The following is a 251481-nucleotide window of genomic DNA, read 5'->3' on the forward strand; positions in this document are numbered from 1 at the left end:
CCGTTGGGTGAGAGCCGCGCCGAAAGTCCCGAAACAGCACCACAGAAACCTCGAACATCGAATGCCTAGTTCTAAATGGCTTTAAATTTCTTTGTTCTTTCAAAATAAGTAACAAAATCAGTGATAAATGAATGTTGCTGTTCAAATTGAACTTGTAAGGGTCTTTGGGTGACAGATCAAATGGAAAAATGGGGGGGGGGTCTTCCGGTGACAAGAGCATGACGATGTTCGGACAAAATATGGGGTCTTTGGGTGACAGCGACGCTGAAGAAGGGGGTCTTAACAGCCCTACATATACGTGGGGGCATCAAAAAGTTCTAAGCCTCAACAAGAAGGCTTGTTAGTAGACTCATGGTTCCAACATAATTATTTTTCAACATAGTCCTCCTTAGACCTCAATTGACTTTGTCCAACGGTGTTCCAGCATTCTGAAGTCCTCATGGAAGAAAGCTTCATTTTGGACCTCCAAGCAGGGCCGTTCCGACCATTAGGCCAGGTAAGGCGGTCGCCTAGGGCGGCAAACGCAGAAAGAAAAAAAAAAGGAAAAGGGGTCCCTCCAAAATACTAAGTGCCGAAGAAGAACAAAAAGTGGGATAAAAAATACAGAAAAGAAGAAAAGCGATCGTGAGCAGAATTCAAATAGGACAAAACGATGAGTTTTCGAGGGGGTAACCCCCCTCATCTTAACACTTTTCTGGTATGAGGCGACAGGGAGAGGCTTTGCCTAGGGCGGCAAAATCCTTAGGAACGGCTCTGCCTCCAAGTAGGACTCCACGGCCTCATTGACATCATTATCTGACTAATAACGGCGTCCACAAATTTCGGATTTGGGTTTTGGAAACAGGTAGAAGTCAGATGGTACGTGCCAGATCTGGTGAATAAGTTGGGTGGGCAACAATTCAAAGCCACACTTGGCAGCTTCAGCCACTGCAACTTGCGCTCTATGGACAGGGGCATTGTTTTGCAGCAGAAGGAGTTCCTTCGAAACGTCATGCCTGGCAAGTTTCTGATCTGGAGTCCGCATTCACGGCACCCATCTTGCAGACAGCTTGCTCATGCCTAAGGTGTCAGTCAAAACACTTTGCACTGAACCATAACAAATACCCATCTTGTCAGCTATTTGTTGGATAGTCAAGCGTCTGTCCTCCAGCATGATCCGATGAATGGCGTCCACTTGATCTGCTGTTGTTGAAGATCTTGGGCTTCCGGACCTTGGATCATCTTCCAATCTCAGTCTCCATCCCTCGCTTGAATTCAGCAGTCCAGTTCTCTATGGTGGAATAGAGAGGTATCACCAAGTGTGCTGACTATGTCTTCATGGATGGCCTTGGGTGTCATGCCTTTTTATGAAGATGTTTAATCACTGCACAAGCTTATTGTTTATCCATTTTTGGATCTTTGCTGAATCTGAAGACTTTCAAAGGACCTCACTTGAAAAGTATAAATGACAGATATATGAATATCGGTGCATAATAACCTTATAAGGCAACATACAGGGTGTCCCAAAAAAAAGAGGCCCCTCATTGTGCCCTCTTTTTCTCCTATTTCTGAAAAGTTGATCAAATATATTTTGGTATGTAAAGAAACCTTGAGTCATTAGCTTTAATAAACCAAAACAATTATATCAATCGGCTCAAAACTTTTGAAGATATGCTCTTTTAAAGAAATGTGCGCCTGATCCTTGTGCGCCTGATCCTTGTGCGCCTGATACTTGCGAATGCATTCAGTAATACGTTTGAGAAGATCTTGGATTTTGCCACAAAGGAAACAATCAAGTGGTGTGAGGTCTGGTGATCGTGCAGGCCACTCCACAGCATGAGCCATTCCAACCACTCTGTTTGCTATCCGTGGACAGAGTGAAAAACGGGTACTTTTATTTAAAAGGGCATATCTTCAAAAGTTGTGAACCGAAGGTTTGGCTACTTCAAAGATTGAAAAAGAGTACACATACCATGCATGAATATCAAACATTCCTCAATGATAACTTTATAAAATAACTTTATTTATGGAATGGGCTTTACCGGTAGGTTTATGGGCAATGGATTTTGTTAATGGTGTCATTAATTTGTGGGTAAAATGGATGCCGAATGGGACTTCTTTTGCTTTACTTGCAATTACTTATTTTTTCTTGGTTATTTATGCCTTTTTGTTTTCTTATGTTTCTTACTTTGTTGTTTCTTGCTTTATTTTTTAAAATTTACAACATAAGTCATTTCTCTTTTTAGGATAAAAGGTACCGGTAGCCCTAAAAGGCTGTTTGGGCATGGTTTGTCTTTGGTTCTTCTGAAGTGTTTCAGCCCTGGTCCTCATTGCATTAATTGCATCGCGTACCTACGGTGCGCCTTATACCTTCGAATGCATTCAGTAATACGTTTGAGAAGATCTTGGATTTTGCCACAAAGGAAAAAATCAAGTGGTGTGAGGTCTGGTGATCGTGCAGGCCACTCCACAGCATGAGCCATCCCAACCACTCTGTTTGCTATCCGTGGACAGAGTGAAAAACGGGTACTTTTATTCAAAAGGGCATATCTTCAAAAGTTGTGAGCCGATTGAAATAATAGTTTTTTTTTATTAAAGCTAACGATTATAGGTTTCTTTACATACCAAAATATATTTTATATATATACCAGCCTATCATCCTCAATTTCTTACCCGACAGCCCGGCATGCCAATGAGAGTGTATTGGGGTGGGGGTGGGGGTGGGGTGGCTATGGGGCACGCGCCCCGGAATAAAAGCAGTGGCGGCAAAAAGGAAAGGGCGGCAGAAGTGGCGGCAAAGAGATTTGTTTAAAGAAAAAAGGGCGCTTAGGGCCTATTTCAATTTTTTTTGATGAATGAAGGGAGCGGCAAAATTCACCTTTTCCCCAGCCCTCAGGTAGGAGTGACCTGAAGCCACCTAAGCCTAGGTTTAGTGTTCGGGCCATAAAAGTATTTCGGCCCGGAACAGCAAGTGGTGGCGTAGATTTCCTTTTGACATTGGGGGGGGGGGTAGAAAAAATTCTTGAAGTATAGAGAATCCATCACCTGTTGGCGACAGAATAAGTTTATGGTACGCACACCACCCCCCATTGAAAATTCCTGGATCCACCCCTGCAAATGCGCCCGAAGCGCGCGGATAATAGAATTGGCACTTTTGGGGCTAAAATGTCCAAATATGAGGTTAATTTGGTCAGAAACCTACAAACCCACATTTCCACTTTTTGCGGCAAATGGTTGAGGCAAAATGTGTTGACCCCAACTCTTATTTTTACTTTGCATCCCCATCCCCACCCCCCGACCCCGAACATTTTTCCTCCCGCGGCCGTACTGGCCGGGACGAACGTCCCACCGTTGACACCAATAAAAGGGTCTGCAAAAGCAAAACCGGGACAGCGAGTAGTGCGGATACACTATAAACAGCTAAACGGTTCATTAAAACCTTATGCACACGTATACCAACGAAACCGTTCCCCTCTTTTCCCCCTCCTCTACATCTTTACTGTAATTAGGTATTCCAGATTTGCTGGAGAACTAGGCCACCGATCGGCTGTGGCTTTTCACGTTCAGCGCGATTGGCTGTTCAAAGCACTCAATTTCCACTCGCCTAAGGGCTCGCGGATGACCTGAAAACTTAAGGTCACATTTGGCACACTTCATTTCGTAATAGGGAAGCTGGTACAAATTGTCTCGCCTTGATCCAATTTTTTTCCGAGACATGAAGTTTATTTTCCATTTATATTGCACCAAATACAGTACGAATAGAATGTTTATAAAATAACAAGACAGATGGAACATATTAATTGCATGTATGATATCCATAAATCTCTAAAATAAGGAGCGACCTAAATTACAAAACCGGGTTGCCTACATTTTGATATAATCCTCCCCTACAATCGAGTCATTTATTCCGCGACCTCGTTGGTCGGTCATGTGTGAAGATTCAGCATTGCATGCGTGTACAACAATAACAGCGCTGCTTGACACACATAGCAAACTCGCGTAGAAAAACCGACTATGATGATGATCTACATTTACACAGCAGCGGTGAGCAAGGTACATGTACAAACTAGGCAAGTAGACTATTCGGCACACACACATTACAGCGAGTAGTTTGCCAGAGAGAAATTCACCATGATTTTCTACAAATCGTAGCGAGCTAACCGGATTGTTGTTTACCGGATTCGTATTTGTGTTACGGGTACATTGTGTGTGTGACTGCAGTAAACAGAAGAAGTTGTGAGTAAAATCCTCGCCGGTGTTTTAGTTCATCTGTAGCTTCCCGGCCAAGTGAGAGACCAACCCAGCCTTGCTAGCTGGCCTGGTGGCACAGTTTCCAATGACCTAGTTACCTACCCGCAGCCAGACAGAATCTAATGCCGCAGTACACCACCAATACAGGCGAGTTTGCTTTTGACTAGCTCTGTGTTCTAGTCCATAGCAGTACGTGTAGTTAGTAATTCGGTTCATGGAGCATGATTTAGCTCCCCTCATACAAACTTATTCTTAAGACTTCAAATTTGTAAACACTGACTAGTTCTGCTTGTGAACTAGGGGGACTTGTGATTACATTTGTGCGTAGGACGAGATTTGTTTGATGACATTATAAACTGAACTAGAAAACCAACAAGAGGTCAGCTGTAGTGCAGCATCTGTCGCCATTTCTTGGCAACCACCATCTTAATTCAGGAGACATTTAGTAAGCCAGAAATTGTTTTCCACATGAATAACATACATCTTCACGCAGACCATAGTACCTCCATAGGAGTCAAGATGATGAATCCCGCATCCTGTTTACATGGAGGACCTCCACCACCACCCCCACCACCGCCGCCACCACCACCATCATCATCGTCCATGGCGCAGGGGCCACAGTCAACCATGTCAACACCAACACAGTTGCCATCACCGAGTACAGGACACCATCCGCCACCATCCGGACACGGACACGGAAGCCCATCTCACAGCAGTAGCGCTACACAGGCACATAGGACTGGATCTGGAAATCGAATAGGTAAGTGATGACCGGCCGGCCGCTAATTTCAAATTTGATTTTCAGACCTGGAAATGCAATGCATGCATTAAATGTAGATTTTCAGTTTAAAATGTTAGGCTCACAATCCGGGCAAGACATATTGGAAATTAAATGCCTGGCTATCTATTTAGTTTGTTTGGCTTATAATTGGCAAAAAAATGAGATGCATATTTAATAATAGTACATTGCGTATTTGATTATAGAATGGTGTCGCAGCACTTAAAAGGGCATTTCGTGATCCACAGCCTCATCCCCCCACTTTTCTCAAAAAAAGTTGAGATTTTTATATCACCGGAAACCTCTGGCTACATAATGTTTATGTACAAAATATTTCTTGCAGATTAATTCGTTTAGCAAAGATCTCGTGAAATTTGAATTTCGTTCTGGTGCACCAGAACAAAATTACAACGCATTGTCTATGGAGCAGTGTAATACACATATAAAAATCATGCATAACTCATGTAACGCATAATATCGGAATCAACTGAAATTTTGGGAATAGGTTTTTTCGTGGATATCTACTGAAAAATGACATAAATAGAGGATGCTAGGATCACGAAATACTCCTTTAAATGCTAGTTGCGCATTGCGTACATATATTAATGCATGACTGGTAGCTGGTGCTTTATGTGAATTAAATTTTAAGTTGGAACTTTATTGAGCACAGTAACAAAAACTGAAAATTTTTACTAATTATGAGCCGAACAAACTATATTAAGAGGAGGAAGAAGAAAACAACAAGCGTATGACCCGGTAAATGGGTCTAATCTCGTAGACAGGACACAAAAATTAGGATCTATTTTAACCAAATTGATTCCCTTTCAAGCTTTCCCATTTTCTACATTGTACGGTATAAAGTCAGCTCAATATTATATAAAATTAGAATGGATTAGGCACAATTGGCCTCATTGGTGGATCTATGAATTTGATGAAAATGGTACCGTAAACTCGGGTGACTTTGGACACTGGGCTGACTTTGGACATGCATAGGAGAAACTGTTATTCCATTTAAGCTCTTTTACCTTTATATATATTTCTAAGAATATTTGTGTACTATGTTGTTATGTGGTAATGTACAAATGTATGAATATTACAAATGACTATAGTTCTTCAGTATATTGTGTTGTCTTTACATGCTTTTCATAACTTTTTAGCTGGACCCCAAAAATTTCTATCTCTTGGCAATGACACTGAGCAAAGAGGGCATGATTGCAGTCATAGCTGAGCATTTCAATGTATGATGGTTTCAATCCAGTTCCAGTGTATTATGGGTACATACGTGTAGTAATGGTCCTAACCCCAAACTCAATCAAAGAATGACCTAATACACATGCTAGGATCTTAAACATGACAATCTCTAGGACACAGTTCCTTAACCCCAATACAGTATAACTTACGACCTTTACACACACTAGGATCTTATTCTTAACCACACAATCTCTAGGACAAAGACTTTCCTTAAAACTCAGAGACCCCAAGCATAGACCCTTTACACGGGTCTGTGTCCCAATACACTTCTACCAGGGGTGGTGCTAGGTTTAAGAAAGGAATCATGGATGACTGCTTAAGTGGGGGTTAAAATTAAATTTTTGGGGTCATAAACTCGGGCAGGGGTTGAGCAAGGTCTAAAAATGGGGGTCATAAAGCAACAAAAAATAAAAAATTGGGGCCAAAATGAATAAATGTGCGCCTAACACACCATGCGACCCCTGACTTCTGTACTCAAAGAATGACCTTATTGTAGGATCTCAAAGGACAATCTCTAGGACACAGTTCCTTAACCCCAATACACTACATTCAAAGAATGACCTTTTACACACACTAGGATCTCAAACATGACAATCCCTAGGACACAGTTCCAATGCTGCACTCTTTGTGCATTTAAGGTTGGGTACAAAAACTCATATTCCACAATTCGGGTCGAAAATTTTAGCTCGACTTACTTAATGGGGGTCAACTGGGTGGGTCATTCAACTCTGCCATTGGGATGAGATCATTATGGCTTTATAGTTTCATTACCTGTTTGAAATCCCCAAACACCAGACTGTTTGCCTCTTTCATTAATTGGTTTTATTAATTAATATCCAGCTCAAAAATGCTCTCCATTATAACAACTTAAAAAATTGTTGGATAACCTGAACACTACTTTTAAATTGTTGCCATTATTCAATTATTAAAAAAAAACCACAGTTGATATGGTTTGTTCATTGATCAATTCATGTGCTAAATGTTGCATACATTGTAAAACATGAAACTAGATTTATATTAGGCCTATATGAACAAATAATATGATACCAATTGTACAATTTTTAGCAATTTAAAGAGATACAGAACGAAGGACCTTGATGTGAACTCGCAAAAAGTACTTTGGCATTTCTAGGTAACATCAAAGTACAACCTGCAAGGAAATGATACTAGTTGTGCTATCAGTGGTAGCCACTCCTGTTGACCTCATAAGCCAGTAGGCCATCATCATAGACTGAATGATGCTAAATGGTTGAATGTTACATGTGGTAAGTAGGCCTGCCCAAAACTGAAAGCTCCCACTCTTGTGTTAAAGTGTAGGTTGTACTACTTGCCCTACATGTGAGCAGCACAGTTAATGCTAGCTTCAATAATATTTATGAATCAAGTGTCTCAAGACTTCATCTATTTCATTTACCGGTGCTCAAATTGTATTTTTAAAGATTTCTAAAACAAATTTATTTCAACAACATTGTCCAATTTGTTCCCCATTAAAAAATAGGTCATGCAATTTTGTTTGTTGCTACCTGCTCATGTTATAATTGTACATTTCAAATGTTTTATATCGATGGACACCAAAAGTGTCCAAAACCATACTTTTGTTGTTAAAGTTGTGGGTGTTTTTGTTGATCGGCAAAAAGAACCAGTATGTGTGACTTTTTTGTCATTGTTTTTTAAACACATAATATGCATGTTTTGATGGATAATATCCACCATACAAATTTTAAGCATGATTTTAGATTAAATTTGGAAACAATGTAATATTGTAAACATTTCCTCCAATTGTTGGAGTGCAGTAAGATCTGATAAAATTACCTGTAATTTCTGAAATGAGTGATATTTTTCATGCATCACACACAAAAGACAAATACAATCCCTGACATTGCAAGAAGAGGCAAGATGTGCTGATGAATATTTAAACCATACTATGAATATTCATGAAAGCAGGTATGGATACAGTGTCATTGATGTGACTGTTGGTACACCTGTTTTAACATGGAATTTGATGGGCACTGCACAGCAGAAGTCATTTCACCCCAATCTTGCTATCTGGTGACCATGATGACCTTGTGACCTCTGTACAATCTTGACATTGACCTTGCCCTAGCTATTTTACCCCTCACTTTACTGGGTATGAGTGGAAATTGACCTGATTTGACCCTTAGAAGCATTCCAGAATTCCAGAGTATAATGCTAATCAGAAACAGGTCATAAATCGGTGCTGTGTACCTGTGTGATTGTTGAGCCCAGGTGAATTTCTTTGTGTCAAAGAATTTCCACAAAAATGTATAAAAGTACTACAGATTGAGGGTCAATATCACAGACTGGGCAGTGGTTGGTATGATTATGACTACCAAAACATGAAATGTTTAAAAGTGAAGGAAGAGAAATGTGTTTGCTTAAAAACTGATTTCTGATCTGGAACTCTTTCTGATAACATTTCAGTTCTTAATTTCTCAATTTCATTTTCTCAACACAATTTAATTTTGACATGAGCACTCTTCAGGTTTTTAAAAGCAGGATCTATAAAAATTCAGTGTGTACAGTGCTACATGTAGAGTTTGGAAGCTGAAATTAAAAGAAAACAAAAAGTTAGAATTAATTAGGTTTTGCTCAGAAGATGTAGCTTCAAAACTGAAGTGTTTTAGCATGTCAAAGTTCAGCAATATTCATGTACCTAGACATAGCATTTCCTTGGGGTAGCTAGTCCACAGATCAAACAATTTAATGTTTTGCCAAATTTTGACAAGTGTGTAGGCTGTAGGCCTACTATTAAATTTCTTTTGGCAACTGAATATGAATTACTTCAGCTTCCAGAAGCCCATAATGATTTCAGAAATAATGCCCTCGATGTAAATTATTTGTTTTCATCTCAGATCATAGACCCTGAATATTTAAGCTTTCTGAAAGTTAATGACTCAAGAGAGTATACTATATACAACAGTATGTTTTCCTTCTTAAAGTTGCATGTGATTTCAGACAAACTAAACTGCCTGACTTAGAACAAGGCCAGTTCCCTCGTTCTGTGACGCCCTCTATACCAAGCACTCAGCAAGTGTTTTTTTGCGGTAGTTGGGCTATCTCAGTCAGAGGGTATCAGATGGAACTGAGCCAGCCAGCACTTTGTAGTCAGACATGAATCTGACACAATGAAAACCACCCAATGTCAATGTAATTTTGAGCACATGGGTTGACACCGGGGTTACCAAATTGTCACATGACTGGGAAACAAGGGCTAGTTAATGTGGTTAACATTGTTAATGCATTCAGAAGGGGCACTGCTTTCAGACAGAAAAAGGCATAATTTAGTCCATTCCGGGGGAAAATGATTGCAAATTATGAAGTTGGATACATGTAGGATAATAATAATTATATTAGTGTTGAAATGCATGATCAGGCAGAAAAAGCTGTTGTATCCATTCAGTGTCCATTGAAGCTGACCATGTCAGTGAAGCCTATTATCAACCTCATTTTAATTCAGTGATGTGAGAGGTCTCTGACATGAAGCAGGGTCAATCAATTATATATTATTTTACCAGGGGCTGAAAAAAAGAAAAATTTATAACCTGCATAATTTCTGATAATTGCAAAATGTGTGCATTTTAGCCTGTTTGTGAATTTTAGATGAGAAAGAGAGGCATGATCAGTGGTTCTGGGTTCGTTTCTCTTTGATTTGAACCCACAGTGAACCTTGACCATAATATTCAAGGCTTTCATCAGTTATGCATCATACATTTGTACATCGCCCCTTAAAATTTTCCCCATCTGGTCATCTCAAGTATGCCAGTATGGATGGATATTTGAAGCCATATCAAAATAGGTCCATATTTGCTTAGCCCATTTTCAATATTGTTTCATTTATCTGATACAAGGCATATATAGATTGTACTACGGACATATCGTGTATAATATTGCATTCACTTGTATTGAATGACATACATTTTGTGAAAACTAGATTTTGTTCCGCCAAGCTCAGATAGCAAAACTGATCCATGCATTAGAGAAAAATAGAAAGGGATTTACAACTTCTTGATTGTCTGGCTTTAATGGTAAAATAGAGCGGAAAAATGTTAATTTATGGCGACGGATTAGAGTGGATTTGGGGTTGTTTTTCACACAACTGACAACACATTGTAGTCACTTACTCATCGGTTTTTTTAACAGGTAGATTACTTCTGTACAAAGAAAACATTAAATGGATGGCCCCCTTATGTGTTGCGGTAAACCAGTTGTTTTTTGTTTGTTGATTTCTATCAAGTTCCAATTATTGCTCTGCAACAAAAAAAGAAACATGTCATGCATGGGAAACATACAGTTGGTATAGTTTTTGGTTCCAGTACAAATGTGCTGCACCCAGAAAGTCTACATATCTCTGTTTTTGATGGATATCTATATTGTTAACAAATTATTATTAATCTTGTCTATTCAAAATTGATTGGGATGCTCTTTTATGTTCTGATATGATGATATCATTAGGACAGGTTTCAAAGTCTGAATACTTACTTTGACCTTCGTTTTTGTTGTTGTGATTCTGAAAGAAATGACGTTGATGTTTACCATCATTTTTCTGCCTCATTTGTTCATATAATGGGAGGGTTTTCGGAGCATGTTGCGTGCGAGCCTTTAAACTGGCCCAAAATATGGCATGAATCAAACTGATTGGGCTATGACAGTGATAAGTTACTTGATGATATTGCTCAAAATTAGTTTTGAATTGGGTTAATTATCACAGAAGGTATTGTGAGAATTCCAGGTGTGTAGTTCAGTTCCCCCTCAGGGCTCATTGTTTTGAACCAATACCTTTAAGGTTCATTTGAGATCTTATTTCTGAATTTCTAATGGCCCTAATCAATTGTTGTTAGAGGTGTAACAAGCAATGGGGGCAGGTGGGGAAGATTGTCCCCTTGGAAAATATATGCATGTGAAATGAAAATAAAACAAACAATTTTCCATGATATCTTGTCATTCTTGTGTATAGTAAGCATATCACGGTCAACACACAATTGGTAGTGGTGTTGTTGGAGAAAAATACACCGTAAAAGTAAAACTGGAAGTCATTGATCGCAAGTACATATAGTTCATCATTTCGTCATTATTTTTAAGCTTACCTAACAATTTTCTGGAAATTATTGTTGTAAAAAGGACCTTATAATCGCCCCCTTTTCGAAAATATCATGCCCTGCGCCTTTATTAGAGGATATAGGCCTACAATATACCATGTACAATTGTACATGTAAATTGTACATCAGGGAAGGGGCTTGCTATTATAGGCCAAGTTCATGTTACATTTGCATAAAGGTCAGCCACATCATCCCAGCTAGTTGGTGAACTTGGAAAGCATAGACCATAAAAAATACATGTAAAAGTTTGCTATAAAATAATATGCCCTCTTTGCAAGTAGAATAGTTTTGTGCAATCCAAACAGGTCATAATTCACTCAGTGCTATTTGACCTCTCTAAACAGAACTTGACAATGCATATTTTTAGGGCATTGAGGTTGTATCCAGGGAATAAAATATTTTTGTAGGGTTTGTTATTCTGTACTGTGGATATTGGATAAATATGACATTTGTATAATTTTCTCATTCAGTGTAATGACAAAGTCTGCAGTATTTAAATGTGTTTACTAGCTCATAAACAGTCAAAGACAACAATCATACTTCTAACAGAAAGTTACCTTGAGAATGGAAAACAAATTGTTAACATTTTACTGTAAATCATGAATCCTACAGACTTGTATCACTGTAGGCCTATGATCTAGCCAACACTAAGATCGGAAGTAAAACATTGCAATTTTTCAGCATAGACCATGTTGTCGGCCCTGTCGGCCCTGTCGGCCGTGTCGGGACACAGTTCTTAGAACTTAGTATGTTTGTGCATTCAGTTTAGCCCTACCACATGGCCCTTTAAAATACGCTATACTCCGATACTGCTAAAACCTAGGTTTAGCAGTTCACTGGATATAACACAGGTTTTGTGGGATAGCACTACTTTCGGACTCTGTTGCTATCATCCAGAGAGGTGGCGTCTGCAACGCGCTCGGTTGAACGCCTTGCGCTTGATTGCTCGAGCTATGCGTTCGCTATGTCTGTGAGTGCCACCATGCGCTACGCGCTCATTTGATCAGTCTTTCCAACATAGCAGGTCTGAGGAGAAAGTATAATTTGGGCATGCACTACTTGGCGAAACATCACTCCAAATTCAGTTGCGCAATGATCATTATATCTGTATGATTTTCTTTGAAAAGCAAGTCTGGTTTAAGGTTCAAAATTGAGTTTTCTTTTAGATTGTATTCTTGTGAACTAGCAAGAGCCATGTAGATTGAATCTCTGTTACTTTTACCCTGGCCTGGAATTAAGGATGGTTGGAACCTTGTGAATGTCACCACAATCCCTATAGCATAGGGTAGACCTTTTGATTTCACCTGCCGCTTTTAATGCACTGAATTGTAACCATTCTATACATGATTTGTGCCTCATGAATAGATTGTGGGTTAATCCATTTCAACATGAATCAAACTCTCAACCAAGCCCAAAATATTTATGCTTCAATATTTAATACAAAGTGCAAAGTTCAATTCACAAGTTCATATTATACACGGGTCAGTGAACTGAGTCCCTTTTGATTGAACATTGACATAAGGGCTGAGCCCAACAAAAACTGATTTTCTAGTTCTATTCATGTGAGGTTAGAAAGCATGAGTTGGTAATCACTATTAAAGTGGGACAGGTCACGTTTTTGATTTGATTCCCATTTTTATGCTGTAAAATAAAACACTGCCTTTAGCAAATTTACAAACTGACCAGTAATTTGTGTTGCATGAATGGTTACCAGTGAATAGAGTGCAATATATATTTGTGATTTGGTATTCATATAAAGACACAACGCAGTGTTTTATGCTTCGATAACATTTGATTTTTTTCTAGTGCAGATATAATTATGCTAATGGTGCGCTACACACAGAAAAGAAGTGGATGATTTTGAGACTCCTGTAACAACACTAGTACGCATAATATAATGTTAACAACCTAGATACGTAAATACATTTCAAAAGGACAATGAAACACATTTGGGGAGCATACAAACAATGTTGAAAAGAAGAGGGATTTTTCCACCATCTTTGGATGTACAAAATCAGGTTATTAGTTTTTGCAAATTTTACCTGGTGATGTATTTAAAAAGATGAATCGGTCATTTTATTTACGTTGTAAATCAGTAATCAACTTGGGTTTTTAACCGTTTAAGTCACTTAAATTATTAATTAATGTAACCCAAAATATGAGATTGATTAAAATGTGTTCAAAATATCAGATTGTTTTGTCCTAGATTCAAAGAAAGGTGAAGGAAGGAAGCTTCATCAGCAGCATGTTCCAGTGGATGATTTTTGCTATCTCAGGTTTGTCTGTTGTGATATGTTAGCCTGGTTGTTGGCAGGCCCAGCAATGCTGACGCCAAGTAACAGTTATGATGACTAGCGGTTGCTGGTCTTTTTGACAATAGTCATCAGTCATTAGTAGGCTGCCAACATAATCATGACACCTACATAGCCTAAATAGTGTTAGATAAATACTAGGGGAGCCACTCTGTTGGATTCTGGGTCATCATCTCAAGCGTAAAATGCTGTAGATCAGTGGATAATTCTAATTGTCTTCTAGTGCCTGTATTTTAATCATGCTTATTTGCATAATTAACTAGCTAATTAATTATGCAGATATGCAAATAAGCTGATTAACTAAAAGAGGAAGTTTCAGTGCAAAATTATGCAAAAGAAAATGGCTGGAATTGCAAAGGCCTACAAAATGTGTTTGATTGGTAAAAGTATAATTTTTTTGGTAAAAGACTAAATCTTGACTAAAGACTAAAACCTTGAATACTAAAAGACAAATGATACACACAGAATATCTCTCTTAAAACTTCAAACATCAAAAACTACTTTGTTTCATTTATACTAGAGCATTTGTTATCCATAATATCAAATTCAGTGACTATTTTCTTTTCCTCCCTCAAAATAAATGAAAATATTCAGGGACGGCAGTATATTTAGGGTAACAGGTACTTCAGGTTACGCCAATCAAACATTTTTTGGGGCCTAAAAACAAGACTTTGAAAATTTAATAAAATGTATCGATGTATTTAGCCATGCTTCAGGTATTGTGATAAAATCTGTTATCAAATCTTTTGCATTTAAGTATTAAATCGTGTGATAACTGAATAAAGTGAAAGTGGGAAGGGAGATTCAACCTAAATACATCATGTATTCTTGTGCCTTGCCCTCTCTCTCTCCCTCCCTCTCCGTCTGTGTCCCTCACTTTTATCATTTTTCCACTTGTAAGATGTCACTTGAAAAATACAATAATGTTCCTTGAAAACGGCAGCTGCCTACTTCAAGAAAAATTGTGCCAATAATTGTTGTCTGACAGGCAATTACAAAAAAAACACTAGCGCAGCAACCGACCACTGGCAACCAATTCAAAAATGAGATCTGCAGAATCCTGCATTATACACAAAATCCGGGGTCTTTCCAAGAGCTCGGGTTTCCATATGATACGAAAAATCGTCAAAGCGTATTACAGTTAATGACCTATAATTTGAAGTTGGTGGAAGGTAATTTTCTCTTGGTTTTCTGCTGCACTTGATTCGCAAAGAATTTGAACCCATAAACGAAGTAGAGTGATTGTAATTAGAGCGGACATTTTGAAAGTATTTCTAGACTTAGAATCTAGAAAGATGTTGTACTTAAGAAACCTGAAATGAGGTATGACTTGAGGAGCTTTAATAGAAGGAAAGTATGAATAATATGGTAAATGTAACAAAAACATTTGAGTGTGTACCATGCGCCTTGGGCCGGTAACTAGCAATTTTAACTGGCAGGCCGTGGAGTGCACCGTGCCTCGCACTCATACCTCAACGACCATGGCGCAGGCTTGCTTCAGTTGCCCACGGCACTTCATGTTGTGCCCCAGTTAAACTGGAACATGAAAATGTTATGATTAATCACAGATCGGTGCAATCAATGCATTAATCGGCTGGCCGGGCTGGCGTATACATGCACTCATTGTGACCTTTTGTCAATCGCATGCATGCCACATTATTTTGAAGTCAAAAAGCCTGAGACCATAATGAAACGTGGTACTAATAATGTGCCGGCTATAACTTGGATGGGCTTAACTTGTAACCACAAATTTTGTTAGCAAATTGGATGTTTTCAAGTTGATATTCTTTGTGTCTTTAGAAGGCATTGTTGACTGCCATAATTGTACTAGTGCTTTGAATACGGTACATAGAACATGTTGGCATAGTATGGGGATGAGTTGGGCATCTTGATTTGAAGAAACTGACATCATGTGGAATATATTGTTTGGGAAAAAATCAAGTGTACTGTTGGGAATGATGTGCATTGCAAAGACTCAGTACACCGGTCGATCTTACCGTTTCCGATGTTGATTAAGATACTTCTTGCATCGATCCCGAGATGCGGAAAAACCAATAGTCATTTTGTCCCACATAAATGAATAAATAACAAAAACCCCCGATCCCCCGGTGGACTCTCCCAAAAGGTGACGTCACACCATATGATCGCCCCTTATCCTCCTTGGTCTACGACTGACACAGGCGTGCCTATCGATTGTTCATAGCACTGTGTATCAATTTCTCGACCAAAGGCGAGATATACGGTTGTAGTTTCACACCTTAGGTAAAACCAAACCGGTATTGTTCGGCTGAGGATAGTTTTGACGGCATTTTCTGGCGAAAAAGTGACAAAAACGATCCAAAACTTAGCTACATATCGTGCCTCCGTTTGTATCACGGGACACACGAGCAATTCAAAATGGCCGCTCGTTGCGCCATTCATTTTGTTTCCCACGTAAAACAACCATTGCAGCCTGTAAGTTACAATAGATGTTTGTACATACACATTGTATTTCATGTACGGTAGGTTATTGTTGCTATGTTAGGGTGATTACTCTATCGTTATGTCTTCATTACCGTCCAATAAAGACGAGTTAATCAGATATTCATACGGTGGGGATTGGTAGGGACCCGTCTGACATTTTAGTAATAAAGTTAGCCAGTCCTTACTTTACCACTAACGTTAGCGACCAGCCTCCGTGCTCAGGTTTGCTTACTGGGCTTGAGTCGCGTGTTGGGGGGTAGAGCCCCCCTCCCTTTTCTCCGCGCTTCGCCTCGGCCCTGTCGGACTTGCCCTTCCCTGGTAGCGGAGCGGGACCCACACCGCTCTGTTTCACCCACAGGAGTGCTCACGATCTTCTAGATGTCTTTCTTTTGCTTAGGACTCTCCGAGTTCCAGCTTGACGATTTGGGTAGGCTCCGTCATCGCCATTAGACGAAGAAGAAATCTACCAAGGGCACTGGTAAGGTCGATCCCGTGGATTCTGCTGTGACAGCCCCTATGGGTCATGGCAGGTCTGCTTAAGGGGCTCCGGTCCCGGACAAGCAAGCGGTTCCTTCGGGACTGCTAAGCGGCGTCCAAAGGCTCAGCAGCCAGCGAAAGCACTGACTATATGTCGGAGCAAAGTAGCAGGCAGCAGAGCGGTAACCACCAGCGAAAACCCTAGCGGGTTTTGCAGCAGGAGGATACCAGTCGATACGGTAGATTCTGCTGTGACAGCCCCTATGGGTCATGGCAGGTCTGCTTAAGGGGCTCCGGTCCCCGGACAAGCAGGCGGTTCCTTCGGGACTGCTAAGCGCGTCCAAAGGCTCAGCAGCCAGCGAAAGCACTGACTATACGCCGGAGCAAAGTAGCAGGCAGCAGAGCGGTAACCACCAGCGAAAACCCTAAGCGGGTTTGTAGCAGGAGGATACCAGTCCTCTAGCGAAAATCCTCACGGGTTTTTAGCAGGAGGACACCCGTCTGTTGCAGGCATATCTACAGGCTCAAACAGCCACAGTAGTAGCCAGCGACGGGCAGCATGCAAGGGTACCCGGGCTTGCCTGGGTTGAACCCTAGCATGCATGGGTTCAACAGAGACGATACCGCGGCTAACGCTGTGGGTGTAGTCTTCGCAGAACCAACTGGGGTTGTCACACGGCAGCGTTCCATGGCGGGGCCGCCGAGTGATACCCTGGGCCCTAGAATAACTGCTGGCTGTCCACAGGGACTGGCTGGCGATTATTCAGGGGTTGGGCTCGCAGTCTCTCACGGGACAGCGACCCAGGTGCATTCGGTGGCAGCTACAAAGGCGAGCTACGGCTTGACTTCAGTGGTAGCCGCTATGCACCCGCCCATAGCTGCCGTGAGTGGTCCGCCACACACAGCGACCTTGGGCGAAGCTCTAGAGGGTACAGTAAGTAGCTTGAACAGCCTAGCTGATCAACAACCCACTTATGTCCTCGAGAGCCAGCGGAGCGTGGGTGATCCATTACCGTCAATGGGTCAATTACCCTCTCTTGATCGATCACTGTCAAATCAACAGGGCATAGCTCCATTGATTGGCGCTGCCTATTCAGGTGGCGAGGTGATTGATCGGGGTATCTGCACGCTCAGCTACCCGTGGTACTAGGCAAGCTCCCTCTAGCCAAGGGACAGCCGGTATAGCGGGGTACCCATACACACGGCTTGATCCCCTTGCGGGGAACGCAGTGAGGCATGGGTACAGTGGTACACAGCCGGGAGCCCTCACGGGCACCTACGCTAGTACCGCGCCGGTACCACGCCAGCACACAGCTTGATCCCCCAAACAGGGAACGCAGTGTGGCGAGGGTACAGCGGTCCACAGTTGGGAACCCTCACGGGTACCACGCTGATACCGCGACCGGTACCGCAGCATTCCGCCTTAGTCGCCACAGTCTCTGTGGCAACAAGGGGAGGCGGTGCTGGTACTGCAGTACCATGGGGTTACCCTGGTGGCGGATCCTTTCAGGGTCAGCTGCCGGCGGGTATGCCCGTGGTACCCGCCGCAGGGTGTTTCTTCCACGGCCTAGCACCGTGGCAAGTGTCGCCTAGCGATGGCCACGCAGTACCAACATCAGCTGTTGACCAGGCCAGCCGGCATGGGGCTAACCCAGATCTTGATCAGGGTAGGCCCGTGCTGCTAAGCGCTAGGACGACGGCTGCGAGAGCAAGCGGACCCAGTGGTGCCATGGCGGATACCTCAGGGTCTTGCGGGAGTACTCCCTCTTCTGCTGGCAGGTAGTCGGCGAGCCACACAGTGGTTATGCCTTCTTACCGCTTTCAGATGCCCGTCCTCAGTTACCGTCATCGCCGGAGCATGATCACGGATACTGTGGGCGAGGGAAAGGAGTCGGAAGCTGAGTCGGTAGTGACATCACTACAGTCTCCTTCCCCGCTGCCCGCTTGAGGGGAGCAACAGCACTGATCTTCCTCCGGACACCCCCTAAGGGGGAGTCCATGGAGGAGGACCAGGGGATCCCTTTCAGTAGGATGCTCAGCTGCTGCTTCCTCACAGGGGACGCCTACACTCTCATTCGGCAAACCTCACGGGTAGATATCGAGGGCTGTCGAGCTCAGTAGAGCTATGACGCCGCGTGCTTGCACGCTTCCTCTGCGTGTAACGCGGGAGGACCACGGGACCTACCTGAGGGGATCCGAGAGGGACCCAGATGTCGTCAAGCGTATCACGCTCAGACAACATCTGAGCTCTTCCATGAGGTGAGCCTATTAGCGGTGCTAACAGCTAGCCTCAACTTGAGAGCTCCATGGGCCTAGCCCATAGGGTGTCCACTCAGCGCCGGGGAGGGGCCTGCCACTCCAATCGCTCAACGCGATGGAAAGGCAGGGTCCTTTTTCTCTTTGGATGCTTCTGCGCACGGTGGAGGACCGTGCAAAGAAGCTACCAACGGAGCACTCTGAAGAGGTCGGAAACTGCCCTTACCATGGGTAGGAGCTCCGACTTCAGCAGGCCGTGCACCACCAACAGTACCCGAGCCCACTACCTCTGCAGCACCCATTTCTGGGAGGCGCAAGGGTAGCACAGGAACAGCTGGCAAGCCCGAAGAAGAGCAAGCGCTCTTCCAAGGGAAGCTAGGCAGAGCATTCCTGGGGGCTCAGCGGTTTTTCCACAGGGGATCTCCCAGTGGGACGACCCGCTTATGGCTTTCACCCAGAGGTGGGAAACCATCTCTTTGAGCGCCTGGGTATGGTCAGTGGTGAGTGGGGGTTACAGACTGGCAACCCAGTCTCCCCACATTCATCTGCACATTTCAGAGGTCCACAGTAGTGCCGTCAGGCGGCCCCCAGCGTCGGGCACTACTGACAGGGATCACACAGCTTCTCACGAAGCGGGCGTGTGGCCCGGTCTCCCCCCCGTTCCACGGGTGATCTTGCAGCCATTGGCTCCAAGGAAGACCGGCGACGGGCGCCCCATCCGGAACCGCAGGCTGTTGAACACGTTCTTCAGGCCCAGAGGTTCAGAATGGGGACTCTCGCCTCGGTGCTAGCCTGCTCCATCAGGGGCATGGGAACAGCATCGCTAGATCTCTCGGACGCCTATCTGCATATGCCAATCGCCTCTCAAGATCGGAGGCATCTGCGCTTCTAGGTACAGGATCAAAATTACCAGTTTTGATACCGGCCATCCAGCCTGTCCATCTCTCCCAGGGTGTTTAACACTCTTGGTCAGAGCGGTGGCAGCGTACCTGAAGCACAGGGGTGTCAACATCAGTTGCTACCTGGACGTTTGGCTCATATACGGACGCACTCCACTGAAGACTACGGGTCTCATGGGGTTGATAGTCCGTAGGGTGCGGGACCCTGGATTTTTGATCAGCTCAAAAAAGTCCAGCGTGGTCCCGACGAGTCACCACTATTTGTAGGGGCCCAGATCACCCTCACGGAGTGGTTCGCGGTGCTCTCACCCGAGCGGGTGGCGAACATGGTGCGGTGTGCCTGACTCTTGGCGAGTCTCGGGCAAAACCCGCTGTGGCATGGATGAAGGTGGTAGGCCTAATGGCCAGTATGGTAGACCTCGTACTGTACTGCCGTTTTCTACGTTAGGCTTACCCAACTACACCTTCTAGCCTGCTTGCAGGCCCAGTCGTCACCAATATCCCTCGCGGTTCCGTTGTCGGAGATCGCGCGAGAGGAACTCTGGTGGTGGACCCATCAGCCCAATTTGACCCAGGGTGTCAGGTTTCCTGCACCCCGGTATGTCACGTAGTGCGACCATAGCGCCAAAGCGGGGCTGGGGGTCCACATCCACGGAGACTCCGTCTCGGGCCTATGGGGGCCATAGAGACAGAGTTTCACATCAACCTCCCTCGCTTACGAGGAGGTGATCGTGGAATCACATACCGTTGTCCTGACGGATAACACAACCGTGGTAGCCTACCCCAACAGACAAGGGGACTCCGGGCCACCACGATTGAGCCTGCATGCACGACACCTGATAGGGTGGTGCAAGTTCAGGCAGATTACGATGAGAGCGATACACATCGCTGGCGTCACCAGCATCCTCGCGCACAATCTGTCACGAGGAAGGGTGTCGGGACCAGCAGAATGGTCCCTTGCTCCGCAGGAGTCGCTCAGACGATCTTCAAGGGATGTACCACCCCTCGAAAGATCTGGTCGCATCTCATCGCAATCATCCACTGCCGTGTACTGCTCAAGGGTCACGGACCCCAAGCATTCACCGTGGACGCTCTGTCCATAGACTGGGGAGGATGACAGCTTATGCAGTCCCTCCGATCTCACTACTCATGAGGGTGGTGGCCAAGATCGGGTGGGAAGACTGCATTGTCATTCTGCTAGCGGCAAGGCCGCTGGCACTCCCAGTACCAGATCTACTCCGGATGCCCGGAGCGGAGGTACCAGTCTATCACTAGAGCACCTGCAGTGAGATGCATGGCCCTTACCAGGGAACACGCAGCGGAGGTATACTTTTCATCAGAAGCTGTTTTTCTCATCGCGGGGCTAGACGGAAGTCTACCCTCCGCACGTATAGCCAGAGTCTGGCTCCATACTACGCTTGGTGCAATGAGACAAATAGCTCTCCGCTAGAGCCTCTGTGCTGCTGGTTCGGAGTTTCTGACAGAAAAGTTCCAAGCAAGACTTCAGCGGGCCACTGGGGCCAGCTATAAGTCAGCTGTCCTCTCCATTCACCGAGGTTTCGAGGCGAATTCGACTATCATAGCCGATGGTTACCTTATTAGTCTACGCCTCGACGGTATGTTCAACGAGTGTCTACCAAAAAGGAAAGTGATCCTCCTAAGGGATCCCAACACAGTCTTAGATTACTTTAAGGGTCACCCTTTTGACCTTCCGTCAAAAGCGACGCTTAAATACGTAACTCTCAAGATGGCTTTCGGTTTGGCGTTGGCTTCGGACGGCGGTGCTGAGTTGCACACGGTCTCGAGGTTAGCTTCCGTGTTCACAAACACTGGAGCGACACTGTTTCAGCGCTCTGTTCGCGTGACTACGAACGGGCGCGGTGCATACCGACATTCGTCCCTCTCCAATCCCCAGGGTTGGGCAAGGTTCGGCTGAAGCCAAAGATAGGCTGGGGTGTCCGATAAGGCGCTGCAGCACTATTTCTTCCGAACACAAGCCTTGCGAGGGGCTCACGACCGCATTCATCACCCTTACAGAGCCTTTCGGTCCAGCCGCTGTCGCAATGGCTGGTCCAGGTGTTGGTGGGGTCGGTGGATCGCGAAGGTTTCGCGTCCCACGACCCACTCGACACGAGCTATCTCATCATCTTGGGTATACCGTTCGGTTGTCCCTTGAGGAGATCTAGCAGGCGGTGTCCCGGAAGCCACCTTCGCCCTTCTCTACGATACTTCCGTTACGTTAGTAATCAGAGACGGGCGGGAGGTTTACCGGGACATTGTTGGCGATCATAATACGGTGGTGTACGGGTACCAGGTTTTCAGACTATACAGAATACTCAGCATGGTAAGAACCAGTGTCGCTATTCTTAACCACCAAACTTATTAAGTAAGGAGGTTTATGTCTGTGATCGCGTGGTCTTTTTGTTTCCGACCGTTGGGGAAAATATTTTCTGACCTCGCGAAAACCATCGTTACCGCTCCCGATCCCTGATCTGATGCTGACCAATCTTGTACCTCCATCCGTCGGTTACTTGCTAGATCGATCTTTCAGATGTTGATGCAAGAAGTATCTTAATCAACATCGGAAGCGGTAAGATCGACCGTGTACTGAGTCTAGTCCCAAACAAAAATGTTTGGTAGACTCATAACCGGTGCGATCTTACCTTTCCGATGTTGATTATCCCGGACCCCGCCACCCCTACAAGTTTGGTCCGAGTAGGGGATCCCAAGTCGGATAAGGCGATCATATGGTGTGGCGTCACCTTTTGGGTGAGTCCACCGGGGATCGGGGTTTTTGTTATTTATTCATTTATGTGGGACAAAATGACTATTGGTTTTTCCGCATCTCGGGATCGATGCAAGAAGTATCTTAATCAACATCGGAAAGGTAAGATCGCACCGGTTATGAGTCTACCAAACATTTTTGTTTGGGACTAATATTTGTGTGAAATTATGTAAATTTTACTAGTCAATTTTATTTGCTCATCTAAAATGTCAAGCTTGTGTTCTTCAAACAAGTTGTGGATTTAATGGCATGTATGAGGTGCATTTACTGTATATGTGGGAACAATGCTACGGAATGTGGTTATGGAGTTTTTCAGTGGCAGTGCTTTAATTTTACAAATTTGTATGAAATGTATGTAAAGTAGCATCAAAAAGTAAATGAATTATAACAGGTAAACACACCAACACCCCTTCCCCCACACCTACCACACACAGATACATCTCTCACACATATACACACACCACGGGTAGGAAAACTAGAACAAATAAAATGAAGGGTTATTAATTTTTGTATCAAAGCCTGTATCATTTTGTTGAACAAAAAGAAAGAAAAATGTTACTAGATGACCTTGCATCAGGTCAGTAGAAAGCCTTGCTTCTTTGTACCTTGCTATCCAATCTGAAATAGACTGGAACCTAGCACTTCATTCTGACTCAACATTTGCATTATTCCTATCCGCTCAATTTGCATTAGCTTTGGCTAACAAAAATGCCCATCTATGGCCAGTCTATGGCCAAAGTCAGTGTTATGGAGAAGAAAGGGCAGTGATGGTGGTTTATGAAAATAAAACAGTGAGTGACCACTACTATGCCAGTGCCTTGACCTGAACCATGCCAAGGTTGTTGACCGGTGGTTGTGTACTGTCAATGCACTGAGGCAAGGGCAAACAATGAACCAATATGTAGGTTGTGGGCCATATATCACCTCTATAAAAATCTTGTTCAGTTGATTGTATAGCATATAGTGTGTTCTGAAAATTAGTGCATAAAAAAGGTCAGCTTTGAAGGAAAAATTAATAATTTTTTTTGTGCTCACTAAATGATCTCATTATATGTTTTACAAATTATCCCACTGATGAATCTATTATTGTGATTATTTTGGGGAAATGAAATCTGAAATTTGAAGGAAAAAATGGTCAAATTTGAAAAAAAAAAATTATAAATATTTTCTTTGTGCTCTCAAAGTGATCTTATGATCTGTTTTGCAAATTAAATCTATTCCCACTGATGAATAATATTATCGGGACAGAAATGCTGTACCAACATCAGTAACATTTCTCAAAAAAAGAAATATTCTTGAGGAGGGGATTAAGTTACTGGAATGATAAATTGTTGCCAATCTAAAGGATGAACCCTTTGTTACAAGTAGAAGGCAATTATTCTTGGCAAATTTATGCATCTGTCAAAGTTAACTCAATTTGAATTATTATTGTGTTTGAGAATGTGCATGCATGTTAATGAAATTGTATTTCCATTTTTGCCAATGGCATTTTGACTTGACCGAAATGTTCACTTTTATAGTACTGTAAAATCAATGGAAATGTAGAAAGAAAGATGTGCTTTGTGTCACCTTTAATTAATAATACCATGATGTAATTTCTCCACTTTTCTGGCCAAAGCAAGACAAAAAATAATTTAGAAGTCATTTTATGTAGACCTACATAATGCAGGCCTGTATGCAAGGGTGGGTGGATTGGGGGGGTTGTGGCTGCATCCCCCACATTGGCAAAAATATAGGCCTATTTAAAAAGTTTTAAAAAAAAATCAAAATCACTTTTCACAAAATTGCCCCCCCCCCCTCCGGAAAAGGGAACACTTTTTCATAATCCGCACCCCTTAAAAAAGTTCAAAAGGTTTTAAACAGTTGTTAAAATGGGTAATGGTGGAGTTTTGTCAGGTCACCCCTTGTTCAAGTTCTGTTTAAAACATTTATGGTAATTTACCTCTGTATATTTAGCCTTAATAATACATTAATGAGCCAAAATAAAACCACACAATATATTTCCATGTTTGTATAATCACTCCCCACTCCACCTTAATCCCAGAACCTACTGTACATTGTACATTATGATGGTGCAGCTGGAATCCTGGATATTGGCTACAAATGTCAGGGGCGGATCCAGGAATTTTTGATAGAGGGGCGCCTTTTGGTCGATTTACTTGACGAAAAAATGGTGTTAAGGGGTTACCCCTCGAAAACTCAACGGTTTTGGCCCATTGTTTGCTGTTCATGGCCGAATTTGTTCATTTTTAAAAATTTCTTTCATTTGTTGTATTTTTAAGTTAGGCCGGCGCCTTTTGCTAGTCATAAAATAGAGGGGGCGCGCGCCGGCTGCCCCCCCCCTAAATCCGCCCCTGGATGTAGGCTCTAGCCTCTAGATGTTGATCAGGTACAGAATATACTTTACTTTCCAACTGAAATCTACCAAAATAACCACAAATGTACATAGCAACCGTTAGCTCAGTTTTTCTTTATGTGGATAACGAATGATAGCATGCCTAATGATAGCCAGCACAATGGAGGTCACAATCGTTGTCTGTTTGGTATAGAATATTTTCGTATTGTGTCATTTTTTTCTTCCATTTCTGAAGTAAATCATGTTATTTGATACTAATTAACGCTGGATGAATGTATAAATCCCCTTTTAAGTTTAGTGAGTATTAGGTGCTTTTGAAATCAAAGAGTCGAACTAATTCCCAATTTGTCTAATTTTTTTATGTTTCTTGAAGTGGCACAACAGCTTAAAAATAACATGTCGCAAAAAAATAATCTGCCGAACCAAGTAGACCCTGTATGCAAATATTTTGTTCATTTTGAAGCGTGTTCTAGACGACTGGACAAGTAAATGGTGGTGGCGCCAGCGATCGCATCGTTAATTGCTGGCAATGTTAAAATATTGATGGTTTATGTACGGTATTGAGACAATATGATATTAATATTGTTATGTCCGTAAATACATGAAAGAAAAAAAAGAAAATGGGGTTAATATTGAGTCATTAAGAAAAGGTCCGTTGGCCTTTTTCTCTTTCCAGAAATCATATTAATAACCATATAGTGTGTCTGAAAGCCTAAATGTTTTTAATCAGAATAATTGGTAGGACAAAGTTGTAAATTGCCAGCATATCTTTTGACATTTATCCAGGAACTAAGAAAGCAACTGGTTTATAGCACCAGTAATTGGTAAAATGAATTGCAATTATACCTCTAAGTGAAAACAGTGGACTAGAGGCCTATAAAATATACAGAGCCAACCAAGTTCAGCAAGGTCTGTACTAAAATAGCTCCACTCCTGGTTAGGTTAGGCCATATAGAATTGATGTTTTGGTTCTTGCCCGTCCACATCGTTTTCTGGCGTGGGTCCGTATTTTTTTGTTTGAATTTTCAAGTATAATTTTTGATTAGCTCAAGAAATTTGTTATGATGATAAAATAATCACTTTAAATATGTTTTAGTATAGTAAATAAATAAATAAATTTTGGATTAAAAAATAAATCTTTGTTTTCCAAGAATGTGTTGAAAAAGGATTACAATTGCTATGCTAGCAATGTCAATTTTGCATGGGAAATCCCTTCCCTCATCTCTTTTCCAAAACCTTTTGAATGAGAACCAAACCTAATGTGGCCCTGTCTATATTAGGCTGAATGTGATTGTACCATCTACATGTACTGTTTATCCTCTATTCTATGTCTAGTGTGTTTCTAGTTTGGTCATTTCAAGGGGGCAAGAACATAGTAGGCTTAAATCGGGGCCTAAAAGGAAGTTTGTCTTGTTTGACGGAGATGGCTCCAAAAAGGAGATATAACATTTAGTTATACAGTAACATCAAGTTTCCATATGTCTGTCCCAATTTCACCCCTAAATTCTTGTGAATCACTAGTACATGTAGCAGAACTGATGCCAGGCCCACACAGTCAGCTGTTCTATTTATTTGTAAGTTCTAAATTCAGTTAGAACAAAAACAGGTTTAGTTCTTGTGTACTTGAGAGACAGGTCAGCCAATAAATAAAAATGAAAATGAGGGCAACTGATTAGGAGAGTAATTAGTAATTAGTAGTTTTCTCTACTTTCAATTGATACAGATAGAAAGGGCAAGCCTGTCAATAACCTTCAGTTTGAATACAATTCACTAGGAACCAAAATGCTCCAATTTATACATAGTCCAGTGACCCCCAGCTGAGTGCTACATAAAAAGTTTTGAGATTTATTTTCAAAATATCAAGAGATATCTTAAGAACCACTGAACTAATATTAGGCTTGTTTGTACTCATTTTTATGCATTTTTCATGCTAATTCCAAATTTGGTCATGAACTTTTTTTAATTAAAAAAAAATGAAACTTGTCGTCTGCAGTCGCATAGCTCAAAATTCAAGCTGAAGATGTGGGGACTGTGGTGGGGATGAATTCCAATACTCAACTCATTTGTATGTCATTCTGTGAGTGTACAACCATATTGGGGTTGAAGAACTGTGTCCTGACAGATGAGCATGTTATCTATCCTAGTTCAAGTGCATTGTCACGTGTGTGTTTAGTTGTCAACAAATGACTGATATTCACCAGTAATTCAAGATATTCATGAGGCCAAACATTGCAACTTGATTTTTTGCCAACACTTCAGGTAATTATTCTGGACTATTAATACTACTGACCTGAAATATGAAGTGGAAGCATCATTCACAAAGCAAATGTGAATATCTTAGCTGCAGGTTGTATAGCCACAATGCAATGTTTAAACTGACAAATATGGATAATGATGAATTTGAAATTTTGCACTTAAGAATATTCAATGGATTATAAATATGAAAGCATCTACATTTGTAGCATCTAGAGTGTATAATTCTTAAAGTGATAGCCCATATGTTATTTGCTCCACTGTGGAAAACCAAATCAATTTAGAATGTTATTCTCAGCCATTTCAAAAGCCAAATTTGAGAAAATGGGAGAAACTAATGATTACTAGAAACAACATGAACAAAGATCTTCACTCAAAATCAATTTTCAAACATGCAATTACATGTAATATTACTCAATCACACCATGGTTAGAGAAAATATACTGACCATAATGTTTTCACGGTCAAATCGACTGGATGATATAATCATAGATCGTTTTTGATGATCTATGGTATAATATATCTACAGCCTGAATCACTAGAGGTCTTTGTTGTTGAAGTTTAGCCACTTGGCAATAACTACCTTCAGATTATATGTCTGTCATGTGACACAAATTTGAAAATATCAGCAACGACAAAAGAAAGGTGAGCGTATGATTCATCTGGTATTGATCCCTGTGTTAATAAGGCTGCTAAAACAAAGGCTTGCTTCTGTTAGTAAACACTTCATATGCATGCAATGATTGTCTAGTGATATTATTAACTGAAGTTTAAAGCAATAATGTGCATTTTCAATCAAGAACAGATTCTTATTTGTTTTCCACAAAATGTTAGTGTTCACTGATCAGTGATGACATTATGTCCCCTTTTAATTTTGAGCCAACAAATGAGGTCAGGTAAAACAAAGAAAATTGCTATTTCATTTCCAGCACCTATAATTATTGTCAAATGTCAATGCGTGTATTAGCTCGCTGATCATTTATTGAGCTTCACACAGATGCAACATTTAACGAAGATGTGAGATTAATAGTGATATAAGTGACCCCCTCAATTTTTCTATAACTTATTTCTACTTTTTGCATGATTGTAATGCCCAATGGTGTACTGACATACCATGTGAAAAACTAAGCCTGAAGTGCTTTACATACAGTAAAATTTAAGTTTGATAAAATCCTGAGGTCTCTGGTTTTATTCTGAGGTCACTGGTCCAGTGATGGCTGACACATCTCATGCATGTGCATCATTGAATCGGTGACATATAAATTATGTGGGCACATTTTATTTCAGTTAAAATCACAACATTTCTGATCTGTAAGGGCAATCTCCATCTACATGTCCCACTCCCACCCTGCCATCTTACTGCATCATAAACAAAGACATTTTAATTCATTTTCTGGCAAAATGTTATCTTAAGTTCAATTTGAAATGAGATGAGATTGGTGGGCATATTGCATTGCCCATGAGAGAAGTCCCTATTTTGATCTAAACCATTGACTGCACACATGGGTCTCCTAATGTCTGCCAATTTTTCCATGTTCTATTTTTATATATTTTATATTACATTATCAGGTAAGTAAAGCTACTTTTAAAGGACTAAGTATATCAAAAATATTTTTAAGAATTTAAGAAAATGACCTTTGTGATTTCGGTAGTTAAGTGAAAAAGGATTGTATTCAAATGCACATCACCAGGTATTTTGGAATTATTTTAGCCTTTTTTGGTTGAAAATAGTGGGTTTCATATTTGAAACATGAAGCTAGAGTCAACATGCAACATAAAAATTTTTAAAGCCATAATATATTGTCTTTTAAATGAAAATGGTTATGTTTTTAAACCTGATCTTTGGCATATTTGTAAAATTTACACTTAAACGTAATTGAAATCAGCCAAATTTACAATTGTAGGACAACAGTGCAATTTTGAATAAATGTTGTAATTACAACATTAAATCCCCCATACAGCTCCACATTAAACCTCAATATTGCGGCTTAAAATTGCCAGAAAAACTTGCCTTCTTGACAGTTGCTGCTAACATTATGTCATAATCTTTAGTAAATAATAAAAATAAAAATTTGACAGAAATCTTACATTTTTACTTCCAAGAACTCTGTAATTAATCACTTTTAATACCGGTACATGGTAAGCTGCTAGAAGAATAACCATATTTAATTCTTTCCTGATAATTATAGCCAGAATTGTAGGATTGCAGACAAATTATTAAGTAAAACTTTTTTTAATATGAAGTAGAGCGCATGTTGTCAGTTCAAATGGTATACATGTGTCAATTGTTCAATATAGTAATACTTTTTGTAATCCATATATCATAAATATTATTCAATATATAGGATAATTTTGTCATCATCTATCAATCAAAAAGGGGCTCTAATTGAAACATCAATTGGTATGGTATTTTAACAAGCAATTGCGAGTTCAATAAACATTTCTATATTGAAAAATTGGAATTGGTTACTTTCTCGGATTATAATTTGTGAACAGAAGTAATCAGAAAAGAAAACAAAAGAAAAAAAGAGAGAAGAAAGCAATCGCTGCTTGAAATCTAAATGTGTCCGCAAAAACATTAATTCAATTCAGAATATATACCCCCGTAAGGCAATACTTAGTTATCCAATTCAATATGTCAATTTGAAAGAAATAAAAGCTTTTGCATCGCGGTATTATTATGGGCAAAAAGCTATTCCAGTTGAAATCCATACACCCCCTGTGGAAGACATAAGACATGACCTTGCTATTTCATACAGGGTGTGCGAATTTCAAATGGGTGTTACCTGAATTGATGACACAATTTGAAATCTACACCCCCTGTGTGGGAGATTTTAAGGTCATGTCTTCGATAGGGGGTGTATGGATTATAACTGGAACAGCCCAATGTTGGCATCTTTATGGAAACTGGAACATGGTCATTTACACTGTTCATACGGCAGCTGCAATACTTGACAATATTAGGGTGGTTAAGTTACAAAACCATCAAAATACAGACTATTGGTAAAAGAGACCTAGGGAAGAATAGAAGCATATTCAGGCAGCACAGATTAAAGACTACTTTTTTTCTGGCTAAAAATAATGATTATGTCTGGCCTATTTTGGAGGATATAAATCATAGAGACCAAAGGAAACCTGAACAATGCCTTCAGTAAACTTGGAATGGAGCGCAACTTGGCAAGTTCACCAAGCGACCTAGTTCTGGCTTGTTCCAAATACTATACCACTTGTGGTTGGTTGTTCCTGATCCGGCAGCCGAGGCAAGCTAGGGGTCGATCGAGGGCACGGATGCCCTTATAACCATACATTTTCTCTAATGTTCAATGTGGTTTGGAGTTCAGCGAGCTGGAGGGCAAAAATAAGGAAGAATTGAATAGCATGAATTCACACACTCTTTCTCTCAACAACTAACTATACTACCTGCAAGCATGGCAACATCTGCTATGCTTACCACCAATGCAAAAATAACCAGTAGTGTGCACATATTTGGTGAACATTTTGTCAATTTTTTCCAAAATTATTAACAAAATTGTGAGTTGTTATTGTTTAATAAACAATTGATACTGCATGGGTTCTTGATGTAGTCTGCTGGACATTAGAAATATTGACAATATTTGTGTGTTTTACTCATAATGCATGTAAATTCTTAATTCATGCAAATTCTTCACCTATGCAAAATTTAACCTAGATATAAATTAATGTTTTAAGAATTATTCCTCTACTCCCTAAGGTTACAAAAGAGTCTTATAATATTTGGAGGCATAAGAAAATAGGCATAATAAGATGGAGGCACTAAAATACAACATTTAAAGCAAATGCAGCAACTGAATCTCTGTCTGTCAAGACAGGGCAGTGCATAAGTTTGTTGCATTTGAGATATTCATATATGCCATTGTTGTTCAGAAAATGTAAGGAATATGTTCATATTAAAAAGGACAAATTAAGGTTAAAATTGACTAAATTGCAATAAAATGCATCAAAATGAATAACCTAATTTTCTCGCTCTATTTCACCCTTTTAATCCATTAAACGTCCAATTATAGAATGTCAGATGATTGTTTAGATCATGGGCAAGCAGGAGATAATAAAAGGTCTATGCAATAATTGAAGAATTCCTATTCAGGGTTGCCAAATCCGCATTTGGTAGCCCATATAGGCGACTTTTGATGATTTTTGACCGTGACTTTTGACAATTTCTTGTCGATGTCCTATAGAAACCAAAGGTTAAAGTAAATAATTTGGCGACTTTTCAACATTGGCTCCTGCGACTTCCTGTAATTTCCTGTTCCATTTAAACCAATGGTTAAGAGAAAAATTGGGCGACTTTTCGATTATTTGGGCAGCGATTCGGGCTGAATTTTTTGGCAACCCTGTTCATATTACTATTTCTATATTAAAGAAACTAGAAATAGAACAGTAACTGAGTAAATAGAAATAAAAAGTAAGATATATCAATAACACTATATGACAGTTGGAATTTCCAAATCTCAAGACTTTGATATCAAAACAAAGCAGGCCAATTCTCACATGAAGCCAGACTATAGTTTGTTTGGCTTATAAATGGCAAAACAAATTATTTGGCTTTTGTTATAAACTGCACAAAAGTTCCACCTTTCATGTTAATTTACATTTTAGCGCATGCCAGTCATGCATTACGCAACATGAACAATTGCTGCACCGCACAACTGGCCCTTTCTAGTTTTCTAATAGTTGACCGGTGCAGTCCTAGTGACCACCTTGATCTAACCAATTTTAGCCCCTTAAACTGGACAGCCAAAGAATTGGGTGGAACGAAAAACTTATCTGCAAATGTTTCGACAGCTGTCTGGAATTTTGCATTCAATTTGAACCAAAGGTAATAGCTAGCTGCTTGCTTTAATAAAAACACCCTAATAGTGTTGATTGGCATTAGTTTGATTGTCCTACAAGTCAACCCTATTATGACCATTGCCAAGTTGAACCAGAAATTACATGGAAATTCAATTAGGGGGTCATCCAGCCCTTCAGCCAGGCAGGGACAAGTTTGAGTTCAGGGTAACACCTACCTGATGTGCTTAGGTTGATTGATCCTTCCCCTGGCCTGGTCAAGTCCACAGCTCAAGGAATGGCATGGTACTCTGAGGTGTTTGCCAGACAAAATAGTATCAATTTAGATATTGAAGAGTGAAAAAGCAGATCCAACTGTTCTGCTATGTTGCTGAAAGATTGGTCAGTAAGAAAAAGTGAGATGACCTCAAACTTTTACCATCTTCAGCTGTTAGGTCAGTTGTGTGTTTCAGATATGCCTTCATTCAACAAGATGTTTCTTAAAAGAAAATACCAAATGTTGTTGTGGTTTGTAGTGTAAATTCAATCCAATCTGTGAATTTTGTTCTTTGTGGTATCAGAGTACAGAGGTATACCTTATAATTACCACATTTTGAGTGAGTCACAGTGCTTCACAGCTATCTATTGTCATCCATGTTGAACAAGAGAGTGCATCTTCAGGATCAAGTTAACCAGTGGGTACTGAGGAGTGTTGTAAACCTTATAGTTTCCCTCATTATGAATGTATCAAAACATTAATGCTGTTTTTTTCTCCAAAAAATCTGGGTCACATTAGATAAATCACTAATTAGCAGCATTTATTTGGATGAAAATAATGATCAACTGCCTAGAATAATAATATTTTCAGAGGATTTCAGAAAAATTATGCATCCAGAGTAAAAACTCTTGGTGGTTATGATAGATTGGTGTCACAGGGTGGCTTCATTCTATCCCATTGAGAGTTGAAACATGGAATAGTAGAGCTTCCAAAACAGCAAGCAAGTGGGCAAGCAAGCAAGCAGATAAACAAGCAAACAAGCAAGCAAGCGAGCAAGCAAGCAAGCAGATAAGCGAGTGAGCAAGCAGCAAGCTAGCAGGTAAGCAAGTAAGCAAACAAACAAGCAAGCAAGTAGATAAGCAATCAAACAAGTAAGCAAACAAACAAGCAGGCAGATAAGCAAGCAAGCAGACAGGCAAGCAAACAATCAAGCAAGGAAAAGTACCACCACCACCAATGATAAACACAGTGGAATTCAAGAATAGAAATGTAAAACTTTCACTTCGCTCAGAAAGATGGGGGTGGGTGGGGACCTGCTGAAGGCTAGCCAGAGTATTCTAGCCACACTTTGGGCTAGCTAAGGAAATGGTGTAGAAGATCTCCATGTCATCTCATATTGATTACCAACATCAGTAGCCAGCACTTAAAGACTCAACCATGATAACTATGCAGGTGTACTGTCAGTTGTTCAAACTGACAAAATTATTTACCCAACAAGTTTGTCATGACAATGATGAAGAAGGGAGAAGGTTAAAGATTCAGCAGGTAGGAAGTGGACTATGATCATCATGTCATGTCTCCTCCCACCCTGTACACCATCAGCCAGTGCTTTATCCTCTATTAACTATGTAGGTAAATGAGAAATGTTGTTGTGTCAATTTTCAAAACTCACAAGATTATTTACCTAACAAGTCTTCTCCCTCACTTGCGATGATGAAGAAGAAGGGAGAAGGTTAAAAGATAGGAAGGGGAATATAAGATCATCATGTCATGTCACCTCCCTCGCTGTATGCCAGCAGCTAGTGCTTTAGCCTCATAACTATGCAGGTAATGTTCCTACTTTTAGTTCTTCAATTGACAGATGTTGGATGGAGTGGCTTTCACAGCAGCACAAACCAATAAACAGAAGGGGCTTCATGGTGCACCAGCCATGACATTCAATGTAAGCTCAGCCATAAACCTTTTGCGCACCTATTGTCTGACCGGCATACCTGAAATTCACTTTTATCCTATTATTTGTTGAAAATTTTACAATATTTAGATCATTAATGAGGTGGGGTGTAGGTGTTAATTTGTAGAATTGTGTCAACATACATTGGTGATTCTTGATGCTGAAATATGTGTTTTTACAACAACTTGGTTGAACCTTTCAATGCAATGGATGCATAGCATCATCTTCTAGCTAACTAGCATGACAGAGATGTATTCAAATTTAGACTACTTTGAAATTCATAAAAATCTGGATCAGCATACAATCACTGTCTAGGGGCCTACATGGTCACTTTCATCATCTTGTGGAAAGCTTTCTTCAAACCTTAACCAAAGTTTTAAATTTCTATAGGATGCTCTTGTGAAAAGCAATAACCCACTTCATACTTCACGCAAACTCTTATCCTCTTCCTTATACGCCTCATCTCTCTCTCTCTGTCTGTCTGTTTTGGTTTTTTTTGCCTTCAAAAATAGGACTATAAATGTGAATTTCGATATCATGGTTATGTATGTAGGGCAAAAGCTCAACTCTACAATGCTATATAGTTTTGAATTGATTTTTCTTTTTCGCATTCTGGGGGTGGAATCATTATGATATTGAATGAATATTTTGTAAATACTAAAGAAATTGTGGAATTCTTTGATGGGTGATTGGTTGTAAAGGTTATAAGAGGTTTTGATCTCTGGTGATATTTAGCAAACCCAATAGGTTAATAAGAGCGTTTTCTAGTGCTGAAACTGGTCCCAATAAATAGTACAATCTATCCATCTTGTTGCACTAAAAGCTAGTATAAGTTAAGCTTCCAAGTAGGTAGCATCAGAAAGTAATCAGAGTTACACATTTTATAATAGGGTGAAGAAAAAAGGCCTCCTTGGTGATAGGAAAAACACTGGGTTTTTAACTTTGATGGGCTCAAGCAGAGATGAGAGCCCTGGCATAACAGCAGTAGCAGCGTTCTGCTAGGATTACTGAAGGGATTTAGATAAATTTATAAAGTCAGCAATGGTGGGTGTCGGGTGAACACGTAGGCAACCTGATCCTGATTGAGTTATGTGCTTGGGCGGCAAGAGCTTGCCTTGGCTAGCCCCATCCCATGCCATCTATCTATACATACACCATAGACCGCCCTGGCTGCCTGAGCTGCCTCGGCTGCAAGCTGGGTCAACCGACCTAAAGTTCACAGGAAATTAGCATTAGAAAGCTAGGCAAAGAGACAGGCAGCTTAGCATAGTAGCAGGGAAACACCACATAGACCTACATTTACCTAACGCCAAGTAAAGCTTAAACTCGATAGGCAAAATATTAGTTTGTCAAAGCTAGCTGTACTGTTGTGCGCATTTCCTCGACTTAGTGCAGACATTATTAAAACACACTTTCTGAAAATATATGATGCAAGGTTTTGGAAAACCTTTGCTTCTGTAAAATGAAGATATTATCTTGCAAAGTTGGAAATTGTGTTTGGGTTAGTAGCTGGGCCGTAATGAGAGACAGGCACAATTTAAATTGGTAAATCAGAACAAATTGACCATTGACAGACTTGACATCAATATGTTTATTGAATGTCCGGATGGAGTGGACTTAAATTTGTGTCAGCAGCACACTCGCATAGTGAGGCACTCTTCATTAGGGTTTAAAGGTGTACTGTAATAAGGGAACAAATCCGAAGATCTGGTGGGGGGCATGGGCCATTTTCACCCAATCTTGGTGTTTGCACCTCCTAACTTAATACCCCATTTTAAAATGTCAAAATTTTCCATCAGTGTAGTCCCTACTAAATAGGGCATTTTGACCGTGTAAGGTGGCAATCCCTGAAAACGTTAAACCCAAGAACTGCTAAAACCAAGTGACCGCCCAAAGCTAAAACGATGTGACCAACCCACGGTGCAGTGGTCACTGGGTTTAGCAGTTGTCTGAGTATGTTTTCAACCTAAATTTTCTTGCCCGCTCCTTTTCCCACATATCCTGGTACCATTATTGTTTCTTTGGAATAAATATATTTTGGTCAGATTTTTTCCTGTCCTGTTCACCTTGTTGTAAACATTTGTATCATGGCTTCTTTGAATCAAATACAAAAATGGCCCATCGTTATTTAATTAGTCAGATACAAAAAGGGCATTCAATGTATACCTATTGTGAGTAAATTCCCATCAGATAGATTACCTGCATGTGTCCTGGGTACTTTGGTAGAATGTTTTAATCGCTGAAGCTCTTAATTTATTTCCTCCCATCAATTTAAAAGACCCGTCAACATAAGGATGTGGTTGACTATGTACTGGGGCAGGGAGGGGCAGTCATTATAGGAAACATAGTGGATGGATGGGCCCATAGAAATAGCTGCCTTTTGATCATCAGTTATTGTATGCGCAAGAAGTTGGAAAGAAACAAACACAAAATGCCAACAAGAAGTATCCCAGAGAGATCCCTAAACAGGAGACTTTAGTGGTTTTCCAGCATTTTTGGGACATTGTCCCATTTGTCAAACCACTGACAACCCAATTTCAGCCTTGTGTGCTACTTAACTCACCTTTGCCCGTTTTCTTGGAAAATTATTATATCACCTCAGAAAACTTCCCACCACAAACCTTCCAAACCATTAAAAAAATGAAATACCCACTTCACCAAACCTGTAGGTCTTGATCCCAGTGTATGTGGTCAAGATTCACAAGTTGACATAAACAGTATCATAAAAATCAAGGAAGTGATCAAAATTAAGCACAGACAATATAAGAAATAATAAAGCTTACTTTCAGAAGATTATTAATTATTATTATTAGTTTATCATTCTTGGAAAAGCTTGTAACCAGGCGGCGGATGACATGATCGAGCCGGCAACTCGTGAAACCGCTTCGGCCGTATGGCATTTTCCATATACTCGGTTAGTTTTGTGGGGTTCATTATCGAACCCCAACGGTTTTTAAGCTTGTATTTATATTATTTATCAACATAGGCCTATTTGTTTGTGATATTTCAAGCGTTTTAAAATTTCAAAATAATCCCATTCAATTACACGGTTGACGATGAAAATTTACTGAATTTAGGGAATGCACGTCATACACCACCTGCTTGTAACCAATGTTTTGAGGTCACGACCTCATTTTGGGTCACAACCTCATGTTGGGTCACATCCCACTGGGAGGGAAACCCTGATGTAAACAAATAGCATTTCTTTTGAGAATTGTGACCATTGGAAGGGTCAAAATATAAGCAAAGTAAAAAAGAAATGTTATTCTTTCACCATATTCTGGGATACCCTTTTTACTATTTGTGTTTAAAGGTGAAGGTAGTTGGTTAAGATTTAATAGGATAAGGTTTGAACAAATTTAAGGGCGTAACTAAATTTTCTTCCTTCCATTTACTATATAGATCATGCATTTACCAGGAAGGCAGCCATTCTTCTTTCAACGACAACACATGTACACACATGACTTTCTAGGGCGCACTAACATGTAGGCAGAAATCACTGGTAATTAATTAATTTGGCAGCCTTGAACTTAACATGTTCTCAGGAACTGTGTCAAAATGCTATCCATTTTGACAAGGACAGCAGAATTCTGTTCCTCTGTGATGTGTTGGTTGCTATGGCAACATTGATGATTTGAGATACTTTGGTGTGATTTGAACCATTTTTTACTGCATTTTTCAAAATGTATATTCCAATCTTGGGTTTGAAATTGCAGTAATTGATTAGAATTTTCTAATCTTAGAAGTTCAAAATGTATTTGTTATTACCAACAGAAAAGTAATTAATTCTAATGGAGTATTGACCATTGTTTGTTCAATAAATGGTGAAATAATGATTTTGATTTTGGATTAATTAATGGTTAAGAACCAAGTTCTCCATTTGGTTGTGTGTGCGCATTCTGTACTGTGTGTCGACTACGCCTCTACATGTAGGGGTGGTGGGTGACTGGGTGTGGAGGGTGTGTGTTAATTTGTGCATGCATTTTACATGTATTCACACATAGAATAATTTTGGATTTGTAAAAACTTCAGTAATACTTGATAGTATTCACCAAAGGAAAGATAGTTAAATGCCTAGATCTATCAGCAATGTTGTGTATGGACAGCTAACTACAGCAGCTGCTTGGTCCAAATACAAGACCTATACCTCTTATCAATGCCTTGTCTTGCACAAACTCGGTTGTGCAAATGTCCATTTATACTATAGCATCATCCCTCTGGCCCAGTTCCTAGAGTTTGTTACTAACTCATACATTGTTTGGTTCTAAACTGCACACTTGGACATATTTTGGGTACTAAAACTAGCACAATGTGTAAATACAATGTCCAGAAGTGCTGGTGTTGTTTTAGATCAATGGCAGTGTGAGTTGTAATAGTGAGTGTGATTCACAGATTTACTACGAGATATTTGTGGTATTGATGAAGACATTTGTACAAGGATGAGTGATGGTCACTGAGCAAAGTGCAAAAACACCAAATTAGTATTTGTGGAAGACAATATAATAATCTGGACGTTTTTGATACATGCACAAGCTTGTATCTAATTGGAGTGATTCTAAAGTGATTTGGAAGAATCTTTAGTTGTAATGCTGGGGGGCATATATCATATATTGTTGGTGGGTAAGCTCCCCCTGAATTTTGAGGTGGTGGGTCTTTGGAAGCTGACAGTGTACCGTTATTTAAAGAGGGTCTTTTGGAGTTGTGAACAGGTAAAAGGGGGTCTTTTTGAAATGCGAACAGTCAAAATCAAGGGTCTTTATTGACTTTCTGGGCGAAAATTGCCTGGAAAAAAAAAGAAATGTGAGAAATGAGCATTTTATGGGTCTTAATTATGAAAATCAAGGGTCTTTCAGAGCTCTGTTTTAGGAAAATTCAGGGGTCTTTCGGAGCTGCGTGGCCTAAATCGGGTCTTTCGGGGGAAGCATTCTTGTATGTTCATTTGTATTAAGTGCCCCCCTGGGTACGTCTATTGCAGTTTGTTAATAGCATCTTTGAATTGGGAAAGAAAGACCAGTTTAGTTAAACAACTATAATCCTTCTTACCTGTATTTCATATTCAGTGATCTATTGTAGGGAGCACACATGCCCCATAAATGTTGCAGTACAAATAGGTAGCCCTGTATTACACAGTCGCATGGAAGGCAAAACAGAATCATTAATCAACAGGAAAATGGCAAAAAATGTCAAACAAATAAAACAAAACAATGATATTTGACATTTTGGATAACTAATCCAGCATTCTTGTAAATGTTTGTCATAAAATTGTTATAAAAAAATTTACTTCATCATAGACATGTTACATTGCAGGCCTGTGACAATGATACAAAATGTATGTTGGGATGTGTGTAATGGTATATGCACCAAACTTAGCTCATGTTCAACAGACCATGTACACGACTTGTACTGTAGGCCCTATATTCACAGTTCCCAGTATTCCAGGCATGCAAAATACCTGTACAAAATAGAAGCTGAAAAACAGATCTTTGCAATATTTCCATTGAAAATAAATTTCTATTGAAATTGCTGAGGATATAAATGAAAGCAAGTTCACACAGCGTGTTGAACTTTTGGTCTATAACATGGGTGAAAACATTTTGTAAAGAAAGCAGTGCTAGTTTACTCCGTCACTGGAAGTGACTGCCTCAGATTACTTCCACAGTAGGTAGCCTGGGTTACAACATTGACCTACAAATGCATATGCTGCCTGAAATAAACATAATATTTAACATACTGTTATTTTCAGCTGATTGATTTTTATTCCTTTGAAACGTGCCAATCATTTTGCAGTTTCAATAGAACATTATGGGAGCATTCATGAGGGGATCGAAGTGGTAGTGTCAGAGAAGGAAGTGATAGAACGATAAATGGTAGTGAAAATGTGAAATATGTTTGTGTGGTATAAACTGTTGTTGTCTGTCATGAGCTCCGTTGTAGGTGCGTTATGGTATTAATGTTGGCGTAAGCGGATATCGGGTTCAGCTCTGATTACTGGCGGAGTAACTCGAGCAGACCGCTCTGTTATCATAATGCATTAAAATCAGGACACACCACTCGTGGCACTAGGCTATGCTATTGGTTTCCATGCCAAGATCCAGAAAACCTCATTCTGTGACTTAGATCCCTCCCAGACATGTCTCAAGAATTGGTACATCCAGAGCAGGCATATTTGTTCTTTTTAAATAATGATTTGAACTGGGGGGGGGGGTGAATGGTATGAACTTGGGGGGGGTGAAAACCAAAAGGATAAAATGTTTAATTTTTTCTATACAAAATTATGATTGAATTTGTGTGAAGTGCTCAACATATTCTTGTTGTTAAGTGTAACAGGATCACATAGTTGATCTTTAAAATTTGATTAAGTTCAGGTGGATGGACTCTGTACATGTTCACAAAGATCCTCTCAATTTGAGAGAGGAGCAAATAAAGTCATATGCTGAAATAAGATGTTGTAATGTATTATTATCATCAAGATGAGGGTATGACAGACATGTCATCTTGGTATGTGACACTATCTGATCATACGAGGCCAAATGAGACAATTTTGATAATTGAGGTGTTATTGTGATCATCAACTTGTGATGTAAGCAAGTTTGCTATTGCTGAAATTCATACACCCGTAGCACCCAGACTAAGCATTACTTGATTGCCAAGTTCTGAGATTTTAAAAGTGCCATTTTTTTCTCAAATATTTAACGTAGATAGAGTCCGAAGTTCTCTGTTTTATGGAAAACAGATATTTCACAGAATTCCAAGTAGAAAACAGAAAATGGAGTTTTACAAAGACCGGCAAAATTTAAAGATTATTCAGGTCTAATTTCAAATGTACATTCAACAGAATGCACAAAACGATTGAATATTTCACTGAAATTTAGTAGTCTTTAAGGATCATATATTTGCAGTTTCATGACTTTTTTTCCCGGTTATGTCACCGATTTCGCGAGGTCAACATGTGTTAAATCGCTATTTTGGATACAGTGTTTCTAGATAGGATATGATCATGTGAAACTGCCGCCAGTTCAAAAAAAGTCCAGTTAAATCTAGATAATAATTTTCAATTTGATATTTTGCATAGTGGATGACTGAGAATATACCACAGAATTAAAGACAGAGAATCGGGACTCGACCGCCATCTTGATACAGGCATGGAGCAAAAATTGGGGGTATTCGGTTTCCCTCGGAATGCACTCGTGGCATTCGTTGTCATTCAAGCGCGACATGGATGAAGGCGCATTTGAGAGACGACTTGATGCGACGAGCACGCTGAGTACCAAGACGCTTCAGATGAGACGCCAGAATTGTTTTCGTTCGTCTCCGCGCACCGTCGGCAAGGACCCGAATACCCCAATTTTCTCCCCATAGCTGACGTAGCGATTTATGCGTGGCGGTATAGGAGTCCGGTTCTCCTATTTCTGTGGAATATACACATAAATAGATAGAAACATATGGTTGACATTTTTTCCATTGTAACTTCTCAGAAAGTGCACCAAATAAACTTTGCAAGTTCATTCCGGTTCAAAATTATACTAATATATGACTTTTGTAGAAAAAAGTTAAAACTTTTGGCAATTTTGACTTAAAATAAAGAGAACAAAATCCACTACACAGAAAATATGCATTTTCATTTCCTTAATTTCTTGTTCCAATTCTTCCTTTTCATAACCTAAAAAACCTTCGCAATATAATATTTTTATAATTTATACATAAATGTATAGCTGCAGGTTATTCATTTAACAGGAGAGAACTTGTCGTTTATCGCAGGATCCTAAAGGCACGCGAGGCAAGAGACAGTTCCTATAAAGCCTTATAAATTGAAATAATTTGTTCTATTTTGTTATTGACACATAGGCGTAACATTTCCTATGTGGTGATGAACGGATATTGACATTTTTGTTCCACATCAATATAAAAATACCCGCTCCGTTGTAATCACACTGCATAGGTGAACATTAAGTAGTTCGTTTATCATAACCTCAAAATGTCATATCTGATCACTGCCACATCAGAAATATAGTTATGAGTAGTGTAGAAAATAAAAGTTGTAATTTATATTATAAGTTGTGTACCTGACTTGCATCAAGTACTGCCGATTTATTCTGAATTCAGTCAGAGCATTGTGCTAAAACATTACTTCATAGTGGATATGAAAGAGTTGTTAAAGCATCTTAAATCCAATGATATTTGAACCTTCTCTAGGATCATCAGCTACTAGTAATTCTTAAAGCATAGACATTATTTTTGTTTTTATTTGAAAAAGTTTCAATAAGCACAGATAGTTATATGTTTAGGATGCACAATCTTTGTGACAATGGAATGAAGACGAAGTGTTTGAATATTTTGATATAATAATAAATACTTACTCTCGAATCTATTTAGGGTTCTTTCTGTACAATGACTATATTTTGCTGAAGATATTTTATCTGTGAACATTCCCTTTTAAAGTAAATTTAATTACTTTTTGCAACCAGACAATTGGTGCATGTCGGTACTCATCATGCTCCAAAACATACCCAAACAATTTACATCTGTTTTTAAACCAAACAAATTGCAAGTAATCATGCATTGTTTTATTCCCATTGTTGTTTTCAAGACATGCATGTCATTGCTTGCTCCAATAACATGGAGTTGTCTGTCCGTCTGTACGCATGCAATTATCCACCAAATACGGGTGTTACTTTGTTTAAATTGAAATAGATCAAAATGTTGTTTTATTTTATGATGCTTTGTTAAAATGCAAGGATCAGGTGAACACTGATTTGTTATATTTTTAAGGATCCACAGTCATTTTGCGGGAATTTTTGCCTAAAAGGGCATTTCGTGATCCACAGCCTCATCCCCCCACTTTTATCAAAAAAAGTTGAGATTTTTATACCACTGGAAACCTATGGCTACATAATGTTTATGTACCAAATATTTTTTGCAGATTAATTCGTTTAGCAAAAATATTGTCAAATTTGAATTTTGTTCTGGTATACCAGAAAGAAATTACAACAGTGGCCTATGGAGCAGTGTCATACACATAATCATGCATAACTCGCAAATGCAAAATCAGAATCAACTGAAATTTTGGGAATAAGCTTGTTTCATGGATATCTACTGAAAACTGTCATAAAAAGACGATGCTAGGATCACAAAATCCTCCTTTAACATCTTATTCTTAAGAACTGCAGAGCTTTTCACAACAATATCAAAATTTATGAAGGCAATCATGCTATACCAAATGCAGCACCGCATAATTAATTTGCGGGTACTTTTATAGATATATGAAAAACTAATTGGGAGTCAAATTCAGCAGCAATTCACAACTTACATATTCTTTAAATATATCAATAAGTTGGTCTCAATTTTTGAGTGTCAAATTTAAATTATTGCATATTTGTTTATCCCTTTATAAAAGTAAAGTTTTTTTTTCAAATATCTTATTTTATGTTAACAAACTTCAACAGGCAATTAAATATTAACAGTTTGAATATGTCTTGAAGCAGATTGTAATTGCAAAGATTGTCAAAAACGATGCTATGCACATTTGTGCTCCTTCCTCAAGCGGCAGAGCCCTCAAGTTTCTTCACAGATTTATTTTTGTAATTAGCAGCAAAAGCTCAACTTAGTGGAAATAATCGAGCTAGCGGCCGACGACCAAAATGGACCGACCGCCTGTCACATGTCCACCATGATCACATTCTGCCCAGGGCGCACAATTGATCTGACCTAACAGACTGTAAGCATTCAGCAACATTGTATTGTTGAAGCCACATTGTAATTGCCCCCTTTATGTCAAAGCATTGTTACCTCCCTATAAAGATGCCAGGGCAAATCAGTGTCATTATGCCATTACATATAACCTACTTTCGTGATACAGTTTTGTTATGAAAACAAACAATAACGGAACACAGCTGAATGTGCCGCCATCGCCCCACTGCAGCAGCAACACGATCACAGCGCTTATTAAAATTTCAACATGCGGAACTTGAATGTAGCAACTTTGCTGTGTGTCTCTCAGACTGACATACCATGTTGTGTTAGCTAGATAGCTTACTTCCACAGCCCGGGATCTGTTAGTAGATCGCTTGCAGTATTGCCATCTCATAGAGCGGAAATTAGAATTCTAGTTTTTACAAACTATTTATTACTGTGTCAATTGTTGCGTTATATTTGCAGTTGAGTGATTATAAGCAACATGTTCATAAAACATGCAAATGTTGTAAATCGATTCAAATTTGCTTCCCCATTGGGCATGTTTTACGATGTCGATTTTGGGGAGATTTTCCACCCAATTGGCCGATTTCAAGGAATTTTTGAGAAACATAACACACACATATAGAGAAATGGGTGTTATCCAAACTCAGTGGAAATATTTACAATGTCTATTTAATGGGGTAGCTAAAGTGTAAACTAATTGGAGAAGAATACATGTGTGGGACGTCATATTCCCATACAATAGTGACAAATTTAGAAATGAAAAAAAGAAAGAAAATATACAGGAAAACACAATCAGACTAACGTACATTTTCACGCCACAGTTATCTTTTTATATTACAATATTTACTCTTCAATGCTAACATGAACATGGCCTAGATACCAGCTTTAGTCAAATGATGGCAGTAAAGAAAGAATATAGTACCAGTAAACTTTGGTTGTTATGATTTGTGCAATGAGGAGGAATAATTAGCTGGTATTACATTGATGACTATTCATTAGCATCATAGTGTGACCTTTGCTTATTGATGATATGAAAAATGTTGATTTATAGGTCTTAGTGTCCTTTTTCTCTCTCTACTTTTTATTTCTATTATTCAGTGATAGCTAGGGAAATGAATGCCTGTCAAAACATGTATAATACCCACTAATATGACTAGTATTTATATGTCTGAAACAATAAAAAGCAACAATGATTGAGTCATAAAGCCAAGAGAACACAAAATATATGAGAATGAACAAAATAAGGGTTGTTTTGACAGAAGTAAACCACACCAATATTTTACTGCTTCTCCATGTACATCAAGCAATCTTAAGGTCTAAATCATTGTCATAACAAAATTAAATAATATAAATACTTGTGGTCTAGATAAAGACAGGAAAGTGATTGTTTTTAAGCATTGACCAATGAGGAGCAGTGAGTGATTTCTTCTGGTCAGTGGACTGAATCATACTTAATTGTGCGAGAAACGATAATGCGTTTCTATTGGCCGGTGATCAATTATAGCAGGCGATTAATATATTTATGGTTTTTAGGGGCAAGGTCCATCTGCAATAGCTGCCAGGTGTTCTATTGTTAAATTTGGCATGTTGAACACTTGGTAAACTGACCAAGGGCAGCTATAATTGCAGATGAGTCCTTCTTGCACTGCAGTCACCACATCTGTGCAAGATTCCCAATATGGGTGTCAAGGATAAAAATCAACGGTCATGAGCAGGCTTCAAAATAAGGAGGCCCCAGCCACGCCAAATGTCCTTTAAAATAGACATTGGCCCTTTTTTTTCTTCAAGAGCTCTCAACCTTTTGTATGCATCATCTGTGCATCATGCCTATAAGTTTTAGACCTAGAAGGCCCAACAAACCTTTGGCTTATTTCGAGGCCTGCTCTTGAGTTGAAACATATCTTGTATCATAATAATATTGTGCTCAGAGAAGCTGTCCAAGTTTTGTGTAATAAAAAACATGAGTGTCAAGCAAATCATAAATAACACACACAACCCAGATAGTCTAAGCTTAATGATGTAGTGTGTGGTGTCACTGGTATGCCATATATGGAACAGAATTAAATATTCAAATTATACACAGATTGATGTTGTAATGGAAGAAGGGAACAGGTGAACCACATTCCATCTGTGATCATTTATAATCCAATGATGAAATATTTGGTTTCTGATTTACTCAATAATTCATATCGGAAACATAATACGATATGACAAAATGCCAAAATGAAGGGATACAGAATAGTCTGCTAGTATTATAATGGATTATATGGTCCATGCCAAAAGCATATGAAATGTATTGGATAAGCAGAGATAGCATTTGTATTGAAAAGTATTGTGCAAAAAGAAGAAAGCTTGCTCAAGGATATCAAATCTAAGTTGCTGGCATGTTGCTATCAAATTTGCTGTCCCAAATAGTGGCAATTAGCCCAATTTCAAACAACGATATAGAAAAAAAAGTTGGATAATAGTTGGGTGTCAACTGTTTGCATGAATCGCTTAAAATGTGCCGACTTTTACTGATTTAGCTATGCTGAGAAATGGATAATTGTGTTTCTGGTTGTTTGGGTCAGGTCATCCCAAAGCAGTTTGTTTTAGTGGTGACATGGTCCAGGAACCAATGAGAGTCAGTGTTTCTTGAGGCCTGGTAGCTGTGAGTAGCGCAGTCATTTTGTTTTGATCCAATGTTGGTTTTCAATCAAATGAGACAGCAATGAAAAAATGGGTGTTTTCTGTTTGTATGAACGACTAGAAACCCCCAATTTTGGGTGGAAATTGCATGGACAGAATGAGTAAGGCGTGTTATGGGAATGCAAAAGGAAATTAGAGTAAATTGCATAAAATTAAATTCTAGTCATATGATATGGGGTATTAGTTTATTTGCTGATGATGTACAGGGATGATACTTTTGTTTTAACAGGTTACTATATTATTAGGAAAACTGAACATACTATCTCTATATTTTGATTATGTTTATGTAGACTAGAGGTATATCAAAACTCAGTATACAATAATGGATAACGTTCATACATGTAGAATTGACAGAAACATGCTTCTTGATAAATGTGATATAATGCCAAAATTGGATAAATTTTTTGTAAATTTGGTGTATATTTAACAACTTGTTAAGTGCAATAATCCATATTTCTGAACATTTAATCCATTTGAGTTTGTTGGTGCATCTGGATAATTTGGAGCGAAGTGTTTGTGAATAGTACAGGGTGGATCACCTTTGTAAAACATATCTGTTTGTTTGAAAATGAGTTATCTAATCTTTGCTTACTTTATTTGAGTCAGGTGTCCTCAAACTGTAATGGATTTTCACAGTTGCCTGTCCTCCGTTGCTGTTCTGAAGTCTGCAACCTCCAGTATAGTGTCTTGTTTCAGAACAGGATGTCTATTTACAGGGTAGGTATTCCAGGTTTCTGCCTCCATGCTTGGGTATCCAATGAACCATACTTGATGCTGGCTCCTCATTACTGGAACAGTTACCAGCAAACCGGATTCTTCTTTCCTTGATCTTGTGGCTTATTTTTGGAAGATCTCTATATAGGTCTGCATTTGTCATGCTTCTTCTAGTACACAACACACATTCAGGACAGTTCTTAGCATGCATGGTGCTAATTCTGGAAGTATAGAACCAGTTCAAATATCTTTACTAGTTCATGTAGTAGAGAAGAAAAGGGGGAAAACAAACAAACAAAAGAAATTAATTAAACGAAAGCAAACAAACCCTTGATTAAAATAAAGCCAACAAAAAACTACATCTATTAACTGTCCACGGTGAAGTCATCTTTGGCTTGCAAGTCATATCATTTGCATTATTATGCACAAACTGTGACACAATAGTGTCACCAAATTAGAATCTTTTCGCCTCTAACATGTGGCTTGAATTCCCAACCGAGTTGACAACTTATTAGCATTTGAAGGCAATGATACACAATCATGTACAAGGATGAGGCATATTAATACCTCTAGACTGGAAATCTGAGATGTATTGGCGAAGCATAAAGAATTGTTGGAAGAAAATAATTCATCACCAATACTAGGCCTGTTTGTACTCTTCTCATGTTAATGATCATGAAATAATTGCAATGATCATGGAATAAATTCTATATTTTTTTATTTTTTAAGCAATGTACATAAATCTGTGGCCTCCATATATTTAATAATACCTGTATTGTGGACAGAGTTTAGAAGTAAAGGTGATGTTTAATCCTAAGAGGATTGTGTGTGACAATACCTGACAGTTAATTACGCTATGAATGCAGTATGTCATCTTCCTTAACTGATGGGAAATTAATTTCTACTAACAGTAAGCACGTCCACATGCAGCACTTTTCGCCTAGCAACACCGTTCTTGAGCAAAATCTTGGGGAAATCTGCCGTGTGAACTGTCTTGTGGATTAAGTTTGTCCCCAAATTCCCCCCGGATTTATCCCCAAATATATCCTTAAGGGGTACTACACCCATATGGTAAATTTGTGACCATTTTGCATTTTTCTCAAAAATAATTATACACTGGTAACAAAAGTTATGTATATTATTGGGGCAAGATATCCAATTACTACACTGAAATTTCAGTGACTCAAGACAAGCGGTTCAGTATATATGATAGGAAACGAGGTACATCCTAGCGGTACCTTATTTCTGATCATAAATAACAAACCGCTTGTCTTGGGTCACTGAAATTCCAGTGTAGTAATTGGATTCCTTGCCCCTATAATATACATAACTTTTGTTACCACTGTGTTATTAGTTTTTGAGAAAATGCAAAAATAGACACAAATTTATCGAGGGTGTAGTACCCCTTAAGAAATTTATCGCATTTTGCAATATCCCTGAGTGATCTTCACCACCTATGACCATGGTTTAATTATATGCAATTTAGGGATTCAATCATGTTTCACCATTGTTCATCACCGATTAACAACGATGCATCCGCGTTGTCTGCGTGGTTTATTTTGCAACGTCAGCTTTAGCTGCCCGAGTGAAGTAAACCATGCAGACGTGCCGGACGCGAGTGATGAACAACGGTGAAACATGATTGAATCCCTTTCAACAACGAAAACAAGCTAAAGATCGTCTAGTTTACACATAATTCTTTCATTCGGAATGTCCGTTTGTCATTGCCACTCAACCTTACAAGAAGATTGGTGATTTCTATGTTGATACCAGCAATAAAACTAAAGAATAAAGTGGTAATGATTTAGCTGCTGCCTCCAATATAATAGAGAGTGTTTACGATAGGTTCCAGGCATGACTAATTTTGCGCGATCACGCGTAACATGTACTTATAACCTTGCGTTCAGCAGATACGCTTACTTGACTGAATTCATCACAGATTAACAACGCTTGGCTCTTGTACAAAGGTATAGGAAGAGTTGTTGAAATATGGTTTAATTAGGAGCAGTACAGGTCACATTAAGCTTTCATTTAGAATTCTAAAGCTGATGTCATCAGCATTGCAAAATTTGAGGATTCCGTCTTCAATGGAGTCGTGTGAATACACAGTCCTGGGTTGACTTAGGAATGGCAATTCTCAAGTACACTGATTCTAAGGAATCTTTTGACCATCTGAACATGCCTACTAACAGTCAGGTATCCATTGGTTTTCAAAAGTGACAACCTGGTATGCAAATGAGGTCTCTGCATCTTGTCGTTTGTGTTTACTTCACAAGCAGGGAGGCACACATTCCCGATGGGATCTGAGCATATTTCCTGTACTTTTTATTCCTACTAGTTCACCCGTTGCTGTGAGAGTTACTGATAGCGATGCTATTTGACCCCTGATGACCCCTTTTGACTTTTTGACATGTTCCCGTCATTCTTTTTACTACTTTTAAGCCCAATTGGGCATACTGACCCCATTTGACCTTCGCCTCGAGTGCCCTCGGTTTGATTTTGTTCATGCTCCCGTGATATTAAAATGTAGCCCCTGGATGACCCTTGACCTCGGATGACCTCGATTATATTTTACGTGTTCCCCTCATATCGAAGATTCCATACACCAAGTTTGAGTCTGATCGGACAAAAATTGAAATTTGAAACCTCCGTAATGACCTTTGACCTCGGTTGACCTCGATTTTATTTCGGGCATATATTCCTCTCGTATCAAGGATCCCACCTACCAAGTTTGAGCCTGATCGGGTAAAGTTTGAAATTTAACCCTCCGTAATGACCTTTGACCTCGGCTGACCGCGATTTTATTTCGGGCATACATTCCCCTCGTATCAAGGATTCCACCTACCAAGTTTGGGCCCGATCGGACAAAGTTTGAAATTTGACCCCTCCGTAATGACCTTTGACCTTGGTTGACCTCAATGGTATTTTTGAATATATTCCCTCAGAAGCAAGGATTCCACCCACCAAGTTTGAGCCCGATCGGACAAAGTTTGAAATTTGACCCCTCCGTAATGACCTTTGACCTTGGTTGACCTCGATTTTATTTCGGGCATATATTCCTATCGTATCAAGGATCCCACCTACCAAGTTTGAGCCTGATCGGGTAACGTTTGAAATTTAACCCCTCCGTAATGACTATTGACCTCGGTTGACCGCGATGTTATTTAGGGCATACATTCCCCTCGTATCAAGGATTCCACCTACCAAGTTTGGGCCCGATCGGACAAAGTTTGAAATTTTGACCTTTGACCTTGACCTCCAATGACCTCGAAAACCATGCGGTCAACATGCTTTTTCCGATACCTATCCATATCCGAAATATTGATCGATGCGTGCAGAAGGGCGAAACGCATAGCCGGACAGACAGACAGACACACAGACACACACACTTCGCTGGTTATTTTAGTATAGTAGATGTTCTATTTGAGGTGCATATCTAGGTTGTTTGAATGCATCATATTGTAGTGTATGTCAGTTGTGATAGAGGTAATCATATTACACAATGTGACATTGTTTCCATGGATTAATGTCACGTTCTGTCTGTCAAATTGTGCTACATTGATTCAACTAGAGTATTGCATACAACTTTATACGGAAGTGGGATTCAAAATATTTATTGTCATAAATTTGATCATTTGAAAATTCCATATTTTTTTTGCAAGAGAGATGAAGATCAAAGAGGATTAGCAAATGGCTGCTAAGGGCTGAAGCATGGAGCATTCTGTGATTCACAGGATCTTCAGGAGTTTATGCCTAGAGTAGATAAATAGGACTTCATGATGTGCACTAGACTCACTGCCATAAGGTACTAACAATGAAAGCCAGTTGTGTCAGAGACTGATATTCAAAAGACATTCAGATTGTTTATCTGTTTTGCATAAATATTATCATTTATGCAGGGGGCCAATCAATGACCACAATTGGTTTCCAGATGCTCAGCTCTTTTCGTCTTGTGACATTCTCTGAGACTGGGATTATGCAAAAAATATTTTGTCATAGTGTCATAATTTCCATGGTACAGGTCAACGGTCATGTATAATGACACAGTTGTAATATAATTGTAATATGCTGATGGAATGGACACATAATTAGAAATTTTGTCCTATAATTTGTAAAACAGATTGGAGAAACCTCTTGCGTGATTCTGGTCTAACATACACAGCTTATAATATGGCTTGTCTGAATAACCTGTATCTTGCCTTTTGTATATCATAGAAAAATGTAGAAAAACAGAAGAGTGAAGTAAGCATCTGGCAATGCAGAAATGATAAAAACAGTCTTGTAGCCTGATTAAAAGTTACATTAACTGCAGGGAATAAAACCAACACAAAAAACAACAAGAGAACTGTATAAGCTTATCAAAAAAGGACTCTGATGTTAATGTGCATTAATGCTGCTTGCTTAATTCATGCCTTGTGGTTTTTCTTCGCATTTTCTTGAGAGTTTTCTTTTGTTATGGTCTTGTTTTTGAGCAGAGCCTAGTTGCAATTGACACTTCACCTCTGATATTCAGTGTGACAATTTAGCCCAGATTCGGCACAACGTATAACAGTACATTGGTGTACAGAGTTTCAAACACAATCTTACCGAGACGATATCGCTCAATCTATGTGAAATCCACCAAGCACGACTCTGCCATCTTGACAGTGTAGTGTAGTGCATTGGTTACCTTACATTTGTGATGATTCCTATTATATTTCCCACTTTCATCCTATAATTTCTATTTCATGAAAAAAATATGCCTTCTAAAAAGATTTTGGATTACTTTTGTGTTGTTCTGATTTTGAACAAAAAACAGAAATGAGGTTTCTGCCTTTATTTTGGACTTTATCCCTGAATCTTTATCTTACAGAATATTGTGTTGTTGCAAAGAGTTTTTACTTTAGTATCTGCTTATTATAAAATTCATGATGAATTTTGTTTGATATTTCCTTATTTATTTTTACACTTTCTGCACATAATCATGTGAGTGCAAATATGACTTGTAAATAAAAGGTAGGCTATGGCGCTACGCTGTCAAAATTTTCAAAAGAAATTGCACAATTTTTGTTAATTTCCTTATTAATTTTTACACATTGTGCACATTATCATGTGAGTGCAAATATAACTTGTGTAAATAAATGGTTGGCTGTCATGTCAAAATTTTCAAAAGAAATCTTTGAGCTTGCCGACCGACTTCTTGTTGTCTTTTATTTGCAAGCATGTCTTTTTAAGTAGCCATGCATTACATACATGTAGTTCACAGGTGATAATGGCAAATTCAAGGTTACCATATAAATAGGTCAGTCTGTGCGTATCTAGGTCTGCGCTTATTGTTTGTATCTTTTCACGTAACATTTCCCCGTCAATTCAAGCATACAAGGCTGTGAAACGTTTATTTCCTCACACCGATATATTCACAAACATTTAATTTGTCAGAAATTCAAGAAATTAATGATTTTGAATACTTAACATTGATTGTGATCATGTTAGTGGTACTATCTCTTCTATTGTTAATGTTATAACCTCCTATATATGATGAACTGCTGTCGAAACCTCCTAACAATTTTGGCGAAACATTGTGTAAAACGATCAATAAATTTAAGCAAAGCTTTATGAGATATTTATAGGTTGAGTCAAGTTACACTGATTTGAGCATAATGTAATGCACCATACTTTGTATCAAAACATTTTGACATCCTAGAGACTCTTTGTTTGTGTAGTTTTTGATCAAAATAGCTGAATTTTGGTTAAAAAAAACACTAATGAAACAAGAATCCCTAAAAGTGTCATGTAACATTATTTTTTTTATAAATTCATGTCTTAAACATTAATAAACAAGAGCAGTAAAACAACAACCATAATGGTGTGAAAAAACAGATCTGAGAGAAATCTGTGAAAAATTGCACCATGTTCTGTAGCTATTTGGCTAATTTACAGCTAAAATCCCAAATATCATGTGTTTTTATCCCCTTCTATATATACTGTAAAAGTCAATATTTTCGCGAGAAGATATTTTCGCGATTTTGAAGATTTTGTCAATTGCGCGAGAATTAAATTTCACGGTTTTGATATTGATACAATAGAAACCTAATGCAAAAGGTTATTTTCGCGAGTTTTTATTTTCGCGATTTTATGTCCACTCCGCGAAAATAAAAACCTCGCGAAAATTTCTACTTTTACAGTAATTTGGAGCTCCAAATGAAAACGAATGTTACTCTTAGTTTCTTTTCTCTCTTCTGTCATACAGATTTGATAAACATGGAGAAACAGCTTCATGTATTGTGCAAAAGTTAGCGTCTTGTTGCTTATTTATAAATTACTTGCCATGTTATTCTGGGCAAGTTGAAAGTTTACCTGCTTCATGCAAATTGCAAGAAAATCGGACCATAATAGCGTAGAATTTGTGATGTTTTATCAGTATTCATGAATAGTCGCAATGCACCTGTGGCGCGGTATGTGTCATCCGACTCATTGATACAGTTTTGATTATCAAAATTACATCCGCATCCCACCCACCAAAGTCCACTCAAATCAATATCAAATTGAACTTGCGATGCTAAGGAGAGGAGCAATAATAACCCAGTCTCCTGGAACAAAGTCCAATTAATTTAGGTAAGCGACGATAGAACATTGCGCACCGAGCTTGAAAAGTGAGGTTTTGTGCGGGCGTTTTGAGCAGCAACAGTGCTCTAATTCCATTACGGTCGTCTTTGGTGAATTACGCAGCAATTCACCCTGCAATGTGACCTGCAAGCTTGCTTACATTACAGTACAATATTATTAGCTTTATTATAATCAGAACACACTGGCTACTTGACTGCGCCATTAAAAGCATTTGTTTGTCAGCTCGCAAATGGCGTAAGAATTTTATGGGTTCATTGTGTTAGGGTTTTACATTGTATTTACCAAAAAATATGTGAATGTTATACTACTAGGAATTAGTTTGACCATGATTTTAATAACTCTGAATATTGAATTTGAAATTAATAATTTTACAAACATTTAATATGTTTCATTTTAAAGTTTGTTGGTAAAATATACCATGTTTTTAAATTATCTCTGAATATTGAGTTGAAATTAATACTTTTACTAACACTTAAAAAGTAGACTTATTAAATGTTTCATTTTAAATTTGTTGGTAAAATATACCATCTTTTTAAATTGTCTCTGAATATTGAGTTGAAATTAATAATTTTACAAACACATAAAAAAGTAGTATCACCCAGATGGTTGTTTTGTTTGTTTGCTTCTTTGCTTGTTTCTTTCTTTTTATCTTCATGAGCTCATTTGCATATTTGGCCTACATTTTCATTCAACTTCAAACTTGGTATTGTGATAGTATATGGTGGCCTCATGTGGTGAATAGTTTTGTGGGGGCCACCTTTATTACGAACTGCGCAATTCTAGTTTGTCACTAAAAAATCTACAGACAACTGTCACTGACTAACAAGATAAAGGCCATCTTGTGTCCAAGTAATTTTGATGTACGGTAAACAAATTTTTTACTGTGTGATGCAGATTTGAATCTATCAAGCTATAATGATTGGCCACCAATGATAATTTATGCGATAGTATTTAACACCAAGATTGGTATTTAGGTGACAGTGAGTAATACCTGATATTTTTGGGGTCAATTTCACAGCTTAATTCAAGTACTTACGAAGTCATTGAACTCACATTATAAAATAAAAAATGTGGGGAAAAAAATTGGCATAGATAATTGACACACATAAGAGACATTTTGAGTATTATTAATTTACCATTATTCCATAAATCAAAATGATGATGATTGAGTGAAATAGAAGAGCGATATTGCTGATATGATTTTGATGACCGGATTTGATAGCCATCATGTATAGTGTGGAAAAGCAATTCATCTCTTTGGATGCACACTCCAGCAGGAAATTAGGACTACCCATGATGCATTGGTGATATTATGCTGTATGCACAATCATGGTTTTTTTTAATTCCTGGAAAAAAAATAATTTGACTGTCCAATGCAAATGGGCTGTTATCGACACATGATTTCTAATTCAACACTATGTCGGGGGAAAAATACGACAATCGACATGTGTTGAAACTCGTAATGAGATAAAAAAAAATGCTGAAAAAGTCAATAGATAAGCTTAAAATCACACCGATATGAATTACGATCACAGACTTCCGGTGTAAACACACTTCCTGGTTTGTTCTGGGGGGGGGGGTAATTTTCGACTTTCTGATGAAAACATGATCATACGGTAAGCTTATTTGGACAAAATAGCATGGAAATTTCATTTTTTTTCTTTTTTGATGAGTGTCGTAAAGTGTCGAAAAAGGACAATTTCTTTTGAAGTGTTGGATTTAGGGCCAAATCGACGATAATTACGACACATATGACAATCGATAACAGGTCTAGCATTCTCACTTTTTGAGATATTGGAAAGGTAAATTCTTCTTAAAATAAGTGTTACAATGATTATATGTCCCTAATTGCTTGCCTATAAGGTAATAAAAATAAAAAAAGGTTGGAAATATAGTGCGACTCAGACTCCACATCGCAGCGTGATGCGATACTTTTAAAACTGAAATCTGAGTGAGGTTTTTACGAGCTTGACGGTGAAAATTTTGTCGGCCATGAGAGTTGAACTTTGTTCAACTTTCTTCGCATCGCACTGTGATATCATGGCTGTGCACGCTTGTGATTGGCTGGTGGAAAATCAAGGTCAGCAGAATGACCATATTAAAAGGAGATGCAGACCCCACATTGCAGCATCATGTGATGAAATTAAAATGTACATTTTAATTTAATCGCACGATGCTGTAGTGTTTTAAAAGCATATCGCATCACGCTACGATGTGGAGTCTCAATCAGACTTAAGCCCAATCAGCATTGTAAATTCCAGATTTTGAGAGCAGTTTTGGGACACTTTGTAATTATTATTCATTCATTTATTATTGTAATAATTTTTTTCATTAATAATATTTGAATATGGGAATTGATGGGAAGACCAGATCTCGGGCAGGCACGATTCTGCATTCTGCACTGTGGATGATGGGCGCCTGTTGGCTGATGTAATTATATAGGGCATTCTCCTCTTTTCCCCTCCAGGTCAAATTGAATTGCTCCCTCCAAATAATATCATTATAGGCCTAACTGGATATTAAATAGTAAAAATTGCTATATACTATGTCACCTCCTTCCAAAACAGCCCTACTGTGCACAATTATTTCATGTTTAATCAAAATCAAAATTCCATACTTATATTTTAAAATATTTTAGATTTTCTGTTTTTATTTTTACTGGTAGTATTAGTTTATTTAATTATTGAGATAAGTATACTTTCTAGAAATTTAAATGAGTATAATTGAGTCCAATACTCCAACCTGTATTTTTTTTAAATATGTTATTTAAAATATGAGAAAATGGTATAAATGGACTTTTTTTTACTGGTGAACAGGTGAATTTTTTGGATTATAAGTGCACTGACTACAAATCATATTGTGAATGGTGTTTGGAGAAACAACCCTTTCTTTTCATGAATCATCTTTTTGGAGATGTAATTTTGCTGGGAGGTTTACAAGCCAAAAATCACAGGTTTTCATTCACTGTCATAATGCCCAGCGTTTGCCTGGCAGAAATGGTATGCATATTGCATTGTACATTCACCAACTGACCTGATTCTGAGTTTTTCTAACAAGAGAAATTTTACACTGGGTGATATTTTTGGCGTATATTTTAACAAATTATACTAATTCATAAGACAACCTCACTAATATATGACTTGTCATATATTTTATTTTATTGAAAAATTTAATGAAAAGTTGCTTTAATACAAATTTTACCCATTCAAATAGGTTTTTTATATGCTCGTTAAAAATTATCCATCACAAATATTTCTTGTTACACGATAAATGCATGTCAATTATGATTTTAAGGCAGTAATTTGAAACTAAATCATTGCTGAAAGAAGGACTACTCAAGTTGGAGAGAAAGATAGAGGAGAGGTTTCTTTCTCTCTATATCTTTAATCTGAAGGCAGATTTTGAGGAGGATCCGTTTCATTTCAATTGTTTGCTGTCTTGTTTTGTTGTTCTACTACAAAGAGCATCACATGTGACTTATTGTCTTCTTTTTATGTATTGTACAAATGTATAATAGATATGCTTGAGAAAGGCGTTTGTGTAAAGCGGACAGTGACATCAATCCTTAAGGTTTTTGTTTCATGTAAATTTATGGAAGGGGGACAGTATTCTGGGGGACGTTGTATTCCACTGTTATTATATGGACAATTTCATTTGGTCAGAGGCACACATACATGCACACATAACAAAGAAACAACAAGTAGAAAAGCCTCTTGTGTTATAAAGCTGTCCTTCTGAGTGCAATGTTCATCATATACCCATGAAATATCATTTTGTGCTTTGGTTGGAGGGTTAACCAAAATTTACCAATCGAATGTTCAAAAATTGGAACATATTCCAGCCAAAAAGGTATCTGCCAATTTTGGTAAAAAATTGAATTACCCGGTATATTATGCGAGACCCTTGTCAGATTCAGGGCCAGGTTCTCTGAAATAAAACCATGTTCTGATGCTGTTTTCTTTTCATAGATCTCAACAACAAAAGAGTACCACAGGATTCAAGAGCACCATGATCAATGGGTTGCATCATTAGTGGCAATTTGTCTTGAGATGTGGGGGACATGTAGAACTAGATCTAGTTCCTCGAGGGGGGGGTGAGCGCGAAGAACTGGTATAGAACTGGTGGATTTTGTAATGTCAGAGGGGTTGTCATGGTCCCATATACTGATATACTAGGCACTGAATAAGTGCTAGGGGACATGCAGCCTGAATTGTCAAAAAGTGGCTGAAAAGAACAAAAATGGGTCATTTTGCCAAAAGGTATGGGGGGCGGGGCATATCCCTCTTCCCCCAGATTGACACCCATGGGTTAAATATTATTACAGGCTATAAAAAAGACTTGTACTTTTTTATTAATTTTGCATAATTTTGCATTCAGTTGCAATATTACTTTTGTATTCATTTTGTATCAAAATGTAAATATTTTCTTCGTAATAATATATTAATTGATTGATAATGTTTTGTGTACCATGTATCCGTCTTATTGATTTTATTATATAGATTGTTGACTGATGAATAAAATTGAATTGCAATTGAATATTGGTTAGAATTAATGTAAACAATTGAAGAGCTTTGTTTCAAAACCCCGTACATCCACTTGCCCATTTTTGAGAACACATCAAAAAATCATCAAAAAAATCACTGATATATGGGGATTTGTAACAACAGCAGTTTTTGGTGGGATGCTTGGGTAGGATGAGCATCTTGCCAAAAACTGCTTTTGTTGAAAAACACCTTATATCAGTGATTATTTTGATGATTTTTTGATGTGTTCTCAAATTTGGGCAAGTGTATGTAAGGGGTTTTGAAACAAAGCTCTTCAATTGTTGACAGATTCCATTGTAAATAAAACATTTGTGATGTTATATAATAATGTGAATCAGGTCCTTGCTTTAAAGCAATCTTTATATATTTTTATTTAAATTTAAATCATTAAAAATCAAGATTACTGACTCAGCATTGTTTTGTGTGACTGATTTAACTTGCAAAATATAAAGGAGGTTTATTTAGGTGTATTCTGGTCATTAATGAAGTCTCATGATGTATTTAATGATGTATAGAAGAACAAAACTGGTCGTGATTTTGCTTGTAAGTGTGCCTCAGCCTCTCTCAATATAACATAATTCCAGTGTTTTTCCCTTCAATTCAAAGAAACTTACTAAGGTGTTACACTGACTGCATAATCTGGTGGATTTGGTCTCAACCTGCTCAATAATAACATGATGGAAAAAAGATTAGCTTCTGCTTTGAAATAGATTTCCACTTTTTTTTGTATCTCAACAAACTCATTTTGTACAGACAGGTCAGATATAAGCTTTTCCACTTGTTTATTGTGACCAAAAGAACTTGTTTTCTCACTTCACGTTCATTTAAATACAAGCATAGACTGTGCTTTATGCATGTCCTCAATTTACTTGCCTTTCAATATAAGAAAAGCTTATAGGTCAGTCGTCATCATATTACCTAGAAATTAAAATTGCTACAAGGTGGAACAATGAAAAATACCTTGATGTAAAAAAAAGTTATTTTGAGAGATGTTATTTTAACCTTTATGAGTCTCTTAATATATTGTTTGTGTCTCGTTCATTGACCTACTTAAAAGGCCTAGTTTTCCAAGCGAGTCTGAAAGTAGCCCAACAAGAGGAAGTTGCAAGTCTGAAATGAGATCAACGCTAAAAGAAATATGCAGTGTTCATTTGCGTTCCTTGCTTACAAGATAAAAACGTCTTCCTGAGACGGTTACACGATACCTGCTTTAACCATATCTATGCCCGACTCTGTGCCAAATTTGAAAGAAATATCCCAGAGTGAAACGGTACTTGACCGCAAAGACGGTGTGAAATCAAGATGAGATTGCTCTCAGCAAATCTCGACTTTAGTTTCTGTTCTATTTGTTAATTATTGATAATTAACAGCTTCAAGCTCTGATATGTTATGTGTTCATCATCATATCATCAACTATTAGCCATAAGCAACTTGTTAAACAGGTTTGAACTGTAGATTTGGACTCGGCTACAGATCTTCTCACAACAACACATTTGGACAGGTTGGCATTTTGGTAAAATAACCCAAGACTTATCTGAGACTAAATACGTACTGCGGATAATTGTACTTCGTAGAATTTAGAATGCATAATATATGTTTGTAATAATATGCTTATAAATGGTAAAAGAATAGAAAAAACAGTTGTCTAGTTGATTTGCATAGAGGATAAAACATTGCTTTTAAATAATCAGATAGCTTTCATCTTGCACGAAGTCAACAGATTTCTGGACACTACGCATAATTCCAAGTTAAATCTCAAGATCCACTGAATAATTACTTGTCATGCTTTATTCGGGTTCTGATTTTGTACATTTTGAACGTTCTACTTATAAACATGTTCGGCTATAAGTTGCAGCAGCCTTGCAAGTGAAAGGAGGGTTAACATTTAAAACTGGTTGGTTGAGGTATAGGGGAAGTGAATGTCTGAACAAGCCCTCACAGGAAGAAATAAAAGAACCGATAGCAGAAAATGAGAAAGGAGGGTCTTATAGGTTATACGTACCATTTATTGTCCGCTGCTGTCTCTTTTCTTTAGTTTTTTATCCTCGAGACATGTAGTAATTGTGTTAGTATGGTAAAGATATCATATTGTATTACTTGGGTGATGTGAGTAAGCTTAAATTAGACACAACTGTACTTGGTTAGAGGAATCTGTGGCCACTTAAATATCTACTAAATTGGGTATGTGAAATTGCCGACATGTGGATTTTTTTTGAGTTTATTATTTTTGAGTTTAATGTAACCGAACTACTGTCTTGAAATTTTAGAAATGGGATAATGATGTCACAATGATTGAGCATTTCACGGTAAATCATAGGGATCACTAAATACCATATTGACTATATCCATTCCAGCATAATTTTGTAATGATGGGCATGGACAATACATTGCAAACTCACAACACAAACAAACATGCACATCCCCAACAGCCATGCAGGTGTGCGCAACATCTGCACATACACACATGCACCCCCCTGCACAGGCACACATGCATGCATGTATTTGCACACCAACACATGCATGCGTGTATGTGCACTTGTGCACATCACACACATGAACGCACACACCCCACACATTGATGCGCACCCGCGTGTAGCTGTGTACCCCCACACATATTTAATTGATTTCAAAATAAATTCTACCAGGTGCATTTTGGTAGGTAAGTTACTACTCCTGTATCCAATTTATAACAATTTGTAACAAATATCTCCAATTATGAAATCTCTTCTCCTGTCCGTCACCCATACACTGTAAGCCAACCAACATCAATGCACTTTACTTAGTAATAATAGAAGATCTCAAAAGCCATCCAATGTCCGTCCGTTCAAATAGGACAGGCTACAACATTGACTTTACAAAAGCTTGAGACCCTTAATGTGTGAATACTGCTACTTTGGGTCTTGGTAAAATATTATGACAAGCTACCATTTCAGAGCAGATGGTACTCTATTGTTTTGTTCCTTGTGGCTACAACAAAGCTAGAGTAAAAGAAAGTAATGATGTTTGCCATATGAATACTTAATACACCCTTTTTGTGTACTTTCCTTTTGGCTACCAACAAAGAAGGATCAAATTTAATTACTCCATAATAGACAGTCAGTGGCTTTGAACTTGTCCAACCTGAGCTGGTGCGCTGGCCAACAAACATATCAAGAAATCGGTCACTTGAAGTGATTCCTATGCAAATTGACCCATAGTATACACTCGAGAACAGCGAGTCGTACGAAAGCGGATACTTTTGCTGAGATAAATGTCAGGCAGATGGAGCAGAACACACAAAAGATGAAAATGAAATGATATTGTATAATGTTGGTCTTGATCTGTTAACACCGTTGAAATTTATTCACATTTTGACCTCCCTTGGTTATGGTGTTGCAAATGTACATGTTTTGATACAGGAAAAACTATCTGACCAAATAAATCTGAATAATTATTTGAACTAGCGATCACCCGTCTTGCGCGGTCAGAGTCTTTCGCGGTTTGTAATTTTTTTATATTTTGTGCACATGTAAATGTTTTATTTAATGTGATTAATGGTATGAGAGGAGATTATATATATCATTTAGAAATATAATTTGTAGTATCCTTTCCATATAAATCAATGGCTTGAAATTGCAATTATATCGTGATCGAAGCAAGTCTTCTTGCCACCATATCATATCCACCGTGAGAAGTCTTGCCCCTGTTTGATGTTGGCCGTCCTGATATTTAAGATTTTTATGCATTTACAGTACTTTTTAGCCCATTTTGGACACATTTTGTGTACCTTTTGGCCATTTTGTACCATTTTCGTCCAAGTTTGTCCCCCACCTTGAAATGTACCTTGCTGCCCCCTGCAAAAGTATACCCTCCTCACTTTGCTACACCAACAGCCCTTAGGGACGCATCATTAGATTCTCAGGGTGGGGGTATGAAGTAAAAAAAAAAAAAACTTCACCCACTACATGAGCAAAAATCCCCACCAACACTAAAAAAAACCTTTCCCCACCTAACTGTGTATAAATGCATGAAATTTAAAAAAAAACTTGCCGCCAGGCGGCAAAAAAAAAAAATTCGCCACCAAAAACAATTCGCCGACAAAAATTTCTTTCCCCGACCCTAACTTCCTACCCCCCCACCGAGTATCAAATGGTGCGTCCCTTATAGGTATGAGATGTTCATGATGGCAATCTTGACCTACAAAAAGGACATTATGAGATGTTGACAATCTTCCAAAAAGGACATTTCATCCTTTTGAGTAAATGTTGACTTTATTGATGTAACTAATTAGGTGTTCATATACAGTCCCTGGTATAATACTGTGTGATTGTATAATAGGTAATTCAATGACCATCCAGACTACAGGCATAGTATCTTCACACCAATGCCAAAACAGAAGGGCAATTTCAGGCTATGTCAACATTAGTGTATTGTGTTGGCGTTAAAATTTTTAGCATGCAGTTCTGCCACTGCCTTTGCCCTGCCTTTGAAACTAATTAACATAATTTGACACCCTTAACGTAAACAAAAACAAAATTGGACGTTTTATTGGGGTGCGGACAACTTTACTCTACGCAACGCAAAAATCCGTTTTCCGAAATAATGTAAAACGTAGAAGTTTTTAGCCTTACCAATTCGCCAAACTCAGTAATTTATTATAGATAATTGGGGATTAATCTTCTTGAATTAACATCAAATTGAAAGTGTAAATCGTAATCAACTGGACTTACTATTTTAAACTGGTGAATATGCACAAATATATATATATCCTTGAATGGAATTGTTTGATTAGAAAGATTATAGGTTTTTCAGTTTGAAGAAAATAGCATTATCATGAAATTTGATCATCAGTCCATCCTAAGATATGTGAAATTTGTTGGATGTTACGGATACTTTATTCAATAACAAAATTTTTACAACCCACAAGAATAAAAACAAAACAGAACAAGAAACATTTCTTAAAATCAAAATTAAGTGATGTTATTTATTTCACACCTTCGTTTGTAGTATAAAGAATAAAAACAACAGAACAAGAAACATTTCTTAAAATCGAAATTAGGTAATGGTATATATTTCACACCTTTGTTGGTAGTAATTTTCAGTGTCTTGAAATTTGTATACAACAGTTTGCATGTGCAAATTTTCTAAATTTGAAATTGAACGATATTCCTTTCTACTAGTCTGATCATAGAATTTTAAATAACAAATAAAAGATCTGTACTCTATGATTTGTATTATTTTAGAAATTTACTCTTAATTTTTAGAATGCATGAACAAATTCCAAAAATAAAGCTAGGCCATGATTTTGAATAAAGACATAAGATGAAATTAATGATTTTAGTGTCAATATAATTGTGAAGTAATGCAGACAGAAAATGACTTCTCCATCTCCTGTGTCCTTCAGAGAAGATGGCTTACACTTCCCACAATGCATTTCCTCAATTTCATACTGATACTGATTTATACTGATTTGCTATCTAGTGCATCATGGGTCGATAGTGACAAATGAAGATCTTATGCAAAATATGTTTATTTCTTAACTATCGACCCATGATTAGCCAGTCTATTCCCAACATGAAAACAAAGGAACCTGTACAAAGTAATAGTGTCATTTAATGAAGTGAGGTGATATATCATGTTGCAAAGGATTCTGGGAAGGGTAATACATCTCCTCTGTTCATGTATATAGTTTAATAGTCAAATTTTAATTTTGACAGTTGTAATTACAGATATTTTGGCTGCTAATTTGTCCCTATTATAAAAGCCAAAATTTGCTGTACCTGCTATTTGTCATGTCTATATTGCGTGTCAAAAAATCTTACTTAATTTGAGGGTTCTTGGAGAGAACGGATGAGTGATTACACTGTTTAGCCATAGGACGATTAAACACGATCATAAATGACAACAAATTAGGTCGTGTACTTTTTTTGCCAAGATTATTTTCTTCAAAGTCCGACATTATTTGATTAAACAGAAACTATGACCCATTTAGATGATCCCTTAAATACGCCATTGCAAATGAGATGCTTTAATATCGTCTGACTCAAGTAATGAGATTTATCAGAAGGGATTTACCAAGGTTTATTTTTATCAACAAAAACTTGTTGAATATTGCAGTAATAGACCTGGCGAGCTACCATCATGAGAGATACATTTCATTATTGATTTGGATACATCTGTGATATCCATGCATTTCAATGCAAACAGGATTTATATCACATTACCAGCACCAACAACTGACGCCTAAGAAATGGGACTCAACTTTCGTTCAACGTGACTAATAGTGATAGATTTAGGGTAAAGATCACTGCAGAGTTTTTGGGATCAGAATTTTAAGATAGGAGTTATGCAAAGGGTAAGCATATGATGCTGCAAAGGGTAGAGATTGATTAATGTGATGGATGAGGCTATTCCAGTTGAAATACATACACCCATTAAACGCTCATTAGAGGGAGTGTGAATTTCTAATGGGGTTACCTGAATGACTGACTCCCCTTATAGTGGGAGATTGATTATGCCTTCCATAGGGGTGTATGGATTTCAACTGGAATAGCCCATTATATCTAGGTTATGCTATGATATTAAGGATAGAAAATGGGTTAATAGTATGACACATTATGGTAACTATATAAACTTGTATCTAGACGTGTGTTTACACAGCAAAATGAGCCTCACAAGTAGTAAGTTCATGAAGATGTTACCTGATGTAGTTTGATCTGATTGAATTTCCCTGAACTGATAACACTTTGTATATTATCCTGTATGTGTATTTATGGAATGGGTGGGTGGATAGTGCAGTACAGTGGTGGTGTGATGTGTGGGTGGTATATACTCTTTTTTATGTGTGTGTGGGGGGGGGAGGGGGTAGAGGTGCATTTGTAAAAACTTGCAAACGAGAACGTACAGATGAAAATAGAAGATGAGGATGCCCTGCAATTGAGGACATCCCATGGTTCCATCTACTTACTGACTATGACTACTAGTGTGTTTGTTGCAAACAACTTAGAAATGCGCAAGTGCTCTTTTGCATATACAGTCACAGAACATATAATAGGAGGTAGTTTAAGCTATACTTTCATTATACCTTCTAATCTATTCATTGTTTGTCTTATTTTTTTTTTCATGTACTGCCTGGCTGTCATATCATCATCGTCATCATCACAATGTTACCAAATTCAACAGGTAAGAAATATTGTTGTAATCATTGTTGCACTGATTATAACCATCATCTGATCCAATGGATGTGATCACAAAATGTATTCCTTGTACTAATATAGTCTAGGCCTATTATATATCTACATCGAGTCAGCGGCACTAGCTTTGAAGTTCAGCGTGTGCTGCGTTGGCGTAGCGTGGGTTCTTGCGTGTACATATGCGGCATGTTCATCGCGCACTTAAAAGTATGTACACGCACCAAGTAACGCTAAGCTAACTAACGCAGAACACGCTGAACTTCAAAGCTAGTGCTGGTGACTCGAGGTAGATGTACAGACTATAGTTGTTTCCACACCAGCGTTCCCTTATAAAGGCCATTATGACATTGGCACAGCAAAATAAGGACATTTTAGCCCAGAAAAATTTGTAGAAAAAATAATGAAGTTATAACATAAGAATGCTTTGAATTTGGCCACTAGGCTAAGCAGGCTTTTATAGTTGAAAAATATTGCAAAGCAAAATTGCAATCTTGTAAAATAAGCACAGGTTTTACATACTTGCTTTTCAACTTAAAATTCTGTAGCATTTTGCTATTAGCCTTTCCGAGATATGGCGTACACACTAGGAGGGCAGTCTTCAATATGGACAAAACCCGGCAAATTCAAAAGACTTAACCCATTTCATGCAGCTCCATCCTATTGTGTCCACCATATCTCAAAAAGGCTAATGCAAGATCACCTAGATTATGCCCTGGACTTCACTATTCTGAAAATCCAAAGTCAATAGCAATTGCATAGGATGCAAAGGGGTAGCTAAGTGAGTAATTCTAAGAGACTTAAATACAATGCATTTGTGCAAATTTAGGAAATAATTTGTCTAGAAGAAGAATATAATTACAGTGAAGAGTTGAGGTATTTATGGTGTTGCAGCTTGGATTTCTGTGGGCGACTCTACACTGCTGCTAAGATCTGCATTAATGCACATCAGAAATCCAGATTCATTTGGACTAGTGTACAGACACCAGTAGTGCCTTACAAGCTATACGCACTCACACTACATGTACTATGTGCTTACACTGCATGTGGATTTGCTTGATCCAGATTAACTGGCTATTCTACACAATGCGGATCACAGTAGCACACATTGATGTGCATTGATATGGATCTTGGCTCCTTAATGGCCCAATATTGCGAGTAGCTCGCCAGCTTGTCAGTTAAACTTGACACTGGACTTTGTCATTTTGATATCTACCAACACATGAAAACTGATAGCATAGCCAGTCAACATGACCAAGATACATGTATTTAACATTGGCTGCATATGAAATGTATAGCCTTATCCTGGAGTAATGTCACAAATGTGTATATTCTCAAAAGTAATTTTCTTGTGATATTGAACTGAATATTGAACAGCAATAGACTTAGCATGAAAAAACTCACACCTAATTTCTTTTTATTTAATACTTAAATTAATGTTTAATTGATAGTCATAAACAATTTTGTGCTACTTACGCAGGGGCTCTTTTGAAATTATAAAAATTAATATTACGAATTATTGTTGTTTTCTTGTTACTAAATAAAAATAATTGTTGTGGAAAAAGAGCTTGCTGAATGCGCGTGTAAGGATCCAATATGTACTACAAAGTTCATAAGGTTATTGGACTTTGTATTCTGGATGTTAGGTAGTTGCCAGTGGTGCACTGGGATGTTGAGACACTGGGATGATGTTGGTACATAACTCGTTGAAGGGGATGTAGCAGTAGCACTCTCTCTTTTAGTGAGTCTCCTTGTCAGGATGAGAGGAAAAATAAATCTGAAGTTTTCGAAAAATTGAGCAGGAGGTCTACACCTCCAAAGTTAACTATAACAAAATTCATACCACTGTCATCAGCATGATGCACTTAATCACTCGATAGAGGTTGCCATCTCAATGAAATACTTAAAATTTAAGTGAGTCACCAAATAAAAGATGGACCCTGTGTCAGAAGGAAAATATGAGACCGAAATTCACAATGCAACCATGGGCATTGGACTCTGAGCAGAATGTTGCAAGTTTGGCTCCAGGTATGAGCACTGCAATGGGGATGCCACCAATGATAGTTCCCAGTTCAATTAGTCTTAGGTTTACATAACATCCTAACAAAACCATCAAATCAAAGAAATTTAACCACTTCGCTAGTTTTATAATAAAAAACAACAACAACATGTAAACAAACAACAATAATGATACCTCGGCCATGACATCTCCTAGCCGGAGTGCTAATAATTTGTTAGTAACATTGTTAGTTGTGATGATAACAAATCTGTTATGCAACAAAAAGCCTGAGCAAAAAGCATACAAATAAACTAAAACAATGAAACATTGGCCATGGCATCTCGCATCTCTACTCTCATCTAATGCTCCGTGGATTTGTGTGTATAGATTCCCTGAAGATGGCATGTGACAGAGCGTATCAGCCAAACTGAGACATTAGAGGCATGGCTGGAATGCGTGGTAGACTGAATGCTAAATTTAATATTAATGTCACCAAATTCGTCAACTTAAATACCATATTGATGCTATCATGCTATTCTTTCTGTTTAAAGGAACATTGATGTCAATGGTAGGCCAGCATGTTAAGGCTATTTAGGGAGTTATAGTCCAATATCTCTAGTCCAGAGAGATTGCATGCACCATTTATATAACCAAAATATAGACTTTCTGTACTTGATATGGATATGGTTTAATGGAAATTATTACACTTGGTAAGGTTGAAGTGGAATTTGTCTAGACATCTAGGCATACATTTTGGGACACCCTGTATGAATGGTATACTCTGTATGAAGAAAGTGGTTTCTGATTTTAGACTATTTAAATGATTACATTAAATTAGTCCCAATCCAATTCTGATGTGTTTCAATTTTGATGACATTTCATTGAGTTCATATTGCGTTGATCAATGGTCCATTCAGTGGTTGACTAATCTCATTTTGCATATTCTCCACAAATATAAAGATTAAAGGTAAATTGATAGTAATAACTCAGTCTCGTTTCTAGAAACATTCTAGGAGTACCCCATGTCAGTATTGATGGCTATCCATTCCCAGTATGACAGTATCAACTGCTCACGATTGTACAATGTATGGTCAGCATGGTTTTCGAATTCAACATTTTTTGTTACAAAAATGTACAAATCTGAAATTCTAAATCAAAATTTCTGAATTATGTCTGGTAGTTTAAAAAAAGTCTTGATGAATTCTGTAATTACTTGATTAGAAAATGATAAATAATACTATAGTAAGGAATAGAGGTTATACCAGGGATATGAGACAAATATCCTATACATTTTTGTATCCCTGTGTCCTTTGGGGAGCATTAATGCTTGTATGTCATCAAATTTTGAATCATGTCAATTCTAGTTAGTAGTAGCCTTCAAATTACCCATCTTCAATGGTATTTAAGACAAGTTCAAATGGCCTAAGCAACAGATAAATGCAGAGTTAGTAGCTCTAATGACTTTATGATATTGCAAATCATAGCAAGCGTCTATGATTTTGACAGTTGCTTGTTATTTTCAAACATGTGATTTATGCGTCTGGGGTGGTAAACCGAGCAGAAATTAAACACGAAAGAGCCAAAACTGTCTCATCTGCAATGGCGTAGTTTGTTAACCTCCATTTAATGTTTAACATGTATGTAATGCAGAAGTTGACCCCAAGTTGTGTGATATGAATTTTTGTACCCAACATTATTCAAATGTACTATGAATGCGTGAAGGTATTGGGGTTGAACATCTTCCTCCTGACAGATGAGTGTGTGTGAGATTGGAGCGAATAAAACTAGTTTTTCTTGATGCTGTCCCTTCTGTTTCTGGTTGACACCCTTGAGGATAGCCAAGCTTATGTTGGAATCAGAGAGACTTTACACAAGGCAAATATTACATCCTTTGGAATTCTCTCATGTCAAAATTGATTTTTTTTGGGTACCTCAGGAGGAAATGTTTTACTATTTAGGATTGGAAAGTTCATGATGTAGGCCTGTGTGCTAAGTGTGTTTAAACAAGGGGCAATTGTGGAATGATGTCCAGGATCTGTATGGAAATGTAGTCATACATACAAAAATGATACCGTACAAGATGAGTTGAGCCCATTATTTATATACTCCATCTTGTGATGCTGCATTCTGGTTTCTATCGCAATGTAGCACAATGAAACACAATTTTCAATTCAGCTTTCAACATGAAAATTCTTGAGCATTTCCTAGTATGTCATTGCTGGCATTTAGCAATAAATGCCGATATTTCCCATCCGGTTAGTTGTGCCACACACAAAAAAAATTACTAGCAGTCCAAGTACTTGTCAATGCAAAATTATGACACATGATCTCCATCCATGGCATTGTCTTTTTTAAAGACAGTTCTTGTTGTTTTTGATTGCAACTTTAAAAAATATGCATGAAAATAATTCGATGAAATAATGAATTACAAATGGAACATAGTTATATGAAATTGCTGAAAATACACCCGAAACTAAACTAAATGGCTGAAAATGCACCCCGAATCTGCGGCACATCCCGTACCCTAATTTCCACGAAGAACCCCCTGCTATAGAGTGTGTATAAAGGTAAGACTGAACATGGAGAGTGATTGTTGTGTCTGATTGTTAACACCATTCAGCTAATGTATCCATATGAATGGAGCGATATAAATCAAGTCTTACAACAATGAGGGGTCATGCCACCATAATGTTTTACCTGCCAGCAACTCAAGGAGATTTTAGCCAAGTAAATCTTTCAATATATTTCCAAAAGTTATCATTGAAATTCTAAAGAACCGCTAGTCCTAAGCTTTGATTGTTTGTACTTGTATGTAAATTTTGGTTATGATAAGCAATGTTTTTATATGAAAAAAGGAATTTGTTTATTTTCAAGTGATATCTATTTGTCTAGCGTTAACCTCACCCGGGGCTTTTTAGATTTGCTTGATTTCTTCCCTTTTCAGCTCAACAACTAGTTGAGCAGTTTGCTGTAGGTAAAATGGGGCAAGAATTGAGACATGCAAGTGAGTGGGAAGGGGGAAAATACGACCTTTTAACGACCCATAGTGCTGAATTGTATCAGTATAGTTTTATTGGACTAAACCAATATTTTAATGCAGGGAACAATAAATGAACGTTACTGATTAGTCATGAATGAAAGACTTTTTGCGCTAAAATGACGCAGGTCAGGAAGGGGACGCTGTTGACCTGGCGTCGCCTGCTTTCATGCCTGATTTAATCGGAATACATTTTGAGGTAGCCGCTGCTTGGAATTGGGGCAGCATTTGTCGCTTTTTGTTAGCTGGTGTAGAAAATTGGTCAGTAAAAATAACATTGCGTAGTCAAGGGAAAGAAAACTGACCACATTAACGCTGCCCCCGGCCACGCACGTGCCCGGCCTGACAGTCCTAATAGTGACATACGTTTCGAAGGATCCATTATTACATTTTCGGTCGATTTCTATAAAAGCGACGGTTGTGCTACTTCATCACGAGGGTGCGCAGGTGTGGTCGGCTGTATAATGCAAATTTCCATCAGCGCTGACAGTTCCATTTCTTTGGATAATTATGTGTAAAGGACGAGATTGCAAACTGAAAGATTTGGACATTGGAAATTACGGGGCCTCTTGTGTATTGTAATATGCCCAATGTTTTGTGCAGACTTTTATTTAGGTCAATGTTTTGTTACATTCAGTGGGTGTGGATCCCATGTATCATAATTAGCTCACGATGCTTAACACATTATGTACGATTGTCAAGTTCAAATTCAATGGATTTCAGATCTTGTCAAATTACGAACTGTCAGAAAAACCATACACAAAGCAAATTAATTTTCATATCAACATTTTACTTGCTAAATGTGTCATTAATAACTAAACTAGTTTTAGGTTGCATAAAAGCCGACATTGAATAAATTTAAACTTTGTATTGCCATCATTATAAGGGAGGAAAGAGTTAATTTGAGTGGCAACCTGTTATAATATATCTTGTAACTGTTATAGAGATTACTGATCTAGTTTGCTGACATTGGGTATTATCTCTTTCACATTGAACAGTTGAAGGTTTTATATTCTTGTGGATTCATTGTAAGTTGTTATTTTTTATCACAGAAATGTTGATGGTTTGGGGCCTTAAATATTATTTTTGAAGAATTTAAAATATTAGTTTGCGTTATTGTACTTTTGTAATTTGTCGCCTTCCTTTTTAGTGAATACAATACATACACACGTCTACCTGCGCATGCCGGCAACCGCAGATATTGGTCATTGCTATCAAACTGAGGACTGAGTTGGAATCAATGTTTAATCACCAAACGGAGAACTAAAATGTGGCTTTTTGATTCAGACAAAAATATTTCTACTGTACTATTTCTCCAATCACAGTCCACTTACAAACCCAGGTTATATACATTCTACAAAATGTTCAATTAAGAAAACTGCTGCTAAATGAAACCGTTTGGCCGTACTTTGCCACCATGTAATGTGCGGAGGTTTGTTATAAATTTACTAATTATTGAATCTGACATGCCAGTAGTTAGTCATCCCTAAATCTGATTTAGTCAAGTTTTGTTGTGTGGATAGAACTAGAACAACAAAATGGTGTCAACACTTGTGAATAACATCATCAGGAAAATTAGCATTTGCTACTGTGAGTGGAAGACATGGGTATGTAAAGTCGTATACAGACTCCGAGTATTGTACGTACAATATTGTATGTACAATATGTACGTTATTCAATCTATTGCCATTCTAATATGTTACATGCAATATCTAGCAGAAATATATTATCGATTTTACGTCATCAAACATTCGTTAGAACTTAAAAATTACTGGAAATAGAATGGCTATAGATTAAATAACGTACATATTGTACATACAATATTGTACGTACAATAAAAAGTCTGTATACTGCTTAATGGTTTACAAATTAGTACTGGGCCTTGGCTATGTTGTATTGCCCTATGATTTGTTCGTTAGGTGTTTAGCGGTTTACAAGTAAGCTTAATGGCTATTTTGGCCTAAGGTTAATTAGTTTTAGGTGTTTAGAACTGGGCCTTGGCTATGTTGAATTGGCCTAAAGATTTGTTAGTTGTAGGCATGTCACTTGGTACCCCAGGGGTTGGAACTTTAGACCTCTCGCTTGCCAAGCGCACGATTACCGACCGGTAGCCACATGGGTTTTGCTGGCCCGGCCAGTGATTCTGTGTGTTATAGGACTTGTAGGTTGTGGCATCATGTGGGATGCATGAATGCACAGTGGTTAGCCGTGTGGTATTTTGTGGTATTTACTGGCATTAAACATTTTCTAAATTTTACAAGTATGGTGGAGTTTCTACTCTGTTGGATTGCAATACTCTTAATATCACTGTTGGATTGCAACATTGCATAAATTTGCAGGGCAGCTGTCCATCATTAGTCCATGGCATCAACAATGGATCATTAAAGGGGAAATACTGAGTAAAATGAAATCATTTACTGTGATAGATTATTAGATGACCGTTCAAATGAAAAGTTAACTCCAGTGTCCATTCTTTCTGCCCTTCTGCCTAAGTGGAAAGAAAGAAGGAAGGAAGAAAGAAGATGAAGAGACAAGTTGTTTTCCCCACCCCAGGTTTTGAACCACCGACATCGGCTGCCAACCTACAGATCAGGGATTGCAAAGTCTGTTACCTGGCCAACGGTTTCGGGCATATGTGTAGCTAAGTGAGTAGTATGCAATCGGAACACCTGGGATGGCATGGTCTTGCAGTCGCTTGATGCTGTTAGTATACATGCCTGCTATTGCTAAATGCATTGTCTATACAGGATAAGAGTCCAACATAAAAGCCTACAGAAGCTGTAGTACTACTGAAGCAATTTTGATAATATAAATCACCAGCAAACATTTCAGATCCTGACTTGAATATCTAAAAGTTGATATCCTTTGTCTGCAATTGAACTCAATGTAAGATCCAATATTCGGGCGGTTTGAAAATGGTGTTTAACAGTAACCATACCAAACATCAATAAACCTCAATTCAGAAAGCATAGGCACAAGCAGATATTCCACGTGATGCTATTGTGAACAGTTATATGGCAACGGAAAGTTTGGCCGGGCAAGCTACACCTCCGTGGCAAGGTAGGCCCGCATCGGTGGCACCGAAGGGTCGGGGTTCAAAACCGCACCGAGAAAAAAAGTTTTTCTTCTTCTTCTTTCGTTCTTTCCTCCTTCTTTCCTTTCCAACGCGCAAAAAAGCAACTGGGCGTTAGGGCTAAGGCTTTCCAACATTAAAGAATATTATGTCAAATTTGTTATCAGAATAAATGCACAAGTTTGCGCTTTTCAAAATATGTAATTTGGATTTTCTTTACAATAATTCTTGTGAGAGATATGATGGTTCAAATTGGTAAAGATATTTTTTGGAACACCCTGTACATGTATAATTATTATGATAACTGAATAATTCAACATTTGGTAAATGGTAATTTCACTATAGAATAATGGCATTCAAAATTGTCTGCGATCTCAAAGTAATCCAGAACACGCAATGCGTAGAACTAATCTGTTTAAACCCTTCCGATTCATTTTTCAATTCAACTATCACTTAAATGTATCAAACCTCTTTCACGTCTCACAGCAAGCGATTCTTTATGTATTTCTTTACGCGATGAGCAGAAAGCAAACTTTTGAACTGCGTAGTGCTTGAATTTCCCAATAGGTTAGTGGTTTATTATTGGATGGCTGCTTCCTTGTTGATATTCATCCAGATCTCTGGTGAATACACTGGCAGACAATTTTCGTTCTCATCTTGCCCTTTGGATAGGTAATGTCTGACTGACATCAGAGTCGTACCATGAATAACTCACTTTAAAAAAACCTTATATCAAAAAGAACAGGATGACTGATTGCACAGAGAAGTCAACAGTTTGGTACCACGGGCTAGAAATCGTACCAGGTTTGGATACTTTTATTATTAGAGACGCACACATGCAATATATACGGTTTAAATGCGCACATGAACACATGGCCATGTACACACCCTCACATGCACATGCACCTGCACTCCAAATACGCACCAGGCACTTGTTTTGAGTTAAAATTTCAGTTTTAATAATGAATTATCATCTTCAGTGCTCGGTTTGCAGGGAAGCAGGCGTCATCAAAGTTAGCAAGATTTGCGAGTCTGAAGTCTTACAAAGAGCGTGTTTCTACTGAGCAAACGGTTGGCGGTGAATAGAGGGTGTTGCGAGGAATACACGGTAACAGCCTAGTAGAAACTGTTCGGGTGAAGGCGAATGCGTAGCGATGCAAGAAAACCTCGCCATCATCTGTGAATACGCGGTAATGTTTGCAGTCGAAACAGTTCAGGTTTTTTACAATTAAGGTCCCTTTCCCCACTTGTTTAAAAGACAGATTGACTCCATGATATAGTAAGAATGAAAATGTAAATTGTAATAGATTAAAGCAAAATAACATTGAAAACCACTCTCTATGAGAGTGTGTTTCTTTTCTTGAAATAGCCCCATCTACATGCCCACCTTCCCAGAAGCGTAAAGAAAATGAACAATTTTTGCAAGATTAACTTTATAAATTACATGATTATAGACGCATAGATGAGGAAGCTTTTTACCATCAGTGGGGAAATCCAGAGATGACCCTGAAGCCAGATGAAATCTTCTAATTTTGGTTGTCTGCGTTGACACGCACAGTGAATAACCACATGTAACAAATCATTGTGTATTGTGATTGGGCGAGTCAAAGCGATGTGTATTAAATGCGTAATGACAAATGTATAGGTAGATTCATGTATTTGTCATGTTGTAAGTCAACTGGAATCAAAACTTAGCAACAGTGATGTATGTATACATGGAGGCTTCCATACACTGCAGTCAGCTTAATTGGAAGTATTAGAAGTCGTCTGTCTATGTTAGTAAATTTCATTGCGAAAATTGTCATTGTCAGGATGTTTGTTACGTGTGAGTCTCCTTGGTGGTTCTTCTGGTGTTTTTTTGTTGCTTTTGGTATTATTGACCATGCATCCAGTTCCCATGAAGCAATTAACTTCAGGCTGCAAAAATACATTTGTTTTTTTCCTGCAAACAATTTGTAACTTGAAATTAGATGAAATTAAGGGTTTTCTGGTCAGCCGAATATTCACAGGGAGAGGTTACATGAGGCTGCTGCAGGTCACCCGCCCATGCCATGACGGACAAATAGCAACCATGGCTAACAGTACCTTCTAGGTCCCCGCTCGCTTGCCGTCTCTTTTTTTTTGGTCTCTGTCACATACAATGCATGGACAGTCAGTGAGCACCCTCCTCTTTAGCATGATCAATGTCATAGCCCTACCAAATACCACAAAATATTGCAGCCTCCCCTCTAGCAGGCTGGGGGGGGGGGGGCAACACATAGGTTACCTTGGACCCCCCTGGAGTGTTGGGTTAGTCCATGTCCAATTTGTAGGTGTAGATACTACATGCACACCGCTGGTAAAAGCAATTTTGATTTTCAGTTTATGGTCATTTTGTTTCCCTCAAACAAATGATCATTTGAGAGATGTCATTTCCTGAAATTATCATTTATGCATCCTGTATTGCATTGCTCTCATTTATAGTGCAACAAACGATTTAACATGGACAGAGTAATGCGAAATAACAACCAGTAAGAGCGGACTCACTGATGTCCAGGGATCCCTTAATATATACATAGTTGTGTGGAACTTTATGAATACATTGACACCAATAAAAACAGATACAGCTGCCTATGCCATGGAGCTATGCTTAATCAATTTTGTCATTAAAATGCATTTAAAATGTTGCATTTCTACAGGCAAAAATGCAGGATGTAATATTTAAAGATGGCTGTTCCGTTAATTTTGAAGCAAACTTTTAATCTTGCTACTTTCACACATATGTGCTTATGGGGTGCATGTAAACACAGACAGTTAAGCATAAAACTAGATTTCTATAAAGACTAACTGAAACAAATATCCTCTTGTGTTCAAAATAATTAATAAAATATTTGAAAAAAAACCTCAACCACTTAGGCCTATTCAGTATACATGGTATATGAACAGTAGCATTAATGTGATGGAAATAGGTTTTGTTACATATGGGCAAATGGAGCATTGAACAGAATCTAACCAAGGATGGGCCTGCTGTTGTCTACTGTATCAGGCTTGTATTGGAGCACCTGTGAATTTTTAATTTCATCCAAATCTTGTCTTTCTTTGAATCAGAAACTGTTTGTGATCAGGCATGGCAAGAAATATGATCACTAACACAATTTAGTAAAACAACAAGCAATTGCAATATGTAAATATTTATAGAAATGTGGTTTTTGGTTCAGGTTTTTGTTCTTTCCGAGTTTGAGTTTCGGTTTACATTGTGTGCAAGGTGAATGAGAGAAAAGTAGAAATCTAGGATGATTTGTGTGTGTTTGGATAAAAGGTAAAAACAGGTATGCAAGCAGAGATAATGCAAGAAAAAAGTGCCAAATTCGGCATCATATGGGAACAGAAGTGGTGAACATATTTGTCTAACCTGGTTAACCCTGCACTAGTGCCCTCTGCTGTGTTATTTTATATGATCAGCATTCCAAACAATAAATTATGTGAGGCAAATGACAATTTTGTGGGTTTTATATGGAAAGAAATTAAGATGTGGTAAGAGAACAAACCAAAAGTTCAATGTCATCCTATAAATGCAGGATGGAGAGGGGGGAAGGGGTCAAAAAGTCTGATTGCATGTAAAACCTAGTTACAATATCAGTCAAATTTGACCTTTGCGTTGGAATTGGCGGCATGTCCCTCTTACGTTTCAGGAAGGGATTGAGGGGGTTGGCTTCTTAAAGAACGGGGCCTTCAATTGTAGGATCTCATCAAACTTTTGGTTTGTTCCCTAAAGTACTTGTTGAAATAAAAGTGCTGTGCTTGCTGATAAATGCATAATGTTATGGAATTATTACCACATTGGCTTTTAAAATAATAGGCTTTTGCAATAACCAGTAATAATTATAAAGTCAGAAAATGCCAAATGAATATTTTCCATGCAATTAGCCATTAGAAAATTATACAATCTTGTGTAAAAACTTAATAAAAAAATTCAAGCTATGGTATGACCCAATCATATGCAAAAAGTGAAGGATTCTTCAACAGATGTTAAGTTAGAAAAGACTACCATCTTGAAAAAAGTGGGGAGGGGGGGGGGTGAATTAACATTTGGCCTAAATTGCCACAAGGAATGAAAAGAGCAAAAAAGTGCCTTAGTTTCACAAAAAGTGTGTGTGTGTGTCGGGGTGGGGGATCACCAGTCCCCCAGCATTAACGCCCATGCACAGAGATACTAATTAAGGAAGGGGTGATAGGAAGATGTACCACCAGGATCAAGGAGGACAGGAACTCACAGGGTATGTATTATCTGTATGATTGATCACTTACAAATGGTAGCCAAAAATGAGATGGATACAGATGGATAGAGCATGATATTGTTGATATTAGTAGGTGTTGATGAAAATGTAGCTTGTATTACCATATTCAGCAGTTGTGTAACTCATCTTCTCCATCACATGCTAAGCAGTGTTTGGGTGGATAGGGGTGGGGTGGGGTCAGGGGGTAGAGAATATAGCCCATCAATTCATACATGAACGGAATGTATAATTTTTTAAGTGGATATTAATTAATTGGATTGTTGCAATGTCTTCACAATTTGTAAGGCTTACTGTTTTTAATATGAAGTTGTACAGAAGATGATTCAAAAAATAATTTAAATTCATCTCGATGTAGTCCTGCAATGTCCTCTCATATTATGTGATCAATTACGGCTTTAAATATTCTGCCAGGTTGGACTAGCATGTTGTGAATAAATTATTAGTCAACTATGTATCAACCTTCTCCCTTGTATGGTTACTAGCAAAATATTTATCAACTTGTACTAGAACTGGTTGATGTTGACTAAGACCGCTTGACACCTTATTTATGTCCATTGGACGAGGGATGAGTCACTGAATTAGCCTCCGAAGCCTGCTCTGATTGCAGCATCATCAATTCAACAACTTGACATGGTGACGGCCTTAACCCTAAAGTTTCTTTACCACCGAGCCTCCAGTCACATCCCAACTTTTTCTAGCTCAATTTTTTTAGAAGCTTGTTCAAACTGATGTATAAAAGATAAAACTTGGCAACTTCAAAAAAAGAGGTTTTGTAGACTTCCATTTTCGGCTTATATACAGTAAACCTGTGAATAATGTAACATGGTCGCCATGGTGACGGATACATCAGTGTGACAACAGTAATGCACCTTGGGACATTATGGTAATGCTGATGTCCCCTTTGGGTTTGAAACACAACACAAAATCATGCCTACCCATGATGCAATGCTAGAAGTTGAACTACATATATCACACATAGACCTTTCTATTCTTTGCTTTAAATACACTTTGGTCATTATTCATTAAACATCAACAGGTTCAGTTTTACATCTTTTGAAAGTATCATCTGAAACCTGATGCTGATGATCAAAATAATGGTCTTAGACTTAGTTTTTCAAATTTACAGATTTTGGGTGGTGCATGCTGGGAAGGCATTATATACTGTGGGTTTGAGAGATAGACCAACTACCATCTGCAGTTAAAAGCTGATGTGAAGGGGGAGCAAGTAAGGTTCCCCAGGTGACTTGTGTGCAGAATTATGCAGTATTAACCACAATGTACACATTTGGCTCATCGGAGCTAGGTAGAAACATGCTTTATGTCGGCTACTGATTCGTAGGAAGTAGTCGCTGAGGGCGGTAAAAAGGTTTGCTCTTTGTAGTGCCTTTTGTGATAAAAATGTTTGGTGATTGCGACTGGCAGCAAGAAGCACTCAAGTTTAGTCGGAGCCAACTGTTTTTGAGCCCCCAAAACCTTGCATTTAAGCAGCTTTATTAGGTATTACCATGTAAGGCAAAAGTCAATGTAAGTTGAAATATATATAAAAAAAATAATGCACATCTCGGCAGAAAGTACTGTTGTGTTGGCCTCATGGAAATATGGCTGATAGGTTTGGATATTTTAATTCATCTTTTTTTCAAGAATTTAAGGTTGAATTTTAGAACTAATTTGGTTAAAAATAGAAAGTGATTTTCAACCATATTGTTGGTTGATCAAGTGATACCAACATATTATGTGTGTGTGTGTGTGGGGCAGTGTTTACTCTCTCTGGAAATTGGGTGCGCCAAATGAAACATTTTCTTCCCAAATTGGCCCAATTTTGGCCCAGTAATTCCCCAAATTGACTAATTGTAATACAGCATTACAAATTTTTGTGAGACAAAAATAATTTTCACTGGGCCAAAATTGAGACATACGGCCTCTGAGTAAACACTGGTGTGGGGGGGGTGCACCTGTAAAGACCTGCAAATGAGGACACACACTGAAAATAGCAGAGCAAACAAGGACCGCCCGTTGCCGAGGATTTCCATGTTTCCATCGTATCACAAACAACATAAAAATTGTGTTTAGACTAGTCCTGTCCACACGGAGGGTTATTTCCTCGAGCACCGCGTTGCTCGAGCACAGACTCGGGGAAATCTGCCGTCTGAGCGCTTTCGAGGATTCCAGTCCTCGAGTTTTTTCCCCAAATTTATCCCCGAATTTATCCCCTAGAAATTTAGGGGATTTCACTAGTTCCCCGAGTAGTGCTCGAGCTCTACTGCCGTGTGAACGATACATTTTGCGATCCTCGAGCACTGAGCTTGGCCTATGCATGGTGGTGAAGTTCCATTGCACTACGGTAGATGTACATTAAATATTGCAATTGTTGCTCATTCTGCCTCTTTTTTCTCAACAACTCTCTTCTCCCAATCAATGGTATCGATGCCAAATCTAGAACATCATCACCACTTTCCATCATCCCCCATCATGAATTTAAGTACATACAAGGGCAAAATGCTCTTCGCAGATCGTGACATCGCAATCGCAGTAATTGGTGCCTTTTGATCTGGTGGTATGGTTACGTTCTGCCGAGTTATAATATTAAGTAACTTCATTTATACACCGTAAAAACCGGGGTAAAAATATGTTCAATTTTGCGCGATACTGCAGAGGTCACATTCAGCTTTCGGTTCAGGTCTGTTTCGGTTGTAATTCTCGAACTGACGTCATCAGGCATTGCGAAACTCGAGGATTACAGACCATGACGGAGTCGTGTGGACACGCACTCGGGGATTGACTTAGGGATCGCAATCCTCGAGCACGCCGATCCTCGAGGATCCTATGACAGTCTGAACACGGCTACTATGTCTTAATTGTTTTACCACTGAAAAGTTGCTTGTTGGTTGCATAGTAAAAATTCTGATGGGTATACGGTTTTGAGGTTGGTGGGTGAGCAAGAATTTGGGTTGGATAGAAAAAAGTTGTAAATCCTTGTGTGCAAGTCTGGATTTGCATGTGCCTGTGATTGGGAGTTTAATAATGGTCAGGCCATACCCTAGATAATTGTCTGTTTGAAATGATTGGAATCAAATTATATGTCATTTTTGTACATTTCTATCAAAAATGACATTTAATATATGGTTAAGTGATTGATGGATATGCAAATGTTATTGGGTAATTAAATTGACGCCAAACCAACATTCATTGCAGGTCATGTCAATATCTGGCAAGCAGATCATTTGGATTATAACATATTCTTATTCAATGGGTGCGTCTTGTAAAGAATTCACGTAATTTGATTGGTTTTCTGGTGTATAATATCTCACAATAGTTGATAGTGATATTAGTCAGTCTTGGCTTGCCACATAGCAACGGCGTGCACGCTTGTTGCTCCTCAATGATCGCGATAATGCGTTCGCGTAATATCGTGCGAGAACTAAGAACGCGATTCAAGCGGCTTAGATGTTCGTGATGGTTTAGTTCATTTAAAAAAACGGGGATGTCCTCACAAAAGTAATTTTATTTTTTCTGAAAAAGTACAGTTTTTCTCGCAAAAATTACATTAAAAACTGAATAAGAATGAGAATAAAGATAGGATTTTGTCTTTTGCCTATCAATATCGTGTCATAATGGATGGGCTGGCCAATATTTTTTTATCGTAGTGGATACCTGCTGCGCCCGCATCCACTACTCAAAATATTGGCCAGCCCATCCATTATGACACGATATTGATAGGCAAAAAGACAAAATCCTATCATTTATTCTCTAAATAAAAGTTATAATAGCGATGACAAGTACCGCTTGTCTGAAAGGAATTTTGAAATTTTGAAGAAGTGTTCATTTGAATGATTTTTGATTAAAAAAGTCATAACTTTCAGTGGATCGATTTGACATATTTTTCGCCATCCTAAAAACGAAGCAAAAATGTTATGAAACGAGTATATTATATATGGCTGCAGTTTGTATCAGTGACTTTTGCCCAAAAAGTGTTTTGCCTATTTTAATAGAAAAAAGCTATGCATGATGACTATGCAGCATTTTGTATTGCTTTTTTTGACCAATATCTTTTCCTTACTATTAAAAAAAATATGCAAAAAACCTCAAACACATACATTAGTATTAATTAGTAAATGCTTGCCAGATTTTGATCTTACTTTAAACAGTTTTTGGAAAAAATGCATTGTTGTTCTCTAGTTGAGAAACTGAAAAATAACATTAGTGAGGAGTAATGGAATGGAACGTAACATCACAGTTGCAGGTGATAGACACTGCGTCGTCATGGTATATGCACTAGATCAAAATAACAATAGTTGCTTAATTGATATCGGTGCTTTGTAAAAGTACAAATTGTTCGGGCGTTAACTTGCATGGCAGACCCGCAGTTGTAAGTCAATATGAGTGATTGTTGCTATTTTTCATCTGAATCAGTGTGTTATCGATCATTTTAATGATCACAGTTTATTTCAATGTAATTTTTTAAAGTAAATTTGTGACACATTAGCTGTTCTGTTGTTTCCATATTCATGGTATAGGGGCCTATATAGTAGGACTTATGGTTAGTAGGGGTATCCTTTAAAAGATGTTCTTACGTTAAGCTGAGGGTCTTTCAGAACATTATTTCGCAGAATAATGGGCATTTTCCAAATTTTCTCAAAAACATGGAAATAGGGCTAATTTTACAGGTTTTTAAAGCAAATATTGTAACTTTTGGCAAATAGGTTCACTTTGAACAGAATCATCTGAAAGTCGAAAAAATTAATTCTAACCCTCCCAGACATCAAACAACTTCAGTGCACAAAGCAACTACAAACTGTGCAAGTATCCCACGCGAACACACATATCGTAAACGTTCGCCTAATGTTGCTATGGGCTCCCTTGACACAAGTGGAATTTTAGGCACAACCTAAAAGTGCCCTCCCACCAGCAAATAAGGGTACGGAACCTTAATTCTTTTTGGGATTTCAGAGGAGGGAGCTCTCTATTTGCACATGAAATTTACACCAAGGCAAAGGAAGGAGCGCAGGTGCGCCATTATGCGAACGTTTACAGTATGGGCACACAATCGTGTCTGGCCACGGTACACCCCTGGACCTGGTGCACGCTCTCCCTGGTTGTACGTCTGGCACCCAAGGGGTCCGTGGTTCAAAACCGCACCCAAGAAAACAATATTTCTCTTCTTCTTTCTCTCTTCCTCCCTTCTATCCTTCCCCTCACCAAAAATCACTTCAGGTTTTCAAGGGTTGAAAATATTTGTGGTCTCTTTTGGGGGGATTCAGATTTGGTTGGTCAGTTTTTCAGAATTCCAACCATACATGCTAACCCAATCCAAGAAGCTATTAAAAAGCTGCAGACTGTATCTTTTTCATCCATTCTTGGCAAGTTTTCTAGAAATATTGCGATGATTAATAGAGACCATTTCTCACCCTCTTTTGCTCTAGTTTTAACACTATAATTTCAGCTCATTGCAAACAGGTTCGTTAAACAGCTGCATTACTAGAGTAAAGTGTCTTTTTTTAAACAACACAACTGGGACAGAGAGCCTTAGTCAGAATATCACGATGTAATTGAAGTCGTCAACTGAATGCACTTTTGACGATTAAGTGCACTGGATAGTACACACTGGTGGGACGACGACAAAACATGGGTGATAGTTAGTTGTTCCAAATACTCAGTGCGTGGTCAAGCTAACTGACCATATCTTGAGCTTGTCATTTCATGTATGTCCAGGTGAGCTCCATTCCCACTCTATCATGCTTGACTTGCAGTACGATTGGATTAGTAATTTGCTTGCTGCAGTTGAAAGTTTGGAAACTCGGCTATGAGTTAAAATAGTCTCATTTTAAGATTTTCCAGTGGCACAGTTTGATGGCCCACGTTTATCAATCATTGCTTAAACTTTGACCTCAAGTTTTGACAAATGAGTTTTGGTACCTAAAAGATTGAAAGGTCAACCTATGAATGTGCAAACATATTGGGGTTAAAGAATTGTGTACTGTTAGATGAGAATGTGTGCGATCCTAGCGTCGTCTGTTACGTTGTCTGCTACGGGTAAAAACATAATTGTTAAGAGTCGCTAGCTCAAGATGAGGCTAGATGTTGATACTTGTTTGGATGCATTTTGTGACATATAACTGACATATCCAATGAATAATTAGGATAGTTTGTCGAATAGATGGACCCTGTGTAACTGATTGAGAAGGTTAAGATGATATTTGGACAGAAGAATAAGATCGTGATGTGTGGACCTGATGATGGGTTATAGTGATCCTCACTGGACACACACAGATGAATAATAAACAAATAGTGCGCAGACACTTAAGTAATAGCATTAACCGTATGTTGTTACCAGGAGAATTAATCAGTGTCCGCATTTATTTCTTGGCTTGAATATACAGTAACTGAATTAATGTGTGACCCTTATAGCTCTCTAAAGTAAGGGAGCTTAAGGTGGTACTACACCCCCTGATAAATTTTGTGACTAATTCTGCATTTTTCTCAAAAAATAACAACATTCTGGTAACAAAAGTTAAGCATATTATAGGGGCAAGGAATCCAATTACTTCACTGAAATTTCAGTGATTTGAGACAAGTGGTTCATTATAGGCCTATATGTTAAGAAATGAGGTACATTCTAGCGGTACCTCTTTTCTTATCATAAATAACGTACCACTTGTCTTGAGTCACTGACATTTCAGTGAAGTAATTGGATTCCTTGCCCCTATAATATGCTTAACTTTTGTTACCAGTGTGTTGTTATTTTGTGAGAAAAATGCAAAAATAGTCAAAATTTATCAAGGGGTATAGTACCACCTTAAAGCAAAAGATCTACGGGATGTAAGTTTTCAAGCTTTTGTCTAAATTCAGGCTTTTTTGTAGTCCAGAGGCATATGCATCGTACACTGGAACATAAACACTCAGTCATTAAAAACTAACGCAAGAGATCAAATTAATGATGCTTAACCGCAATTCTTAATCAATCGATATACAGGGGAAAGAACACGCAAAAGTAAAATAATGGAGAATATTCAGCAATTTGGATTGAAGTTATGTGAAACAAAGATTCACTACATTTTTTACAGGATGTGAAACTTTTTTGTAGCAAAGGTTCATGAATTCATATCACAGATCATGCAAACAGTACCCCCACCCACCCACATTGTCAATAAATTGGTTTAAAACAATACAATCTTGATAGGCAAAGGGCACTTCAACTTTGCCCATACAGGGGACACTTATTGATCTCCTACATATCTATATTTACACATACGGCATCAGATTGGATGATCAATCTCCCAGATTGGCAAGATTAAGGTGTTGTTGAAACCTCCGTTGATTTGCCTTGTGTTTTGAGTGCGTTATAATGAGGCAGCTGTGACTACCACTGAACAGTCCTAAATGGTGCCTCTTAAAATTTTACTCGCTGCAGATGTTATAGATTAGGATTTACCTGTATATTTTCAATACGAGGTTGATGCATTGTCAAAATCAACTTCATAAGCGGAAGCATTTTTAAGACCGATTGTTATTGTTTGAATAAATTTGGTGCGATAATAAGAAATATATATGAAAATCTGCTGTTTTGAGTGGTTTTACAATGTTGTAAAAATCCACTTTTTATTGACTGATGAATTTCTGTAGGCAAGTTGTTAATGGTACTGCCTGATTTTTATAGGAGAATTGGAAACGGAGGGTTTATCAAATGTTGAAGTAAAAGCGAGGGGCCCCTGAAGCATATTTCTACAAGCACTTTTGGTTTAGTACGATAGACACCAACTGTACAGTCGACGACATTACGAAGGGAAGAAAAAAACGCCGATGTAACCCTATGCCCTGATTTCACAGTTTCAAAGGATGAGTTTGTGTTGGGCTTTGTCCGCACGCAAAATAAGGTCTGATTTAGCAAACAGAACTTGATACTAGCTTGTGTGCTGTGCTTTCATAACCCAGCTATATTTGTTGTGAATTGAAGGGCCCATTAACCCTTGGTATGCAATTGTTGTCTGTGACTGTGGACCACATTTCGCAATGTTTGAGTGCAAAAAAAAAGTTGAGATTAATGTTGAGGTAAAACTTTTTATTAATATTTTTTGAAGTAGTACAAATAATATAAACCAATTTTGATTTTACGACAGGGCAAAAGGTCTTAAGGTAATCTATGTATTTAGGGGACAAATATCAAAATGGGCAAAATTTACAAGAACAGAAAGGTTTGGAAGTTTAAGTGTAGTACACATTGGGTAGTTGTACTGTATTTAATTGTGTTCATTGAACCTTGGGATTTGAAAAATTGTGGCAAGGGTCAAAAGGGTCATGATTGGTGAAGAGTATGGGTAGTTGAAGATATTAAAGTTTTAAACTTGAGTTGAACCACAAAATCATTCAAAAGATGTCTTGATACATCATGTTATCTTGGAAAATGACCATCAGGCATGTATAAATGTGCTTAATTTTATATAGATGTGAATATAATACGCTATTTCAAACAGAATCAAAAACAACTTCTTTTAAATGACTAACGGCAAACATTTGAAATGTGTACAGAGTGGCCTCTAAGCCAGGCTAGCTGTTTTAATTTGGATGTAAATCATCCGCCTCCTGATTGTTCTTAAGTAAGGCAGGTAAACAAACAACATAGTAATGCAACAGTCTGTAGAAAATGCCTCGTTTAAATTACGGTAAGTTACATCTGACAACTACCATGGCTAACATTAGTACTATATTATTCACCCTGATGTGGCAGTGACATCACCGTGTTGAGGTAACTGTTTCGCACACATCTATGCGGCGTCTTTAAGTGCCTGCGTACACAACAGCGCTTTGAATGAATGCTAGCGATTTGAAGCTGCACCCAATGAGATACGCACTGACGTCACTGCCGCATCACATCAGGGTGAAAACTGGTATAGTAGTCTTATTTTCCAGGATTTTATTATTACCGTACAGTTTGTAGAAATGATAAGACAAATCCAGAAAACATTAAAGCCACACATAAAATGGGTGCATCTTTTCAGAAATCAATGATTGTGGCAAGAGGACATATTTTTTCAGTAAGTTTGTACTGAATCTACCAAGTATTTTGTGCGATCAAATGTTTTCATCCCTTAAAATGTAACCTTTACTAGCACATCTATTCATTCATTTACACTATGAACTGCAATGGCCTCATAACTAGAGGCACAGTTCACAGCTACCATTTAACAATCATAGTTCATAATTTGATCTGAAGTTGTATAGTATGAGTTTTTCAAAGGTCATTCTATATATGTATAAACATATTGGGGTTTAAAAACTGTGTAGTGACGGATGAGCATGTTTTAGATGAGAGTATTTGTGGTAATAGTGAGACACGTAGGCATTGCAGATCAGTAGCAAAGTCGTCTAGTATTTGGGTTCTAACACCCTGAAATATTAATGATTTTATTGCAATTCCTTCGTTCAAATCCGTCCTAAGTACCATCTAAGCACTGTCTAGAATGTTTTGATGTAGTTTGTCACAGATTGACAATTGGGACTTAGGCCTTGCAGTCAAGCTTACCCTATATGACAATATCTGCAGTAATCTTTACCTAATGTATAATATTGGATGTGTGGGCAAATGACAAGACTGATCCTTTCCCTGACGTTCGACCTTTGGGACCCCAATGGGATATTCTAGTTGAAACCAATACACCCCCTATTTAAGACATGGCCTTAATATTCCACACTAGGAATGTAATGGGGTGACTCCATTTGAAATCTACACCCCCTTCTGTGGGAGGTGAAGGACGGTCATGTCTTCTGTAGGGGGATTGTGGATTTTAAATGGAATGGCCTAATCCTACACAATACATGATTTAGTCTGCTACATGTAGGTACTGCTTTGTAATAGAGTCATCTAAAAACTACAATATGTTGCAATTCACACAAGTCATAATTAAGTACAGAAAGTTTCAATTTTGATAGCTGTTTCGTCACAATAGTTTGTATTGATTTATTTTGATTACATGTTGAACACAAAGCTTGTGTTTGTAAAATAGTGCATTAAAATAAGGCTTGCATATATAAATGTTTAGTTAAAGCCTACCATCCTGTGATAAATCCTTTGAAATAAATCTAATTTACATGTATAGACAGACTACTAATAGTTGTTTTTGTTTCTTGTTCTTTTATTTTTCATGATTGGCACCAATTACCATCTGTCACATCGTGTCCTCAATACAGGTAAGATAAATTTAAGTGGTTACGCATTTTCTCTATTCTGCTAGAGTATTTTTTGTCATCTTTTTTTTTCTCCTCACTCATGTTACTGTGTAAATGTAAATTTTGGCTGAACATTAATTTTAGTGCTTTTGGCACTCAAGGTAGCTACCGCGAAAATGAATATGTGAAAATAATATCATGAAATATGCTATTTTTATGCTTCTACATTTAACAGTACAAAAACTCAAATAATGAATTTAAGAATAGTTCAAAATTGGCATACAAGAAAAATAAAAATACCGCTTTTCATGTTTAACTCTTTTCTCCCCATCTTGTATTCTTTGTTTTGTCTGTTTTTATTTCCTCCTAACCATTATCTAATTCCTTTCTTCTCTTGTTTTCTTGTTTGTGCGAAATTTAATAATGAATGTGATTCTCTTTTACATATTCTCTTTCTTTCAACTATGTCACTCATCTTTTTTGCATTCCTCCATTTTGTTGTCTTCTCTCCTTTCTGGCTCCCCTGTCTCGTTTTCTTTTCTTACTCTATCGGTTGAAATGATTAAGTAAATAGTTTCAAATATGTCTGCTCCGTTCCACTGAGAGGCAGTGTGGGAGTCAGAATAAAACCATGTAAAGCTCCATCTCACGATTTCACTCAATTCATCAGAGTAATAAATGAAACATTTCAAATATTCATGACGATTTTTTCAAATCCGCATGCGTCTAGGTTTCCACTTTCAAAAAACGATGACACCTCAGGTAGATTTAGCTGTAAATTTGGTGCAACAGAAACTGGGTCATATGCCGGTTGCATCGGCAAATTAGCACACCACGGCATTAGATTTCAGTGTATCAAAGAAAATAGATTTGTGATGCTTCTAAGTGTAATCAGCCGCTATCTCAAGAACCGCTGGTGCAATTCTCTGCATGTTTGTCGCGCATATATGGATTTATCAGAGAGATTTGAAATATGTTTGTTATTAATAGGTGTTAATAGTACAAAATTTTGTTAGAATGTTGACTGTTTGTGTCGTGTTAATATGCATTGGAAAGGTTAGCAATGACATGTATTGTATAGACATATATCTGTATGGATTTACATGGTGTACCCGGTTGTTTCTATTATATGTATGTAACGTGCAGGAAGGCCTCTTTTTCGTTTGAACTTGTTTGCGGCTAGGGATGGTCTAGATTCTCACTAGTACACTTTTTAAAGGAGCATTAATATATTTATAACGCATACAGATCAAACATTCAAAGGTAGCTTAGAAAATGTGAAACTACTCTACAAGATACATTGTTAATTCAAAAGTCTTGATCAAGCTACTAACATGGAGTAGGTACTTAGTAAATGTAGCACTATATAGGTTTAGCAACATCCTGATCTGTCCCAAAAGAATCGCCCTTAATCTTTCTAGTTAAAGCCGGCGATGCGTTCTGACCTTATTAAATGGCCAGCTTGACCATTTTGGACAGGTCTTTGTACCAATTTCAGGTCAATAACAATTCAAAATTAGGTTTTGTTTTTCTGTAACTATGATAAGTTTCCGTTTCTGGGTCAGTGACTCTTAAAGAGAGATATTGTTATATTGTCTTTTTACGAAGACTAAAAGCCGGAAATTGTTTTTTACATTAAAATGGATCAATGATCTGATTGCCCATGTGATGTTTTATGTACTTTCTATGGTTCATTGAAAATGCTAAGATTAAGAATGTTAATTGGAAATAATTAAATGGAACAAACATCTGGAAATTTTAATTTTACACTAGTTACTTTTGTTAGTTGTCTAGATGATATTTGCAACTATAAAAGTTGGTTATCAACTGGTTGTCTATTGTAGATAGCTACATTTGTATGCTAACAACACATATGTGTATCTATCTACTGAAGATAGCAACAGTAACAATCAAGGATGAAGATAGATAAAACATTTTAAATATCTTTTGAAGGTAGCTGTCTACAGAGGATAGCTTTCTACTGAAGATTGTGTACTGAAGATAGCTGAGTGCTGAAGATAGCTGTCTACTGAAGTTAACTGTCTACTGAAGATATCTGTTATTTAAAATATCTGAAAATTGCTGTCTACTGAAGATAGCTGAATACTGAAGATAGCTGTCTACTGAAGATAGCTGTCATTTAAAATATATTCTGAAAATTTCTGTCTACTGAAGATAGCTTATAATACTGGAGATAGCTATCTACTGAATGTAGCTGTGTACTTCATATAGCTTTCTACTGAAGATAGCTGTGTATTGTAGGAAGATAGCTGTCTACTGAAGATAGCTGTGTTCTGAAGATAGCTTTCTACTATAGATAGCTGTCTGCTGAAGATAGCTGTCTACTGAAGATAGCTGTCTACTGAAGATAGCTATCTACTGAATGTAGCTGTGTACTTAATATAGCTGTCTACTGACGATAGCTACCTACTGAATGTAGCTGTGTACTTCATATAGCTTTCTACTGAAGATAGCTGTGTATTGTAGGAAGATAGATGTCTACAGAATACAGGGTGTCCCAGAAAAAATTACTGGGCAAACTAATTTGGCTGTAAGTTGAAAATTAAGCATCCAAATCAAAATATTTAAAAAGCAGCGTGTAGCCCATCTTATGTTGCATCTGACATGGTAATGTTACTTGAATCGGTTGACCAATTGCGAAGAAATGAGCGATTACATAATGCATGCGTCAATGCAGTTCATTCCAAGTTTGATCAACAGGCCCTTTTTCATATTCGCTCACCTCTTCCTAAGTTCTGTGTATCTCATTAAATCTAGTCCTCGTATCTATTTTATAATCGATAATGTTTAGTTATTCATGCTTTCACCTTTGAACGTGAACGACCTGAATTCAGTCAATGAATAAGGGTAAAGCTGATGAATGAAGACATTACATCTCAAAAAATAACAACAAGCCCAACAACTCATCCCGTCTTCCAACACGGGTTTTTGATATTCCGACAGTTTGGTTGGAGTGGACATTATTAATAAATGGTGGTTTAACAATGGGTTTTTAATTAACATGATAATAACTGGACAACCAGCATATAGACCTAGCTGTCAAACTCAGATTGTACTTCACTTATAGAAGTGCAGTCTATGCCCATTGCTTCAATGTTTCTTGTCAAACATGGTTGGCGAACAGTTTACTGACCGTCAAAGGGCCTTCGTTGTCTTAAGATATGCAGAAACACACAGCGCTGTGCAGACCCAGCAAGATTTCAGACGGCTATATCACAGAAGGCCTCCTTGTGAACAAACAATTAGGAACTATTTCAAAAAGTATCAGGAGAAAAGTACGAGCCTCAACCTGAATAAGGACAGGTCACTGAATAAGGGCAGGTCAGGGAGACCAAGAACTGTACGTACTTTGCACAACATAGCCGCTATCAGACAAGCCTTCCAACGCAATCCCAGAATGAGTGCAAGGCGGAACAACATAATGTCCAAATCCTCATTTAACAGGGTTACTCGTCTGGACATTTCCTTCCATCCCTACAAGGTTTAAAAAGTTTGTATTACCATTTTATTGGAAATTTTCCAAAAATACGAAAGAAAACCGATATTTTTAACCAGCTCGAATTCATTCTTTATGTTGTCCAATATGTTAATATTTTCTAAACGAAGAAAGATATTTACAAGTACTGAGTATCATGCAAGGTTTCATTTTATTATTGTAAAGTTTGTTTGTAAGAAACAGATTGTTTAGAAGAACAAGAAGGATTTCACCAAACAAAATATAAAGCATGTTAACCACTAGTGCATTGTGTTGAGTGAACTTTCTTGCAAACTTGGAATGAAGTGAATTTGTGCATGTGTTAGGTAATCGCTCATTTCTTCTCAACTGGTCAACCGATTCCAAAAAAATTGACATATAAGATGCAAAATAAAATGGGCTACACGCTGGTTTTTACATTTTACGATTTGGTTGCTTAATTCTTAACTTATGGCCAAATTAGTTTGCCCGGTAATTTTTTCTGGGACACCCTGTATAGCTGTGTTCTGAAGATAGCTTTCTACTACTGAGATAGCTGTCTGCTGGAGATAGCTTTCTACTGAAGATAGCTTTCTACTGAAGATAGCTTTCTTCTGAAGATAGCTGTCTGTTGAAGATAATGTCTGCTGAAGATAGCTGTCTGCTGAAGATAGCTGTCTGCTGAAGATATCTGTCTGCAGAATATAGCTGTCTGCTGAAGATAGCTGTCTACCGAAGATAGCTGTCTCCGAAGCTAGTTATATACTGAAGTTATCTGACTTTTCTAGTAATACATGTGGCATAATGTATCATACATGTATATTTGTTTGAGTTTTTGTTGAAATTATTTTAAGATCTACTGGTGGCAATACAAATTGTCAAGACGTACCTATGATAGACTATAGACATGCATATATATATATACATTGTTAGCTATCTACTGAAGATAGACACAATGCATTGAAGCCTTCAAATAGATAAAACATTTGCACTTAATGAAGTGCATTTTTTACTCAGCACATCAGCTTTTATTCCAAAATAGAATCAACCCATTTGCTTCTTAATAAGTAGCCTTCCCTCACTGCACATGGTTTATAATAAAATCAAGTATCTAACTGCTGCGTTAAGAAGGCACCCCAAGTTATTGGTATTTTGTTCCCAGTCTAATCCTAATCTATGTGTAAGCTGGTCTTTTGTAAGTGTTGATACAATGCTTTTGTTTACATAGGACAGACTCTTATCACACAGATCATATAAATTTGTATTAACAAAGTACTAAATATAAATTCAAATGGAATTCTGTTGTCAACATTAGTGTCATTTTTTTTATTAAAAAAAATGTCAAGGCATATCTAAGTATATTTAAAAGAAAATATAATCAGATAGAAGCTGCTGGCAAGTGATCACCTAAATAGCATAATGCTACCGTAGCATCCCAGGTTTGTTGGAATCCCGTCACATTTGCAGCTCTAAATGACATGTCAGTTGTTTGGTTTAAAAAAAATTGTATGAAATATTGGCATCTTAGTCGTCAATCTGTGTTTGGTAAATGGATTATTAGATCACTGAGTGATACAAGAAAGAGGCAATAATGTTTGGTTGACTTCCTCAAGTGAGCCCAGTATTGTTGAAACCTGTAGCAGCAGAACTAGTGGGTGACTGAACGAGGTCAGTCATAGGCCAGGGTCGTATTGGAGTCTCATAACAATACATACTACACTGTTACATTGGTGCAAGTTTTCATTCCTGAAAAACAAAAGGTGGTTTGTATAATTATTTGTTATGCATTTATTTTTGATTATTGTAAAAGCAGAATATTTCTCGCAGCTCTCTTTGTGAGTGAATACAAAATTAAAATCTGATTTAAATATATCCAGGGTTGTACTGATCAAATCAAACCAAAATCAAAGAGGCTCAAGTTATAAATCCTGCTCAATTTGAACTATTCCAAAAAGTGAAGCAAGAAAAAATACAATCTTGGTACAGAAAAACAAAATCATATACATTGGAATGTCAGTTTAAATAAATAAATTTTATTAATTTGAACTTTTGGAAAAATACGTTTTCATGAAATTGTGAAGAAAAAAAAAAAAACAGAAAAAGGTTGATTGTTCCTTTAAAACTACAGGCTGGCTGTTAAAATAACAAAACAGGAAGTTCGAAATGACCTTCAACCTTGCAGCCTTGTTCTAGATTTTCCAAATAGACACATTACCAGGTTGTTCACACTCTGGTTGTTGCATTGTTGTTAAAAGACCAGTAGGCAAATTCATTTACAGCATGCAGGAATGACTGAAAGGTCAGCCTGACATCACCCGGCTATCCGAACGCACTCCTACTAAAACACTCATATCTGCTCATAACCGGACTTTTACATATATCGCTCCGCACATCTGGAACAACTTACCAGCTGAAATCAGAAACTGTGACACACTCTCCAAGTTCAAAAAATGTCTGAAAACACACTTGTATCCAAATGATGAATAATGTTTTTGCTTGTATTGTATACTTTATGTTTGCCATTTTCTCTTATTGCTGTTTTTCACTGGTTCATACTGCGCTTTGATCTTGATGTAACAGCGCTATATCAAATGTACTTTTGTATGTATGTATGTATGTATGTATAGTAGAATAGCTGCTGCCTGCATTGTTTTAGCAAGCAGCTATTAACTTTAAAGGTGCCACAAAGTGTCTGTAACTATTGTGATATTCTTTCATGAGTTCATAAAGTTCAATATTTGGCCTGCTTATAAAGTAATCGCAGGTTTTTGCTGCAGGTGGAAAAACTGTTTGGCAAAAATCGCTTGGCAAAAACAGTTTTTGCATGCAAAAATGGCAAAAACTAATTTCGGATAAAATAATTTTTAAAACAGGTTTTTGCCGGCAAAAATCGAACCCTGTGAGGACTTCTCTCAATGTGTGGGCAGATGACCTTGTGACATGAGCACTGTACAATGTCCACACATGTAGTAATTGATATTGAATACCCACTTGTGAGGATTGTGTCGCTGCTGACTGCTGAGTGCTTACTATGTATGCGATCATTTTCCACATGCAGATCACAGTGCCCATGTAAACTGTTGCTATAGTGATGCGGATCACAGAAGTGCACATAGAGTCACCCATAGACACCAACTTGGGCCTAAACAGGCTTGCAAAAAAACTTTCTGGAAACTTGAAAATTGGGAAAATTTTCTGTAAATATGAACATGTACCTGACCATGCTCCTGTGGATTTTGAAAGCCTTGCTGAAAGGTCATACAAATGTAACTTTTACAATATTTGTATGTTAAAATGGAAAAAAAAAGAAGAAGAAAAATATAGAAAAGAAGGAATTTGTGTCTTGGGGAATATGTGTCTCAATAAAAATAAATAAAGATAATTGTAGAAATATCTGCTTTTTAACACTGTGAACCTTTTACCAGTGACATCTGCATTTATGCAATTGGCAAAAACAGGTGATGCTTACACGACTTCAATATTGTAATATAAAAAATAGATATTTATTTTTGTCACAAATGCTGATACAGCGCTAAGATATTTGCAGGAATATGTTATGTTAGCTCATAAAGTGCAATACAATTGTATAAAAATCAGAATTTTAAATATTGCTTTCATCATGTTTAATAGAGTGGCTATCGTGGCTATATTTCAAATTTTATGCTTGACTGAATTATATTTGGCGCTTGGGTTTTTGATTGTTTGTCTAATATGATAAATATTTTGAACTCTAATTTTAGTACAAGAAAAACAAATATTTAAAACTGTGTGAAAGCCAAACATGCTACATGCACTGGCACTAATTTCTGACACATGTTTATCTTAAAAGTTGTCCGACCTTTTGGTCTTAATGTATTCGGAGAGGAGCTTACTATCTTAAAAATTATTCAATTACTACATTACAACTTTAGCTGCTACTTTACCCTAACTGTACCAAACATCAAAAAACCTCAATTCCAAAAGCATATGCACAGGCAGGTTCTCCACGTGATTCGATTGCGTCATCATGCGAACAGTCATATGGCAATGGAAAGCTCGGCCAGCCAAGCTACAACTCCGTGGCGAGGTAGGCCTGTGCATGTCTCTGGTACCCGAGGGGTCGGTGGTTCAAAACCACACCAGAGAAAACTTCTTCTTTCTTCCTTCCTTCACTGTCGCCAAAAAGCATCTAGGACGTTAGGGTTAATTGACATGTGTAATTTGTGCAATGTGAAGATGGCAGGTCTTATTTCGCTTGAGCCTGGTCCCATCAAGAGGGAAGATGCAAGTGTGTTTCCACACGGAGTGATTATTTAAACAAACAAACAATTACTGTGACACTTGCTTATATGTAACAGTAATTAACTTTTCCAGGGGCGATACCGATCCAGCATGAGCACTCCCTTTTAAAGGATTTTTTATTTTATTTTGGGGACACATTATATTTTTACTTTCAAGTTTCAACACTATACAAAGAGTGTGGGATGAACCCTTGAGGAAGGATAATGAAAAGGTTACTGTATAGCCCCACTTTGCATTTTCTAGTTCATGTTAACCAGGCTAGATGTTATCTCCATTTCAAAAATATTGACTTTACATGAATATTTTATGCTGATGACAAACATGAATTTCCAATAGTATGAGGCAAAGGACAAGAAAAGCATCATCTGGAGTAGTTCCATAGTTTGTATTAATGATTCTCGCTACCGTTGTCAAATATTTACTCACCAAAATTGAAGGATTTAGGAGTGTTTTTGTAACTCTTCCAAGTCTAGGTCCTGCATTATTATCTAGAACTGAATCAAGTAGAAATTGTAATTGATCTGTTTTTATGCTTTTTCAAGAAGATTTCAATCAACCTGGGTTTGAAAATAACATTGATATTAATAAAAGTCTATGTGTAACAGATCTGAATGCTGAATAATTGTTATCATATATTATATTCTGGGTTAGGGCTGGAAGGTTTTATCTACAGTAGCTGCCCACTAGACATTTGGATAATTTCTGCATTCTATTTTGTACACATCTTCAAATATGACACCTGGCAGCTATTGCAGGACTGTCTTGCCTTAAATCCCCGATACAAAGTGTATGTTGTAAGAAATCAAAAACAGTTTGTTTCTATATAGAGGAGTCAATTTCGCCTTTGAGCTAGCCAAAATTGGAACACCAATGTTTTTGCTTGCTTGACTCTAAGCACCCCCTGAACAACATATCCTAAAAGGACAAAAAAGGATAAAGGGGGAAATGGTAATTTGAAATGGGAGAAATGCATTATGGGAGACCTAAGATATCTTCTCTGGGGTCACAAAAATGACCCATGTTCATTATGTTGAATCTTACAAAGCTTTTGAAAAGCCCTGATTCCTACGCTGTACTTTGAACAACGTACTTTGAACAACGTATATACATATCAAGTGGACAGACAGTTGCATTGGACTGAATCATTGCCGGTTTGATACTCGCTGGGGGAAATGCCAAGGAACAACAAAGGCTTACAAGAGGATGTCCATGATCTTAACAAACTAGTTTATAATAGCAATATTAGCTGGCAGGCTATTATAAGACAGCTACGGCACAATGGTGTCAATCATCACAAATCTGGGCTAACTTGTGCTAACATGCGCATGGGCCATCACTTGCTTCTAGCTGCATATTTTCATGTGACTTCCTGTTTTGCATTAAAAAGAGAGGAGTACAAAATATAGAAACACTTTCTTCTTCCTGTTTTCCCAAATCATTGAAAATTTGAAGGGGCAGTTTCAGAAGTCTTGAAAATGTGTGTGTGAGGGACTGAGGGTGGCGGTGTATGTGAGGAGCGGTGGTGGTGTAAGTATAGTGATCATTTTTAATAGGAAGTGTGCAATACTGTCAGTCCCTTAATCTGCCCCAGCTCCAAGAACCAAACAAAATGTTTCAAACTTAAAATAGGTTTATTAATCATAATTCTATAAAAGTACATTACCAATATTTAAATAAAAAAAGAAGAAAGCAAAATGGTAATTGGTCAGTCAATAATAACTATGAAACAAAATGCGATCACACATCAACAATGAAGGTAACTCTTTACACCCTGTATCACACCAAAAATAAAAGAGAAACAAATTATGCTGGATATTTAGATGATTGTTCATTCCCAAATAGCACAACCCAACACACAGTAATATTATGCTAGGGTATCATTTGAACACAGTCATATACATTTCAAAAATGATCAAGAAAAGACAAGAATTGTGTAAAATTTTGACTGAATTATTTTCCCCATAGTCTCAGGAAGAAGTGCTCAAAGTCTATAATGTCACAATGTCAAAAGACTTAATTTTAGCTGATGTTCCCAAGTATTTAATGTAACAGTACCCTGTTAAACTAAAAATTGCAACATTTGTCAAAAGGGTTTACAATTTTTATTACATCTTTTTTCCCCAATCATAACAAGTCTGTTGGAATATTGCATACTGTTTTGTAGTAGGTTGTATGAAATTTGAAGCCTGCAATTTGACTCTCTTAAGATTTTTCATTACTATTTTTCATAGATTTTCAACAACATCTATGCTATTTTGCAGCAACACCAAAACTCATGTAAAATAATAAATATGAACATACTTCGGTTTAAGCATAGACTCCAGGGTCTGTGCTTTGAGGTTCTGGAGCATGAAAAACAATGCTTTTACTATTGTTAGTGGTTATATTTAGACTTATGCTGATATAATTTGGTAGCATCAAATAGGGGGAAATTGTGAGTTTGCAGTAAATTTGCTTTTTGTGCATGCATACCAAACTTTCCCAGGCCTGCTTACGATGATCCAGATCTACTGAACTTCCTTATAATTATAATCTTCAAAGTAACATCCATGGTACAGTTCTGAATGGTCAAGTGCAAAGTTTGAGCTGTGATCACTATGATTTAATCAGATGAAGATTTTTATAGACCTGTATTTTACATTATGTCCAAATTATTGGCTTTCAAATGACCCAGGTGTTTGTACTTTCTGTTGAATAAATTCTGTAGAGTGAAAACAGCAACATAGCTGCTTTATATTGATGGTGATCACAAAAGGTGTGAGAGCTGCTGATCTCATCTACATATATCTTATACTCAAAAACATTGCCGAAGCAATATCTAATTGAGAAACAGTGCGGTGGCATTGATAAGGAACTAGGATGGGGAAAAGGAACTATAGGACGGGGAAATAGAAACAGATGGGCAGAGTGGGGAAATGGTTTGCAAAATAAATAGGAAGAGGGAATAGAGGAAGAGTAAGAAAGAGGAGCGATGAGAGGAGTCGGAAAGAAGGAAAGAGAAGGGTAGACAATAGTGAGAAGTAATGAGAAAGAAAGACAGGATATAGGATGGAGGGACAGGAAAGAGAAGGAAGGTTGAAAAACATGGAGAAGTGGAGGAGGAAGGGGGTAAAATGGATAAATAGAAGGAAAGTGGGACTGGAAAGGGAGAAGAAGTTCATAAAGGAATAAGAAGGAAAGAGGTGGCAAGGAGAAGGACAGAGAGACAGGAAAGAAATGGAAATAGAAAGCAAGATGGTAGAAAACAATACTTGTGCAATGTGTCAAATTTACTGACATTCCAACTACTCAGGTGTTTGCCTGAGAAAATACAACACCATTAAGCTACTTGCAGTTCGCCATTATGCACTATGTGAGGGAGAGCCTCGAACTGGCAGCATACATGAATGGGAATTGAACTAGTCATAACGTTCTGTGTAAGGTTACATAATTCTTCCTTTCATGTATGCTGCCAGTTCGAGGCTCTCCCGCACATAGTGCATAATGGCGGAACTGCAAGTAGCTAATATAGCTGCTGGATTCCAATGATGACTTGACAAATATTAAAATAAAATTAATAGAGAGGGACAGACAGACAGACAGACAGACAGACATACAAACACCAAGACAGACAGGGATGAAAACTGAGAACAATAGGGATGAAGAGCAATGGAGAAAGAGAATGGCATGCGTATACACCCCGACACACACACAGTAGAGGAGAAGGAGTAGAAAGAGAAGGTAGATGGGGATAAAGCAACAGAGAAGGAGGGAATGAGTCAGGAGAGGAAGGAATGGGAAGGAGAAGGAGGAGATAGTTAATGATATAGAAATTCTTGTGAGCCAATTGAATGTTTGTATCCTCTGGGGTCACAAAAATGACCCATGTTCATTATGTTGAATCTTACAAAGCTTTTGAAAAGCCCTGATTCCTACGCTGTACTTTGAACAACGTACTTTGAACAACGTATATACATATCAAGTGGACAGACAGTTGCATTGGACTGAATCATTGCCGGTTTGATACTCGCTGGGGGAAATGCCAAGGAACAACAAAGGCTTACAAGAGGATGTCCATGATCTTAACAAACTAGTTTATAATAGCAATATTAGCTGGCAGGCTATTATAAGACAGCTACGGCACAATGGTGTCAATCATCACAAATCTGGGCTAACTTGTGCTAACATGCGCATGGGCCATCACTTGCTTCTAGCTGCATATTTTCATGTGACTTCCTGTTTTGCATTAAAAAGAGAGGAGTACAAAATATAGAAACACTTTCTTCTTCCTGTTTTCCCAAATCATTGAAAATTTGAAGGGGCAGTTTCAGAAGTCTTGAAAATGTGTGTGTGAGGGACTGAGGGTGGCCGGTGTATGTGAGGAACGGTGGTGGTGTAAGTATAGTGATCATTTTTAATAGGAAGTGTGCAATACTGTCAGTCCCTTAATCTGCCCCAGCTCCAAGAACCAAACAAAATGTTTCAAACTTAAAATAGGTTTATTAATCATAATTCTATAAAAGTACATTACCAATATTTAAATAAAAAAAGAAGAAAGCAAAAATGGTAATTGGTCAGTCAATAATAACTATGAAACAAAATGCGATCACACATCAACAATGAAGGTAACTCTTTACACCCTGTATCACACCAAAAATAAAAGAGAAACAAATTATGCTGGATATTTAGATGATTGTTCATTCCCAAATAGCACAACCCAACACACAGTAATATTATGCTAGGGTATCATTTGAACACAGTCATATACATTTCAAAAATGATCAAGAAAAGACAAGAATTGTGTAAAATTTTGACTGAATTATTTTCCCCATAGTCTCAGGAAGAAGTGCTCAAAGTCTATAATGTCACAATGTCAAAAGACTTAATTTTAGCTGATGTTCCCAAGTATTTAATGTAACAGTACCCTGTTAAACTAAAAATTGCAACATTTGTCAAAAGGGTTTACAATTTTATTACATCTTTTTTCCCCAATCATAACAAGTCTGTTGGAATATTGCATACTGTTTTGTAGTAGGTTGTATGAAATTTGAAGCCTGCAATTTGACTCTCTTAAGATTTTTCATTACTATTTTTCATAGATTTTCAACAACATCTATGCTATTTTGCAGCAACACCAAAACTCATGTAAAATAATAAATATGAACATACTTCGGTTTAAGCATAGACTCCAGGGTCTGTGCTTTGAGGTTCTGGAGCATGAAAAACAATGCTTTTACTATTGTTAGTGGTTATATTTAGACTTATGCTGATATAATTTGGTAGCATCAAATAGGGGGAAATTGTGAGTTTGCAGTAAATTTGCTTTTTGTGCATGCATACCAAGCTTTCCCAGGCCTGCTTACGATGATCCAGATCTACTGAACTTCCTTATAATTATAATCTTCAAAGTAACATCCATGGTACAGTTCTGAATGGTCAAGTGCAAAGTTTGAGCTGTGATCACTATGATTTAATCAGATGAAGATTTTTATAGACCTGTATTTTACATTATGTCCAAATTATTGGCTTTCAAATGACCCAGGTGTTTGTACTTTCTGTTGAATAAATTCTGTAGAGTGAAAACAGCAACATAGCTGCTTTATATTGATGGTGATCACAAAAGGTGTGAGAGCTGCTGATCTCATCTACATATATCTTATACTCAAAAACATTGCGAAGCAATATCTAATTGAGAAACAGTGCGGTGGCATTGATAAGGAACTAGGATGGGGAAAAGGAACTATAGGACGGGGAAATAGAAACAGATGGGCAGAGTGGGGAAATGGTTTGCAAAATAAATAGGAAGAGGGAATAGAGGAAGAGTAAGAAAGAGGAGCGATGAGAGGAGTCGGAAAGAAGGAAAGAGAAGGGTAGACAATAGTGAGAAGTAATGAGAAAGAAAGACAGGATATAGGATGGAGGGACAGGAAAGAGAAGGAAGGTTGAAAAACATGGAGAAGTGGAGGAGGAAGGGGGTAAAATGGATAAATAGAAGGAAAGTGGGACTGGAAAGGGAGAAGAAGTTCATAAAGGAATAAGAAGGAAAGAGGTGGCAAGGAGAAGGACAGAGAGACAGGAAAGAAATGGAAATAGAAAGCAAGATGGTAGAAAACAATACTTGTGCAATGTGTCAAATTTACTGACATTCCAACTACTCAGGTGTTTGCCTGAGAAAATACAACACCATTAAGCTACTTGCACGGTTCCGCCATTATGCACTATGTGCGGGAGAGCCTCGAACTGGCAGCATACATGAATGGGAATTGAACTAGTCATAACGTTCTGTGTAAGGTTACATAATTCTTCCTTTCATGTATGCTGCCAGTTCGAGGCTCTCCCCGCACATAGTGCATAATGGCGGAACCGTGCAAGGAGCGAATATAGCTGCTGGATTCCAATGATGACTTGACAAATATTAAAATAAAATTAATATAGAGGGAGAGAGGGACAGACAGACAGACAGACAGACAGACATACAAACACCAAGACAGACAGGGATGAAAACTGAGAACAATAGGGATGAAGAGCAATGGAGAAAGAGAATGGCAAGCGTATACACCCCGACACACACACAGTAGAGGAGAAGGAGTAGAAAGAGAAGGTAGATGGGGATAAAGCAACAGAGAAGGAGGGAATGAGTCAGGAGAGGAAGGAATGGGAAGGAGAAGGAGGAGATAGTTAATGATATAGAAATTCTTGTGAGCCAATTGAATGTTTGTATCTATTGGTTTGAAGGACATCGTTAAGTGTCATGCATCATTCTTGATCCGTTTTATGAAGATGACCAGGATAGATCCCAAGAGTGATTAATCATGTCCACTTGAAATCATCTCGTACTCTCACTATACTTAATGCTCACTGATGTCCGGAGATTACCATGAGTATAAATAACAGCCAAGACTAGACCGGAAGTGGCTGCCGGTCGACTTGAAGATGATGCGATGAAATAAGAACGGTTGTGCATCTTCTTTTGATGAGATGAAATGCTAACAAAAAAAGTTAAAGGTGTATGTATTGTGATTGTGAAATATGTAAGTGTAAAAGTAGTAAGATTTGTGCTTTCAGTATTTTTGGCCAACAAAAGTTATATTCTTGCATATTTTGTTATTTTCGTGAAATTATTATAAAAATCATACAGATGGCATTAGCCATATCAACTTATTGATAACTAACAAATTGCAATTCAAATTAAAAAAACCAATTTGAGGGCCATCAATGACCTATTAAAAGTACATCTGAAATAAGCGGCTGGCAGTGGCCACCAGATGTGCATAATGCTCAGATGCAATTATACAGCAGTCATAAAAATGATGCTATTGCCATGATACATTGTACTTTTTATATTGCCAATTTTGTTCGCATAGCTCCCTTATGATATAATAATACGATATTTGTACCAGCAATTACATTGTATTCCCATTTTTTGAAGCCCAGCTCCCTTCCCTCCTTGCTTTCAAAGGTATGCATTCTTATTCCAAAACACTCCTTTCCTTTTGTAGTTCTGTTATATGAAGTTGTTAGTTAAAACCTCACTGCTTTTTTTACTGATTTCGCAGATTTTGTGTCTTCCAATTATACCACTTTTCCACTAAAATGTAAATCATTCAAAGATATCTCTTTTTGATAGCAATACAAATATTATTAGGTACAGGTGGACACTTTTATGCATATATATTCACATATTGAGTGCTGAAAATTCTTAATAGAAGTAGAATATTTTCAAGTTGAAATGGATTGATGATAAAATGTATTGCATTGGTAAATCCACATACCCCCTATGGAAGACTTGGCTTTAATCTTCCACTCAGGGGGTGTAGATTTCAAATTGAGTCACCCATTCAGGTAACCCCATTTGAAATTCACTCTCCCTAAGTGGAAGCACAGATATTAGAACACCTCTGTGGTTGAATATTAAGGTTATGTCTTCCGTAGGGGGTGTATGGATTTCAACTGGAATTGCCCGATGTATTGCATTCCCGTTTCCCTGTAGCTACCAAACTAGAGCTACTAAGGCTAGAGGATAGTCCATCAATTTTAGGTTTATTCTAGAGTCTATGGTTTATCTGTGTCATATCATAATATTATCTGATGCTGCAGTCAGTGAGGTATTTTGTATCAAATCCTCACAGGTTTTCAATTTGCCCAGCCAGAATGGACAAGTAGTATTCGGCTCTGCTCTAGTGACTCTTAGTCTTAACCCATCCCTGCAAAATGGTCACATGATGAATGATTCTTGCTGGTCTAGCATAAATTATTGTTAAAAAGATGAGGAAGAAATAAAAATTTGAGACGATGAAGCATGAAAATTAAAGGGTTATAGTCTGCGCAAAGGTTTATGCCATACATGTATATCAGACCGGTTTATATGACAAAAGAAAACATTGATATATTATATTTGGAAGCCTCTGAATTGTTCACATTCTGTGTGCACATGCAATATTTATGGAATGACACAACTGTAAATTGAATGTTATAAGAGTCATAGACATACTGGCATCTTCTTCATACCCACCCTTATGTCTAGTCTAGCTGGTATGGCCTAATTATTCCTCACCTTTCCAACCTATGATACAGACCTATATAGGACACAAAATTGGAACGATGGAAGTGCTGAGAACCTGGCGATTTGCTAGACTGAAACCTTTGTCGTCTACCAACAGCGCATTGTGTATTGCTGGTTACTAGGGACAATAGGAAAAGCAAGCCCCCGGCCCCCAAGTGCAAAATATTCACATGCAACTTCGGTCGTGATCCATAGCATGACTTCCGTGCCGTCCTATTGCACCACTGTGGAAGGATCTCAAATCGAATGTTCTAAAAATATGTCACACAAAATCAAACATGGTCAAAATGTTCAATTTAAATTGGACACAACTTCGCAGAATCAGTCCTCCAAGTTGGGGGGGGGGAGTTGGACACTTTTGAACATGTAATTTTCTCAGTCGTCAACCCAGAATGTTGACAACTGAGGCTTCATATGTAACAATTTGCTATGTTTGGTTCACTTTTGTGAAGAGGTTCCACTTCTTGCAGATTGTATGTGTTGCATATAGATGGATAATGAGAACAATATTGGGTCATGCTTGTTAGACTACCTATTTCTAGTGACCAGAGATTCAACTGAGACATAATTTGAACAAATGTAGAATGATAAATGAATCTTTATTTTCATTGACATATTTAGAATGAGAATACTTTGAAACTTGATCAGACTTGAGTCAGTTATTCTTAAGCTTGATTAGTAATAATTATGTGACACTATAGCTGCTTTCACAAAATTTGGAACATGTCTGCACAGCTCAGTGGCCTAGAAAAGTATGAAAATCAACATTTTGTAATTGATTTTGATTATTCTGGCCAATTTTAGTAGTGAAAAATATAGTGTTTGCACTGCATACACCTCTGTACTTGGAATCATCTATAAAATAATCCACAATAAGGTTTAAAAGAGCTAATGCAGTTTTAGAACTGCCTCAGTTCTCCTCGTGATCATGATGCTCTTGAATAGTGTGTGGAGCGCATATGGCTGCTAGGCAGCACCCTCACTTTTTTGCATGTTTTTGCAGCTTCGCTCACTCCCGATATCATAACTTTGGGCGCCCCATTTTTTGTCACCTTGCTACACGCCTGATGGCTTCAAAGCAGTCACCGAGCCCGCGCATGGTGACATGGAGTGTAATTGCCAGGGATGGTTAGTCGCATGCAGAAAAGTTGTCAACTCTATAAGCTCTGATGTCCACCACACTCTGTATATCAGTGTACCTATATTATATCCAACTGGTAACACAGAAACCAAAATGGTTAGCAAGCTGCTTGATATCAGCGCCTCTGTCGCGCCTTGGGTACTCACCTGCCCCTCCCTCCTTTCAAGACTACTTGAGCTGGGACAAATTTGCCCACAATACATGAAAAAATGCTATTTTAGTGCTAATATTGCTAAGAATTTGGTTAATTTTGGTCTAAAACAGGAATGAAAAAGATGGAATCTGCAAGTTTTGGTTATCTTTTTCATACAACCCCGGGCAAACAACTATAACATGCTTATTTGGAAAAAAGAAATATTTAAAATCAAACCTGAGGATGATTTTGGCAATTGTTTGTCCAAGTTTCATGGGAATGGGACAGAATGTGTAAGGTTGACTCTTGTTGGAATGTTGAACATGAAATGGCCGACATTGTGGCATCTTGATGATGTTACATAGTTTGAGTTGAGTTATTACTTGTGTCAATCCAATTCATTAGCTTAAGCAAAAAGCCAATCAAGTGATAAATTACCAAGCAAATCTTTCATAATAAATATGAAATATTATCAGTATCAAGAACTATATCATAATATAAAGTTGACACATCTAATTTAAACTAATGTAAAGTTTGAAGATGATATCATAATTATATTTACCAAAATATAGAATATTTGCTCCAAAATGTTAGTACATACTTATCTCAACACAAGTGATATTTTTTTATGTCAAAATTTATATAAATCGTAAGTTATAAAACTTAAAAAATGTATTTATGACTAAAATATTTGTATTATACAGCTTTCTTCTTACGAGGGAAAATGAATTATGTATTAAATAGAAAAGCTTCAAATTTCATTTGCAAATGCAGATGGAATTAATGAGAAAATCAGGAGGCATAATTTGAGTAATTTAAAACAATGAGTGTTACCATTAATGTTAAATAATACTCAAAACATATCCATTTGTACATGGTTCTCATTCTGAAATGTGAGAGCCTACCTTATTGTGATTTCTGCTAATAGGGACACCATCATTACCAACAAGGAACAACAATTTTGCTGCACTTTTTTTGCAAGCAAAATGTTTATATTATACAAATTGAATATCGTAATAATTTACAATTATTCACAATAACATCGGATTACCCATCAAATTTCTCGCATATTCCTGATATATTTTGGAAATTGGATTTGAGTGATGTTGCTGCTGTTGGTGTCGGAATTTTATTTTATGGCACAGCTTTTAGCCAATGAAATTGGGTATTTCAAATTTGTGAAAAAAGTTGCCATGTTCCTGTGATACAAGTGTACAACTGGAGTCCTAATTGCCTTAAGGAGGCACACCACTAAATGCACCTACCCAGTGTGAGTCCAATGTCTTGAAAGTTTCATTACACAACAGTATAAATATTTATATTTCGAGAAATGAACTTGAGAACAGCACCACCCTATTTTCAGCTTGCACAAATGCCTCCTTACCATTTCTGTTTTTGGGTGGATTTAACTTCTTGACCAGATCAAGGTTTGACTGGCATGTTGGAGTGCAAGGAACATCAATTTGTTTGCAATACCAGAACTATCATGGCTCACACCAAATTCGAAAAAAGATTTGGTGTTGTGCCCCCTTGTATAGTGTGTTTGGTGGCATGTTGGAGTGCAAGGGACGTCAATTTGTTTGCAATACCAGAACTATCATCATTGTTCACACCAAATTTCAAAAGATTTGGTGTTGTGCCCCCTTGTATAGTGTGTTTGGTGGCATGTTGGAGTGCAAGGGACATCAATTTGTTTGCAATACCAGAACTATCATCATTGTTCACACCAAATTTCAAAAGATTTGGTGTTGTGCCCCCTTGTATAGTGTGTTTGGTGGCATGTTGGAGTGCAAGGGACATCAATTTGTTTGCAATACCAGAACTATCATCATTGTTCACACCAAATTTGAAAAGATTTGGTGTTGTGCCCCCTTGTATAGTGTGTTTGGTGGCATGTTGGAGTGCAAGGAACATCAATTTGTTTGCAATACCAGAACTATCATGGCTCACACAAAATTCAAAAAAAGATTTGGTGTTGTGCCCCCTTATATAGTGTGTTTGGTGGCATGTTGGAGTGCAAGGGACATCAATTTGTTTGCAATACCAGAACTATCATCATTGTTCACACCAAATTTCAAAATATTTGATGTTGTGCCCCCTTGTATAGTGTGTTTGAAAGCATGTTGGAGTGCAACGAACATAAATTTGTTTGCAATACTAGAAGTATCATTCATCACACCAAATTCAAAAAGATTTGGTGTTGTGCCCCCTTATATAGTGTGTTTGGTGGCATGTTGGAGTGCAAGGGACGTCAATTTGTTTGCAATACCAGAACTATCATCATTGTTCACACCAAATTTGAACAGATTTGGTGTTGTGCCCCCTTATTTAGTGTGTTTGAAAGCATGTTGGAGTGCAAGGAACATCAATTTGTTTGCAATACCAGAACTATCATTGTTCACACCAAATTTGAAAAGATTTGGCGTTGTGCCCCCTTATATATAGTATGTTTGAAAGCATGTTGGAGTGCATGGTGAAGTCTGAATTGCATTTCATCCTCAGGCAATTATAATAGGCAAGTATTGTTTAATTGATTTGACTTCTTGTATAGTCTTATCATGTACCAACGCATTCTGATAAGACTTACGGGTAACCAAGAACCAGTCTTAATAAACAAGAAAAAATTAGAGTGTTTTTCATCGTCAATTATACCAGCCTTAACTTCACTGTGACATTACATGCATGGATAGGATCAGAGCGCCCCCTAGGGAACACCAAACAGGATACGAAATCATCCAGAAATGTCCCTTTATTTTATCTACGATCTATTTTCTTTATCGGTTGTTACACAGTTGGAGCTTGTCACACAACCCAGATACAGACGGCAATATAGGCCACATGGATTTAGGATATGTTGTATAGAAATACTGGCATAGTGGCAGTCTGCATACGTGGTAGAATCGCGCCTTTGTTCGTGTTTTTACTTTTAATGTATTCATATTCTCATCAGCAACACAATCGCTTAGATTCCAACTTGTAGAGATGTTTTAAAATGTCAACTATTGCATTGGGCTGTCGCAGATGTAATCCACACACCCCTATGGACAAAATAACCTTATTCTTCCACACAGGGATGTGAATTTCAAATGGGGTCACCTGAATGGGTGACTTCACTTGTCATCTACACCCCTGTGTAGGGAATTATGGCTGCTGTTAATTAAGGGGGTGTATGGATTTCAACTGGAATAGCCTGTTCCTCTTGTGTTCAATTTCTCTGAGGCTCCTGGGCTCTGGCTGTTTATGTGTTTATTTTCTGTCTCTTTTCACCTCATTCTTTATTAAGTTTCTTATAGGGTCTTTAGTCCTGGGTGACAGTTTATGATATGTACACATTTTTCTCCCACTTAAGTGAGTTTCCTTCAGACTATTAGTCTTTCTTGTTTGTTTGAAATACTTCTACCATAAGCATGTTATAATTGAATACTAAACAATTAAATGTGTGCTAATTGTAGAAAAGTAGTATTATAATCATTAGTACGTTATTATGCCTAGATGTAGGCTAGACAGATGGCATACAACTACAAACAATTAGTTTTATGGTGAAGAAGATTAGCACTGATTAAAGGCACTTACTCGCTAAATCAGAAAATCTAGAAAAAAATTTGAAAAGAGAATGCTTGCAATACCCTGCAAGTGATTACTGAAAAGTACTTAGAAGTATTTACACCTGGCCAATTTTGTGTATATTTTGCATTTTTTCTCAAAAATTATAGCGCATTGGTGACAAGTAAGATATGTATATTATAGGGGCAAGGACTACAACTACTGCAGTAGTTGTAGTCCTTGCCCCTATAATATGTATATCTTTCTTTCTTGTCACCAATGCGCTTATAATTTTTGAGAAAATGCAAAAAATAGGCATTAAAATTGACAGGGGTGTAGTACCCCTTAACAAAGGTAAAATGCCATTTTGGATATGTTATAAAAACAACATTTTTAAAGTATTTGCTGATGGAAAAAAAAATTATTGACGAAAAAGTTTGCAATAATATCGCGAAGTTGATCCAAATAGACAATTTTGCGGCAAAATCTGGTGTAGATTACCACCATTGCATTCAAATGTACAGGAAAACCACCCTGTGGCGAAGGGTGGTCTACCAGTCTACAAACTGTTATGGCAGTCCAGTGGTGGTTAGGTAGTCAAAGTATACTGTATTTATGATCAACAATTGGGAAGTTTGTTGGTATACTTTCGATAAGTGCCTTTAAACTGATTCAAAGCGTAAAAAATATATTAAAAGAACCTGTACAGGTGCCAATAATGGTTTGTTCCAGTTTTATCGCTCCATGTCTGAATAAAAATGAAAATGTTATTTGAATATTATTTTCTCAGCATTATTTTTGTGTTGGCTGCTTGTATTGATCACCAGCATGGCCACTGTTGAGTTAAAATTAGGAGTTTGGAAAGCTTTTTGTAGGAAACTAGCCATTGGAGAGAAGTTTGGGGATTTGCCATTTGTCACACAATCTGGTCCATGGGGCCAAAGGCGGCAAATTTGAAACTGAGATAAATGTAAAAATATGGAGTAAAAAAACAAAAAAATACATAAGAAAATAGACATTAAAAAACTTCATAACTTTAGAACCAAGTATGCTAGACCTTTGGTGTTTTCAGTAAATGATAGCCTATTGTATTGTATAATATAATAATTACAGTAACTCAATTTTCAAAAATGCCTCCTTTGGCCCCCATGGACCAGATTGTGTCACACTTGGCCTTTTTTTGGGTGGGTTTATGAAAATAATTGTAAAAAAACAGTTAAGTATTTATATACTGAAAACACCACATCAAAAAAGGTAAAAATTAGCATATTTGGTACAAACAAGTGACACACAATTCTAAAACTCATTTATCATTAGTTTCACTGAAAAGGGTAAGGAAGAAGAGACACCGAGATATATGTTTATGGCAACAAGAAATTTGGATTATTTACAACCATCTTGCTGATTCTTGCATATTTTGGCCTTTACCGCAAATTTGAATTAACCGACAACGGTTTTATTTGGTGCTTTAGCTCACATACATAGGTGAATTCAAAAGCATCAAGTATCAGATTTTTGTCTTCTGCAGCTGTTTCAAAACATGATACTCTCCCATCGGTCCCAAGATGTTATCAGAAGAAGATTTCTCAAATAGATTTTTATATGAAAAAAATTGTCTCTTACAAATATCCCTATTTTTTTTACTCATATCATTTTTTTCCCATTTTCGCCTTACTCAGGTCCGGGGTTATTACGAATGCCATCGGCCACAGATTGGTAAAATATTTCAACACAAAAGGTTGACATGAATAGCGATATTGATAGAGAGCACATTTTTTTGTTTGAGCTGCAAATCATAGTGTCAGTGTAAGAATGACGGGTAGAAAATGGCTCCTGTCTGTTATGAACTTATTTATCAACTAAAAGATAAATAGTGTTTGGTCAGCGGCTCTTGTTATGGTTTGTTATGGATACATTTCAATAGCTGCCTTGTGAAGTTACTGGTTTGCTTGTAGTAAGGCTACGTTTTTATTGTATGATTCATGATTATTTGAATGGTATTTTGTAGAAATTATAAAAGGCAGCCGTTTGATTTATAGCCATATTACATTCGCATAGTGACATTTTTTGTTTGAGGTACAAATATCTATGCAAAGGTGAACGATTCCAATCCAGTAATGTGCTATTTATGCGCAGAGTTTTGCCCGCAGCTGCAAAGTTATGTAGAACAGAATAAAGCCGCTGCTACAGATAAACTATAGCCGCTGTTTTGTCGTCGTTGTGAGAGAGCCGTGTTTGGAATATTATTCGACAACAACAAGGGCCTGGATTTCAATGAAACCTGTCAAATCGAGAGGCGAGATTTCGGTGCAACGAGGTGACGAAAGTCACAAACAATTGATGTGGGGTTTTAGGAGTCACTAGGAAATTGTTGCATCTGCGCTAAGTGCTTTTATGACAGGTTTTTGAATAGAAGAATATGTTATTAGAAGAGGGAATCTTGATGTCAAATGTAATACATATGTTAAAGAAATGAATGGAAATTAAAATGTATTAGCTAGGGGAGACATGATACAGGTGATGACAATGATTTACACAGATGCGTGCACTATTCCTTGCGGGCCAATATCTGTATGCTAGCTATCCCTTACAGGTATATTGGCCTATTTATGATGATCAATGTATGCAGTCAACTTCATTGATGGATATATCATTTGAACTAGTATGTTCAAAAGCAAACTGATAATTAAAAAAAATAAGTAGGGGCCTGTAGTTATGGTTAGGTGGAATCATCCACTGTAGAATGAAATCCTCTTCCATATCGTCATGTCATCTGTTTGACCTTCCTCTCCTTCAATTTCAAGATCTTGGTTGCCAAGGAAAAACAAGATCCTCCTCTTCATACGTTATTCCAGTTGAAATCCATACACCCACTATGGAAGACACAACCTTAATCTTCCGTACAAGGAGTGTGAATTTCAAATGGGGTTACCTGAATGTGGGATTTCATTTGCACTGACAGCCTCTGTGTGAAGTTGTAAACAAGTTTTGTAGTAAATATTGGATCTATAATGTGGTAGAGGATAGTAAAACAAAATTCCTATCATTTATTTTTCAATTCACATATTATTTGGTAAGGATAGTAAAAACAAAATTCCTATCATTTATTTTTCAATTCACTTCATAATGTAACATTAGTATGACATAGGATAATGGTTCCCTGCATGTACATGGGCTCTCTTCAAGTTGACTTGACCAAGTTTAAGGTCATGCAATTAGTTGCTAGTTTATTAGGTGATGCTGATTTAACTTGAAATATGAATCGGCGTCTTATCAGTCGCCATGAGAATACGAAGATATGAAGTGTGCATAAGCATGTCATCACTGTTGCTGCCTCGGCCAACATTATGCTCATGTAAAGCACATGAGCAAATGATCATTGTGGAATATTTCATTATATCCAGATGAACATTGTCCCCGACATTGTCATAGCCACTGACAAGGGTTGGGGGGGGTGTTAAAGTTTGAGCTCTGGGTACTATAGTTGCAGGAACAGTAGCATAGCTAGGACTTTTTAAGAAGGGTGGGGCAAAGGGGAAAAGAGGGGTAAGGCACCTTACAAAGGGGGGAGGGGGCACAATTTGACATAATCTCAATTCAAAACTAGAGATAACTTCATTTGTGCTGCATTAACTTTGATAAAATGTTTGACAAAAACAAGAGATATGGGCCACTTGTGTTTACTCTTAAAAGAAGAAATAAAACACACTCATTTATCTTGTCAGAACATGTTCTCAAACATTTAACATAAAACACTCCAAGAGTGATTAAAAAAGAAACAATGATTTGAACCATCTATGAAATAGGCCAAGTCAAAACGGTGACGTTGTCTCTTGCCATGTACGAGGATCTAATTACTACTGAATCCTTCTGTCAACATTGTATGAGTCTGTTAAATGCTGTAAGAAAACGGATAATTTGCTTCACGACAGGTGGATGTCGGCCAATAATAGCTGCTTTATGTCATACTGATGCATGTGTATTTATGCTCATACAAGAAATGTAGATCTTATGAATTTAAATCATGTGTGATTGCTTGTAGGTACTTATAGATGCAATTTACACGTGTATTACGTTTATGAGTTGCTTGAAATGCGCAAAAATTGACACTAAATTGATAAAATTTAACTTTCCGACAAAATGGTACCTAGAGGCAGCTTATTGTCTGTTACACACAGTACTTGTCTCAAAGGAACACTGCGAATATTCCTGAAAACGACAGGGAAAGTTGTACAACAGTTTTAACGCTCTGCCAATGATGTATCAGCCGGAAAAGATGTAGCAGTCTAATACTCGATACAATGAATCTATAAAATATACAATATACAAAATGTATTTCACCCACCTAGCATCCAAATGCTTGAAGTTGAAGAAAAACCCACAAATAATTAGAGTAGTGGTTATTTTAAGCACCCATAGTATAAATAAAAGACAAACCTCATAACTTTTTGACATAAAATGTTTTTGCCACTTGGAAAGCATTAACATTTCATTAGCATCTCACCATTACCGCCATCTTAAAGCTCAGGTAAAAGAAAGTGTTGTGTTTTGAATTAATGTTTTCATTGTATACTAATAAGGATGGTGGGATGTGCGTATTCTGTCTAGATTCTATGCCCAGTAGGATACGAGGAGAGTACTGATTTCTTTGGAGAATTTTGCTCGTCGTTGAGAACAACAAGATACACAACACACGTGTCCTCTAGCTAGCTGATGGCCAAAACTAGAATTGAAAATTACGTTTGCTGGATTGAGTCGAGATGGAAATTTGAACTTCTTTTAAGATAAAATTGGGCTTAGTGTCTGAAGAAAGTTGCAATTGTGGTGATGGATTATTTGTTCTCTTTTCTCCTCGTTGCTATGGCAACACAACTTGGATCTGTGCTGGTTTCATCATGTTTATTTTGAAGTATTGATCAATCGTATTATGTTCTTGTCCAATATATGTCAAATGTCTCATCTATATGAAAGTAGAATTTTGAAGGTAATAAAGAGGACATGGGTAAATCAGCTCTGAATTAATGACATGTTCCAAATAAATGTGATATGTGGCTAAGATAAGATATCAAATGAGTATTTCATTCTGATAACTAAATAAAACTACTAAAAAGTGTCTTCTGATCTGTAAGAATGTGGAAACTAGACAAAATAGTATTATTTTCTGAACAGAGCTAGTGAAGTTTGACTCCAAATGTTTGATTTTTGCCATTTTAGGAGGATGACTTTCTCAAATATTTGCCATGTTTATATCCAAAGTGATTCCTTGTTTAAATTGATTTACAGAACAATCAACAAATCATCTATACATTTAATTTGTTATTATCAATAATATTCAGGTAAGAAATGCTACATGTAATTAGTGTCCAATCATCACAAGATCATAGAAGCGATGCCTAGAAAATATTCTTATCAATTGCTCCGCTGCAAGTTTCTGCTGTATAATGTCCCCGAAATTTAATACCATAATGTTACATTTAAATCAACAATTTCAAATATCAATATAATACCATTACTAAATGTTACTTAAAGTCCACATCCCTTTGGCTAATAATTTGAGATGTTTGAAACAAATATTGGATGAATTACTACATTATTGTATCCAGTTTTGATATGATGCACAATTTACCAATGCATAAGTAGTGTGATGGAGTTCAATGATATTTACTCTTATCGTGTTGTCATGGGTTAGCCTATATAGGTCAGACCCTATCTATCAGATAACCCCATTCCAGCAGCAAATAAACAAAAGACTTAAAATAGCCATTTTATAAAACATTGAGACAAAAACTTGTTAAAATGCACATGATTTTACACCTCTTCCCAGACATTACATGAAAATTTTGACACATTTCTGGTTGTATTTCATTCTATAGAATTATATTAATATTAATTTAGAAATCTATTGGTAACGTGTTATGCTAATCATGGTAATTAAAAAAGTGCATTGAATTTTGCCGGTGTGACCTATATATAAGAACGGCTGGTAAATATAGACTTTAGGCAAATAATATCATGGTTGGATCTGGTGTGTAGTACACACATTTGACATATTGTATTCATGGCTATTCTGCGGTGTTCAATCGCTGAGACGGACGAGTTTCGAAGCCATTTAATTGGTTGCATTTTGACATTTATCCGAGGCTTTAAATGATATCTTTTTAAAATTTAACTACTAGTACTTTGATCATTGCTCAGCTAATGTACCGGTACTATAAAAGTGAATTTATTTCGCGCTGCAGAAATTTTTATGTTTGCAGCTTACACTGAATTTTAAACACACAAAAATAATTTATATTGGAATTAGTCACATTTAAATTTAAAACAAACAAAATATTTGAAATTTTTATCTGGGGCGAAAACTTAATTGCACAAAAATACCACTTAATGAGAGAAAAAAAGACCTGTGTGATAACCATTTGGTACTGAATATATAAATTATTTGCATATGGATACCCATGTAGATAGTTTGATAAATGTGATCTGCATAGCGGAACATTTTCGCAAGGTTTTGATTTTTGTGCTTATCACAGCTAATTTCAAAACCGCAAATTTCAAAGCCCATGAAAATTATTTTTTACCCATATGCTTCAATGTGTACGTACCTGTTTGTAATAGTGAACATAAGAAACCGCAGAACTCCCCCAAAAAGTTCAAATTGCGAAAAATACCACAAAAATGTCATGCTTTACAGCATATAATTCACTCATTTGATGGGAAATACGGAATGAGAAGCCGTAACTTTAAATCAAATATCCATTGTTTGGAATATTCTTTTAAAAGCACTTGTTCTAAACACTTCATTTTATTTTTAGTGCTGTCTTTAAAAAATGATGCAAACAAACTTGGACTTTAATGCTTTAATAATATGTTCCATTGCACACAGTTGACACAGAGAAAATAGAACAGCGCAATTTAAATACTAAAACACAATGAGAACAAAAAGTAAAATAGATACTGAACCAAAATAGTGCTGTGTGAATGGAAATATGTCATTAAAACGAGTGGGAGTGTATGATTATGTTTCTCTAGATTCGACATGAAAACGGCACAAATTTTGCAGTCTGTTGAATACAAAACGCCTAATTAGGACACAATGTATCGCTACGGCAACGCATCATCAGCCACCTGTATGCCTATGTTAGCCGACATGTGCATATGTTATTCATGTTTAATGATTGAGGAATTCAATGCGTGGACACGCTACAATTCAGTGCGTTTTGGCGGGATATTGATAGCGCCAATTATATAGTTGCTGTAGAGGGATTCGGGCCCCTTCTCTCTCTATAGATGAAAACAAGATTAAAAGAACTGTACTTTGGGGCACACTTGTTTGGTTTGTGAAGGGTTTGCAATAATATAGATGGCAATTCTAATCAGTGCCTTTGTGAATAATAGGGTTTTGCTTCTCAAACCTGTGCTGTTGGAAAAGTTAAGTGTGAAAACAGAATTTGAAACCCTACCAGCAAGTGAGTCATTACAATCTAACAATAGTGATTCTGATATAGTTGCAGCATGAATGCTTGCTATAGATATGCTCAGGATTGGACCAGTGGTTCTTCAGACCCAGGGACTGCCTTTTGAGGAGAGCGAGAGCAATCACTCTCTACTGCTCTCCTTAAATTTGATATAGAGAGTGATTTTTAGCTCTCCTAATTAGTTGACCATTCTCTCCTTACATTCTAATATTGTAAATGCTCTATAAACAGCTCTCCTTGAAGGTTCCAGATTAATTCTCTTCTGCCAGTTCCAAAAGACAGTCCCTGCAGACCACCATCATATTTATGGACCAGGGGTTCTTCAATCCATACTTATTTAAGATGATATTTTTCAAGACTAGTTGACAATGAAACGTAATGTTTGAATTTGTAACTCTAGGTTAAAAGATTGATGTGATCATTCAATTCATATTTGTTTATTGTGGGATAGGCTTTTACGAGTTTAGAACAGAAGTTTAGACAGTTCTAAAACTTGTGCGATGGTGAACCCGCTAAAAACCCACTAATTGTCATATTTGTTTGTTTGTTTGTTTGTTTTTAAATGGAAAAGGAAAGAGTGTTTACTCTTCTGTGCAAATTACCTGATCATGCAAATTTTGTCAGACCACCTCAATATGTTGGCACCACCTGCCTGGTTTAATTTTCTCTAATTGGATCTTCTTGCAAAATTCATCAAATTCAAATGCATTTGAACTTGGTTGGTTATACTGTATAAGGGGGGGGGGGGGAAGAAGTTTTTGCAGGGATAGTCCAGTTTCTACCATGGTTGACTCCCCTCCACTCTCCATCAATGAAGTTTGATGTTGGTATATCACTCCTTTTTGATATGAGACGCAAATAATTATGTGATTTTGAAGGCCCTGTAGAAAACTCTGTAAATAATAAATGGATTAACTCACTTTTGATGTATTTTGGCTTCCAAAATCCAAACAAAACATATTTCAGCCCTAATATTTCACAGGGTCAATGATTGGAATATCATGGGCTTTATACTGATATCAACATCTCCATTTTGTTGGCGTAAAAAGTGCAAAAGAGGTTGTTGAGCACACCATCCCTCTTGATGTTGCTAAGGCCTTTTGGCAGTACTGCTAAGGTTAACATGGTTATGTTGAAGTGAGATTGCAGCGTTACCACCCTTCATGTCACAGAATTCAATCTGTTCAAGTAACATTGCAGTTTTCGTCCTCCCTCCCTCCCTCTCTCTCCCTTATATTAGATGGGCTGTGCCGAGGTAGTTGAGAGAGTTTTCGTGCCTCCCTCCCTCTCTCTTCCTTATATTAGATGGGCTGTGCCGAGGTAGTTGAGAGAGTTTTCGTCCCCCCCCTCCCTCTCTCTCCCTTATATTAGATGGGCTGTGCCAAGGTAGTTGAGCGAGTTTTCGTCCCTCCCTCCCTCTCTCTCCCTTATATTAGATGGGCTGTGCCGAGGTAGTTGAGAGAGTTTTCGTGCCTCCCTCCCTCTCTCTTCCTTATATTAGATGGGCTGTGCCGAGGTAGTTGAGAGAGTTTTCGTCCCCCCCCTCCTCTCTCTCTCCCTTATATTAGATGGGCTGTGCCAAGGTAGTTGAGCGAGTTTTCGTCCCTCCCTCCCTCTCTCTCCCTTATATTAGATGGGCTGTGCCGAGGTAGTTGAGAGTGCCACGGAAATGAAATGTGACGTATTTGTAGATTAAAGTCTTAATTGGTTGTTAATGGCAATGCTTCGTTGTCTACGCTGAAATGAAGTATTGGATTGCGTCTCAAATGCTTCCACTCTAAGCTAGAATGGGGAGGATTAACTGTAATGTGGTTTACCATTTCAACGCAAGGATTAATACCATGACCAGTTTTGATGTTTCTTGTTTTGTGTTTGATTTGCTTGCTTGTTGTGTTTTTAAGGTGTTAAGGCCCCAGATTAGGATTTTGTCAGTAGCTCTTTTCACATCCTGTCGGCCAAGATGAAGTTGGGTTATATTGCTGAAGGCTGATCATAATTGCAAAATGCATTCAAAATGATGGGTATAAAATTCATTTTTGAATTCACATCTTTTTGTTTAATGTCTAATTTGTAGAAATGTATCAAACCTCATAATTCTATTTCTCTCATTCATAGTTCAACTAGAAAAGGTTCTTTTTCAGATCCAAAACTGAAACTTTCAAACTGAAACTGAAATATTTAAATTCCTATCATGAATCTTGATCACTCTGGTGTTACTAGATGTTAGTAGAAACATGTTTCAAGATGGTAGTAGAAACCGGTTTCTAGATGTTAGTAGAAATGTTTCTAGATGCTAGCAGAAACATGTTTCTAGATGCTAGCAGAAACATGTTTCTAGATGCTAGCAGAAACATGTTTCTAGATATGCTAGTTGAAATGTTTTTACTGGCATCTGGAAACATCAAAGTGATCAAGATTCCTGATAGGAATTGAAATACCTCTGAGTAAGTATCAGTTTTGGATCTGAAGAGGAACCTTTTCTATTAACTCATAATTCTTTGTTTACTATGTGAGGAATGGGGGAGTTTGTGTAGTGAAATCGGGAGTGAAATTAAGGGTCAGGGCATGTGTTTCAACTGCAACAGTAGCAAAATGGGCAGTTGCCCACCCACACATCATTACCAAACTTGAGGTGAAACAAGGTTATGACCAAGATCTCTATCTCAGTGACCTTGAAAATGTTTCCTATTTGAAGCTTTTGAAGTTTGATTAGGCTATTCCAGTTGAAATCCATACCCCCCTGTTACCGTAATTCAGTGGCGTAGATTTCTTTTCGCCATGGGGGGGATGGGGTTAGAAAAAATTTCTTGAAGTCAGCACCTTTTGGCGACAAAATAAGGTTATGGTACAAATGCGCGTGAAAAATTTTTGCAATATTAAAGCTAAACTGGTGAAATATTGTACAAAAGTTGAATAAATTCGCGGAGGGCGAAAAATGTAGCACTTTTTAGGTTGAAATGGCCAAATATGGGGTTAATTTGATTGGAAACCCATATACAGGCATCAACATTGGGGGATGATTGTATGGATCATCCCCGGCAAAATATTGGGGGATAAACCCCCACCCCCCCCGGGATCTACGCCTATGCCGTAATTTTACACACAGGGGGTGCAGATTTCAAACGGAGTCACCTATTCATAGGGGTGTGTGAATTTCAACTGTAATAGCCCATTGTTAATGCAGAGTGATGGGATATTTTAAGATCCCATCATGGATACATTAAAATGAATACATGGAGGAAGCTTTGGGCTCCATGCCTGTAACTTAACAAGCAAGAATCAGGATATTTCAAGAGGCGTATCATAAAATATATACCAAAATAGCACTGTCCAAAATATCTAAAGTATTATTACAAAAGCAAGCAGATCTTAACAGGAGCCCAGATATGGTTACATATTGTTATTCAAAATTGGCTCTCCTAAATTGAATTTCTTGTTATGAAATGTGGATAGGCTCAGTTACTAGGCCTGGGATATTATTGGCAACATATGAGACAATTGGCATTTTGGGAAATGCGGAATAAGAGTATTAGGTATAGGTGAGGAAATTGAGCTATCCTAGGATGATATTGGAAACACACCTTGAGAAAATTGGCTGACCTTCAGCTGTGAGGTGCAGCTATATGATCTTTTACATTCACTATGGATAGATTTCCTGGACAAAAACAAGATCATTGGTAAATGCCATGCCGATTTAAAATCATTTTGTCATAAAAAGGCATGATATTTAGACATTTTTGGATTTAGAGGGAATTTTTGGGATTTGGAGGGAAATTTGTGAATTTGAAAGGCAATTTGTAATTTTGGAGGGACATTTGTAAATTTTGAGGACAATTTTTGAATTTGTAGGGAAATTTGTGAATTTGGAGGGAAATTTAGTAAGAAATACACAAGAAATTTGTCGGAAATGTTGTAATCTTAGAGTGAAATGTGGCTTATTTTCCTGTATGGGAAACATTTTTACCCCACCCTACATCGTTATTATTTTTGCAGGTGTTCCATTATCAAAGCAATACAATTAGTATATTTCTGCTGTTTTATTTCGGCCCCGGGATTTCGGCCATTAAAAATATCATCTTCAGTAGTCCATTCCTGCCACACATCCCATCCTCCTAAACATAAGATATATATAGCGTGGCCATGCTAGCTGTGTGTCTTGTGTTTTAGTATAAAGTTACCGTGATACATTCATACTGTTACAATGTGTATCCTGGCTGGCCAAAGCTTGCCGAGTACTAACTCATCTTGTGCTGAATAGCATACAGAGTGTCATTACCTATTTCTATCACTCGCAAATTGATTCACCCAAAACCGGCTACCGCCACCACTGACGACGCTTGAAAGCCATCTCAGAAGTGAGCTTAACTTTTGTAACTCCGCCATATTTTTGTAATCTTTGCTTCATCCTATCTCAGTATCTGTACCAAGCACTGATGAACGACCATTTTTTTCCCATTTTTTTAAAGAAAAAAAAATCTTTTTTCTATTTTGATAAGTTAAGTAGATAAATGGTTGTCATGGCGTTTTAAGGGGTAGTCGGGTTCACATGTCAATCAGACCTCGGCTACCGTTCTCAAGAGAGACGGACATTAATATATTGCAAACTCGGGCTTAATATTAACCATAAACGGTATGTCCATGGATGCGAGAATTAGTTCTTTACCTAATTAATTAAATATAATTTCATAAGTTTATGTTAATTGTATATAAACATTGCATTGAAATGAGTACAAACATGCCTGGTATAGCGGTGGTTGAAATTAGCCTTTGGTTATGAGTGTCTGGGTTTTTTTGGTGGCAGTGATGAAACCTATATGGGCATGCAAGGCATCATGGCTTGAGCAGCAGATCCTCATTAGTCTTAATGTGATGACAGCCTACTTTAAATGTGAAGATGGCCAGTCAGATGGCTTGGTAAGCAGACAGACACACCACGTTTAACGACAGCATTATTTATTGTCCGATTTAGTTATCATCGGTGATAGTCTTAATGATTGGTGTTTGATACCTGGATATATTTTGAGTTTTCTGAGGATGAATTGAATTTGCTAAATGATTATACTGTTTCAAAATTATATATTTAGTGTTGAGAGCCAGAAAGCCTTAACTCACAAAGGATTCCTTTATGAGTTAAGGCTTTCTGGTAATCTCAACCCACAAATATTTGATGTGCTGAAGAATGATTTGAATGTAAAAAGATGATTTTAAGAAATTCTTCTTATAACATTGATATTTTCAAGAAGCACCTCGACAACAAAATGATAACACTTTTTCTACTTTCTACTTTTGAATTTGCCTTTGAACCCTACCGTACCAAACATCAGAAAACCTCAATTCCAAAAGGATATGCACGAGTAGGTATCCCATGTGATGCGATTGCGTCATCATATAGAACAGTCATGGTGGTGGACAGCTTGGCCGGCCAACTGGTACACCCTTGTTGCATTTGGTAGCCTTCTGCACATCTCTGCATGGCACCTGAGGCGGTGGTTCAAAACTGCACCAGAGAAAAAAAGTTTCCTCTTCTTCTTTCTTTCTTTCTTTCTTCCTTCCTTCCTTTTTTCCTTCCCCCCTTGCCAAAAAGCAACTGGGGCATTAGGGTTAAGAACACATCAATTCCAAAAGCATATGCATGGGCAGGTATCCCCCATGTGATGTGATTGCGTCATCATGCGAACAGTCATATGGCTATGGAAAGCTTGGCCGTCCTGTGCACCACTCTGGCAGCCGAGGGGTCGGTGGTTCAAAACCGCACATGAGAAAAAAGCCTTCTTCTTTCTTTCTTTCTTCCTTCCTTCCCCTCTCCAAAAAGCATCTGGGGCATTAGGGTTAAACTACTTAACCAAACAACAAAACTGATCATATTTACAAGTATTGAAAAGTAGAAAAATGGCACTACAGATGAGCATTCTTATTGTTTTAAAAACAATATTTCTCTAAATATTAAGAGCAATATTGAAGCAATATATTGTGTTTTTGCAAACTATGCCCCCTGAGGGATTTATATTATCTGTGTCAAAATGTATTCGAATCAAATAAGTGGAATATTGATGACGGAGAAAAGTGTTAACCATAATCTTTATTTTGGTAAATTATTGAAATGTAATTTAAGTGGGATGTAGTATTTGTTTCAAATGTCCACATGACAATATAATATATCACATATGATAGCATGTTTTTAGATTGATGAATATTTGATAAAATCGGAACATAACATATGATGAGTTTTGTAAGCCAGAGACAAGAATTTCAGTTGTCCCATAATTCTGTGCAGTAAAAGATGGTGTCAAGCATTTAAGTAGCAAGTTGAAGGGACAAATATTTTGTATGTTGTATGCAAAAATGCGGACTGTACTATAGAGAAGATGTTTTCTGTGGTTTTATCACAGTAGTTTTACTGATATGGGGTCAGATTGTATTAAATATATGGTGTAGCTTGATGATGAGGCATGTTTGTAATCGTTAACTGGACCCTTAAGCTTGTTTTTGGAGCATGTTCCTGGGAGGAAAAGAAGATGCTCTTTAGATGATAGTGATTCGGAGGAGATACTTTATTCACCTACTTTGAAATTTAGGCAGTGGCGACCGAAGCATTCAAATTTAGGGGGACAAGTATATTTTTTCTATGCTACTTTTTGCAATTACCCATGGTTGAGTTGATTCACATTGCATTATGGGATCTCTGGATGATCCGATTCTGGTGCAGAAATGCCTTATGGGATAGGTTAATACTGTTTGGTCCATTTCAGCTGCAAAAATCACCTGTTCCGATATCAACTAGCCATATCCAATAGCCCTCGTCCTTAATCCTACCTTCATGATATTATTACCTTAAACTCAATATTATTATCATGCATGCAAAAAGGTTATAAGTGGAAGATCCGTCAGTGGATGAAATTTTATTAGATGTCTATGAAGTGTGACATCATTTTTCAGGTTTTTCCCCTCCTTGTATGAGTCGGCGAGACAGTATTAATAGTTCTGATCTGCCACATATGTATGCGATTGCCAAGAACCACTGAGCAAAGACTTGATGGATTTTTCACAGACCTCATGTAAAATATCAGCATGCTTGCTGACCAAGATAAAAACAATTTTGATGGATGGTGGCTGTAGAGAAGTCTAATGTGCTTTATAATGTATACCATATTTCACCCTGATTGGGCGCAGCTTCAAATAGCTAGTGTTCGCTATAAAACGCTGGCATACGCAAAACATGAAGCAGCAATGCGTTGACATCACTGCCACATCAAGTTGAAAAACGGTAGTTTGGTGAGATCGGACAAAAATCCCCTTTCTTTCACGTATATACAGTCAGTTTCAAAAAGAGTAGGATGTGGTCCCTAACTGACCCATATGTTGGTCTGAAATGGAATTTCTGAGAAGTAAATCTCCCTGGGACTATTTCCTGGCATTTGCAGTTGGAATAAATACCACTACCCATAGAATAACTAGGTGACAGAGCTAGAGTGGGACAGTTTTAGGAATGACAGGGTTCCTTTGTGTTGTAAAATTGAATAAAAAATATGAAATATTGTGAATGATGCATATTAAAAATAGGTCATACAAGTCGGACTGCTAGCTGTAAAATTAGTTGTACTGAAACTGGTTCTACAAGTCGCCAAAGTTGGACTACTGCAATATTAGTTTTTGAGAAATGGGCATCTGATGTGAACGTATAAATGAACTTACTCTAACTATGGCAATATTTGATATCTTTGTCATATACCATATTTTTAATGAAATACATGGGAATAGCCTTTCTGCGAACTTATGCAAAACCGATTCCCACAATGGGAACTTATCTTCCTTCTGAAAAAGTCATCATTTCTAAAGAGTGAATTAATAGAAATACATTATTTTTAGTACGTCTTTAAATTGAGACATTATTGTTGACATGTTTGCTGTGTCCTTCCATACAGTAAACTGCCCTCATAATGTCAACTTCAAGAAAGAGCTTGCCCTTTATGACAGAATTGTGTTTTTGTCAGACACAGGCCTGAACTTGCCAATAAATGATCACAATGCAGCGCATCCATCCTCCTCCAGAGTATTTGGTCTCCCATGTTGTCATGAGACTAAGCTGCCAAATTACCACCCATCACATCGGAGTATCCTCGGGAGCACATTTTCCTTTATGAGACCTGCCAATTTATTTTAAAACAATATTATAAAAACTATTCTCAAGAGATGAGATGTATCAATAAAGATTATTGTATCTATATGGAACAAAATGTCATTATTTAGATTTTTATAAATAGGGGATTTATCCCGAGATGATGGCAAGTTGTGGTATATGATGTCAGTTTATTATGCAGTCTAATCTATTCAATATTTTGTTTATTTTCATGTGCTGCTTGGTGCTGTTTGGATGCAATACTTCTGAATTCAACAGGTAAGAGGGCTGTTATGATAAGTGAGGGACATCCCGCTGGAAAGTAGTGTTAAAGAGGAAGCCCCGCCAGAGCAGTTCTTCTGGGGTGAACCAAACCTGCCTGGTTATCACATTATTCATTGACAAGGTTATCTCTGAAGGTGCTAATTGATGTTTTCATGTTAATGCATCAATTAGCACCTGATAACCTTATCACTGTTTAAATTAATTTGATAACAAGGCAGGTTTGGTTCACCCCAGAAGAACTGCTCTGCCGGGCTTCCTCTTAAAAAACAGTTTGGGAAGGGAAATAAGAATCTGTATTTAATTGATGACATTGTTGATTAAATTCAGATTTTCAGTTTCTTCATGGTATTATTTATTAGAATTGGCTGAAGCAACCATGAGAGCAGTCCATTTTGTGGAAGGACTTGCTTGGAGAAAAAAGCCATTTGTACCACAGAAAGCTAAATATATAACGCACAGTAAATCAGTTCCTGAAAGAGTATGGTGTTAATCACTGGTCATCCAAATCCATCCCAGTGTTTTGACTGAGAGGTCCATTCAAGGAAGATATGCAAGATAAAGTGGAACTTCTTTGAGTGTAGCATCATTTGGATATTCACATTGGAAATAATTGTACATTGGAAATACTTGTATATTTGTTGTAAAGGATACAACTATAGATTGCCATTTATCTTTGCGCAAAAGAAAGAAGAAATCGGCCAAAAATAAATCCTTAACCATTGACAGGCTCCTATGGCTAAAGATAAACTGCAAACATTTAGCTTCAACTAGGGGGGGGGGCTTTGTATATACTAGTCAAGTAACTAAGCTGTTACCAAAAAACGCAAGACCAGCTGTGGTCTCAGAACTCCCAAACAGGGGTATCAAAATTGCCATCCTGTATTTTTCTCAAACTTAAATGGAAATTTGGGGAAATAATGACAAGTTTTATTAGCATGTGTCTTTTTTCTCTCTCTCCAAAATGTTCTCTTTTTTCTTGGAAGTTGCCATATGATGGTATCCTTGTAATATTTATCATGGTCTCACATAGGGTATCTTGTGCGGCACTGCAAGGTTCTGTATGGGATATCTTTTTGCCCGTTCCTGATTTCTGATCCGGTATACTATAGGGTCACCCTTAGAAGCCCAGGAATGCACTTTGTTACCTGGGCACTGTATTGTGCAAGAGACCTGTGTACATACCATACTCTGCACCATACTCTGCCACAGTCCCATAAAATTGCAGCTTTTTTGAATTTCTTACAAAATGAGGCTTGAATGAAACAGTTGACAATGCTATGTTGACCTAGTTTTGCCCTAATTTCTTTCTATTAATTTATTAAAATCATGTGTGTATGTCTGTTTCACCTTTTATTAATGGGTATGTTGACAAAACATTTAGATTTAGTAATGTGTTTGACCTTTTGGAAGTTTTACAAATTACACTCATAAAAGGAACAACCCTTTGCCATATTGGAGGCCCTATTGATAAAACTAAACTTGCCTTTTATTTATGCCAGGAATATATAGCATTGATTATGTGCTAATGTTTGCCCGTCAAATCTACTATATGATCACCTATTTAAGCACATTCAGGGTTGCCAAACCCATGATTTTGTAGCCCAAATTAGGTGACTTTTGAAGATTTTAATGTCTCATAGAAACCATTGGTTTGCAAAATAATTGGGCAACCTTTCGAAATTTTCTCCCACAACTTTTGTTAGTTTTTAGACCTGTAGAAAACAATAGTACGAGAAAAATTGGGTGTCTTTTTGATTATTTTACTCGGGATTTGGGCTGAACATTTTTTTGGCAACCAGGAGCACATTCACATGACCTACATTTGCAATTGGTGAAATCACTATAGTCAGTATGTGAAAGCGATTTCATTTCTCAGCAGTTTTGTGCAGTGATTTTGATGTCTGTATTTAGGCAGAAGTAATTTGTTTTGATCATTTTGGTGACCTTAAACCTATTAAAATTTATTTTGTATGTGTTGCTGCACGTAGACACTATAATAATGATGCATTTTTGGTATTTAGAATTTACACTGTAGGCTTATATGTTACGGTATTTGATGATTAATTTTAAACTTCTACTACTACAAAATTGGTAACAGTCACTGGAGCACTTATACAGGAACAGCAGGTTCTTTCTTCATTTTGCCTTGCAGGAGAATCCTAAATGGTTCTTCCATTTGAAGAATCTTTTTAGGGTTCAATAAGAGTGCCCCTGAGGACTTTACTAGGCCTAATTATAGAACCCATTTGACACTTTATTGGAGTCATAGTGGTCAAGATCAGGGTCAAGCAGTTTCTTGGTAAGCTTTGGAACTTCCCCCTAACATTCTGAGGACAAGAATGTCCAATCTGCAGTAGCTGCCCTGTATCACTTTTAAGGTTTTACCAAGTGCTCAACATGCCAAAATCTGACATTACAACACTTGGCAGCTATTTCTAATGGGGTCTTCATGCACTAGCTAAATTTGTATACCTTGGTGGATCAGATTCACAGTACCCATGGCATATGGTCTTCATATAATGGAGGAAATAGAAATGTGTTGTGCCTGTTAGACTAGGTCAGCATTTGTGTGATGACCGGACAGTGAACTAGACCAGAACTTTTGTACATTAATTATAGGTTAATAACTGCATTATTACTTGTTGATAGTGAAATTGTACAAAATAATGCAAGCCTACTGAGTCCACAGAGTGCATACCCTATCAATACCCTCTGCATACTTTTCTAACTATTTTCTGATTGGCTGCTTTGATATGAATCAAGTAAAAAACTAAACTATATTAAACACAATCAAATCAATTTGTGGTTTGCAGGGACTTCAAGAGATCCAAACAAAATGGAGGGGTCAGTTTCTAGTTCTATATTCCCTTCAATAAAAGTTAAACCACAACCTTTTGATCTGAAAAGGGTCAGAAGGTTTATTAGGCTTGTGGTGTTTGAATACTGAAGGAAAAATAATGGGGATTTGTGTTACTTTTTCACTACAAATCAAATGAAAACCAACAACAAATATTTACCTATTTGTTTTACCATTTCCTATGAATAAGTATGATAATATTGGTTGAAGTACACATCACAGAGATTGCATTTTTCCAGAAACACTTTTTATTAAGACAAGTGTAAACCGAAATGAAAAATATTTGAAAAGGTTGCGCAGCCTGGCACAGGTTCATGTATTTACTGTTTATACCAGAAGTAGTCCATGTAATAATTCAAACTTTACATGAACTTTGTACTACAATGTTGGGGAAAGCTATAGCCCAACAGCAACATTGGTGAAGACATCTCGGCTGTTACCTTCCTCTTTCATTCAGCTATTCCTGTTGAAATACATACACCCCTCGTGGAAGACGTGACTTTAAACCTCCCACACAGGGAGTGTTAATTTCAAATGGGGTTACCTGAATGGGTGACTCTATTTGAAAGCTACACCCCCTGTGTGGGAGACTAAGGACATGTCTTCCATAGGGGGTGTATGAGTTTCAACTGGAATAGCCCATTTCCATGTGTTTTCGTCATGCGGTGGATTTGTTGTAATGATGTTATGGGCAAACTCCTCCCTATAACTAATGCAGCGCTTATATAATAGAGAGCTGATCAGATTGATTTTACACATTGAAGAGTGATTGCTAAAATCACACATCTAAAAAAGACTGCAAATCCAAGGCATGAATTGTCTGCAGACAGTAGGGTTTTAAGTTTCAGTGCATGGCTATCATCACTGTCGTAACGGTAATAGCATGTTAATGTAAGTAGTATGCACAAATATGCTTAGTCTTGGGGTTTCTTAATGCTATGTATCTGGTGTACATGTAATATAGCCCTAGGGTGTCTGTTGTTGAACATGCTACAAAGCCACTACAAACATGCTATATGGGCCATAAGGACTACTATACACCAGCCTGATGAATATTCAAGATGCGAGTTGCCTTGTATAAATGCATTGAGAGAAAACAGATCATTGTTCTAATTTCGCATGATACAACTCCTAGAGGGCGTACTCCGTATAGTAAGTTGATGTAGTCTCAAATTGCACACAGATCGGGTGAAGTGCATTTTAGATATCAAGAATGAAAATGTTTTTAAACCAGATTTGAGGTCCCATTTCTGGGTGTGTGTTAGCATGAAAAGCTGGAACTGCAGTTGCTGCTGTGGAAGATTGAAACAAATCTGTGGCAAAGTGGAAAAATAAGATTCACATACATTTTACTTTTTTAAATCCTGAAATGGTGAACCAGTTTGTCTAGTCTGTGCCAAGAATAACATAAAGAACATTGATGAATTGATTGATAGGGGACCAAGTAATATCTGCTCATGTGGGAGGGAGGGAATTCAAGATATTTTGACAAAAAATTAAAGATTCCTCTGTGGGTTATTCAAAATATATACCAAATCTGATTTTGTTTTTGCTCTCTCAATTTAATATATGTTGGTTTGCCTAAGCTTTCCTTTCTTATAAAACAATTATAAAAAAAAGGCAAAGCAATATAATGTCTTATTACAATAGGCCTGTATGGTAAAAACAGTTTTTGTTCAAATTTTCACCGAAATTCACCCATCTCTTTACCCGGTATGAGTATTGATGAGCTCATATTAACTATAAGGCAGCTTTTGCATGTGCAGCCTTTTTGGGGACACCTGTCAGCATAGTCTCATATAGCACATGCAATTGTGTTATATGAAGGAGATCATATGATGCTAGCAATGAAATGGATACTGTCATGGAAGACAATCACGCTATCCCATCATGCACCAGTCCAATGCCTCTAAAAACCGGCGCATAACATTAAATGTTGCAAATATTAAAACGTGGGTTTGGGATCAATGGGTGCAATTGACTTTGATGGTGTTCTATGAACAATGACCATCCTATTGATAACGATGTACAGCAATGTTCCATGTGTGGTTTAATAAGCCCAGTTTCAGCAATGCATTATGGGATTATGTGAATATCTGCAGTGATGGATACTGTTATGGTAATGAAAGATCCACGCCAAAATGACGTACCTGTTTGTGCGATTCAATAGTATCATACTTCCATTGTCTACTTGTGAAATTGATACCGCATTGTCAGGAAAAAACCTATATGGCTGCCAATCATAATATTCTTATTTTTTTATTTTTTTTATTTTAGGAAATAATATGTGTGAAAAAGATACTGTAGCCTGTTTTTGTGTCTGATATATGAAGAAGAATCCCACTTTGTTTGGTCTATCTGAAAGCAGCTGTACAGAAAGGTGTTTCTTCGTTTCGCATCTAAAGTCAGATTCTTATGTTATTGCTCCTTATTGTGGCCTATATCTCCATTTCATTATTTCCAACTTTGTTCTGATTGGAGTAGATAATGTCACATTTGTTGTCTAACAAATATATTGCTTTGGTACACCCTTTTTTGTAAGATAAATTTTTATTGCATGCTGCTTTTTTTAAATGGTTCCCAATTTTAAAGAAAACAAAATAATCCAGCATCGCTTTTACTTGTAAGTGCACATTTCTTAAGAATTGCTGTTATTCTAAACAATTGAACAGAACTTAACATGAAAACTTTTCAAAAGCTATGTCAATAAATGAGTTGCATTTATTTTGCTTAGAATATAAAATAAGTCTTTTTTTCCTATGCAGTAGAATTGTTAACACACACTTTTTGGCACTTTGTGAAGGTGGTTGTATCGAGCGGGCGCTGCATTATAGTATGACTAAGACATTAGAATCTTGACACAGATCTTGAATGGTGTTGTTTTAACAATGTTTGCAAATTGATACTCCTCATATATAATGGAAACGGTTCTGTCACTCTTTCCTTTTATTTTACATTGGGTGGTTGAAGTACACTAAATTTGGCTCACATTCGATCACATTATTGTGCGTCCTTTTACCGATAAAATATACAGATCACTAATGCAAGATAAATACTACTTAGCATCTGTTGCTACGGTAACACAGTCAATTTTATTCATGAAAAACGGTGACACACGCAGTATGTATGCGGTTTTACATCGGGTCCGGTCGGCCCTCCATAAAAATAAATCCAAAAATTATCATCACATCATCACGCCACAATCAAAGAATTGCCAATTTTTTTCCCGCTGTAAGTTTTGTGCGGACTCATGTTTCGCCAGGATTGTCTGTTAATTGTTGATGTTTCGCGCACGTGACAGTTACCTTCATCAGACTAGCTGTGGTGACCTCTTTCCATTCAGTAGTTCAGGTGCTTAGTAGAGTGAGTAATCAGTGGATAAGTTTATTGTGGCTTGAGTTGTGTTTGGTCAACACTCCGTAATCAGTTGTGATGGATAGACATGCTGTTGAATACGAGTGGATAAAATTAGTTGTATCTTTGTTGCAAGTTGTTTTCGTCGTCCTCGTCCTCTACTCGGTGAAGTCATGACATTTAACCCAGCACCTGCGGATGTCTAGGGGAAATGTTAAAAATTCACATTGAAATACAAGATTTGATTATGAAAAATTAGGTAAATGCACACATTTTAAACTATTTTACAAGTTGCAATTAATTCAATTTTAATTAAGCACAACTTTAAAAGACAGCACACAACAGAAGATTCAGTCCATAATTGGTATATTGACCCTTGTTTTTTTTCTTACACAGAATAAATCTTATACCTAAATCAGTCAAAAGGCATCTGATGTCGGGTTCTTCTGCTGCCTTGAGTTGGTTTCATTTTAATTCAATAATTAAAATGTTAAAATAAAATAAGTAAATAAATTTACACACAAAATATTTCTGTAAAATGACAACAATGCAGATATGACTTTATTGTACTGCACTGACACAATGTTATGAAAGGCTTGAAAAATATCAAGTAGTTAATTTATTCAAGAATTAAAACAAACACCTAGCTTATTAATATCGTGAATAGCCAAGATCAGATTTGATTTTAAAAAGGGGGTAAGAATTGTTGTTGAGATTGCTTCAAAAATAAATGAATGAATAAATAAATAGCACAAGCACTAGATCAGAATGACAGTTTCATTCATATTTGTATTATTTGAATTCACGATGATCATAAATGAGTTTTAAGTGGCTTTGTAAGTGACAAAATATAACCGAAGATTTACTTATGCATTTGATCTGCATATCATGAATAATGATTACACTAATTTGCATAATTAAGCACATTGGTAAATTTTGAAGTAAAGGCTCAATTATGGCTGTTGTACCAAAAGGGTAATTTTTCAAGATACAGAACAGTTGCCATAATTAGCAGCCCAGTCACTAATTATATGGATGAAACAAAAATTATTATTGGGAATTAAAAAACGCACATTAACATTGAAAACAGGGTGTATCCGAAATGAAAATCATTAACAAACATTTCGGCTTTTGACATAATTTTATTGATCAGGGGGCAGGGGGGCATGAGGGAAGGGGCACAAATTTAATATCATTATGAACCATGCATGTATGTCAGGTTGATTAAAATTGATACTTAATACCAAATTATTTCACCTCCAATGAACAAAACCTATTGTATCGTGCAATGTTTAATTGGTCTTCATTTTTATCTTTCCACTTAACTTCATTGAACACAATAAAATTCCCCATCAATTCTATTCACTTTGCACATCAAATTGAAGCTAGATGTTTTGAACAAAATGTATAAGGAGCGTATTTCCAACCATTCTATTCCAAACATACAAGCTCTACGTCTGGATAAGAACTCTATCGTGGTCAAATTTGCTCATGTATGATATTCATGTTTGATGGCATCCTGTACCAGTGCGTGACCAGCACTGCAGGTAGTTGTGTGGTGGAGTGCTCTTATGGTCTGTTTTTCCTTCACATTTTCCCCTCCCTCTTCTGCTCTCGAACCCTATGTGTAGTTAGATTTTTATAATGTTGTTATTCCTATCAAGCAATAGCAATTAATTACTTAAAGGGTAAGGACATTAATCGTGCAGGGTCTCCATAAGGTTGCTGAGTTTAAGATATTTTCGTAAAATATCATAGTTCGCTCTCTCCTAAGAACCACTGTTTTCATACTTTGCATATTTGCTTAAATTTAAACACATTTGCGTAATTAATAATAAATGTAATCAACAATTCAGCGCTTTTAAAATTGATAGAATTTTGGTAAAGTTTTGGATGTGCCATTGACATTCGCATGTAGAGGGGTTAAGGGTCTTCAGTGCCATTTGTTGAAGTGACACGGTTATGGCAACAATAATAAGCGGAGAACGTGCCCGGTGTTTCGTAGGAGCAAAGAAGTATTGCTGAAGAGGACGGGAAGTTTTTGTGTTGTAATGCAAGCGTACATAGATCCTCCTCTTCAAGATGGGCGGAGGAATGTTATTGTTAAACCATTCAAGGTTTTTCTTTTCGTCCTTCGTACTCTGAGAGAATAGATTACATGTTGGGCTTGACCTAAATAGGATAGGTACTTGAACTTCATTATGTATTGGGGATTATGACAGAGTGCTTTGTTAAATATCGCGGAGTTCAGGATAACATTTGCTTTTAGTCACAAAAGGGTGAGCTAGCAAGCTAGCATGTTCTTGAGACACTTTGAACAGAGATGGGAGAAACAATTAGGAAAGTTTGGAAAAAGATCCACACGATGTGCAAGATTATTGTCCTGAACAACAGATTCACAGGATCACAGATGTACAAAATTATTGCAACACAGATATTTCTCTCTTTTACAGTGGTTCCTTGTGAAAATAATAAGACATGATTCAATAACTACAGTACCTTTGTCAGTCTCCATCATTTTAAACCATCACACTCACAGCTACATGTAGGATTGACTTGGCATGTTGTCACTTGTCAATTTCTTGTTCAAGGAGATGACTCCATTGGCATGAATTGGGGGAAGGTTTGGGGTATGGGGGAAATATTTCAAAATTTATGTCTGAACTTCTCCCATGAAACTGTGATGTTGTACCACTGCTGGCCATTGAGTATTTACCAATGTCACTGCAAGCAGTTGTAACTTGTCAGCAGTGTTGGAATTAAGCATTTTTTTATGCGTAGCAAAATCTTTGTTCATTACTTTTCTCTTGGTACATTCACATACTTCAGTGAGTAAGTCTATGGCATAAAAATGCTACTCAACTCCAAAATTGTGTAGCAAATTGATAAAATTGTGTAGCATTTGCTACGCGATACCAGCTATTTCCAACACTGCTTGTCAGTAAACTTTTAGAATTTCTTCAGGGGGTAAAGTAAATCTTAAGGGGGGGGGGCAAATACATTTCTGCACAAAGTGGAAATTTGCATAATTTGGGTTTTTTTGGTGGGGGGCAAGAGTTCTGACTGGGGGAATTCCCAATCCCCATGTCCCCATCACACCCAACCACCGAACCCCCCTGGCACCACCACTTCCTGTGAGTTGAAAATTACAGTTGCAATCAGTTAAAACAAGCCTCTCAAAATCATCACCACACCCACACTAAACATTCTTTGTTACCTTCAAGTCCCCAGATATAACATTTATGATCCTCTGTATATAGGCAGGATATTAAGGAAGGCAGTGATGTCTGGCAGGAATGCAGGCTCAAGAAGTCAGAATTGTACTTCAACCCACTGGTTATATATATTTTGAAAGGTCTACTTTGCTAAAACATGAGGTGAAAAAAGAGAATTTAGTAGTAGCAGTTTTAAATCTCTTTTTATCCTGCCTGCAACTTGAATTTTCCCCAAACGTGGACAATTGGTTGCTGACGAAGATGAAGATGGAGAAAAAACTGTTTATGTAGAACCAATATATAAGGGATTTTCCCCGTCTCTACTGTATGAATCTTGAGAAACAACAAAAGGATTTGGAGAGAAAATTGTTTTTTGAATTGGACACTCCTGAACAAATGCAGTTTGATTACAGTCTAAGCAATGGATGAAATAAGATATGGTATAGGCAACTAAGGGAATGCATGCGTTACATCCTGGCACTCAATTGCATCATATTCCTTTGATTTCAAGATATTTTAACTAAAAGTAAAGAAAATTGTGCAGATTTAAAGACAAAATATGTTTCTGTTCACTTCCACACCTGACTTAATTTATTATCAATTCATCATCTTTCAGCTTGTTTCATCTGTGAATCACTTGCAAAAATGTGATGTTACTGTGGGCGTAGCCAGCTTTCTTGGTGGGAGTGCAAAATCAAAATTTCAGGGATAAAGACGAAAAAGAATTCTGGTGCATCATTGTGAATCATGGCTAGTACACAGTGGCAACAGTACAGTTGACATCATTCTCATAGTTATATCATGTGTCAATCTTCAAGCAACAAAGTTCTGCTTGGAATTCTTTAAGGCTTCCATTGGACTATTGGGGTAGTCCAGTTGAAATCCAAACATCCTCTGTGGAAGACATGATCTCAAATCTTCCACACATTGAGTGCGAATGGGCGATTCCCTTAATCTGCACCCCCCTGTGTGGGAGAATAAAGCCATGGCTTCCAAATAGGGTGTTTGGATTTCATCTGAAATAGCCCAATTTGTTAGAACTTGTGTTCAATTGCTGAATTTAAATAAATACAAATACTTAAAAACTAGAATCTTATAAATTAACCTCCTGGTTTGAGGATTTAGCCCGATATTATTGGCAAGGCAGCTTCAGTAGTGTGTGCTGTATTGACCCGTAACCTGGCTTTTAGGGCGAACCTGGATCAAGTACTATGATGAGATGGATGGCGCAGTAAATTAATCGCTGCAGATGCTCTACTATGGAGTTCATGGTTAACAAGGTCACATCTCACAAGCAAAGTTTGATTATTTAGCACTTCTGCCTCCAAATTAAAAAAAGGTATCTTTTTCTTGCAATTATTGCATTTACCAGACGAACGGCACCTTTGCAAGTATTTTCATCCTTATGGATGGAACTATGTGATGAGTTATGGGACTCATTAAGAACATAAATGTGGGAATATCACTGAAATTTAAAAAAAATTGCAGGCAAAAGGTTCATCATGTAGTTATATATAACGTGGCGCGATAGAAGCAAGCGGCCTCCCTGACATGCGCCAGTCATTCAGTCCAAATATTGAAGTAGGCTAGCTAGCTCCTTGCATTGACATTGTCAAACTAAACATACCACACTGAGGTCAATATGGAACTTACCATTAACCCCAGTGCATCTTTATCTACAAATGCATACAATGAAAATTTCACTTTTTTGGCCAGCTTTTGAGAATATGCATCTCATCAACATTATAGATTTGAAATAGGTTTGATTCAAATATGGCTGATATTTGATGACTGTTTTTTACAGAATTGTGTAATTTAACTTTTCGTCGTGAAATGAGATCTTGTGCTGAACGTGTTAGGGGGCCTATATCAGACCCTTGCTAAATTGTAAGATATTTATTTAATCTAAATATTACAGGCCTTGTATGCACTATTCGTATTTTTTACATGAAGTTTGACAGCTTGCTAGTTATATTTATGTTAAACTTGTGCGCCACTGATGTCACCGTCACTGGGTTAAGCTGACTACTAAGCACACATTGAGTTAGCTGGTGTTTGTATACATGTAAATTCATTTGGGGTCTTGCTTTACTCAAGCGTCGTCATAGCCTGATTGGGAGAGCGGTGAGCAAAAGTCTGACTCAACCAATGCTGACTTGGGAGTTCGCAAATGGAAGAAGAATTGTGTTTTGTACATACTATTTTATATCTCCCGGATACAAATGGAGTTTAGATTTGGATAATAGGAAACCCTTTAAGTTGTTGTAAATTGTGATTGGGCAATTCCAGTTGAAATCCGTACACTCCCTATGGATGATATGACCTCTATCTCCCACATAGGGGGCTCTTTATTTCAAATGGAATGACCCATTCAGGTAACCCCCATTTGAAATCCACACTCGTGACCTATACCATTGCAAAATCTGGCATAAAACTGTTGACCAGACTAATGAAGACATTAGTTTACCATTTGAAAAGAAAAAACCCCATAAACTATAAAATAGGAAACCGCTTAAAAGGCTAGTCTGACATTTTTCCGCTGAGACGTTGTGTTTTAGGTTGTCGGCAGTGATATTTTGTTCTCTGTTGCGAGCTTTGGTTGTCTTGTATGATTTTACATTCAAATGATTAGCTTTTTTTTGGGACGTTGTTCTCCTTCGCAACTTGGATGATGCTACGTCAAATTGGCTGCTTTGTCCATCGCTACAGGAAATGCTTGCAATACGTTGGACTATACATTGGCTTGCCATTAGGATATATCACACCATTTAGCAGCCAAAAACAATCAGGTGCTGGTATGACTACCCCTAACAGCTCCCCATTATACACCTGGGTGGAGTGGGACAAGCGAGATGAAGTGTCTTGGCCAAGGACACAACAATACTAAGATCTGCAATGGACACAACTCGACTGCACATCCCAAAGACATCCAAAACAATTGGTGATCAAGCCTTCTATGTCGCTGGTCCACGGACCTGGAACACACTGCCCATATCCATCCGGGAAGCACCATCCGGGAAGCACCAACCACCAACACTTTCAAAACATTGTTAAAATCATATTTGTATCCTTATTAATTGTTTTTTGCATTGCTCATTTTTGTTTCATCTTGCTTGTTTGTGGTTCACTCTTTTTGTTATGCGCCTAGATCTTATTGAATAGGCACCTTATAAATCTCATTGTATGTATGTATGTATGTATGTATGTTAGCCCTGACAGGGTTTGAACCCACAACCTTACGATCATGCGGTGAATGGCCTAACCTGTTTAGCCTCTTTGCTCTCTTAAGATGTGATATGAATCTGGTTCTGGTTCTGGTTCTGGTATTATATTTCTCAATACTTCCTACAAAACCAGGCGAGAAGGGTAATGTGTGCAGACATCCAGATGCTTAGAATCTATGATATATGATAAGATATATGAGTATTGTTACTTGAACTAATAGAACCATATAAATAACAGCGCACTGTTTATTTTAGGAAAATTGTATTTTATAAACTTAAAAAGAAAATCAAATCTGGCGATAGTTTCTGTCTTATCTGAAATGAAATCTATCTGTTTGCAATCTTACACAATCAGAACTAATACACGTTTGTTATCTTAATACATCATGTTGCACGTCGTTATTAAAACAAGATATAGATTGCATACAATTGTACTTAAGTTTAGATGGTCATTCAGAGATTTTGAGTAGAAAGATTTTCCACAAATGTTGTTTTATTTAGATCCTGTAAAAGTTTTAGAATGAGGAGAAATCACGTGGGCATGTTATCTTGTAAATATAGTGCTTTCTAAGACCTGCTCAGACAGATTTGTAATTCTACTTTTGAATGGGGTCGGAATTATATAATTTGGGGTTTTATTTGATCAAAAATAGTTTGCAGCAACACAGTGTTTACAACACAAAATATCTCAAACCCCATCACAGACCACTATACCTTCAAGTTTGAGTAGTGTGTAAAGAGATGATGAAAAAATGATCAGATCCGATCACAAAATGCGCTAGTTTGTCAAAATAACATGTTGTTGCGGCTTTCAGGAGTGTTAGGCTTGTAATGACAGGAAACATGCCTCACACAACATGGCATGTAGCAAATCAGCTCATACATGTATGTAGACCCTGAAACAATATTGCCTACATTGACAGAATGACATGATTATTGGGGGGGTCATTGTTTCCAGCATTGTTCACATTATAATGTTATTGAAGCAGCAAATTGACCTAAAATGGCTGTTATTGCATCAACTCATGACCTCATCTACAGGATTCAGGAGTGCCTACTGTACATACATGGGTGAGGGTGGGGATAAGGGTCCACTACCCCATGAATACATACAAAATCTGTACATTTGACTATAGTGTTACAGAAGACACAGAATAAGGAATGCTTAGTATGTTTGCAGTTATACATTTTCTAAATCATTTTTGTAAATGCATATAAAAACAATGTTTTATATTCAGGTTTGTGTGTTCACTTTGAGAAAGTTGCAGAAGTGGGATGGTTAACCGACGGTATAATGATAGAATCAAAATAGGATATGGCTGTCAATTTTAGTCAAGCATAAAAATTATCAAGGGTATATTGTATAGATTCAAGCCATAGATATTGCTAAGACAACTATATGCAGCCTTGGACTCAGTAGAGCCTGCCAGACAGAGTTTGATAGGAGATGTAGGAATAACATAGATTATAGAAATAGGTCATTTTTCTACAGGGACAGTCAGCTCTATGACCAATTGAAATCATCGGAGAACATGTATGTCGATTACTGCAGCACTTAACTTACAAATTGATTTCAACATTAATGTTATAAATGTATGGCTGTGTTTTGTTGATGAAGTGTGAGATTGGTTAAATGTGTGTATCTGGTCAAGCAACGTACTAGGCATGTTTGTATTCATTTGGAAGACTTCCTCATTTTTGAATGATTTTGATATTTTCTGTACAATTATGGATCTACCGTTTTTATTATTTAACAAAACTTCAACACGACAGTGTGTTTGTGATGCGTATGTTATGGTGGGTTAAAATTGTGAATTGGGTTACTGGATAGTTAAGCAAATGGATTGTGAAGTATTCGGAAACAGGAAATCAAAGTAGACCAAGAAAATCAACCAAGTAGGCGTACTTCTGAAAAATAAAGATCCGCATAATGTGGGGAAAAAGATTTCAATTATGTTTTAACTTTTTTTAACAGCTGAGTGTATTCTTGCTTTTAGAATTACATTTTTTGTAAAAAGGGGATAAATGGTCTGCATTTTTGGCTAAATGTCTTCATTATCTCTCGGTTACATTCACAATACAAACAAAAGGCAAGAAAAGATAAAAACTGAAAGGGGGAAAGTGATATTATTTGCTAAATATTCTGAAATTCTGAACAGTGGAGCATGCATGCAGCATGCTAACTCTACATCATCAAAATTGCACCACACATACGATTATCCAACATAATACTGATAGTAAAATGTACCTAGTGAAAGGACATAGGTATGTAGGCGGTACAATTTTATCTCAAATTGCCCCTAACTTAAGCCTGACTGACTACTCCTGTTTTAACCCTTTGCAAGTCAGCGGGTATCCAATATGGTTGATAAGCCCAGAAATGTCAACCGTTTTATGCTTGTACACACCCACAAATATATCTGTGCACCCTTCATACACCCCACACCCCTCCCCACATACAAATACATTCAAAACAGTTCAGTATAATTGGTCCAGTTGTTCTTGAGAAACACTTTACGGTATAGATTATAGAACAATTCTTTGAATGAGTTTGTCTACTTGCACTACTTAATGTTATACCAAATATTTTAACATCGAATATATCTGCAGACATTGGTACTAAAAACTAGTACAACTGGGTTATTCCACTTGAAATTCATACACCCCCTATGGAAGATGTGACACTCCCGTGCAGGGGGTGTAGATTTCAAATGGAGTCACCCATTCAGGTAATCTCATTTAAAATCTACACCCCCTGTGTGGAATTGTGGTCATGTATTCCATAGGGGGCGTATGGATTCTAATTGGAACAGCCCATTTTACTACTTGCCACCCCCATAAAAAGCACCATTCATGTGTGTAATTAATGTATGTATTCCATAGAAAGTAAATTGTGAAGCATATGGGAGCAAAATAAAACCTGCTTATATTAGAGCAGTCATTACTAAACAGGTTTGTACTATAATCTGTAATATATTTCAAGTTTTGCTATCAATAAAATTACAAAATTTTGATATTTAGCAGTGTGGTTTCCTTAAAACAAGTGCATGTGTCTACTTAAGTGCATCTAGTTGGAAAAGAGTTAAGCTTATGGGTAAAATAAAACATGCAGGCATTTTCAAAGTGGGTCAATACTTGGCATTGTGTTTCCTTGTGCCTTCAGTTGAGGACGTGAATGCGTATTTTGTTTAAAATTGTATTTAAAGAAATACATGAATTGATTAATGCCGGAAGCTATCGTAATTAAACTCTCCGTATTGACCATGTCTATGCTTACACTGCAAGTCCCTGAGGAAACTAAGAGCTAGCAATGGATGCAAGGAGGAGATTTTTTCCCCATATCATAATGATTTACTAAGTTAGTTACCTTTTACATGTTAAGTTCAAAGTGTAATCAAACATGTATGCTGCAATGTAGAACTTGGCATTCTGAAGAATGTCCCAGATGTGATGATGACACCGCAGTGCAATTATAACCCAATTAGTGCAACTGATAATGGTACCCTGCTTTGGGTTTCCATATTTTTAGGATAGGTGAGTATAATGTTGCCCGTATTGAATCCAAGAGTGTTTCTTTCTGATCAAGTTTTAAGGCATGGCATCAGTTGGAATGTGGATGTTTTTTTTCGGTGGACAAATATTTAGGCATTGATCAGAAAAGAAGTTGCTTCGCTATGTATAATGATTTTTATCATCATTTAGGAAGTAAAATACAAATATTTAGGGATTTGATTAGAAAAGAGTTGCTCTGTTTTGTATAATGATTTTTGTCATCATTTTTGGAAACGACATAAAAAAAACCCAGTTGTAGTAATATTCAGTTGGGAATTTACACAATGTTCCATCAAAAATATACAATGTACATTGGGACACTGCCCAGATTTGCTGAAAATTACTACCGCAGTTGGGAGAAAATAAATTATATTGTGATTAAGTTAGTTAGTAATATTATGGTAAATGAATAACATTTCAATGTTAACAAGCCTGCTGTCTACTGAAGATAGGATGTTTTAAAGTGAGAAGACTGCTGTCCACTGAAGATAGTAGACTAACACATTTCTTTTTAAATTGCTATCTACTGAAGATAACACTTCCAAGAATATCAGTATTGTATACAGGAAAAAAAATCAAGAATAGCTTTCAATTGGAGTGAAGTTTGATGTTTTTATGATTAAGAGAAATGTTATCTACTGAAGATACATACTATACTACAGTGACAAAATCTGTTTACTTAAAATATAAAGAAATCTATTATCTTCTGAAACAAAGTACCTCCAGAATGATGGGAAAGCTGTTATAATCTTGCGGAAGATATCACAGGAATGTGCAATCTACAAAAATAATACTTCAGTGGTAGGGAATCTTGTATCTACTAAATCTAAGCAAACTGCTGTCTACTGAAGACAGCAGATAACAGGCACTGCTGGAGATAGTACTTCCAGTGTTAAGATGAAGAAAATGTGCTGAATACAGTCACCATTCATCAGAAGACATGATTTCTATAAGTAAAGATGTTTACATAATATATCTACTTAATACAGAACTTTCACTTTTCAATATGTAGAAAACTACTATCTACTGAAGATAGCAACTACTTATTACTGAAGAAATATCATCTGATATTGTTATTGAAGATAGTACTTCTATAAAATGACAGAATCTGCTATCTACTGAAGATAGCTTGTTTCTAGCTTAGTGAATATAATTTTAGATAAACATGGTACACCTTGATCCTTTATTGCAGCAGGCCTAGGCTGGTAAGGTTCTATGGTCATTATGCTTCCTTGGTATAATGCCATGGCACCCCTTTGCAATACTAGATCTCTTAACCAGGATAAGTGTATTGGCTAGATATGTGTTTTAATGCCATGGCCCCCGCTGTATTACTAGATTTTTTTACCAGGATAAGTGTGTTGGTTAGATATGTGTTATCATGAATCAAAAGGAAGCTGCAGAAGTTCAAACATGAATCAAATGCAGGCACATGATTTCATAGCAACCTGGCAATATTATGACGGACCGTAATCTAGCGGGCCAGTGACCGACTAATCAGGAGGAAATACCACATCCTTAGCAGTATAACTGTTGCTAGACTGAAATGTCTTGTCATCAGGAATCAAGTGTAGATATACATGGGTGAAATCAAAACCTTGGTATCATTTGAACTCATTATGCTGCCCTGTGCTCAGCTAGCTTCTATGGTAAACTAGTTGTATTGAAACTGTGGTCTTCATGGGTATATGATGCACTGTTGCATATGGCTTGGTTAATGGTTAATCCACTAATTGGGCTCCTTTTGATGGGCTCCTTTTGATGTTTTTGGCATAGCATAACCCAAGATTTATCAACTAACATACGTTCCTGTTGATGTTTGTGGCATGCATAGCATAACCCAAGATTTTTCAACTTATTTGGCTCCTTTTGATGTTCTTGGCATAGCATGATGCAAGCTTTATCAGCCAATTTGGGCTCCTTTTGATGGTCTTGGCATAGCATAACCTAAGGTTTATCAACTAATTTGGGCTCCTTCTGATGTTCTTGGCATAGCATAACCTAAGATTTATCCACTAATTTGGGTTCCTTCTGATGTTCTTGGCATAGCATAACCTAAGATTTATCAACTAATTTGGGCTCCTTTTGATGTTTTTGGCATAGCATAACCTAAGATTTATCAACTAACTTGGGCTTCTTTTGATGTTTTTGGCATAGCATAACTTCAGATGTATCAACTAACTTGGGCTTCTTTTGATGTTTTTAGCATAGCATAACTCAAGATTTATCAACTAATTTGGGTTCTTTCTGATGTTTTTGGCATAGTATAACCTAAAAGGTTTATCAACTAATTTGGGCTCCTTTTGATGTTTTTGGCATAGCATAACCTAAAAGATTTATCAACTAATTTGGGTTCCTTCTGATGTTTTTGGCATAGCATATAACCAGTGTTCGAATTTAGGAAAAATAAATGGTTGTCCCACGGACAACCAGATTACAATTCTGGTTGTCCGTCTAAGTTTTTGGTTGTCCGTAGGCCTACAAATGTGACTTTTGGCTAGATTTATGGTTGTCCGGCGGACAACCGAATCAGTATTTTTGGTTGTCCGGCGACTTTTTTAGTTGTCCCGGGCAACCGGACAACCAAAATTTCGAACGCTGCATATAACCTAAAAGATTTATCAACTAATTTGGGCTCCTTTTGGTGTTATTAGCATAGCATCACCAAAGATTTATCAACTCAGTTTGGCCCCTTCTGATGTTTTTGGCATAGCATAACACATTGGTAAGCTAAAAGCTAGCTGCTTTTCTTTCTTTTTTTAAAGTTGTTCAACAGATGACTTATTCTATCTATGTCAGACATCTTTTTGTGATCTAGTGTCATGTTTTCAGAACTTCTGACAAAACAAACAATTAGGGTTTACATTTAACTTTTGTAGGAGCTATCATCATACCAGCACTCTGTAACTGCTTTATCATTTTGATGGATTTGTTTCATGGAAATGTTTGATCTAATTCAGATGTTGCTCCTGGATGCTGCTTTACTCTTGACCCTTAGAAAGCCAATCTAATGTCAATAATATTTAGTGTGTGGATGCAATGCATTTTCATATTCCTAGAAATCATCAATAATGTGTGCCTAAAGTTGTAAGAGTTACCAAAATATGTGGAATCCAGGAATCTATATCTCCTTCCAGGCATTTGGAGAGAAAGTTTAGTACCTACCCAATAAAGAAATACATGCAAAATCATTATGAATTTAAACGAAGCTTATTTTCCCAGGAAATGCAATTTTTTTTTCTAGGTTTGACATTGACCAAAGTGGAAGTTGTCCATGATTTTTAATCAAGATTGTAAAAGCAATAATATTATTTTGGATTTTGGTTTTTGAGTGAAAAACTTGAAAGAGTTGAATGCAAACAAATACCTTAGATGGGATCAGTGGTTCCACAAGACGATACAAATCGGACTGATTATAAGTGAGCGTATACTTGACCACTGCATTTGAAGAGTTAACGACAAGAATTGTTTGTCCATCATTCAGACTACTGACCATTAGCCGAAATGGCCGGCTCAGACCAAACTGCATATATTATTGCCTGTGGAATTGAAAACAGACAAATAAAATATGCCGTCGGGCCATCACCTGTGTAACAACATGATTTGTACTAGCGAGGCCGCATTTTTTTTCCTAGCATGCAATTTTTTTTCAAAATCCATGTCTGCTAAGACCGGGTTAAAGCTGACACATGTCTATGCGAATAAATGTCATTGTTTCCGACGTATAGAAAAGGAGTTGAAGGTGATGTTTTCATCATTCGGCGAGGGAAAATGGTTCAAATGTTTGAAATGTTCATTTTTGATTTGATTGATTTGGAATGGACTTTCGAAAAGAAAGGTATAAGTATTTAGGGCAAAACGGTGGAATGGGGTTAAGGTAATATATTCGACATTCTGGGATAAATAAGTGAATAGAAAAGCACAAACACATCATGGGTCAAATGCCTTGGTCCGAATTTTAAATATAAATGTAATTTTCTTTGGTCAGATTTGGTGCTGATATTCTTCATCAAACTTACCGGTTTGTTTGTTAAAGGTTTAAGGGGTCTTAACAGTACACCCACCCTGAACTATTTAGCTATTTTTCTTATGGGATATGTTCAATGGGTAGGGAAATTTGATTATAATTTGTGTGTGTTTCTGGGTGGAAGACAGTAGGGGTGTGTAGGCACACACCCACAACAGAGGACATTACAGAGTGCACTTCATATAACTGTGGACACCCAGCAACGGCAAACGCCCTCGGTTCCTTTGTACAAAGTCCTCGTTTAGATAAGTCAAAGTTAAAGGTCCTGGGTGGGACAAACTAGACTGCTTCAGTCAAAAATGTGAAAACCAGACACTCGCTAACAAGAAATCTGATTGGTTTGAGCACTATGGAACATCGTAAGACAGCCAATCAAAAATGCTGAGGGAAAATGAATGCCACAGTTACAAGGGTGACATTACTGATATGGCTGGTGCTGCAGGGCTCAGTCTTTGGGCCATTAAACCAAGATGCCTTAACTGCCCTTGCAAATCAAAGAGAGCCCAACCAAATCTAAACCAAAACAGGTATCCATGAGGTCAAAAACACTTTTGATTAGAATAGCTTATAAAATTTGCACTTATTTTGAATTTTGTGGAACAAAGCTCAGAAATTCCAGGAAAAATAAAGCTACAAAGGAATATGTACACGAATACAAGGAAAAACGCCCAAGGTTATAATGTGATATATATAGTCACATTACCCCAATTTTGGGCTCTGATTTGACACACAGAAATCATGCCAGTGGATGACTGCCTGCCGTCACATGGTACATGTTGTTTTCCCTTTCATATTTGCAAGACATTATTTACAAGAAGCAAGCAAGCAGTAATATCATGAAAGAAGGCAGTTTGTGTAATAGCTGCCATGTGCACATTTGACAATATCCTGTATTCATGCAGTGTGCATATTTAAAAGATATGACACCCGGGAGCTATTGCAGATAGGGCATTTTGCACCAACTTAATATTTTCCATGAACATCTATTTTTATAACTAGCTGAATGTATTGGAGCTGACACAGTGTGACATTTATTACACTTGCTAGATTCTGAGCAATTTATTTGAAAAATTCACAAACAAGATGAAAAACTCTATAAGCTTTATTACTTGCTGTATTACTTTTTTTCCTCAAACTATATAGGTCTGATAATAGCATCGCTGAATCAAGAGGGTAACATTCTCAAGCGGATTTTATCGTCAAAAACTATGCAAATATCACAGAGGGGAATTTGTCAACCTGCTGCCTCAGAAAGAAATAACTAATGACATATTCGTTGCACATGTCATATTTCTGCGAGACTCGATGCCATGGAGTTTGTGCTGAATTCTAAATTCAAACTGGAACATTTTGCGGTTTCACAATTGTTTAACTCCCTTCCGGTCGACGCACGTGTCGGTTTTAAATGAATGAAATTTTCACTAATTTTGAAATTTTCAATTTGACATGATTATATTTTTTGCAAGTTGAAAAAATCTCACACAAATAAGTACCAACATGAGAAGTATTGGTCTCGATGCCAAGATATTTTTGGTTAGATTTATATATTTTGAAAATACTCATCTATCCTGAAGCACGCGACACGGGCCTATTAACCATACGTTGGAATTTCATTCCACAAGATTGCACCGGGTGTCTATTTTCCACTGTCAAATTGATCTTTATAGTGCATTTTTCTTCTCAATTTATCGCCAAAATGATATTATGTGCATGACTGTTTTATCGGATGCATGCATGGGTCAATATTTTCCATTCTCCAGTATGGATAATTTTACATAGCCTCGTCTCGTATTTTCAAGACTGCAAAGCGAAAAAAAAAAAATGTCGCACGGTGGTTGAATATGGCGTATAGTGTTATTAACGCAATGAGGATGTCTGATAGAAGAATCTATTATATTGTTACCTACTGTGTGAATTTAATCTTCAAGAAATAATTCCTGTGGTCCATCACATCTTGATGCAAGGTGTGGTGTTGGATATCAGACAAGTCTAGCTCTCTAGTCAGTCGCGGTCAATGAACATCCCTAATGATGATACGGTACATCGTTTATTAACTAAGTCGCTCTTAAAATCATTTAGGGAATTGTCAGAATTAGGTCACAGCATCACCCAGCCCGGCTCCCCGATAATTATTTCCTTTCTCTCCCCCCTCAAATTTAAATCAAAATAGAAAAACAAAATTAGCAAATAAATATAAAGTTATAGAATAACAAGTTGTGTTAAGCCATAGAAGCGAGTCTTATTGAGCGGAAAAAATAGGTAAACAGCGACCTCGTTGTTTAGCTAACATACAGTGCTGTTGTGAGAGGCTAGTAGCCTTAAGCATGCGTTGACCTAATTTTGTAGTACATGTGTACTGCAGGGATTAGTAAGCCTTTGCACATGGGGAAGACTTGCAAATATGCTATTTTATGGCACTTTTGTAGCGCTATCTTTGGAGTTGTTAAGGTACCATAAGGCATGTTTGTTCTTGTATGGGTGTATTTGTATTACTGATGATGATTGTCTTTAAAAATATGGATTTCTGATTAAAAGAAAAATATTTGATGGAAAATACATGATGTTGGCATGTGGATTTGATATTGCGTATGGTGGGTTAAATTCAGCCCTGCGTTTTTATTCCAGTGGAGGAACATTCATTTCCAGAAGTGCTGCTGGATTGGGGAGAGATGCTAGACAGGAATTTATGATCAATTTTTTTTCTTCATATAGGTTGCAGTTGACGGGGGCGTGGATAGGGGAAGGGGATGTTTTAAAAGTATGACAGGTATAGCTGTTAGGAAGGGCGGAGTAACGTTTCTGCCTGTTTGCACACAGTGTTTTATGAACATTGATTATTTTTGTTTTATTTGAATAGATATATTGATAATTTTAGTTTAATTAATACGTTGCACATGACAGATGCTGATCAATTAATAGCACCCAGCTATTGAGGGTTAAAGGGTTACACAGTGTAATCTGACTCCACTATTGAATTTTAAGGGAATAATATGCAAATAGAGGCAACATGAGTCCCATCTAAATATTATTGGTTGCTTATGTCTACAGAGGATTACTCACGTAGAAGGAAAAAAGCGAACACAGCTCACTGGATCGCATGCCAAATGCAAATTGATGATTTTATGCGGCCGGGCGGCAGTCGCTGGCTGTAGAGGGGCGCTATCTGTCATATGCAGTGAAGTCCCTGATGCGATGATTTGGGCTTGCGAATGATTCTTTGTAGATGTGTAGAATAGCTTTTATTGTTCTCCTCTTGGTTTGGTATATTTGTCTTTATGTGAAACACAAGCATTTCGGTTAATTATGTATGGAGATAGGGGACATATTTTGACTGAGGCGATCACAATTCAAAATGAATATCATGCTGGTGTATAAAAAGTGGAAAACAAATTATTTTCTGTTTAAAAAACCCAATAAAATTCATTAATATGTCATGATCTTCCTTACCCATTGTGCATGGAATGAAACAATGCAGTGGTGCCCCCTCAGAAAAATATTTTCAGGTTAAAATCGGAACGGGAAATGCGATTTGGGACCAAATTCTCAGTAGGCCTTTGCTCCTTCGGAACGCAGAGGTTGGTTATGTGCCTGAAACAACAATATATATAGTAACACTTGAAATACTAACTTATTTGAGGACAAACAACGTCTCAAGTTGGTAAATAAGTGACCAAGCAGGCAACAGGCTGATTGGAAAAGATTTAGATTCTGATCAAGATATGAGAAAGTCTTTATTGAAAAGTAGTTACTATATTGCCTAAAATCTTGATCAACAAATACAATAAACTTTAAAATTCAAAGTGAATGAGGTATGGACCGTTCAAACTTACTTGCATTTCTAGAGTTTATTTATATGCTGTAAACAATACATTTTGCTGAAAAGGGGACTAAAATTGGATCAGTTTCTGAAATAAGACTCCAAATTTACAGTCTATGCTGAAATGTTAGCAGTTTATTATCATGGTTATTGTGACAAAAGAAAACAAAAAGAACCTGTATGCTTGTTTTGGCAGTATTTCTTTTACGACATCCGACTTTTTGATTTGATAGTATTACATACGCATATAAATTCCTGCGCAGTATATATTACTTACAATGTGCTTGGTTTGCCAATAAAATCCTGACAAACTGCAAAACCATTCTTATTTTTTTTTGCATTGGAATTAAGGAGAAGTAGTTCATCCATGAAATGTCATATTGACATTTGTCCAATTTCTTGATATAAAATGAAAACCGGGTTAAAAGCTTGTCAATTATACATTTTTTGTTGACACAGTGTTTCTAGATAATTTGAACATGATACATCATGTAATGTCAAACATTTTAGTCAATATTTCTCAAACTAAAATTAGTCATACAAGATATAATTTTTTTTTGTCATATTCAAGGAAAATAATGTTGAAATTATGTATTTATAATGCTAAAAGAACAGTAATATGATTTCACATTAATTTACATCATTTCAACATATTTTCACAACTTACAATATTCAATCTGTAAAGAATAAAAATGTCATGACTAATGACGAATTTATGACTTCGCGATTTATCTTGATTTAATTAGTCATATACGTACATACATTACTAATTGATTACTAATTGAATGACTAATTATTTATCAAAAATCAGATTTTCAAAAATTAGTTGAATTAGACCTTTTTTGGCTAACTTGCTTTAAATTTGACATGTTTTGTGTTTGGTCTAATTTATTCTGATATTCTTCTTATAGTCAAAAGATCTTTCAAATTATAGACAAGATGATACTCAACTGTCAATATGTATTCAATTTGCATCCTGAATTGTTCACAGTTTGTGTTTTTTGAAAGAACTGTTCAGATTTTAATATTTAGGTGCAGGTTTCGAAAATAGAACATCAACATTTTTTTTTTTCTAAATGGCTCTCACAAGAACTGATGCCTCAGTATAAAGCATATCAGTGCCTTCTTCCATGCATTCTTTATTAAGGCTTCAAATTTACTTCAAAATGGCAACCAAAATGTCAAAATCTTTTGCAATTTCATGTAAAATTCACACCTTGGCTTTTGTTTTTGAGCCATGTCGGTGTGTTAGGAGTTAATTGTTGGAATCAGGTTTACATGTTTATGCATACAGTAGGTTGATTGGCAAGGATTGTTTGCTACACTTTATGCTCCTATTCCCAACAAAGTAATAGCTGCCATGTAGTGATTTAGTAAATATACATCACAGACAAATACGGAAAATGTGTGTATTGATATAAAGCAGCTATAAGGATAGGATGATTTTGTTTTGTTACATTACCGTGTTTGCTACACAAAGCAGTCCCACACGCTACAAGGTAAGCTACGGATGAAACTTGATGCCGAACACATAAATTGAAGCTTGATTAGGTGATCGGAGCCCAAACAGAAAACATAACGACACCGCGCTGAATTTGAAAACCTGCTGGCTCTACTTTCATGCCGTGAGCTCAAGAAGGCGAAATTTCCCAAGGCATTGTCTGCTTGCATCCTATACTTTCCACTCCTCCTTATTTAATAGCCATCGAGAAAAGAAAACATGTTTCCTTTTTCTAAGGCAACAACAAAATGGATCAAATTTAAATTGCGATTGTATCTTGGTTTGCAGAACTTGTGCATCTTCATGTGTCATGGCTTTCTCAATCTGTTTCATAGTGATAATATATTTGTGATATTTTTGACAAAATTGTTCAAATCATCGTTATTATGTGGTACGTAGTCCTGTTTCATAGTGCAAGCAACTTTTCTTTCTTTTTTTAATTTCAACAAAAATTTACAAATCATTCACTGTTGTGTTTGGAACTAGAATGAGTAGATTACTCCATTCAGTAGATATGCTAAGAAATTAGTTGCTTATAAAGGATCAATTATCAAAAATGTAGCAAATTTGTGTGCTTCTTGAATTACATATTTAGGGTTGAATTTTTGTAATGTTAAATTTGTTTGAGAAGAAATTAATTGTGTGTATACCATTGCAAGTATGCAAAATTCTTAATTGGCACTAGACTATCCATGTTACTTACACCTTACTAGCGTGATTGGTTTAGTAGAAGTACTACCAATAAGCATTTTATTCCACCTTAAAGTCTGATTAAAGTCTGAAAGAGAAAGTGATGCTTTATAATCACTTGATGATATAAACTTCTTTGCCAACATCTCTGGTATCTGGATTGCAGTCACAAAACGTGTACGAATAATTGTGCCACAAAATAAAACTCTATTGGGAAACAAGATTTTACATCGCTGTGGCCTCTTGTTCTAATGTTTCCTCACTCTGTGCAGATTATGGTATGGTAAGAACCAGGCAAAAAGGAAGCAGGAAAACATGCAAGTCTATAGATAAGATACGCCATCTTGTGCTAAGAGGGTGATGATCTACTAAAAACCTGTAGGAATAATTGTTTCATGTTTTCTAAGATAGCTTGTCATATCAGCACAGGAGGATTGGTGTTGCAATAGCTGCTTTGAGTTAATCGCTGTGTATATCTTTGGAATCGGCGTAGCAATTAGGCTAATCTATGGCAGTGAGTAGCTCTTGTGTACGCATCACCTGGGGTACAGTCTCAAGAGTCACTTGACTTAAAGGCGATAGAAAGTTGACTACAGTTTTATGCCGGTATCCTTCAGTGGATTGTAGCTGAAAGTGACTAAGATGTGTGTCTGTGAGGGAAGCAAGGCTTTGATTGGTCCATTGAATCAGATAATAGATTTTTTGAATATCTCTGCATCGGATCAAACCAGAACACAAGTCTCATTGGGGAACAAGTAAAGAACATATCAGATGCCGGATTTCTTTCCATTAATGATGCACTTTGAAGTCAAACAGACATTTTCATCTTTGCTACAAACATTTTGTCAACTTTTATGTGGCAGCTATTTTGTGCAATTTATCCAGCAAACCAGACCTGCTGAAACCTGTGAGCTTGGCATATTCTCTTTCTGCAATATGACACTGACTCCACTACTTGTGCCATGTGGCTACAGAGTCATTTTAACCCATTTGGTTTACTGAGGATAAAAACCTCTAGTGTTTTGTTTGAAAACTTGCTTGTTTGTGCACTTCTCTTGTTTTAGAGATTCACTTATGGCTTCCACTTAATTATTTACTACATTTGTTCATTTATTTATTTATTTTATATTTGTTTGTTTCTATTTATTTTATTTTAGTTTAGTTTAGTTAATTTAGTTTAATGTAGTTGTAAATCTAATTTTTGTGCATATTTATTTGATCATTTATTTACTGTTTTCCATTGTCTACATATCTTAGTCCTCATTGACCGTACAAATTTACATCTGATGCTCAAACACTCTAACACCCACAGCATATTTAAAACATTGGTATTGAGCATTGTATTGGTCCTCTTTCCTTTTCTAAGAGCAACTTACGGGGCACATCATAATTTTTTATTGGCTCTTAGCGGAGCTAATGGGCCTAAGGAGTCCAGGTCGATGGTAGCCATATTTTACCTAATTTTTCGGCAACTTCCGGCGCTGCTTTTTTATACTAAGGCATTTTTTGTATGTTATATCTAGATATCAAATTGGGTTCTAAGCTTTGCTGAGTTATTTTTCAATCGATTGCACTCCTTTAGAGGTGAATTTGGGGTGGGGAAAGTACTTATTTTGAAGTGAGAAAAGTCAAAAGTCATCATACAAAATAGTAATTTCAATCATTTTACTTGGTTCCCTGTATGCGCTAGAGATTATTTTGGTCTGAGTAATTTAAGTTGAGAGATCATGGCGGGAATTGACAGAGTGCACTATTTTTCTTTGAGAAAGACGGTCACGCTGGCACGCTTTCTGCAGCGTGGGGTTTGGAATTCGAAAACCGGTAAAAAGGGTGGGGTTAACATTTTGCTGTATAAAAGGGTGGGTTTCTAAAAAGCGTGTGAGCGATATATAAAGCGTATGGGTAAAGCTACCAATTGAAAAAGAAATATTATAATAAGTAATTTGATGATTTCTTCAACTTTTCGTATTTTGTTTGTAAATTTCGAATAAAAATTTTGGAAATTAATTTGCAGATGTTTTCAACTCCTTAACGTCACCCATAAATAGAATCGACGATCCCACAAATTTATGAATGGCCATCCAGCGATATCATGATTAGCCAATCTCTACACAGCCGCTTTGGTCCGCTCGCTCCACACTAGAAGTGATGGGAGCGGAACCACAGCGGCTGTGTAGAGACTGATGTAATTAATTAATTCAGGATGTCAGCCCTCTACCATTCTTTCGCCCATGTGAACACTGCATGTGCATGTGAATCATAATAAACAATCTAATATGGCAAAAGTCGTATTTTTCGGAAGGTTTATTGCAGTGATTAAGTTGTGCCAATAATGTCGCAAATGTTTCAGATAAAGAAGAAAATCGTGAGTGTTTGTTAGATGAGGATAAATTCTGCATCAATTCGGGTTCTGAAATGGATTGATGGTACAGATAGTGATAAAATGGACCAGGAAGTGACTGTATGAAACTGGTAGCGCCGATGTTCAGTCTTCCGAATTTGATAAGTAATGTTGTAAGCTTTGGTCACAAACACTGCAAAAGAGTGGGGGTTCAATTTTTGTCTCGCCTGAACTTAACTATGTTTCTGTCTGTCCGTGTACGTGTGGATGGATGGGGGTGTGGATGTGTGTGTCCGTCCTAGTACAAGGAACTTATACGATGTTCTGATTCACAAACTGATACTATTTGTCCATCGTATAAGGCTATTACCGTACGGCAGCGTGTTGAAGGAATATTACACAGTCAAGAATAGGCTCCATCATTTTTTTATTCGGATCCCTCCCAGTCTCCCAAAACATCAAAACATCAAAAGCGTTGCACGTAGCCTATACTTACTTAAGACTGTCCTTTTTCACATAACGCAGACAAAGACATGAAAGTAGGGCCAACTTGCCTAGAAATGGTGAAATTTTGGCAAGAAATATTTCTCTGTAATCCTATGTAAGTCCCATATCACATCGTTATCGGCGATCATTTTTTTTTTCTTTCTGAAGTTTGGCTGGTACCCACCAGCGTCATACATGTGACGTGACACAGCTAAAATAATCGACCGGAAATCGGGGATCATTAAAACGTCAACAAATTTCAAAACACAGAAAGCAGTAAACTTTAATGGCGAGCGGCCCGAATTTTCAGCCATACAAGTTTACGTGGTGAACTATGTCCGTCCGGAGCTGTATCTGGGGAACCATAAGACCTGCGGGGAAACTTGGATATGCTTCCTCCCACCAAGTTGAACTTGATGGGAGGAAGCATATCGCGAAAATCAGCGTAAATTGATAGCGGAGTTTGTGGACAGACTATCTCAAGATCCGTTGGGCGCACGGTATTAACGAAACCTGGTGGCAGGAACGATACACACCTGCTGATCACCTGATTAGTTTTTCGGAAATGATGCCCATTTAGTTGTTAATTTGCATAATTTATGCGGAATGCTTAGAACTACAAATATGGTTGGATATCTGAACAAATCCGCCTTGTGGAGCTGTATCTGGGGATCCATAAGAACCCTTAGTGCTATGATGATGAAACTTGGTAGGGGTAGCATGACCAGAGGGTCTCGACCTGATTCGACTCTCAGCACAAAATATGGAAATGAAGTACCTAATTTGCATAATTTATGCATAACAGGCAAAAACCTATTTTCTCAGAGACTGGGGTCGCACATTCTTCAAAATTGGTGGGTGGGTGCTTCTTGACCCCAGACAAAACAAGTGTGTATTGCTTAGTGGGTCTAGGTCACCCGAGGTCATCCAGGGGTCATCTGAGGTCAAATTACTAAAAACTGTCGTATGGGCACGAAACTTGGTGGGTACAGTCAACATTCAGAGGCAAATTTTCGGAAAGTCATTTCAGGGTCATCTGAGGTCACCAAGGGGTCATCTGAGGTCAAATCACTAAAAACTCTTATGGGCATGAAACTTGGTGGGTACAGTCAACATTTAGAGTCAATTTTCGGAAGGTCATTTCAGGGTCAACCGAGCTCACCCAGGGGTCATCTGAGGTCAATTTACAAAAAACTGTTGTATGGGCATGAAAATGGGATCAGTCAATATTAAAGAGTCAAATTTTGGAAGGTCATTTCAAGGTCATCCCCAAGGTCACCCGGGGGTCATCTGAGGTCGAATTACTAAAAACTGTAGTATAGGCATGAAACTTGGTGGGTACAGGCAACATTTAGAGTCAAATTTTCAGAAGGTCATTTCGGGGTCATTCAAGGTCATTGAGGGGTCATCTGAGGTCAAATTACTAAAAACTGTCATAGGCATGAAGCTTGGTGGGTACAGTCAACATTTAGAGTTTAATTTTTCGGACGGTCATTTGGGGTCATCCGAGGTCACCCAGGGGTCATCTGAGGTCAAATTACTAAAACTGTCGTATGGGCATGAAACTTGGTGGGTACAATCAACATTTGGAGTAAGATTTTTGGAAGGTCATTTCAGGGTCATCCGGGGTCAACCAGGGGTCATCTGAGGTCAAATTACTAAAAACTCGTATGGACATGAAACTGGGTACAGTCAACATTTGGAGCCATATTTTGTGGGGTAGCATGTTCCTCAAACTTGGTGGGTGCATCTTGACCCCAGGCAGAACAAGTTTGTATTGGTTAGTGGGTCAAGGTCACCTGAGGTCATCCAGAGGTCATCTGAGTTCGAATTAGCAAAAACTCATATGGGCATGAAACTTGGTGGGTACAGTCAACATTTGGAGTCAAATATTTGGAAGGTCATTTCGGGGTCATCTGGTGTCACCCAGGGGTCAGCTACCAACCTGTTGCGCATTCGACTCCAAGAACAATTGCTTTCCCACCAAAAAAGCGTAGAGCCACAGCGCCATTGGTGCTCTTGTTTTTTTTTGGTTTTTAGTGGGTATGCTCCCCCGGAATTTTGAGATGGTGGGGTGGGTCTTTGGGAGCTGACGGCATCCTGTAAAAGAGGGGGTGGTATCTTTTGGAGCTACGAACACTTCAAAATCGAGGGACATTCTTGGCTTTCTGGTTGAAAATTGCCTGATAAAAAATGTGAAGAATGAGCAATTTAGGGGTCAATTAGAGCTGAAATGATTAAAATCAAACAAGGCGCTCTCTTTTGGTAAAATTCAGGGGTCTTTTGGAGCTGCACGGTCCATAAACATAGGTCTTTCCAGGGGAGGGTCATAAATGCCTCCTCCTCCCCTGGAGCAACCCCATCAATAAAGCTGGCATTTTGTGAATTATGTCAAATGTTGTTAACCAGCAAAAGCTCAGAAATGTAGATGTTTTCTTAAACTCATTTTCCCTCAAGGGTAGATATAAACTTCATCACTATGTGAAACATTTTTCTGAAGGGGTTCAGATCATTTCCCAAGGGGTATGATATTATTTCCAGTTATGCTATTCTTATCATATCCAAAATTTGAAACACAGGGTATAAAGTTATCAAACACGAGTTATGGTTTTCAGGATTATATTATTGCAAGAAATTGGTTTGTGAACAATGCTTTGAAGAGTCTTCAAGTTTTTACCTGACAAAAGCTTTTTTCCAATTTCCAATTTCTGCTCTTTTATATATTTTCAGCCTACAAATTTACATGCTATTTCAGACTTTCCCACCAATTTCAGGCTTTGTGAGTTTTACTATGATTTGGTTATTATGAAAAATAACATTAGATGTATCAGATCAGATCACTTCGCCAATATGTGTGTGTTATTGTACCTTTTCATTCTTCTGTAAAACTATAAGCTGATGCAATTGGAGTTGTTTAGGGTATACCAACACAAAATACATGAATATGTGCATCTGTAGACATGAACAAAACCCTGTGTGGCATCTTGGCCTTGTAGATCAAATTAATTGTCTTAAATCTTGCTCTTGACTTGCATACATTCAATGATCTTCACTATTATTAGATTTTAAGGAGATATTGTGGTAGAATAATTTTAGAGGATTCTTTTTCATCCTGAACACATTTGTCACATTGATGTCACTGTAACCATAGTACTCTTGAATGGCATTTACATTTGCGTTCATGTCCCAATTCCACGTACAAAAAACTAGATCTTGTTAAGCGTCTGGTGTTGTCATACTATTGTAGTAGAGGCGATATAATAATCACAAGCAATCTAAGCCCTGTGTAGAGGTTTTGTTTTCTGGAGTATAAATTTCTTGTGAGATATTTTCATTTTGGCCTTTCATTGTCTTTCTGACGAGGGATAATGTATTACACACATGGGAGTGAGTGAGCAACAAAGGAATAGAATGAAGAAGATTTTTTGTTGCTTTGTACTTGAAATTTAAGATTTTGTGGAAATGTTGTACAGCCGTTTTATAGTTGTTTTGATTGTATTAAATGGATTATTTTCTTGATGTGACACTTAGGACACAAAGATGATGAATTAATGAAAATAATACATGTTGGGAAATTTAAGTTACCATTTCAGTATCACAACAAATATTTTTCCATATTTTGAATCATATTTTGGATACAAATGACTCATTTTGCTTGGCTTGTTTGTCACAGTAGAGAATTGACTTAGAATGCTTCCAAATGGAAGTTGGATGATGCCATCAACATTTTGTGTCTTTAAGGTATTTTGTTATATTGATATTTATCCAGTTAATGCATTTTGTCTTTGCTGATAAATAAGTTAAAATAACACAAAGTAAAATTCCAACATTACAGCAACAAATGCAAATTCAATTTTAGTGATTTTAATCACATGTTGGCATGTTGCATTCTTGAAATAAAACAGTACCTATAAAAGTTGGGAAAAATATTGAATCAATATTTTATTTTAAAGGAGTAGGAAGAGAAGACAGGAGAAAGACAGAGTGACAGGGGACAGAAAGGGACAGACAGACAGATGGAATATAAAGAAGAAAGGAGAGAGGACAGAGAGAGTAATTTAAGGGAATAATTATGCCCTTTGAATGGTACCGCTTTCATGTCCATGGTAACACCAAATGTATGTCACACATTTAATATTCAATAATTGCAGTCCATCTATATTATGTCTACGATATTTTGTAACAATTACATTCGGTAAATAAAATGTGTCCTTTCAAGAGGAAGAAGACAATAATGTGCGCAATCGATCAGAAAAGCTCCGTTCTATATAGTTGAAGAAGCGGCAACCTGGATCTAGGCCGTAAACCAGGTTTTTAGATAGAAACGATCAATCATGACTGTGTAGTTATTCCCAGTCAGATAGTCAGCATATCACCAATGTAGCCATTAGAAAAAGTACATCGCAAGGTCAATGAGTATATATATGTATGCATAAATATATAACCCTTTGGCAGGTGACATACATTATCTCCTGATTTAATTTTAAAAATGGTATCAAAATTGCAAATACATTTTGACCTTATTTTGAACTAAAATATTGAAATAACGTGAAAAATCACGTACATATAAATTGCCATGGGTCAGTGGTTCTTCTGATATAGTGATGGAATGGAGACTAAAATGCAGGTGGAATTTCAGAGGCAGATCTGGGCGCTGGTATCTAATAATTGATTTGGACTAGGTCGTCAATGTTGCCTATATTGGAATATCAGTAACTCTCTGGGTGTCACACGTTTCTGCGAAAATTGAACTAAAGTTAACTATGGAATACTGATAATATTAAAGTAGTAGAGGGTTGAGTAATCCAGGTACAAACATGCCTAGCTGTCAAGCGATGTAACCAAATGGTTTTTACTCCTCGTTAGTATCATCTTGCATCATCTCTCATCGGTCCACCGGTATCCCACCGCCGTGTAAGTGTTGATAGGTAGAGAGTTATCACACCTCATATAAATGACCTATATATCTTGCGCACGTATCTACGTCATAATCCAAACCAGGCCACCACTTAGTATAGGTGACAAATTATGAAATGCTATACTCAAACCAGGGTCTGTTAAATAAATATTATTATTTCTATAATTGGCTCATGAATAGGACCGTGATATGGTATTCATGTACGAGGTCTTAAGATGCTTGAAAACGCCGGTGTTTATTATTTGACGAAACATTTTCAATTTCAAGGAGCCCTTTGATTGGAATTGTCATATTCTAATGATAATTATAATTCTTTGCCATGGCAACATTAGACTTAGTTGGTGTACATCTTATTTTCTAATTTAGAGATCCACTTACGAAAAAAAATTACGATGATTATGAAAATTTATATTGTACACGTTGAAAGCACCAACTGATATATAATTTGATGATGAATACCCATTATAAAATAGAATCAATTTAATAGGCCCCATATATTTAAATTTAAAAAAAAGAGCTGATAATTTATATTGTACATGTTAAAAGCTACTGACTGGTTATATAATTTGATGATGAATACTCATTTTAAAATAGAATAAATTAAATATATTTCAACCAAAAAAAGCATTACATAGATTGGTTGGTTTTGAACAAAAAATGGGTTATCTCAGTTAAAATCCATACACCCCCTATGGAAGACATGACCGAAATCTCCCACACAAGGGTGTAGATTTCAAATGGAGTCACCCATTTAGGTAACCCCATTTGAAATTCACACTCCCTGTGTGGGTGTCATCCATAAGGGTGTATGGATTTCAACTGTATATAGCCCAATATCCCATTTGATTTGATACCAAATCAAATTTCTTTTTGCAAAACACAAAAACGTTTCTCCTTTCTCGCAAATATTCAAGAAGAGGAATGTAAAAGGATTAAATTAATGTTTTGGTACAAATTGGTAGAAATGCACAACTGTAATTTGTATAAATAATTTGCATGTGGTATGAAATAGCATGGCTTTTACGGAAGGAGGTTGATCGTTTGCAAGCGAGGGAAGGTTGGAGTGAACCTCAGGTTTATACATCTGTCTCTATCAGAGGAAACATATCAGTGGTGCATTCATGTGTTTCCACACGTCCACCGAGCATAAATCATTTATTCACTTTGGAGCGTTATTAAAGGAATGCCTGCTGCAGTGGGCAAGCCTTGCTCATTTTACCGCCGTTGCTGTTTGAAATCTTAAATCTCAAAAACGCTCATCTGTTCGGCCACAGTTCTTTGACCTCAATATGATTGCAGTAAATAATATTGAATGACCTTTGATACAAAAACTCATATACTCCAAAACTTGAGGTCAAATTTTAGGGTATGGTTGTTTAAGGGAGGTGTCAACTGCAGACGACTAGTTTCAAAAAATTAGAAATTTAAAAATGTCAGAATTGTACCGTATATTTCCATGGCAATATTTGATGATAATCGGGTCATCCCATTGAATTATGCATGGACAATGTGATTTTCGACCCTTACTTTAGCTTCTTTTTCTGTCATTTTTTCTCCACATAATTATTCTTAGAAAGATATGTGTGTAAAATATGTAACAATATTGAGAAAAGCAGCTCTATTACTCTGAAAATTAACCTTTCAAACTGGGTCAAGTTCTTTTTGGACCACCCTGTATGAATGTGGATTTGAACCAGCAACCTTTTGGATTGCAAGGCCAGTAGTGCTACAATGAATTTTATTACTTTACAGAATCATTTCCAGGCTGTTCCCACTCCATCCTATAAATTCAAGAAAAATTATATAATAGAAGGTTTTTTTTCATCACATTTGTGAGTATATCTCTTTAAATGATAATTAATGGATTACATCAAACACATTGCTAATTGGTTATCAATGTTCTTTTCTTTCTTTCATATCTGCTGCTGATGTCTGACTGCCCGTCCACTTCTCGATGAATGATATTTACATTCGACAGGTAAGAACAGTTCATGTTACAAAAGCCAGGTTCCAGAATAAATAGGAGATACCAACATTTCTCTTTATCATCGTCAATCCATCCCCTCCCCCCTCTTTTCTATTGACTTTTAAGTAACAACATTCCTTAAATCTTGTCTGAGTTTATCCATTTATCTATTTGTTTGCATGTTTAAAAGAAACCTTTTATACAAATTCACATTTTCCCCCAACGGTTCACGCGTGTTGTCTATTTGTAGCTATTTGGCACCGTTTTCAGACACAGCCATGGAAAACTAGAGAAGGCATGACCTGAATCTAGTTTTTCTAGTTGAATCACTTCTTTTTATTCATCTGAAGATGAAATACTCAATATTTCAGTTACAGCTAGACATACACATCCTTACTTACCAAACTTAAGTGTTTATCATTATATTGCATTCCTATATGCACCATATCCTCAATGATTAACTGAATCTCTGCGTTCGGTTTGCGGATGAATATCACTTTAAACCGAATATGAAGAAGATGAGATCGATCGTAATCGTTTTATTAAAGCCATGATAGAAAGGAATGCGAGTGAAATGAGAGAAATAGAGCTGACATGAGATGATATTTTATAGCGACCCCCTCCTGCCTGCAGGGAACTCTAACCCTTTCGCTTCTACACACAGTGAATGTGTCTGTAATTGGCTCTAGAAAACCTAGATTCTCTGACAAGAACTGTGTGGGCTTGTCTATAGTGTGACTTTCATGTTGTCAATATACTTTGCAAATTTGTAGCGTTGCCAGATTTCAAAATGTAGTTATTCATCACCAAATGTCAGGAGCTGCATGCAAATCTAGGATACGTTTCCCTGGGATGCTTTCTCAGCTTTTGGCAAACTATAGTCCCATCAGTAATAGCACAGTTTTGTTTTTCTGCTCTCTTTTGCAAGTGATATGTCTATCAGATATATAAAAAGAAAACTGGTATCAGCCAAAACATTCCTCAGCCTCAGAACTGTCTCTTCATAACCACAAAGTAGGTTCTCAGTGTTTTTATAGCTACTGAAATTCTTACCCATTAAGCATATATCTTGGAGCTTTTCATGTAACTGGAGAATGGGGTAAAATGGCTTGTATCTTACCAGACTCTGAAAAAGTAGAATAGACAAATATCTAGGTTGTTTCTGAAAACAGTAATGTTAGAGCTTTTGTGTTAACCCAAATACAAGATTCTTTTTTAGAATCTGTAGGAGCATACATGCTTGGTGTACAGTTGTGGGTGTATAGAATCAAGTAGAGTATCGATGAAAATGTGTATTGTGAATTACTAGATGCTTTCTTTCATGTTGTTGTTTTACTCTTTTACATGACTGATTTATGTTAGAAAATATGTTGTTGTTTTTTTCGCTTGCAAATTTGTTTATTTTTCGATATGTTTATTGATGTATAAGGAAATTTTGAATGGGGATGATCATGAATTTAAAGAGTGAGCTAATGAGGTATAAGAAGAACATGTGTATATGTTTTGGTGTGGGTGTGTTAGAGAGAGGGTGAAAGGGAGAGAGAGATCCCTGGGCCTCAAGGAAGAACAGATGATTAATTGTGTTTTCAACTGATTGAGTGTCCCAGGTTAAAGAAGAAATAACACAAACAAAACAAACAAAGAGAGCAGAGCAATAGGAGATGAAGAAGGAGGGCGTATGCTGTGCATTTATAGAAAAGATGAGGCTGAGAGGTCTTGGTTGCAGTCTACACATATATACAGATCATGGGTTGCCATGGATACGTGACCTACTTTCTATAAAACAACCTTAACCTTGACAACCTAGTGCTCCTGGTTAAAGTTGAGGTAGGGGGTATTGTGAAGTTCAAATTTACTTAAAAGTGATGTCAAGTTTGTACATTAATGTGATGAGTTATTATTAAATTTGTAATTTGATATCATGTGTTTATGGTCTTTGAAGGATTTTTGGAATGGGTTTCATAGAAAGAAAGAATAGATTCAATTATTTTATGATTTTTCTCATATTTATTACAGGCAATACAATGTTTGTCAGACTTTAAAAAATGTTTGCAAGATAATGATGTATTATTCAAACAATTAACTGATTAAAATTTAAAAAAATAGACACTACAAAATTGGTAACACTCGGCACTTTCACTGGCTCAAACGTTCTCTTCAGAGGATGTTTTATTATTCTGAAGATCTTTCTTAAGATATTCTTGAGAATACCTCCAATCCAGGGGGGGGGCACAACATCTTCTTGTATGATATCATTAACACCTGTGATATCATTGGAGGTATCTCAAGAACCTCGGAGATAAAAAAAAAAAGACCTTTAATCTGCTGAAGATGTCGGTTTAGTTGGTGAAAGTGCTTCAGTGAGGGTTACCAGAAGTTTAAAAATGAATTTCTATATTCTTTGTAAGTTTCAGGATTTTGTCATCACCATTTCCACAAAGTGTTCCATGCAAGTTTTGCCTTGTTTCATTATCATTAAATAGGATGAGATCATTGGATTCACACATGCATATTAGTAAATTGCCATAGTTATCTCTTACAGATGTATTTTTTTACATAAGGATTTCAACTATTATTTGGGCTAATGGGCTCTTACAAAAATTGGGCTAATAGTCGTTGCCATGTAGTATTGCATCATGTAAAATACAGCAATCTGAGCACGAAATTGGTACATTTTAATTTTTGTAATTGTGCAGTGGCGCCTGTGATGAACATTGTGATGACATGATGATGAATGTGATCGTACTTGCTGGCGATACGACATCATTGTGACATTACCATTTATTAAATGAACATTTTTCATTGATCTACTTCATATGTAAGGTCTATTGGCATAGTTTAATTTAGATATAAACATTAGTTGAACATTGTTATAAATAGAGCTTAACGATTGGAGTTGACGAGCGAATGATTTCTAGCATATGTGTGTTGGGTTCAAGGACTGACGAGAAAGAATAAGTTTTCCTTTGCTGACGTAAACGGATCAATAGTTAAATAATTGTCATGTCTGATTGCCATAACCATGCTATACCATGCCGATGATTAGACAGTGGCTGTGTGAACTTTATTGGCAAAAAGGGCGAGAGGGAGGGAGTTCATCTTCATGTCTGTAGATTTGTGGGAGGCATAATGGGCTAGTCCAGTTGAAATCCATACACCCCCTATTTGACTTTAATCTCCCACACAGGGGTGTAGATTTCAAATGGAGTTGCCCTGATTGAGGTAACCCCATTTGAAATTTGCTATCTTTGTGTGGAAGATTAACCCTAACACTTAACCCTGCTTTTTGATATCGGAAGTTAAAGAAGATACAAAAAGGAGAGAAGATGAACAAAGAAGTCACTTGGCACCCCCGGAATTCGAACCTTTGACCCTCCGTATGCCAACCACACGATCACGGACCGGTAGCTACACAGGTTATCGCTGCCCGGGCAGCAATTCCATGAGCATATAACGCTTAGGGTGATTGCATCATCGCAGACCCTGGGATTCATGCATACGCTTAATTTTTCATTGTGGTATTCTGTGGTATTTTCAGTAATATTGTAAGATTTCTAAAAAAAAACTAATGAGATTTTAATTTCCCCCCACAAAATTTTAGTTTTCACTAGATGGGATATGTGCCCTTTTTAATGAGCCAAATAAATGTTTGGATGTACTTTTAAAAAAAATGCAGCTGTGCACAAATAGAAAGTATATTGTTACAGTTTACACCAAAACCAGACAGTGTGGAAATTAGGGCAAACTCCTCAAAAAGAATTTTGATGATCTAATGATTGTGCAAAGCAAATAAAGAAAAGGGATGGGAAACCTACTGTAAAAGTAGAATTTTCACGCTACTATATTTTTGCATTCCACTCTTCTACCACGAAAATAACAACACACGAATATATTCCTTTTGTGTATAAGTCAATGTAAGGAAACTTAGAACCTTGAATTTAAAAACTAGGGGGAAGAGATGTTGATAATTTGCAAAGCGCAAAAAATTAATCATGTGGAAATTTCCACTTTACAGTAGATTGAACATCATTATTCCTTCCAAAGGACAGATGGGGAAGTGATGATATGAAGTTGATAGGTCTTCACTTTGTGAATTCACAACAAGAAAATGTGGAAAGATGTTTTTATTTGGTGTTTGCTCCCATTCTCCATTCTTCCATTAAAATGTCTTTATAGACCCTATGCCATCACTCATCCTCATTTTAATAACATTCTGTCCACCAGGAGGCTGCCAGGACATGGGGCAATAATAATACAATAAAACAGGTGATCGGTATGAATGGTTGTGGAATCGAACTAGAGACCTGTCTCTCTGTCATCTAGACTGTCCATCAACATGGCTGCCATTTCAATTATTATGCCGTTCCTGTTGGTTTATTGGATAGAGTATTGGAAGTGAACTGGTTGATTGCCCAAAAGATACAATCCAAGAAGCAGTATACCTGAGTGCATGCTCTCATTGCAGCCTTAAAGCCATATTATAACATTTTCAAACAAAATAGATTAGCATTTCTTTGCCATAAAATGTTAGCTTTTACTGTCAGATATATCCCTTTTATTTTTGAGCCAAACAACTACGGCAAAGCAAAGAAAATTGGAATTTACTACCAGCGCACATATGCCAATACGTACCACTCCTTCGGTCATGTTGTGGTACGACCCTTTGTTGTGTATATCACCGTCCCGCACGCCGTGTCGAACTGTGTGGTAGGAACATCGTGTATGCGTTGGACTAATAATTCCACCGTAATAATAAAGCGCCGAATCCGGCGTTTTATTCAAAATCTCGGATTTTGACAAAACTACAGCACCTAGAGTCTTGATTTTTGCAGGGTATATTGGTTTAATAAATTACAATTTAATCGTGTAAAAAAAGGAATTTTAAAAATTCAGTGAGGGCGTCTTCCTTAGGAAATGTTATAATATGGCTTTAACTTCTGTTACTCAAATCATATCATATTTTGAAGTTGAGCAAATAGTGCCATCATGGTCATTAATGTTGTCTGTCTACCTTGTAAATGTGAAAACCAAAAACTGTATACAAAAATCTGAACTTTTTTGAAAACATGGGCTGCTATTATGTTTCTTCGCAAGAAGTAGCCTGGTCAACTTGGTGTAACATTGAACAGATTTAGGGAAAACATACATCACTCAGGGTAGCTTTTATAATGTAAGCAGACCCAGAGGGCTGTAGAATTAACTTGGAATAGCTATTTTGTATGTTTGTTGTTTGCATATAATTGGAGATGGTACGTGTACACACAGCTGATGTGGCCCCGAGATCAACCGGTAACAGGAAGATGGAGAAAGGAGAAATATATCAAAAAGCGGTAATACTAGTTGGGACGGATGGACAAGTCCACCGTCCAGTCTAGTAACTGACCACATAATAGCTTTTATCAGATTAAAATTGATGACAAATCTGGTCCAAAACAGACACTTTACTGCATTAAGCAACACCTCTGCACTACTGCTAAGTATATAACTCTCTGTGTACCAACTCTACAACAGCTAATTAGTACAGATTTCATTTTAAGAATAAAGTGGGATTAGTGAAGTGAAAATTATGGGAAAATATTTTTTTGAAGGCAATTTTTGCTGAACACATTTACATTGTTGCGCGAAAAAAGTTGCTCCAAAAGGTGACTTATGTGTTTGTGATATATTGATAATTGAAAATTGATAATTATATAAGATTTTTCACTGCATAAAAGAAGCCAGCCCAAATATCACGTAGAGACTCAAGAACTACTGCATCAGTTTCATGCAGCTCCTTCTGAATTGGATTCCACTTTTCATTACCCAACCATCTCTCTATGAGCATGCAAGAGGATACACTGTATGCAAAGCACTTAGTGCAGTTTTTCATCTTAAGGTAAATGTTGACCGCCATAGGTGACACCTGACATTTCAGGGCAGCTTCGTCTAACCGACGGACTCGTTCACTAAGCGCAGGCAGGCAGCGCTACTCATCGTCATCATGATTTTTAGAGGGAGTTTGTCCTGAACAGGCTACTTGGCTCACTGACGTGGTGATTAGGCCACATAATATAAATGTGTTTGGTTACTGTTCCTGGTTTTCTGGAGTTGATCCCAGGGGTATATGAACTTGAAAATTCTGTATTTTTGTAGTAGGATGAAAATTAAAAAATAAGCACTTTTTGGAAGTTATGGAGGTAAAAAGCCTGTTTGCAAATTGAAAAGATGTCAAAATCTGGAAATGTAACATCTCTTGAAGATAAGGGTATGGATAAATAATTGTTAATTCAAAAGCTCCTGAAATTCATTATGATGATACAAAAGTTAATTTACCAACATGAATATTTTCAAATATATTTTTCTAATGTTCTACCCCTCAGAACCGTGAAATAACAAGCACATCATTGTTTTCTAAGAATGTATCGAAAATGGATTCCAACTGCTACTGATGCCAATTTTACATTGAGGAGATTAAAAAATATCTCCCTCCCTCCCTCATCACTATTGCAAAACCGCCAGACGAGATTCAAAAGCGTTAATTTGGCGTGGCCTTATATGAGGGGTGTTTGTATCAGTTGAGAGGTTACTTTGTGTCTGTATTCAACAAAGATTTAATCAGGTTACTGGCATTTTATTTGGGCCATGTCGTCCGGTTTTCTTGTGTGTTACAGGTTAGTTGTTTAATTGAATTCTATGATGCAGACGTGTGTTATCACAGGCATATTAAGGGTACAAAAAGGAAGAGAGGTTTACTTGCTAGTTGTCTACATGTTGATAATCATAGCTAACATACATATATTGTTGAAGAAGTGGAATTAGATAATAATTAACAGAGAATTGTCATGAGATAAATCTCAACAGTAATTTTTGGAAAGCATTAATCCCTCATCAAATGTTTGTTTTGGATGTGTGTCTTGTCCATAGGGCCCATAGGTGAGAGAACCTTCAAAACAAAACTTAAGATAAGACCTGTTTACACTAGAGAAAAGTTACAGTACAATTTTTCGTTGGCTATCAAATTCAGTCAAACTAATTAGGAAATCTAGTATAAATGGGTGCATACTGCATGCACACTTTTAGTTTGACTTCGTAAGTTATATGGTCAGAGCTTGTAACATTGTCACAGTCAAAGAGTGTCTTTTCTTGAAAATTAATTGAATCTTTGATTTTCATGCATTTTCACTGAATAAACTGCTAAGACAATGTCAAAGTTTTAATTTACTGATAGTGTAAACAATCCCACTGACTTATTATGGTCATGTTGTAATCAAATTTGAGGCTGAAATCAAATTACAAATTGTCCTTCCTAGTGTAAACGGAAACAGAGTCATTTTGAAAGCTTTTGTTTAAAACTTCATTACCTATTTTAATGGATATATTTGGTAAATAGTAGCAGATGAGTTCTCTATGTCAGGGCCCCTGCAGCCTGTAGTGATGGTTGGTCAGTGGTAATCAATTGGGGATATTGATAAGTAACCAGCTTGCCTTGATGGCATCCTGCTGGCTGTTGGTCATAATACAAATGACCTTGTCCTGAGTTGCCTTAAGTGACCTTCTAATGATTGGGGCTTTGAGAAAGGTCTGGATAGGGAGTGATTTGATCTAGATATTTATGTAGAGATTGTAGATGAAAGTTACTGCAAGAGGACAGGAAAGCTTTTGTGTTACCTTCATTATGTAGATCATGGCAGTAGTAGAGATTCTTGATATACAGTAGCAGATAAAGAGTTCTCTGTGTCAGGGCCCCTGCAGCCTAATCAATTTGGGATATTGATAAGTAACCAGCTTGCCTTGATGCCATCCTGCTGGCTTTTGGTCATAATACAAACAACCTTGTCCTGAGTTGCCTCAAGTGACCTTGTAATGATTGGGGCTCTCAGATTCAGTTGTGCCATGAGAAGTCTGGATAGGGAGTGATTGCCCTAGATAGGTAATAGTCCATTTAGCTTCCTGGACAATGTGTCAATGGAAAGAAAGAGACATTTGAAAAGCTTTTGTTTTAAACTTCATAAACTGGACATGAATGGTCCAGTTTATGAAGTTTTAAATGAATGTAGAGTCAGTGGTAATCAATTTGGGATATTGATAAGTAACCAGCTTGCCTTGATGGCATCCTGCTGGCTTTTGGTCATAATACAAATGACCTTGTCCTGAGTTGCCTTAAAAGAGACCTTCTAACATGTCTAATGATTTGGCTTTGAGATTCAGTTGGGAGAGGTCTGGATAGGGAGTGATTAGGTCTAGTAAATGTAAAGACTTTCATGACAGTGCAGCAAAAATCATGGAGTCACAGAAAGAGGTTAAGGTTAGGGCTTAAGGTTAGGATTAATTAAGGGGTTATGGTTAAGGTTTAAATTAGTATGGTAGAGGGTGGAGACCACTATGCTGAAGCTCTCCAAAAGTACAAATGCTTATTCAGTGTTCTTTAAGTTTTATTAGAGAACATTGTTTATCTTAGTACATTTGTGTCAAGTGCAGGTATAAATGGTCTTCTGTTGATGTAAAATGGACATGATGGAGGAGATACTAACACCAGACAATGCTTGTGATTGGATTTGGTGTAGATCATATTGAGATGTTATGAAGGGAGTGGGCATGATAGTACTTATTACTCAAGAGAGTTTAATGGCATACATAATATTGGTAATCAGGTCTTCCAGAGAGACTAATACATTTGTATTGATGGAATTTCCTGAATAAATAACGAATAAATAAATAAATATTATGATGATATTAAACATTTCGTATGGAATTGCGGATGAAATTGTTGCCATGGTAAAATGGCTCAGGCATGTTAGTACTTTTTGAGAGAATCCTTGGAGAGTTTTTGCTAATTAATGCCCAGAGAAAAGCATGAGTCATCTATACTGTGAAATAACACCTTATCTGGGGAATATGTAACATAACTTTTGCATGAAATGCTAGGTGACTTGACCATTACAGTATCTAATTACTGAATTCAACCACGTTCCAATCTAAATGGATTTAAGCAATAAATGATATATTATCATGTCTAAAGATTCGATTCATCATAACAAAACTGAGGAAATTGCCTTGAATCTTGTGTAACAAAATGAGGATAAAGTTTGCCTAGAGCTTAGAAAATTTATAAACCATAACTATTTCCTTAACCTATCCTATTTTATTTAGCCAGTACCTTGATTCTCTATCAACATCAGACATGGCAGCGATGTAAAGCCAATGTCAAATTTTGATACAAAAAGTGCACATTTTTTATGATTTTTACGAAAAGATAATTCGGTTCTCTCAAGTAAGCGTCCGCACGCATCGGGTTAAGTTCGTCTGTCGCATTTTGCCATCGGCGGCTGCATGTTGTAGCCACTACTTGTCTGGTCAGCTCTGGCCACGCATACTGATGAGGCTCGTATAATGATTTGTTTGGTCGTCTCTGCTGACCGGTTATAAATAGGTGACCATGGCCCAAATAAAAGTGTAGGAGACTTGATTACTGACGTAATCATGACATGCTATTATTTTGACCGACTCTTCTATCATTTTATTTTCAAATCTAAACAAACCTGATACTTGATCGCCATTTTAGCGGCAGTTTGGTTATAACTCCCTCGCCAGGCAGTTATTCTTGTTTTCAATTGAACTGTTTCAAATAAGAAGAAACGATGAATTAACGAGTTAGCAATTAATGGGCCAGCTGGTTAATCGGTTATGTTGCCTCAAGGGAGGGAAATCAATTTGTGGGCTACAAAATCATCATCATCTCCCACAAGCACAGTTTGTTATCCCCCCTTTAATGACACTTCATCCAAATTTGACCTTCCTCGATGTGGTTTGAGAAATTGATGCACAATACCACACAGCTAAATTTCCAAATGATGTTGAAGATTGCACGTTTAATGAAAATACCACGAAAAATGGAGACTAGAGTATGAACTTCCTGGCCTTTTTCTCGGTCCATTTTGTGTCAAATTACGGGTGAAAAGAATTGACCCCAGAATCAGTCATTCGGTTCATCATAATCGGTTCCTGCTAGTTCATGCCGACATATGATGGATAGGGTCTAACCGTTATCATGATGTAACTTGTATGAGATCGGTGAAAAGATAAAAACAAATAATGGCAGTTGATGAGAGGTATCAGTCAGGATGTTTTAAATGGGACCCGAAGTGTGAAATAATAATAAGAGATGAAATGAGATTTTGGGAATGATCTGTGAATGTTTTTGATGGTTCTGATTAGAAAACCATGTTTCCATTTTTGTGTCATTGATGTTACACTTTATGGTTGACCTTTTTGCCAGAAACCTTTTAGCAATTAGGAACTTTGAGGATTGTTTTTGTAGGAAATATTGATGACTCTCAAAGATCATATTGAAGAGTGCTATATTAGTAGGCCTACTTATATAATTTGCTCCTGCTAGAGTCTTGAGATCTGATGGTTTTGTTAACGCAGTGTTTAGGGATGAAATCAAAACTTCAGGGCATAAAATCGAGAAAGAGGCCCCAATTTCCAAATCGCTTCCCTCTTTTGTCCTGCCAAAAATGCTGTTTGTTCTCCAAGTCTTGCAAAAAATGTTTAGCCTCTATAATTCTCATGGGAAAAGGGAAGAAGGGGTGCAGCACATTATTGCACTACCCCTTTTGGCCCATCATAAAGATATGTTTAGAGGATTTTTCAAACCTCTTGCTTGTAATGTTATAACACATTATTGAGATTCCGAGGAATTCAGATATCACATACTCAGCTGGATGTCAAAATTTATGTTAAAAATAGCACATATTTTTCATAATTTTTTCCAGAATGGAAGATGTGTGTTTGAAGAGTCACCAAATCTGAACCCCACTACCTTTTATGCTGGATATATGATTGTGTACATTTGTTGTCCATGAACATGTGTACGCTGAATTAAATAACAATGATTTTCCATGCACGGCAACCAGGTCAAATCGAATCCGTCCCCTTAAGATTCTCGGCGTAATAAAAGGATGCCCGATATTTGTTATGATTTCATGACACCGTCCTAGAATCACAACCGGCATAACATTATCATATCTAGCTATTGGTGGAGAGAGAGCGATAGACACCCACCCAGGCCGGGCATGGATGATCGCTCGCTGCACTAATGACCCATAATTAATGTGCGTAATAGACTGTTACAACAGCGCATGGTGCGACAGACTTGACATGCCAGCCCAAGTCTGGCCAGCCAGTTAGCCAGATGGACTTCATTTATCTGTGATTAAATAAATAATAAATGTCTTTTTTTATTACGTCTAGTAGGAGAAAGATGATGTGAATCTAAATTGGTAGATGTCTATAATGAAGTTGGGTCTTGAATTTAACTTATTGAAGAGGAAAACTGTGCAAGTTTGAAGCAACAGATACGATTGTGAACAATAACTTTAAGATCTTGTGTGATAGAAGTTGCTGGCAAAGACACAGACAGTCTTTAGATAGACAGACACACACCCAGACACACTGACAGACAGAAATTGTATGCAGAATTCATATGTGAGCACATATCCTGGAGAGCCCGGGATAATGTGATGCGAGTTAGGAGAGAACTAGCATATGATTTTAGCACCAGTACAAACAAGATGTTACTATCCCCACATTCCCCAGAGGTGTATTGAGGAGTTAGGGTGGCAGAGGAAGAGTCTCCCCCAACACCCATCGTAAATGTGGTATTAAGTCTGATTCAGACTCCACATTGCAGCTGCGATGAAATCTAAGCCAGGTTTTTACGCGTTCGGCAGTGAAAATTCTCATCGCCAACGAAATTTCCACTGCGCGACTTTGTTCAACTTTGTTCAACTTTTTCGCATCAAGCGTTGATTTCGTGGCCATACACACTTGTGGTTGGCTGCTGGAAAATCAAGGTCGGCAGAATGACCATAAAAGGAGATGCAGACTCCACATCGTGGCTGCAAGTATCGCGATATATCGTTGCAGTATTTTTAATTTAATTGCACGATGCTGCAATGTTTTAAAAGTATCGTAGCATCGCTCTGATGTGTGGTCTGAAGTCTTTTAGGCCTGTTTAAGACAAGTTCATGATTATGGGTGGAAATAGAGTACAATATTATTGCAAAATGTGCATATTTCCTGGTTGAATTCATTTACTTTGAGAACGGGTTAAAATTTTACTTGTACCCCACTGATTATCACATGATCAAAGAAAATGTCAGTAAAAGTGTCGGTAATAAAAATGCATTTTGTTCGCAAATTTTTTTAAATTAGGCCCGTAAGTTGCGTCATTGTGTAAAATAAATCGTAACACAACATGTAACCTGTCAACTTGCCAAACCCCGTGTTGAAACCTCAGTGTTGCTATGGTTTGGCTACATTACCTATGCATAAGCACACAGTATGGTGAAGAAATCATGATGTAATATGTATGCCTGCTCGCATTGCCATTGTTATTATTAATTCATGTTAAGTTATCTATGGTGACCCAGTTATGAGATTCAGATGAATGAGATGTGCCATATCTCGCTGTTATTCCAACAATGCCCTAACTCCAATAGCTGCTCTATAGACATTTCCCAATTTCTGCATTTTAAATTGTACACATATAACATCTGGCAGCTATTTGCAGACAGGGCCTTCTTACTAATAACCCCTCGATATTTTGGAAGGAAAAAAATGCCGACTAGGGATAGTCATATTTTCTTTATGCTAACATGTCGTCACCAACTTCCAATATTCAGGATCCAACATCTGTAGCCAAATGAGGAGAAGGATGGACATTCTTAAATATGAAAGGGACTTGATTGAAGAGCAAGTGCTCTTGTTTATAGTAAATGAAGGGTTTCAAATAGAATGTCATCGTGCAGGTGTCTCACTACTTATAAATATTACCCAGAGGAGAATAGTAGATTATTATAGGCTACTGTTTTATATAAATAGTGAATCAATGTTAATTTCAATATTATTGGAGCAATTTTATACACATTTATTACATATCTTTTTATCTTTCTCAATCAAATTATCCTCAATAAAGTTGCAATTTGAGAGGCACCGACTATACATTCAATAAAATCTTTTATGCGGCAGAGACGCGGATAATAAGAATTTGCAAAGTTTTAGCATGTTGATATTATATTCCCTCCCGATCTATGAAATGATAATATAGCATGAAATATCCCGTATTTAATATGCATTCATGTTACTCCACCATTCAACACACCTGTACTCATGATCTGAATTAGTAATTGTCAATGTAAGGTGTCGATTGTGATAATATTTGGGGGTAGGGGAGAATCTTTGAACAAATACACTGAGAATTGGAGAACTAGAATTGAATACTAATGATGTTTGTACTTCTGACCAGATTAAAGAAGTTCCAAACTGGTGTAATTTTACAAAACTAAATCTTGAGAGTGTATGCATGTATTATGCAGTCGACATCCATACTAGCTAGCATAATATTATCATCAGGTATACATGTTGTGAGTGCGCCGGCTGTTCTCGTTGAAACTGTGCCTCTCGTAGCGTATGTATCATCCTACATCGTGTTTTGTCAGATGAATTCAAATTAGGTCAGCGGCTTTCCTCACCGTAAATTCATCTCCCTCTATGACAGAATAAAAACCGTATTTTTGAAGGGAAACTAAAGCGATCGTTGTCATGTTCTTCGCCACAGGTTACATCGTCAGGGAAACACCATGGCTGCTGTTTTCTTGTAACAGTTTTTCATATGATTACAGCAGCACAGGTTTTCTCCTTGGGGTATTCAGACAGGGGCTAGGGGGTGTTCAGATGGGGCGCTAATAAGGGAGGGGGAGTTGATTCAACTGTATTTTATACTCTAAGGCACCCACCTGAGAGATGAAATTGACCCATTTTTGTTTTTCCATTATAACTTTATAACTTTATTTCAAATTGGAGATATTTTTCCGTTGCAGGGCAATATGTAGTACAGTTTCTTGAACTTAAATTTAGCACTTTTATGTGATTGTGTGAAAATAAAGGAACACGAATGTACTGGTTTGGGTTTACTTTGGGAAGTAAAACAGGTTGTAATAATAGGAGATGAAGAGAGAGAGAGAAATGTGATAAATGTAGCTTGGGCTTGATCATATCGCCTTACCACGTTTGAAATTACACTATTTCATCTGTTAAGAGTAACTAAGATGATGGTGACATTGTGTTTTAACTAGACCTAGAAAACTGCTCAATTACAGCGGCATGCATGTCTCTACCTCCCCACATCATCCTCATGTCATTCCTCAGTCTCGATGTTTTTACTAGTCTTCTAGGTTACACGAGGGCATGTTATAGCACTCGGCAAATTCGCAGTTTAGAAACACTTGCAATATTTATACATGGGCGGTGGTGTGCCGCATCCATCATTATTCACCCCAATTTGAGTGAGTAGCCTTTGGAGAGGTTACAACAGGTCACATGTAATCTAGCTGAAAGGGGTTTTCATTCACGGTTTCAGGCGCACCATCTACGACACCATACCGAGGTGATAATGACACCCCTGAATGGGATGGAGTAATTTACAAATGGAATTGGGTCAGCCTGTGTGTGGAGCTTAGCTGCCACTTCCAAGCTGGCTGCATTTCTATTGACATTGTCTGTAGTCCCATTGAAATGCTAGAACAATGCCAAGATGCATTTCTTTGAAATTGTACCCATAATGCATTAGTCTATAAATATCACCAACTTTTAATTTGAACTTTTTTGCATCTTTGTTTAACATTAGGCTATTCCATTTGCAATCCATACACCCCCTTTGGAAGACATGACTTCAATCTCCCACACAGGGGTTGTGAATTTCAAATGGAACCATCCATTCAAGTACCCCCCTGAAATTCACACCCACTGAGTGGAAGATTAAGGTCATGTCTTCCACAGGGGGTGTATGGACTTCAACTGGAATAGCTCATTATCATAGGATGATTGACGGAAGGATATTCAAAGCATGTTTTTTATTTCTTGCAGGAATTCATCTCTTGCAGGAATTCATTTCTTCTCTTGATAGTTAAACTAGATCTGCACAGATGGGTGCATGCTCCTCATGGATGTTTACAGAGTTACTCATAGTACTCCATATCAACTACATCACTGCATTTCACACTTATTTGACACCTTTGTCTCAACTTACCAATCCCCCCTCACCTTACGGGGCTAGAAAACCAATACCAAATCAGCATTATTCACAGTTGAGTTTGCTCTGCATCCGATATGTCAGATCTGAGTGGGGGATCCCCTAGGTAGCAAATTCCAACTCCCGTCTGACACTCGTCCTCATTTTTTGTGTGTCAAAAACTTCCTCCTCTTTTCTGAAGCGTGTCCTATTAAACCTAGTAAATTATCCATACAAAAATGTTATTCAAATTTCTTAATATAAGATGTTGCTAAGTACTGAAAAAGTGGTAATTTTTGTGTGTGTAATTGTTTGTGGTTTATCGATTTTGAACTAATTGCTTGTTCTTAAATTAGCGATTTTGAGTTTTCTTACATAGACTCATGCATAAAACATCATTTTTGTATGTTTTTATTTTCATGTTAGCTGTGTTAAGTGCTTGATGTGCACAAATTAATGTTCTGTGAAAATTTCCACTTTCTACTTTTACAGGATTTGAATGATTTAAATCATCCTTCCTTAACAAAGCCGTACATTTGCAAATCAAAAAAGTACTAATTGCATGTAATCACAGTGCCTGGATACCATGAAATTTCATTGACACAGTTAATCTGCTGGTAATTATGAACCGCTGTCAAAAATAGCTCTGTATCATTATACGTTTCAACCAATTTAACTTTAGAGAAGGGGAAAAAATGAGCTATTAAAACAATGACGGAGACCTGTTAGAGCTTGTGTTGACTTGTTAGCATGTATCCATATTTCTGCTTATAAATCCGGAAATTATAAGCTGTATATTGAGACTTCTTTCAACCTAGATTCGCATTTGAAGAAGGAAGAGTCATGTCAGAATACGACATATTTATAACGAATAATGTTACTCTTTCTATTGCATGTCAGGAAATTAACATTTGCAAGGATCATAAAATGGGTCTTGGTGGTTTATACATGACTGAAGTTGCAAGTGGTTGCCATATTGTAACAAAATAGCACAGGTTTATGTAGAAAAGAATTTTCTGGAATAATGTTGGGGCTGTTAGTACTTAACTGAAAAATATTCACTGATGTTCAAGTGTCATAGCCAAGTTGAGATTTTATATTATTTGTGATAAGCTCATGGAATTGATAAGCGCTTTTTGTTGGTTATCGGCAACCATGTGATATTGAATCAAGCACTTAATTTAAATGGATATTTCTTGGAGTTTTAAGCATCATGATGAGGTTATACCATTGCCACTACTAGGAGATATATAGATATATATATATCTAAGTACATACATAGAGAGCTTGAGATGTTAATGTGGTAGCGCCGTGAGCGAGCCTCCGCGCAGGTGGTTTGCGACTAAATTGCACCACTTCTGCGAATGTCAGCAGCTGATGTCACAAGCCCTCTGACAAAATTACGGCAGATTTGGGACAAAAGAACTGTCATCAAAGAGCCATAAATTGACCCAATTTTGTGAGTGCTAAGAAGAAGTCAGCAGAAGTCAATTCTTTGCTGGTTGTCAGAGTCACTGTTAATTATCAGTAATGCGTGTTATCTTGAGAAAAGTCGCTGGGAGTCGGGGGATGATGCCTATGGGTATGAGGCGAGTGGATCTACTTGCGATACTTTTACTTAGTCTGTGATACAGACCTTGCAGCTGTCACATGTTATAAATACACTGTAGCTGAGTCTTCGAGAAAGTCTATGCGTATGCTACATTTGCAGTAATTGGTGGAATGAATTTTTGCCCAATCTCTCATGGTGCGTCTTAATTGAAAAACCGAGAAGCATCTATAGGTTTGATAGTTTATGTGTGTTTGTGGGGTTTGTTTGTAAGCTGATGAGCAACATACTGGCAAGTGGATTTGTGGCCATAAAGTCAGTAAGTGCAGCACTCCACTGATATTAAGTACTGATAAAACTATCTACAAAATGACTGGCAGCTATAGACAAATTATTTTGGGCAAAAAAACACAGAAGTTAAGAGATTATTGTGAGTTTATGCATCATATTGGTTTGGTTCGTTTAAGCATGTTCATAAAAACGGAAGATGACATACTTTTATGCTTGTATGTATAGAAAATGTTTTTCATATCAAATTGCATCATTACACTCCAAGAAAATATTGTTGTTCAAAATATTGTCATGTATGTTAGAAAAGCATACATGTAGGGGCCTTTGTTTCCTCCTGATTTAACATTTTAACAGGGAGTTAATATATTAAATAAATCTTTAAATGGTGATATAAAAGCTTGAAATATGGTCCCCAGTGGCGTCGATTTCTTTTTGACATTGGGGGGGGTGGGGTTGGAAAAAATTTCTTGATGTATAGTGAATCCAGCACCTCTTGGCGACAGAATAAGTTTATGGTACAAATACGCGCGAAAAATTTTGCCATATTGAAGCTTAACTGGTGACATATGGGTCGAATGTGGAATAAGTTTGCGCAAAGCGCAAAAAATTGGCACCTTGGGGGCTAAACTGGCCAAATATAAGGCTAATTTGGTCAGAAACCCAAACACAGGCATCAACATTGGGGGGGAATGATTGTATGGACCATCCCCCCTGACAAAATATTGGGGGGGATTTATTTTGAGAAAATTTTGAAACAAAATGATCCATCTGAATACAATTTTCACACAAAAAAGAGGCCATTTTATTTGTACCAGAGGCCAAAATGAGACCCATTTGGGCGTTATGTCCCTGTATAGCCATTTATACATTTGTACACCCCCTGTCTTGAAATAGGAACAAAAATGGCATATCTAGTTGACTCATGTCTGTTCAGTGAGAGCTGAGTATAAGGCCTAATTAAAAGTCAATTACAGGTGTATCATTAGTAACCAGTTTTGGCAGTCACTAAAATGATGTTATAATGAACGCATTATAACATCACCAGAAACACCTTAGGCACAGATTAGAAATTAAAAGCGGGAAAAATGACGGAATGTACAACCGTAGAAATGTTTCCTTAATGTGTCACATTTGGTGCTATTTTTTATGCATCATAATTTACTATGTTCAGTTTTTCATTCAATTTGTAATAACATTAGTTAATTAAAACCTACGAACCCCAGACAGACATCTGACGAGAGCTTTTTTCGCAGGCTTTTTGTCCATATTTCATCAAATTTAGGTTAGTGGAACGTTTTTGTAACCTGTTTCTACACAATGGTTGGATCTGATGTTAACTTAACTTGTGTCATGCTTCCTTCTATGATAGTTTATGATTACTCGATATATAATGTTTTTCACATGGGAGAAAGATGTATCTATTAGAAAGTTTACAGAAACATACTGTCTTCTGCGACGGTGCGATAATGAGATATTTGATGTCAGAGAAAACTTTAGTATTGTAAGTGCACTGTCTATACGCGTTACTCTATTTTCTTGTCATGGAAAGATGATGATTAAAAGTATCATATCCCATTATGGAAGGAAGTATCTCAATAGTTAATCTGTGAAATATAAATCCTTTTTCCTTGGCACAGAGATAGTGACTTCTAGTGTGATGATACTACACATGTATTATTTATGAGGATGGGACTATTACAGAGACAAGTTTATATTTTCTTAACATGAGTCATATTTTTACCATAAAGACCCTGATACGGGATATATTTTATTCCCTGACTTATTGATGTAAATTTTGCCAAATGGTGGGCTCTTGAAATTAATTTTTTTCTTGTCATAAATTTGGATGATGATTTGTGTTAAAAAAATGTCTACTATGTATTCTGTTCTGGTCATAATATTTAATGAACTCACTTTCAACTCAGTATTCTTTGTGTCAATATTAACTTTTGAAGAACTAAAATTTATCATGTACAAATAATACTTTTTCCTACAAAAAATATATCATTTTTGTCTTGTTAAGAAAAAAATTAAATTTGATGACTAAGTTAGTGCATTTTTTACATGGGTGACATGTGACAAGACATACAATTTTTATAATGAAATTTGAACAAGGATATGCAAAATTTAATATTACTTAATCAATATGCTAAATGATAAACATTGCAGATTAAATTAGTTTAATTAAAAGTATTGCTAATTAATTGTGAATAACTACAAGTATTCATGTGGCTTTTCCAACTATATACTGTATTCTATTAAAGTATTCCTTTGGTGGTGGGTACCGAAGTTGAGTTTTGGATTCAGGGCAATGTTACATTGAGGGCACTATCACAGTTATCAACCAAAAAATAGTTGCTGCAGATTGTGCTTTTGAATTATGCAGCATGGTAAATAGATGTTAACCACTTGAGTATTTTACATTTTGTGTGGATTAGTCCATTGTTTTTTTTATTATTATTCCATTTTCATGTTAAATTTTAAGCATTTAACAGTAATACTTTAGTAAAATGTTTATTTGTCAGCACAAATCACTTGCAAGTGTTTTTGTGGAACTCTCAAGGGTTCTTACCGTTCATAATCTTAAAAAAAAGGACCTTATCATTTTCCTGGCAGATGCAGAAACTGCTAGCAATGTCAATTTTACATGAAAACTGCTGTAAAAAAATGGCCAATTTAACAAAAACAACCCCAAAAACCAAAAAAAAAAAAACACCCTTGTTCCTCCCTCTTCACTTTTCCAAAAAGGTGGGGATGTTATTCAAATTTTTAATTTTATGTGGCCAATTCACATATTTGTTATGCGAAATAGGAAGCTATCAATTCTTTATTAGCAACATGAATTCAAAGTATTTTTGGAAACTGTAAAACCAACATGCTCATGAGATTCTGAGTTTGAATTTGCATCAAATCAAAACAAAAACATAGTACTCATAGTTTGTTTGATATTGATATCTGTGCACTTTTGTGATATTATGAAATATGATATTAAAAATAGAAATAGAAAGATAATAAAATTGTTAGTATCTATACAAGAAGTGTTTTATTTTTATTTTTCTGCATAAAAGCCACCTGTCGTTGGCTGGCATTTCATCCATGCAACATGATGACAAACATAACGCTAAACAAGCTATAGCTTGATTCGTTTAATATCCCACATTTGCCGGGTTACTACATAGTGATTTCTTGTATAATTGTACTAATTTCAAAGAAGAAAACATTTACAATGTCCATTTCTGTCCCGATGGTTCCTGGCAAAAAATTGAAATGCTTGGCAACTTCATAACTCAACATTATTGTTAATATACTGAGCTTTGGATCACCTCAAGTTCGGTAGTGACGTAGGTGGGTATTTGTCATTTTTTGCTGGTCGCAGTATCTAATCGCACACATAAAGTTTAGTACAAGCACACATACAAGGGCGATTTGTTGGCACCCTTGTGGCGCAATCGCTAAAAACATTTATGTCACTTACACCGAACTTGAGAGTGAAAAAAGTATATCCCACATTTACAAGGTTGCCACAAAGTTATCACTTACATTTATTGGGTTTATTTTGAAGGGGAAAATATTGAAACTATTAATTCTGTCCCATACAATTCAGTGGTGTGTGCTGACAAATTAGGCCCTTTCCTACTTTGGTAAATGCACATTGGGGTGAAAGATATGGCAACTCTTTCTTTTTTGTAAGTAGTGTAAGGCCGTGTGTCCTGAACTCGCCACCCTTAGCGTTACATGACAAATATTATGAATTTTTACACCAACCGGGTTTCTAATTAGATTATCTCGACAATCAGCAACCCTAAACTAGCAAAAGTATACATTTTTGGAAAGCTGAAGGCATAAGAAATTCAAATATATACATTTCAACTCATTATACAGGGTGACCTGCAAGTTATACAGGGTGGAATAAAAAAGATTTTGATAAAAAATGGGTCACTCAATGCCTTGCTTATTACCAACTTACAGTAATAAACTGGAAGTAAACAATATTCATTTGGTTAGAGGATATGGAGAGCCAACTGACTTTGGAAGAAACCAAAATCACAGCTGTTTGGTAATCTAGGAATATAGGGTGTCCCAAAGTATGTTAGATTTTTTTACAATTCAACATATTTTAAACCTAAACATTTCCCCCTAACCCATACAGAAAAAATATGTCCCTTTAGATTCCTCGTCAAATTTCCCTTCAGAAAATCTATACTTTGACTATGATAGGATAAGTAATTACAATTTTACAGTAACTTTTAGATCTTGAAGACATCTGCATTACTTACTACAGTGTTTAATATGACAACGGGTAGTTTTGTATGGAAAAGTTTGTATTTTCTAGACTAAACCAATCATAAATTATTAAAAACAATTAGTAGAATTGTTTAGCTGTAAGGCCATGAGTGTTTTAGATGCTAAATAGAGTCCAGATCCAATTTACAGCCTTTACAGAAGCAGATTACGCACTAAAAATACCAATCCCATAGAGTTTGTGTGTACCACATCCCCCACCACCACATCCCCCACCACCGCCACCCTGCCCATTCTAAATTCTATGAAGCACAGTGTCAGTATTAAAAAAGTTCAAGTATTTCTTTTTACAGGGTTGAAAGTGCATTTTATTTAGCAATAAAACGAGACCACAAGCATGACAATACCTTCTTGCTTGACAGAGATATCATCATTTGTTTTGAGCCGACTTTGGCAAAATGTAACGTCGCCACCTTTTTTTGGTAGCGAGCTCAAGACACACGACCGTAACATCTCTCTCTTTCTCTCTGATGGCAGATATTCAACTGTATAATGTGGTGATATGCTTTAACTTGTCGGAATACAAACTTGTACTTGAAATGGAATTCTACTGCTGATCTGGTTTACAGAAGGAAGTAGCATAAAGTTCTTCAGTTGCAAGAGATGGCATAAATCTGTATAATACTTCAGAGTGTTTTGCTTCAGAGAAGTTGACTTGAAATTTCTTTTTATAAATTTCAAATCCAACTTTCAAAATGAAATATGTTGGAGCTTGCTTCAAGATGTTTTCATAGTATACTTTAAACATGAATCAAATTGTGATATTTTGTGATAGTTGAAAATATTCTCTTGCGTGCAACAGAGGGGTTAGCTTTCTGTGTGCGCGGTTGTTTAGAAGTGGCAGTGAAACAGTGCGGCCACTTCACAAGCTACAGCTTGGCAGGCTGATCAATATATCGAGTCAATACTAACCCTGTATGTGCCATTATCAAGCAAAGTAGTTCTGAAATTTGAATGTTATTGGTGATAAATTGCAAATGTGTGGTTAAGGTAAACTTAGGTAATACAGGTATTGCCATCCCTGGGGTGGGGTGGGTGGGTGGGACAATGCACCAAGAATGACTTAATTGCGGGCAGGGAGGGTTACTTGGTATAAATGTCCATACCATGATGTACTTCAAATACAAATTTCATTTTTACACATTTTAGCATATATTTCATGTTCATCTTTCGTGTAAACTATAAACATACCACCGGGAAATTGGACCAATAATTCATGTGCTGCTAATTGTTATATTTCTTTGAAAACACATTTTTTGTTTAACAGTTTGTCATCAGGAACAGACTAAACAGACAAGCAATTTGATGGTTTGTTTGAAACTCAAACTTTCATTTAAGGGCCATTTTAAGGATTTAATTGTTGTACAATGGTGTAAAACTAGGATTTGAATAATTTATTGCTGTTATTTGTTTTGAAAAATGGATCACATACAGGTTTGATATATGGAGTGTATTCTCTAATGCCCGTTGTTAATATTCAAATGCTAAGGGCTAAGTTCACTGACCTAAATATGTGTTTGTAAATACATATTGACCTTTAATGATATTTAAGCATTGTGTTACACAATCCTGGAGTGTTTATCTATCCTGTTGCATCAGTGGGGTGAATGCATTAAAGTAGGTTATATGAATACTGCCTTGTGTTGCATGCCTTATGCATACACAGGTTTTTTTAGTCCGCACTCCATCTATACTAGTTTCATGATTTTTGCCGTCCCAGGTGCCAGCTAGGATTGGAATCAAAAGGCACAGGTTTAAACATATAAAGCATTAGTCCTATATAATGATAGTTGCAGATTTTGTCTAGATGCACCAGTGTATATTTCTGCATGGTTCCATTTGGGTCCTGTAGGATTGTCGGCCTACAGATAAACTGTTGATTAGACCAAGGGAAGAATAAATGGGGGGGGTTATTGGGCAAGAGAATAATGCTCATGTCATGTATGGTATTGCTGGTTCTGTTAAATCAACATCCAGATTTAAAAGTGTGGGCATGCAGGCACACCCCACCTGCACCCCCACACACCTTCGACACACCCCCATGCAATAAATGATCCACCTGCACCATACCTAATTAACCTACACTACACCAAATTAGTAGGAAACACTGCATTTAATACTAAACATGAAACAGCAGCTATTGAAATATAATTTTATAGGACATTACATGAAATTTTATCTCGGTTTGACAGAAGTGTGAGTACCCGTATATATTACAGAGTTTTGATATAGTTATCTAGTAAACTAATGAACAAGTACGTTTCATTTGGATTCTTGAGTGTTTACCGTTAATATTATATGGTGCAGCGGTTGAATATGGACAAATATTGATAACTTTTCATCAAAAACCAGAATGCAGATATTAGCCAAAAGAAAGAATTGCTAAAAATAAGTAGAATTGGCCCAATTTCACTTTAATGTTCAGTCATTATTCCTATGGATTTTTTTCAACAAATAAAACTGAAAGGAAGATATATTTGTGATGCATTTGATATACAGAGGGTTACTGGTAGTTTGGTTCATCGGCCGATTGAGTGAGTAGAGGAAGATGAGTGGTGCAGATAGAATGTGGGTTGAGTGCGTTATGTTATACAGTGCTGTCAAAACCACTCGTCAAAAGCATTCAAACTCCTTCCATTCTGCTTTTACTAGGCTGCATCAACATTTATGGTCATATTCCTCCTTTCCTTAATGCTTGTGTATTGCATCAAGTACTAGATAACGGAATATTATTCACAAGATGCTTAGCTGCCAATGCTGCTGCTGCTGTATATTGGTTTGTGTGAAAAACAGTTGGCAATATTTTCAAGAAGGAAATGAGAATCGGGAGTTACTATTCCAAAATATTATTCGCAGATTGTCACAGATTTATTCAGTTATTCTGTCTCAACTAGAAATATGATGTCTACAATAATAAGGTTGTAATAGGGTTGACATTGACATTGTAGTTACGTTTTGTATTAATGGAAAAGGGTTGCATATTATTTACCTTTATGAAAGTCAAACTAGATGTTTTTAGTGCAAAATAATGTTGAAATTCAGATTTATAAAGAAAGATCACAGAAAATATCACAGGCATTTTAAATCAATACATGTTATCATGTATATAATTTAAATGACATTTCTTGTCCTATTCAGTGGCAGCACCAAAAAGTTTTTTCATGGGAGGGAGGGCAAAGTGAATTTCAGAGGGTCAAAAATCATGACATTTCTGAAAAAAATTGTTTTATATGTGTGGGAGGGTGAGCAACTGGGGAAATATCTCTGACCAGGGTGCATTTCCCCCCATGCCCCTGTACCACTGGCCCAATAATGCCTAAAGTACATCTAATATTCAACAGGAGAGTGTTTATTGGGGAAGGCACTTATTAGGCTGAAAAGATAATGTTGAAGAACAGCGAAATCATGACTAGGAATGTTTCTACTTGTTTATATTACTAGGTATGTCACAGTGGCTGCACAATAATTCTGCTACACTGTGCATGCAAGCATAACAGTGAATTGAAAAGGGCGCTTCAAATTTGGCCAATTTTAGAAAACATCCATGTCGATAAATGAATTTCTTCATATGCTTCATTTATCCAAATTGTTTAAAATTTTAATATATGGTGTGTGAAGCCTTTCCGAGGCTAACATCGGGTCCTTAAATAAAAAAAATTGTTTTGTTTAAGAGCTACTGCCTGTTTTATGGATTTTTGAAGATCGCTCATAAATCAGTAAATATAGGCCTATTGAAGTAAAGGAACTACCACCATTTAGCTGAAATACTAATCTTTCTTAGCATGAAAATTAATTCCGTCGACAACGAATGAAACACTTCCCTAAAACTAGTTGAAGCAAAATATTAATCAATGATATTTTTAGGGAGTAATTTTCCAAACCACAATAGCTCTAAGCCATTGTGTGTGTCTAAGGCCATACTATTTTTGCATACGCGGTACAGTAAACTGGCTTTTGCTTTTACCGATTATCCTCCCATGTTAATCCAGATGACAAAATGTTAATTTAAAGTCTCATTGCAACTGAATTTTAATTTTTACTTTTCGGACTTGGCTTTGAGTAATGGTGACACCTACCATGTTTACAGTAAAAATGAAAATTATATTCCAGACACCGTCAAAATGTCAAACTTTTTTTTTTTTGTATTGTTTTTAAATAATTAACTGCAGTTCATTTATTCAACCTCATAACAGGATCATACTTAAAAATTTATGATGAATGAACAGGCGTTCATTAAATATTGAAAAAAACCTAAAATTACTCATGCCTAATTTGCATAATAATATCATAAATACATAATTAGCTGTAATTACCTAATTTGCATAATTAATTACTTTTTGTGTATTTTTTGTTATCAATTGAAAGAACTTTGTATACATATGTGTGCAAAAAAAACCGCACCTTTATATCATATACGGTTTCTATTGGCATCAATTTTGCATATTAATTAGCTGAACTTAGTCATTTTTGAGATTTAATTTGTCTGCAGATTGGCGAAATTGCTAAAATAGTATATTTGGTTAATTTATTATAATTATTCAATGATAGATTTTTTAATTTTGTTTTCTGTAACGAAGTCAGGAAAGATATGCATTTAACATGTGATATTTAAATTAACGCTGCTTTTTCAAGCAAGCGTCCAAATATACCTTCAAAATCTTAAAATGTGCCAATTTTGTCATTACAGCCATTTGTGGCAGGATTTCATTCCATCTCTGAGCATCTTTAAATTGACACTACGTCACAATGCATTGACCGATTTCAATTCTGTTTTTTGATTTTTGATGCTTTAATAAAGCTCAATAATGTAGGAACATTAAATAACATGTTTCTGCTGCGATTATTTTTGAGGTGATATGCCTAATATTACTCATGCTTATTGATATATACAGGCATTTGTTGAGAGATGGGAGCAAATAATCCTTCCCATTTATTTATAACATCTGTGGACTATACATACGACTTTCCGATATCGTAACATTCCCTGCAAGCGTATTTCCCCTATTGTTAACAACATACTCGTGTGATGTCATAGCTGACTGACAAGAATAAGGGGCAACATTACATTTCACCCAATAAACTATATACCTACCTACCTTGCAAACGTCACCATTAAAGGTGCATTCCTATTCTCACAGTTTTCACTCAAAGTGGGCGGGTGTTGTGATACAGTATCGCGGGACAGTATCTTTGCTGTCTTTATATACAGCTCAATCCTGCCCAACAGAGGCAGTACCATTAGTAGTGTGGGGGCACTAGGAACATTTATACCATAGTTTGCGAAATAGTTTTCTTAGAGTGTTTACAATCAATATCAATCCTATAAGTTCTATTTTTAACACTGAACATATCCTTTGCTACTGATTTGACAATAAACATTTTGGATTTGAAGCATGTTTTACTATAAATGTTGACATGACACATAGAGAAGGGAAAGTGCATCTCAAAACTTCCATTTGTTTCTTGGAAATTGTACTTGCATTGTTTATTTCTGATCCTTGCATATTAATTGTGTCTCACATTGTCTTTAATGCCCTGTTTATTATTTAATTAATATCGTAATACAGAATCGATGTAATTTTAAGACATTTGTAGAGCAAATGTGTGATTTAGAGTAAAAAGAAATTAAATCGGTGATAACATACTGGCATTTCCCTGTAACTTACTGAAGATGTTTGTTTTTTAGGGTGGGGACAGATAGGTAACATAATAATTTAATATTATATTAATAAACATCATATGGGTGGTTAAAGTGATGATAAAGCAAACATATTTAGGGGTTATTCTAAGATGATATGTACACTGTACACTGTACATTGTACAGTATCGAATGCAGAAATTGTCAAACATGTCTATAGGGCAGCTATTGGGTCTATGACAATTATGAGGCTTCATCCATACCTACCTGCTACTGTGGGTATAACAAAAGCATTTTGAGTTACTATTTGCTAGTGTTATCAGGGGTTCTTATTCATCTAAGTTCACCAAATGTTACTCCATGGATCCAAGAAGGAAATCCCAATCAAATTGCAGTCTTCTCTAATATTATATTATTAGTTGTGTTCACATCGTTGGACACACGCCCGGTGGAACTTTCAGCGCAAGTTGCTAGGAGTAGCAGTAGACACTACCAGGAGTAGTAACAGTGTGTGCAATATGGTCAGCATAAGTTCAGCCAGGTGTAAATCCTTCGATTTGACAAAAGTCAGGAGTAGCAAGCTAGGTGTAAATCCCGTCAGGCATAATTTGGTACTGTGAATGCTGCTACACTTGCCACTCTGTGTAAGTTTAACCTTTGTTGGTCGGAAGCTAAGAAATTGCATTTTGTGCTGTTGAAAAAGTGGAGGTCCGAGGTGTTTACGCCTACCAGAAGTGAATGCTTGGTGGAACTGGTGGCATAGTGCTAAGAGTAGGCTAGGTGTGGACATGCCGTAGGAGTATAGGGGAAATATTTGTAAGCATAAGTTTACGCTGAGTGTAACTCAAAATGTGAACATGACTATTATTTCGCTGCCAAAATGTATCAAATTTAGACCATAGTCTTGATACAGAAGCTTATATTAACCCTTTGCAGTTTCATATCCTACTAAAGATGGTTTTTAAAACTTATTTTGGGAATATTTCAATTTTCAAGTAGAAACGTAAGCAAATGAACATGTTACAACAAACGAATGTGCTAAATATTGAGACATGTACAACTATTCTAGAGATAAGCTTTTATTTCAACTATACCAACTAGATTTTCAACATCTCGAGTAGAGGAAATAAACCAAATGAGATGAAAAGATTCAGTGACTGTATCCAATCCAATCCTCCATCCTTCCACAGGGAGGCCTGATATTGTCACTGCCATGAATACCGGGTTATCGTAGGATCTTGTAATCGAGACACGTAACTTCCCTGGTATATGCTTGGTTGTTCCTGAGAGGACAAGGGTAGGCATAAAATACGCTGTCAACACGTACTTTGTTCACTTACCCCACTAATCCAAATTTTGATCTCATTTGCAAAATAGGTGTAATGGTTAGAATCAGTGCACAGAGTTTAATCTATTATACGAGATTGCAGGGGAAACTAAAGTGCTGGTGTTGTCAGAGAGAGAGAGAGAATGTATGTGTGTATCTGTGTTAACACCATTTTTTGTGATGATGAAATGAATGGAGGGAACAGTATGAATAAATCCAATTACTATGAAAGGATAGACCCAGGTCAGGAATTTAATAAAAAATGTTCTACTTGGGCGACAAAAAGGAACATTGGTTCTGCAGGCCAAACTGACCCAATTTTTAAAAACAAGTTTCACAAACTTTTTTTCCTGTACAAATGAATATTGAACTAAATTTCTGATTAGGCGACAACTCTCTAGTCCGGAGGTTCCCTAGTCCGAAGGCTCCTTAGTCCGAAGGTTCACTAATCCGAACACATAATTTACCATTCGCTAGTCCAAATTCTGAAAAAGGTTCTCTAGTCCGAATATTGGGTTCTCTATTCTGAGGGTTCGCTAGTCCGAATAATAAATAAGATTCTCTAGTCCGAATATAGAATATGGCTCACTAACCCTAAACCTAACACACTAACCCTTATTCTATATTCAGACTAGAGAACCTTCGGATTAGCAAACTTAATTTGGTTTTCGGACTAGCAACTCTTTGGACTAGAGAACCAAAGGACTAGCGACCCTTTGGACTAGACAGAAGTCATGAAGTCCCATTCTTGCCCTTCATTATTGAGGTAGATGATACCCTGAATGATACTATATTGAACTTGATACTACATTGAACATCTGGAGAATTGTTTATAAATGGCACATTGCTTCATGCATCCTTGCATTGGCCTGTATCAACTACTGATCTAGAACATGCTCATCATAGAGACACAGTTCTTTAACCTCAATATACTTAACTACACTCATAGAATGACCTCAATGTGTTGGGTACACTAACTCATACCTCACAATGTGAGGTCAACTGTTTGAGATATGAAGGCTATTGCACTCTGCCATGGAAATGAGGTGATTTTGGCTCATCATAGTAGTGATACCCAAAATAACCTCAAAGCCAAGGCCAATGTTTTAAAGGGACAGTCAGAAATATTCTGTATAAAACATATGTCTAAATGTGTTAAGAATTGGTCAGTAAGGATGATAAATAGGTCAGTTGGGTGATGTTTATTGCTCATGTTTTTTCATAAAATAGCTGTCCTAATCACAAAGTATTTTGTACCCCAGTGGAGAAGAAACATAAATTCACATCTCTTGACATGAAAAGGTTTTAGCTAAATGTGTAGGGGTAAGTTAGGTACATAATCATTGTAAACATGCAAAACTGACAAGTGTTAGGGAAAATATTCGGCAGGGATCGATAGATCTCTGCAAAAAGTACCTTTAAGTAGCTGCGGCCTATACACATATCAGGGACAGTCCATGTATCTAGTAAAATGATTTTCATAAATAAATTGAACAAGAATTGTTCAAATTGCCTGTTGTGCAATGCAATTATTATTACAAGGATAAAGCTTATCGCATAGCATATAATGTACCATATGAGATAAATATAAATAGCACATCTTTTTGCAATTTTCCAGCGTTAACTCGGCTCTGTAGCCATAGTAACACTATCATATCCATTACCTTGGTCCAAGTTACATACTTAATAATACTACTGGTATTTTTATTCAGTTTATATAATGTTATCTTCCAGTATAGGTATAAATTCATTTTCCAGAGATGTTTGGCATGGATGAAAATAATATCAATCAATATCAGGGGAAAATTGTCCAAAATGACACTAATTTCAGTGTTTTAGATGCGTTTTTAGATGTTTTAAATAGACATTGTGAAAAAAATGTATATGTATGTTGCCATGGTTTTTAATTGTTTATTACAGTGCCTTAGTTTTTTTACAGTGTCTTAGTCTTAGATTTTTTACTAATCATCACCAAGTCAAATGTTCCTTGCTCTTGACTTCATACATGAAGCATTTAGAGGCCAATGCAAATAAAACCAAGCTGAAACAGGTCTTATTGTTTCTCCTATTGTTTAGTCCTTTGCTTTTTTATTTTCATGAATTTTATTTATGAATGGACAAAGGAACACTAGACAACAACATTGGAAAATATATTTATATAAAAGAAAACTTACATTAAACATAATTGCAGATGAAAACATGTAAATCTCACAAATTTCTGTATGCAAAAATAATGGCGTACACAGTACATGTGTAGGTGTTGGATTATGCAGAATGACTGAACAAAATATGAGCTCAAAACAAGGCAAATTCAATAACCATGCTATTTTATGCCATATACATGAAGTGATTTAAAGATTTCTGTAATGGAATCAATCACTAGTCTTCAGAGGATAATAAGATCTAGATAGGCCTCACCAGAGATGGATGAAATTTTGGAAAATTAAGTCTTCTTTTCTTCCCCTAGTGGAATAAGGTGTTTGCTTGGTAAGATAGCTAAAGAGTAAATTCCTAAAGACTTCTGATCCAGAATTTCAAATGGGGAGGGGGTTGAGAGGCCCAAAATGGGTGATTTTTGGTGACTTAAAGTGAATTCCCTGCCTTCACCGTAAAAGTTTGGATATTCATTAGCCATATGTGTGGACATTAAGGACTAAACAGTTACTATTTTCAGATTGCAGGTGCGATGACATTTCACAATGTTCATTTTTACAGACTTCAAAGATGCACTCAAGCAAGTATAATATTTATACCCAATAGTTTGGGAACACGATTTTTAAATCTAAAACTTTCATTGTGCTGGAGGAGCTGAAGTACTGATTACATAATCAAAATATCGGTTTCATCATTTCTGAATTCAACAACTTTGTCATAAAACTAACACTATGTAAATAGCAGTGCAATTCATCTTTTCACTCCCTCAATTATGAACATAGAAAGTGCAAATGTAATATTCATAAAAAAATTATGAAAAAACCCGTTTTATTAGTCTGTGTAAGTCGTCCTCACCATTCACAGAGGAGTTAAAGTAGTACTAATGGATTGCATGTATTTGGTTTGCGATGCCTGTTGGTTATGTCAACCTACTCACAGTGTGAAAACCCAACTAGCTGATGCTTGGCCTAGCTAGGTGTGCTCAGAATAGCCAATAAGGCCATTCACCTAAATACAAACTTACTTGCATTAACCCCTTTGATCACTCACTCGCTCCCTGAGTCGCTCGCTACACATACTACATGTAGAGCACAAATAATGCACCCGCTGGGGCTAAATAAATTCTACAAAAAATGTGATAATTGTAACTTTGTCGTGATTATATTTGAAAGTTACATGAATGATTGGTTGAATAGAATGAAGCAGTGTTAGCGTAGTTGATTGTGTGTTCTTTTATGGAGGAATCTGGCAGTCGGTTGACTAGGATTTTGTTGGAATCTGTATCGATGCCGACAAAGCTCTGCATAAAGCCATCCCTGATAAAGCTTCATACCGATGGAAAAAGAGGCACTCTGGTTCCTCCAAGGCTCCATTGAGTAAGATGTATGAGTAACACTTTTGTGAGATTTCAGTTTGCTAGTAGAGTTTGTTTTAAATCAAAGCAGTCACTGCACCTACATTGAAAGAGAGTAGAATGTGGTGAGTTGTGACTGAGTTCCTTGGTAATTAAGGTGAGTCTACCAAATAAACAGGGTGTATGAGTAACACTTTAGTGAGTTGTCAGTTTAGTAGTAGGAGATATTTGGGGAGTCATACAGACATGTACACAGGTTAAAAGAGAGTAAAATGTAGTGAGTTGTGATTGAGTTCCCAGCAATGTACAACTTATTAACTAAATGTTGGTGGTATTTTATGCTTGCATGATTTATACAGAATAAGTAAGATGATAAGGCTGTCTTACTTGATAAAACAAAGCATTTGGGAGACTTTTGACATATTTTACACAACAATTATTAAGTTATAATATAAAGTTTCTGAAAAGTCATATTTGTTAGTACAAAAAAAAGATGACAGAAACTTTTGAGAGAGAGAGACAGTTTATGACAAATTGAGTGATATTTTGTAGATAATATTGGCTCTCCCATGTGCATTATATAGTGTGTAATTTCTGGATCAGATAACTCTTGTTTTCAACACACCTTAATGTATGGTTATTCCTGTCAAATCTCTCTAGATTCAGTGAATCATCCCAAACAATAACAAAATGACACAAAACAAATCTCCAGCTTACAATCTCACTAACCATTTGTGTATGACTGGTCTGCAGTAAAATCTTGCAAATGTGCATTTTGGTGAGTATTTATAAAAATGCATAGTTTAGGGCAGTGATTCTTTAGCTAGATTGTCTAAGAATATCCGCCCAATGTGCTCATCTATCAGGACACGGTTCCTTAACCCTAATATGCTTATACACGCAATGAATGACCTTTACTCACTCTACATTCTCAAATATGCCAATCTCTAGGACACAGTTCCTTAACCCTAATATGCTTCTACACTCAATGAATGACCTTTACCAACACTAGGGTCACAAATATGCTCATTTGTTTGGGCACAGTTCTTTAACTCCAACATTTATAGAATAACCTTTGAAAATCTTGGGTACAAAAACTCATACTCCACAACTTTAGGTCACTATGTTAGCAATGGTAGTTAAGTGAGGGTTATTGGACTATGCCTGTGTAGATGAATCCATTCTGGCTCATACTGACTGGTGGAAATTAAACCAGTTCTAGAATATATTTACAGCAAGACATTTTGCTCTCTTCCCACCATTCCTGTATAATACAATTGAAGTACTACTCTACTACTCACTCAGTGAGCCTGTGCCTTCACTCATTGCTCTATACATTCAAGCATGGCTTATTATATTCCTTCAGGGCCCGTTCCAGTCAAATGCACGTATGATTTTTAGATGGGAAAGATAGACGCGTATTTCGGACTTGTTGGCCCAGAATTTCAGCCGGAATCTGGAGCTGGAAGCTGGAGGCATTTTGAGCACATGCAGTATGTTGTCAAACTGACACATAGGTTAATACTTTGTATGCGATCCTATATCTAACACAGGCTCATGCATTTTGACTCGTATAAATTTCTCTGCAATATGCTTTTCTGCAATAAATGAATCTATGTTACATGCGGTGGTTAGTATTCAATGAAATACATTTTGCATGCTAATTTAGATAGAAAAAGTGAACACATTTTAAAGTGATGTGATTTTGTATAAAAGTATGAATTTAGAATTGATGTCTATGTACAATAGGCTAACAATGACACATATATAACAGGCCTCTAAGGCCTATCCATAGTGCGCTGTTTGCCTATGTGATGTGGAATAATGGAGAGGTTCAAAGAGAGTAATATAATGTTAAAAAAAGTGAGAAAAGAGGATTAGAATATGACACTTTTGGTGATCGTGAGGGAGCTGTACTGATGGATCAATGTATCAGGCTTTTCCACTTGAAATCCATACACCCCATATGGAAGACACAACCTTAATTTGCTCACACAGGGGTGTAGATTTCAAAAGGAGTCACCCATTCAGGTAAACCCCCATTTGAAATTCACACTCCTTGTATGGAAGATTAAGGCCATGTCTTCCACAGGGGGTGTATGGATGTTAACTGGAATAGCTCATTTGCTCTGCTTCATGCGCAGTGGGGGTTTTAAGGGGCAATCAACGCTTAATACTTTGAGTGTGTCCTAATTTTACAATAGTAAGTTTTTTACAAATCTCATCTTGTATGTGACTTGAAAGAAATTTGAAAATGGATTATGTTATATAACATCCAGTAGGTCATCAGCCTGGTCATTAGGGATGCCAGTTTTCAGGCAACTGTTTGATTTCCTACTTTCCTGCTAAATTTCAGCCCTTTCATTTATTTTCGGCGCGTTTTTGAGGCTTTATGACCCAAATTTGCATGCTTTTTCAGACTTTCCCTGTAAAATCACTGGCATCCCGGGGTCTTGTTCTTTTCAAAATTAAATGTGTCCTGATTTTAGACACTGAGGGAACTGTTTTGATGGTTTGGGCAGTGGGTGGCTCCATACTTGGACTGTGTCCCAATTTTCCAACAATTGGTCCAATAACTTTGTCTTTCATGGAGTTTGGTAGGGTATCTACCTGGTCCATAACCTAAAGCACCACAGAGCATGTACAGTTTTGGTGTGTTTAGATGGTAGCCTACTTTTGAATGTAACTTACAAGCGAGCCAGCAATTAAATTATGCTACAAGCGAGTGTGTGTCCACATGGGACTTACTTGTAAGCCAACTCAAAAGTAAGAGTGACATTCACTGGTAAATTATGCCATGATTATGCACAAGGTCATGCTTACATGCGAGTTTACATGCAAGTCTTGTTCACACTGGCCTTACATTAGAATGTAGCTCGCTACATATAAGATATCTTACATGTAAAATCGTCACTTGTAACTTGCATGTAGCTACATGCGAGTGCATTTAGATGGGCACTACATGCAAGTTTACATTGGAATGTAGTTACAAGCGACTTTACAAGCAATCGTCTGAACAAGCCTATTGTTATTAAAATGCTTGTCATGCACATACTTATGTCACTACCAACGAAGTGTAAACAAGGTGTGTCTACTCACTGAAATGTTTTCTGTAATTACATTAAGTACATGTACAGTGCTGTATTCGAATGAATAAATAAATGAATACAACTTCAATGGACTTTGTAGTTAACTGTTATGAAGAACAGCATACAGAGGGTTAAGCTGTGACCCAGATTCAGCAAGCCCTCATTGGGGTCAAAGTTCAAGTTGATTTGTTGGTTGCACTTTTTACTATGAAGTTGAATTCAAATTGATTGTGATTCCACAGACAAAACAAAACAATAAAATCAGTTTGCGTAGCCTCTAACCCTTTAAAGTGTGAAATCGGTTGAATCTAAAACTAACTAGGGAATTTCTCACTGGGGTAGGTTTTTTGAAAAGACTGTATGGAAAATAGCTGCTGTGTGCATTGTGTTATATCTCATGTTAATAGCAGACATGTTGTCATTACCCATGGCAGCTATTTTAGTCGGATATCTAGCTGGAGAAAAAGTGTATGAAGTCAGTAGACTTGTTTTTGTGTTGTGCTAAATAAACTAGATTTGGTTTAAGGTATGGGGTCACTGTAAATTAGTCTCTTTAACTGCTCAAGATGTCATCAAAATTGCACATGCATAAAAATATACAATTGTGTGGTATAAAATGAATTCCTCTTTGTCTGTTCATTAAAGGAGGGGGGCAGGGGCAAAGGTCATTGATGGGGGAATACTTTGTTTGAACTGTGATATGAAAGGTGAGACAATGGCTCTTCAAGTAATGGGTCATGTTCCAAAAAAGGTTGGCAACCTTTGTTGTATGTACACCAAAGAGCAGGGACTCCACTCTGCTAAATCCTCCATTTTGATTTGTTGTTCATTGAGGGCCCAAAATTATATGAAAATATATGTCTTTAAGATAATTCAGAGATGCCAACCTTCCCTATTTTAGAGGGAGGCTCCCTATTGTTGTAAACATTTTTGACAACCATGACAACCATGCAAATTTGGCAACCTTCCTATTTCTGACAAGTTATGTGCCATTGAAGTTGCATGTAATTTTGAAAAGCTCCCTAATTTTGTTTGAAACCTCCCTATTTTCTGGATGTTAATGTTAGCATCTCTGAAGATAGCGTTAGCGTGCATTTTGACCCACTGCGTTGCATGCAGAATGAAAGCAACATTGCACTGTGATTATACGGAGGTACTATTTGCTCTCCAAGATTGGCACACAAACATGGTGGAGTTGGTACTCTTTGGTTCTACCTCATTGATGTACACACATTAATGTTCACATGCTAGGGATGGACCTTTAATACAAGGGAGGTGTTACACACCAAACACCTTCATAATATGCTTCACTTTAGACATTGAAAGGTGGATTGGAATCTATTTAGATTCTTGTTGGACATGTGAATATTGTGAGGTAGAATTGATGTAGGCTTCTCTTTGGAAATTTAAAGGAGGTTTTTAATTTATTTAGGCTTCTCCTGTGACATTTAAAGGTGGTTTGGAATTGATCTAGGCCTTCAATTTATGTGCAACTTCTTGAAATTTTACACTTTATAGTTGTCATTAGGGTTAGATCAATATGGCCAACATTTTTTTTTTTTCTTTTAATTATAATCTATTTTTAATATGAAATTGAAATGAATCAGTTCATATATCAGTTTGCAACCACGGCTACCTTCCTTTACTATCATGGCTATAGAAGGTGTTACTGTTATTAATTTCAGTCACAAGTTTTACGCATGTAGTGTGAAGCGCATACTTTTTTTGCCGGCACTAATGATGTTGTCTGTCTAGTAATAGTACCATATTTTAAAGCTGTCTCAATATTGTATCGCATCGTAAAAATAAGTGAGCTGTGTCGAAACAAACGTGTGTGACGGCATCAACATGCTGCCAAAGTTTTCACAAGTACATCTATTGTTATTATATTTCTTTATGAACTTTGCACAGGTAAGCAAATTGAATAGAATTCCCAGGCTGTGGATCATTTAATGTAAGTTATGGCCTACTTTTGGACTGGCACATGCATGATTCGTTAATCAAGCTCAAAACTTGCAGTTTTCTTGTTTTTCAGTCTGAATACTGTATTTCACGAAGGTTTTATGTTTGTCAAATGTCGATAGAGGTTATATCATGAATTTAACAACACATGAATATGAAATTCTGTCATATGACAACATTTGGAATTCCAGTTGCCAGTGTTGCTGGAAAAAGCTTGGAAATGCAATAAAATGTATAAAAAATTGATTTGATTAATTTAAATGAGCCCTTCAAATTTATATTTTGCTGGATTTTTTTGTATTTAGACATCTTCAAAATCTGGATCTCCAGCAATCATCTGGTCAAACATTCTGAAAATCCAAACTCCTCTATAGCGGGTATGCATCTATTTTCTGGAATAGCACATTGGCAGAGATCATTTTGATCTAGGGTTCAAACTTTGACCAGGATATTGTACTGGCAATCATCTTAAGACATGTTCTTATAAATTGGTTCATTAATATTGATCATGTTACTGTCTCAAACCATAGATTAGTATGAGAATCTATATTTAAACATTTAACATTACAGAATCTGTAAAATACATCAGTTTTCAGATAAAAACCAAAGTCCATACTGCCAACATTCATTAACCATGTTGACATGGCAACCAGTGAATGTAAATGGGACATGTAATGTCAGAGGTAATCTGATATCCAACCGTGTAGCACATTTTCCTATAGAAGACAACTGGAACTTAACATACAAACAAAACAATTGAGGTTGGGAATTGAGATTGCATTCATCCCACTACTACTAGCCAAAATTGTTTCATCTCTGATTGCGAAGTTCAATAACTTCCATTCAAAAACCACAGCTCTTAAGTTGACCCCAAGTTTTGAGTATGAGTTTTTGTACCCAGTGTATTCAAAGGTCATTCAATGAATGTACAAATATATTGATATTAAGGAACTGTGTCCTGCAGATGATGTTTGTGCCCTCTTGTCTCTGAGGCAAATGTATTAAGAGAGTTGTTTTGATGCAATTTTTGTTTCCTCATCAACATGCTCATGCAGTTTACTTTAAAAGCTAAGCTGCAGTCTGCTGACCTACACAAATTTGTATAATGCTCTGCTTCTAGGACCTAAATGTGTTTCTGTATGGATAGAATCAAAATGCACAGCCTTTGACCAAATTTGGCAACAATTTTACTGATGATTCCTTAATCACATTGATGTGAGTGACACAGTAGCATCAGTGTTCTGAAATAGCTGATCCCTAGTATAAGAACTTGGGCTATTCCAGTTGAAATCCATGCACCCCCATGGAACACATGACCTTATTCTCCCAAACAAGGGATGTAGATTTCAAATGGAGCTACCAATTCAGGTAACCCCATTTGAAATACACACTCCCTGTGTGGAAGAGTGTGACGATTGTGATTTCGGCAGAGGGTATATAGATATCAACTGGAATAGCCCAATTCTGTGTTTTAAACTTGTAGGAAGAGAGTGAATCCCAGGAATGGAATTATCTTGGGACTGGTGCATCATTTGCATCTATTGTGGCTGCTCCTCTCTATTGTTTTCTTTCCATTATTATAATTGTCTTTCTCTGCGATATAATACAGACACTGGTTCCCACATGCATCGTTCACAGATACCCATCTGCCCCACATTATCACAGCTCATTAAAAATGTGCAAGTGTGCCGTAGATACGGGCTAACCTATAAACACATGGTGTACCTTTAAGTTGAGCAACAATACAAAAAATAATAACATTCACTAATTTCATTCTGTGACATGTATGTATTGTACCACATTGGGCTCTTCCAGTTGTTGTAATCCATACACCCCCTATAGAAGATATGACCTTTAACCTCCCACACAGGGGGGTGTAGAGCTATGTAGATTGTAAATGGACCATCTATTCAGGTAACCCCATTTGAAATTCACATTCCCTGTGTGGCAGACTATGTCTTCCATATTAAGGGGTGTATGAATTTCAACTGGAATTGCCCATTATCAGACCTGCTTTGAGATACATTATGGGTGATGCCATTACTGGATCATCACATCATAGAAAGAAACTAAAAGTGATAAGGGAATCCCATGTGTATTGTGGCATATAGGCAATCTTATTTATTAAATAAAAATAAATAGGATCTCTCACATAATAATGGCTTGATAGAGAGGATAATGTGAGCTAATCACATTATACAATACAATTGTATACACTCTTCATTTTCCACTAGCCTAGGGTGCCTCAATGACCTGATTACTGTAAAACTCGTAATTTTTGCGAGTATAATTTTTCATGCTTTACCGATTTTGAACTTAACTTGGCTTGTTCGTAAATTTGTGATTTTGAGTTTTCGTATTATATGCAAAAGAATATTTTGTGAATTTTTATTTTCAAAGTAGCTGTGTTGAGCAGCATAAAAAGTGCGAAAGTTAATGTCCCCCAAAAATTGTGTACTATAAATCCTACCTTGCCATCCATATGAAAATTAACCCTCTGTGTACAGATCCCAATGACTGGAGTGTTTACTATGGAACTGATAAAACACTGGGTACCAGACAGACATTCCCTTGACAGGAATTGTTGAGCATTGGTTGGGTCTCTCAGTGGTCCATGGTGGCTATGTGATTGGAATAGGATTTGGGTCCCTTTTTTAGTGAACCAGAATTACACATTGAAAGTGCAGACAACATTTATGTTTGAAACAATTTTGGTAAAATGGTAGAATTAATCTTTATGTAAATCTGTCCAAACAGTTGTTGGAATGAGGACACACATACCTAATATTAAATTAGTAGTTTAAATAAATTTGTTATTATGCAAATAAGGAGATCTAAAAGTGTAACTCTACTGGGTTTTGCTGGCATGCAATGCATTGGAAATAGGTCTGTGTCCTCAGGTGAGAGAACAGGGTCATTTAAGGACATAGTGAAGTTGTGAGGTATAAACAACCTTATTTCTCCCTTGATGCATTGCACTAGTCTGATACAATCATGATGAGATAGGAGGTGGGATGGGCGCAAGTCAAATAGCTGCTTCTTGGATATATTAAGTCTAGATAGCTGCCTTAGGTAAATTGAGTGTGCAGTAATATCAAATAATTGTACAGTGATTTGTGTAAGAATCACTTTATATATCTTGTTTCACCATGTAGTGATGTAGCTGCATATTTTACTGAATTAAACATTTTGTAGCTACTAAAATTAATATTTGCATTCAACTTTTTGCTCTGCAGACATGCTTAGAATAAAATGTGGAATCAAGAAAGCTCATTTCAGAGAAATTCAGTTTCCCCAATAGAGATATACATAGAAATTGTGAGAAACATTACTACTTTTCTGAGAGATTTGGCTTCTCTTCACAGGAAATAAACATTTTTAGGCCTGCCCACAAATGAGATAGTTTGCTTGAACGTTATGTTTTTATGAGATTACATCCAGCAGCTATTGGGTTTACATATTGAGCCCTAGATCACACAGCATCTCAGTCCAATCATGTGACTAATCAAGAATTACCACCAGCTCAGCTCTCCATGCAGATCTTGGCCAGGCATACAGGCAAGAAGCAAAAATATTATGCCCACACCATGAGGATTTTGAGGTAAAATATTTTGCTATACATCAAGAAATTCTAGAATTTAAATTATTCATTTTGCTGCTGGAAATTGATTGCAGACATCTTTAACAGATTTAATCCATTTTGTTAGTTTGGCTTGTATTATTGCCAAATATCTTTTGGTTTTTGTTACCACTCACTTCTCAGGTTTTTATTATTTGATGTTAACTTGAAATTGTAAAAGAAGGATGTAACTTTAAGATATGGATATTAAAAGTTTTGACAGACAACCCAAATTTCCTGCCCGATTGTCCAATGAACAAGTGATTTTTGTCTCGAAAATACTGCCAGTGAGTGAGGAAACTTGCATTTCTATCAAATGAGCACAGTTTTCATAGCATTCTAACTGTTGTCAAAATTTCATTTCTCAATCCAGCAATTATGTAATAATTTCCTGCATTCTATCCTTTACATCTTTCTTGAATCACAATTAGCATTAACTTTGAGCAAAAATGCAACTAAACTTGCTGAAACCATCAAGACCAAAACTGTAATTTCACATTGAATTAGCAAATGGACTAAAACAGGTGTTGTTTTTTAATTCCAGTAAATATCTTACCCAAAATGTTTAATGCATTGGATTTTCTTCTTCAAGTCTTCTTTTTATCTCCCTAAACAATGCTCATGTAAGTTTAATGAATTCAGCAGGTGTCGGCAATCCACTCATTGATTAAATGCCGCCAAAATGTTACAACTGCGTAACAAAGTTCTTGATAATTAGTATCAAATGCTATTTACCGATGCAATTCCCCCCTTTCAGGTGAGAAAACTTCCAATTTCTGCAGTGTCTAATCGAGCGGCTTTTATAAAAACAATCTGCATGGATTATTAACCAGAGATAATTAAAAGCTGACAGATCAACAACAAGAAATTGGTAATTGACAATTGCTTTGTTTCTTTCATTTCATTTAAGGGCTGGGGTATGAGCGTTTGGACAGTATTTATTTTGGGACATCAGAGCACATCAGACATATCAATTGCATTCTGAATCGAAGAATGTCATTCTGATATCAAATAATTTTGATTTTTGAAATTAGCAATTTAATACACATTTTATGGCAAATCATTAAAAATTGATATTTTGATATTTAACAGTACTTGAAGTAAACTTTATAAATCTGATGATTTATACTTAAAGTGTATGTAGGTGGGATGAAAAGCCGACGATCAATTGAAAATTTTGACCTTTCAGTATTGAAGATATGGATTTTTTTCCCAAAACACCAAAAAAAATAGGTCTTTTTTTTTTTTTTTTCCATATCTTCAATATGAAAGGCCAAAATTTTCAATTGACCGTCGGCTTTTCCTCCCTGCTACATACACTTTAAGAATATGTCATTAGATTTATATAATTTACTTCGAGGACTGTTATATCAAAAATTTGAAAAATATCAATTTTTTATAATTTGTCATAAAATTTGTATTATATTGTGATTTTCAAAAATGAAAATTATTTGATATCAGAAAGACATGCTTCAGTATTCAGAATGCAATTGATAGGTCTGAGGTGCTCTCATGTCTACAAAAAATACTGTCGAAGCATAATAAACGCTCATTTTAGATCCCTTAATGTAACAAACAATGTTAGCATTAAATTCACATAATTAAGTATTTTCATTTCCTTCAGTGCAAACATGCATAGCACAAAAATATTTCCCATTATCAAAAAACTGTCAAACATTCTCCCACTTTCTGTGACACAATTCGAACGATCATGAGGCATGTGTTAGGACTAGTATCTACAGTAGATAGTAATATATAGAGGGCAGTATAATGTTTTCATGTGCTGAGATGATGAGATCCATATTGCTGCAAGTTGTTAAGCAGCTTTCCCAAGAGTCTGAATCGCCATCAGTGAAAAGAAAACTTACAGGTTTTTGCATGGAGGCTGGGGTCTTTCTGCCCTTTGGTCTTGGTCACACTATCAATATAGGATCTTAGTAACAAAAGTAGGTTAAAGCTGAGTGTATTCAACAAGAAAATTAGATGGCAACGGTCAAGATATGGATCCTAAATTCAGTGTCGCCATTGGTTCATTTATACAAAATGCAGTGTCGCCATTGGTTCATTTTATATACAAAATTTATACAAAACTTGTGTCAAATAATTCTAAACGTGTAATATGTTACCATACAATATTTTTATTTCATTGGCCTATTCTAGTTGAAATGGAAGGCATGACCTCAATCTTCCATACAGAGAGTAAATTAAGTCACATACATTGAATTAAATCCATCTCATCAACTTGCAATAGGTTTAGTTATCCCACCTTTACAAACAAACATTCCCAGTCTTGAGACCATTGCCAAATGATCCTAGCTCATTGTCAAATCACCGGCCTGTCTCATAACAAACACATAACCTACCTTCACAAACAAACATTCCCAGTCTTGAGACCATTGCCAAGTATAGCAGATTGATCCTAGCTCATTGTCAAATCGCCAGCCTGACTCATAACAAACACATCACCCACCTTCACAAACAAACATTCCTAGTCTTGAGACCATTGCCAAGTATAGCAGATTGATCCTAGCTCATTGTCAAATCGCCAGCCTGACTCATAACAAACACATAACCCACCTTCACAAACAAACATTCCTAGTCTTGAGACCATTGCCAAGTATAGCAGATTGATCCTAGCTCATTGTGAAATCACCAGCCTGGCTCGTAGCAAAACATAAGCCACCTTTTACAAACAAACATTCCTAGTCTTGAGACCATCGCCAAGTACAGTAGATTGATCCTAGCTCATTGATAAATCACCAGCCTGACTCATAACAAACATATAACCCACCTTCACAAACAAACATTCCCAGTCTTGAGATCATTGGCAAGTGCAGTAGATAGATCCTAGCTCATTGTCAAATCACCAGCCTGTCTCACAACACATAACCCACCTTCACAAACAAACATTCCCAGTCTTGAGACCATTGCCAAGTACAGCAGATTGATCCTAGCTCATTGTCAAATCACCAGCCTGGCTCGTAGCAAAACATAAGCCACCTTTTACAAACAAACATTCACAGTCTTTAGACCATTTGCCAAGTGATCCAAGCTCATTGTCAAATCACCAGCCTGACTCATAAAGAACACATATCCCACCTTGCACACTAGACTATAGCCACATCTTCACTAAATTTTAGATCAAATTCCAAATTTGTCGAGGAAAAAATCTCTCATTTAATCCCAATGGATGACTCAGTAACATTAACTTTGAAATAAGCATGAAATAAATACTCAAGTGGGGCCCTGATGCTAGAACATGTTGCTTATTCAGGATGGAATGCATGGCCAATTGTAAAACTCTGTATGGTGGACTGCTCTCATGAAAAATGTACAAATATCTTTGTGTAATATTTATGATAACAATTTCTTTTAAATGATTTAAAAAGAAAAAAATAGATATGCATACAAACAGACGAATGTGCTCAGCATTATGTAAATGGTCTTTGATAGTTCTCAAGAAAAATGGTAACAAGTGGCTACGGATTGACATTGCAAATACCATATTCAACCTGATTTAGCACTCGGTCACTGAAGAAAGCCATTTCAAGGGTGCTTATTAGTTACTTCATGTATAGTATTAAAACCAAACTATGTTTTCTATACCATGTGATCGGAGATTTTAGATTTTGCAAAGTGGTTACATAACTCCTTGGTAACTGGATCATGCACATTTTGAAGTTAGTAGTACATGCCATAGACTTTGTGTTGCGATCATTCTGATCGTGGTGCAGAACTCAGAAGCGTGATCCAGGTGACATAGTGATAATCTGATTACACGCAACACTTCGCTGGCGATTTACAAGGTTTAGAAGATTGTTTCATTCAGAAATAAATTTGACGGATTTAGTTGTACATGTGAAATTGAAAAGGGGGGGTGTTTAGGCAGTTGTCATTATAGGGGACACATTAGGAGAGGGTGCTAATTACTAAAGTTTTAGGTTGAAAACAGCAAGTATGAATTCAGAAGAACAAGGCCTTTGATTTGGAGTATATTGAGCGTTGATGAAGGTGGTTTTCATAAAGAAAACGTATACAATCAACCCAAACACATCTGGTGTATGGGTATTCTCATTGCAATTTATAAGTAGGTCTCTGCACACTTTCCAATGAAGATTGAAGTTATGTTGATTTGTCATCTGCCATCAAAGCGATTTTGTTTCCTACCTCTTAGTAATAAACTAAGATGACTTCAACTTGTAAATTTAATGACAAAATTTGACAGAAAAGTAATTGTGGAATGCAAGATCTTATTACCTATGTACATTAAATTTTGTAAGTTTATGCAACATTTTAAAACTTTGATACTCATTTACTCTAAATCAGATTGTGGCACATTGGGCTATTCTAGTTGAAATACATACCCCCTATGAAAGACATGAGCTGAATCTTCCACAAAGGGAGTGTGAATTTCAAATGGGAGATTAACCTGAAATATGTGTGAAGCCATTTGAAATCTATACCCCCTGTTTGGGAGATTGAGGTAATGTCTTCCATACGAGGTGTATGGAGTTTAACTGGAATAGCCCTTTTTTCCGGTTTAGGAATCTGATTTTGAGATGGAGCATGTTTGTCTCTCGTATACAAAGGATACAAAGCACTTGACTCAATATATTTTTCTTTTTAAACTTTAGGCGACAAATAACAAAATGGAGAGGGTTGTTCACTCATACAAGATGTTGGCTACTGTTCATACATTCTGTCTAAGATAGTTGAACCTCTTATAAGAAATAGAAACAACTCAAGAGAGCAACTGTTATTTTTGCTGGCCAATAATAGCCCGTTGCCGAGCCCTTGAGAGGGCCTTGACTTATTTTCTCAGGATCGTTACCGCGATGCTGGATCGTCACGCTGATGCGGAGATGCAGGATGGATGTAGCTACAAGTGTTTTTGGTCATGTCATACTAGACTTCTGTGCTGAATAACTTTTTCAAAACAAAGGATGTATCTTTTGTTGGTTTTATCAGCAGCTTACTGCCTTCTTTGTCAGTTTTAAATCATGTTATATTAGACTTGAGCCATGTAATGTATTCATACCATGTATTCAGAGATAGCAATACTTTGATTTGTTACTATGTAGTTTCGGTGTCGGTGGTGATACTTGTAAGATTTGGCTTCATATCGTGACTTGGATGTAGCAAACCTAAATATGTGCACTCATTGTACAGATTGCACTCTGAAGTGTGGTTTGAAAAACAAGTGAACAAAGAAATAGTTTTTTGTTTTTTACTTTTCTTAAATTCTTTCTTTCTTTTATTATTATTATTTTTTTGGTGGGGGAGAGTAGGAGGAGGGGTAGAGTTAAGCGTAATAATCCTGAAATTGCACAAACATTATTCAAAATGAAAGAGATGTTGGTTTATATGAGTCTATGGTTTACTGACGCTGCAGGTGGTGCATCCTGAGATTTTGTAATATTATATCTCCTTATAGTTGATAGATGTACCTGAGAGTGTATGTTACATTTTTATGCAATGCCAGAGCATTTGTCCTATTTAACCACTATGTTACTTGATATGAAGTGGTCAGATGCAAGAACCTATCTAGGATGCATTTTTCTCAATTTGAGATAAAAGCAAATTTAAGTGGTCAAATATGAATTCTTCTGCAAAATTGCCAGGGAGAAAAAAAACCCTATGAAGTAGTGTTACAATAATGTGATCCTCTCACAGTCTTCATAATTATTGTATAGTAATCATAAAGTGTCAAGCTGCCCCTCCCCCACCTTTTGGCAAAATGACCCCCCCCCCCTCATTTTCAAGATGGATTGACACCATTAATAATAACAATAAAATATATAAGAGATGCTTACCGGGAACTAGAAAGAAACCAGTCATGTGTTGTTGAAGGGGCTGGTGGAGCACCATTAGATAGCAACATACAGTTGCCTTAGAGAGTCTAAAACTGAGAGACATAGAGGTCCAGAAGTAGAGCAGTGGGGCAGGTCATCAGGACAAGGATCTGGGACAAAGACGTTTCTCTCTACCTTTTGTTTTACATGTGTTTGCAGATATAAATGCCCACCTGCCAACATACATTGATAGAAAGTTTCTCCTGTTCTGTTTGATATACTTTTCTTCTGATGTCATACAACCGCAATACATCAGCCACTGGCAACAGATTCTTATCAATGCCCGGATTTGAAATCAAAATTGTTCACTTCAGATTTGTTTCTGGTCTATTTGTTCAAGTTCTGGATGGCCTAGTATCCAGCATTATAGAGATACCAATCTTTGTTGGTACTGCTGTTGTTGTTGTTGTTGTGTGCTTGTATTAGTGTTTTATCCCGGTTTTTTTCAATAAGCTGGGATTTCATTTCCCAAAGGCTATGGATATGCTTTATTTGATGAAAAGAAGGAAAATCCTGTTGCCTCTTTTCTTTCTTTTCTTGACAATGTCTGAGTGTTCTTTGCGTAAATTGAAAACCTAATTCTGGGCATCATTACACAGAATGAAGCTAGTGCAGACCTGTTGGACATTTAAGCTGCATCTGAAAAGGATGTATGTGGGATGGCTGCCTTGAGAAGAGTTGGCTGGCTTGGATGGTTATCTCTGGGCCCTTTTGGATCATATTTAAATGTAATTTAGACAATGGGTTTAGGTATTTTTGTTAATGTGTGTGTTACCGGATATATCAATTAATATTAGAACTGTGTGCCACTGTGCCATGTAATGAGTGTATGCATCATCAGGACATGGATTAAATTTTTGATATAGATATAGACGCTATGTGTCTGATTAGAGTTTGATGGCTTATCGTGATGTAGGTTGCTTAAGGTACTGATTTCTCAATTTTATTATGAGGTGATCAAGACCTATTGACTAGCAAGTAACAACATTATATGCTTCATAAATTCAGCAGTTGAGTACATGAGCTCAAGTCAGTGTAGTCAGGGACTGCCTTTTGAGGAGAGTGAGAGCAATTACTCTCTACTGCTCTCCTTAAATCTGATATAGGAGAGTGATTTTTAGCTCTCCTTAGTTGACCATTCTCTCCTTACATTCTATTGTAAATGCTCTAAACCGCTCTCCTTGAAGGCTCCAGAAGAGCTATTCAGTGCTCTCCTGCAAATTCCAAAAGACAGTCCCTGTGTAGTATAGAAAATTTTGTTATAAGTAGATTCAAGTCACATACCAAAGTACCTGAAGAAGTGCTGTGTCACTTGAGATCAGATATATTGAATACTTTGATTATCAAATAACATTTTATGAGAGAACAACATGGCAGCTATTGCAATCAATGTGAACCTGTCATACCCACGTTGTGTAGGTTTCTAGGGCACAGTTCACTACACAACATGCAAGATTTCATTACAAAACACAGTGCAACACCGGGACTCCTATTTCCTGGGCTTTCTTCCAAGTGTCTTTTCAACACAGAGATGGTTTGTCTTTGAATACAAGCGCTTGAATACACGGCGCACCAGGTTGTGGCTGTTAGCTCGCATCAATTGATTCATATCAATAGTAACCCATAATCTACTCAAGCTTATGTTATACTGTGTAATTACAAGAGTGCGACTATATTTCAGTTCAATTACAAGAACCATTTCTTCTTTACATGTAGTCTGTGATATGTGTACAGAGAATATTTTATATAACTTATCGTGTGCCACTTCTATATATGTAAGTGAGACTTTTTTATGGATCAAACACAATCACATTTATTTTGACTAATTTTAACGTTATGTTTCCGTTTTTTAGAAGCTTTAACATGTACCGTATTAGACCTAGTAATAAGCGCCCTGGGCACTTAAGTTATCACTTTCGAGGAGGGGCACTTATAATGAAGTGAAAGTCACATAATCAATAAAATACAGTGTATCTGTAAATTCATAATCCAAAGCTGGAAAGTTGAGATGGAAATTTTATTTAGACGTTTGAAAGAATTAAGTTGAAAAGGGGTTGCTTAGACACCCGGGCTTAGACATAACAGTCATCACTTGAAAATGCGCTTATTTGAATGAATGGCATTTTAGAGATGGTAGGAAGTTCAAAATATGTACTTTGAGCTGAATAGGTCATGTGATTCTTGAGATATTGGTCTAAAATATGAAAAAGAAAGAAAAAGTGATCTAGCTCTTGTTGGTCTTACCTCAAGAACTACAGTTTATGATTGACAGATGACTCTCTGTAAGATGTACAGACATTTTGATAAAATCAGTATTTGTCCAAGAATATTATCAAAAATCTCTTGAAATGTGCGATATATATGAATTTAACTTGGAACTTGGCATGATAGTACTCTCCCTCAAGAGTTGCATCACTTAAACATATTTGGAAAGATTTTGACAAAAGTTGGCAGCTTTACTACTATTTCTAGCCAAGACAGCTGTGTGTTTTTGCTGAAGCGCAGTATGCAAAGCGTTTTCAAAAGCACTTTGCATACACTATGTTTGCTGTTCGTGGATCTAGTGCAATGTAACCCATAGCCGGCGGCATTGTCGTCATGAGTTTGCGCATATAGATGTATGCCAAGGATAAAGCGCCCTCAGGCAAGAAAATGACAAACCAGTCATGCGGTTTTTGGCTGCTGTCAGAGCATAGCAGGCCCCAATGTCTGTTCTCATCTGCGAGTATGTAAACATTGGATAAAAACCTCTTTGATGTATTTAGCGGTTTGAATGATGGTTTTCTTAAAGAATGACAATTATGCATACAATTCTTAATCCGGAATACTACATGAAGAAAATGAAAGCCATAACTCAGCATTATTTTGTTTTTCAGTGTTTTGACATAAGTAGTTACACAAAATGATATACACAAAAGATATTATTTCCCCCTTCACACACAAAATATGTTGTAGCTCCCCAGGGCTTTGCGCTGTGTAGCGAGTCCCCCAGGCACATTATATGCTTTATTCTAAAGTGGGCCACATTGAGGAACAAAGAAGTAAATGTTATCCAGTGCACCATTGTATAAAAATATAAAATATTCCTCCAGGGCAGGGACAGAGGCTCCTCTTCCACAAATATAGAATGAAGTCTTTTTCTCTAGGGTTATGTGTGATATAAAGTCACTTACTCAAATAGCAGATATATATCTTGCAGAGTGAGATTATCATAATTTGTCAGGTTTAAAGTGTTTGTCATTGCAGTCAAAAGTGTCAGTTTTCTTATAATTGATACAAGCAATGCATCATTTTGTCAGAATTGTGTCAACATCTTGGGTGATTTCATGTATAGTCTGTCAAAAACTCACAATGTAACAATACTTCAATCTATATGATGTCATTTTTTGTAACCAAGTATTATCTCATGTTAAATGAAAAATTTCCACAGTTTATTGTTACAGTATCATAAGATTTGTGGGGTGTCAATTTCACATAATATAGACACATTATGTATTATGTGAATTTCACATAATATACACATGTTAATGTAATGTGTCAATTTAACAGAATTCTATTTGTATTAATTAAAGCTCTGTGTTCTGGCTATATAGACTTGATCACAAAAATCAAATTTTGAGATATTTTGTGAAAATATCAAGAGCTATCTCAAACACCACTGAACCAATACTGGGGTTGTTTGTACTCATTTCAAAGTATTTTTTATGCTGATTCCAAATATGGTCATAAAAATGTGCAATTCTGACATTTTTGAATATTTGAAGAAAATGTGTAACTTGTCATCTGCAGTCGACACCAGTGTGGAGAGGGTTAACTGACATGTGTGTCAATACACGGATTTAGAGTTTCTCTACAGGAAGTCAATTTGTGCCGAAATTCCTTCCCACAATGCAATATGCGTATTGCATAACAAAGAATATTGATTAACCTCCGAACTGTATCTATTGTTATGCAAAACGCATATTGCATTGTGGGAACAATTTCGCACAGATTGACTTCCGATAGAGAAACCCAAAATCAGCGTTTTGAGATCTATGTCTCTCAACATGTACACAAATTATTTCTAAAGTTGCTGTGGCCTTAGGTGAGCTTTGTTTGAGTCAGTTTGTCACACAATGAGTCTATATCTCACAGTAAGGTACTTTATCTCATAAAAACTTGCCACTTTCTCCATGATGTGAGGGCCTAATGATTTGCACATAAAAAGTAGCGGATTTCGTGGAATAAAAACACATTTTACATGGAATCAATCATAACAATATAACAATCTCTCACAATGAAGATCTTGTTCTCAAAATCTGTTCAATTTTATTATATCTTTCAGACTTTCCAACAATAGCCTGCAAAATTTGTGGTGATAGGTCGTCAGGAGTCCATTATGGTATTATTTCATGTGAAGGGTGTAAGGTAAGTGAATGATCAGAATCTGACTGGTGCTATACAAACTAACAATCTTTGACAAAACTAGTTGGTACACATGATGATACATTTTCAACTCATATTACCGCTCGACCCAGTGGCGTAGCATGGGTCATCCGATTGGGGGGCACCGGGTCTGATTGGGGGGCACAAGCCATTTTTCAGCCATTTTTCTATGGGATTTTTTAAAATTTCAGATCGATTGGGGGGGCACATGCCCCCCCTGCGTCTCTCTATGACGCTTCGCCACTGGCTCGACCAAATAAGAATGATTCTCAAAGCAAAACCATTTCTCTTTCCCCTGCCTTCCCTCACCCACCCCCATTAATCAACATGAGAGGTTGGGAGGACCCAATGTTAAAAGCACTAATTCCATCAACATCAAATTTTGAGAGAGGGTGGTTGTTTACATCTTGTGTGCCAACGATTTTTGTCCTGAATTATTGAAGTGAAGTTGAATCTTTATTTTGTTTGTTTTGTATAACATCATTCATTAAATTTGAAAATAAACTAATTGATAATCACCTCTTGCCCAATAAACTTGCTATGCACATGCTTTTAATAAGTTTTGTAAATAATTCCCTTATATCCCCATTTTTTTGAGGGAAAAATTCAGAAATATCCTGTTCTATATGGGCGGATGGACTTGCCAATTAGGGTCAGTCGATCTGGATTTGTTTATTCTGGAGGGGAAAATTACCTGAAAAAAGCACACACAAATTTTGTCTAAATTAAACCATTTCGGCCAAAACATGGCTGCTTTTTATTGCATAAAGCTAAAAATATCCGCAAAATACAATATCGGGTGTTTCTTTTTGTCACATTTATCTCTATTTTCGAAAACAAAACAATTTATAAACAAAATTGTGCAAAAAGTGCATTATATCGACCCAAAGTTCAAGATATACAGGCAAATGCCCAAGTCAATAACAGTAGCAAAGCCTTTCAGGTTTGAAAAGACTTTGACGTGTTGGCATGTTTAGATTATGTCATTTTTTTTCAAAGGAAAATGTGAAATGTGATTATGAATTATTTGACAGAAGAATGGCTCGAGTACCCGATCTATATAGAAATTCTATAACAACGGAGGTAGCTTACAGTGCATGAATTGTGAATTATATCAGTAGTCATATGAACTTGTTATCAAACTTAAGAAACATTGCTTAAAATTAATTATAGTACTTATTCTTTTATGATTTGAAATGCACATTTAGTCTAAATTTGTCAGGCAATTGATAAGCAGTTCTTGTGATAAATGGTGTTAAGGAAATATCACAAAATGTGTGACGTTGAAATATTTACCTGCATGTAAGGTGTAAGCAGTACTTGTTATTTTGTATGTTATTCCTTCCCATGATGCATTGTTGAAAGTCTGCTAAATCTGAGGGGGAAAATGTGCAGTCACTCTAGACTCCAGGGTCTGTGTGCACAAAAGAGTATAAGGCTGGGTCTAAGTGGAATTTATTCCCAGGAGAAAAGACATTTTCCTTTACATTTGCTTAAGTTATTTTGTATTATTTTTTAACATTGCATTCAACTCTTTAGAATTTGCTAGCTACTCTAGGAAGGAAATAAGAGTAAAGGACCATTCCTGATGGTAGTGATGGAACTAAATTCCAGTTAAACCAGGTCTAACTCTTTTGTGCATACAGGCCTACTATAAAACACTTTAATTTCGCGGCAACTTTATTTCGCGAATCGCCAATAAGCCACATTGTCTGTTCATTGAGGTATCACTATAGACCCATGAAGCTCAAGATAGCAATTTAGCAAATCAGTACAAAAAATAGAAATGGGAGAAATGCATTATAGGAAGTGCGATATATTCTCTGCTTTCATCCCATCTTGTCTGTAGAGGGCTGTCAGGTAAACCAAATACAGGGAAATGACCCGATGAACTGTAGTCTGCCCATCAATACCGAAATATGGAGGTCTCTCCCTTGAAGCGCATAAAACAGACTTGTTAAGAACACGGTTATCTCTCGAAATGGCATCAGCCAAAGACGAGGCTGAAGTATGTGCTTGACTGAGTTCTACTACTTCAGTGATCTAGAACAAATTTGTTGGGATTGGAACCCATCAACCTGGAAAGGAAAACTTATTAATGTGCTGCAAGTTGTACTTGCAATGTTGGGGCACTAAGAATTGGCCATGTATTCTTCTTCAGAAAAATCAGTCATGGTATTCAATACATGCCTAGTGGCCCAGACAAACAAGTACCTAGACAACCGACTTTGCTTCGCGTAGTGAAGTCAACACTGCATAGCAACAATTTTGATAAGGACGCAAACATGCTCACGTCTGCGGAGCATTTTGCATATGACGCGGGCGATAACGGCGCAGCAATAACGCAAACGAGCGCGTCAGACATGTATGCGATATTTCTGCGCGCCTAGTAACCCTGTCAATCCGTCAAAATCACCTTGGATATGTGGCTTCACCTCCCGCTGTGGTAAGGTATGGGCACTCATAGGTCTAGGTGGTATGTCTATGCCTAGTGGTAAGGGGAGGAAGTTAGTGTCCTGGGAAGGGGGTCAGAATTGTGATAGTGTGATGTCTCAAATTAACTCCCTACAACAGTGCCTCAGACAGACCTCAGCTACCAGACCACTCTTATGATAGCTGTGTTCACCCTAGTTTGTCAACTGAATGTCAACTAATGAAGATAGGTTCCTGTGTAGGCTATCCAATTCCTAGTGAATCCTGTATTTATTAAAGTGTGAAATAGTTCATTTCCCTGACATCATGTTGTAGTTATCCAAGGTAGCTATTAATGTCTAAAATGGTGATCATAAACAGTCTGCAGGCCATATAATAGTCACATAAAATTCCTGCCGTAAATGAGGTTCTGCTTAACCCGTCTACAACCAGATAGATCTCAACTGCTGATCACAATTTCATATTTTTATTTAAAATGTTTTACTGAAAATGCAAATAATCCACTTTCACTTGTTTGTTAAGTCAGCATGAAGGAGGAAGTACAAACATGCCCAAACTTAAATCGATATTTCCTCTGAAATTAGTTGCCTATAGTTAGCGAAGATGTTTTCCAACATGGCCACCTCTAGCGTAATAAAACTTACATCCATACATGTAGTATTAAACGATTTTGAAAAACTAGACCCATTATTTAAGTTTATGACCAAAGATATGCCTGAATCGCCATCATTATGTTTGCAGGCAGATTGAAATGGATGCTGCCGAACAATGCATCTATTGTTGATACAAAGTTACATGATATATGCGCAGCTTATAAATGTTTATCATTAATCATGATATCGCTCAAAAATGTTACATTTTGATGATGAGTTCTAGTTTTACAACGTTTCTATTTTTCTGTATCTTGCAATTTGAAAGTTGGTGCACCTTGTGAATATTTTACTTTATAGTCCAAATATATTGATCACTTTCATAAGAGATGTTATCTTAAGAACTCATGCGATATCTGACATGTCATCGCAGAGTCATTTCCAATTTTCTACTCAATTATTGTTGAAAGTTTTAAAGTATTACCATATAGTATTTCTTGAAATTAATTCGCTTTATATCCCGCCTAAAGAGGGAATATTATAAATATTAGCCAGGAGAGGATCATACACATGACATGGAAAGTGGGTCCTCTTGCATCTGTTTATGACATTTGGTCCTCATTTTCTGATTATTGATTACCGTAACCACCCGGTTATAAGCCCACCTTCTGCCATAAGCCCACCCCCTATTTTTCAAAACATTCTGGGAACAAGGGTTCACTCAGGTATAAGCCCAGTACTAAATTTTGGCCAAGTTCTTAAATCAAATCAATGCTTTGCTCTCATATTTAAGACCAAATATAAAAAAATATCAGTTGATAATTAACATTCCACACTTATAATTGTAAGAAATTGACATAGATGATAGAAATTACTGGTACATTGGACATATACAAATTATGGGGATATAATTGTAAGAAATTGACATAGATGATAGAAATTACTGGTACATTGGACATATATACAATATACAAATTATGGGGATAATTGTTCTTATTTTAAAATTCAAGCACTAGCCCTTCCCCGGTTATAAGCCCACCCCCATTTTTGAAGTGAAATCGGCCATCTAGGGGGGTGGGCTTATACCCGAGTGGTTACGGTAATAATACTCTTTTCTATTTTGTTTCTCTTTACAGGGTTTTTTCAGAAGATGTCTCAGAAGACAGAAAGAATATGTGTGTGTACGTGGAGGAAAGTGTGAAATAAGTCGGCAACAGAGGAATAGATGTCCGTCATGTCGTTACAGAAAATGTATAGAATTAGGAATGTCAAAAGAAGGTTGGTTATTTGATCTCACATACATGTACAATGACACCCCTGCACATAAGAGCACATACATGCACACCCTTCTGGTAAAGACTGGCAAATGAGGACCGAGCATTTTCCAATGAGAACCTTTAATTTCTAGGAATTTTTGCACCTGAAACTGTTAACCCGATTAAAGTTTAAAATCCAAGGGCAAAAAAAAAAACATGGTCTTATACATGTATTTTTACATTGTTTGCAATATGCTGGTTCAAAAAAAGGAAATGAGGATGTCCGCTGTTTGTGATTGTTTATGTTGGGGTGTGTTTACAAACACACACAGAAAACCTGGGGGGTAAATATTCTTGTATTTTTACACAGTGTATGGTCCCATAAAAATCACAAGCATCACAACAAAGAAGACTTGACCATAATGTAAAATCAGTGTTATGAACAAATGAGTCATATTGGTGGATAGGGTAACAATATTATTGTAGCAGACATACTGACATAAATACAGTTACTGTCATATAAACAGGGAATCTCACATTCCATGTGCGCAGCAAATCCCACATTCCATGTACGTGGGGATGGCTTTGGTGACTCAAATCCCCACCTCTTGGTTTTATGCTAAAAACATGAAACATTCAGGCCAGTTGTGGTACATTGTAGACCCCAAGGTTGTGGGCATGCCTTACATTGGGCTATACTATTCCAGTTGAAATCCTTACAGCCTCAATCAAACACATTCATGACCATAATCTTCCACATACAGTTAGAATTTCAAATGGGGTTACTTAAGAAAGGCTGACTCCTTTTGAAATCTACACCCCTTCGGTGAGGGATTAAGGTCATGTCTTCCATAGGGGGTGTATGGATTGCAACTGGAATAGCCCGTTCTATGGATCTTGATGTTATGTAAAATATTGAACACATATCGAAAGTAACATACATTAATGGTTTCAAACAGACTGGGTAAAAATGCTTGTGCATGTGAAACATTCAGTCACATGTTTACAAATTATTATGGAAAAATGATGTATATGTCTGGGCTATCCATCCACTGGATGTGTGATTAATGAGTACCCATAGCAGTTTGCCTCTCATAAATCAACCTCTTTCCTACAGAGAGAAATGTAACCTCAAAAATCTACAATATTCATTACTGACAAACTATTTCATCATTTTTTGTGTCCCTCTTTGCGATTTCTTCCACAGCTGTCCGGATTGGGCGAATACCAAACAAACAAAAAGAAACAGAATTTGCCGATATTCAACCGTATGTAATAGAAGTGGTAAAAACAAGTGAAGCGGACCAATCAACAATGCTGGAGGCGGACCCCGAAACGCAACAGCTGATTGATATCGTAGTGCGCGCGCATCGCGATACGGCCAAGTTTTATGTGAGTCCAGGCTGTGTGAGTCCGCATTTGATTGTTTCTGGTCTTCTAGTTAAGTTATATCACTATGAACTTGTGATTAAATCATCATCATTACTGGCATAGATAGACATACCAGTTAATGATAAAATGTTGCATTCTGTCAGTTCAGGCAGGGTTAAAACCAGGCCCGTACGCAGGATTTCATTTGGGGGGGTGCTGATTTTGAACAAGTGGACCTTTTTTCCAAGGGGGGGCAATTTTGTGAAAAGTGGACCAAATTTGGACCTTTTTGTCCAAAAAGCGTAAAACCCCCATTTTTTGCTCGCTACCGCTCCCAAATTCTAAAATTTTGGGACTTTTTGTACACTTTTCCAGATTTGGGGGGGTGCTCCGCACCCCCCGCGCGCATCTGGGCCTGGTTAAAACGATACATTCAAAGTTGCATGGTGCTCAATGTATGTAACTGTGCAATGTGATGATGATGATTGGTTCATACTGTAAGTATTTCGTGTGATATCCTTTAATTGGTTGGTCCCCTTTGTCATCTGTTCATTAAGATATACATGGTAAATGAGCCACACACAAATATCATGCTATCAATCATAATGTATGATATTTCAAGTTCTCAAAGCTAGTCCAAAAGATGTTTGTTATAAACTACTTTCAAACACAAATTATACAATGCTAGTTGTAGGTAGTAATGTGCTGGGTGACATACATAGCAATTTCTTGGCTTGAAAATTTCTGTATTTTCTTGAACGTTCATATTTTTTACAGTTTTTTTACAGGCTAATTTATACATACAACTATCGTATAAAGTCTTGAAATGTCAAATCTCAGCCTTTTCAATATTTTTACTTTTCAATTTCATGCATCTTTGTTATGATGACCCAAAACTTTTTGCATGTATTGACTATTAATTTGGCAAAGAATTAGAGTTTGGGATGGATGGAATCTGTATACATATTTACAGGACATATCCATATTATAGATGTGACAAATATCTTAATTTCAATTTAAGTGACTTATTCTTCACTGCAAAAAATATTATAATTAAGGGGACATAATTTTAATATGGTGCTCATCTTTTTCTTGGCATTGAGAACTAGATTTTCATGAAGTTTCAGCTTTCGCAATAAGTTAAGTTTAAGCCTGTATTGTCCATGTCATGTAGCCTGCATGGTGTTGGGTTTTGCCTCCCTCTCCTGTTTTTTTTTAAGAATTAAGTTATTTTAATGTAAATTTATGGTGAGTTTTTGTTCTGACTTGCGGTGACAAAGAGTAACTGTATTAAGTATTTGTAATGAAAAGCCCTCCTTGGTCTCTGGCATGCATGCTTCAGAATTGCAATTTTACTTGTTCTTGGTCCAACTTCACAAAGACCTAAACTCATCATGAGAGGTCAAACCTAACTTGAGCCTTCCTTGGTCAGTTTTAACAAAACATGCAATTCACTATTATAATTATTTCAATTTTACTGCCTTGATTTAAGAGAATGGTACCCAAAAAGCAATATTAATCTTTAAGGGCTCCCAATGAACAAATCTGGATGGCTTGGGAACAGCCAGGGGTAAACCAAAGGGGGGGGGGGGTAAACCACCCTACTCTTTTCAATAATGACTTCGATAGTTTTTCTCCTAAAAACTTGATTGCTTTCCTCCTGAAAAACGAATAACAGTTTTCATCACTAATTTCACTTAAGTGTTGCATGGTTTCACAAGTTAATGCACTCTTGAGTAACAATTTTGGTAGCATGGTTTCACAAGTTTATGCACTCCACTCTGGAGAGACAATTTTGTTAGATATATCATGTAAAAGTCGCTCACCTGACACAGTGAATGACACTTTAGTAACAACTTGGATTTACTGCTTAATGTCCCTGTTGTTTATGTACAAAATTCAATTTCCCAAAGCTTGGGAGAAATGCAACCCCAGTTTTGCAGCATCCTCATCAATTATTGTAATCATTAAAGTATTTGTAATTTGCATATCATAATTAAAATTAAAATTTAATTTTAAGGATTTTTAGTCAGAATTATCCACAGAAATAGAGAAGCGGGACTCACCGCCATCTGTGTTCCGCGCAGGAGTGTATTAGAAACACAGTATGAAACGCTTCATGGCGCAAGACACTGATTGTGTCGGAGGAATGATACATATTTATCATTAGATTTGATGCAGAATTATATCCTTTATGTGTGCTCTAGGCAAGGACACAAATACCCTTCTCTATTTCTGCGGAATTAACAGAGCTTGAATAAATTAAACGATTGATTGTTGGATTTATGCATTTGTATTTTTTACAGCCTGAATTTGATGATTTCCTCCAAGGCAGAAGGTTGCCAAAACCTGAGAAGGATAGCAGATTTTCTGAGTGGAATGTGGATATAGATTTAAATAGTAAGTACTTGGAGATTGATTGATTGATTGATGATTCAGTTGGTTCATGGTTTGGTTGGATGAGTGAGTGATCGATCAATCGATAAGTGATTGATATTCAGATATCATACAGAGTAGCAACATGGCATGATCAAAATCCCCCATGATGGTCAAATTCAAAGAGTTTCACCAAAATTATATCCAACTGAAATTTAATTTAAAGAAATATTGAGTATGAAATCCAAACCAATAGTAAAAACATGTCTCTGGTGTAAAACATAGCCAATTGGGTAAACAATTTATAGAATTTCTCCTAACTAAGGCTAGTATTCTAAAGTAGTAAGTAATATTTAGTCAAAATTTAGAGGATATTGGTTCTACAATGTAGGAATATGATCTGTTGGTTTACCATAAAGTATGGAGGAGAAGCAACAGACTATAAAATAGCAGGATCTATTCTGTATCTAAACACAGTAACCTACTTGCCTAATTAGATCATCTCATCATAATATTGTTATTACTCAAAGTTTCTGTTCCTTTCTAAAATATTTGAAATAGTTAGCCTTATTCAAACAATAATTACTGTCAATCCAGGTGAATGCTCCAGTTTTGTTAACCCAGTTGATCTCATGAAGTTAGACCAGTTTAATGCTTGCTTAAAATAATGTCTGCATTGTCAAATAGATGACAGTTTAAGTAATCTGTACATTCAGCCAGCTCAGTGCAAACCTTTAAATCTACTCATTGGCAAATAATCTGTATACAAGTTTACACCTGCTTCATCACTATTAAACCAGTTTAAAGTATATATTTACTTTACTAATCAGTATATAATCTTGATTTTTGGAAGTTAAACCAGTTTAGTACATAACCTAATCCCTATTAAATCTACTGATTGGCAAATAATCTGAATGCAATTTTATCCCTTCACATTCAAACCAGTTTAAAGTACACTCTTACTTCACTACAAATGTAAACATTATAAAATATTTAAACTAATTTAAAGTTAAATCAGTTTAGCATACCCTAAAATCCACTAATTGCCTAATGATATGTAAGTTGTAATTCTCTGCCGGATAAACCAGTTTAGTGATCTAATTCCGCATGTTTAAGTAGAACACCCTGCAGTTGACCTGGGTGTAAAAGAAACCTGGTTTGTTATTTTAGTCAAGTTGTCCCTTTGCCCCCGTTGCCCCCATTCCTTCTTGTTCACTAGTAAATTCCTCCTCATGGGATGTTTATGTTGGGGGTGAATAGACGCTTGTGAGTTGCATTATTGTGAGATGGTAGCAAGGCACAGGAGGGAGTTACATGTAGATTATAATGTGTGAGGCATGATTACAAAACATTTTTGCATAAAATAATGGTGAGGGGCACTGCCATTGTTGGGTGGTGTGGGTATTTGCTGTGGTGGAGATCCCCTGTTTTAGACTCCTCTATTGCTCCTCAGTGCTAGTTTGAGCTCTTATGCCCTCTATGTTTCACTGTCTCAAATTGTTTTAGTAGTTTTAGGCTTTAGTTGCACTAAATTTGGCCACATTTCAGCTCCGAATTATTTCCCAAGACCCTACTTTCAATATCTGCACAGCACATACCTACCTGGGCATGAGCTACTATCATGTGAGAGAAAGAAAGAAAGATACAGGAATGTTTATCTTTGAAGTGTATTCACTAAAGTTTGTTTGGCTTATAATTGGCGAAAAAACAAGACTCATAACACTGTGCATTGATATAGATTGGTGTGGATGTAGGTAGCCACAGCACATGCACATTGTATAACCTGTGACTGGTGTGTGCAGGCAGACACAAAAACGGAAGAATTACAAGCCGGACAAACAATGGCCTGATTTTCATGACAGCAACCAATATTTCAGCTGCCATTCCATTTTATTTAGCAACTCGTTGAACTCCCCAGTTGGTAACTCGCTATTTCTGTACCTTGGTAGTCTCACTGGTTTCTAGAGGATATGTGTCAGTTATGAGGGAGTATTGAGGAGGAAACAAAACCATTTATCTTGATAGTCTGCACACTATCATAATATGACAATCACAAATTAAACAATTTATTGGGTAAATTTTAAACCCTATAACCTTTTCCTCTGTGTGCATTTTTATGCTCTCATGTGGTGTTGGGTTTTTCTCCTAATTTGTTGTGACACTTCAATTTCATTAAAGTGTTTGCAAAAGATATGCATGATGTGATGTGCTATCAAATTTGCAACAAAGTATGCTATATTTTGTCAAATAGTAATAAAACAGATTGACCTGATTTTTCATTTTTTTTTTTTTGTTTGAAGTGTTCTAGGACTGTAATTGCCAAAAGATTAATTGTGAAGTTGGGCACATTAATGTGTTGCAATCAGGAAGTAAAGAGTGATTTGTTTCCGCAATCAATTTTGAAATGCAGTCAAGGAGGTTACAACTAGAGAGAACCAACTCCGCTATACTTGTGTGTCGCCTCGCTCATAGAGGGCAAAATAGTGTACCTCAGGATTATTTTGTCCTGCGTCTGGTTTGATTTCATGTGTGTGTTTGTTTGCGGATGACATCTAATGCGTTGTGCCTATAACCTGCACTAAGTGCTACGTGTGCAAACCTAACACTCAAACCTAAAGACACAAATTATCGTTTGATTTTGTGCTTTGGCTATAATTGCTGGAGATACAATATTTTGGTGTCCATGCTTGACACACCAATATAGTGGGCGGATTTAGCATTGCCTTGGTTGTCTCTGAGTTTAATATCTTTGGATATAGTGGGAAGACGTTTTTAACTTCTGAATTTCTTTATTATCTAAAACAAGAAATAATTAACACCTCAAAGGAGTTTTTAACTCAGCTGATAAATGGACAAGGATATTAAACGAAAAACTGAAAATTGATATTACACAGCAAGGGACTTTTTAGCTTCATCCAGTATCATGTTTAGACTTAGATTTGACATGCATCGTTTGTGTTGCCAAAAATATGCCATCTAGCCCCAGTAGTGTCCTATTTTGTGAGTGCTGAAATTGGGTTATTTTGGCGTAATTTGCTGAAATGGCAACTCATTTGAATGACATGAACAACAAGTTTCTTGTTTTAGTTGTTATGTGCCAAACTTACGAAAGGTTGTTGTGAACTGTTACACTGCATTGGGAATCAATTTGTTTGTTTGGCGATTTAAATGGTCGCTCAATTTCGCTTACATTCAGGCCTACAGACCAAATAATTTGTGTGCAAGTCCTCTGTACATATACCTAAATTGTGTCCAAGTCCGTTGTAAGAAAATAGTGTATGGGAGTTGCACAGACAACCATGGTGACACAAACATACAAATTGATGACCGAGTTTTCAAAGAAATAGCAACCTTCTGTAGCCCCACCCAGCCTTGTATCTGTAATTTAGCTGTCTAAATATTACATTTCTATTTAAATGGATTAAATTCACACCATGTGTAATATCAATTTGATAATTATTGGCAAACCAGAAAATGTGACAATTTCCCCTCTGCATTAAGATCATCTGGACAGTATAAACACCCTATGGTTTCCTGGTCTGGATAGACTTGCAGTAAGTTGGTCAAGTCATACACCTAGAAAATGTGGCAGGACTGATGAAAGCAACTAGAGTAACCATTTCTCAACCAACCGCTGAAGACATTTAATGAGTGCCTAATTTAAAGGATAGTTCACCAATTTCCTGCTTCCATTGGGTTATTCCAGGTGAGGGGGGCAGGACATGACACAAACAGTGGTAGCATTTTCGTCCTTTCGCCTCAGTGTCCCCCTTTTCTAGACCAATTTTGGTATATGGATGGGTCCTTTTTATCAAAATTTTCTTCTTTTTTTTTTTTTTTTTACTTTTGGTATATTGATGTGTTTGTCGCAATGTGAGTGCATTGTAAGACCTGGCAAGCAGATCTGCACATTCTTCATCCGGAAATTAAAAATAGGACAAAAACAACTCATATGCTTTGAACATACTTGCATCAATCACATGGTTTCTCCTACACCCTGAAATACTTGGTAGCACTTCTGTCTTGTTGTGTGCATACTCTCAAGGCAGAAACATCGTATCCATCAGGCAGAGAGGGAGTGTAGCCTTTGGGGTTGTCTCATGTTCTGTATGCCGTTAAGTCTGCAAGGGCCAGAGACTGGCTGTAAATTTTGGTAACCCGACCACCATATTTCTCATACATAACATACTGGTAATATAAGAGGTAAACTCCTATGTAACACCTTGGGTTACATCACAGCTACATCCATTTTGTAAAAGACATTTATGACCAGAAAGGGGCAGCTTTCACTAGGATCCACAACATGCTCATCTATCAGGAAACAATTCATTGACCCCAATATATTTGTACATTCATTGAATGACCTTTGAAAATTTGGGTACAAAAACTCAAATTTTGCACTATGATTGTTTGATTGAGGTTATTAAACTATGCCATTGGGATGAGGCCATTGTGGTTCACAGTGTTTGGACATTTTGAACCCAATACAGGATTAATCCAAAATGAGAGTTTAGTGTAAGAAGGTCTTATCTGCTATAGTTGCCCTTGATAATTTTATAAAAATATGATACCAGGCAGCTATAGTAGATGAGGCCTTTATGATCTAACACCTTCAAAAATTACATTAGATTTTTTTCCACATTTTGTGGACCCTGAAGTTTGAAAGCTTGGACCTAATGTATCCGTAAGCAAAAGCACATTGCTGTGGTCAGGGAAAAGTGTTTTTGTGGCCTCACCTGGGGTAATTCATTCAGAAATAATGTAGCTCAATTTCAAAAACAGTGCCTCTGTTTGCATTGGATGTTTTCGTACAGCTCCCCGTCATCTGCAGACATCGCTCCATCTCTTTCGGTTCTGATAACATCATTTTGAAATGCTTGAGAGGACATGACCATATTGATACATTGATTAACCAACGGGTCCATACAACTCAATTAAATGCACGGACTTGCAGACATTACAACAAAATATTTAACATGGCTTTGAACATCACAACTAGAGTTTTGGTTTTGAACCAATGAGGAAAATATTTTATTTTCTATTCTGGACTAAAGTGATCTTGGGGTTGAATCAATATCGAGTTTTAAAGAAGTTAATAAGTTTTTCAGGTGGGTAAAAAGTAAGAAAAACTGAAAGTGTGAACATTAAAATGTGTAAAAGGAATGAACCTGAAATGTCCTTCCATTGCATTCATGTAGAAATAAATGATCTCAATGACAGATAGAGATTGATTGGTTGAAATAATAAAATGGAAATAAGGAGTTTTATGGGTCAATTGGGCTATTCCATTTAAAATCACACACCCCCTGTGGAAGATTCTACTGGTATCTCAATTCCTGTTGCACCTTACGTTAAGTCCAGCTGGAAATTTTGACTAGTTTTATGTGAAATTCCACCTGGAAATATGCAAGTCCAGTTGAATTTGGCACAATTTGGCCTAAAATTAAACAATTTTCTTTGGAATTCCAAAATCATTCACTTCATATTGATAAAAATAGTTGGATATGGAATCAGACACTGCTGAATTTGGTTTGAATTCCAAAATCTTGCACAGTGGGGGGTGTAGTTTTCAACTGGAACAGCCTGTTGCTCTGCTTCATTTCAAGTACAGAGTGGACAAAGTTTGCTGTATAAGCATCTACACCTGAGGAGTGGTATTATAATATCATCTTCTTTTGGCAACAGACATTCACATCTCACTTTCCATATTAATTTTTAATAAAGAGTGAAAGAAGACACACGGATAGTGTTCTCGCTTTTCACATTGGCTTGAAAGTGAGTGACAGGGCTAGCCATTGCATTGCCTTCGTGCTTTGACACACTTATCGATTCACTCGATGTGGGTTTCTCAGCATGGTTATCATGGTTATAGGGAAAAATGTAATAACTTATTGTCAGCCATGTCTACACACAGGATGTCAATGTAATATTTGGTAGTATAAAGAAATACTTGATGTAATTTTACAAGACACAATATTCACAAGAAGAAAATGCTTTTACAGTAAGGTACTGGAGCCAAATTTGTTTGAGCTTTTGATCAACCATCAATGCTTGGCCGATCCTTATTATTTATGAAATTTCAATTGACTGTTTGTTAATGTGTCAATAGTTAATTATTGTGTGTAAAGTGTCAACCAATAAAATTGTACTGTTAATTACAACTAATTAGTTTAAGTATCGAAGGTGCATTGATGTTCAATTCCAAGATCGAACTTATGTGGCAGCAGTCCTTATAAGGCACAAAAAAGTGGGGAAAAAGGTGTTTGCCATATTTCAAGTCCTCTTTGATCTCAGATGTACCACAATGGGCTAGTCCAGTTGAAATCCACACACCTCTGGAAGACATGACCTTAATCTTCCACACAGTGAGTGTGAATTTATATCTTCCATAGTGTGTGTATGGATTTCAAGTGGAACAGCCTATTGATGCTGATTTAGTGTACAAATGTTACTAGTTTCTTGAAAATACAAAGATGAGTTTCATAACTCATCAAAGATACGCCAAATTCATCTTCTAGAGCCACTTTTTCAGTACAACAAGTATGACCTATTACGTACAACAGTAATTAAGCTATTGTAATGTAGGTAAGCTTAAATATACAAATCCTCTTATTACCTATAACCCCAGTCATGTATCTAGGACACTATATAAGCTATAAAACTTTGCTTGCAGACTACACTTAACAACCAAATTACCGCTAAGTGAAACGCCGGTCTAAAATTGTCTTTTAGATTGGTTTGAAGTAGATATGATTAAATTTATAATTACCAATATGACTACATGTGTAATTATTGCATAGCACTATTAGTGCTATTAAAAAAATGCTGCCATGCTGATATTTTGTATATGAAAGTACTATCTCCCAAGTCGTTTTTTTCCCTTATGTAACCCCGGCAGGCCATTTAACTAGGACACTTAGTCTGCTGTGTCTATTCTACCAGACTAATAAAATATTTGCTCCTAGTAAGTGAAGAGGCCTTTGCTTTCTATACCTAAGGTTTTAGACTGGTTGGACAAATCCCTTTACACAGAGTCAAGTGTTGCCATTTATTTGTTCACTTTGGGCTGCTTTTTAATTGTTGTTGTGCCTCAGTATAAGTCTCCATAGCTTGAAAAACAATATTGGGCTACAACAGTCAAAGCACATACATGTAAATGTTGTAAATTTATTTCATTCAGGTGCCAAATTGCATTTCATTGCATATTGTACTTAAATTTTGAATGTGATGGCTACTTGATAGCTCTCGACAGATGCACATAAAACATAATATTTTTGATTGGTACAAGTTGCTCAGTTTGGCAAAATATAATGTTACATAAAAAACATTGTATTATGGCTTTTTAATTGTAGACAACCATCAGTAGAAATAAGTTGATTACTATAATCCTTATTAGAATTAATTATCTCTTTTCTCTTGCAAACTATATTTTGTTTCACTGCATGTTTGGTAGTGACGTCAGTGCTGTTATATGCAGTTCCGCAGACAAACAGCCCATGTACATGTGTATATATACACTATATGGGATTGGTCACTACCAATCACTACATACGTCACTACCAAATTCAAGGTGAAAGAAAGTATAGCTGTGAAGTCCTGATGAAGTCAGAGACACGTCTGACGAAAGCTTGACTACTTGGCCTACTCGTAGAATTGCTATATTGCAAAGTATAGCTGTGTTAGACAGAAGGGATATTGTTGGACTGAGGACAGGTAGAATTCAACTAAGATAGTGGCATTGGGCTATTCTAAGTTGAAATCCATGCACCCTCTATGCAAGACATGACCTAAAGACATGCCTTTCCACACAGGGAGTGTGAATTTCAAATGGGGTTACCTGATGGGTTACTCCATGTGGAATATAGGCTTACATTCCCTGTATGTATGACCTTAATTTTCCAGGGGTGTAGTAGTGGTGTGTGGGGAGGGAGTGTGAATTTCAAATGGGGTTCTCTGAATGGGTTAATCCATTGTGGAATATAGTGACTACATTCCCTGTATGGATGACCTTAATTTTCAAGGGTGCAGGGGGAGTGTAGTAGGAGGTGTATGGATTTCCAATAGAATATCCCATGTGTCTCTCACTGGTAGAATTACATATCTACTCATGTAATGGTTGGCATGAATGTGGATGAGGAGAAATATCAACTAAGTTAACCACTTTTTTGTGTGTTCATACAGGTATGGATGGTGTACAAATGTGGTGTTCAGTGGTCACACAGTCTCTGGCGCAGTTCATCAAGAGGATTGTTACCTTCTGTAAACAAATTCCAGGTATGTGTAGAAGACTAATAGCCTGAGTACACTGGGCAAATGTCATAATCATTTTTATCATGAGTGGAAATGGGTATTAATTTATCGTAAATCAAGAAGACCACATCATTGAATTGGTGTTTACCAACCATGGCAAGCGACCAATGGCGTGGCACACTGGTTGAGGTCTTTGCCTTTAGTCCGAGAGGTTCCAGATACAATTCTCTGCTCTGCAGGACCCCGCTCTCCCCATGGCTCATCTGGTAATGGCGGGGCAGATGATCCATGGTAAAAGACCTTGTTATAGTCGGTTCCGATCGGGGTAATAAGCCCGATTGTTGGCTACACTTGCCTGTCCTGTAAAATGCCCCAACCAGCTATCTACGGCAACCCCCTTCACCAGGTTACTTGTGCCTAGCAGAAGTTTTGTCAGTGTTATCTCCTACATTTCAACTGTTAATGCCTAGATATGCTTGATATAAAAAAAAAATTAAAAAATGGCTGTTGTATTTCCTGCTTTACATCATCAGGCAACTAGTCTGGTTACAGGCGTATATCAACTTTACTGAATGGCTGCAAATTCAGAATTTGGCTGAGTTGACACCCACTACACATGTTAATATATGCCAATCCTCCTACATAGAAATAAACCCAGAATTGATTGCAACATTTGCCCAGTACAAAATCCCCTATGGAAGACATAACCTTAATTTTTCACACAGGGAGTTTGAATTTCAAATGTTGTGGTTACCTGAATGAGTGACTCCTTGAAATCTACACCCCCTGTGTGGGAGATTATAAAGTGATGTCTTCCACAGGGGGTGTATGGATTTCAACTGGAATAGCCTGATGCTATAAAAATAATTCACTGGTCCCTACCACATAACACTGTTATATTGGATGCTAAGTTGTGAAAAAGAGTGGGAAAATGTGACATAGAATGAAGTTGATTGATTAAACATGTTTGTTCTAAATAGCATCATTTACAAATCAACCATAAAATAAAGTTACTTAAAAGCTTAGGACATCTTTGCTTCATTTTGAATGTCATCTTAATCATTGCCCCTACCATCTCCCTCCATCTCATCTGTCCTTGGTATGCCTTAACCCTCCCATACAGGTATCGACTGCCGACGGCAAGTTCCAAATTTTCTTTAAAAATTTCATAATTGTACATGACCATATTTCGAATTGGCATAAAAATGCATTTTACAAAATGAGTACAAACAAGCTCAGCATGGGTTCAGTGGTTCTTGAGATAGCTTTTGATATTTGAGAAAATACCTTAAAACCTAAAATGTTGAAGCCTATGGACGGCATGTAAACCTCTAAGCACTTTCGAGATGTTTCAAATGAATCTAGGCATCATATGCTAACACATACAATGTTATGAGTAAGGTGGGTGGTTGGCAGACCTAATCCTACTTGCCTGCATCATGTAAACTGACGACATATTGTTTTCTAGGCCAGTTCAATGAATACACATCATGTATAGATTATGAGGGCATAAATAAGTTAGCATACAGTGTGCATATAAATATATACAGAGATTGTATGTCGACCTGAAAAACGAGGAACAATTGTATTCATACATGTTTATAATAACAATTAATATGTAGAGTCGACATGAAAAAAATGAAATATGGATTACTGCCCACCTGTCCCATTTTGATTCAACAATCTTGAGATAACTATAATTTATTCGGAAAAATATTTTGGAATCGGCCTTTATTTGTGAAAAGTATAATAGAGCTCCCTGCAAGGCATAGAATACTTGTGCTATATTGGTGGAGATGGGACACTTCTAAATATGACAAGATGCCTGCGACTTGAATAATGTCATGCTAGTCGTTACAGGGCATTTCCTTTTCAAAGAATTGTAATTTATATCAGCATGATTTGTGTGTAATACATCACAACAAATACTTGACAAACCTGTTTTTTTTTAAATAAATCATGAAAAGGTGTTTTGAGCTTTGGTAGTTGTGGATTTAATATTATGGTGATGCAGGTATGATCCTGTCTACATTTACAGCAGAAATATTTTGGGGCTCTGTTGTTTTGGGCTAATCCATTTAAACTCCACATTCCCCCTGTGGAAGAATTTAGAAATAGCTTAAGGGGAATATGAATTTGAAATGGAATTGACGCATTATCCAACTCTATTTGAATCTCGTCCTCCCTTGGGTTGAATCTTTCTCAGAGGCTATATGAAATTCAATTGGAGCTGCCTAATATGCTCATTCCATTTGAAATTCATACTCCCCCTTTGAAAGATATTTCTAACACCCAAGTTCCACAGGGGTAGTATAGAGTGTATGCAATAAATCAACCGGAACGGTATAACAATTGAAATGGCAGCCATACTGGAGGACAGTTCTAAGATAGCTTTAAGATGACAGAGGGACAGGTCTCTAGATCGATTCCACAACCATTCATACCTATCACCTGTTTTATTTTAGAATTTTAGAATCATGCGGATTGCTCTGTGGTACCTTATGGAGGACAGAATTTTATTTAAATGAGGATGACTCTGTCATGAGTGATGTCGTATTGCATACCCTCTATATGTGTATTTTAAATGGAATAACTTTTTGGAGAATGGTCACCGGGGGTTTGTGACAAGCATTTTGTCATCAGCAGTGTGTCTAAAATGGGCTTGTGTAAAGTTGAATTATTGTGATGGTCACACAGCCTGGATGATCTATTGTGATTTGTATTATTAAATTATTACTGATTGATTTCTCTCTGCAGGGTTCGGTCTTCTAGACCAACAGGATCAGATGGTCCTAGTCAAAGCTGGTTTCTTTGAGATCTTGACAGTACAAGATAGTATTGAGCTCGTCCTCTACCATTCATTTGTGCTCAATAACTTGAAATCATCGTATCACGGGCAAACATGCTGAAATTCATGCCAGCCGATCTAGTAGATGCCCTCTATGACTTTGCCGAGAGATTGCATCGGTTAAGACTCACCATGACAGAGTTGGCATTATTATCCGCCGTAGTACTCTACGCTGATGGTAGGTGTAACAGTGTTTTACTGTAAACCTTTTGACAAGAGCGTACTTCTGCGATGTTAACAAGACGCCTAAATGCATAGTATGTGTGCTTTATGCATTGTACGTGTTGTTAATTACACCATGTATATGTTGCGAGTTTCGTCTGGTCAGTATCACGGAACTGCAGTGTTGTCAAAGGTTTACAGCAAATTTACTATATAGTTGTGTGCATTCTTACTTTGAAGTCTTTCTAACTGTAAACAACAAACATAACATAATATATGTGTGCAATAGGTGATTGACCAACAATGAAAAATCTAAGAAACTAGATTAAAGATTCAGTGTTATTTACCATTTTAAACAAATATATTATCAGTGGATGCTGGTCGCAGGCCACCAACCTCCACAAGTCGTGACTACTTTGTTAAATTTGTATTTTCTCGATAAATATATTATTGCATTTCACTTAATCTCATCCATGTTTAAATGGTGTCTTGTATTTTTTCTGACCTGCAGATCGAGAAAACCTTGTGAGTCGTGAGGCCATAGGTCGCATGCAAGCTAAGCTCCTATCAGCACTAAAAGTGGAGGTCCAACGTAACCACCGTAGCGACCCACACATGTTTGCCAAGGTGTTGCTACGGCTACCAGAGCTCAGAACAGTAGACAATTTACATAATCAATTTATCATGAAGCTCAAAGTTGGCAGTACAGAATTACCCATGCCAGAGCTTTATAAGGAAGTATACGATTTACCGGGTACGCCTCCGTTTGGGTGGACGAACGGCACGACAGACCCACCGAAACCGAAACCATTGTCAGCAGCACGATCCATGATGCATAAAGGACTGATGGAAGCAGCGGATCAGTTACTTGATGAAGCCACAGCGGCTGCCACAGCAAATACCTCAAGCAAACCGTAATATATTACATAGATGTATATATACATAATGTTTGTCAAAAAGTCGGCTTTTTAAGGGTTATGGGAAATGGATTCTACAATCTTGCCAATGGTTTATTCATCATGGCACCTGCAACAAAACTGGATTCAATGTCGTATTCTACAAGTTACTTCAAACTTAATCAGATTTACGTCATGGTTTAACTAAGGTTTGTCAACCAGAAGCAGCAAGTTGTTTGTGTTTCAAGCGAGTCAACATATTCACTGGATGTGTCATGACCAACTTTTCTATCTTTTGCTGTCATATTGCAATCAAGATTGCTGGATGCATAACTAAGGTATCTTAACACTCTTAACACACACTCAAACCCGGGTTTATGTTGATAACATTAGCTGTTCCTATTCTAAACCAGTGATACAGGTGAAATGAAGGCTTATCCTGTGAGCAGTATTCTATGTTGATAGTTGTCTGAACAGAATGTAAATCATTCTTCCCATGCACTGTAACACAAGCATTTCACTTGGGTAAATCAAATTTGCCAAAGTTGATCCAAGTGGCTCAACAGCATAGAAGAACAGTCATCCAATTGTAACTATATGAACCTTTGGTAAGATTGTATAATGATTCTCATAGCATTGTCAAAAGCAATTATTTGTGTATACGTGTAGCACAGCAGCAAGTGTGTTTATGTCTCTCAGTCTGTGTTCATCTTTTTCTTGTAGGAACACAATAAACAAACAATTTGATGAAGCATCTATGTATGTACGTGAAAGCTCTTATACTAAGATATCCCTGGACTAGGCGTGCTCACAAAGCATCTGTGTGTAAGTAAGCTTACCCGTAGGGTTTGCTTCAAATTGAGGCTGAAAATGGCAACTTAGTTGTGAAACTTACTAATTAGTCATATCTCAAAGCTTACTATTGAAGTCATTTAATGCTTCATACTTAGTTTTTGATTGTAGGCTTCAATATTTCCGTTTTAAAAGAGCATGAGCACTACTGGCCTAAGTAATGGCCTCCTAGATCTATTTTGATTGGTTATAAAGAGGCCTATATCATGTATTGAGCCAATCAGAGAGATGGTAATAGTCAGTAAGGCTTAAGGGAATTAAGTCTAAAATTGCTAAGATATCTAAAAGCTCTATTTTGATTGGTTACTCAGATGATTATAACATGTAATTAGCCAATCAGTGGCTCTGTAACAAAGGCAGTAGTGCTCATGGGGTTACAGGTCTCAAACTAAATTGAAATCTAAGACTAGATATTATCGCTTGCACACATATCCCCTATGGACTTGAAATAATTTAAACATCACTTTTCTATTCAAATAAATATTCCCAGGAAATTTGACTGAAAATTGTAGTTTTGTCTTGGGATATTCCATTTGAAGTCTGCCATACCCTTGTTACAGAGGGAGGGAATTTCAAATGGAATTGGTTAGGGTTAATAATTTGGAACACATACTCCTCCCTGTATATGGCTTAACCTATATCTTCCACAACCGGAGTGAGTATTTCAAATGGAACGTGCCCAATTGTCTATTCTATTTGAAATCTGTACTCCCTCTGTGGAAGACTTCAGCTAAATATTCCACAGGGGAAGTGTGGATTTCAACTGGAATAGCCTGTCTTTAAATGGGCAACAGAACAGGGCAACATCCTTTAGAAATTGACATAGATTTACTTATGAAACCTATTTGATCAGATGCGTCAGAAAAGAAGATTACATGTAGAAAATTGATGAGAATTGACTTTGAGAATCAAAAATACAAGAAGCCTTTGGGATATTGAATCTAGTAAGCAAATACGAGCTGAGATGTAATTTAAATATGAAAAATGACTGGTTGTTTGTTGAACAAATTTGAAATCAATTCCCGTAGCAATCCAAACACTGCAATTTGGTCATGCTCTGGTTAGTTAATGAGATAATGTTAACTAAAGCAGCTAGGTTTACAGCAACAAGGCATTTACTGGAAACATGAGAATTTTTGTGTGTGTAATTTTTTACACAATGCCAATTTTGAACTGGTTCACCCATTTTTATGGAATTCTGAGCTTTCTTATATTTGTGTTAATTATTTTTGTTTTGTTACAAATGAAACACAACATTTTTGACTTAAACAGCTATATAGATTCTACTTCTTTTTCCCCATATCATATTTTTCTACATGTAGCCTTTTTGTGGACATTAAACCAAATTAGTTTCATTTTATTCCGGGATAACTTTGTGTCATTCATTCAAATTTCAAAAAACTTTCAAAATGATCATAATTTTCTGAGCTCATCCATAGATTATAGTAATGTAATGTAATTTGATTGGTGCAAGATGCAAACAATGAGGTATTCCAAATTAAATCCATACATCCTCCAGATGGAAGACATGACCTTAATCTTCCACACAGGGAATGTGAATTTCAAGTGGGATTACCTGAATGAGGAACTTTATTTGAAATTTACACCCTGTGTGTGGGAGATTTTAAGGTAATGTCTTCCATTTGGAGTGTGTGGATTTCAACAGGAATAGCCCAATATTCAGTTTTATCTTTACCATGCCATTCTTAATGATAGATAAATATATAAAATCATGTAAAAGTATAATATTTTTAATAGCAACAAGTTTTATCAAGTTAATGTACACAGGACCAATATTTGTCCCCTCCTCACCACCACCCCCTCTGCCCTCCCCCATCCACCACAGACCCAAAGCAGCTGACTAGAAAATCGCATTGTACTAGATTTTTTGGCTAGTGCAGTGCTTTTCACTCAAAATAATAACCAGAAATTGTAACTTTGTACAATGTACATAAGTGTGTTTCTTGTTGGCACATCAACACTATAATTTGATCAGTACTAAATGGGCATTCCTCACAACTTTGCATATTTATATCATAAGTTGAATAATTGAGTCTTGGACTTGAATATTGAGAAGTGAGATAATTCTACAACAAACCTCACAATTGCTGCCTGTGTGGTACTGATCAAATCATAAAGGTACACACATGTACTTGTATGTTCGGTCAGGGAATAAGTCGGATTAGGATATGATGGCTTCAGCAGTAGTATAGCTATGCAAGATGCCATTACCTTGTCATTGCATATCCTGGAACAATCTGTCGCATATGTTGGACGGGAACGCATACTGTATGCTCTGCTGATTGTATGTGCGGGAGTGCTATTGGATACCAGATGCGCTGTTTGCACCCTGATACGTGTGTCATCTTTCTGGTTCCCGGTGGGTTCTTTTTATTCACACTTTGTATTGTGCAAAGGATAACCAGCCATAAGCTTGTTCAGTGTTATCACAAAAGAATTATACATTACAGATTTTCATTTAATAATCACAATATCTGCCAGTATCAATTTTTTTATTATTATGGTTATTTCAAAATTCAACAAAAATAATGTTAAGCAATTCCAGTGCCTAGATCAAACAAGTAACTCATTTGAGGTCAAAAGGTGCATCTTATTTGTATTTATCTAACATCATATGTCATTCTTCTGCCATAGTTGTGTGACCTATAACCCCACGACACCTTTCTCCTTCCAACTCATTAAGAACTTATCTGCTTTTAACTTGTGCATCAAAGATAATTAATGTAATAATGTAAATTAAGCTATGACATTTCTTGCAAGTTTGTATAAGATACAGTATTGTAAAGTGAGTTAACAAAATAAAAAGAGAGAAACTGAAAGTAAAAAAGGAGATTTCTAAGGAAGGTCAAAGGTCAATTAAGATGCATACATTTGTTCCATAAAGAGTTGTAAACTTAGTCAGCTGAAAGCTTTTTTCCTATGCAGTAAAATGAAATGTCCATGATGTCATCTAAAATGAACCTTGGAACTTTATGTCGTCAGTCAGTCAGTGTTGTACATCAATCGTGCTGAGCACATTGAAAAAAAAATTGTTGGAAAACTGGTTTATTTGTTTGCTTGGGAAGTAATCCTGACATTGTCAGTTGAACTTGTTTTTTCACATTTTATTTATTGTATTTTCCATCTTATTTATATGTTACAGCTATTGGATAGCAAGATTAAATTGCTAAGAAATTTTGGATTAAAAAAATGGTGTCAATTTCTCCCGTGAAAATAGTGACAGATTCATGCCTGCAGATGTTGTAAGAAGATTTTGAAATACATGTAGAGGTCAGACACACCTAATATTTCTATAAACAAAGCTAAGTTTATTGTGGTCAAAAGTAATTGTGTGTTTACAAAACACATGCAGTCCATATTTATACAAATTTCAGATAAAAGCAATAATGGTATATTGGAAGTAAAATAATTAAGAACCCAAATATTTTGCTGGTCATAACCCTAGCGACAGGTTCCAGAGTGAAATTATTTTTTTATTACTGTGAATCGGATTCATCTTTGAAATTTTGGATTTGTATCAACAACCTTAACCCCATGTTTATAACTATTTGCAACCACAGCGAAGTTGAGGAAATTGCTTGGTCCATAAGATATTTTGAGTCAAGAAAACACAAAGGAGAAAACAGTTTATCATTTATTATTTGGAATTTTTTTACTTTTTTGAAAAGCAACCTTTGGATTTCTGATTGCAACTGAAAATAAAATTAACCTTGATTTATTTTTTGGTACAAAGATGATATCAGATTTGTAGGGATGGCTGGTGTCCAACTGCCAGCGCTCTGGAACAACCGTAGACCAGGCCTGGCTTCTATTGTTTAAAACAAAGAATATGGTTAAACTGCCGGTTCTGCCTGTGCCCTGGCTGTTTGGTTTTGAAGACATCCCTTATAAAGCATGGTACGTAATGTGTAAAAATGATGTCGGAAATATCTCATTAAAAATTTTTACTTGTAGCCCAAGGTTTCATCAAGATTCAATCTGGGGCCCAAAAAGCACCCAATATGTGATGATGAGAATGAGTGCGGCAACCCTTGGTCTGACATCTTCAAAACAGTCCAGTGCTTGTGGATATGCAGATTTTTTTATTACGAATTTGACAGTACAGTTTTTGTGTGACTCTATGGCCATATATGGCATGTTAAATGTAAAATGCTAAGAACAAGAGTTCAATCCTGCAATTCTACAAATCGTAATGACGACCACTTGGGTCTTTAAATACATTTTAAAAAAACACTAATATCTTTAAAAAAATATTTTTAAAACCTGTATATTGAGGAAAAGACCCTTATATGTTAGGTCCAATGTAAGTGTGTGTGTTCATATACCCTACAAAAACATGTCTATTATGCAAGACAAGCACACACTGGCACACACTGTATGAAATATGCCGACATAAAAAAGGAAAAGTGTAGGCCTTTAGGAATATATAACTTTCATAAGGTAATGATGGCAAAAAACAGTTGAAACCTTACAAAATAGACTTACATATACGTTAGGCACCAGAGCCAACTTTGTTTGATCTCAAGATCGACTATTGATGCTGCTTTGATGCTTGTTTTTAAATGAACTATACACAAATTAATCAGAGATAATGGTTAATTTGTATTGGTCAATATCATTACATGCAAAGATTCATATGGTATCATAATTAACGATTAACCGATTTAATAAGGATCAACCAAGCATGGATGGTCAATCGAAAGATCAAAATAATTGAGCTCTATTGCCTTTCTGTACAGATCAATGGGAAATTCACAACATATTGTCTGCTGATAATCAGAAGTTACTGCAGCCTTCATCACAATAAGAGGGTCAGTTTTACTAGAAACTGGTGAGCAGGTACACACTTGTATTGGGCCTAGCATACACTTTTTTATTGTTATATAAAAGTTGTTCATTTGAATGCTGTAAACACTGTTGATACCTTGCAATTTCATGTGCATTGTACATCCATGCTGTATAAAGAGTACAATAAATTTTGTATTAGTCAACGAAATAAGACACTTGACTTTAAAGATGGGCAAGTAATTTAATCCAAACATTTTTCAGCCTGCAGCTTAATTTCTGTCATAACATACACTGTAGATCTGTAAATAAAATAACACTTTGTGATGTGTCGCATAAATTGTCAATAAAATCCGCAATAAGGACAGGATGATATCATTGTGATTTTCCGCAAAATGCCAAAAAAGGGATTGCTATAAACCGTCCGTATCTAACATGTGCTTCACCGTGTGCAAGTTGCGACCGACGCAAAAAACGGCCTTGCACTGATGAAAATTTGATCACGTCACCCCTATCGTCAAAACGACACAAATGGATGCACATTTATATTTAACCTGTGAAGCACTTTACCCGAATCGCCAAGTCTGTGTGGCGACTAAATGGGAAAAAGAAATGGCATTGCACTGTTAAAGTCACACTCTGTAGTCTGATTAATACGAAGGGATGCGGACTGTTTATAGTTATCTAGTATTTATCACTTTGTGGTTTTCACTGGACATCAACGTATGCTTTTGTCATGGAGTGGAATTGCAGTATGTCGTTTGCAAACGGTGATGTAAAATCAAGATTGTCAGTACAAAATTGTAACACTTAACTATCGAAAATAATGTTGCTCATTGTGGCTCATTGTTTTGTTTGTTATTCGCCAATTAATTGCCTAAAACTAAAGCACTGCCCTTCACATAAACGAGCAGTAAGGTTATTATCATTCACAATTTTGAGAAAATATCTTTTCCTTTTTTCTCCTATATATGTAATACATCAACCTGATAATATATCATTATTTTTTATTTCAACTGGCTGAGTTAAAGTTGGTCTCGTAATCAGGGTCATCTTATTTTAGTATACTTTAAAACAAAATGATATTTTTGTGTGTAAATTTAAATGTGTTGCTTTTTTGTGTAGTAAACTGTGGCTATGTAAAAACAAAATGGACGTGTGTGTCACATGGGACATTAAATGGATGTTTTATGTGTTTGTCACATGGTAACTCATATGCAGGATATTGCTTGCTTGTAATGGGGGTTATGCAACAACTATATAGTTTTAAGGATTCAAAGATTCCAACAAGATTTCCACAAGTAACACGCCTGTTCGTAAGTTAAGAAAACTCAATACTAAAAAAGAAAAATCTATGTGAGACTTTGCCTTCTAATTGTCAGGTTTAAATGGTTACCACAGGGTTATAAGTGGTGTTATTTGACATGAACACCACATGAAATCATGGACTCATGAGGGTATCACATGACCATCATGTGATCACAAGGAAACGCACATCACTTTAAGTGTAAAATATCAATTTGAGAAAATTGATCATTTCTGTTACTATTTTACATACCTAAAATATTTGCAGATCGAGCTGCTGGCCACACACTGTAAATGCACTGTACAACCTGCTACGATTCTACACCACCACAAATAGTAGTTTTTATGTATATGGAACTTAGCCATTGTGTAGGTTGTAGAATCTAGTGGTGCAAATGATAGTCACATGGACGTACTGTGATGTCACATGGGTATCACATGGACACCAAATGGGTATCACATGGACACCTACTGTGTATCACATGGACACCTAATGTGTATCACATGTACATCAAATGGCTATCACAGGTTGGATATTGCAAAGTACATAGAATAGGGCTAGAAATAGGTTGAATCAAGTGCTTTGCTTATCTCATCTCATTTTGCTTAAACAATATACACAAGGCTGACATTCCTAATTGTTACAAGGTTGTGTTTCCATTTTGTTTGTTTATGTTTTTCTGTAGATAGCTACAGCCATGCACTCTTATGTGTGATATGATCATTTACTACTCTTAGGCCAAGTCAGTTTGAACTAAACAAACTATAGTTGTGAAACAATGACAAAGATTTAACATTATTTATTGTAGTTAGTGTTGTACCAAATTGAGCTGTATTAAAGGTCGGCTTTAATGCACATTACTGTTTATTGTGCACATATTTTTTACCGTCTGCTTTTATAACATGGAAGCTTATGTTCTGCAAAAAGAGATGAGATGCACACATTCAGATAGTATGTACTTGCAAGTTGTGGCCGTCAAATCCTGCTATATCTATAATGTTTGTCTTTTCAGTTTGTATGTTTTTTTGTTTTCGACACATATTTGCTGCTGTAAGTAGGATGTGTACAATTTGTGAATGACATCCATGTATTATATCAAAAAATTATGTGTTATTAATTATATTTACAAAATGTATTGTCAACAACTCTGATATTTCTGAAATACATTGCTTTAATACTAATAAAAAAAGAGTAATTATAAATAATCATTACTATTGTCTCAGCGGACGGACAACTCTTTATTCTCCAGAAAGGTTACCACAATTTGCATACATATGGCAAATGTTAATGGTGTGATTAAAATTTGCAATATCTGAATCTTTTTTTCTCAGATTTTGTAAATTTTCTGAGCTGTTTTACATAGTTGGCATTTGTTTGGAAAACAAATTAACCAAATTGGCCAGATTTTTATGCTAAGTAGATTGGCAGTAGCTCAATACTTCCATTCATATAATGTAAATAATCATCTTTCCTTGTCTTTGTGGTCATGTTCCTATCATCAAAAAAGGAAACAAAAATAGGAATATTGATTCAACACTTACTTTTCTTTTTGCCAGATTGTTTTTTAAATATAAGAAGATCATCAATGTGCACAGCTCTTGCTAAATACAGCTCAGTTCTTGCTAAATACAGCTCAATTCCAATTGTCGCAGCATGTTATTTATGTATTGGGCTGTGAAATGGTTAGAAGATGTATTGAACATGGAACTTGTGGCTCTGTATTGGACTATTCCTATTGAAATCCATACCCCCCATGGAAGACATGACATTAATATCCCACACAGGGAGTATTTAAAATTGAGTTACCGGAATTGGTGACCCCATTTGAAGTATACTCCCCCTGTGTGGGAGATTAAGGTCATAGCTTCCATAGGGGGTGTATGAATTTCAAATGGAATATACCAACATTTTAAGGTGGTTGGTCAGATACAGCAAAAACAAAATACTTTGATTTCCTTGCAGCGCTGTCTTATGCTACTGTCCTTATGTTCCTGGATAATTTCTAGGAATTCCATATTTTTATGTGAGGTTTAAGTATCTTATTCAAAAATGGTAAGGAACAAAGCACCATCACAATATTGGACTGACATGTCTCATGTGTATTACTTATGACAAAATATTAAAAACATAAAAAAATTAAATAAACCAATTGGCCCTGATTGGCAAATACAAACTTTCTTTAGGCCTTAGATTATAAACTATAGGCCATAATTGTGATTCTTACATGGAGGACAAATCCTGGTATTTGTTTTTGCTGTGACTGACCGGCTAGCAAGAGTAATGTTCTTCAGTGGTTTATTAAAGAATTTTAAGTGCTGTAGTATAATAGCTGTGAATGATGGTGTGGTGATTGGTTCCCTGCAATTTATCCTACCTTTGTACATGACAATGCTTTTAGCAAAGTACAATGTTATGCTTATATGTGCTTGCAGGAAGCCACCAAGAATAAATGTGTTGTTGTTGTTTTCAATGATAAATTTCAACTACATAGCTTGTAGCATACTGATTATGAGAATTGTTTATTATAATAAAAAAAAAGATAAATCTAGCTACCTCCTTTTTAAATAGAAATCACCTATATCCTGACGAGGTTTGGAAATTGGCATTGTGGAAACAGGAACAACATCTGTATTGCACGGAATATTGTAAAACGAAAAACATAATTTCCTGCAAAAAGGTGCCAAAATGGCTAGGAATTTTCCCGTTTTCCTCCTGACCAACCTCAGGAAGGATATTGCTGAAATAGCTGTTCTGCTAAAGACAGCCTGTGACCATTGACTGAAATACTACTGTCATCTTAGACTAGGTGAAATATTATGTGCCCAAATCTTTTTATTGCCAATGCCAAGTTTTATGTAGAACTGTATCATTTGTTAAGCTAGTTATGTGTTATTGCTTTATTTATAACCTTTTAAATATTTAAAAAACTGAAATAGTTGGTATTTAATACATTGTTGTCTCTGTGAATTGGGTCAAACCCAAACTATAACTTGGCGTTTTAATATTATTAGGTTCATGTATTGTAGTGATTTAGTAGCATGCGGATGCTACAAGTTGGCCAAAATAAGACTGAAATCTGTAGACATTACTGTTTGTGGGCTCTCCAAATAACAAACAGGAGAATGAATAAGTTTCAAGTATTTATGAAGACTTAAAGTTGAATGTTACAAGCAAGTGTTTCACAAACATAACTTATCTACATTCACCACTTACTGATCAAAATAACATACACAGGGGACACATTTTGCCCAAAAGCAGCCCCATGTACAGTGATCATTTTATAATGCCAGTAGCAAATAATGGCAACATTTTCCTTCAGAAAGTAACAAAAGCGTCCACATTAATTTTTTTCAAGAAAATTCAATTTTAAAATCACCCTTTTGATGCATCTTAAAGCCTTTAATACCTGGCCTAATCTACTGATAGAGTATCAAAGGTCATTGCTTTGTGAGTTCCTAAATAATTGAAATATAGGTACCGAAGTATGCATATTATTATAGTTTGGGTTTGACATAATTAATATAGTTTTCATAATCAGTATGAGACAAGCAAAGTGTAGTCACATCATTGAAAACAATACAGTATATCATGATTATCATTATTATTATTATTATTATTATTACTATATTTTGTTTGTTTATGGAGCTGAGGCTATTCCATCTGTTATTAACTGTGCAACTTTCAGGGCTGTACATTGTGGAATAAAAATGAAAGTACAAAAAACCATACGGCAACAAGCTAATATGTGTTCTTGTCTGTGTTTTTTCTGTTGTTATCATAGGTGCCAAGGTCCCAAAAAACTTGTTGGGTTGTACTCAACCCACCGACCCTAGTTATCCAGCCCACCCAAACATTTATTTTTTATTTAATTTGAAATAAACATCTACCACAAAGTAATTACCCCCCTTAATGAATGACCATTATCCCCAAACGGTTGATCGTTTGCCACATTTGGGATATGCAATCGAAGCAGAATTTATTTATGTGCATTATGACACCTCATATGTTGCAATGGTCCCAATTTTGATGTCGCAGCGAACATTTCAATGAATGTAACCCAAGATGTGTACATACCTGAGAATAGCAGATTGGTAAGGTTACCTGGGGACTCCAGCATACCTGCCAACTGTTCTGATTTAATCAGCACTATTTCGAAAAAATCAGAACAGCTGATTTCTGAAATTCCGATCAAAATTCCAACACCAACCCGCCCCGTCCCGAAAAATTTCGAACAAACCCACTGGATTCATTTTTTTTGCTTTTTGCATAACGGACCGGCTGATCGGAACTTCTGTTAACCTCATCCTGATCCCTTCTAGCTTTTCCAAATCCGATCCAAAGTTTCAAATCGGATCTGATCAATGTTAAATGAAACTAATAATGACCTGCATGTATGCAATCACCACAGAGGAGAGAGAAAACAGCCCGTACCACCAGTCAAAGTCTCCGCATCATCCGATAATGAGGGCCGATTGTTCCATGAAATGCGACAGGTGAGACTGTTACGCAATTACCGCGTATTTTCATGGTCTATCGCAAAAGCACGCAACACTCTATCGCGTATATGCGAAGGCACGCAGCGCTGGCGTGATTGTTTGACACGGCACGATCGAACAATCGGCTCTCATGAATATGCGAGAAATCGCCGTATACAATACACGGGGACTTTGACTGGTGGTATGCTCTCTGTTTTCTCTCTCCTCTGTGGCAATCACCCATTATTCATAATAATTATGGATTTATATAGATGAGTTGACCTCAATGTTTATCAACAAAGGCAAGGGACTGGTATATCGATATGCTTGAGTGAACCCCATACAATCACTGCACTGTTCAATAGCCTTATTGTGATGTGGCGGTAGTTTTAAAAACAAAAGTCCTGAACAACATATGATGCACGTGCATACTGCCAGGCAAAAAACAATGGAAATTGTGATGCATGCGCATACTGCCAGGCATCAGAAGTCAACTCAACTATACCACGCACACTCACCCGAAGTGAAATTTTACTGTGAATAAATAAATTGGTGACACAATGCCGCTGTTGTGGGATAATATATACACACATTTTATTTTTTCCTGATCCCAACTCAAACCAAAACTTGATGAGAACTCACCCCCATCCGGCCTAACCCAAATATATATGCCCCAATCCGTAAATTTTGACAATTTTTCAACCCAATCCGCTTTCGTGTGAATAGTAATTACCTCTGGCAAAAGCAGTCTTTACGAAGAATTCAAATACCACAGTTACACATTTGTAAGTCTTGTGGTTCTCAAGTTATGATATAAAGTATGTAAATGAAACATCTTCATAAAATGACACATCTCAAGAACCACATACATAAACCACAATACATTAAAGGAGGATTTTGTGATCCTAGCATCCTCTTTTTCTGACATTTTTCAGTAGATATCCATGAAAATAGCCTATTCCCAAAATATCTGTTGATTCTGATTTTGCGTTTGCGAGTTATGCATGATTATGTGTATTACACTGCTTCATAGGCCAGTGTTGTAATTTTGTTCTGGTACAATCCGAGATTTTGAATAAAACGCGATGTTCATAACACATAACACAATACATACACGGCGTGCGGGACTCATACACACATACATACACATCAGAGGATCGTACCGTATTACAACATGCATTGGCGCTATAGTAAATTCCAGTTTTCTTTGCTTTACCTCACTCGTTCGGCTCAAAATTAAAAGGGGACATATTTGACAGTAAAAGCTAACATTTTATGGAAAATAAATATTAATCTATTTTTACAGAAATGTTATAATATAGCTTTAAGCAATTTTGTGGGGGTGGAGATTCATTCCTTAATATTCAGTCTGTTAATATGTGTAACAGTCAAGACCCTCTGTTGGCACCCCTAATTGTAGTATTCATATAATTCCAGCCCTCAGAACCTTCAAATAAAAATACTCATACAAGAATGCCTCAAAATGGATTACAGCTGCTAGCAATGCCGATTAACCACCTCCCACCTTCGTCAATCCGGACAAAGAACCAACAAATAAATTTCACGCAGTCTATTATTTTGTTTGGTGCCTGACATAACAGAGACACAACTACTGTCTGTTCAATTAGCTTAGATTCTTGAATTTTTAAGATATTTGAAAAAATAAATAATTGTGGCCAAAGTCATCAAAGAAAAGTGTTAGCACAGCCTTAGACCTAATGTGGTTTATACTTTTCAGATTCCAAAGTTCAATTTAAAACCCCATTTCTTTTCAATTTTGCCTCATTTTAGGCAGTTACTTGGGTCCACCATAAGGGTTCGCGACCTTTTTACTAATCGAGTGGGACGGTCCATTCTCAACTTAGGGCATAGACCCTATCCAATTTGGCAAAACAATCTGTCCACCAATCTGTCCTGCCATTCCAATTGTTATATCGTTCGGTTATTGGATAGGTTCTATAGGTGATGATGGTCAACCGGTTTTTGTTACACGAAACTATAATTATGGCGCGATTACGTTTTATGCATAACATTATTCTGAGCATTATTTTTTCCTAAACAATGACATTAAAATTATGGATTTCGTTCTTATTTCAACTGGTTTACAATGTAACTTGATGAGTTTTGTTTAATACCATCATTCCTTCCCAAGAATATCAGCTTTCGCTTGACATTTTCAGATACAGTGATTTTACAAGAATTGTTTTCTGTAACCTGATTGTTTTAAATAATATTTTCTGATGCAAAAATTCTTTTGTTTCCAAAATGTCCTTCTCATACTAAAAAAAACCCGGAATAACAAATTGAAAATAAATGTGTAATTTTATAGTAGGCCTATACCTTCTCAGAACAATTAAGTAAAATAAATAAATAAATAAATAAATAAATAAATAAATAAATAAATAAATAAATAAATAAATAAATAAATAAATAAATAAATAAATAAATAAATAAATAAATAAATAAATAAATAAATAAATAAATAAATAAATAAATAAATAAATAAATAAATAAATTTATATATATATATAAGCTGGGCATATTTTAGAACAGCTTAGTTCATAAATAATAACGTAATGTTTCAACAGTAGGGTTTCAACACAAATTAGTCATACTGGCTAATATAGCTATTTTGATGGACAATACTTCCTGATACGGATGGTCGAATAAATACTATCTCAGCGCATTATGACATTCGTCCCCATTGCTCTAAATGGATTGATTCAAAAAGTTTATGGTACCCGACGTTCTCGGCTTTTTATAAAAATATCGCGGAAAAGACCAAAATTGAAAAGAAATGAGGTTCTAAACTGAACTTTAGAATTTGAAAAGTATAAATCATGTTAGGTCTAAGGCTGTGCTAACACTTTTCTTTGATGACTTTGACCACAATTTTCTATTTTTTCAAATATCTTAAAAATTCAAGAATCTAAGCTAATTGAACAGACAGTAATGTGTTAATTCGCAAAACACTTGCCTGTCACACAATACAGGGTGTCCCATAAAAATTACCGGGCGAATGAAATTGGATGCAAGTCGAAAAATTTACATCCAATCTAAACATCAGCATGTAGTCCATCTTATTCTGCATCTTATACGCCAATTTTACTGGAATTGTTTGACTGATTGCGAAGAAATGAACGATTACATAACACATGCATCATCAATTCACTTCATTCCAAGTTTGAAAGAAAGATCATTCAATACAATGCGCACTATAGTGGTTAACTGTCAATGTGCTTCATATTTTGTTCTCTAAATCCTTTGCGTTCTTTTTAAACAATCTGGTTCTTGCAAAACATTTATTTAATAATTAGGTTTTGTTCAAATTTGAAAACCTGCATGGTATGTAAGATGATGCTCAGTATACTTGTGAATATCTTTTTTCGTTAATTTTGATATAAATGTTGCATAAAGAATTCCAGCTGGTTTAACAAATTTCTCACACACATTAATGTTTTTGGAATATTTCCAAGAAATTGCAATGCAAAGTTTGAATTTTTTTAAACTTCCAACATTAATGTTGCATGGTATCAAATTCACACGTAAAGCTGTAAGCACTTAATCATTGTCATTCTTGGCTCAAATGTTCCTTGGAAAGTTAAAATATAACATTTTTACACAACCTAAAGAATTAAAGTTGAAAACCTTCAAATTGCGGAAATCAAAGTTTTCTTGAACAAACTGTTATTCATCTTCAGTGAAAGCATGAATAACATAACACCGTCAGATTATAAAATAGATAATGGGGACTAAATTTAATGAGATACACAAACTTCAGGAAGCGGTGAGCGAGTATGAAAAAAGCGCCTGTTGATCAAACTTGGAATGATCTGCATTGATGCGAGCATTATGTAATCGTTAATTTCTTTGCAGCCAATCAACCGAATCAAATAAAATGTTAGTATGTTATGCACAATAAAATAGGCTATGCGCTAAATTTCAAATATTTTGATTTTGATGTCTATTTTTCGACTTGCGTTCAATTTTATTCACTCAGTAATTTTTTCTGGGACACCCTGTACACAAATGAACTTGGCTTAGGTGCCGTATGTGCGCGATTCTACTTAAAATTTTCAGTTCCGCCTTTCTTTGAGTTGAATAAAGTATTGCTAATATCATCAATATGAGGGAGGAAATAAGAATCCGGGAATCAAGTTTGATAATAATGATATAAAATTGGATCGATTGAGCCCATATTTATTGAATCGAGCTATGAGTTTAAAAATATTGAATGAAACGTACTTATTCCAATAGTTTTAAACTCATAGCTCGACCAATAAATATTGGACGTAAAGCATCCATTATTATGTGTTGGATCCAATATTTTCACACACTTGGATTCATCAAAACATAATAATGTTTAATAGTGTCCTACTCATTTGGCGGGGCCAATTATTTGTAACACTGTCACTTACATATCTTCACAATCCAATAAAAGAAAGAAACCATACAAATCAATATATATGCATTAAAATAGCCTTTATTGAAATTTCCCTCATCTAACTATGGCAGTAAATTGGTTGTTCCTTACTACATATAAAGTAAGTTGCAAGTCGAAGACTACAAATTGTTATGTATACAGAAAAAAATTAAGCATTCACATAAAAAAAAAACCGCATTGAAATAGTAACAGACCATGCTGGAGTCATGTAAAAGTGGTAATTTGTGTGTGATAAATTTTTTGCGCTGCAGCAATTAAAAATATTTTGCTTGCTTATTTTATACATTTCAAGTTGTCTACAGACTTACACGCTAAAAAGTTTTTGCACCTAATTTCATGCAAGCTTAGAGCAGCACAAAAAATGAATGTTGCATAAAAATTTCCACTTTTACTAATTATGAAGATGTCGGCAGCATCGTGTACAGCAGCAGAGAAAAACACCACAGTATGAATATTTTGTTGTGACAACAAAGGCTTCTGATTCATAAACTTTAAGAATGAGGTATTGAGGTATTGGTAGGTACAGGAAATAAAAGAAATTATACATTCATATTGGTTGGTGTTCAACTCGGTTTCACTTTGGTTGCAGGATGTACATTAATTAATTGACAAATTAGTTAATGAAACATACAGCATAGCATATGTAAGCAATCTCATACTCAAGGTCTACAGTGTTATATCCTCGTTGTTATCAATCCATTTAAAGTCTGCACTCTCCCTGTGGAAGATTTTTAAAATATCTTCCACAGGGGAGTATAATTTCAAATGGAATTAGCATATTAACCAACTTTATTTGAAACTCACCCTCGCTCTGTGGAATATTCAAGTTGAAATATTCTCAGAGGGTGAATGTAATTCAAATGGAGCTGCCTAATGTGTTAGTTCCATTTCAAATTCTTACTCCCCTATACAGATTGTGGATCCATAATATACATGCAGTTTTAGGATATGCTGTAAGCCTTCAACCATCAAGCAAGTTACGCAACTGCTGATACAACCAAGCCGTCTACTACTGTACTTGTGCGCTTTAAAAATGAAAAATCCCCAAACAACTATTAAATCAATCATTCCAGTCATGATTTTGTTATACATTGATTAACGTTCAATAAGCAATAATCAATTTTGATTTGGAAGTCACGTTTCTCATAAAGTGATATGTTCATACAAGCGCAAGTTATATATAAACAATGCCTAGTTACCATAGTAACCAGCATCGTCTAAACAATACACTTTGTAAGAAAAAACAAATCATTCCAAAAATCCTGTGAATTTTTCCTTCACAGCCCAATTCATTTTTTATGGCTATAATCACCTAACAATTTTTTGATCAAGTATTATACTTGGTTTCAACATACCAGATACATAAGTTTTGTTTCCAATACTAGAGATTAAATTTTGAGCGGAGTTTGCATTTTTTTTAACATAACATGTAACAGCATGTTCACAAGGCCCATTAATATACGTATGATCTGTATACATATGATATTATAGTTACTTAATTATGGTTAAAACAGATTCTCTATTACAAGGCAGCTCCACACTGACCAAGTAGCTACTTTTTGTGAGTTTTTCCTGTTCACTTCCGAGAACTGGTACTTATTTTGAAAAGAGTATTCCATGGGATACATGTTTTATTGTGTGACTTAATATTCAATTACATGGTTGTAAAGCAAATTTGTCTGAAACAGGATTTGAACTTTGACCCCAGTTATGCAAATCAAGTGCCCCACCAGCCGAGACATTCTACCCCAATATGGCAGCCATCTCGGTATCTAAAGCTCCCTGGGGGAGATATCATTAAAGAATTACAACAAAATGCAAGTCCCAGCCCATCTAAACTCTTTCTCAGGATTTACAATATATAATACTTATGATGGGTTTGATTAAAAGACTTACAATGCATCATAATTCTTAGTGGAATCCACCCGAGACTTGCATTGCAGAGGTCACTTGTTCAATTCCCACTTTGACCAATTTTTCCTTTACACTCATCTTTAATTGGTTAATAAGTCGGTATTGCCCATCAAGTGAACTTCAAAATTCATTACAAAAGTTGCTACTTAATCAGTATGAACCTATACCTTTTGAGGGTAATTTATTTATCTCCATAAATGTGCTAAATCCTATTTGCTAATTGTATTGCACGCACACCATATAACAATTAATATAAATTGCAGAACACAAAATGATTACATGAATATTGATTAAGGCAATGTGAGCACTAACGACCTTAGAATTGTTAATATACAGTGAACATATTGCAAGTTCTTTTGATAGGAGGGTAATAGAACTACCCTATCATAATGGTGATGATTTTTAAGATGTAAATATGGGTATCCCACAAGGTTCCATATCAGGGCCTTTGTTATTTATTATATTTGTAGATGTACTTTATGTAATTATCTCTAAATAACCAACCTTGTAGTCACACATTGTAAGTTCATACATGATTTGAGACCATCAAGGGCGATTCAATTGTACATTTTGCACGGGCAGACTTCCAAAGTCATTGACATCTATTGAGAAAGTTCACTGTCAACTGACTAATGATCATGAGATGATAATTATTCATCTCTGGTAAAATATGGTTTGGTATCGCATAATCTCACCGCAGATACCTTGCAATTGTTTACTGTAAACAACAATCAAATGGTCTGTCAAAATACATTATGATCAATTAAGTTTACAACTGAGTAGAATAAAGAAAGATATTACAATAAAACTGTAGTACAAACAAGAAAAAACTTGATAATATATGATTCTTTGTTGATGGCACTTGGATATCTGAAGTTGCCGTTAATAATGTGGTTAAAAGTCGCCATTAAATTATGACACTGAAGTTACAAAGATTTCAAGTCTGAGCTTCATTTTTGTGCTATAGTAACACATCTTTACCAATCCAATAAAATAAGACATACTTAAACTAGTCATTCTGTTTGTTTAAAGTGTTCCAAACTTTAGAGAATGGCATATATAACATGACCAATCAGGACCCATGTGTGTCTCCACATGAAGCGACAGTTTAAACAAACAAAGTAAAGTATGCCTTACTTTATATGGCATCCAATGTTTAATCTACATCTTCTACCAAATATAGCATGGGATTTGGGAGACAGTAGGCCTTGTATGGAAGGGACTCAACATAAATGAACCCATGGTTCACAAGGAGTCTACACTGGGAAATGTGTGCCCTTGTTATGGTCTGACTTCATACACATGGAATGCATTATCAGTGCCTAAACCTATGGATAGTACTGATTGGACATGCATACCCATATACGAGGGGTATCAAAAGTTTTAGAAATCGCCCAGAAGTAAAAAGAGCTATATCAATGAAATTTTGTCAGTGCAATCACTGGTCCTTATGTGCAAAAATGGTCTCATAAGTATGTTTACTTTTTTTTACAGGAGCTAGATGTCACTACCTGCCTATGTAACCGCATAACCAGCAAAATGGAGAAAATTGAGGCATGCAGCATGATTAAGTTCCATTTTAAGGGTTACTTACAGTGCCCAGAAAATCTGTGATGAAATAAAAATTCCTTTTCCAAAAAGCGAAAGTGACATATCACAATCACCACTGAAGATAACTTTCATTTCATCATCAATTTTCTAGGCACTGCAACCCTTCAAAAGCAGGCTCTTAATAATGCTGCTTGCCTCAATTTTCTCAATCCTGCAGTTTATGCGCAGTAACTGGGGCAGCGGGTTATTGGCATCTAGTGCCACCTGTAAAAAAAGTAAACATACCTATGAGACCATTTTTGGCCCATAATGTACATAAGGACCAGTAATTGCACTGACAAAATTTAATTGATATAGCTCTTTCACTTCTGGGCGATTTCTAAAACTTTTTGATACCCCCTCGTATGTGAAATCAATGCAAAACTGACCAATCCAGCACAATGTATCACAGCTTCTTCCTTCCCTGGCCAACTTGTTCACATCAAAGATGCCACACTTGCTA

General features: G+C 36.8%; 1 protein-coding gene across 1 annotated transcript; it reads left to right on the forward strand.

The window, feature by feature from the left end:
* Positions 1-3947: 3947 nt before the first annotated feature.
* Positions 3948-232456, forward strand: LOC140155703 (nuclear hormone receptor E75-like). The gene is given in 9 exon segments (XM_072178636.1): positions 3948-4990; positions 211349-211431; positions 215609-215750; positions 216936-217120; positions 219406-219499; positions 227657-227749; positions 230483-230601; positions 230604-230751; positions 231247-232456. Coding segments are annotated over 9 exon segments (1563 nt in total). The 5' UTR covers positions 3948-4698; the 3' UTR covers positions 231654-232456.
* Positions 232457-251481: the final 19025 nt, after the last annotated feature.

Source organism: Amphiura filiformis, chromosome 6, assembly GCF_039555335.1.
Source record: "Amphiura filiformis chromosome 6, Afil_fr2py, whole genome shotgun sequence".
Taxonomy (NCBI): domain Eukaryota; kingdom Metazoa; phylum Echinodermata; class Ophiuroidea; order Amphilepidida; family Amphiuridae; genus Amphiura; species Amphiura filiformis.